The sequence below is a fragment of the Spermophilus citellus genome (genome assembly GCF_964194105.1).
Source record: "Spermophilus citellus genome assembly, chromosome: 6".
In the NCBI taxonomy this organism is placed as follows: Eukaryota; Metazoa; Chordata; class Mammalia; order Rodentia; family Sciuridae; genus Spermophilus; species Spermophilus citellus.
Window position 1 is genome coordinate 99,961,208 of NC_138187.1, and position 236,469 is coordinate 100,197,676.

The window sequence follows — 236,469 nt, forward strand, 5'->3', positions numbered from 1 at the left end:
CTGGGCACGCTGGGCCGCTGACCGTGGTGCTGAAGGTCAGACAGTTGGAGAAAATCATGCAGAGACCATAGCAGCAGGTCAGAGCCCAGGTGATTTCTGCAGATCACTCCCCGCCCAGTGCCTCCTTTGGTTGATGAGGAAGCAGAAGGTCAGAGAAGGAAAGGGATTCACTGGAGACCACACAGCAAACTTCAGAATGGGCCTGGGAGCAGCCTCCAGCTGCTTGCACAGATACAGCTCATTTCCTGGAAACTCCCTGAGAGACATCTGCTGCCCAGAGTCACCACTGGTTCTGGGACTCCAGACAGGCATTTCCAGGGGCTGTGGGAACCCACACAGCTCCAGGATGGCCCCCTAGGCTGAATGGGCGGCCCTTTTCTCTCTCTGCCTCCAGCCCCAGCGGCCTTCCTACCTACTGCCTGCCCCCTCACTGCCTTTCCAACCCCTGCAGACAGAGGCGCCCCCTCCAGCCTCTGGGCCAGGTGGGCCTTCTGATGGCATTTTCAGGCCTCCCAGCTGTTTCCATGTTGAAAATAGTCAAAATCAGTGAGGGTCCTACTTCCACTCACAAAGCACCTCTGGAGCAGTGAGACCTAGTCATTAAGGCCTGGCCAATGCTGGCTTTGCATGACAATGACAGAGTGGTGACAAAGGACCTGTGGCCCTCAGGGCTGGAGCATTTACTATCTGGCCCTTGACAGCCTCTTTTCAGGGACCCCATGGTGACTCTAGCACCAGCAGCCTTGTAGTGGCTGTCCTCTGAATGGGACACTCATCCTCTGATGGCCATAGGAACTGTCCCTTACTTCCATGTGTCATCTCCTCACTGGACCTGTCTCTGTCCTGCTCCCTGCACCTGCATGGATGCTCTCAGATCCCTCTACCCTGCCTACCGAATTTGTGTGACTCACCCATCTGCCTTCGTCTTCCCTAGAGTCTCGCTGCCTTAGCGGCAGGAGCATGGTCATTCCTGATGGCCCTGATCCAGCAACTAGCGAGGGCCTGGCACACAGCAGGTGCTTGGTGAACACTTGTTGACTGAACAACTGTTTGCCGCATCACACAAGGAGCGGGCGGAAGCCAGGAGCAAACCCCCAATCCAGCCTTCATATAGGAAGTCCTGCGATATTTTTGGTAATAAATGGGTGTGGGGGGAAGAAGTGCTGCAGTGAATTCCTCCGTGAACAGAAGACAATGGGGTGTGGGAGGATGGAGTGTATGGGCACATCGGGAGGAGCTGTTTAGGATAAATGAGGCGACAGCAAGAAATCCCTGGAGATGGCTGACCAAAGATGGGCACCCTGCCCAGGGCAAGCCATTGCTGCTGTTACCCTCACTAACTTCGAGGTCAGGAGGCCCACGCTTCTGCTGAGAAGGGTCAGAGAGAATCTTCCAGGCTTTGAGGGACTCATAGTCTCTGTCCCCACCCCTGGACTCTGTTGTCCTAGGGTGAGAACAGCCAGGGAACACAGGTATGTGAGCTTATGGGACATGTTCCCAACAACCTGCACTTGGCCTTGGGGTGCCAAAGATCCAGCCTGTTTCAGAATATGCATAGGTGGGGTGGGGGATATCCTCAAGTCTGGAGGCAGGTGGTCTCCTGCTGAGCCAGGCACACATTCCACCCACGTGGGATGGAGCTGTTGCACCTACTACCCCAGAGAGCTTTGAAGCAAAATAAGAACCAGAAGCTGTCCCTTGCAGAAGGACCTAAGAGAGGGAATCCCCTAGTCGGGAAAGCTCAGTTGTGACTTTCTGGAGGTGGGAGGGTCTGCAGTTTCGGACAGCCAGGCCACCTGCCCACATACAAGACGGGTGGTGGGTGCTTGCTACAGTTTGGATCTCAACTACAGATCTGACATCTTAGACCCAGGTGCTAAAGGCTTCCTCAGCCTCCTCTTGGGAGGCAGAATATTTAGGAGACGGCACCTGGTGGAAGGAAGAGAGGTCGCTGGGGACATGACCCTGAATGGGCTATGAACCCTGGTCCCTTTCTGTCTCTCCCTTGGCTTCCCACCCACCATGAGGTGAGCAACTCACTCCAAAATGTGCTCCCGCCACAATAACTGTGCCACCGCAGGTCCAAAGCCATAGGCCAAGCCACCATGGACTGAAATCACTGAAGTCATGAGCCAAAATAAACCTGGACTCCTTAGAAAGTGGTGATCCAATGTAATCAGCACAGTGGTGCAAGGCTGAATGACCCAGGGCTCCAAGGGAGAGAAGGACCGTGCTAGTGGGAGGCCAAAAGATGTCCAGTTTCAACCCTTTAACCTTCCCTCCCCTCCAGGCCACGCTCAACAGAGTTCACCCTGCATGAGAGTCTGTCCATCCATAGATTCCATTGAGAGATTCATCATTCTGGACCAAGCTGGAAATCACAGGCCAGGGGTGCCGCTCATTAGATTTGCTGGCAGTGGGCCGGTGGAACCCCATCCCCAGCACTGAGGCTCTCAGACAGGAGGAGATGACAGGCCGGGGACCTGCAAGAACAAAAGCAAGTTCACAATGGGTCACGGGGAGGCCATGGATATTTTCCAATTTCTAACATCTATTGTAAATGACGCTCCAGAGAAATGGTACCATGTATACTGACCCAAGAGCCGTGTGCAAAGGTCCACACAAGCAAGGCCCAGGGGCCTCCACACCTGTGTTCATCCAAGGTAATGATCAGGGGGTGCATCCAGGGTTCAGTGGAACCACGTTGAAACCCAGGGAAAGAAGCCCCATGTCTGTTCCCCACTAGTGGTGACTCCAGGGACGCTGCATCGAATCTGGGCAGCAAACAATACCTCTTGCAGGGCTGGGGATATGGCTCAAGCAGTAGCGTGCTCGCCTGGCATGTGTGTGGCCTGGGTTCGGCCCTCAGCACCACATACAAACAAAGATGTTATGTCCGCCAAAAACTGAAAAATAAATATTAAAATTCTCTCTTCGTCTCTCTCTCTCTCTCTCTCTCTCTCCTCTCTCTTAAAAAAAAATACCTCTTGCAAATCCACTCGGTAAGCATTCAGATCACGTGTGAATGTCCAGGGGGGTGTGGACTGGGCTGCTGTGGCCTTGTTAGGGTTTCCCAGCCCAGTCAGGCTCTGGACGGGGTCCATGCTGTGGCTGCAGATGCCCACATGCTGATGCTCAGGCTTCTGCTCCTTGGATCTGTCCTGCTGTCCTTCCCCTTACTGAGGGTGGGTGTCTAAATCTGAGCTGCTTACATGGGGTGACGGGTGTTCTGCTGTTTTCTGTGCATGTCTTTATACTTACTGCATCTTCTCAATAAACTGACCCTTTTGCCATTGGTCGATGCTCTTCTCTTTCTTTGTAGCTCTGTGTGTCTTGTCTGTATTATTCCGTCTGAGGAGACACGCCCATGTTGCCTATTGGCATATCTTTTCCCACCTGTTTGCATCTCACCTATTTGTTTTCTGGAGTTTAAGGTGAATATTCAAGATCCTGTTTTTCAATCTACTCTGAGGATCTCGACCTTTTGATTTCAGGGTTTAATCCATTTCTCTTTGGTGTGATCACTAATGGGGTGGATTCACACCTGCCATTTGGGCATTTCTTTGGATATAGCATATCCGGGTTGCTTCTCTCTTCTTCCACTTAAGGCTTCTTTATTGCTAAGTGGACAATCTCCAATGTGCCTATTTAATTCCCTTGTTTTATTTTAAAATTTAACTTCTTAGTAATTGTCCTAGGGATTATAAGCTTCTTAAAACAGTCTAATTCATATTAATGTAACAATTGTCCACTTTATGCTTTGAATTAGTCCTTGCTGCCCTGCTACTGTGACTGATTTTTAAAATGGACATGTTTTTTTTTCTCTTCCTCTCCCCCTGAAGCTCTCTAATCTCTTCCCTCCCTAATCCCAGGGGAAACAGGATGACCTTTCTTCCCCATTCTGTGCAGATTGATCTGTCCCTGAGTACACATAGGAATGAGGTAATCCAGACTCTGGGGATGGCACCAGAAGATCTCAGAAATGACTGTCTCCCAAATTAACAGGTGAATTACAGCTGCAACTGAGACCACCTGGAGTGTCACCTTTGAGCCACCTCTTTAACAGCCCCCTGTTCCTGCTGATGGGCAGAAGCACAGCCTCTGGGACAGGAGTCCCCTGTGCTTCTCTTCTGCTAACAAAGCAATAACCATTCTTTTTCCTTTTTCTCAAAACTGTGTCCTCATTACTGGATGGGCATCAGGGAAAAGAACCGAGCTTTTTGGCAACATCAATACTACTTTAGCTGCAGTATCATGCAACACTCGGTTCCAATGTAGTTCATCCTCTCCCAATTCCCTTGTGCCATTTTTTTTTTAAAGCAGATTTTATCTTTGTGCAGTGTAAGTCCTTCAACTGAGTTTGGTTGTTCTTGCTTTAATGTGATTGTCCTTTAAAGCAGACACAGGAAGGGAGGTGTGTGCGTCCTGTCACGTCCACCTGTAAACCAGGAGGTCAGGACAGTCTTTGGTCTGCTCGGTCTTACCTGTGTGGATTCCAGTTATCATCTAGGGTCTGGTAAATCTTTGGGATGGAGAAGGGGAAACAGCCCCTTGGAGATGTGACAGACACCACTGTCTCACCTAGATTCAACAGTTTCTCTTGTTTAAGCCCTGGTTCTGATTAATGTCAGAGTTCAGAAATGGCTGATTGTAGTCATGGTGCTTGTATTTCCATTGTTTCTGTGGGACAGTGAGTTCCTCAGGTCCTTACTCTCTGACTACAGTAGTCAGTTGCTCTGGGTGAATTTTAAGGTGAATTTTTTGTTCATTGTTGGTTTTTGTCATTTTGAATATGGAGGTATGATGTGCACTTTTACTATTTAGGTAAAGTTCTTTTTTATTTCTGCAAAAATTCTTTAACTGTAACTCAAAATAATCCTTATTTTCACTATTTCTATTGTGTTTTTCAGGGACATAAATTGTATCCAAGGTTAAGCAAAAGAAAAAAATTAAAAAGGAAATGATACTATCCCCTAGAAAAAACTCACAAAGAATACACAGCGACCTTTGCAAGAAGTGAACAAACTAATTGGGAGAAAAGTAGACTGTCCGCCCTCAGGGGCAGGTTTGCTGGATTCATCCTGTGGGAAGTCCTTGCTTTGGGAAGCCCGTCACCAGCTTTTATTATGCTCTAAGCATAGTGCTCTGGCGCCACCTAGTGCTGCAAACGAGTAAAGGCCGCTTCGCTTCGGCTTTGCCTGCCTCTTAACTGGCCCTGCCCCATCCTCCCCACACTCCTCCTTTTTCCTCCTCTAATAACCAAGTTTTCTGGTCAAACTTAGGTTTGGATCATAATATGTGATTAATAGAACCAAAATAGGTTATTTATATTCTATGTTTACTCTTAGGCAGAGCTCCGCAGGTTTGAGAAAGTGTCACATTGTCTTGCAGTAAAGCGTTAGGACTCTACAGATGGGACTCTCCAACACTGCCCTCCTCCCCTTGTTTCTGCACTGCTTCACCCCCATGGACTGAGGGGTAGCGCACCTGCCCCCTCCACGTCCCCTCCGATGTCCCAGGAGATGCCTATCGCGATGCACCACGCTTGCTTCACCTGCAGCTCCGGGGGCGGTGGGGAGGGGGGTGGTGCAGCGGGACCCTGCCCATTCCTGCTGTGGCCTCTTCACCGGCTCCTCCAGGTGTCCACATGCTCCTTGCTCCGCAGAAACACCTCCATTTCTGTTCCTGAACCTTTAACAAAGGTGCAGCTTTCCCAGGATACTGCCATTCCCATGCACAGCCCTGCCTGCTGCCTTCTCCAAGTCCAGGTCTCCATCTGATACCTCCCCAAAGCTCCAGAAAGAACTCCCCCCACTGTTCCTCAAGGCCCCTGGCAACTCAAATTCAGTGTAGCCATGTCCCCATAGCTTCAGCAACGTCACAGCAGTCACCTCAACCAGACCCTGAAAGCCCTGGATACCTGTCCCATTCCCACCGCAGGGAACTGGTCTCTAAGCCCTGGCTCCCTTCTGATCCTCAACCCCACTCCCTTCCTGCTAGCACAGGTGGCAGGGACCTGGCCCCATCCTGACTTGAAGCCCTCCGGTGCCCTTGGCTGGCCTAGGATAGGTGTGATGAACTTTGATGGCTCTGCTCAGTTTCCACAGGTTCCAGTGTGACCTTCTCTGGACATGTAGACTGTCCTGGCTGACATTTCCCCAGCTTGCCATCTTTCTCATGCAGATCTGCCTAGAGTGCCTTGTATGTTTATGTGCCTGGAGAGCTAATGCTCAGCCTTAAGGCCCTCTGAGCTTGTCGCACTCTCGTTGTGTCCATCTGCTCTTCAATGCCCCAGCATTCCTGTACACCTGGACACACTGCCCCTCCTGATACAGCGCACAGCACATTTGATTGCAAGTGTCTGTCGATTCCCTGGCTCCTCTTAGAGTTTGTGAACTCCTTCACAGTGGGGACTATATTTTATTTATCTTTGCTTTCCCAGTGCTCAGCAAAATGCCTGGCAGACAGAAAGTGCTCAATAAATACTTGATGAACCAGGACAGATGAACAAGAGCACGTCTTCAGGGTAGGAATGGGCCTGCTGCATGGACAATCCTCCTGTATCCAAGCACATGAAAGTGATTGTGCTGTGCGGGTCTCAGCTGGGGTGATGGACTGGTTCACTCATTAACATATGTAAGCGCCCAGGGCTTCCAAGCAATGAGGAGCTGGGCAAACACCCACGGTGTCTAATAAATGCAGACAAGGCTGGATAGTGTCTCAGGCTGAAGGCAGACACACTGTGAGGCTTTTACTGTGATCCAGTGCCCTTCATGGCTGGTGCCTCTCTGCACCCCACTCCATGTGGGAACACCGGGATTGCTCTTACTGGTCCTGAACACTCAGCTGGGAGCAATGCTGCTGCAGGCCACACCCAGCCAGGGAACATGAAGGCGCCCCTGTCAGAGAAGTGTGCCGCTTCTGGGACAGTGGGTAAGCATGAGGCAGGGTGAGCAGGTTTGAGACCACGGAGCCTCTCACCTTTGTTCTTCTGCAAGGCCCCAACCACAAGACTTGGTCCGCTTGTTCCTAAGAAGGACAAGTCCCTTTGATGTCTCTTTCCAAAACCTGCTCTCAGAAGAGATCTGAAGTACATCTACTGCAAAATTTAAACTAACAGCTTAGAGATTATTACTTCAAGGGTTCTGTCTACTAGGTTTTTCTAGTAGAGAAAGTTGGCTAATGGTTAATAAATAGCCAACTGCTGCCTGGGATTATGCATTAGGAAATATATAAAAAGACATAAAAAAGACAGGGAGCCTAAGGACCTTCCAATATTACTGCGGAATGATGGTTATCTTTTCTATGCACCAACTGGACAATGGGGGAGCAGAGAGAAGAGAGTTGGGACAAAGGTCCAGCCAAGGGCTCAGGTAGCACTTAGAAAGTCCGGGGTAGGCAGGCAGTCCCTCCTTTCGGGCAGTCTGTGCTCAGGAGAGATTACATTAACTGTTGTGTGGCCAGACTTTGAGGTTGGGTAAATCTTCTAGTGCAGCCAGCAAAGAAGGTCATGGCCAAGGCACAGAAAGTGTTCTGGTCTGTCGCGTGGCCTGAGGACACTCTTGATTTTGGGGCCTTGCTTAGGAGAGTCAGGAATAAGGGGAGGGGATTAGCAGAGGCTGAGAAGAGAGGCCACGGGCCAAGGGACTGCGCAGGGATGGGCGGCGGGGGAGGCGCCTCCAAGCATCCTCGGGCCGCTGCCGCGGAGCACCATGGGAGAATCTCTCCTCCCTCGGACATGGCGCCTCCCATTGCGCCGGCAGCGGCGGGTCCGGGCGCCGAGGTCCGCGGGTCCCGGCTGAGGATCTGCCCGGGCGGCGAGGCCGGGGAGGGCGGCGGCGGCGCGGCCCGGGCGCGCGCGCGGTAGACCAAGCGCCCAGACGGCCAGCGATCCCGGCGCCGCGGAGGGCCAGCGCCGGCGCAGGCATGGTGTCCCAGGCGCTGCAGCTGCTCCGGCAGGGCGTGTGGGCCGCGCTCACCGGGGGCTGGTACCACGACCCGGAGCAGAGCCGGTTCACCAACAGCTGCCACCTCTACCTGTGGCTGTTCCTGCTGCTGCTGCCCCTGGCCTTGCACCTGGTGAGTCCTGCACGCCCAGGACGGGCGCAGGGGAGGAAGGGGCCTGGATGGAAAGTGAGTGGGTTGCAGCGGCTCCCCAGGGGCTGGAGCGGCGGGTGTCTGGGGTCAGGGGCAGAGAGATGGGGCCCAGGGGTCACGGGAAGGGAAGGGCGGAAAGGACTTCGGGGGCTCCTGACTCATTAAGAATGGATGCCAGGTGCGGGATGAGTCAGACTCTGCCTGCCGCCAAGCGCTGAGCTGAGCCGGTGTGGTAGGTGCACAACACAGGGCTCAGCTGGTTAGCTTAGCACGGTGCTCCCTGTGGAGTACTGCCGAAGGTAATCAGAAGGCGAACTCAAACGCAAGCCTAGGTCCGTGGCGCCCCGCTTCGTATTTTGCTTTGAGAAGGTAGATTCAGTTACTCCCTTGCCGTGTCCACCCCACTGGGCAGGGCAGCCTGTGGAAAGGTGCCATGGCTTAGTCTATCTAACCTACTTGAAGTAAACAGGCATTGCGGCCCCTTGTTGGGGCTGGTGCCTTCTCAAGGTTGTGGTAGGCGAGTGCTTCTGAATAACTACACAGATGACCTTTTGAGGTGGATTAAATATGCCTAACCGAAACAATGGAGAACCTTAGGTGAAAAGCTGTGTGTCATTAAGCTCTGTGCCAAGAATAGTTCTGACTTCTGCTAAAAGATTTTAATTCTACAACATTATTTCCTCATCTTCTCCGTAGCAAAAATCTCCAGTGAGTTTGCGTGGCTGACAGATTCTGAGTCTGATGTTTGAGGTGGTCAGTGGCTCTCTGCCCTTTTCTTTGCTCTTTTCTTGCAGTTTGTGCAGAAGGGTCAGAACTCTGGCTCTGAAAGGAGTCTGATGGCTTAAATTTTGGGTCCACCTCTACGTCTTTGACCTTGGGGGAAGGTACTTAACCTTGTCTGGTTTCTCATTTCCCATCTGTAAAATAAGAAATACAGGGTTGGGGCGGGGGCTCAGTGGTACAGCACTTGCCTAGCATGTGTGGGGCACTGGGTTCCATCCTCAGCATCACATAAAAATAAATAAAATAAAGGTACTGTGTCCATCTACAACTAAAATTTTTTTTCAAAAATAAATAAGAAATACGACAGTACTGGGTCTAAGGGGTTGTTGGGGGGATTCAACGAGATACCACAGGTAAAGCCCTATGTTGGCTTGACCTGGGACTGGACTCAGTCCTGGGCTTACAGTTCTGTTCTGCCTCTTTGGGGAAGTTTAGCCTGGTGCTGGACCTCTCGGAACCTGAATTTCCTCATTGTTAAAATGGACATGATATGATCACTTCACAGGATAATTAAATAAAATATATATAAAAGAACTTACTACAGAATCTTCGTGGAGACCCTGCAGTAAATGCAGGTGTCCTTCCATGATTGGTACATCACTTTCCCTTAGCCTGTGGCCTGGTGTTTGCTCTTTGCCTAGAAGAGGAACTTGGCTGAGTCATAGGGACCCAGGGCTGCATTCAAATCCTGCTGCTGTGGCCTATTAACTGTTTGCAGGAGCAGTATCCCCCTCACCAGCTTCCCGTTGGCATAGCAGGGGTGGGAGCCTACCCCTCCCCGGTTGCATGTGAGGACTGAGTCCATGAGTGGGAGAAACGCCTTCTCTGTGCTTGGCAGAGTGTGTGCTCACCATAAGAGGGTCTTTGTTTTCCTTCCTCACTTCTCAACTCTTTGTCCTTCAAAGCTCAGTGGAGTGGCCACGAGCTTCTGCCTTGGCTTGCCTGTTCCATGGGGCTGGACTCGGCTTCTCTTCTCATTCTGTTAGAGCACCGCGCTTCCCATGGTAGGAGGTGCTGTCTGGATTCTGCTGTGTGCCATTTCATTGGAACATGTGTGTTACCTCCACTCAGGTCATGAGCTTTCTGGGGACATGGGTATGGATCCTGGTTATTCATTTTGGTCTTCCAGGTGCCTCCCAGAGGGCTTTGTTTGATTAATGCAGATGTGTAATGAACTGGCCCATCTCTTTCTAGTCTCTCTCTTCCCCCAGAAGAAACAGAGACTTTGCTGATAGGGAAAGCTAGGTATCTTCCCTGCAGTTCCCTCCTCAGCAGCAGCCACATTAACATAGAAGGTATGCACCTAGGCATGTTCTGCTGCGTGCACGAGCTCCTTCCTGCAAACCTTCACTGAACATTTGGTGTGTGTGTATGAGTGGAATCCTTAATTTCTAATTGTGCTTTATTTAGTACCTTGATTTGTATCCTATTTTTTTATTTTTTTTATTGGTTGTTCACAACATTACAAAGCTCTTGATATATCATATTTCATACATTAGATTGAAGTGGGTTATGAACCCCCAATTTTACCCCAAATGCAGATTGCAGAATCACGTCGGTTACACATCCACAATTTTACATAATGCCCTATTAGTAATTGTTGTATTCTGCTACCTTTCCTATCTGTATCCTATTTTTGTAAATAGGAAATTCTTTTTAGGTAAGTTCCTCTTTAGTGATATTTTAAAATAATTTTTGGAAAAAAATCTGAGGATTTTATAAAGTAAAAAAAAAACTGATGCTTTAAATGATTTTATTCTTATGTTGGATCATTTTGATCAAAACAGTGATACCAAAAATTTTATATCTTTATATCAGTGTGTCTTTATCTATTGTAGAAGAATTGTGTGGGGGAGCATTTGTTGCTGTGCTTCTTTTTAATCCATGGCCTGTCTTATTCCAATAGTGACTGGCTGTCCATTTCTTACTCTGGCCTTCAGGTCTCGGAAAGTGCCCTTAGGAAAGAAAGGCCACTGCACACACCACAGGTTCTGTTCTCTGGTCTTGAGGCTTAAACATGTTCCTCTGCACTTCTTGTAAGTGTTCCACTTACAAGACTTTGGTCCAGTATGATACCTGATTGCTCACCCAATAGGGACTTATTCATGTTATTTAATGTGTCTTGAACCTTTCTGCTGTTTGCACAATTTTGGTTTAAATATTTTTTTTAAACTTTATTTTATTTATTTGTTTGGATACCAGGAATTGAACTCAGAGGCATTGAATTGACTACTAAGCCACATCCCCAGCCCTATTTTGTATTTTATTTAGAGACAGAATCTCACTGAATTGCTTAGCACCGTGCCATTACTGAGGCTGGCTTTGAACTCACAATCCTCTACCTCAGCCTCCCAAGCTGCTGGGATTATAGGTGTGTGCCACCATGCCTGACTATTTTTATGTGTGTTAAGGATCAAACTCAGTGCCTCATGTGTGCTAGGCAAGTGCTCTACCACTGAGATACAACCCTGCCTTTTAATTATCTTACTGGTTTAATTATCTTACTCTAGACAGTTCCACTGTTGGAAAAATCCACCTTTTAGTTAAATAGAGACTTTGAATATTTAAATAAACATTTTGTTAATTACTAATTATTGAGACAAACACTTCTAAACTATAGAATTTCCTTAGATTTGTTTGGTAACATGGAAAGTAGTTATTTATTAGCATTTATAAATATTTACTAGAAATGCTTAAAAATGCACAAATAAAAACATTAGGCCAATTTGGGTAATTTGCAAAGAGTTTTAATTTGATTTATTATCAAGCTAATTTTGTTTTGGACAAACTGAAAAATCACCTGTGTCCAAAGATATTTAGACTTTGGTTTTTGCACATATTTGGTCTATTCTCCGGCATTGACACTGACAGAGATTCTGGTAGAGTTTGCCCAGGTCAGCCGTGAGCCTGGTGCTGACCTCATGTGAGCTCTAAGGGGCTCCTTTTGTGTCCAAGGACATGTTCCCAGTCTTCCAGTTGTGTGGTCTGTGCCCGTTACCCCACTCCTCCAGGCCTTGTCCTCCCATCTGTGAAGCAGGGATAGTAGGCTGTATCTGGTGGATCTAGCATCTGAGGTCCAGAGAGAGCAGGCTATCCCCCCACAGTCCTCCAGAGAAGAAGTGGTAGGACGTGGGACGATAGCTGAGGTACTGTTGTGGCCAGGGCTTGACTTTCCACGACACCACACTGCCTGACATGGTTCACACTAGAGCGTGTTGAGTTCTGGGAAACAGCAGAACCCCTCGGAGTGGGGTTGTGAGGATCGCAGGGCCTTGTGTTCAGGGCTTGCTGAGTAGTGATAGAGGGGCCTGCGCAGCCTTCACCACCCCACAAGGCCCTAGTGCACATGATGCCTGGCCTGGCGCCTGTTGGGAGGAGGGCGGCCCTTCTCCTTGCAAATGGGCAGCCTGCTCTCCTCATGCTGGGGCCTTTCATTCAGCCAGATGGGATCTTTTCCCAGTTCTGCTTTTTAAATTTTGCCTTACAAAGTTTCTTTGGTAAGAACCCCTTCATTTCTAATTGCTGTGATTCTTGCTAAGTGGGATTTTCTGTAATGTCCCAGCACAGCCCTGGCCGTAGAGCAAGCCCTGGGCTCAGACTGGAGGTTATTTCCACATCTCACGAGTGCCTTTCCCACGATGGTCTGCAGCCACACCCCTGTGGGAGCTCATGCTCTCTCCTTAGGTCCTGCGTTTCCTTGGCCAGGTTTCCTTCCATCGGAGCGCCCTCCCTGACAGGGACAATTTCCTCTCTGTTCTAGCTGTGCAAATACATGACTAGTTTTCTAGTGTCTGGATCTGCGCCTGTAGCCTGCCTCCCCTCCTGGGGCCTCCTGAGATCCTCCTCAGCCACCGGTCCTGGTTGGGTGGTGCCTTCCTCAGATAAACTGTGTTTCCAAGTGCAGCGTCCAGTGCTCCCGCACACTGTTGTCTGTGTCACCTGGAGACACGGCGCACTCATGTTCCTCTTTTGCATGAGAGCAGGATCTTGCGGGTGACTGTCATTTTCTGACCTTATCTTGCAAAGATTAGCTACAAACATCAGCCAACCTCAGTCTTGCTTTATCTGCTCTAGATCCCTTCCTGCTTCCTGGGGAAGAAAACCACAGGGTGGCTCTTCATGCTGCTCAGATTTTTCTTTCTTTATTTTTGGCTAGATCTTCCCCTTAGTACTGCAGTGGTGTTCTGTCACTCTCATGCTGGGACAGGTGATGCTAACGTGCCACTTAAAGTCATGCAGGTGCTCTTGTAAGAGCTTTGTATGAACTAAGTTGTCGTATCCTCACTGCACCCTGGGGAGGCCCTGTCCCTGTGCCATTTTGCAGCTGATAAAACTGGCACAGAAAGGTACTTAATGTGTTGATGGATGCACAGCCGGCCACACCCTTACCAAGCAGCTGCAATTCTTACTGGCTGGCCTGTCCTACCTCTCACAGGCCACTTCACAGCTCGGGCCTGTATTGCTGTGCATGGACCTGATGTGCACAAGACACAGAACACTGACAGTGTGCACAAAAGCAGCTGACAGTGTGCACAAAAGCAGGTGCACAAAGGCAGGAGGTGAGTGTCCCTGATGCGCTTGTCCCCCTACCAGCCTTACGAGGTCACCTCTGCACACGGCCTCTTGAGTGTTTTTCCAATGATGTTGTGTGTGCAGGTGGGTGGACGTTTGCAGGTGGGGGCTTCAAGTTCAACCATGAGCACCTTTGTCCCCACTGTCCCTTTCCGTGTGCTCTGTGGAGTCTTCTCTACCCAAGTGCAAGCATGGACAAGCACTGTGGCTTTGGGTGCCACACCTCATTCCTGCTGTCAATGACATGCAGACTGGACTTGATCTCAGTGTCTGGCTCCACAAACCACCAAAGCTCCAGATGCTCTGGATTCACCAGGCAGGAAGGGCAGAGGGGTGGCCCGTCCTCTTCCCAGCCTTCCCTGTCCCTCGCACGGGGGCTGATGCTTCTCATGTCCTTGCCTTGGGGAGCAGCACTGATAAGCTGTTCTGGGGCTCTTAGGACATGTTCCCAGCTGACTGGCCAGGTGCTTTCCCACGTCCTTGGGGACCTCAATCCCTTTCACAGATCCTTGGGAACCTCACTTCTCTTCCCAGGTCCTCAGGGACCCTGCTCTCTTTCCAGGTCATTGGGACTCTGCTCTCTTCCCAGGCCCCGGGGGAACCCCACCCCCTTTCCCAGGTCCTCACAGATGTCACTCCCCATCCCAGATCCTCACCGACCTCACTCTTCTTCCCAGGTCCTCGGGGGCCCTGCTCCCTTCCCAGGTCCTTGGGGACCTTGCTCTTTGCCCACGCTCCTCTACCCACCATTCCCTGCAGAGGGCCGCTGTCTCCTCCCCGGGGTCGTGCACTCCTTGCCACTCCCAGGCTCCTTCAGGGCAGTGCCCTCTGGTCCAGTGCCCTCTAGGACAGTATCTACAACCAACCTAAGCCAACTCTGGCACACACCAGCCTATGGATGCTCCTGTTCTTTCCCGCCACAGTTCAAAGGGCAGGTACAGCTCAACACAGTGCCCATCAGGTCAGGGCAGCTAGCCAGCCAGCGTCCCACCTGCCACCTCTTCTGTGAAGGAATCAGACCACAGTCTACCGCCACCACTGGGGTGGGGACTCTGGCCCACGGAGCCCTCCTGTCCTGACTGTGGCCAGAGGACACGGGACTGGCTTCACACCAGGACTTTGTCCTGTCCCCAAACCTTCCAAACCTTCTTAACTCCAGCTCTGTCACCTCCTTTTCTGACTGAGGGGTTTAGGGTCATGCAACTCCTATCTGCTTGGAAATTTTTGCCTGTGGTCTGTCCCAGAAATGGCCTTGGGACCTGAGACCTGGGGGCTATGACCCGTCAGCTCTTCTGTTGCAGTTTTTGTTGGGGGCATGTGGCTGTCCCTGGCCTGCAGTCCTGGCAAAGTCCTGCTGTGGACAGCCCCTCACGTCCACCTGAGCCACTGTGCACACAAAGCTTCCTCTGACCGCTGAAGGCTGCTTCGGATTTCAGATGACTTTGACCTACTGCTAACGTTTGGTACTTGAATTTGAATTCAGATTTGAACCCATGCATTAGTTGAGATGAGGTGGTGTGTGCTGACAGAACAACCCAGCTCACAATCGCCTGGACTTTGTCAGACTTCTATTCACACTTCATGCCCAGTGTGCTCAGTGAGTGGACCTGGCTAGCAGGGGCTTCCACTCATCGTGGGCCTTCAGGGACGTGGACTGATTGAAGCTGCACTTTGGCGTGGCTGTCCATCATCATGCTCACCCCTGACCCTGGCAGGTTGTTGCCAGACACTGTGGTGGAGGCAGAGAGAGTGGCCTCCTGTACCAACTCTTGAGGCTCCACCTGGAAGAGCCAGATGCGCTTTGCCCTGAGACTTTGAAATCAGGGCAAGTCACAGGGCACACTTCAATTCACCTTAAGAGAGAAGGGCAAGGCCCACCTGTGCCTTGGGAAGTGCTGGACCATCTGGTGGATGGCACTGTGTCCATGGCAACAGCTAGCCATGTTTGGGCCTTCTGCTTGTCGTTGGGAACAGCAGGAGAGCAGAGTGGCTGCTCTCTCCCTCACAAGGTGGGCAGACATGAGTGGCACATGACAGGTGCTACCTGGAGGGAGTTCAGGTGCTCGATGGTGAAGTTAGGGACCCAATCATGGCCGTGGCACTTGGGGAAGGGTTCCCAGGAGTCCTAGCTGCTCATCTGACTATGTGAGGCACCAGCCCGGCCAGGCTGGCCGAGGAGCAGCGTCTCGAGCAGGGAGAAGGCTTGAGCTGGGATGGGAGAGTGTCCGGCTGCTTTCCTTGAGGTGGACCCAGCAGAGGTGGCAAGGCTGCGGAGGAGAAGGTGACCAGGACTGCGGCCATGGGGGCCTGGGGGTGCTGAGCATGGCAGGACACGGGCCAGCTTATGCTCTGGAAGATATCTGGCTACAGTTTGGAGACTCAGTCAGACAAGCAGGGCGAGGAAGATGGCGTTGGCCTCTCTTCCAGACTCACCCTGCATTAAAAATTTATTTCCAGTACTTTAGAAGATTTTTAAAATGGCTGTGATGTCGCAGGGTGGCCTTAGTTTAACGTTCCCTTGGCTTGTGACTTCTGGCACCTCGCACTAGAAGCTCAGTCCCCTGGTCCCTGCCGACCACCTTCACAGGTCACTCTTGGCCCTAGTGAGGCCGCTATGTAAGATGTCATTGAGTGCCAGACACCCCTTGGCTTTCTCCTGTGAAGTTGGAACTGGAGCTGCTCTTTCTGATGTCCTTTTTCACTGGGGTGTGGCATGTCACTTCTACCCCCATGAAAGAGGCTGGGTCCTTCTGTGACTTAAGATCGGATGACCCTTTCCTTTCTTTCATTCACCCTGTTTGTTCCTAGCGGTCCCAATGACAGGTCAGCTCCGGCTGGGGGAGGAGACCTCAGGAGGAAGGCGGGAGTGGCTTGATGCTGTGACGAGTGCTCCGGTGGGAGCCAGGGAGGGCCCCCTTAGGGAGGTCAGGGAGGGCTCACCTGGGCAGGTGACCCCCAGCTGAAGCCTCGAAGGTGAGGAAGGGTGAGCTCGGGGAAGTGCTCAGAGGTGGCAGGCGACAGTGAGGCCCTGGGACACAATTGGAGAGGTTGGTGGGGCTGGGACTCACAGGCCTGGTCTGACATGAGAGTTCAGGTTTAATTTTCAGCACAGTGAAATACATTTAAAAAAAAAAATCAGGTCTGAGGTATGATGGGAGTTACTTTTTTATCCCAGTGTTTATTTCAAAAGTTTCCTAACCTGCAGGAGAGCCACAAGATTAGCACCAGTGTCCTGCAGTGTGGCTTAGACTCATCAGTGGTTACACCCACCTTGTCTGCCTAATCTCCCTATGTACAATTTTAATTTTGCTGCATCATTTTAGAATAAGCATAGACTCCAGGTCACTCTGGGCATAGAGCAAGCCCTGCTAAGAACTCTGGCAGTACTTAGGGAAAGGCGCCCCCACATGAGCATCACACTCAGAAGAAGTGACGCACAGCTGTTGTCCAGCCTGAGCCCCTGCAGTCCTGGCTGGCGATGCCTCTGTAGCTGGGAGTTCTGTCTTGTTCTTTTGGATCTGGAATTCAGTCAAGGGTCACGCGTGGTTTCTGGCTGCTTGAATGGCCCTTGTTCTCCAAGGCTTTCTCTCTGTGTGGTATTGAAAGTTGTTTTGCACAAAGGTTGACGTGGACTTTTCTGATTGTTCCCCTGAGATTGGAGGCTGATGGTCCATTTTTTAAAAACTATTTCTTTAGTTGTAGGTGGACACATACCTTTGGTTTATTTATTTGTATGTGGTGCTGAGGATGGAACCCGGTGCCTCACATGTGCTAGACGAGTACTCTACTGCTGAGCCCCAGCCCAGCCCCTGATGGTGCATTTTTTGGTGTGGTTATGCTATGGAAGTGCCGTGTCCTCATATCCCACCTCCGAGGGACATGATGTTAGTCCCCCATCCCCCTGACCTTGTGCCTGGTCCTGTTGAATGTGGCCCCTGGGGAGGGTGGTGTCAGCCAGTCCATGGCAAGGCTGCTGGCCTGCACTCTATGTGTGGTGGGCGATCTGTGTAGAGGAGCCTGGACCTCTCCCTCGGTAGCTGCCCCAGAAGCCAGCAGTGCTCACCTAAGGCAGCCCTACGTTGGTGGTGAGAATGGGGGCCCGCGTCCAGTTTTCTTCCTCCCTTTGCCAGCTGTACCGTTCTCTACAGGGCTATCCCTTCCCGTCTCTTGGCTTGGTTCAGTTGGTTACAAGTGGCCTCAAAGAATGACTTTCTATCCCGTGGGTATCTCTCATTCCTCTCATCTCTCCTGATGTTCAAATTATCCAGAATTTGGCGAGTGGGACCGTGGTCATTGAACGTGCCCTGGTCTTTCTGTCCCTGCAGGATGCCCTAGGCTGTCCCAGCCCCAGCTCTGGAATAATAATCGTTTCTCCAGGGAGCCTGATCATGGGTGGTCCATGGCCCTTGGAAACCACATTAGGGCAGCAATAGTTGTGGTCATAGCTTCCTGGCTGACTTTGCCTCTAGGTCCTTTCTGTGGCCAGAGCCAGGATCCTGATTGGTCACTGGTTGGATGATTGATCAATAGTTGAGAGCTTGTGCTGGCATCCGGAGCTTGGTAGAGTCAGTTGACCCTCATGGCACCATGATATGAAACCTGGCCCCTCCAAGGTCCTTTCAGTGGGTCTGTCTTCACTGTGCCAGGCTGCAGATGGGACCAGGGCCAGCAGGCCCATCCTTCACCCAGGGTGGGACCAGGGCCTCTTATTACTTGGCTGCACACTAGACCCAGCGCTGAGTTAGCGGACTCCACCTCCTGGTTCTCCTGCTGGTTCACGTTTCCCGGCTGCTCTAGGCCACACTTAGCACAGTGACCCAGAGCTACGCCTCTCCCCACTAGGCAGGCCAGCCCACCCGAAGGCCAGTCCTTCTGTCCCCCTGCTTCCCTGGCCTTCCTTCCCCTTCACTGGGAAATGCAGCCCACAGTAATGAGGCTAGCTGCAGCTCCATGGGCTCAGAGGCTCAAGGCATTCTCCTTGTGGGTCCATCCTGGGTGTGGTCCTTGCTCCACTGGGTGCTCATGCCCAGGCCAAAGAAAACCTCTGGAGGACGGGGCTCTGAGCTCACCTGGTGGAGGAGAGGAGGGGTGGAGGCCGCAGACCACAGTCCATGGCCAGAAGCCAGTGCAGGAGGTAGGAGAGGCTGAGCAGAGGGCAGAGGACTCCTCAGCCAGCGCCCTGTCTGCTGCCCTTGCTGCGGGACAGGCTGTGTGGTCACTGGGGCACAGCTGGATGAGGACGGTATGTGAAGGAGCTCTACCTTGTTGTCACGGGCAGCTGCAGGCTCCCTCTTCACCAGTCCCTCTAACTAGCTCTCCAGCCTAGGTCTGTGAAACACCTCCCTTACGAGGAGGTGCTGGGCTGCTAGCGCCCCCATGCCTCTGCTCTGCTGGATATCTTAGTCTCCACAGGTTGCTGTGTGAGCCTGGAGCCTGGCAGCCTCTAGGCGGCATGTGGCTTGGCCTGTCACCTGCCTGTCAGTCTCATGCTATGTGATCATCCCTCACTTGCTCACTGATTGACACGTGTCTCTGGACTTCTCCTGTGAAGCAGATGCGACTATGGCGTAGGAGACCCTCACCTCCCGCATGAGCCCGTTTGGCTATTTCTTGGCCACATTGTGCTGTTGGTTTTTCTGTTTCAGGGATGGTCTTTCCTAGATGAGGGACTCCCAGATGGCACGTGCACCAGGTGCACAGGGACCTGGGAGCCCTGTGGGCTGGCTGTGCTGTCTATAGGAGCAGTGTGCTCCAGACAGCAGCTCTCAGGGCTGGCCTCTGGATTCTAGAGACCCCTGGGGAGGGTGAGAGGGTCCCACTGCTCATCCAGACTGCCCGTGGTGTCTTCTTAGAGTGCCCTGTCCCCTGTTCATCAAGGCTGCCCATAGTGTCCTCTCAGGGTGTCCTCTCCCTGTCCATCCAGGCTGCCTGTGGTGTCCCTTGGGCTCTTGCTCCTGTTCACAGTGGAAGTGTCCCTGTTGCTCCCGGCTGCAGTAACTTCCTGTGGCTCCTGTGTGCATCCCAACCCTGCAGACGTCCTTTGCTTGCTGAGGTCAACTGGGTGAGAGGTCAGGGAGGGCAGGGGCCTGGCCCTGCTCCCTGCCCTCTCCTGTTCTGCATAAGGCCTTGCGTCTTGTGAGGCAGTGTTATCTTTCTGGGGTCTTTAGATGCCCAGGGGACAGCTCAGACCATGGAAGGACTGATAGAAGGCGGGTAATGGCTTCTAGACTGCACTGGGTCCCCTGAGCTCCCACCTGCCCATCCTGTCCTGCTCACTAGCCCTGCTGCTGCAGAAGCCGAGAAACGGGGAGACAAGTAAATGGACAGCTGCTGTTTCCGCGGTGTTTTAAGCAGGAGGAGTTACAAAGCTATTAAAATGTGAAAGCTTGTGACTTGTGCTTGATAACCAGCCCCAAAAGGCTTCCAAAGGAGCCTCTGAGGTTCTCCTGCTTTCTCCATCAGGCTTGTCCTCCAAACACGGTCACCGCGGTCCTCTACTGCAGCTCCGTGGCCGTGGTCTTCACCACCATCAAGCTGGTCAGCTACCGCCTGCACCTCATGTTCGACAAGGGAGAAGTGGTCCGGCTGCGACCAGTCCAGCAGAGAGAGGAGCCAGCCAGAGACCGAGAGGCCTGCGGCCAGCGCACCGCCACTCCCAAGGACCCACGGTAACTTCTCGCGAGCAGAGCGCGACAGCGGGCCCTGGAAGGTTGCCACTATAGGAAGAGGGTTCTCACCCACTGTCGTGCACAGAGTCCAGCACAGCAGCGGGACGCGGTGTGCACTGTGCATATCAACAGTGCCCCCAAGCATGGCAGGACCTCCCGTAGGGGGCGTGGCTGCCCTAGTGCCTGGCCCTGCAGCATCCACTGGGGTCACTGCTGCAGGGGTCTCTTGCTCCAGGGCGCCGTCCTGCGGCACAGACGCTCGCGCATGACTGTGTTTTAAGGAGCAGCGTTGGTGTGCTGCCAGAGTGCCCAGGTGACCGTGCCTAGGATGGAGGTACCTAGGGCCCCCAGCACTCATCGCCGTCACCGTTCTGGTGTCAAACACTGTCCCAAAGCGTGTCTTATCACTTTAAAGCCATGTGCACAACCCTCCCTTAAACAGTACACTGTGTACCAGGAAATCGAGGAAAGGGCCCCGGGAAGAGGCAGCTTGAGCAGTCCTGATAGGGCCGCCGACCTGCGTGGTCACCTGGCTGCTCTTGTGCTTTTCTCCTTCGGTCAGCAGAGACCAGCAGACAGGCAGCGGCAGCAGCAAAAAGGAAGGGGTCCTGGGAAGCCTGGCCACGCCCCCACTGCGCTGCAGCTCCCGAGGGCAGAGCCTGCACTCACGTCACTCCTCGGGGCAGTCCGCCAGTGTCTCCTCGCATCACTCCGGGCAGTCGGTTAGTGTCCCCTCGGTTTCTGTCTCTTCCCGTAGTTCCGAGTGGAACCCCTAGAATGTGAGTGTGCGGAATGGTAGTGTCACCCTGAGTATTGCTGGCCCTCTGCCTGCACTTCTGGCTGCGGAAGTGGCCTGACTGTGCCATGGTCTGTCAAACTCCCAGCCCTCGGTTCAAAGCCCACAACCGTCCTCCTCCACTGTCTGGCCCTTGCAGGGCACCCTCCAGAGTAGGCCTTTGTTTTCTGCTCCCTTCTCCAGTTAGGTCGTTTTTTGTGATGCCTTCACTTGGAATGAACTGCACCTACTATTACTTTCCACTGTCACACTAGTATCTTGGAAAGTAAATAAGTCACGTTTTTTAGAGTAACTTCATTGGGATCTGGAACTAAGTATGAGGTGTGCTATACTTAATAATGAATTAGTATTCATTAGTATTAAGTAGGAATTAGTATATAATGAGTAATGAATTCCTTAAGAAGGAACAATAATATTATTCCTTCTCCTGTTACTTTTTAATTAGCAGACCCCCTTTGTTACTGTACAGTTGTCTTGGTAGGATGCCAGCCCTTAGGGACACTGTGTATCCACCTATCCTCCCTGTTTTATGGAAGCTTAAGGAGCGTGGACACTGAGGTGTCTCTTCCCTCTGAGCTGTTCAGAAACACAGTGGCTGCTGACACGGCCACTGTCTGCCTGGAAATGTACGAGGAGCTGAGTTGCATATTGATTTTTGTTTTCCATTTGCTTAGGAGTTGCCAGCGCAGGAAACCATGGATGGCCTCCAAGGTAGAGTACTGTCACCCTCAGCAGCTCATCTCGGCACTGTCATCCGCACAGTGAAAAAAACCACATGAAACAGAAGCCAGTGTGCTCCCTGGCAGGGAGGCTCACCAGAGTGGCGCGGTGCTTTCGACTGCAGTCTGAACTTCCGTGATTTCCCATCAGAACTTAGATTCATGTCTATGCTCAATTGCGACATTTGATTGACGCTTTTCACTGTTGTTCCTGCCTGCTGGGCCTTGTTTTCGTGTGGCTGTAGCAGTGGAGATGTCGTGGAAGACATCCTTGGCTTCAGGGTTCTCAGTGTGGCACTCACACTAGAAGTGGTGGGAGAGACTCAGTAGCCTGATGCCTGGCTGCGTTTCTTTGAAGCTGCACATTTTGTTTTGGAGAACTTAATTTTAACCTAGAGATTTGTTTTACTTTTTTACTAGAATTTAAAATGACATTTCTTTTCCATCCTTCATCTCCACTCCTTCATAGAGAAGGGAGACTTTGGTCTGCATGGCTGCTGCTGAGATGCATGTGCTGTGGTCGGGTTTGCACCAACTCAGAGGCACATGGTTCGTAACAGGGTCCCTTCACGTCCACTTTCACACACCCCTCTGTTCATGTCAGGCCACATAGTCTTCGGGTCGGGGTGCTGTGGCTGTTGCCTTGTCCCCTTGCCCTCCTGAATGACGGCTCCGGCCGCGTGCCCCCACTTTTTCCATGGAGACCCTCCCTCTCCGCCCACACTGGGAATTACAGAGAGGTTTCCATGTCATTCCACCCTGAGGCCAGCACGGGAAGTATAGCAGTGGCTTCTGACCCACTTGGGAGCACCAGGTCAGGGTTTTCCCAGAAGCCCTGCACTAAAGCACTGTGTTGAGTCTCCCTTGATGTGGTCTTGTCAGACACCATGCTAGTACACAGCTCTGGTTGTTGGTAAAAGGCTCAGTGGCTTTCTGTCTTAGAATCTTATTGTGGTATAACTCATACACCACAAAGTTTACCATTTAATGTGTGCAGTTCAGTGGCTTTTAGTGCATCCAGAGTTGCCTGTTCACTGCCACAATAAATCTTAGAATAGCTTCATTACCTTAGAAGGAAACCCCAACCACTGAGCCATCACCACTAGCCCCCTCTCCTCTAGTCAAAGCAGCCATCAGCCTGTTGTCCATCTTGGTAGAGTTGTCTGTTTTGGACAGGTCAAGAAACAGAATCACAGAGCATGTGGTCGTTTGTGACTGGCTTCTTTCAACTGGCCTAATATTCTCATGGGTCATCCATGCTGTGGCATGTATCCATTCCTTTTTACTGTGGAATAATATTCCTTGAAGTGGATTTGCAAAGTTTTATGTATCTGTTTTATCAGTTGATCAACATTTGGGTCACTCCCACTCTTTGGCTATTTGAATAATGCTGCCATGAACATTCATGGACAGCATTTGTGTGGACATCTGTCTTCATTTCTCTTGGTTGTCTACCTGGGTCTTTTGTAACTCTGTCTAGCCATGAGGGGAGCTGCCAGACTGGTAGAAAACAGGCATACCCTTTCCATCTCCGTGCTCGGTGTCTGAGGCGATGGTGTATGCTTGTCCTTGACGACACTTGTAATTATTTCTTTTTAGCCATCTCAGTGGCTGTGGAGTGGTGTCTCATTATGACTTTTATTGGCATTTGTCCACCAACTAATGATAATATTCTCATCATCATAATGATCTCTAGAGAAATATACATTCAAGTCCTCTGCCCACTTTTTAATTGGCTTATCTCAGCTGCTGAGCTGTGAGAGTCCTCTATGTGTTTGGGGTACCAGTCCCTTTTCAGACATGATGTATGGTCTGCAAATATTTTCTCCCATTCTTGGAGTTGTCTTGTCCCTTTCTTAGTGGATCCTTTGAAGCCCAGATCTTTATTTTTCATTAAGTCCAGATTATTTCTTGCTTCTTCCATTGCTGGTGGGTGCTGTGTCTTGGTCACTATGACTGATTCTGAGGCCATAAAGACGTGTTCCTGGGTTTCCTTCTGAGGACCTGGTAGCTTAGGCTTCTGCATTAGTTCTGTGGTCCTTCTGAGTTCTTTCTATGAGGGAGGGAGGGGCTGGCTCCATTCTTTGGTACACATCGTCCCAATACTATTGACAATGCTCTTTCCTCACTGACACGCCAGGTCATCCCGCGGATGCCTCAGGACTTCATGTGTTGAGGGTGCAGGTAAGGGTTAATGCTCCATCTATGTCTCTGTCCTTAGGCCAGCGCCACAGTATTTGGATTACTTTAGCTGTGTAATGGGCTATGAAATTGAGAAATGGAGGCTTCTCTTTTTTTTTTCCAGACCATTTTAGCTTTTCTGGATTCCTCACATTTCCATGTGATTTGTTAATTTCTGCATAACGACAGACTGGGATTTTTTAAAGGACTGTGTTGAATCTGTAGGCGAAGAAATGCAGGGCGTATTCCCACCCTAGCATGTTCCTTCCCTTCTGCAATCACACAGTCTCTCTCATGTATTTGGATCTTTCTTTTAATGATGCTCTATAGTCTTTAGTGCATGATCCTTGCACTTCTTCTGTCTGATCTATTCCCAAGCACTTTTTATTCTAGATGCTATGACTGGAATTGTGTTCTTAGTTTCATTTCAGATTGTTCATTTCTAGTGTGGAAATATAATTGATTTTTTTACATAGATTTTTTTTTTTTTGGCACAAAGGGATGGAACCCAGGTCCTCACACATGCTAGGTAAATGCTCAACCACTGAGCTACATCCCCAGTCCTTTTTATATTTTATCTTAATGCATGGTTCTACTAAGTTGCTGAGGCTGGCCTTGAACTTGGGGTCACTGTGGTCTTCCTGTCTCAGCCTCCTAAGTTGCTGGGATTACAGTTGTTCACCCCCATGCCCAGCCCTATACATTGATTTTTATATACTCACACTTCCTGAATTTCTTTATTAGTTCTAATAGTTTTTTGGTGGATTTCGTAGGACTTCTGTCTATAAGATGATGGTATCTGTGGAGACACTTTTCCTCTTCCCTTTCTGGTCTGGCTCTGGCTAGAGTTCCTAGGAACGTGTTGATTAGAAGTGGCGAGCATGACCTCATGGTCTTGTTCCTACTTCATGGGTGGACAGCGGAGCCCTGAGGAAGCTGCCGTACCTGTCCCTGTCCCAGTACGACTTTCTAGAAACATCTCTCCTTTCAGTGTGATGTTGGCTTTGAGTGTTTTCTAAAGGCCGTTATCAGGCCTAGGATGTTCCCTGAGGATCCCAGGTTGTGCTGTTATTGTGAAAGGTGTTGGATTTGGTCAAGTGCTTGTTCTGCATCTGTTGAAAGGAACGTGTAGCTTCTGTCAACGTCCTCCTGAGGCCTCTGTCTCAGTGACGTGGGCGTTTATGTCTACAGACCAGGAGGTCTAGGCAGTGGTTCTAACGGGAGGTTTTGCTTCCCAGGGACATGTGATGATGTCATGGTCATCGCTGGCCCACCTGGGGTAGAGTGCCACTGAGAGCAAGTGGGTGGAGGCCAGGGAGGTTGCACAGGACGGGTTCCTGCAGCACAGGGTCATCTAGTCTGAGATGTGGGCAGTGCGGGAATTCCTCATGTCTTAAGTGGACTAAACAACTCACTCAAGGTGCCCAGCCAGATATGTTGGGTGAGTTGCATGGCTCTGCCCACCAGGGCCCAGCCCAGCAGAGGCAGAGGTCTGAGCACCACGACAGACATTTCAGGAGTGGTTACTTTTTGGAAGTGACGTTGCTAGAAATAAGCCCCTGTCACATCATTGCTGTGCTGTCCTTGGTCTTGTCCTGTCCCTGGGTGCTCTCACCCTGGGATGTCACCCACTCCCATACCCTGTGTTGTTTGTTCCAGGTGTCCTCTTCTCAGAAGCCCAGCCCAGGGCACCAGCATCGTGCCCTGCACCAGGCGTCAAGATGGACGGCTCCCCTGTTTCTGAAGGGCACCTGCCCGAGCCCACCCCCGGGTCAGCACCGCCAATGAAGCCAGTCACTGCAGAAGCCCTCCTCCCCGGTCGAGGCCAGGCGGGAGGAGGCCAGGCGCAGCGCCCAGCCCGCCACAGATCCGAGGGTGGCCTGGTGGACAGCGGAGCCCTGAGGAAGCTGCCGCACCTGTCCCTATCCCAGTATGACCTTCTAGAAACAGATGTCTCCTTCCAGCCCTGGGGCAGTGAGAACTCAGTCCTGATTCCAGAACCCGCGCATCGTCCACCGGGCTGCACAAGGGAGCCCCTGCAGAGCACGTCCCCCCAGGGCAGCCTGAGCAGCAGCTGTCCTCAGTGCCACACGGTCACAGCCAAGCCTGCAGAGGAGCCAGGGGACACTTCCTGTCAGGTGGACCTGCCCCGCTCTGACAGTGAGGTCGCTGTCACGCTCATCGACACTTCCCAGCCTGGGGACCCCCTGAGTCTGCACGAACCCATTAGAATCGTTATCACGATGAGCAGCACTCCGAACTCCATGACGGACTTGGATAGCTCCCTGCACCTGCAGCCAACGGGCACCCACAGGACCCGTCTCAGGTCTGACACAGAGCCAGCTGCCCCAGGAGCGGACAGCCCGCTGAGCACCGAGCAGGTCAGAGTTCCCACCATTACCCTGGAGCTCTCTGAGGACTGGGAAGGAGGCATCCTAGGTCCTCAGGGCCACAGGACTGAAGGGAGCCCCGAGGGATGGCAGATGGAGTCGTCTTCACATCAGTGTTCTGACTATGGATCCGGGGAGGGGGCCAGTGCCACCAGGGACTGCAGTCCTGCCCAGAGGCCCACCTGGGAAACGGCCCCCACACTCTTGCCTGATGCAGCCTCCCCTTTGGAGGGGGGCGGCGAAGGCCAGGCCAGGCTGGACCCGTCCTCTTGTAAGAGACATGCCCGTGTGTTCAGTGTGGACAGTGGGACGGACGTCTTCCTGAGCAGACACTCCGCAGACGTGGCTGGTGACAAGGAGAAAACCATGCCGACCTCCAAATCTGACCTGGAGGCCAAGGAAGGGCAGATGCCCAATGAGTCCAGCTTCCTGGAGTTCGTCTCCCTCATAGAGTCCATCAGTACTGCCAAGGTGGCCACCCCCGGCCAGCGGAAGGGCCCGGCAGAGCAGAGTGGAGATGGCCGGCTTCCTGCAGGTGCGGCCCGCCCTGCCCTCTCCCAGTAGCGGCACGGGAGGCAATGCCCCACCGTGCCCTCCACCCTGTGACCTGACCTGGCATGTAGTGGGACAGTCATGGGGCAGCCGTAGGGCAGCTGTGGGTCCTTGGCTTTTCCATCAGTAGTGGTCGTGTGGGCCAACCCCGCACGTTCCCGGGCGCGGGCTGGAAGTGCCTGGTTGGCAGTTTGGGATTTTTTCAGATTTTGGAATATTTACTCATATACGTGAGATGTCTCGGGGCAAAGACCCGAGACTAAACATGACATTGTGTTTCTGTTGAGACATGGTGCAGGTCCACATAGGCCTCAGGTCCAGAGTCTGACGGCCATTGGTTGTGACCTGTCACAGGAGGCCAGGTATAGATTTTTCCTCCTGTGCTATTAGGTAGCTCAAGAAATTTTGGATCTTGGAACATTTTGGATTTGGGGTTTTCAGGTTAGGGACGCTCCACCTGCCGGTGTTACTTGACCAGGAGACATAAGCCATTATGGTGAATTTGGGGCTTTCCTAGAAGGCAAGAATATTTATTTCCAGGGGAATAAGCAGTGATGTTTTACTGTGGTGACAAGAAGTAGAATAGGTGTCCTTCCCATCATGGAAGAGATCACGGGAAAGTGGGCCTTGAGGCCAGCTTCCCTTACTCAAGTCCATGTTTCTTGCTGGATTCCACCTCCAAGTGCAGAGTCCCTGGTGACGGCAACCTGCCATCCTGGTGTCACCAGAGCTCCTGCAGCTCTTCCCTGGTTCCCTGCAGGCTGCGTGTGTGCCCAGAGTCACTACCTCAGGGCAGGCCTGGGAGGAAAGGAAGGACCTTACTGGGTGGTGTCATTGTGATTGTCAGTGGGACTGACTTCCTCTTCAGTGTCGCAGCGTCCCAGTGTGAAGATGAGCTAGGAGATGGTATTCCCTGCGGAGCCCTGTGTGGGGTCCGTCCTGTCTGTGGTCATTGGCTGTCCTCATCTGCTGGTGTGGCTCCGGCTTCCACCCACTGTCCCAAGTCACTCTGGTCCATCTAGGGAGAGCGGGATCCTGGCAGGGTCCCAGGCAGCCTCCCTGCTCAGAAAGAGCCTCAGTTTCCCTATCAATAACATAATGTGCTCAAATTTTATGGAGCCTTTTAGCGTTAAGCCTCCTCTGTTCTGTGTGCTTGGAGCATGTCGTCCTGCAGACCCCGCGTCTGGCTGGTGCCTGCGTGGCAGGCTGCTGTCTACGAGCTGTGCTTACCCAGGTGACTCGTTTCCTTTGCTGTGGCTGCAGCACTTTTTCTTTGCCTCCGGCCTTTTGTGTCCTCGGGCCTCTGCCCACTACCTACTGGCAGCTCTGAGCAACTTCCTCCCATTCAGCCAAATATTTCCTGAACGAGCATAGTCAGTGCGTAAAAGCAGGGGTGACCCTTTGTGAGATGAGGTCGGGGGTGTTTACCTCTGTTCTGTATAAAGAGCCAGTCCCTCTAGATCAGTGCTGTCCAGTGGGCTTTCTGCAGTGACGGGCAGATCCCACATCTACAGCCTATGAAGCAGCCCTCTGCCACGCATGGCTAAGGGACATGTGGATTGGGGACTGCACAGACGAGGAACCATGTTGAAATAGCTGCATGTGACTACCGGTCACCATGCTGGACTGTAGCCATCATGGGACTTGTGGTGTCCCAGGAGAGGGACCTAGGGAGCCCAGGGTCAATGTTTGGTCCTGCAGTAGCAGATGGGTAAGCTCCAACGACTTGCCAATCTGCCTGAGTCGAGTCCCCTCAGCAAAGCAGGGTGCTTCTGAGTGGGGTTCACTGAGCATCCAAGTCCTTGCTCCTCCACCATGTCAGTCTCTTGTTCTTCTTGTCCCTCAGGCTGGGCCAGTGAAGGTTGGTTTCGGGTTTGCTTGGGTTCTGCTCTTCTTAGGTCTTCCGGGAAGTCATGTTCAATCAGAACAGTTCCCGACTGGAAGCCTAGGTGGTGTGCAAGGGGGGTGGGTTCTGGGAGGGGTGGGGGAGAGTGGGAGGGGCCATGGGGAGAAGGGGCTGGGGGTGCTGCTTGCCTCCCTCAGGAAGGGATCGGCTTTGGTTGAAGGAAGATAACCTGTCGTTCCTGGAGGCCATCAGTGCCAAAGGTGGAGACCCAGGCTGCTTCCTCTGTACCTGAGCTGTCTGACATCAGGACTGACTTCTCAGGTCTTCTGTCCCCAAAGCAGTAAGGAACCTGACCGTGTTTGATGACCCCAGCAGTCTAGATGTTGGCTAGAGTTGTCCTGTTGGTGGAAGGACAGGCTAGACCTTGAATGGTTGGATAAAGGTTCATGGCTGCCCAACTCTCTGCAGTGCTCTCCTTCCAGCCTGTCTCCCCCTTGAAGTGCTCTGGGATCGTCCTCAGGCATCAGGAATGCCCTTAAATCCAAGGCTAAGGAAAACCACCCTCCACCAAAGCCTTTGAAACCACATCCATTCATTTATTTATTGTCTGATTTCCTTTATTGCACATCAGGGGCAAGCACAGGCCGTGTGCAGAGCTGCTATGGCAGGGAGCCAGACGCCACCTTTCGGTGTCGGTAGAAACGTGCCCCCAGGCAGAGCGGATCCTCTTGGAGTGGGAAAGGGAGGCTTCCTACAGGCCTGATGGGGACCCTTGATCCCAAGAATCTGGAGGCAGATGAGCAGAGGTGGCACGGCCTCTGTGGCTGGTTGGGACCCTGTGTTCCACGCTCTCTGGTTGCTCTTAGGTTGCAAAGGGGGACCTTAGGGACATTGCAGTTGTTGATCAGGTCCAAGCTACCTGCAGCTGACCACCACCACATGCTGGGCTTCCAGGATACTCTGCGAGCAGTGGTGTCTGCCTTCCCACAAGCCTGACCTCTGGGTGTCCTGATGGCTTCCTGGGCTGGTGCCTAGAGAGAGCCTGCTCAATTCCTGGGCTGGGGGCCACAGATGGTGGGTCAGAGCCCTGTGTCTGTGTATATTGTCTGGTCATTGTCCCTTTGTAAATTCAGTCTCTTTACTTCTAGAAATTTCTAAGAAAATAATCATCAAGGTATGTAAAGATGTTAATGGAAGAATTGTCTCTAATTTAGAAAATCAAAACAACCCTGATTTGCCATAATGATCTGGTTAAATACATCACACTGTATCCATGTAATATTACGTAACTACTGTTTTTGGATGATGTAGAAGAATATCTAGAGATATTAAATATTGTAATGCATTAAGGTAATTACAATAGGTATAAGAGCATCTTTATTACTACTTCATTTTAGTAGAACACATGTGTATGTCTAGGAGAAAAAGACAGTGGGGGATTGGTGAAATAGACCCTGGTGTAATTACTAGGATGGCAAGATCAGGAGTGATTTAAATTTTTCCTTTTCTCTGGTTTTTATACAAAGTGAATGTGTAGCATGTTTACAAACAGAAATATTCCTATAAATATTTTTAAGGGTAAAGGAAAAAAGTCCATATGTTGATCTCACAAGGACCTATGGGAGACCCAGGTAGGACAGAGGTGGACGGAGGGGCCCTCCAGCAGGTGGAGGGAGCGCCGTCTCCACAGGGCCTCTGGGGCTTCTCTGCGGCCCATCACTGGCCACCACTGTTGCTGTGCTGGCCCTTCCTCTCGCAGGCCCTGCCTGGTGGTCAGGAGCCTCCGTCCTGACAGGAGCCGTGTCACACAGGTGCTGGGAGGCTGTCTTCTCAGAGCCTGCAGCTTCCTCGAGGTGCTGGACGGCTGAGGGTGGGGGACTTGGTCACGTGCGTGGCAGCATTTTTATGCCCACAGACGGGTCTCTGCACAAGCTCTGTGGGGTGAGGACAGTGCACCTTGATGGGTGGGGACTTCACATGCCTTGATCCTGATCTCTCAGGCCCAGGTCTAGGGGCTTCAGAGCCCACAGCTGGTATCTTTGGTCATAGAAAGACATTGGTCTTTTTTGACCTTGAAAGTGACCATTAGGTGTGTTCACATAGGGCAAGGGCTGGCCCTGTGGGGCATTTTGCATAACAGCACGAGCTAAGGCCCTTGTTTTGATCCATTGCTTAAAGAGGATTTATAAAGCGCAGAGCCCAACCTGTGCCTGTCAACTTCAGAGATCTCACTCACCTTCACACGGCCTGGGGCCAGGAGCCGGAATGGGGTCTCACTGTGCCCAGTGCTGAGCGCAGGACACAAAGTCAGCTGTACCCACTGAATCAGGGGCCATCTCAGCTTCAGCTTGAGCCCTTTGATCTGGAGACTGGACAATGGTGAGAGGGACTTGCTGCAGAAGGGCAGGTGTGTTTAGGGACCGCGTTCACCTGGCCATGCCGCCAGAGTTCTCAGGCCATGATGTGAATGAGGGTCTCCACATGGACAGGCATGCTGCCAAGTTAGCCAAGGGCATCCCGAATCCTGGTGTGAATGAGAGACGGTGTTTGTGGTGTCTTGGAGGTATACACACTTCTGTTTTCATGTGTATTCAGGAGCTTTCTTACTGAGCAGAATAGAAATTTATTTAAAGCATCTGGAATTCAGAGGAGCTGCTTAGATTTCTTTCTACTCCAGTTCCTGTTTTCTCAGCCTATTCCCAGGGGACACCCCCTTAATGTCCTATTTCACAGGATAATGACACCCAGCAGTGTTTTCCAGATCATAGCGCCCAGGGGAGGAAGGAGGAAGACCTGGAGAGGGAGAAGCCCTGTGGACAGGATTCCAAACCAGGACAGCCAGACTCTCAACAACAGGACCATGCCAGTGCCAGCCCCGTGCCCGCTCAGCCTGCCAGGACAGCGGCCCTGTAAGTGCTTCCCTGGCGCATGGTGCAGGGCAGGAGGGCCCATCTCCTGGCTGCTTCTGTTAGTGCTTCCCTGAGGATGAGGAGGGATTCCTCATGGTTTTGACTTTTCTGCCTGTTAAGTTTACAGGGCAATAGGCATAGGCAGATAATCTACAGGGTGACTTCCCAACAAGACAGTTCTGTCCTGCAAGTCATCAGTGGGCCTGAAACATCTGTGCAAGAGGAGATGTCTGTGGACGCCATGCATGTCTTCATTGATGGACTTGGTGAGTCTCAGGGGGAGCAGGAAGGGTGGGGGCGGCAGCTTTCTCAGGGATCTGCATGAATGGTGGGACAGGTGGACCTACCTGTGATTTACCAAATAATGTTCTTGGGAACCATGTGTTCTTCATCCCTCAGGGCCTTTGCACTGCTTGCAATTTGTCTTTATCTGTCACATTTTAGTTTTAAGGTAAGCATCGAGAAAATCTTTCCTGAACTTCCCAGCCTTAACCAGGAGCAGCTGTTTCTGGCTCCCCCAATATCTTATTATTTGCCTTATTTGCCAATTTCATAGCCTGTAACTATTTATATACTTGTACTCATTTGATGAATGACGTGTTTGGTTGTAAACTCCTCAGGGTCTTGCCCAGGACCACATATGTATTTATTGTATATATGTTGAGAATCTGCCCTTGGTATATTTTTTTCAGAACCTTCTTATAAAAAGGACTTAGTGGTATATGTAGAGAAACATAAGTGGCAAGTTCAAGGTTCCAAAGATAAGACACGAGTGCTGGCTTTCCTGGGACACACGTTGGCCAAGGTCCTCATGGACGAGCGAGGCTTGTTGTTTTGCTCTCAGAAAGGCCCTAGCTTGGAGGATGAGTTGAATGGCTGCCTTACGTAGTGCCGTAGCTTATCACTCACGGCGCTTCTAAAGTTGCAGAGATAAAAGACTCGTGTTGTGGAGAACAGCAGCAGCACCTGTCAGACCCTCCAAGGGCCAGGCTGACTGACTTCTGCACCGTGGAGGCAGGGGTCACGTACCAGGTGCTCACAGCACATGAGCTAGTTGTGCCTCCTGGGCCTCCGAGGAGGAGGACTAGGACGGTGCTCCAGGGAGAGGATTTGCATCAGGGCCGATTTTCACACCTCGGTACCCTGAGCCCTCTGGAAGAGCTAATTTAACTCTGCAGATGAATCCCGTCCTTTGCTTTCCTCATTAACAGGCTGACACACAGGCAGCTGCTGAGGCACTTTCTCATCTGCATATTCAGAGGAAGGGCTGGTCTCATGTGGTCTGCCAATCAAAACTGCATGCTTAATAAGCCTGTTTTTGCGCACAGTACCGTGTGTGTGTGTGTGTGTGTGTGTGTGTGTGTGTGTGTGTCTGAGAGAGAGAGAAAGAGAAAGAGAGAAAACAGCCATTATAGCCTGGGCAAGATCAGGCTGGCACATGAAGGGAATACATAAACAGTGAGTTAAGAGATGATTTGAATAAATTGATTAAAACAGTAAATTGCTAAGTAGTGAAGTGTACTACTGAGGAGGTCTGGCAAAGAACGTTTTCTTAGCAAAGTTTCTTTTGGACGTCGTGTGCCTCCTCATGATGCACGCTCTGTGGCCCTGCAGTGCACAGTGGTCCCCAGTAAGTTGCATGCAAACCCTCCTGTGACACACCTGGCTGACATTTCCCGACTTTGCAGGGGAGGTCAGATCCTGTTACTTGAAGTCAGGGAATCAGAAGGAAGGCTCCCTGCAGCACCCGCCATCAGACTCTGCCTGCGTCTCCCAAGCCCGGTGAGTGGGCCCTTGTTGGCAGGTCTGGGCTGTGGCACCGCAGGGGAGTGTGGAGCAGGGTAGAGGGAGGCGTGGATGTTGGGGACATCGAGGCGTAGCTCTCATGCCAGAGAGGAACTGACCTCGCAGAATAACGAGTGCAGAACAGAACCATTTTCATTACACCAAAAACTGAACGTAATGTGGAGGTTTAAATAGGGAGGAACCCCGTGGCAACAGAAGGGCTCACTCAGGAAGTTGGTGGCCCTGTCGGGGACAGTGCTGTGGAAGGGTAGGTGGCTCTTGATCCTGAGGAAGCGCTGCTTGGTGGCTGGCTTTCCTGCCGCACCCTGCAGTGTGTGAACAGCTTTCCTAGTTACATAGGGCTGCACTGAGTTCACTGGCACGTCCAGGTCATGTGCGCATCCATGTGTGCTGGGCTGCTGTCAAGCTGGTCAGCAGGACTGGACATGGGGTGCGCCCAGGCTCCACGATTCCCTGAGAACAATCCAGGTGGACAGGCCTCAGTCACTGGCCCTGGGCACGCAGGTGAACCATGCACACATCTTTACAACTGTGTGTGCATTTCAGGATCTAAGGGACCCCTGGTGACTTCAGTGTCTCAGGCGTCACACCTGGAGAGGAGGAGAGAGCGTCACTGACTTCACTTCCAGCTCCTGGGGCCCCACACTCTTCCCAGGCGTGTGTGGGGATTCCTGGAGAGCCAGTGGGAGCCTGGCACAGCGACTGCCCTGTCCCCGCAGTGTGCCAGCCTGCAGGGTGCTCTCCGACTCAGGAGCTCGTCCCCACCCCAGCCCCCGCACTCTGCTCCAAGCCACCCAAGCCCCAGAGTCGCCCCTGGAAAGAGCACTGTCCCCACTCCCACTGGCCTTCTACTCCTTCCTCCTCTTCTCCGGAAAGCATGCTAAGTCTCCTCGTAAATGGGACCCCAGAGAAGAGGAAGGGTCGCTGTCCACCCCTCAGCTCCGGCCCCCAGCACCTCCTGTCGGGATGCTCTACCATGGCCGCTTGCTCAGACCCAAAAGTCAGGGCATAGAATACAGCTGTGGAGCTGGCCTGCTGTCCTCCCCTTACCCCAAAGGTCTGCATGTCCCTCAGCCACACTAGGGCACACGGAAGCCTACCATTCCACCCCAAAGTGAGGTGTGAAGACCTGCCAGCCCCACCCCAGAAAAACGACCTTCCACTTGATCCTGTGTGAAGACTTCAGCTGAAGTCAGCCAGCAATATAGGTTAGAGGACAGCCACACACCTAGAGCCTTGACATACGGACATGTGCAGACGGGATTAGAGGTGGGGCTGTGGGTCTTCAGCATCCTCATCCCTTGGACATGTGGCACAGAGAGCCTCCCACTAATTGCTCCACCATCCTCCCTCACAAAGTCCTCCAGTGCCTCCCTGTCTCCTTTCCAGAGGGGAGATCTCAGCTTAGCCTGTCCCCTTCCCAGCGCTACCTGAACCTAGCTTTGCCCTGAGGCTCAGTCTTAGTGCAGGGCTTTGGGCAAGGTCAGGCTGCACGGCGCGGGACTGGATGGGCAGTGGTGGGCTAGGGGAATGGCGTTCACTGCCCAGCTCTGTCCAGATGCATGGGACAGCTGGGCCCTGCTCTGTACCACACAGGAAGGGCCCACCACCCCACTCCCTTCCCTCCACTCAAGAAAGGCTCTGGGGATGCTGGACCTGACACTTCTGGAATGTGGACACTGCCATGGAGGAGGTCTTGCTCACCGGCCCCACGGGCCACCTGCTCTTCCTGCAGTGTTGAGGGTCTGGTCTTCAGGGTTCTGAGGAGCCGCCCGGTGCTGACAGACATGAGGCCTAGAGACACACGGAGCCACTTCTGTGCTGAGCGGTCTTCAGGAATGCCCACCTCCACACAGTCTGGCCTCTGAAGGAGTCAGTGCCGAGGCCAGGCAGCGGGACCATGAGGGTGCGGTGGCCCTGCAGTGCTCACCTGGCATGGCAGAGGCAGCTGCTTCCTGCCTGACACAAGAGCACGAGCTCCAGCCCTTCACCTGGCAGCTACGGGGCTATGCCCAGTGGTTCTGGAAGGGCGGTCACGAGCTGCCCTCTGTTCAGGTTGTGCCCAGGAGCAGCCCCTTGGTCCTGCGTGGAGTGGGCGGCTGCTGTCGACGTGCTTGCCGTGGACATACCCTGGGCTCGGACGCCTCCCTAGGTCTGAGGCCTGGGAAGCTATGCCAGGCAGCGGCTGATTTCTGTGGGTCAGAAATCCTCAGGGCTTTGTGGTGTGGTGAATGTGACCTGGGTGTCTTTGAATGACTTCATGAAAGAAAAAGTGCTAGAAAAACAGGAGAAAAATGAACGAGCTGGTTCAGTTTAATGTCTTCAATTCCTGCTTGTCCCCAAGGGTGAGGGCTACCTCCTGGTCACTGTCTCCAACACTGGAGTGAAGAGTGACCCCGCAGGGCCAGGCTAGTGGCTCAGGACCTGGGTACGTGGAGGGATGGAGTGCCTGGGTTTTCCAGGATTGTCCACAGGAGCTGGAAACCCTCCTTTGCTGTGAGCGTCTACGCAGGTATTTTGAAATCTCTCAGACACATGTCACTTGTGTGTGCCTGCCCCACACCCCTGCCCGACAGCTTGCTCTCGGCCCTTCTTGCCAGCCTGTGCCCATGTCTAGATCCACGTCAAGGCACCCAGTGCTCCCACTGCAGGGTCCTCCAGGCCCCCTTTGAAGTCCCCCTTGTCACTCGCCCTCTGGCCTTCTCAGCCTTTAGACTCCAGTCACAGTTCTCCTCTTAGGCTTCCCTTGCTGATTGTTCCTGGGAAAACAAATCCGTCTCTTAAGTTGCTCCTGGGAGTTTTACCCTTCTCCCCGGTAGGTTCCCACTGTTCCTCCTCGAGGTCCTGCTGGGCTGCTGTGTCCCTGTAGCCTGTGCTTGGCCCTCCAGGCAAGTATTCAGCAGATGCTGCCCTGAGGCTCACTGCATGATGGACAGACATGGCCCAGTGGGGCTCTAGCTGGTGCTGAGGGGCCGTGGGGAGAGGCTGAACGGGAGTGAAGTGCCCGGGCTGAGGATCCCACTCTTGTCCTTGATGCAGCAGAAGCGGCTTCTTTGCAGAAAGAAACTACCTGTTCAAGTGGGAGCCTCAGCTTCCAGCTCCTCACCTGGAGTGATGGGAGGCACAGTGTGGGCGGTGGCCTGGTCGGTACATTGGAATGTGGAACGTGGTCCTCTCCTCTGTGAGTGGGAAACCAGAGAACGAGTCACCTTGAGCCTTTCTGCATAGAACTCAGGCGTCCCAGGCCGTGTCCTGTCGAGCAAGCTGGCAGCGAGGGAAACCCGGCCCCAAGACTCGACGTGCTTGACAGCAGAGGCCCGGCGTTTCAGCGCCTCTTGCCTTAGCCTGAGTTGGAGTGAGCTGCAGCACTGCTGTTTATTTTTTATTTGACATGGTACAGTTGCTTAGCCATTTAAGCATCTGTTTTCTATCCTGTAAATAGAGGGAAAACCTCCACAATTAATTCACTGGGGTGCTTTTAAGTCTGGGAGAGGATATGCGGTGCTCAAGACAGTCCCACCATGAAGGGTACTTGGTCAGTTCCAGCGGTTGCTGCCATCTCTGGCTGGAAGTGGCCAGATGGTGGCTGAAGGTTGCTGGGACGTCACCCAGCAAGAGGCCCTGGCTTTTGGCCAGGAGGAAATCTTTCTCCTGGTGCTCTCCTGGTCACCTGGTGTGGGCTGTCAGGTAGCCCTCCCTGCTGGCCTGCTGAGGTCCAGCATCCTGGTGTTGGGGGCATTTTGCAGCAGACATTTTGGTGTTGTGTCCCCAGTTCCTATGTCACTTAGTTTTGAGACCTCCTGCCACAGTAACATAAACCCTGATCTCAAACTTGGAATGATGCCTGGTTGGGACTGTCTCTAAGCCATTTGGCCATGGAAGGTACTAGAAAAGAAGTCTTTTCCCTGTAATGTGACCCTAATGGCTGGGATGGCCTCCAACTAGGCGATTAAGCCCTGACCCAGTGTTGGCAAGAAACCCACTGTTCTTCGCTGTCACTAAGCCTGTTGCCATGAGAGCCTTAAGTCCCGACTCCCAAGTATGAATAGGGAATTGTTAGCAGTGTAGCTCTGAGCCTCCTGGGGACGTCTGGAGGAAGCCGGGAGAGGAAGCTCACTTCCCTGCCTGGCCCACTGTCCCCATGGGAAGCAGTGCTTTCCGGCTGTGCAGTAGCTGCCAGAGCGCAGGTGCCCTGAGCAGTGCTGCTTCCTCAGGAGCAAGGACAGGGACCCTCGACTGGAACCCCAGCATTTAGAACTGCTGCTTGGAAAAGCTGCTGGCAGCTGACCCAGCCCAGCGTCCCGTGTCCTTGCCGAGTGGCTCCTCCGAGTGGGCGCCCTGTGTTCTGGGCTGGAAGGGTTCACTGCGGAGTGGACTTTTGCAGTTAGTGTCCAACAGCGTCTGTTCTTTGTTCAGCCAAGAGTTGGACTTGTTGTGCCTAGAAGTTCTTCAGTGTGACAGAGCAGAGCTTTCTTCTCTGAGAGATCTCTATCTCAGCATGAGTCCAGTTCTCCCAGTGTGGTCAGCAGGCGAATGCAGACTGCTCCGAAGCTGATACAGAGACATGGGACTCACTGTCATTTTGAGGACACGCAGCTCCTACAATGGGCACAGCAGTCTACGGGATGGGAGAGTCCTCTGGAACAGATCAGTTTACAGCATTGCTATTGGGGAGTTTTGTACCAAAGATGGCACCTCCACAGAATAGTTCACAATGTCATTATCTAAATTAATTTATTCCTGGATTTTACAGTTTCTGAATCCATCTAGCACACATCAAAGCCGGTGTTATTCAGCTTATAAGTCAGGTTTGATTTCACGGCTGCCCTCAGTCTCTAGGCCCCCTGTACCTTCTGCTGAGTGTGGGTTGAGTCCTGGTTCTTAGCCTTCGTGCTTCTCTGGTTGTCATGCTTTTGTTGACAACACTCATCCTCCCTGACCCTTACCTCAACAAAACCACCCTTACTTGCTGGGACAAACCCCAGAGTTGTCCCTGCAGTCAGGAGGGTTATGCAGTCGGCTCCTGAAGACGGGAAGCCACATTTCCCCGGAACTGATTCAGAAGAGATGGTGGCTGGGTTTAAACAGCCGTGAGGAGGTGGGGGCCCTGCAGGGAGTAAGGTGTTCAAAACAGAGAGGAGGTGGTGTTTGGGGTGCAGTGCAGGTCCACGCAGGTGCGGGTGGAAGCGCTGACCTCTGGTCATAGCATCCAGACCGTGGGTGTGGCTGGTGTGGCTGTGTGGCTGACAGCCTGTGTGCCGCTTCACACTGAAGGACACCTGGGGTTCTAGGTGCCCTGGTTCTCAGAACCGAAGGCCCACCAGGAGCAGGCAGCTTCCGTCCTCCTACATCCCGCTCCCTCATTTCTGAGCCTTCACTGTTGATCCTTCCCCTGCCTTTATTCTGGTTTCTTAGCCACACTGGGAAGAGGTCACACTTTCCGCCAGGGCCCCAAGGCTGGAAGGTTCCCAGGTCCTGCCAGGGAGGAGGGCCTGCTGCAGTGCGCCTGGTGGCCACATGGGGGCAGTGGGACCCCGTGCTGCAGAGCTGCCTGCCCTGCCCGCGGCCTGCCGGCCTGCCGCTGTCTGGAGACTCACGCAGGCCCCTCTGTCCTCACCAGGAGAGCTGCTGCCCGCTGGACAGGCGTCCCTGTGAGCATTCGCAGGCCTGGGCTGCAGATTGAGACAGAGCTGCTGGACTCTGACCTCCTCCGCAAGGGGTGGTGAGCGGGTTGCGCTGACTCACCTCTACACCATCTCTCTGGGCGCCCTGTCCTCATGAGTTATGGAAAACAAGGAGGGACAGGAACAAGAGGGGCCTCGGGGCTAGGAGACTGTCATTTAAAATCTGAAGACTGAGCATTTCAGATTTTCCCTATCCATGGGAAAGCGGAGACACGGCCCGTGAGAACGAGAAGCCTCTGTCCACATGTGCTGTTGGCCCGTGTGCTTTGTTGCTTGTGTGCTGGCCACGGCTCAGATGGGTAAACACAGGCGTCTACGTGGTACAGTATCCACGGTTAAATCCAGCCAACTTTGTCCACATGAGAACGCTCCGTACTGGCCCAGCCTCGATGGACTCCAGCCTGCAATCTCTGCTCCTCCTGCAGGCTCTCCACACACCCCTATTTCTGCTGCTGCGTGAGCTCACGCTGGTCTCCAGAAGCTTATCTCTGCCACCACCCCGCAGAGAACTAGTTTGCCAGAGACTAAGCAGAGAGCGGGATGGTTGGGACCAGGTGCACCGAGTGTCCCATATTGTACTTCAGAAACCTCCCCTGCAGGCGAGGGTACTTCCCTTCTCTCTGCAGGGTTGAGGGGGGACGCCGTCCTTGGCGCGGTGCCCTGCACATTACGCCATGAGTGTGGGAGGAAGCATCGGCTCTAGCTGGTATCCACCGCCCTTGGCTGAGAGAGGGTCTGAGAGGGGTAAAGGACATTGACCTGGGAGCAATTCAGGGGACTCCTGCCACCTGTCTGTGGTGACTCTGATGACATCATAGCCTGCTGGGAGCTGGCATGAGCTGGCTGGTGCCCATTGGTCAGTGGGTTTTAAGCACATGAGCAGGACCCTGGAGAAGTGCACTCAACTGAGGCCAGGGATCTTCTCCGCTTGAGCCTGCCCTCCTGGCCCCACGGGAAGCCTTGTGATGAAGACTGTGGCCCAAAGTACTCAGAGGACAGCACTTCACCTGGGCTTCTCTGGAATGCTCAACTTCTGTAGAGGTGGTTCCTTCAGAGGCGACCTAACCTGATATTTGAAGTCTGTATGATAAAGAATTAGATGCTCATCAAGGGTAAGCCATTCTTCCTCATTCTTGGCAACAGAGATGCCTGCAGTGCACATGTCATGTGCAAAGGTCCAGAGGTCATGCTGTTCTCCAAGATGAGAACGAGAAGCCTTTGTTCACATGTGCTGTTGACATCTCTCACAGCCGTGTCACTGAGGAGCTGGCTGCTGCCAGAGAGCGACACATATCCAATCACAGCAAGCAGCAGAACAATCGTTGATCCCCAGCTCCTGTCAATTCTAGAGTTCACCCACAGGACTTTGTGGAGGAAACCAAACCGTGGATCCTTAAATTGCACATTTACGTGGTTTCACAAGAAACCCACATATTATTATTATTTTTATTGTTGTTGTGCAATTGGAGGTGACCTAGTGACGTGGAAGGGTGCAGTTGATGGGCACCTGCTCTTATCCTGGCTCCTGGCAGGGCGCTCTGCAGGCCTGGCTCCAGCCAGTGCTCTCTCAGGCCCTCACCCTGAGGGGGCCCATCAGCACAGCCTGGCATCCGGCTCTGGGCCCAGAGCAGGCGAGTGCTCCCGCTCCTGCTGGCCTGCCCGGCCCAGGGCAGCCAGGTTGGTCTCTGGTTTCCACAAGGCTCTGGCTTGGTGAGGGCGGCCCCTCTGACCCTGCTGAGGAGAGGCACCAGCTCTGTGTGTCTCCCTGTGTGACGTGGCGGCCCTGGGGGGTTTCTGTGCAGAGCAGCCAGCTCAGTGAGTATGGCTCTCATCCCCTCTGGTCCCCTGCGCGGCAGATGCGGCCCTCCTGGGGACGTGGAGAGGCTGCAGAAGGAGCCGTGGTGTAGCTGTCGAGCATGGGGCGGGTGCAGGAGCCTGTGGGCCCTCGGCCCTTCTCACTTCCCTGTGAGGAAGGCTCCACCAAATGTGTCATTAGCCCTGAGTCATGTCCATGGTGCAGAGAAGCCCCTGCGTCTGTGAGCACGGCCTTGTCTGTCAGGAGCAGCACCTGTGGGTCTTGATCACATAGCATGTGCTTGGGAGTCACAGGTGCTTTGTCTCTGTGGCCTCTGGCTCCCCAGGGGTCTGCATAGTGCCTTTGGACTGCAGGTAGCACAAGACTTGATCCAAAATGGGTTCAGCAGTGAGGAGCCACGATCAATCAGAAAGCCAGACACCAAAGGTGTGGTCAGGCCAAGGCTGTTGACTCAGAGGCTCCTCATTGTCATCAGGAAGCCAGTTTGTCTCTGTCTGCAGTCTTGGGCTAGTGCCTCATGGTGGCAATGTGACTGCTGTAGCTCCAGGTGTTTCTTACTCACATAGCCTCTAAAAGCCAGGAGAAAAGCAGTTCCTAACTTTTGTGACATTTTAAGAACTATAAAAATTTACCCATGAATTTCCCCATCCCTAGGCGACTCCTTTTTGCTCCATGATGACTTTTTAGGATTTTATTATATTCCCAACCCAAAGCCAGGCACTGGCCAGATGAGTGACTGAGGTGTCCATGATTGACCCCTAGGTCCAGGGAAGGACCTAGTCTTGGATGGTTGAATAGAAGGGGGTTATGTTGAAGGTTAGAAATGACCAATGGACAGGCTGCCAGTATCGACTCCTAAGAGTCACGGGCATCCAGCTGGAGATCAGATGGGGGTCTTGGTTTTGCTTTCTGAGTGGAAGGGGAAATGCCACGATCAAGACTGCTCAAAGAGCCCATTAACCCTGCCCATCCACCTGTTAGACACAGTACAGCTATTCAGACATGGGTCATAACTCACTTCGTAATGCCCCCTTTTCAATGGCCAGTGACATTTCTTGCATATAATTTGCACTTTTCTTGCAATGGCATGTTGGGGTGATGCAGAAGAGTGTGGGGTACAGAGAAGCTGCAGAGATGCCCATTGCTGCTTCTTGCTCTTTGGGGTCTGGGGACTCACCAGCCCACCGTTCATTGTTTTCACGGTAGATGAGCCTAGAACCCATAGCAATCCATACGTAGAAATCTGAGCTTGTTGCCTCCAGAACACCCGTGCCCATCCCTACCGCACGCTGCCCCTCTGAGCAGCCTGGATGATCTCTGCATGTGCGGGGCTGGCCTTGTGCCCCCAGGGAGCACGCGTATGTAACTGGGGACGCTCAGCTGCTCACACTGGCTGTCGGGGCCCCTGTGCTCCTGTCGTGGGCATCCCTAGTGTCCACAGGTCTGTGTGTAATGAACAGATGCCTCTGGCTCCCGCGGGTAACCACAGATGCTGTTCTTTCCATCCTCAGGGAGATTCAGACCACTCAAACCAGCTCCTCCAGCACCACTACTTCTGAGAGCCCAGACCCGTCCTCTGGGGACCCTGCCGTCAGCGCCCTGCAACAGCAGCTGCTCCTCATGGTGGCCCGCAGAACCCAGTCAGAGACGCCCCGGGTACGCACGGTGCAGGGTTGCTGTTTCTGAGTGCTCTAGAAGCTCTGAGCCCTGGCTCCAGGGCATCAGTCAGTTCCCACTGATTCCAGTGTCCCTGGTGAATTGCAGATGCATCTCTGATGCTTGGCAGTACAGAGAATGGATGGGACAGCAGGTGACCTTCCATCGACACTAAGAGGATTGCCACCATCTCACTGGCTTTTCCAAATGCATTAGAAATTCATTCGCATTGATCTTGGTTGCTAGGATGCACAGGTCCCACAAGAACTCGTGGGCTAGTTCGCCTTTCTCCCCATGGTTTTTAAAACATCTGTGTTTTTAAAAAATTATGATAACCTTGTATTATACTAAATATTCAAAAATCCCTAGGTATTTGACTTGAAGAGAGATGTTATTCTTGGAGCAGGTGATGTCAGAGGTCTAGCACCTGAAGCCTTCCCTTATTTTCCCAAGAGAAACCTCGTTGACATCCGACCTTCCTGCAGCCAAGCTCTGGTGGGATCTGGGAGGCAGCTAGGCCTGTGACAGTGGCATTGCTACTATTTTACCCAGATATTGTGAAAGCCAAGCAGCTCCTTACTCCTAAACTGATCAACTGTAAGAGCTGTCACGATAGGTGTGGCTCAGGGCCACTGTTGTGGGTCAGTGCCAGGTTGGCACTCCTGTAACCCTTCACAGCTTTCTTCTTTATGAGAATGTATAAGAACGGTGGCATCAACCGGTGGCACAGTCACCAGGCGAGAGGGGCACAGGGTTTGTAATACCTGAACGTATTCACCTTCCCTTGTGACTCCTCTACTCCCTGATGAGGATTTCGAGGGGTTAGCCAGCCTCTGCGCCTCACTACCCAGAGCACCTGTGCCCTTTGGGCTCCAGCTGTGTGTTCCAGCCCTGTGGCGCCAGCCTCGTCTGGTTGGTGTGCCTGGTCCCTTGGCCTCCTTCACCTGCTCTGCGCCCCTTCCCCATCTGCTTGGCAGGCCTGTGCAGATGCTGTGCCAGGTCCCCTCCTGTCTGGTGTCACCTGGTCTCCCTGGGAACCCCTGGAACACCTGGGGCACGGGGTCCTGTACTGGGGCATTGGCGGACTCTTCCCGTGCCCCTTGTGCCTCTGTCAGAGCTGGGCTCCAGTCCTTGTCTCACCCTCTGCCCTGAGCTCTCCCAGCCCACTCCGGCTCCAGGGTCCCCACAAGCCCCCTTCTCAGCAGGGCTGTGTCTGCTGGGAGCTGCTTCTATGTCCAGCGGCCCTCCCTCTCTTCTCCCCTGGCTTCTCCTTCCACCCTCAGGCGACACCTACTGAGGACCTGGGGAACATCCCCAAGTCCCGCAAAGGAGGACTGCAGTTGAAGCTCATCCGCGCCTCCTCTGACCCTGGGGGAGGGTCCGCGGAGGCAGCCTCGCTTCCACACAGTGGGCCTCTGCGTGTTGGCTTTACTGCGCATGGTCTGTCCCCGCAGCCGCAAGCCTGACTGTAGATCTGTAACACAAGGCTGTGACCCAGGGTCCCCATGGGCGCGTCTGCCTTAATGCTGGACTGCAGGTGGCGTTGCTGTTGCTGTCTGTCCTCTGGTCTCTTCAAATGCGCGCCTTCCACCTGGCTTCACCACGGACCCCACGCGCTGCCTCTCGAGCTCTGTCTTGCTGGAAGAGGTTTCACGTGGCCGACGAGATGGCTGCTGCGGCCGTGGGTTCGCTGGGTCACTGGAGGAGCCGTGCTGTGGCTTCGGGCCTAGTGGGGCCTCCACAGTTAAGTGGAGGTGGTAACGCGGCCTGGGAAGAGTGGTGTGGGCTGTGACAGGGACTTAAGTCGTTGGTAGCGATACCGGCAGGATCAGAATCCTTCCTTCTTCTCTTGAACTCGCTCAGGCGGGAATTGTTCTAGGTGGCAGGGGGCCGTCTTTTATGTCCCCAGGTCTTTCACTTGCACGACATGTCCCGATGTGCGCGTGTCTGCAGCGCTGTGTGGACAGGTTGCTCTTCTCTCCCCAGAAACTTCCAGCCCTAAGGAGGCACTCTCTTGTGATCCTCTCGATTTCTACAATCTGCACAGTAAACATCTACCAACTGAGCGAACCAATGATATTAAGATGATGAGAAAATTTGGATTCGAATTTGAATTTTGAACCAGAAAGTAGGCGAAGAATAATTTTTATGATTCACCAAATCATAAAGCTCTTGACTTCCTTGGTATCTAAAGCAAAACAACTGAAATTCTGGGAATATTATTTTTCCATAAAAGAAATCACATTTTTCTTCTTTCCTTTAAATTCGAGATGTTTTAAAACAAGAATGTTCATTAAGGCGGCGATAAACTGTTCAGCCAATCAGAATGCTCATTAAGGCTCAGCCAATCAGAATGCTCATAAGGCAGCAGTAAACAGCTCAGCCAATCAGGGCCATCATGTTGTACATGCGGACGTCGTCCTCAGGTGACTCTTTCAGGTCCTGCCTTGTGCCCCACTTGTGGGTCCCCGTCCCCCTCTTACCCTCAGGAAGAGCACCGTGGCCTTGCGCTTGTCACCCTGACCCTCTGCAGGAGGCACTGGTCCCTCTTCTCAGGGACGCGCACCAGGCCCCTGCGCCCTGGGGTCTCTCCCGCGCGGGGCTCCAGGAGCGGTGCGGGGGAGGTGTGCTGGCGTGCCCTGAGCTCCTGGTGGGAAGTCACAGCCGGTCCTGTACTGGGGTCCTCCTGCCATGGAAGGCGGCCGGATCAGCGTGTAGCCCTCCTGTGTGTGGGCTTCCCTCCTCGGCCTCCCGGTTTTACACCGGAATCAGCCCAGTCAGGAGGTGGCGGTGGGGACAGGAGAGGTTCCAAAACCTGCTTCCTGGTGGAGTTCTGCAGGTCCTCAGAGGAAGTGGCTGTGTCACCCTGAGGTCTACGCCACAGCTGGCCCCTACTCCCTCCTCCCCTTTGCCCCTCTGTTAAGTCCTTGTGCCTTCTGCTGTGAGCCTACCAGGAAGGAGAGCAGGCCTCAAATCTAGTCTGAAAACACACAGAGAGCAACAAATACAATCATGGCTTGGGGGGACCCAGTGGGTGCTTTCTCAAGGATTGAGAGCCCCACCTGGAAAAGGTGCCTGCACACCACTGCTGTGGCAGCACTGTTCACCATAGCCGAAAGGTGCAGCGGGTGTAACTGAGACATGGTGTATGTGCAAATGGAGTATTATTCAGCCCTGAAGAGGAAGAACTCCCAGGTCTGCTATGACATGATGAACCTCAAGGGTGCTGAGTGAAATTGGCCACAGAAGTATTGATACTGCTGGGCCCACTCACCCAGGGTCCCAGAGCAGTCCATCCACAGTACGCCAGAGGTAGCTGGAGCTGCAGGAGAGGAGGCTGGCGAGTTGTTTGGTGAATACAGAGTTTCAGTTTTGCAGGAAGTAAAGGTTCTGGAACTCTCCTGCACCATGTGAGCAGGCAGTAGACGCACTTAAAAATGGTCACAGTGATTGATTTAATCATACATATATATATTTACCACAATTTAACATTCATACAGAAATAGAAGACATCCAGGGGCTGGGGCACCCACAGAAGGCTCCCACGGAAGACACCCATGGAAGACACCCACCAAAGGCTCCCACGGAAGGCTCAGGGGTGCAGTGAGTGTGACAAGTAGTGACCTCATTGCACGGGTGACGAAGCTGGTGTCCTCTGCCAGGCTCCACACCCAGGAGGAGGAGGCAGAGCGTGTGGTGGGGTCCAGCAGCAGCCTCCTGTCACTTGGGCTGCCGAGCACCCTGCAGTCACTGTGCCACAGAGGCACTTGGTGAAAACTCCTTCTTGGTCTCCAGGTGGGCAGAGGGTGGACAGCTGTTCCCCGACTCCATGAGCACACTGTACCTGCAGGCAGTTTTGCAGCTTCGTCCACACATGAGGACGGTCGAGAGTTCGGATTGTTGAAGGATTCATTCTGAAGGGTGCTGCACCTTGTGCTTCCTGGTGCCTGGTGGGGGTGATGTCCTGGGAAGCTACAAGAAAGTTGGAATCAGAGCGGCAAGGCCAGCAGAGGGGCAGGAGCAACCCTCCCCCCCAAACCTGAAACCAGGAAGCTAGGCAGGTGGAACAAAGCCGAGGCGGGAGCGAACACATAACTGAGGAGCAGGTCTGCAGAAGCTGCAGATGCAGAAATGAAAACGGAAGGAAATAAATGCACAGGACTTAACAGGAAGTCAGACCCAGGAGCAGGGCCTGGAGACTGGAGGTTAGACCTGAAGAAGGTGCTGCAAGGTGGCGGAGGGAAGGAGGATCGGAGCGTGTAAGGAAGAGAAGGTGGAAGTCGCCCAGGACGGCGCAGCTCCCACTGCCCTTGTCAGAGACAGAGGAGGGGAGAGGAAGTAAGAGGAGGGCAGTACCTTGGACGAGGAGGACCCTTCCCCTGTGGGGAATACGAGGGACCCCAATCTTACGGCGTGGTCAGACAAATTCCTGGTGGACCAGTGACTTTGACGTGAAAGGCAAAACCGTAGGAGTTTAATAAAGATGATGCAATCAAGGGCACCTCCACCCTCGGGGTGCAGGGGTCCGAGTCTAGCCCCACGGTGCAGACCCTCTGCACAGCCCAGGAACAGCGGGTGGATCATGTTATTTCTGCTTGTCCAGAATATCATCAAGGAGTGACAATACGTCAGTCTGGGAACGTGTTTGTGGGACATAATAAACTAAGGTCTTGACCACGCACAGATCACGTGCACACACACATGCACACATACCAGAGGCCAGCAGGTCACCCCACAGAGAAACGGGCCAACAATTTTATGAAGAGAAAAAGTGACCACAGATGTTCAGCTTTATTGGTAAAGAGGGAAATGCAAGTTAGGATTAAAATCAAATGCTATGTTCCACTTACCTGGTCGGCAGAAATGAGAAGATCGCCTAGCACTGTTAAATGTCTGTGAGGACGTGGGCCACGCACCCCTGCAGATGGCTTGTGGGGACGTAGGATCCCTCAGAAAGCACGTGGGGCATCTTTGTGAACAGCATCCCATCCTGGCAGATGTGTGCACTTCCTGGAAAGCCACTGTATTCCTAGTAAAGCTGGACATCTATGTTCCTGCAATTTCATGCATATTTTTAAGAAATTATTACACTTTTGTACTAAGAGACATATCCGAGGACATTCATAGCAGCCAAAAAGAAAATTAAAAGAAAAGAAATTTAAAACCCTACGTGTTCCCAAGGAAAATGCAGAAGCAAACCATCTATACAGTAGAATATTACACAACAGTAAAAATGAACATTGAAGCTACCAAGCCCAGTTGGATCAACCTGGTATTGAGTGGAAAGAGAAGCAGGAAGCAAGTCGAGACTTTACATCTGTGAAGTTCAGTACATGAACTGAGAAGGGTACAAGTTCTGGAAGTAGGCCTGCTAAAAGAAGAGAAGGATGAGGTGATAACTCAGGACAGCTGCTCTTTGTGGTGGGGAAGAAGCTAGTGGGATTGGAGAGTGGACCCCAGGGGGCCTCAGTGCTATCCGGGATGTTTCTCTCCTATACTGGGCAATAGATGGTCAACAAATGCCTTTAACATATGTGTTTGCTTTTATTTAATATTTATTTAGCATACTTTTAAAAGCACGGTCACTATGATTATTTAGTGTAGAGAAAACGGCCTCCACAGGGCAGAGTCCTGCTGATGAGCAGCACAGCATGAGAGACACACGTGGCCTGGGACACGAGGAGGCGTCCAGGTGGCCCGTCCCAGAGTGGATCCAGCAGCAGAGGAGGTGAACTGACCTGGTTTTGGAGCACGCGGTGGCAGAGGCCAGGGTTAATACCAGATCACTCTCTAAAATGGCAGCCATTGGCTTTCTGGGTGATTGGGCTGGTGGAGCCTTCCTCTCTCCACGGGTGATGAACAGTTCCGTGGCTGCTCCGTCCGACACACTTACTTGCAAGTGCACGCTCTGGGCATGCCGGGCATCAGGCCCTCTGGCCACCCGCTCTAAATGCTGGGCCAGGTGCCGGCGGAGGGCAGGCCTGGCATTTCCCTGCAGCGTCCTCCTCCTGCCTTCTGTTTTCTCCCTGCCCACTCCATCCAGGTCCCTGTGCTCCCCACCACAGAGATCTGCTCTCCCTGACAGGGTGCGGTCCCTGGAGCTGATTTGCATCTGTCCTTAGCCTGCCATGTTCTCAGAGTCCTCCTCCCAGCCCGACCAGGCTCCGTGGAGTCCCTCATTAAGGACTGGATAGACAAATCAAAGATGACCTCCCCTTTTTAAAAATTGAATTATTTCCTACAGGATTCGAGTGAATCAGGGCTGAAGCCTCCACAGTCTGGCTCTCAGTCCTGCCGTGGTCCAGACTTTCTGGTTTAGATTTGTTTCAGCAACTGTTTCAGGTTTTGCCATAGCAAGTTTCAGTGACCTTGACGGCATCCGGTGGTACTTCTGTACTTGTAGTAAGAGGTGGATATTTATTTCAACGCTGCATTGGTAACATGCTTTTAGAAGTTGAGTCGTTTGGGATCTTCACCTTCAGCGGGAATCATTTCAGGGAGTTTCTTGGCCTCAGCGAGCGGTGACGTTCTGATGGATGGGCAGCAGTTTGGGGGACATGGTGGGGTGGAGCTGGGGTGTGTCACTCTATGCATTTTGCCCACTGCTGTTCTCTCAGAGTGTCCATTTCAGACTTTGGGCACCTGTTCTTCAGCGGTGGTGTCTGTGACAATGGCTCATCCCGTGAAACCCTCTCTCTCTGGTTTCTTTTGGTATCTAAAGCACGTGAGTCCAGATCTGGAAAACTCGTCATGTTCTTCAGCACAAGGAAAATTTAACCGAGAGCAGTTTTACAAGTTTATCATTTTCCCTGGCAAGTGGATCAAAGTCTGGTACGACCGACTCACCTTGCTGGCGTTGCTTGATCGGTAAGCCCCCGGCATGGTGGGTCAGACCCCAGCATGGTGGGTAACCCCCCTGGCATGGTGGGTCAGCCCCCTGGCATGGTGGGTCATCCCCTGGCATGATGGGTAAGCCCCTGGCATGTGCGTGCAGCCAGAAGCCTCAGCGGGGCAGTAGCGTGCACTTGCATGGTTTTAGAAGCTGCTGTTTGCCAAGGCTCCCCGGAATGTTGCCACGCTGCGTCCCCTTAGCTGGGAACCCCGGGCCGAGGCCATGAGACCCAACAACTGAAAACATCGACTATAGCCATCACAGTGGAAAGAGTGAGGACTGGGGGCATTGTTTGGGTTTCAGGCTAGCTTGGGGACAGATCGTGCTTTGGTCTGCTTGTGTCATGGTCATCCCTCCTGGGACAGTTTTAGCGTCACCTGCAGCACAGGGCCTGGCCTGGCTGTGTGGCCCTGGGGAAAGGAGGAGGGTGGTGCCTCCTGCTGCCTTGTGATGTGCACTAACCCCAGCACTGGCTGCTCCATACCCTGCTCCCCCTCCTCCTGTCACCCCTCCCTCGGGATCAGATACTGAGTGGCTGGGGATGAGCCGGAGGGCAGGTCGGGGTTGGTCAGGGCTTGATGGGGAGGGCTGGGAAGGGGCTTGTGCTCTGCGCCCCTGCTTCAGGATGCACAGAGGGCCCTCCTGTGGTCCCCAGGGCTGTTGGCTGTGCCGGAGGTTGGTCCAAGAACTGACAACTCTTTTACTCACGCCATCGTGGCAAATGCTGTTCCGCGGCTCAGTGCCATCCTGTGGGTGACGGCCAGGCTGCCTTGCAGCTGCTGGACCCCCGGGGACAACTTGTTATGGGAATGTTACAGCAATGTCCTAAACTGTGTGATTGCGTTGGAAAAAAAACGAGTCTTGCAAAATTACAACAGTAAATTTCCAGACCCACCAGTCAGGGAATGGAGTTCTAATGGCTTTGCCAGCAACGCTATGTCACTCAAGGGGCACATGGAAGGGGGACTGGAATGCTTAAGTAATAATCTGAGAGCATGCATTCTGTTAGATGAGGCATTCTTTTAAATATTAATTTTTTTTTTTGTTAAAAAAGAATCACTGGGAGTTGGAGTAGCTTGTGTTAACCCTTCATATTAAAAACAAATCCAAGTTGGGTGCAGTGACCCGTGCCTGTAATCCCAGTGACTCAGGCGGCTGAGGCAGGAGGATGGCAAGTTCAACCAGCCTCAGAAACTTAAAGAGGGCTGGGGATGTAGTTCAGGAGTAAACCACCCTTGGGTTAGGTCCCAGTCCAAAAATCCTGAATCTACATGGTGACAAAACAGCCAGCTGAAGGACGTTCTGGGAAAGGCCAGACTCTGGAGAAGACAAGCTGTGGCCATCGCAGGGGTGAGGCATGAGGGAGGACAGCTGGAGCACCCAGGTCCAGGGCTCACAGCACCACAGGGTACATCTGGTCATCATTGACCTGTGGAGACCTGCAGAACGCACAGCACCAAGAGTGAACCCTGGTGGGAACTGACTTGGGGCTAGTGTGCATTGTAGGCTCATCAGTCCAGGCATGCGTACCACTCAGGAGGGGGTGTGGATAGGCAGTGGCATGGGCCTGAAGAGGGGGGGCAACGCTGTCCTCTCCCCTCAATTGTGCAGTGAAGTTAAACTGTCTCTAAAAACAAAGCCTATTCATTTAAAAATGCCCTCGACTGTCCACACCTGAGCACAAAGCAGACACTGTCCCTGCCTGAAGAGATCAGTTCAGTGCAGAACCTGCATGTGTGTGACCAACCTGCTGGTAACATGCACACACTGCATCCTGTGACCAGCCCTCTGGACCCCAGCTCCTCTCCCCAGACCTCCTGGTGGCCTCCAGTCTCTACTTCAGCCACCACGTCCTCCCGTTGAGGTCGGCCTCCTCTGAGGCCACGACCCTGGCTCTGTTCACCTTTGCCCCCGCTCTTTCCCCAGCCGTCATCTCCCACCATCTCATGCCCTGGGACCCATGGGCTTCCTTCTGTGCTGCAACTCCCCTGTCCTCTGCCCTCCCCAGTCACCCAGTTCCATGAGCCAGCGCTGCTGCCCTGTGTACCAAGGTCTCAATCTCTCTTCCCCGTCCCTTTGTGGCACCCCAGTCTGGATGAGCCCCTCTCCACCCTCCCCTTCATGTGGGATGTCCCACTGAGGAAAGTCCTGGTAGACAGCAAGGCCACTGCTGGCCCCCTGCACTGCGAGAGGCCCTGAGTCCCCTCAGCTCTCTGGCCAGAGCTCTTCTGGCTCCTGAAATGGGGCATCAAACTCTGGCTGCAGAGACGGTGTCCAAGAACGAGTTCCCATGCCACCCAGGGGTCAGTGGCCCCCCTCTTACTCCAGGGCGGGGCTGGGGGTGAAGCTCTGGCTTTCCATGGCTGGTCATAACCTCTGACTACCCCACCTCAGACAGCCCAGCACTGAGGCCACGGAGACCTCATGGGATTGTATTTCATTTATTCTAACAACAGATCCCTGGGGCCAAAAATAAGGATTTTATTTAAATAGTACAGGAATAAATAGAGAAGAAAGAGGTCTTCAAATCTCAGCCGAACCAGAGGTTGGCTTAAGCTGGCTGCCCCTGCTGCCACCATGGGCCTCTGCTCCTGGTGCAGCCCAGCTCCCCTCCCCTGCCGCTGTAGGCCTCTGAGGCGCATCCGGGAACCTGCTCGTGGGTGCAGCCCAGCTCCCCTTCCTGTGTGTTGTGTGTTTTCATAGCACTGAAGACGTCAAGGAGAACCTGCTGTCCATCCTGCTCAGCACCCTGGTGTCCCTCCTGGGATTCCTGACGCTGAACCGCGGCTTCTGCAGAGACCTGTGGGTGCTTCTCTTCTGCCTGGTCATGGCCAGCTGCCAGTACTCCCTGCTCAAGGCAAGGCCCGTCCTTCTTGCTGGTGAGTGTGCTCTCCCTGGTGTGACCCGGGAACGCCAAGGTGAGGTGACGCTGGCATTTGATCTGTGTTTCAGAGCGTGCAGCCTGACCCTGCCTCACCAATCCACGTAAGTTTCCAAATGCAGGCAAGTAACTTGTCTTGTCTGCTTGCGTTAAAGACAGACAAGTCTCCTGAGTCTATAAAAAGGCAAAATCCACAACTATGCTGCATCTCGAATGCTTAAGTAGAAATAATAGACAGAGACACGAAAGCATGCTGGCCGAACTCCGGCCTGCTCTGAGCGCATGGTGTGCTGGCCGAGGGGACATCTGGGCACAGGGCAGAGCCTTGCAGAGACTCCTTTCTAATCCCCAGGGCCCTTGTCAGCCTGGGGAGAGGTCACAGAGTACTGTCACCATGCCTGCCCTCACTGCCCATCTGCTACTTGGTGCTGAGCAAGGTGCTGAGCAAGGTGCTGGTCAGTACCACGCCTCAGTTTCCCGTGTGTTGTGTCGAGGAGGCTCATTAAAATGCCTCTGGGCAGCACATCCTGCATGCCGTGTGCTTAGCACAGTGGGGTGTACTCACAGATGCCAGTGTTTACTGTTAGCAATGGGGTGTACTCACAGATGCCAGTGTTTACTGTTAGCAATGCCAGCTCGTGGGCACGGATCATCGTTATTATTTCTTAAAAGGTGTTGTAGAGGTTTGTGGTCATCATGATGACCTGTCTACCTTGTGGAATGAGTCAATCGAACTGGTCACCATGACGACCTGGAATGTGTACCTGTGGAATGAGTCAATCGAGCTACTTTTGTTTCTTAGTGAGAACTTTGGAATCTCTCTTGGCCACTGTCACATGTACAGCACATTATTATTAACAATAGTCACCGTGCTGTTCAGAGATCTCCAAACCCCAGTCCTCTGGCTGGTGTGACTCTGTGTCCCCTTTCATTGCCATCTCCCCACACCCATACCCGTAACCTTGGTTCTGTACTCTGCTTCTGAGTTGGCCTCCAGGGGCTGGCTGGCTTCTCTCGAGGCAGCGCTTGCAGGGTCACCCCTGCTGCTGCACCTGCCAGCACCTTCCTCCTAAGGCTGAGTGATGTTGCACGTTACTGGTTCTCCATCAGGCTCCTAGACTGCCTCCATGGCTTGGCTTTGGTGGGTGAGGCCAGGGTGAGCGGGAGTGCAGGTGTCTCCTCCATGTGCTGTTTTCATCGCCACTGGCTGATAACGGGAGTGCCATTGCTGGGTCACGTGGTGGCTCCATCTGCAGTATTTTGAGAATCTGTGGGGTTTCCCTGCTGGCTGCACCACCAGCGGCACACGGGCAGCCCCCCTCCACATCCTCACCAAATGCACCTTTGTCTTTGTGTTAAATGCCGCTCTCACAGGTGTGAGCTGATATTTGATTGAGGTCAAATTTCACATGTCCCTGAATTGATGTTCTTTCTGCTTGAAGTTGATCTTTGTTTTTTGGTGCTGGGGATTGAACCCAGGGGTGTGATACCACTGAGCCACATCCCAGCCCTCTCTATATTTTATTTTGAGGCAGGGTCTTGCTAAGTTGCTTAGGGCCTTTCTGAGTTACTGAGGCTGGCTTTGACCTCATCCCTGAGCCACTAGGATTGCCTGTGCTCTCCACCATGCCTGGCTGGAGCTGATCTTCTTATTCTCTAGCTTGGGTTTGTTACCTTTCATCCCCAGCACTCTGGCCTGCCTGCACTGACCTATCGATGTCTTGATATTCTTGAATGAGCTCTGAAGCACGAGCACCTTCTTCTGACTCCCCACCACCTATCCCAGCCCATGCCTTTGTAGGAAGTCCTTGCCCTTGTTATGGCAAGTCCCTGTGGACCCTGAGACCCTTTTCAGTGAAAGAAAGCCCTGTCTTCCCTCTGTTGTGTTTCAAGAAAGTTCACACCCAGATTTAGGACTGATGTGAAGTGTACAGTAGCTCCTGTTTGGCTCATGGTAATTAAGCAGAGCTTATAATTGGATGATCACATGGCATGCAAGCCTGTCTTATTAAACCTCTGTTCTCCATAATTGGTTTACATATAATACATCTTCTCTTGTCCTAGAGTCTGAATGTCAAGATAAGTAGAGCAGCATAATTAGGGTATTAAGATGTATTGTTGTGATTATCGTCAGAAGCCCTGGTAGGTGGTGTGAGGGAGATGTACAGCTGGGAAGGTTCTCACTGAGGCCCACCCCAGGTGGCACATCACTGTCTCGCCCTGTCCCTCTTCTTGTGCCTGCACCTCATGGCTGCTGGTTTTCTGGGTGACTTGGAGAGCATGCTGTTAAACACGCCTTCCAAGGTGAACTCTCAAGTGAGGCAGATCACCCTAGGACAGGGATGGCCAGTGCACCCACCCCCCCTGCTCCTGTGGCTTCTCAGTGCGGTTCCTGAGACCCTGTGTTGCTGTGCTGAGTTGGATTCAACTTGCCTAGTTCCTGGAGGAACAGACTGAGCTGCCGATCCATGGTCAGAGCAAGTTTGTCACAGCAGGATGGGATGATATGGCTGTTCTTGCTCCTAGTAAGACATGATTAGTCATCTAACCATGTCTATTGCAGTAATGAATTCACTTAAGTTTTCCATGTAGATTAGTCCCTGGTTTGAGTTGGCATTTCTCTAGCAGTTGTAACAAGGACAGGAAATAGGGAGCTATAAACTATTTCATCCTGCAATCTGCTGGCCTTGCAGGTATTTAGAAAGCAGACTTATCATCTGCAATTTATAGATGAGAAACCTGGAGAAAGGAGACAGTCAAGACAGAACCCACTGCCGGCTCCAGCAGATTGGCTAATTCCATTCCCAAGTGGCTCTAAAAGGACCCAGACTGCTTTTCAAACTGCTGGGTTGAGTACATTTGCAGGAGTCGTCTATTAATAAATTCAGCCAATGCTTGATGTTAAAGTGATTGACATGTCTTCATCTGGGAGCACAGGTAGCAGGTTTTGAGCACGTTGTTAAAGCAGAAGATGGCTGCACCCTTGCCTCAGTTTACCTTGTCAGAAGGGGAGTGATAGTGTGCGCACCTTGGTGGCCTGAGGACTGGTCATGTGGATACATTAGAAGCAGGTTCAGCAGTGAATGATTGGGTCATGGGAAAGAGAAGCAGGTCCCTGTGGCTGCCCAGGTGTTCACAGCAAGCCCTGTGACTACGACTGAGCTGGAAACGTGCTGGGCGCAGTGGCCGGAAGCAGCTCCTTGCTGTCAGGGGGTGAAGCCTGGTGGAGCTGGGTGCCCCCTGACAGCAGGGATCCTTCAGTCATCTTTCTTCCTCATGATAAACTCTTGTTTCTTCCAACACTGGAGGCTTCTGACCTCCCCAGCTCCTCGAGAGGACCCTCATACTTGTTTGTCCTTGGCATGCAAGTGGGTGGGCTACCAAGGTGGGTTCTTGTGCAGCTCTCTCCCTCACATGCTGCCCTGCCATGGCGTGGCGTCAGGCTATAGGCTCTGGACAGTAGCCCTGCAAGGCACTCCCAGGGGTGTTTTAAGGTTAAAAACAGATGTGGAATGACGGAGTCCAGTGAACTTTAACAGACTGTGGTCAGGCTTCACTTGGTAGAATGGATGGAATTTTCTTTTTGAAAAAACTTTTTAAACATCGACCCTGAGGGTCTGATGATGGATGCATATGTGAACCTGGGCACTGGGCAGGGCTTCTCATTAGGGAGTGTTCTGGGGTCAGTCGCAGAAGGTGGTTGTGCTGCTGCTTATCCATGTGCCCAGAATGGCCTTGACCCAGACCTTAGGCTGGGACAAGTGCCTTGTGAACAGGGGAGGGCAACTTGGGGAGGGCACCCGTGTGTCCTCAATAACTAGTGCCCAGGCTCTGTCCCCATGGCTGATGAAGGTACTTGGAAGGTACAAAATGACATCACAAATTGTTTAGAGCCCAAGACTCTCAGTGTCTACTTTTGAACAGAAGGAAGATTCAGTGCAAGTGGAAGGCAGTCATTTGGCTGCGTCCTGAACCCCGACAGTTAGCAGAATCGTGTTTGTACATAGTGTAGCTGTTTTTTCCAGCTAATTCACTCAGCAATGCATTGTGCGAGGTGCATTTAGACTTGGCTGAGGCTTTGGTTTTCTTTTTTTCCTGCAAAGAAAGTATCTCCATGTCATTAATCTGTGGCCTAGTTGGACTCAAAAGAAAATTCCCTTTTAAAAGTGCAAGTACTTTTCCAAGACTGAGCCAGTCGCAGGACCAAAGATAGCTAGCCTCTGGGGAAATCCCGCATCTTCCTAAGTAAGATGGCTTGGAACAGGACCATTTCTATCCTGGGACAGTGGAAAGTTAAATTGCACCCCTGAATACAGGGTTTTCAAGGCAGTGACTGCAAACTCGTGCCTAACCCCTTCACTTCAGCCCCACCTTTGCACCCTCAGGGCAGTTCGTAAATTCCAAGGGACACTCTTCCCCTAACTCATTTCTGTTGGCTTTTTGACTTTCATGAACTGTGCATTGATTCGTGAGGTGTAAATTATTTGCTGGCTCTTGTCACGGAAAGTTGCCATTATATCTCTCCCTTACTTTCTCTAGCAATTTGAGGAGAAGAACAAAGGATGTTTCTATTTCTCTTCACAATTACATTTTGGGACTAAGACAAGGTCTGTTAAGTGGTTCCCCTCAGAGGAAAGTGTTGTATAAATTATGTCATCAAAATAGCAAATTTCCTTTAAAACTCAGAAATATTCTGCTGCACGTCACCAGGACGCACAGGACAACCTTTGCAGGGCTGCATTTGCACCTGAACTATCTTGCTTTCCAAGACACTAGGGGACTGAAGCCTACAACTTAGAATCCCGCTCCTCATTCGTAGAGGAATTCCAGTTAGACCATGTGGAGCAAGGACAGGTTTAAGTTAGCTTTGCACTTGAAATGAACAAAATGAATGGAACCTCTCTGTTGGAGAAAGCCCTTGAAGCCAATCTAGTTTTTCTCCAGGGCTGGTAATTAAGTTTTTAGATAAATCTCTTTGGAATCAAGAGGCATAGGTTCTTTTTGACAATCTTATTCTGATTTGGAAGAGGAAGCACCAGGCTTTGCCTTTTCTTTTCCTGGTGTTCTGTGTGCATGGATTATGGGAGGATGGAGGAGGGTGTCATATGCACTGTTATGTGGTATCAAGTGTTGACTGAGATTCTTGTCATTTAATCAAAATAAAAGGCACAACTCAGAAATTGTATTTGTTTTCTAGGGACACAACCAAATCATAACCTATAGCAGACCAATCTATTTTTGTATGCTGTGTGGCCTTATTTTGCTTCTCGATGCAGGGGCCAAAGCCAGGCGCCCTCCCAGTTATGTTGTGTATGGCCTGCAGCTCTTCTCTGCAGAGTTCCTGCAGTCCGCCAGGGACCACTTAATAGGTGAGTGGACGTGGGTCTTGGGGAGGGCAGCTTGGTCTCACCTTTACCTCCAGATCCCTTCCTGGAGAAGCCTCCTTACTATTATTCATGAAGCTGTGTACATTTCCCTGTTGGCTTGCACATGTCTGCAGGGGACTGTGGGGAGGTGGGGCCCCCGTGCATCCACCATGGAGCTTTCTGGAAAAATTTTGATATCCGTGGCCAAGAGGTCGCAGCCCCATGATACCTGAGCCTGGATGCTCTGCTCAGCCGGCCTCCCCTGTGCTCCTTGCCTGCCTTCCAGTCTAGGCAGTCTCTGCTATGGAATGCTGCCCTGCGCATGCCACCTGCTTCCTGTGCCGCCCAGCTCTGGAGTCACTGCTGTCCTAGATGAGTGACCTGGAGCAGCAGTCCACTGCTGCTTTTTGCAAGGACAGAAAGTCTTACCCACCTCTCAGTCCCTGTGGTTTTAAGTGAGTGAACATTCCTGCACGCATGGGGTAACGCTTGGCACTGAGATCAGCTGTCAGTGTCATTCTGTGGCCAAGAGCCTGTGTGGGGCTGGCCCCTGGTTCTGAAGCCTCCACTGCCCCTGTTACCTTGTGACTGGCTATGAGTTTGCTGGCCAGCTGAAGTGGATGAAGGGCAGCTCCAAGGACACTAGCCTGGGCTCCACTCACAGCTGGAAATTGCTCCATAGGGGGCTTTCAGAGCCTTGGGTCAGTGTCACATTTCCCAGACACTGGAACTGCACAGGGGTCCCAGATGGGGAGTGAGTGCTGTGGTGGGTACAACAGCCTCGGACCCTCCCCAGCTGCTGCCCCCCTTCCTCCCTGCTGTATTGGGAGCGACTCCTTGGTCTTCAGCCCTGTGCACCTCTCCCTGCCCCATGGACGGAGGAGCCTTATAATGTCAGAGGGTCAGGGAATGTGCTTCAGGGAACTTCTGTGCGCACGTAGGAAGCAAAACATGGGGAAATAGGCGCCAGTCCTCCTTAGACTCCCGGGCTGCCGCCTGCGAGAGCATTTGCTTCTAGCCTCAGATTTTGCCTTTCTTTTTATGTTATTTAAAGTGTTTCCCCTTCCTCCCTCGCTCCCTCTCTCCCTTCTTCTCTCTCCCTCTTTCTCTCTTTCTCCCTCTCTCCGCCTCCCTCCCTCCCCCCCCCCCAACACACACATACACCCCAAAGGCCCCTGGTCATCCTTGCCTTCTCAGCTGGCTGGCCTCTTCCTCCGAGCCTGGCTGTGAGTGGAGGTGACGGGTCAGGTATGCACAGAGCAAGGCCCAGTGGTGACCGCACACCCTCTGGAGCATCGTCCTTCTTGCCGTTATTTTTGTTTGTGTGCTTTTTGTCATTTGCACACAGCAGCACTGGAGTCTAGCTCAAGGACACTCAAGGACTGGAGGATTGGAGGGAGGAAGGGTGTGTGGAGGATTTGGAAGATGTCTGTACCCCTGCTGCACCCGTATCCCTCAGGAGCCTCAGAGCCACACATGTCTCCCCGACCCTGAGCATGGCCAATGCAGATGGAGCTCCAGTGGCCAGGATCTGTGACCCCCACCCCCCCCAATCCCAAGTGCTCTGCTATCTGCAGGGCCTTAGCCATTCGGGGGAGGGTGCTGTCCCTCAGTCTGGTTCCATTTTCATTGTCCTGTGACCCACACCTGTCAGTGCTCACCCATTTGTGGTCATCTGCTTGCACTGGTCACATGTGATTCCATCTGTCCCCCACCAGCCTGTCTGCTTAGCACAGGTAAGGCCGAGGCCCTGCCAGCCTTCTCACCTTGAATGTTCATCACTCGGCACGGTGTCCTATTCAGGGTACCTGGTGAACACTCTGGGTGGGGAGCTGGTCACCACTGCGTACCTGCCAGACGGAAGGAATCATGTTGGCACGTCCCACCCACATGTGGTGGAAGCACACCACCTGGCCCCACGGTTGGCTGCGGAGGTTCTGGGGAGAGAACAAGGGAGAGAAAGCCCACATGTCTCCAGCAAGGAGTCGCCCTTGGCACCTGGGCCTCTCCCTCGTTCCTTGTGCCGTTGGAGCAGTGCGGTGGTGCTGGCAGGGCAGGCGTTCAGTGGCCTTGGAACATGAGAAGCTGTCAAGGCTTTAACAGGAGATGTACACGCTGGGCATAGCCCCGAGTTCCTTTGTGGCAGTGACCCAGGCTCTGGAACCAGCTAGTGGCTGTGCACAGTCTTGTTTTATTTCTGGGGATCAATTCCCCTAGGAAGGAGGGGGGCAGGGAATGTGGCATTCTCGGTTTTTTCAGTGGAATCCCCTTTCTCTCATATTTTTTGTCTGCTCGTCAACAGTGACAAGTGAATGTGACGATAGGTAATCCAGCAAGATGCTCAAGCAAGTGGTAGAGATAAACAGAGGAATAGAGCCCGCCAGTCCCCGGGGGGTGAACGTGTTGCTTGTGCTCCTCTGCTGAACAGAGGGGACGGTGAGCCTGAGGATGACAAGAGGGCAGGAGGGAAAGGCTGGTTTGCCTCTCTGACTCTTGGGGGACAAGGGCAATTCAAGGTTATTTCCGCTTATGGAATCTGCGCCCTCTGCTCCCAGCTGTCGGGGGATTTAAATAGCACATAGTTGCTGTCATTATGACTGCAGGGTCCAGCAGGGGAGAGGGAAAGGATCAGGAAAAACCAAACCTTAGTGGAAGGGGAGGCTTCCCAAGGCTGCTGTAAGGAGGCACCACAGCCTCTGTTCAGAGCAGTTCTGGAACCAGGAAGTCCAAGGCCAAGGGGCCGCAGGGGTGGTCTCCTGAGGCCCCGCTCTTCGGCTTCCAGATGGCATGTTCTTCCTGTGGCCTCACATCTCCCCCCTGTGTCTGTCCAGCTGAGCCCAAGTCCACCCTCTTTATAAAGAGCCCAGTCTGCTGGACGAGATCCAGGTGGGCTTAATCGATCATCCTCACGGGAGCATCTGCAAAATCTCTGTTTCCACTTGTGACCACAGTCACAGGACCTGGGGTTGGACTGGGCACAATTCAAAGCATGACAAGGAGCCCCAAAGACAAAGGTCAGGGGAGAAGCCAGAACCCCATACTGGTGACCCACCCCCGAAGGTGCCCCGTGCTGCTCATACCACCTCAGCTGCAGCGGGTCATCCTCAGGGCAGGGCGGGGCTGGTGATGTGAAGGTTCCCTAGGCTGGCCTTACTGGTGACAGTTCTGGCACCCTCTGCTCTTCTGGGTCTGGTTAGCACCTCCAGCCTCAAAGCTCTCTGTGCTGCCTCTCCATATAGAAGGGGTTGTCTGCTGGCCAGTGGCAGGGACAAGGCCAGCAGGAAAGGTGACCATGCTTTTTGTCACAAGGGAGGAGGACCTTAGAGGCAGGGAGAGAATGTGGGAGGGTGCAGGAGGGCAGCAAGGGTGAGCAACGCGCTGCAGATAAGGTTCCTACGTGCTGTCCTCCTCAGTTTAGAATACGGCCTGCATCTTCCTTTGTTACAAGAGGATGCTCTACTCTCATTGCCAGGAACAGGGCAGAAGGCCTTCTCAGCACTGTTTCCTTCACTCAGTTGGAGACTGGGGACCTGGGGCTGCCGTTTTTATTACTTTCCATCTGGGCAACTGCAGCTGCAGCCTGTGAGCAAGACTAGCTTTGCAGTCATCCCACGGCAGAGGAAGCCCAGGCTTCAAAAGGAGCAGCTGGGAGCAGGGCCAGGCCCCGGGGAAGCGCCCTTCACCTTCAGCTGTGGAAGGGCAGCAGGTGGGAAGGGAAGGGCCTGTGTTCTCTGTTGCAGCTGTGATAACCGATCTTGGCAGATGGCAGGTGGACTACAGCTCATGTGGGGCAGACCTTTAGGATGGCCGGGGACTGAGCTGCCCTTCAGTAGGTCGGGTGGCCTAGGGAAGCAAGAGTGCCTGACACGGGTGCTCAGGTGAGAGGAGGCCTTCCCTGGTAGTCAGGGCCACACATAGGGTGATTCTTCTCAGATGCAAGAGTTTTCTGTCGCTTTTGGCTCCTTGGCACAATGAGCCCCACCTACCACAATGCAGCCTCTACACAGCTCTGCAGGGAAGCGCTGCTTTTGCCCTTTGCTTTCTTGAGCACTGAGCCTTGCTTTTCTGTGCTGTGGGAAGGCTCAGGACTGTCTTTCCCACAGAGGCCCATGGAGGCCCTGTGCGGCTGATTCTGTCTACTCCACAGGGATTCCCACTGTTCATGTTTACCAGAAGCCATGCGCTTGAGCTACGGTGTTTTTGTTTATGAATTTTGCTTGGAAAGAAATGGAACTGATCTGGAAGTCCCTGCATTTATGGTGATTATTAGACAAAATAAGAAGCAAAGAAGTGAGAGGAAATCACGGACCTGTTCAGGGACATGCGAACAGAAAACCTTTGCAGGAAAGTTAGAAACAACCACAGACTTTTATTTTTTTTTTGCTTTTGGAAGAAAGGACAAAACAATTTTAGCAGTTCCTAACGCGGTTTCCCCAAGGCCACTGTGTGGGCCACCCTGGCAGCAGACACACAGACTCCTCCCCTGGAACGTTCTGGAGGGTATCTTGTGCTGGGGCCTCCCTGTCTTCTGCTATCCTCCTGGTGTCACCTCATGATCCCCAGGGCTGCACCTGCACCACACCTTCAGCAATGGCTTCTCTCACCTCTGCCCTGCTTTCCCAGGGCCGTCCTGGGTTGTGTTCCGAAGGCCCTCTCTCCTGGCTAGTGTTCGTCTCATGGGCAGTACCTCCTGCCCAGGCCCAGCCGAGTAACTGTCAGTGTTTGGCTGGTTTCACTCCCACCTCCGCCCCCAGACGTCGCCAGGGTCCCCCACATGGCACATGGAAGGCAAGCTGGAGCTCTGCTGGAAGTGGAGGGTGTGGCCCAGCACTGGGTCCTTGTTGGATGTGAAGGGAAGGGGTGCTCAGGTGGCCGCGGTTGTGTGGATGAAGACTTGGACGCTTGTGGCTATGTGTTCTGCATCCAAGCATCAGCTTCTCTCCGGGACTGTCCTCTTCCTGTCTCTGAATTCCATCTGCAGAGACTGAGAGGATGCTGTGCCTCACACAGCCATGTCTGGCAGACAGTGGGCTTCCTGTGCTTCACTGGGGCACGGGCTGCTGGCGTGGGCACTGCAGCAAGTGCCCAAAGAGCGGCTCAGCAAGGGCACACCTGTGCTATGGTCACAGAGGGAATTTTCCTCCATGACTGGTCGGCCTCACTGCTTGGGTACCAGAGCAGAACTGCCCACCTCATTGCTAGGACCTGAAAAGAAAGAGGAAGAGACCACTGTTCCCTCAGGGTCACCTGCAATGACCTAGAGCCTGCCACTGGGCCACCTCCTGAGGTTCACACATACCTCCCAGCAGCCCACACTGGGCACTGGGCCTCTGTCCGGCACCTGGCCTCCAGGGGTGCTCTAGATGCCAATGTGGGAGGCGTGCTCAGTTTTACTCCCTAGTTACAGGCTGCCACAAAGCCATTATTACAAGATCACCAGAACCTAGAGGTGGCCCCTGTGTAAGCAGAGGCCTGTTGTCATAGCCGCACATGTTACCCCAGATCCCACAGCCCACAGCCCTGGGTGCCTGTGGGACAGTCCGGCCCACACTGAGCCGAGATTCTTGATTAGGAAGACGGACACACAGACCCTCAACTCCACTGTGACCCCACGGGACCCTGCGCTTCCTGTTTTTTAGAATGGCTGAAATCCTGCCTCACTTGCCACTGTGGCCCCCTGTGGTTTCTGTAGTTTTAACACAAGTTCAATGTCTAGGCAGTGGGTTTCTAGAGAAGTCTCCTTAGTTCTGCTAAGGCTCTCCAGTGTCAGATATCTCTGCCCTCACCAGTGGCCTCCATCAGGGAGGGCAGGTCCACTGAGCCCCACTTTGGGTTCCTGGCAGAAGGAAGCCAGCAAGTGGCACCAAGTGGCGGCAGAAGGCAGCTGTGGCACAGCCTTTCCCCTGCAAATTCAGCTCCTCTCTGGGACGCTGGACCCCCCTCCCCCCCCCACCAGTGTCTTAGCCCATCACAGTCTCGCCCTGAGATGGGGCTGGGATGGTGAGAGTTGGCACAGTCTTCCTCCCTAGCTGCCGGTGGATCTGCCTGCCTAGAACCTGTGCCCGCTCTCACAGCAGCATCTGGGAGTGTGCCAGGGTAGCCAACCTCAGCCCCGGGTGCTGAACTCAGCCAGGCACCTGCTCCACACTGGGACCCAGGCTCCATGCAGGAGCCATCCCTGTGGCCATCACCTCTTGTTTCTGCAGGTCCCTGTGGTTTTCCAGACTGTGTCCCCGCTCCCCACCTCCCCCATGTTGAGGCCTGCTCTCTGCCTTCCCGTCCGGGGCCTGGCGGTCCCAAGCCTGTGTGCTTGCCTTTCCTGGGGGCCACCTGGTCACTCTCAGGGCACTGTCCATCTCAGCCACTGGAGGCTGGATAAGAGTCCAGAATCACTGCCACATTGCCAGGCAGAGGGTCCTGGCCGGGGAGAGCTGCCTGGTGACCGTCACTGTGCTTGGCTTATCGCCGACTCCTTGGTTCATTTCAGTGTTTGTATATTGCTTCCCTGTGATTTCCCTCCTTGGGCTCTTCCCGCAAATCAACACCTTCTGCACTTTTCTCCTGGAACAAATTGACATGCTGTTCTTCGGGGGTTCTGGTAAGTCCCTTGCTGCTTTCCCAGGAGGGGTCTGCTGTTCAGCACAGATAGATAGTGTGTGTGGGGGAAGGAGCCAGGCTGGGGGGGGGGTGCTTTGTCCCAAGCTCTCCAGCTGCTCAGTTTGGGTCCCCTGTCAGGACCCCTCAGACTTGGAAGTGGCCACCCAGCTTCGATGAGGAAGGACAAGCAGAGGAACAGGGCAGCCAGGAGAGCCTGCTGTCTGTGGCGGGCTTGGGGTCTCGAGTCCTCCTCAGAGGAGACCATGTGTCTGTGAATGTGAGCATGAGCCTGTGTGGGTCTGAGTATGAGTGAGCCCGTGAGTGGGATGTCACGCATGTGCCATGTGCCCTTGAGACAGCGAACCCTGTCCCTCACCTCTGCAGTGCTGTAGTTTTGCATCAGGGGGCGAACCCCAATGTTCTCCCTGTGAGCTCCTGAGCCTCCACCTGGCCAAGAGGGCAGCATAGGCTGACCACAGGCCGCTGACAGGACGGGTGGATCCACTGACGGCAGTGTGACACTCTCATGCTCCAGAGCTTGCTTGTCTGTCCCACCCTGTGCCCTGCTTTCTTCTGCAGGAATCGCCTTCATGGTCCTGCCTGGCCATCAGCTGGCCACTGGAGGCCCACACTGGCCCTTCAGGGCCCAGGAGCAGTGGCTGGGCTCCCTAATTCTCCCCTTTGGGGAGCTCAGTGCAGTGACGAGGCCACTCATGCTGGTGGCTGCCTGGTGCTCTCTGAGAGACCTGGCTGACAGCCTGTCCCGAGGGCTGCACCCTGTTTCCTGTGCCCTCTGGCAGCCTCCAGCTGGGCAATCGGGACAGGAGCTGTTGGTGTCTGTGTTCCAGCCGTTTCTGGGATCCTGTCGGCCGTGTACAGTGTGGGCCGGAGCGCGTCTGCGGCTGCCCTGCTGCACCTCTTCTGCTTCAACGCTGTGAAGGTAGGTGTGTCCCGGGACCGGGTCTTGTCCTTCTCATGCCCACTCCATCAGTGTATTTAAAGGAACAGCCTTTTCTCCAATTGCAAAAGAAATGGGGTCTGATACCAGAGGGATGGCAGGCCCGGCTGAGATAGGTGGTGACCCTGTCCAGCCTGGCCATTCCCTGCAGATGTCTCTCTGCCAGTCAGTGACACAGAGGGCTCTGTGTGACACGTGGTCAACACCATCCATGGGCTGATCTACACTTCCTTCTGAAATGCCACTCACAGGAGGGAAGGACAGCTGTGTGAAACTAGGTGGACACCAGAGCAGGCCAGTCTAAGCTGGCAGCCAAGCAAGCCCTAGATGATGGAAAACAAGATAAACACTGACCAGAAGAACCAGAAGTTGTGTCAGTGCTGGAATGTAGCTGTTGTCCACGTGTGGCCGGCTATGAATTGCGTCCATGTGCACGCATGACCGGGCCGAGGATTGTGTTCATGTATACCCGTAGCCCAGCTGAGGATTGTGTCCTTGTACAGCCATGGCCTGGCTATGGATTGTGTCCATGTATACATGTGGCCCAGCTGTGGATAGTGTCCAAGTACACGTGTGGCCCAGCTGTGGATAGTGTCCATGTGCACTTGTGGCCTGGCTGTGGATAGTGTCCATGTACATGTGTGGCCCAGCTATGGATAGTGTCGATGTGCACGTGTGGCCTGGCTGTGGATAGTGTCCATGTGCACATGTGGCCCAGCTGTGGATAGTGTCCAGGAACACGTGTGGCCCAGCTGTGGATAGTGTCCATGTGCACTTGTGGCCCAGCTATGGATAGTGTCGATGTGCACGTGTGGCCTGGCTGTGGATAGTGTCCATGTGCACATGTGGCCCAGCTGTGGATAGTGTCCAGGAACACGTGTGGCCCAGCTGTGGATAGTGTCCATGTGCACGTGTGGCCCAGCTGTAGATGGTGTCTAGGTACATGTGTGGCCCAGCTGTGGATCGTGTCCAGGTACACATGTGGCCCAGCTATGGATAGTGTCCATGTGCACTTGTGGCCCAGCTGTGGATAGTGTCCAGGTACATGTGTGGCCCAGCTGTGGATAGTGTCCAAGTGCACGTGTGGCCCGGCTGTTGATGGTGTCCAGGTACACGTGTGACCCGGTTGTGGATAGTGTCCAGGTACATGTGTGGCCCAGCTATGGATTGTGCCTAGGTGTATGTGTGACCCAGTGTGAGTTGTGCCTGTGCATCTGTGGGGACCACATTTTCTTTATCCATTCACCTGTTGGAGGACACCTAGGCTGGTTCCATAGTTAGCTACTGTGAACTGAGCAGCTATAAATGTTGACATGGCTGCGTCACTGTAGTATGATGATTGTAAGTCCTTTGGTTATAAACCAAGGAGTGGGACAGCTGGGTCAAATGGTGGTGCATTCCAGGTTTTCTGAGGAGTCTCCACACTGCTTAGCTGAAACTCTTTTGATACGAAAACAACTCACCATCATGGTGATGAGCAAATTTATGGAACACAGAGAATCTGTCAGTCCCAAGGTCGCTGTCTCTGCAGGAGCCATTTCTGAGACTTCTGGAGAAGGGGTGTGCTCTCAGACACCTGTTCTACTCAAAAGGTTCTGGCATTCACCACTGCTAGCTCTAATGCCACCCACAGGAAAGCTTGTTCGTGGGTTACCACATGGTCCTTTATGCAAATTCTTAGAGGATGTAGACACTATTGAAGAATCTGGTACTGAAACAGGTTTTTACCTAGTTAAGCACAGGGACGTTCGTTCCTCTTTCCTGCCCAGTCTGACTCCATTCCCCTGAGATGTTGCCGGCTGATCATGGCCTTTTCCTTACCATAGTGCAGACAGCACTGTGGGCAGCCAGTGCCTGCTGCCCAGAGCTGGCCCTGGACAAACACCCTTTACTATTGTGGGCTGGGTCTTTTGTTTGTTTCTGTTTCCATTCTGTGCACGTCATGTCAGAGGTTGGATCAGAGTTGAACAGACTCCATTCTGAGTGCACGGCCATCTCTGAGATGGGAAAGGACGCGCCAGGCCTGGGGTCAGCCCAGCTGTTGGAGCAGCCTTTAGACCAGGTGGAGTGCAGGCCCTCGGGGGAGGTTTATTTCACCTCAGCGAGGTTTCGGCTTCCCTTGCTCCCTATAGAACAAGCATCACTTGTGATAATGTAGTGTGTTGTAACAAAATCTTAATGTTCTAGCTGTATTTTGAAGTGCCTTTGGTAAATATATATATATAAACAATTTGCATCCCTTATCTGTAGTCTTGAATGCTCTAATGGTCCCAGATGTCCTCTTGATGCTGAAATACAGCACCTATTAAATGCCATGAGTTGAGTGGATGTGGTTAGCAGATCGCAGGGGGCCTTAGGAAGAAAGCAAGCCCGTGTCCTTAGCCCAACTCCCAGGCCCAGATCTGTGATTCTGCCTCTTGTGTAACAATGCTGTTTTTGGACCATCCTGCTTTTTCTGCTTCATGGGAATCGATTCTCCCTTTCCTCTCTGCTGCCCATGATGGATGGCAGCTGTGAACTATTTCAGCCTGTGCATCTGGCCAGAGCTGTGTCTTTCTGGGTCTTGGAGGGCGTGTGTTTCTGGTTTTACTATTGCCACTTGGTTGAAGTTGGTGGAGAGCCTCTGAGTTGATTTTATCCTCTGGAATATTAATTCAGGAAGGAACATTTTGTTCCTCTTTAATTTCTTATTCCCTTTGACTTTTCCAAGACGGGGCAAGGAGCATACCAGGGCTCCTCGCTGACTTCAGTGTTTGACAGCTACACAGAGACAACCAGAGCTTTTGCTCCCTTGAGAGGCACTTAATTAGCTGGGCTTTCTCTCTGTCTGGGTGAGCCACGGTTTCTGTTCTGTGTTGTCCTCACAAAGGGACCTTGTTTTATTGAAGGCAGGGGATGTCTAGGATGCAATGCTTCCTTATAATTTGGTGCTTTACAAGCATCATTAGCTAGCTCATGGCAGGGTCCCCCTCGTGATACCTTCAGGTACCAAGGATGGCATTTAAGGTCTAATTGCAGGTGGGAAGCAAACTCAACTCATCGTTGTGGGCTATCTTCAGTGCTGCTGCAGAACCTGGACGTCCCTGGCCCAGCTTTTCCCTTGTATTATTCCAGATGGGGAGATTGGTGTGGGGCCGGCAGGGTGCTCTGTGTCCCAGCCAGAGCTCCGTCTCACGGTCCTGCCTCTCTGGCACCACCTCCCTCCATGTCTCAGGATGAATTCTCTGACCAGAGGACAGTCAGTTCACCACTGGTAGATGCCTTTCCTAATGCCTTGGTTCATGAGACAGTTTCCCAAGTGCTTTCTTGTCTGCCCTTTGTTACATCCCAGGTGAGGGACAAAGAGAGCATTAGCATTTCTATGCTCCATGAAGAACCCAGGCAGAGCTTTGGCTGCGTAGGAGCATATGCCCAACTTGCACTGGCTTTTTCCTAGTGTAAAGTGGATTAGCTGTGGGGTGAAATGGAATGGAATGGAGGCTGTGTGTGAAGTCCCTCTCTGAAGGGGTCTTGATATGCAGCCTGGGAGGCAAAGATCTAGGGCTGCCAGGATTCTCCACCCCTGGTGTGCGGGCAGGGCCTGGGGGATGAAGGGTCATGGCAAGGCCTGTGGGCAGGCCTGGGGGAGGAAGGGAGGTGGCTCCTGGTTAGGTTACATCATCTGGCAAAAGTGAGGAGCTGCAGACACAGTGAGGGTCTCCAACCAGAGAACTTGGTTTTAAATCAGAATCTAATTTAAAAGGGAGATAGATTATCCTGGGTAGATCTGAGCTAATCACAGGAGCTCTTTAAACGAGGGTCTGAAGGTCTAAGGGGCCAGGGGGAGCTGCTGAGGCCCTCAAGGAGGGGCATGGCCACGTGTGCATGGCTGTCAGAGAGGCTGTGTGGCTGAGACCCATCAGCAGTCACTAGAGCTGGGCCCAGTAGTCCATCAGCCAGAGAGCAGGCACTACAGCCCTGCAGGCACTGAATGCTGCTGACCAAGGGTCCTGCTGACTGGGGACCTTGGAAGAGGACCCTCATCTCATATGGACCCCAAGGTCCAGCCAGCTCCGTGGTTTAAGCCTGGCGGGACCCTGAGCAAAGAACCCGCCATGCTGGGCCCAGACTCCTGACCCACCGAGACTATGCGATTCCTGCGTTGTTCTAAGCCACAGAGGGTGGGGTTTTGTTACCTAGCAGTACAAAAGCAGCACAAAGGATAGCTCATTAACATCAGCACTTGATGCTTGTCACAATGACACATGTGATGGCAATGATATGAATGGTGGTGGGCCAGGCATGCCTGTGATCCCAGTGGCTCGGGAGGCCGAGGCAGGATGGTGAGTTCAAAGCCAGCCTCAGCAACAGGGAGGCCCTAAGCAACTCAGTGAGACCCTGTCTCTAAATAAAATACAAAATAGGGCTGGGGATGGGGCTTAGTGGTCAGGTGCCCCTGGGTTCAATCCCCAGTACCAAAAAAAAAAAAAAAAAATGTAGTGGATTTGAAAATGAAACCTGAGTTCTAGCTCATTTTTACTTATATTACAGATTGTACTTTATGGCTACAGTTGTGTCTCTTCATAGTCACAGAAGACAAGATTCCTGTCAAAATAGATGCCCCCACATGCACACTTGCCCAGAGTGACTCCCCAGTGCACACGGATCCTCGGGGAATGTGCCTGTGAGGCAGCTTTTCTTGTACCTCATAAAAACATTTCCAAACCTGATGGAGCTTTGTGAAACCCGCACTCGTCAATCCGTATCGTTCCCAATTTAGGGGCTCTTGAGACACATCTCAAAGCAATTAGGGATGTTGAGGTTGAAGCAAACTGTCCCGTGGTGTGTGCTTTATTATCCATGAGTGACAGATCGTTTAAAATCTGGTCTCCCTCGAAATGGTCATGCTTTTGTGGGTCTGTGTGTGAGTGTCATAAATACTTGTGGGTGGAAAATGATTCAACACTAGACACACACATCTGGAAGGAAAGAGCTCATGTTTTAAACCTAGAAATGCCGGTTGGTGCTTCTCCTCTGCCCTCGCTCCCACTGAGAGGTGGGCAGCACAAGCTCTGAGCCTCTCCAGCTGCACACCCCGCTTGGCTGTTCTGCTCCAAAACCCTCCTCAGGCCACTTGGTCGTGCAAACTGACCTTCTTATTTGAATGCCAATATCTCCTTCTCTGACTTCAAATAAAACTGAAAATAAAAATCCTCAAATGCGTTTCCTCCCCGGGCATTCCTGAAACACCCACTGGCCCTCAGTTGCCAGGCTTGGGGACCCTGCAACTTAGTGCCCTAAGCCACCCTCAGGAGGGCGCACCTGCCCGAGGCGCCAGGGTAGGGAGGGAACGACCTGAGGGTGGCAGACAGGAACAGAGATGGTTGTCCACCCCAACCCAACTCTGTGGAAGCCCCAGGTGGTTCCCTTACACTTAGCTTGTTGGCCTGATATGTGTGTGTGTGTGTATGTGTGTGTGTGTGGTGTGTGTGTGTGTGTGTGTGTGTGTGTGTGTCTGTGGATGGATCCCAGGAAGCTTGGCCTGTGTGTGTGTGTGCGTGTGTATGTCTGTGGATGGACCCCGGGAAGTTGGCCTGTGTATGTGTGTGTGTGTGTGTGTGTGTGTGTTTGTGTTTGTGTGTGTGTGTGTGTGTGTGTGTGTCTGTGGATGTACCCTGGGAAGTTGGCCTGTGTGTGTGTGTGTGTGTGTGTGTGTGTTTGTGTGTGTGTGTGTATGTCTGTGGATGGACCCCGGGAAGTTGGCCTGTGTATGTGTGTGTGTGTGTGTTTGTGTGTGTGTGTGTCTGTCTGTGGATGGACCCTGGGAAGTTGGCCTGTGTGTGTGTGTTGAATAATGCAGAACCTGGAGCTCAGGGGTGTTTCCAGGGGAGCTCCGGGAGCTCTGGGCATCTGCCCTTGCTGCCCATCTCAGAGCCCAGGGAAGGAGTGATGGGGCCGAGGTAGGCCTGGAGTCCGTGCCTCGCCCGTCCCTGGCTCCGCCCTTTCCTAGGAAGCAGCCCGCCTCCTGCGTCACCTGGCCTTCAGGCTGTTGAAGGAGCTTCCATCTGCCTGTGGCCCTGCTGTGGCTTACTGCCTCTAGCCCCACGCCTGCCTGCCGTACACTTGGGAAAGCGGGGGAACCAGTGATGATGCTGGCAGAACCCTTCCCAGTGCAGGACGCGCCTCAGGAAGGTGGCAGCCTGGTAGTCAGTGAGAAGCACTGGTCGGGGCAGTTCACGGGGTGGTTCACCAAGCAGCCTGCGACAACAGAAGTCCCACTTGGGGGGGTCAGAGTCCTGTGTGGTAGAAGAGCTCCTGTCCCCACCTGGCTGTGGAGTGACGTGGGTGCCCACCTGGACAGCGCCTGTCTAGAAGCCCAGGAAACACAGGGTGATGAGCTGCTGCCCAGGACATACAGCACACAGTTCTATTGTGAATTTTTAGAAAATATGTGGACAGAATACATTCCCTCTGTCCCTCCACCCCCACCAGGACCTTTGGTCAGTGGACAGCACATACCACAGTGTCCCATGAGATTGCAGTGAGTTGGAAAATCCCCGTTGCCTAGTGACATCATCATTGCTCATAGAGCGCGTCCATGCAATGCTGTCACAAGCAGACCCATCGCACACGGGTCCCATGGTGCACATGTACCACTCATGCCATGCGTGTCTGGTGCCGGGAGCCCACTGTGGCGGTGCCGCAGGAGCCTGAAGGCCACACCTGCGTCTCCCTGTGTGTGGAGGCAGGAGCAGCAGGTGCATGTGGCACTGGACTGGGGTCCCAGCCTCTGCGCTGCTCAGCCACCTGCTGTCTTTCCCCAGGAGCCGTGGAGCACGCAGCACATCCCCGCGCTCTTCTCCGCCTTCTGCGGTCTCCTGGTCGCATTGTCTTACCATCTGAGCCGGCAGAGCAGTGACCCTACGGTGCTCCTGTGAGTAACTTGCAGTGCTCCCCATTCCCCATTTTGGCGCTGAGGTGGGAGGTGCCCTTAGCCGTCAACACCACTGGATGCTTGCTGTCAAGGGAGCCGGACGAGGGGGCAGCGGTGCAGTGCTGACCGGAAGCTGAAGGGTGGGCATCCTGCCACCACTTTGCCACCTGCTTGGAGGTGGCCCCATGTGGGGGCCACTGAGACCCCCCTGGGTGAGTCTCGGAGAAGCCCCCAGAGAACCCCCCGGAGGCACCGTGCATGGAGCCTGGGCAGCACTTGGAAGGAGGCTGCCTTGGTCCCCACCTCCAGTGCCAGAGAAACTCTGCTTGGGGGCTAGAGTGACATAATCTGAGGTTGTTGGGTGTATGAGAAGTGGGCGCGAGAGGGAACCGTGGTCTGTATGGTGTCTGGTGTCAGAGGTCCCCCTGGAGCATGGCCTTGCTGGGGTGTTCTGGGAGGAACCTGGAGGATGGCAGAAGCAGCACTCACTGCTGCTTGTCAGCGCCAGTGCCCAGCGAGGAGGGGACTCAACTGCGTTTATCGGGGAAGTTTAAAGATCAGGACGCTGCTTTCAGGAGGCACCTCCTTCATTTTAATTTCCTCACAAGGGCACTTGTCTGCCATCTGTGGGTGTGAGGTCAGGGGCACTGTCCCAGATGCATCTTAAAACTAAAACTGTGTGTTTTCCACTCTTAGGTCTTTTATTCAATGCAGATTGTTCCCTAAATTTTTACATCAAAATCTGGAAGAGTCGGCCTCAGACCCTCTCCCACAGAAGATGAAGGACTCGGTGGTGAGACCTTTGCGTTGTGTGTTGGGGGTGGGCCTCCTAGTCAGCAGGGTTGGGCTGTGGTCATGGCCACGGGAGGGAATGGGGCAGGCAGAGGCGCCAGTCTCAAGCCAGGCCTGGCGCTTGCCCATTGCACTGGCTGCCAGGTGGGAGCCATGGAGCACCCGAGGGGGGTGCCATCTCCTCGGGCCCCAGGTGCCCTGTGGTCTTCGGTGGCAGCAGCTGGCCCGGATGTTGTCGTGAATCCGTTCAGTTGCTTCTGCCCTTTACTGGCTCCAAACAGCAGGTCCCTAGACTGAATGCGAGCCACCTGCAGTCCTGGTACCCCCACCTGCTGCTCCTGCTGCCTTGCTACCACCCGGTGCTCAGCCCAGAACACTCTTCCAGGTCTTCTGGCTCTGAACTGGCATCTGCACCACCCCCAAGGGGCCCCCGGCTTCAGGCTCACAGCTGTGGTGCAGTTTGAGGGGAATCACTATCCTGGTTGGAAACGGAAGGAGGAGAGAGGGAGGAAGAGGAGAGTCCTGGGGCAGTAAAATAATGACACTATTTCTTGTGCACCAGGAAGATGACTCTGGGCAGTGTCAGCTGCCCCAGAATCAGCTTCCATCAGTTCTCAGGAAGTGACGCGCGTTGACTGTGCAAGTCCCCTCACGTTTGAGTGCGGAGCCTGGTCCCCAGTTCCTGCTCTCCTGTGTTTTAGGACTGACAAAGGGAAAAGCAGTCAGTGATCAGACGCAGCCAGGAACTGCATCTCATGTGTCTCAGTGTCCACTGTGCCTGATACACAATAGGTGCTCGGGACATTCTGCTGGATTCACACGAGTTAACTGCAGTCTGCTGTTTCAGGACACAGGACTCAAGGCCAACAGGACCACGTTTTAACAAGTGCACACTCAGCCCTGGCCTTAGAGTGGCCACAGTTCAAGCTAGAGCATTCAGTATTCTGTGTCACCTCCAGAGACTCAAAGGACGCACCACTGAGTGGGAGGAGGGGTGTGGTTGGTGAGTTTTAAGAGCAGAGGTACATTCAGAGGAGGGCAGGAGGCAAAGCTGGAGGGCTGATGTGGTGGCAGCCAGACGGGAGAGGTGCTGACATGGGAGCAGCACCGCAGCTGATAGAGTGACAGGGGACCCGGTGGCTGAGCCAATGTCCCAGAGGTTGCTGTAAAGCCCGAGTCTCCCTGTGCCCCCCAAGTCTCCTCATCTCACACCTAATGAGGATGCCTCTCCATTTTCTGATTTATTGCAGTAAAAGTAAGGAAAGAATTACAAAGAAATATTATGGGAAACTTGCCTGGCGCTGCTGATAGCAGTTCATTAGTGTAATTAGATGTGAAGGCCAGCGGTGCCTTACTGGTTCTCGTGCCCTTTGACGTCTCTGCAGAGGCAGCACACAGCTGGCGAGGTGACTTCATGTGACGTTTGTGTTCACTTCTCTGAACAGCCTCTGATCTTATCTAACATCTTAACGGGAACATCAGAGTTGGCTTCTCTGAGCTGATGCCTACTACCTGGGCCACGGTGAGATTCCGAGGTTCCCTCCTGGTTGTCTCTGGTGGCGCTCCAGTCTTCTCTCTGCCCTTCATTTTCCATCCGTGTGTCTCTTTTCCTGAACCTTGGTTGCACGAGAAACCCCAGGGAGGCTCTTAGACTGCAGCTTCTGGCCTTTCCTCCCCTTCTGATTTCTTTGTCAGCGGTGGCCTGGGGACCTGCATACTGATCAGCATGTCCACCAGGATTCTGACCTGCAGATTTATAGACAGCGCCCGAGGAGCCGCTGCTCCAGAAAGACAGCTCTGCCGGTGGCTGGGGGTGCCCGGAGCAAGACGAGTCCCACACACAGGCTCGTCTCCAGAGTGCCACCGTCAGGACAGGTGGGAACCCCCACCGCAGTTTCCGTCTCCCGTGGGCCGCTGGCCTATAGCCTTCGGGCCTCACTTACAGCCCTGTCCTCTTCCGATGTGCTGCTTTTGTTATGTCCATTTTCCTTCTTTCCTAGGGTCCAAAATTTTTTTGAAACACCTCCCAACTTTCACGTGTGGAACTCGGGCCTTTAGAGGCCCCTCCTAAGCACCCCCTGAGCCTCTGGCTGCAGCTGCTGCTTCCCTGGGCCCCACGCTGCGCAAACCTGCTGGGCATGGAGACCAGACAGCGCTGCTTCATCTCTCAGGGAGCATGAAGTACCACGAAGACTGCCTCAGGGAATAAGCATGTGAGAGAGCAGGTGACCCCCTTAGTTCAGCATCGTGCCCGCAACATGAGAATGGAGGGAAGTGCTGACATCACTGAGTGTTGCCTTAGGAGTCCTGGCCAGCATGAGGCCTGACGGGAGAGCTGTGAGATGACCCAGTGACATGTAGAGGGGACACACAGAAAGGCCCATTGGAATCAACCATCAGAGTAAGAGGGTTCGTAAATACCGCCTAAGAAGAAAACTTGGATAAGCAAGACACCCTAACAGGGCAGCAATACTCCTGGAAAATACGATGAAAACATAACCCAACTCAGGAGAACCACAAATACATGGCTTGACCAGAGGGTCTTAACCAGCACTGTTATGAACTCAGCAGCAGAGTTCCCTTACGAGGCAAATGAAGTTGTGGACAAGCGCAGTGGAGGACACGCGTAGCCCGATCTTAAACAGGAAAGCTGAGATTTATACACTGCCAGTTCTTTGAAAGTAAATTTATAGGTTTAATATTGTTCAAAATGGTTCCGATGGAGTTATATTCACAGCATTGGGAAATGATTCTAAGGTTTATGTAGAAGACTAGCAGTTAATGGTTCAATAAAACTTGAAAGAGAATAAGAAAAAGAACTAGCACTTTTGAGATTTAAGAGTATGTTATTAAAACTGAATAATCAGAACAAAATATGAGACCTATTCAAGTTTAGAGAATGGGATTAGTGGATCAGAAAAACACAGAAAGGAGACAAATTACTTATAAGAACGTGTTATATGGAAAATAATGTCACAGTCAAGAATTGATTATTCAGTGTATGGCATTTAGCAGTTGGAGAGAAAAAAGAATTTTATGAACTAATCCCTCATCAGACACCAATGAAAGTCAGAGGGGGATTAATGAGTCAGGAAGAGGGAGAGAGAGGAGGAGAAAACAGGGGGCCTTTCCGTTTCTGTGTTAGGGCAGATAAATCAAAACCAAACTCTGCTGACCAAAAGCAAATTCTAAATAAAACATTAGAAAATTCTTCTTAATGTAATGAATAACTGACAAAATAATAAGGAACTGCTAGGTAAAAATCTGAACCAGGTACCTGCAGGAGGTGGGGCAGGGAGCTTGCTTTTCCTGGGGCCCAGGCCTGCTGCAGTGGAGTGTCCAATTCAGACTGCCATCGCCAGCCCTGGACCCACAGAGCCTCAGTCTCAGGTGGGGCTGAGAGGAAGGAAGGCCGCTCCCCCATCCCCAGTGCCAGGGCACAGAGGGAGACTGGCCTCCATGCCAAGCAAGCCGTGTGTCCTTGGAAAGCTGTATCTTTTCAGGGATTTGTAGCACACTTTCAAAACCCCTTGATTTATGTATTCAGTTTAATACGGTTCCCAGCCAGAAATACCTTATGGAGGGAAGATGTAAGTCCTCAATAGAATATTCTCTCCGACTGCAAGTGTTTCCAAAGCTGATTTTCTAAGGAAAACGAATAGTTCACAGTACAAATTTGAAAGTATACAGGGAACCAAGGAACCAGCAAAATGAGATCTACAAATACTGCGGATGTTGGAAGTATCAGACATGGATTTTTAAAATAACTATACCTACTGTATTTAAAGAAGTACGGGCAAGCTTAAAACTTTATTGACAATAGGATGTATTTAAGGTGATCTAGCACGCTTGAAAAAGTCAAATTGAGCTTCCTACATGAATAAGCAAATAAATAAAGCAAATAGAGTAAAAAATAAAACCAACTCTCTCCTCCACCCCAAGTGATTAGACACCTCTGAAGAGACAACTAGTGAACTGAAGGATAAACAGAAGGAAATTTCCAGAATACAACTCTGATAGGCAAAAATTGGTAAATATTAAAGAGGAATGAGGAGAGTTCAAGGGCAGAGTAAGAAGTCCTACCATATCTGATCAGAATCCCTGGGAAAACAGAGACTGGAGTCTAATCAATGTACGATGAGATAATGTCAGAGAACTTGTGAGAATTGGTGGAAGGCACAGATGTAGGATGTAGATACTGGGGATCCAATGAGTATCAAGCAGGTAAATTAAAGAAGAAAGAATCCACACAGTCCAACCTCAGTGGAACTGTAGCACCAGGGATGCAGACCATCCGCACACAGGTAAATACAGCAGACAGACTGAACTCAAATGAGCTCCCTTAAAGAGCACCATGGAGCCCGAAGACAGGCTTTATGTATTTAATGTGTTGTGAATAAAGTAACTGCCATGTTAAAATTTTATACCCAGCAAAAATAACTTTCAAGGATGAAGACAAAATAAAAATATTTTAGACAAACAAAGCATTTAACCACTGAGCCACATCCCCAGCCCTTTGTTTCTATTTTTTATTTTGAGACAGGGCCTTGCCAAATTACTGAGGTTGGCTTTAAACTTGCCGTCCTTCTGCCTCAGCCTCCTGAGTTGCTGGAATGACAAGCAGGTGCCACTAAGGCCAGCTAAAAGTAGGGATACAGTCTGAAAGATATTTTTCAGCAGAAAGGGATCTCAGATATAAGGTCTAATATGCAAGAATGAATAAAGAGGAAAGCAAGAAGAAGGTACATTGGCAAATCTAAACAAATATTACCCTTCCCCCCCCCACCCCACCAAATCATAAGACTATACAATTGGCTTAAAACCAAAAACAAATAAATGTCTACTCAGGTGAATAGATAAACACACCAGTATTTCCATACAGAGGAATACTACTTAGCAATGAAAAGGAATGAACTATTAGTATAGATGAATCTCAGAATAATTATTCTCAATGAAAGAAGCCAGACCAAAAAGGGGCACATATACTATAATTCAATTTTTATAACATTGTTGAAAATGAGAAGAAAAAAATATTTAGTGATAGAGCAGACCAGTGGCCCCAGAGGACAGAGTGATTGAATGGAGGGAAAACTGGGAGCAGGATAGATATGCTAATGACTTAATTCTGGTGATGATTGTGAGGTGACCATATATCAGAACTCATCAAGTTGCACACAGTAAAGCGGGGAGGGGGGCGGGGTTCATAGGCCTAGTGAAGCTGCTCACAGACCCTAGTATGGAAGGGAGATGGGTGGAAAGAGCACTTCAGTGAGTAGAGAAAGACCCAGGGTGGTTGATAGTTATTTATGAGGAATCCTCAGGACCCTGACAGGGGTCACCCTTGCTTCCAGTTGTCACCCAGCTTCGAGGGAGACCAGTGGTCATGCCAACTCCCTTCTGTCCTACTCTGAGCAGCTCAGGGGCCCCCATCCAGCAGTTACCCTGGGCTGCTGCTGTCCCTTAAACAAGCGTGAATGTGACTAAAGTTGACACAATTTTAAGTGAAATATCTGGAAAAATTTTAAACTTCCCTTGGGAGAAACGTTCAGTGCCTCTTAAACAATATAAAACCATGTCATTGAAACACTGGGGAATTGGCATATCTACACAGCGGGAAGACACAGAACCCCAGAACACCCTCTGGGTGTGGGGCTGGCCTGCAAGGGGGGATGTGGATCTTGGCTATTTCGGAGAGTGAAATTTTGGTGAAAACCTCTGATCACAAATGTTTCATGGATTTAGAATTAAAAGCCAGTGAGTTTCCATGCTCCACAGTCAGATTGCTCTTACAAAGAATAAATCTGAAATAAAATCTAAACTGCGGCTCCTCCCTTTCCACACTTTCATGTGAATTGTAAACATGCAAGGGCAGATTCAAGACCACCTCAGCAGGTAATGGGCAAACCCACGTGGAGGACGTGTCTCTTCCTTGACAGCTGGTTAGGCTAGCCAGGACCGTGGCTGCAATGGTCAGCCACAGACGGCCAGGGTCCTTTTTGCCCCCTTTGCCCTTGTCTGGGTCCTTCCTGGCTCTGGGGGTCAACACAGGCAGCCAGTAGCATGGTAGGAAGCTCCACATTTTAGTTAAAAATCCGAAAAGATGAGGTAGAGATTGTCTTTTGGGTCATTTCCTGGCAGATAACATTCCAAACAGTAATTTCAAAAGCATAATTCCTTTTTAATCAAGGACAGGGAGGTATAAAAGTATTGGTGACTTCAGAATTTTCAGAGAACTGTAGATATCTTAAAGTTATCCGTAATTGTGCATCATAACTAACTGAAGTGAATTGATAGTGCCTTATATCCTGTTAACCTGCCAGTCAGCAACATCATGCCCTGTGAGGGTCCCTGGCCCTTCTCCCATCCCTGCATCAGTGTTCTCAGGTCTGACATCCCTGCATCGGTGTTCTCAGGCCTGACATTGCTTTCCCCTGCTCCTGCTCAGGCCACAGTGGGTGTGCTGGAGAGGCATGTCCAAGTCTCTGAGCACTCCATTGCCTGCATAGGGCCTGTGGGGCACGCTGCACATGTGTTTCAACCATTGGAAGTAGCCTTTTCTCCATGGGACTGAAATTGAAATGTGAACTCTGATCTGGTTTAAATGGTGAGAAAGGTGCAGGAGGCTTCTGCTTGGCATGCCCAGGCTGTGGGCATGAGGAAACCCAGGCTGCCCCAAGACCCAGTAGTGCCTGGTGGCACCTGGGTCTCCTTAGGTCTTGTTAATCTCTGGGGTGCTCTGGACACGAGGTCTCCCATGTGTGTTTGGAAGCAGCCCTGTGCCTCCTGGGGCTCACACACCTGTTTGCTTTGCCTGGTTAGCAGGTGGGCTTACCTCCCAGGTCTACCCCCCAACCCCCGGCCTTGGTGCCCTGAAATTCCCCCAGCAGGAGACCGTGAATGTGCTGGTGATGGGCCTGGCCAGGGCATGCCACTGGGGATATGCTAGCAGGTGTCGGGCAGGAAGAGTCATATCAGGCCAGCACCCACCGTCCGACTCACCTGGTTACCCAGAGCTGCCGAGAGAAACTGGACGCATAAACCTGACAGCTGGTCTTCTCTTTCAGAGGGATGTCCTGAGGTCGGACCTCATTGTCTGCTCTGTGGTGGCCATCCTCTCCTTTGCAGTCAGCGCCAGCACCGTGTTCCTGTCCTTGAGAGTAGGTGTCCCCTGGGCTCTGGGTGCTTCCTGGCTGCCCCTTCTCCTTGCTGCCTGGGCGGCCACAGAGTAGAGGGCACGGGGCAGGCAGATGAGCTGGGGAAACGAAGTGCCTGTCGAGAGGATGGCATCCTGACCTGGTGCCCACCATGACCTCCCTCCCGACTGGGGAGGGGTTCTGTCTGTAGGGGCCATGGTGAGCCTCCTGGAGGCCAGCGTGTGCCAGTCAGTGGTGGGACGGCAGCTAGGGGCACACCCATGCCATACTGAGGTGGGGACAGAACCTGAAGGACTGCCGGGTGGGATCTGCAGTGAGCAAAGGCAGAAGCCCGGGTAGACTTCCTGCCCAGTCTCTCGGTCACTGTCTGTGTAGCACTTGACTTCGGGGGACCTCCCTTCAATGAGGGATTCTGCTGGCTGGGCTTGTCATTGTTCACCTGTCCTTATAATCGAACCAAAAATGCACTTGAGGGCTCTGCTCCCTGGCCTGGCCACTCTGCAGGCTGTTGCTGAACCCGGTGGCCCCCAGCGCAGGAATCTGTTCCGTGGGGGTGTGGAAGGAGCTCTAGAGGCTCAAAGCAAGCTGGGAATTTGCTGTGACTCTAGAGGGAGCAGGAAGGACGTGGCCGTGGCTGGTGACCGGCCTGCCCTTCCTTCGCAGCCCTTCCTCAGCCTCGTCCTGTTCGCGCTGGCGGGCACCGTGGGGCTCGTCACCCACCACTTGCTCCCTCAGCTCCGCAAGCACCACCCCTGGATGTGGATCTCTCACCCCGTGCTCAAAAGCAAGGAGTACCAGCAGCGAGAATTGAGAGGTCAGTGTGCCTCCCTCCTAGTGGGAGGGATGGGGGACACTGACCTGTGAGCCTGCACTTGGCACCTCAGGTCTGCACTTGGCACCACGGGTCTACACGTGGCAATGTGGCTGGTGGTGCACAGGGCGTGTTTCCCTGCAACCAAGACATGAATGGGGAGCGTGGGCCTTATAGTGCAGGTAGTCCCCTTGTCCTGGCCACCAGATGGAGACAGTTGAGGCAGGGTGAACTGGAAGTGGCTTTGTTGGAAGGCTCATTGGTCAGTGGTCTTGGGGAGAATTGAGCTGTCCTTCAGACTGGAGAGTGTGCTTCCAGTACACCCTGGACAATGGCTAGACGGGCCACAGCACAGACCAGCCACTGGCCATCAGGCCCTGGACCTGGAGTTTCTGGTCACATGCCTGGTCCCCTTGACTGTGTCTACAGCTGATTGACTTAGCAATTCCCGTGGGGGCACCAGCCTTGTAACCACACCGCCAGACCCACCGTCTGACTCATCAGAGCTGAGGTGAGGAGCACTTCCTGTAGGAAGTCTCTCAGAGGTGTCCCCACAAGGTGTCCTGCTCTGTGCTTGAATAGACGCAGAAAGACTGATGCATTCCTTCCCATCTTCTGATGCATCAAAGCCACAGACCACAGATCATTCTACTCTGTCCAGCGCTGCCCAGACTGCACAGAACCTTTAGCACCAGCAGCTTCCTGGTTGTGATGGGAATTATCCACTGGTCCCTACTCCCAGGCGCAGGTATGTGAGGCTGGCCAGGTCACTGATTCACAGGAAAGTGCCAGGCAGGAGTAGCATCAGCAGCCTCAGGGAACTAGGGACACAGAAGGGAAGCAGGGGAGATAATAAAAAACAATGATGAGGCAGAAGTGAAGTGATATGGCCTCATGGGCCAGCACGGGGGGCTGCAGGACCAGGGCTCGAATTGCTGTTCCCTCAGAGACAAGATGGAGGCTCAGCTGTGAAACATACTGTTCTGTGTTCTGTGCAAGTTCAAGCACTACTGGAAATGGCTTCCAGAGTGGCCCCCTCTGCCTCTGCCTGTCCCTTTACCTACTCCTGGGCCCCTTCGGTGGCCTAACTCTTGTCCACACCTTCACCTGCACCTGCTCCCGTGTGTATACCTTGTCCCTGACTCAGGGCCGGCCTATACTTTCACCTCTGTCTTATTGACTCTGCATATTTAAAGGCCTTTGCAGGAAGAAGGAGAGCCTGTCTGACTGAAGGAGGAAAACCAGGCAGGTTTGTCTTGGGCTTCCTTTCTTGTGGCAGCTCAGAGTGTGGAATTTGACATGGAAATAGGAGGGGGCTGTTAACCACTCAGGGACTCTCTTTCTTTCTCTCTCTCCCTGCCCCGTCCCTCCCTTTCTTTTCTTTATTTCCTGTTTTTTCTTCCCTAAATATTAAAAAGCTCAAAGTATTTATTCATTCATGTATGTACGGACTGAAGACTGAACCCAGGGCACTTTTCCACTGAGCCACATCCCAACCCTGTTTATTTTTTATTTTGAGACAAGGTCTCAATAAGTTGTTTAGGGCCTCACTAAGTTGCTGAGGCTGGCTTTGAATTGTGATCCTCCTGCCTCAGTCTCCCAGGCAGCTGGATCACAGGTGTGTACCATTGGGCCTGCAAGAGCTCAGTTTAAATTGGACTCCTTTACCTATTTTAAGCCTGTTGGACTTTTTAGTGCAAGATTCAAGAACAAGTGGAGTGAGTGTGTTTCTGGGTCTGACTGCCACTTTCCAAGGGCAGGTGGGTGTGTGGGTGGCCCTGGGCCTCCATGGGCCCCATGGAGGCAGGTGGGAAATGGAGGTGCTTGCTTACATGGCTCAAATAGAGGCTGTGGGACCTGTCTTCCTGTCTGTTAGACATTTACAGGCTGCCTCGAGTCTTGCCAAGGGTCCCAGGCTTGACAAATGAGGCACGTAATGAAAAGCAGTTTCGACTTCAAAAGTGTGTGTGTTGGAAGGAAAATCCAAATGCACAAGTCATGAGCTATGGCTGTGTTAGGAGCTGTAGGCTGCTACCACCTGCCACTCTCCTTGTCCTGAGCCTCCGGCCCTCTTCCTCGCTTCTCTTCCTTTCTCCCACTGGCCACAGGAGTGTCCAGAAAACTCAGGCTGGTCATGTGACTTTTCCTGTGAAAGCTGTGCCCAGAACCTCTTTTTTCATAGGAGCACAGAATACTGTCACTGGGAAAGAGGAAAGAGCAGGGCAGGGCTGGTGAGCATGTGGTCTGTCTCTGGGCACCAGGACTGGCAGGCGCCACTGCCTGAGAGCAGCACCCTGGAATTGGGCCAGCAGCAGATATTGCTAGTCGATTGCCATTGGCACGTAAGGCAGGGGCATGTGCTGCCCACTGTTTTCAATAAGCAGAATGGAAGCCCAGGGAAGTCCAGGGATAGAGCTTGGATCCTGCCAGTTTTGTGGCCAGTGAGTGACTAGCACGCAGGGTGTTGTCGTCTGGTGCTCCTTCTGCTCTTTGTAATGGGCACACCCCGAATGTGACTCCCAGGCTGTAATGCCACTGTGGTGGCCCAGGAGAGTCATGCGACTCTGCCATAGCAGGTCCTGTGAAGCCTGACAGGGCGTACTGACCCTCCAGGTGCCCTCTCTGGGTGAAGCCGGCTCCCTTCTGCGTGGCGTTTCCCAGACACACAGCACTCTCCTTCTCCCTCTCCCTCTCCTCGATGCTCCTGGAGTGGGATGCTGGCCTCCTGCTGCCAACACTAAAGCCAGGCTGCTGGTCCTGTGGGTCTCTGCCCAAAGCCAGTCCCTGCAGAAGAGCTTCCCTAGTACTCACCCCTGTCCAGCTTCCCACCGCTCCTAGAGCCTTCCTCTGTCCAGTCCAGCACCTGCAGCTGCCGTGTCTAAGGGCCTGGTGAGCTCCAGGGCTGCTGTGTGCCCGGGCCAGCCCTCCAGAGCCCCTCCATCCCTGTGCAGGCAAGGCCTGTGGTCTTCCTGCCAAACCGCATTTAATCCAAACACATCACTCCACATTCACTGGGACAAGTCTACGCCTGGTGCCTGTCCCCTTTCAGTTCATGTCCCCCTCTGCATGCCCCAGGTATGTCTTCTCCTTGGTGGAATGTGGAGATGTCAGATCGACTTTATGAAACTGAGCTGAGTGTATCAGCCGGAGCTGATGGCTGTAATCAGGACATGGTTTCATCTGCTCAGCCCTTGACCTGTGAGGCCTCTCCCCATCCTGATCCCGACTCGTTCTCCACCTCTGTCTGGCCAGGAGCGGAACCCGTCATGTGTGGTACAGGTCGGCAGCAGGAGGAGCTGCGGGCAAGAGCAGTGATGAGCCTGTGTGGTCACCCCCACAGAGCCAAAGCTGCTGTGTTTCCACCATCCCCAGGGGACCGGCTAGATGGCGGCTGGAGCCCAACGTGGGATTTGAGAGGCCAAGGGCTAGAGGAGCACTCTGTTTAAAAAATAAAGTAAATTGATTTTCACGAACTTGGAGGAGGATTCAGGCCATGACATCGTGGACTGAGCCTTCTCTAAGATTCTGCCTGTGAGAACCTTCGTTCTACCCCAGAACTTTCCAGAGGAAGTGCATTCCTTCAAGAAAGGAGCAATGGCGTTAGGCACATGTTCATGTGTCCTCCACAAAGCCTCTGTTAGTGTTGTGATAATCGGCTTCTAAGGCTTCAAGGAAAAGTGAAGTGATCTGAGCTGATGGTCATGCTCCTGCCAGATGCCTGGGTTCTGGTGGAGCCGAGAGAGCCCAGGAAGATTGTGTTATTGTAGGGCCCGTGCCAGCCGGAAATGCCCATGACCGCACTGTCTGTTCATTCAGGAAATAGTCATCAGGTCCCCACCTGATGCTACGCCCTGGGAACAGTGACACAGCATGACCACCTCTATCTCTGATGCCCAGGAGCTTACTATACAGTGAACGCCCAGGAGCCTGCACTGTGGGGGGCTAGGCTTCTAGGCTCGGGGACGTACAGAGTGAGGTAGAGTCACAGGAGCCTCAGGGTTGGGGAGGTGCTGGTGGCTGGGGCAGCCTCTTCAGTCCGGTGGAAACGCAAACTGGAAGTCTGTGGAATTGTGTAGCTGAACGTTGGGTTAGTGCCTGGCACCAAGTAGGTATTCAGCAGACGTTGGTGGAGTGAACAGATGAGTGACATTGACTTTATAAGTTCTCTGAGGTAGGTCCAAGGACTCAGGTGCACCTGTCTGTGACTTGTACCCAAGAGCTCACTAGTTGCTGAAGTTTGTTACAATTTGGGGATACATTAGAATACATGAATAAAGGATTGAATAGATTATAAAACACTAAATTAAAATTTTTATTTAAATTATAAATTTAAAAAATCCACTAATACACTAATGAGTCCCAAATTTGTTATTTGGGGTGGGGGTGGGGGTACCAGGGATTGAACTCAGGGGGCACTTGACCACTGAGCCACATCCTCAGCCCTATTTTGTATTTTATTTAGAGACTGGGTCTCACCCAGTTCTTAGCACCTCACTGTTGCTGAGACTGGCTTTGAACTCCAGATCCTCCTGCCCCAGTTTCTGAAGCCGTGGGGATTACAGATGGGGGCCACCATGCCTGGCACAGATTTGTAATTCACCAGTAAATTTATTTACAGTTTAGCAAGTCTTGTCAATCAATTTGCAGAGAGACTGGTTTCTACATGTGATAAACATGGTTCTAAAAATGCTTTCTCTAATTTTCTTTTAAAATTTTCATTTAAAAAATACCTTAGCTATTTCATCAAAGTGATATATAGCATTAGAAATCAACTGGAAAGGGCCAGCCTGTGGCCCACACCTGTAATCACAGCAGCTCCGGAGGCTGAGGCAGGCTGAAGCAAGTTAAAGACCAACCTCCTCAATTTAGTGAGGCCTTAAGAACTTAGAGTGACCCTGATTCTAAATTTAAAAAAAAATTAAAAACAAGAAAAGAAGGAAAATGGAACAAGTTATAATAAAAAGCAGCAGATCCCTGTCACCGACTCCTCCATCTGTGCTTCTTCGTCTTCAGCAAGAATCGCTCCCTGTCCTCCAGGTGTCCCTCCTGGCATCCCCCATGCTTCTTCCCAATAGTGGCCCTGAGCTGCTCTGCTCCTTCTGGTCTGGACTCACTGGTCTCCAGGCTTCCCCTTGGGATAGACAGCACAGCCCTCGCCCTCCTTCCACGGTGCATTCCCATCCTCCTCCAGTACAGCCTTCACTTGCTTGTGGAACACATGCTTCAAGGTCTAAGTGCTGTCTGCTCAAGTCCAGAGCACACTGCGGACCCCTGGCCTTCTTGCGAGTCCGGGATGCACTATGGCTCCACGCCTTCTCTCCCCGTCCTGTGTTTGTGTGTGTCAGCTTCTCCAGCAGCTTGGTGGCCTGGCTCCAGTCTTCACCCGTCCACCTTGCAGACTCCCTCTGAGTCATCGCTTCTTTGCTCACCCGCTTTGGAGGCAAAGCTCCCCCCAGTCACTCCAGAGAAGGGCCCAGGAGCAGGAAACCCGGTGGGGTCTCATCTGCTCTGCACTTGAGGGCCGGTCTGCAGCGAGCCCGGCCAGGCTCTGGACTGGGATTCTGAGGCGTCTGCTGCCGTTGGGACGTCTGATGTTCTCTGACCCCTGGCCCTTTAGGCGTGACCAGGTTTTTCCTGAAGGATGTTTTTGGGGAATGTAGCGTCCAGACCCAGAGAGCAGTCTCTGGGACAGGGCAGTGGACACAAATCCTGGCCGTGTCCTGGGCTGACTGTGCTTAACCATTGTGGCTCACCCCCGCCGTCTACAACTGGAGTCCCAGATGTGAGAACCGTGGGTTGGGGTAATACACACGAGACGTGAGCAGCTTTTGGCATAGTCCTAGACAGCAGAGAGCCCCATGAGTGTGCCCCCTCGTCCCCAATGAAAGGGGACATCCTTTGCCACTTGCCTTGCTATGCATTTCACATTTCACCATGGGGCTGGGCACTTGGTCACCCTTTATCATCTGGATGTTCGTGTCCTGTGGTTTTGAGAATTCTGTCAACAGGGGTGGTCCTTTCTGGATGACCTGCATTACAGACCTTCCTTGGTGACTGAAACTGATGTAGGTGTGAGATCTGTGGAACATGGGTAGCAATGACTGAAGGAGCAGGAGAGGGGGGGCAGTGAGTTCAGGACTCCGTGCTGTGCTGGATCTCGGGGCTCATCTTGTCTGTGCGATGGGGGTGCTGTGGGGAGCAGTGGAAGGACTATTCCTTGCCCCTTTCCTCCAGAGAGGAAGGCTGCTGGCCTCAGCAGATAGGACCTGGGCGGCTGTCCTTAGCCTCTTTAACTCAGAATGGCTGGAGTAGCTTGATGCCCAGGTTGAACTAGCACAGCAAGGCACACACAGTCTTCATGCGCTGAGTTGCTACCTGGAAAGTGTGTCTGAACGCCAGCACGGGGACTCAGGGCTGATCAGAAGCCTGCTGGTTAGTTACTCTCTGTCCTGTGATTTTTCTGGACCTTCTCGGGCGCTGGCTGGCCTCCCTAGCCTGCTGGGAAATCTGGCTTCTGTGTCAGGCTCTACGGGCTGGGATGGCCGCTGGGGATTGGCAGTGGAGCAGATTCACACCACAGTAGGAAACAGGAGAAGAGGAGCCCAGTCGCCTCCGCTCACAGGGGCGAGGCCAAGGGAGGCCTGAAGAAGCAGCAAGGACATGGCCTGGGAACCCAGTGCCAGGTGCCTCAGCTGCCACCATAGTATCGCAAACCTGAGCCCAAAGTCTTCAACAAGAAGAGGCTCATTTCAGCCCCCAGTTCTGGAGGTCCCAGCCCATGTGGAGTGGACACTTCAGACACGAGGACAACCACTGATGGCCAGGTTGATTCTATGGATCTGGCTGGAGAGGCAGGTATCCCTCCCCCTCGCTGCTCCCTGGGCGTCCCTCTCCAAGCTGAGCAGTCAAGAACAGCCTTCCTGGATCTAGGATGAAGCCCTAGGGTCGCAGGTACAACCTCCAAATGGGCTCTGGAGAAACGAGGACTTTTATGTTCTGATTCCCTCATGTCACTCTTTACTGCTCTGTTTGTTCTAGAAGTTTTCCATGGTGTTGAACTGGTCTTATTTATTAATTCACTTAGAAATGTTCATGGAATGCCCATCGAATGCCAGGGACTATGTAGTTCTGGGGGGCGGGCAGTGTGGTCACTGCAGGAGTGAGGTGCTCTGGCCAGGAGGCCATTGATCCCGAGCCAGACTCACTGCCAGAAGCACCTGCTCCTCCCTGGACTGTTCCACAAGGTCTCCCCAGTTACGTCCTTGACCCATCCTCCACCCAGCGAGCGGCCGTAGACAGGAAACATGATGGAGCTAGAGTCCCAGCGCTGGCTGTCATCACACAGATGGCTGCACATGTGCCGTGTCTCAGGCACAGAGAAGGAAGGCGCAGGGACAGGGAGGGAGGACCAGGAAGCCCCTATTTAGATTTGAGAGGAAGGGAAGGAGCCTTCAAAAAATGACATTTAAATTGATGCCTCAAGGAAAAGTGTGGTGAAGACCAGCCCTCAGAAAGGAAGAAGGGGGCTCCAGGCGCGGGGGGATGGGGGCTCCAGGCGTGGGGACGAAGGGGGCTCTAGGTGTGGGAAGAAGGGGGCTCCAGGTGTGGGAGGAAGAGGACTCCAGGTGTGGGGAGAAGCCACAGGTCTTCTGGATTCGGCCTGTCTGGGAAAAGAAAGGCCAAGGTCATGGCCCTCAGGTCTGCTAAGCAGAGTTCGAGGGCTCCGAGCAGTAGGGTGGCGCAATGTCCTTTGCAGCTGTCAGTGATCATCCTCGATTCACGCTACTGCGTCTGCAAGTGAAGCCTATTTCTAGAGAAGAAGCCACGAGGCACATGCCCAGGGTACTCGGGACTTCCCAGGCTGAGCCGCGGCCCAGCAGGAGAGGCAGGAGGGAGGACTGCTCACGGACAAGGCAACGTCCATTCCCTGCCACGGTGCCCAGCTACCCCGGGCTGTGGTCTGCCCCCCCCCCGTTCCCAGTAAAACAGGGGACCCAGAGTCCTTGCAGTTCAAGTCCCAACTCAGGAATTGAACTAGAGAAGGTCGTCTTTGTAAAGCTAAACCATCCTGAGGATCTGGATTGTTTTTAATTATTGAGGAGGACCTATTTTAGTAGCAAGAGCATCTAAAAACACAACCTGAAACCCTTTAAGAAAGCATAAAGCTTTCAACTGTAACGAGTCATATATAAGCATGTAAATGGCATAATTAGTTAGCATTCTTTTCCTCGGGGGCCTCATCTTCCAGGGAAGAGAGAAATAATAATGCCAAATAATGTCTTTTTATGGTCTCTTTGCATATTCAGGATATTAATGGAAAGGCAGTTATAAAATACCGCTGCAGATTTGCTTTCTGACTTATGCCTAGGGAGACCCTGTGGGGACTTGCAAACATGCACCGTGTGCTGTGCTTGCGAGCTTTCCCGTGTGCTGGCTTTCCGTGGGCACCCCACAGGCAAGAACGCGTTCCCCCTGGCACTGGGCATTCTGCACATGCACATTGGCCCAGTGTTGTGTCCACCCCACCCCGTCACCCACCCTGTCCCACTGCCTCCAGCTGGACACCTTGTAGCGAGTTCCACTTGTGTGATCAACGCTATCTCCATCTAGAGACTGAAGCATTTCATTAGGACACTCCAGTGGTGTCGGTGGATGGATTCTGGGATAGGAAGGACAGAGAGTCCAGGAGTGCAGGTGCAAAGTGTCCCTGCCACACTTCTCTGCCCTGCTCTGGCTAGGTGCTGGGACCTGCCTCTTGTGGCCTGCTCCCCTCACGCCTGGCGTGCACACCTGTGCTGGGTGCCCTGTGAGTGTCTGCTGCCCTCCCTGGGCTCCTGGCCAGCTTGACTTCCCCACGGGGGTATGGTGGCTTGTGCTCCAGGTGCAGGGGTCCGTGGTAGTCATGCTCTGTTCCCTTAGGTGCTCCAGTGGTGGCTGTGCTGGGTCAGGCAGCGTGGCCGCTTCGTCCCCAGTCTGCATGCATCAGAGACTCTAAGGCCCTGGGAACTAGTGAAGGTTTTGTGACTCACGGGTCAATGATCTGGGGGTTCTGGTTCCATGACTCCTCCTCAGAAGCCTCCTGCAGAGCTGTGTCTTGCTCTGCTTTCAGTTGGAGGCTTGGTTGCCTTCTAACGACCGGCCTCCGTAGTCCTGCCGCCTGTCTGCTGGTGCGCGTCTGGCCGTGGTGGATGCCCCGGGACCCGACCTGCAGTGCTGGGTCTCCCTGCAGCCTGCAGGCCTCACTCTCACACCACAAGGTAGGGCCGAGGGGCCCTCCCCTTCCTCGCATGCCCAGGTAGCTCAGGCCAAGGGCTCGCTGAGTAGGAACCTCAGTCTCAGACACCCCGCCAGGCCTGGGTGCTGAATCCCGAGCTTCCACTTGATCAGACTCCATTGCTGTCTCTGGGATGGGTGGATTCTTATGAAAACCTGATTTTGTTGCCATGCTCTGCAGTAAGTCCTCATAGGCTGCATGGGACCATCCCCACCCACTGGAAAATGTCATTTTCTGAAAGTAAACGTGAAAAGTTCTGGAAGAGCTCAGACACCCCTAGACAGACAGCCCCATTGCTCTTCAGCAATAAGCCTCTTAAACGTTGTCTTTAACACAGACGTTTTCCTAATAGCACTGTGGATAAGGGTCAGTTATATTTATCTTCTTTACTTTTTTTACTTTTTTTTTTGCAGGAATCTCACCCAGGTTGTCTGAATTGGTGGCATAAGCTTATGGGCTTCTGTAAATGGATTTTACAAGCAGACTGGATTGGCTCTGAGGGGCTGGCCTCAGTCTGACACTGTCCATCTGTTACAGATTGGAAATCAGAAAAAAAAAGCAATTTTGTATAGAAAGAAACCTAGCTGTAGTTGAGGGAACCTTTAGAAAGGTTAAAATAGGAAATGCTTGATATGATGTAGTTAGAGAACTGCTTGTCTGTAATCCAAAAGCAATTCCAAGGACTGCTTTCTGTCTCTTGGTTTTCTTTTTCTTTTTTTTTTTTTGTCCATCTTTAAGTATCCATATTTAAGTAAATCTGTTAAGTATCCAGAGTTTCCCCCAAACATTAAGACAACAGGTAACATTCAGTGAACCCCAGCCCAGCGCAGGTACCTACTAGGTACTGAGGTACCAGGCCACGTAAGGCACAGTCTGCTGGGGATGAGTGTTCTCACTGCTGTGAACTGTGGACCTTGCCGTCACAGTGACGGCACAGGGAGCTGCAAGCTTCCCCTGGTGCTAGGAGCACTGTACACAGAAGCGCCAGGTGTCTGCAGGTGCCTGGTGGGGCTGGGTCCACAGCAGTGTGGCAGAGTACCTCAGGTGAGGAAGTGGCGGGGTCCACCTGGGAGCAGGCAGATGGAGGGTGCATTGATTACAAAGGATTTAAACACAGTCGTTAAAATAGCTGGTTGAAAGTTTCCCCTCTCACTATCCCAGTGACTGACAGTTCTAATAGGTCAGCACTGAGTCCTGCTCCCTCTGGAGGAGACGGTCTGGATGCCCTGGCCTGCACCCCTGGAGATGCCATCCTGGGATGAAGGGCCAGTCCTAAGATCTTCAGACAGCACAGTCTAGGAGCTTCTCTAGCAGGAGAGTCTGAGGGGCCTTCTGGAGCACCTGGCCACATGGAGGCATTGAGGCATCATACTCGGGCTGTGCCTGTGGAAGTGAGTGGCAACCGCCCACAGGACTGTCACAGGAAGAACAGATCTTGGCACTCATTTCACACTACATGGGAGTCGGTTCTAGGGAGTCCACAGATCTAAACCTGGAAGGTAGACCAAAAGCCTTAGAGGACAGCAAGGAGCAGGTCATGAGTTTTCCTACAAACGATAGCAGGCTATGGGAGAGAGAAGAGAGGGTGGATGTGTTTGTGTCATGGGCTCCTTTCTACGAGGGGCTGTTATCGTGAAACAGGTCATGAATGGGTGCTCCCTGTGTGCGCTGACCAAGGACCTGTACACAGATGTACACAGATGTGTCAAGTCCTAAGACTCAGGAAGAGGCTCGTCAGCTGTTGGGAGAAAGAGCCAGCCAGCCAGCCATGGAGAACTAGCACTCAGATGTGTGTGTCACAGTGGTCAAGAGCTCACTGAAGACCTGAAGTTCCCCACCCAGTGGTTGGGGACATGTGAAGTGAGACTACATCACATTCACAAGCAGCACCACAGAGTGTTTGGCAGGGACGTGGGACAAGCCAAATGACTGCCTGTGGGAGTGCAGACTGGCACTATGACCCTGGGACATTGGCATTAGCTATGGACGCCTGCACCCAGTGACCTCGTAGTTCCCCACCCAAGGTGTGCTGCGCAGAAGTTAGCAGGCAGGTTCACCATGACACAGGAGGATGCTCCCAGCCACGCTCCTCATAGTGGACGATAGATCCTAACCAAGTGCCTGTCGGCAGAAGCTAGAAAAGCCAACCTGCAAATTCACCTCCATGGATTCCTACACCTGGAGAAAGAATGAATTACAACTCCGAGGACGGATGTCAGGGGCACACGGTGAAGCAAAGGACCCCGCAGGACAGTGAGCACAGCTAACCATGGCACAGAGCTGAGCCAAGGTTATGGAGAAGCCGTGGCTCAGGGAAGGAGGTGCTTTGGGGTGTCTCCTGGCCTAGAGCCAGGGATGGAGCCCCTCCCTCATGGAGCTGAGACTTCAGTGGAGGGCAAGCAAACTCCATCAGTCAACAAGTGTCAGGCAGGGATATGGCGTATGAAGCAAAGTAAGTCAGAGTGAAGAAATGGTGACGAGAGGAGGCGGTTTCATAGGGTGGTCAGAATACCACCGAGAACGTGCCCTCGAGCAGGGACCTGCACAGAGGGAGAGCCCTGGAAACATGTGAGAGGGTGTTCCCGACAGAGCTCTGTGGAGGAGCAGGCTGCCCGTATGCTTCTCAAGGAGCTGCTACGGCCAGCAGCTGGCCACGCGTGAACAGTAGAGGAGTGCTTGGAAATGACTGGAGAGATGGGCATGGCCTCATGGTAGGCGGCCAGGCAGGCGTCTGGTGGCCAGTGTCCAGGGTGGCCAGGAGGCCTGGGCACCTTGGCATGTGCGGTTCTGAGCAGGTGTGGCTGCAAAGGTACAGGGCAGAAGTTTCTGTAGGAAGCAGGAGATGTGGGCATGGGAGGGTCAGATAGTGATGAGCTTTTCAGGGAGCTTGCCTATACAGAGAGGGAAGTGAGCTCTTAGAGGATGTGTAGAGTGCTTCCCGTGGGGAGCACTGGAGGGGCCACTGGGGCATGGGACTGACTGTCCAGCACACACCAGGAGCTTGGGATCCAGCACGGCACTGAGGCTCAGCCTTGGGAGGAGCAGGTGGGTGTGTCTGCAGGTGCATTTGCTCCAGGGGTGGTGGGGAGGCCAGTCCGCAGCTCATAGAGGCCATTTTCTCTAGGAAGAAGGGGTCACAGTTGTGTGCTGGGGTAAAGGGGGAAAGGTCTTAAATGTTTGCTTTTCTTACTTTCCATATACTTTCACAAAAGACTAAAAGACTTTAATCCGTATGTAAAATGTGTGACCTTAACTTCATCATCTATCAAAATTCATTCATTGTGAAATAATGCATCTCCAAATCTGCCCCCAGGAAATATCATCCATTAAGAAAGCCCAGAGCTGAATTCTGACCCAGCATCCTTACCCCGAGCTTAACTCTCCTCCCCCTGCGCCCTCTTCATGGGTCACCGGGCTTTCTCCTCTCTGCCACCCCTCAGGTGTTGCCGCTCCTTCTCTGCCTGGGCATTGGTGTTTGTTCTCTTCCTCTACTTCCCATGCCGCCCTCTCTGCCCTGTCTCCCCGTTCCTGTCCTGTCCCAGCCAGTTCTGTCAAGTGGGATTTCTGAAACCAAATTTCTCTTCATATTTTTATCCACGAAGATCGTTTTTGAGTTAAAGACAACACCTTCTTATGTAGAAAACAAGCCTCGGCAAGGAGAGTGGACACCCTGTCTGCTGCTTCCTGAGGTTCTTTACATGCAGCCCTGGTGTTGTTGCCTGGAACTAGGTGACTTGTCCTCTGATCTGGGTGAGGACCCCAGAGGACAGCTGCTCTGGGAGAGTGCATTTCTCCTTCATAAGTCGTTCTCGTGCAACCCCACAGGGTGCAAACTGCGTGCCTTCTCCCCACCGCCAAGGACCTCTCCCTACTGTGCTTTACCTGGGTACAGTGTTCACCTTAGCCACTGAGAACGTGACTCCAGGGCTGTGATGGAGTCGCCGTCCCCTTGGCCGATTCAGACTCTGAGCTGCTGAGGAAAAGGTGGAGCCTCCAGAAGGCTCCTGTGCTCTGTGCTGGTGGGTGGGGACAGGGGCAGCCTCCTGGTTTCTAGCAGATGAGGAGTGTGTGACAGGGAGGGACAGCCACCATGGGCCCCTGGGTACAGTGGAAGCAGCCCTGGCCCTGGCCCTGGCCCTCGAGGCTGGGAGGAAGTGTCCCTCACGCCTGATAATGTGACCCTAGAAGTCTGCTCTGACCAGTGGGACCAGTGCTGCTCCTCCCCAGAGAGAGCAGCAAGTGAGGACTGCAAGAGGTGCTGCTCGTGTGGATCCCACCCCGGCACCCACCAGGGAACAGGGAGCCGGACTCCTTCCCCAGCAGCCCTCTAAATGTACCCATGGGACACAGAAAGCTGAGGCTCGGGAACACAAAGGAACAGTCTGAGGTCACATGCTAGGGGTTGGTGGAGATGGTGGGTGGGCCTGCTGGTCCTGGTGACCTGGGTGAGCCTGACTTAAAGCCCCAGCTCTTAGGAAGGAAGTCAGGAAGCCTTGGGGAAATACAGCAGGTCCCAGTACCGGGGACTTGGGGGACTAGCTTTCTCTTATTTGTGTACATTGCCCAAGGATTTGATCATGGATTTAAGGACTAATGAGAGAGAGAGAGAGAGAAAAAAAAAATCCCAGAATCTGCCCAGCCCCAGAAGTCACCCCAGGCATGAAAGGAGCCAGGGGAAGCTTTTGAGCTGTGCAGGCTGTGCCCCCAGCCTTGCTCAGCCGTGGACTTGATGCCTAGCAGGTCTCTCTGTTGGTTCTTGCCTTGCAGACTGGGGGCCAACCTGTGCCTTGTCACCCAGGAGCTTCACGGAAGCAAAGCTGAGAGTTGCTGCCTGGAGGGGAGGTGGACATGCCCTCATCAGTCAGCAGCCTGAGCGGAAGGGGTGTCTCTTGTCGCTATCTGTATTTATGCGAAAGCACTTTGATCAGAAACTGTTCTAAGTGGTTTTTGTATTTCTTTCAGATGTCGCCCATTTAATGTGGTTTGAAAGACTCTATGTTTGGCTTCAGTGTTTTGAAAAATATATCTTGTACCCAGCAATAATTCTGAATGCCCTCACTATCGATGCATTTTCAATAAGCAATTACCGGAGACTTGGTACCCAGTAAGTGGAAAATGGTTTATTCTCATACCGATTTGTGTCACATGTTTTCAGAACCTAGTGAGTTTTCCCTCAGCAGGCTGCAGAAGAAACCAACTTGTACATACCCGTGACTTTATGCATTAAAAAGCCCTGGTGGTCTTTTACTTAAACCCACAGTGTAGACCGTCACTGTGGAGTGCCTGGGGTGCAAATGAAGTTAGATCTGCTTGCAGTGATGTTTTGAGCAAGTGTCAGTGGATTTGAAACCATCCTGCAAAGCTTAGCCAGTGAGGCTAATAAGAGAGGAAGCCAGTGGGAGTCCGGGATTCCTGGAGGTTCTAGCACCCTGCCTGGAGCTCCCTGACTGCTTCCTGTCACTCCACTTAGCAGATATTCTTTCATGTGGTGCTGGGGGAGGGAAATTAATCACTGTCACTGCTCTCTGCATTTATCAAGAGAAGGATCACAATTTAAAATTGCGGAGCAGGAGACTTCACACTGTCACGATGCCTGTGTTTCTGCAAATCATTAACAGTGTAGAGTGGAGTCTTTGGTTTCACCTATTAAAATTAATTCTGAATTTACAAATGGAAATCTACTAGATAATTTGCAGATTTGTCATTCTGACAAAGTGAGAGTTGCTGGTCAAATACATTATCAGAGTAGAAGGGTGAGAGTGGTCCTTCCCCAGGTCCCCTCAGTCACACTGCTCCAATGTATGTGTCAAGGTCAACGCTGACGCATAGTCCCAGGCACACTGATCCAGACCTGTTCTCCATCTCGTGTGTGACAGGAGCATGTTCATTAATATCTGCCAAACACGAGCTGGCTGAAAGACATACTGAGACCCTCTGGACTTGGAGTGGCCTCAGGGTCTCACAAAGCAGACACTAACTGGTTGATCCTCCGGCCTTTCTGTTTTCATTGGACTCTGTCTTCCTTCCATTCCAGACCTGTTTTTATTAGACCAGGGCAAGAATTCTGTGCCCCTTGGTACTTAAAATCCTCAAGAGCAGATCCCAGGATGAAACTTACACTGGCTAAGACAGCAGACAATAGACCCCAGACCTGTGACCCAGTTGAGTCAGGGTTCCATGCAGGAAGCAGCTCCCTTTTGGAGCACCACGTGCATCTGCTAGTGGCAAGGACTCCCAGTGGGCACAGTCCAGGATGACCCCGTGACCACTTCCCAGAACAAGGCAGATCTTGGGCACAGTCAAAACCAGGCTAGCCAAGCAGGGACTGTGCTGCACTGGGCCGTGCTGTCAAGGATGGAGGCTTTTCCCGTTCCACTTCAGGACAGGGACCTTGTGCAGGCCAAGCAATAGAGAAGGCAGGTGCAAGGGTTGGGACTTCACGGGTCACATAAACAGCTGAGGGTACAGCCTATGGTCAGGCTGCTCTCTGTGCCAGGTCAGACTTTGCCAGACACTGAAATCAGAAGAAGGTCCCTTACCAGTATTCCTCTGAATAGTCTCAGGTCCCAGAGGGTGCCATCTGGACCTGAAGCTGACGATTTTCTTCTGTTCCTGATACATCCAGAATGAAAGAAAGAAGATTTCAGTCTTCCTGTCAGACCAGCCACTCCCAGGACAGTGTGAGGCCTCTTTCAAAGTCTTTAGGTCCTGCCTCCCCTGCCTATTTGAGAACCACTGCCCTAGTCAGTAGTGACTCCTTCAACAGCAGTGCCAATCCCCAGGGCACATTAGAGGGGAAGATGGATGGACCATGGGAGGATGAGTGAACCATGAGATTTCACCAGACATTTCCCTTCCCAGCCTGGTCTCTGGTGCTCCACACCTGGGCCAGCCAGTGTTCCCTGATGCTGACTGTAAAACCTCACCTAAGCATGCAATGACCTCGGTGCCAGTAATGGTGCCATTGCTATCAACACTGTGAAAGCCCCAAACCTTAGTCCTGAATCTCCCAGAATTATAACCAGTCATCACTAGTAAATGTGAAATGAATTCTCCACCAAATTATGGTCACAGAAAACAGAGTGTTAGATTTGTCCCTCATTTATATTTTGCCTGAATAACCCAGAAAATCACTGATATCCCTTGAAACCCAAAATGCCCATAGTCCTGAGGTACCTCAGCCCTGGGCCCTCGGAGGGCTCCTCTGTCCCACAGTATTTCTGTGCTGGGTGCTGCTGTCAGGGCGACAGGAGCCATGCCAGGTTTTCCATGCTGTCACCGTGGCATCAGGGGTCCTCTGGGAGAGGAGGGCAGGTGGTAGGGCACCCCTTCTGCAGGACGTGAGGACACAGAAAACCTTGCCACTCTCCACAAACCCACTTGGAACCAGGGCTAGTTTTTCTCACAAACCTAAACTAAGTCTGTCACTCAGGGCCAAGGGCACATCTAACCTCGAGCACCCCATGGTACAGCAGAAGCAGCCTCAGTCACGGCCTGAGTTCTGAAAGTGGACAAAGGATTAGATTGAGACATACGGAATTGCCAACATCAGGTCTTTTTGATGATAAAAAAGAAACTTTTCATAAGCCACCTTATATAATTTTTAGTTAACACATAGTAATTGTATTTATTTATGGGGTACAATGTGATATTCCAACACACATCATATATAATGATCAGATCAGGGTAACTGAAACATCTATCACCTCTGACATTTATCCTTTTTTTTTTTTTTTTTTTTTTTTTTGCACTGGGAACATTCAAATTCCCCTCTACTAGCTAATTTGAAGTATTCAATTAATTGATGTCAATCTTGCTTACCACTGGGAAGCATTTCCCGAATGACCTCCTCTGGCGAAGATGCTCATGTCTGCTAAGGTCCAGGGTCCCAGACTCAGCTGGGCTTAGGGGATGAAGCCTGGCCCCTGTGCCTTGTACTTAGCCAGAGTGGGAACCTTCTCTCTCAGGTGTAACCATTCTCTGCCACTATCCCACTCTGTCCTCAAGCTCCCATGGGGCGTGTTACTATTGGTAGGAAGCTGGCCAAGAGGCCCAGCCTGCCTTGAGGAGGCTGTATGTTCCCATCCCCCCATCCAGTTTCCAGCTAGTTCTTTGTTTTTGCTCTACCCTCTGGGGGTTGGGGGAGGGTCACGCACACTGCACACACAGCCCAACTCCACTAATAAATCTGGTTCACCTGGCCAGAGGGTGTCCAAGAATTGAGTCCTCAAAACCAAGACTTGGAAGGGAAGTTCTCCACCTGCCTCTGCTTTGCTGAGCCCCTTGGATGATCAGCCCTGCTCCTGGGAGAAGTGGTAGGAATGTGATTTTAAGAAAAAAAGGTGGGAGTGTGAGGAGAGCAGAAAGCTTACGTTCTCCAGAATGGCAAATAGACCAGACGACTCTAGAGCTGCCTGTAGGTGTGGAGTGGCCTTCCCACGACACTGGGTTCTTCTCCACCCAGAGCCTCACGCTGCCCATGCTGGGCCATGGTTTCAGTCATTTCCTCTGATTGTGAGATGCAGCTGAGAGGTGCTAGTCCAGGCTGACTTCTCCCTGGGCACCAGCTGTGCCTGGGACCCCCCTCTGCCCTGCAGTCGCTCCTTCAGAGAAGCCCCAGAGGAGCTCTGCGTCCTTGCAGAAGAACGCAAGGACTTAGGAGACGGCCTTGGATGGGCAGGGGAGGCCACAGTGGCCGAGACAATGTGCAAGGGGTCACTCAGGGTGGCTTCCACCCTGGCTCAACCCCGTGAGTCCTTGGCCAGGTGCTCATGCCCAGGGAGTCCTTCCATCCCTGGTGGGAGGCGCAGCCCTGGGGAGGCACCTGGCATCCTGGGCTGTGGCTGACCCTGAGTCCCTCTCCTTTCCTACAGCTGGGACATTTTCCTGATGATCGTCGCGGGCATGAAGCTTCTGCGCACATCCTTCTGCAACCCGGTTCACCAGTTCCTGCACCTGAGCTTTACCGTCATCTTTTTCCACTTCGACTACAAAGATATTTCGGAGAGCTTCCTGCTGGACTTCTTCATGGTGTCCATTGTGTTCAGCAAGGCAAGTGAATGGAGGGTGGTGTTCTTGACCTTGGGAAAGGCATTTCCCACCAAACAGCCAACAGCTGAAAGCATTTTCTTTGTAGACAGTTTATAGAGGGAAATGGAATTGAGTTACGTGTTATGTTACACTCTGCTGCCATGTGGGGGAAATTCTCATGGAGTGTCAGTGTGCTAGGTGGCTTGCTGAGTGTCACTGGTTGAAATGAATCAGTGTGGTGTGGACTTTCATGGCCGTCGTGTCCATTAGCAATCTCATGGCAGAGAGTCCCTGGATCTCAAATGCTCTGAATTAAATTAAATATGATTCTTTAACTTTGCCCCTTGAGGTCCAGCTGGTGACCTGGTGTCCCACAATGGGTCCCTTGGGATGTTTTGGCCACCTGTTTGCTTCTGGTCAAGGGTTCACCTCCTGTGAATTCCCAGGTGCAGGGAACAATGCTCCTGGGACACCAGGCAAAGCCGTGAGCTGGTGCCAGTGTCTCCACGGGAAGGCAGAGGCCCCTGGTTTGTGGGGGCTCCTCCAAGCCCAAGTATAGTCTGACCACTGTGACAAGCCCCTCCCTGAAGAGCAGGGCAGGCGTGGGAACAGCTCCTGGGAGATGGACCCTGTCAGCACTTCTGTCATGTGTGTGCTCTGTGTAACGTGACAGCCACAGGCTTCCGCCAGAGACTGACATCGGTGCCTCATCCTGTTGGTTGACTGTTTCAGATCCCAGGAGTCTTTCCCCGGTGCCTTTGTGAATCAACTCTGTTCATCCTTGTTTTCTCTTCATTCCACCTCTCCTCTTTGAACACTGCTGTGATATGAGAGCAGCCCCCAGGTGGCCATCCTCAGAGCTCCTCAGTGGCTGCGAAGGTTCTCTGGTGGCACTGGCTGAGTGCTGTTTTCAGATTCCCGTGTCCTTGCTTGTGACCTCTCCCGTGGGCCCCAGTTTCCACACTTCCTTCCAGACCGGGGCCTTGGCCTGCCGGGGCCACAGGCATTGCTTCCTGTTTGTATGAACTCTCTTGGTTCTGGTCAGTTTGTGTCCCTGTTGTGACTGTTCAGACCCAGGCTTCTATGTTCTCCTATTCATCATTAGTACAAAGTTCCCTATCTCACACAGGAGGTGGACCTCATTCCCTGGGATCTCTTACACCCTTGAGAGGTTACTATACGTGATTTTACTGCTTGTGGTGCCAAGAGCACAGCATCAGATATGAAGGGTGCTGGAAGCAGTTCAGGGCCGACTCCAGCGACTGACATTTCATCAGGGTGAGATGTGCCCTTCTGAACTTTGGTTTGCTGTCAATGGAGCTAATGACACAGACTCACTGGTGTCGGGAGGGTCCATTCCTGTAGCTAAGAGAGAGGTTTTAAAGCGGAGAACAATGCAGGGCAGGATGTCAAAGTCATTGTAAGTAGGCTAGGACAGGTACTGATGGTGTGGGTGTGCAGCCAGGGGCCTGTGCAGCCTGGGGCCTGTCCATCCCTACCACACTGTGCAGGAGGTGGCTCCGGGTGGCTCCCCGGCTGAGGCAGGGGAGCTGCCTGCTGATCAGCCAAGGGCCAGCAAGTCACTGCTGGAAAAGGCTTGTGAAGGTGCAGAAAGGTGTGTGCCTAGTTCATCCTTAGCATCCATGAGGACTCTTAGCCCTGTCCTGTGCAGGATGAGGAGATAGGCCTGAAAGAGTGTGGCCCAAATGAAAGCCACAAAGTCCTAGTTGTTCTGGGCGTTGACTTTGACTTTGCCAGAATCTTTTTGAAGCACCAATTAAAATACTAATGTTCTCTTAGACTGAACCCCAGTAGTGGCTCTCTTATTTCCTCTGACTGGCGTAGCATTAGCATGTCATTTAAATAATCTGCTTTTAGGCTGGGGTAATGGCTGTGTCTAAAAGGGAAAGGGAAAGGAACAGAGAGACAAGCCCGGAGACAGGCTCTCGGTACAGCCAGTGGGTCCTGCACCCGGCTGTGCCCACCTCGCCCAGAAACCCGCTCCTGCTCATCTCCAGAGAGTGGTGACAGCAAGCCAGCATGAAGACAGTTAGGGAAACAGACAGCATTTGTGAGCTGATGGAGATGGCAGAGTGTGAGGAGCCAGGAAGTGCCCCCTGTGAGGAGGGCACAGTGATCCCCCTCAGTTCACCGTGCCTGTTGAGAAGCCCCCTTCAGTGAGTCCCAGGGGTGGTCTGGAAGCCTCCAGGGCGAGTTCAGAGGCCACCCTGCTCTCGGGGTTTCTCTCTGCAAGATATGAGGCTTTACTGGTCCAGACCACTCACCAGAACCCTGTGTGACTGTCCTCTCCCCTGACCATCACAGCTGTCCCTCCACCTTCAAGCCCTGCCCCCCCACAACAAAGCTGATGTTAGCTGGAGCCTCCTCCCCCACAAAGGGCTAGGAGATCAGGAAGACACGTCGGGGTGGCCTCCAGTGCACTCTGAGGAAAGCAGCTGCCCAGGCACAGGCTCATTACTACAATCAGCTGCCGTGAATCTGTCAGGCTTCACAGGATGACAGGGGAGAGAAGTGACCCCAGGGCTGATCTTCAGGGTGAGCTCAAAGCAGCAGCCAGGGAAGGGCACAAGTGGGTCCAGAGGACCAGGTCTCCCTGCATCCCTGACCCTCTGAGGTCTGGAAGATGAAGCTTGCCCTCTTTCCTGAGTGGGCTGGAGCTGGGAAAACATGGGAAATGGTGAGTTCTGGAACCACAGGCCATGGGGACAGAATAGTGTGCGGCCCAGGCGTTCACACAGTGGGGTGGGGGGAGTGACAGACAGAAGATCATCACAGTGAAGTGTGGTGGGTGAGATGGGGCTGAGGACCATCCAGGGAGGACTTGGAAGTGGAACTGGTCCAACCAGGGAGAACTGGGAGCCAGGCTGTCACCTGGGGTCTTGAAGGCCGGAAGAGAGAGTTCCCCGGAGGAAGTAGCCTGTGGAAGGCATGGAGTTTGGTGTGTTCGGGGAGCTGTGAGACTTTGGGTCAGCATGAAAACCTGGGGCAGGGTGGGGAGAGGGTGCAGGTGGAATGATGAGCCTTGCAGTACCGGAACAGGGGCAGCAGGACCAGCCACATTTAGAAATGTCTCTTTGTGGAGGTGAGGGAAAGGTCGAGGCCAGGACTGGTAGGAAGTGTTGCCAAGTCCAAGCACCTCCTGACAGGACTTGAACTGAGGTGGCAGAGAGGCAGGAGGAGAAGGGGACAGAGTCATATGGGGCTCAAGAGGCAGAGTGGGTACCACTGTGACCACGCCGATCTGGGCCAGTAGCAGGCAGAGGAGGAAGCCCCAGCCAGGAGGCACTCAGCGGTTACAGAGCCAGGTGAGAGGTAGCCTCAGCCAAACTAGGAGACAAATAAGAGAGCAGGGTGTGGATTCTAGGTGGTGGGAATGAGAAGTGATGAGGACCAAATTCAAAGCCAGGAGAGCAGGATCTTCCCCATGTCACTCTTTAGATTTACACAAGCAGTACCTAAACGTCTGCTCATTTAGTAAAATTAGAAAAACCAAGGGAAATGCAGAGGAAGTGTTGGACACATGTCCCTGCTCCCCAGCCTTCCTCTTCCTTCTGATAACCCTCGAGAGCTCTTGGCATGAATCCCTAAGTCCTCCGTGTTCTCCTGCAAGTGGTGCACACAGGGATCTAGAGTACCAATAGGTACACTCTTTACACATCTTTTACATCCACTTATTGGCACTCAGTTACACGCTGGAGACTTGTCTATGGTGGTACAGTGACCTGCCTCTCCTGGTGACCCAGGCAGTAAGGGCTGCACTGTATCTTGACTAGTCATCACCTATTAATGGGCATTTAATTTGTTTTTGAGCTTCTCTGTGGTAGTTAGGATCTTTGTGGTCACAAGCCACAGAAACCCAAATGAAACTGAATGAAAATGGGGAACTTGCCAGCTCACGTCGTGACAGTGATCCAGAAGCTTACGTGACAGCATGGAATTCTTCTTGCACTTCTCCTCTCCCATCTACTGATGTCATCCTTAGATAGCTCTTTGCAGGGTGGCAGCCATGGCCACCAGCAGTTCTAGCTGCACTCCTGCAGCTGAAGATCCTGGAAAAGAGAGCACCTGTCCTGTAGTTCCAGCCAGAATCCTGGGCATGTTCTACCAACTCCTTCCGTATTCCCTCATGAGTCAGTTCGGAGGCCAGAGACCTTGGATCCCCCAGCCCAGCTGGGACCTAGCCAGACAGGGCCTGGCAAGCACAGTGGGTGATGGGAGCGGCACGTGGGCGCTGCTCTGGACTCCCCAGAAGGCCACAGACAGCATGCTGGCATGTGTGGTTCAGAAGCACAGATTGTCTCTTCTGACCAACTTTGGTTTTTGGTTTGAAGTCTACTTTATCTGAGGTGAGAATGGAAACCTCTGCTTGTTTACGCAATCCATATGAGTGATAAGTGTTTTCCCATCCTTTCACCTTCAGCCTGTGGATGTCTTTGCCCACAAGGTGAGTCTCTTGAAGACAGCATATTGTTGGATCTTGCTTTTTAATCCACTCTGTGTCTTTTGATTGATGAGTTTAGGCCATTAACATTCAAGGTTATAATTGAGATATGATTTGTATTTTTATTTATTTCTGGGTTTTGATTTGTCTTAGTTTCCCATTTGGTTGAATGTCCTCTTAGTGTAGATCCTCTCTTTGCTGGTTTTCACTCTTTTTTTAAATGTTTATTTTTTAGTTTTAGGTGTACACAATATCTTTATTTTATTTTTATGTGGTGCTGAGGATCAAACCCAGTGCCTCATGCATGCCAGGCCAGCACACTACCACTTGAGCCACATCCTGAGCCCTATGGTTTTCACTTTTTGATATCACTTCATCCTTATGGAATATTTTTGGAGAATGCTCTGTAGTGTAGGCTTTCTAGTTGTGAATTCTTTTAATCTTTGTTTATCATGGAACGTTTTAGTTTCATTTTCAAATCTGAAACAATTTTGCTGAATATAAAATTCTTGGTTGGCATCCATTTTCTTTCAGAATTTGAAATATAATATTCCAGGACCTCGTAGCTTTGAGGGTCTGGGCTGAGAAATCAGTTGAGATCCAAATTGTTTTCCCTCTATACGTAATTTTATTTTTTTTTCTCTCATGGCCTTTAAGATTTAATCTTTATTCTGTGTGTTAGTCATTCTCATTATAATGTGTCTTGGTGTGGGGTCTGCTGTACTTTTTGTACTTTTGGGGTCCTATAAGCCTCTTGTATTTGATTTTCCATTCCATTCTTTAGGTTTGGGAAATTTTCTGCTATTGAGTCATGAAAAGATTGTGTATCACTTTGGTTTATATCTCTGCTTCTTCATCTATTCCAATAACTCTTAAATTTGGTCTCTGCATGTTATCCCATAATTCTTGGATGTTCTGTTCATGGTTTCTTACCATCTTCTCTGCATGTTCAATTCTACTTTCAAGGTTATATATTCTGTCTTCATTTTCTGAAGTTCTGTCTTCCAAGTGGTCTAATCTGTTGGTGATGCTTTCTACTGAATTTATAATTTTGTTTACTGATTCCTTCATTTCGAGGATTTCTGCTTGTTTTTTTTCCATGATCTCTCTTTATTGAAGTGCTCTTTCACTTTCTGTATTTTTTCTTTATTTCACTCTTTATACCATCCTTTACTTCACATATAAGTTTAACTATATACAATCTAAACTCCTTCTTGGACATTTCTTCTACTGTGTTATTGGTGCCTTCTCTTGTTGAAGCATCTTGGTTTGTTTGAGCTGCTTTATTCCCTTATTTTTTCAGGTTGTTAGTGTGTTTTCCCATCTAAAAGTATGGATCTAAGGCAGGATAAATTCTACCCTGTAGAACTATAGGGTCCCTAAAGGTTTCTAACACTTCACCTTTACTGGTAAGACCAATATCAACAGCACCCAGTGTACATAATATATAGCCTTAAACCTAATAGCTCCCACTAAGGCATCTAGGGCTTTCTCGCATTGAATCAGAATGATGAATTCAATAACTATCTATAGTATAAACAGAATTTTGTTAAAACGATTTACAATTTCAAATGGTGAATGAGAGAACAGAGGTAGTGTAGTACAAGGGAGGAAGAAAGAAGCTAGAAGTAAAAATTCACAGGAAGAGTGGAAGAGGAGCCGACAGAGATTGGCTATTGTTTGGAGAAAAGTTGGAAAGAAAATAGTCAAGAGAGGAAGAATACAAACAAAGAGAAAAAAATAAAAAGATAAGAACACAACAAAAATGCAAAACACCAATCATACATCATTGTCCTCCACACACTGATGCATAAAAAAACATCCTGTTCCAAATGTGGTAGAGAGATTAGTGAATCAAAAAATAAAATAAGTCTTGCTAGAAAGTCGAACTGTCTCCATCAGTGTTCAACAGATTCTCAGTCCTGTCTCTGACATCTCTTGAGATCACCAAACCCAGATCAGCCCTCAAAAACCCAGTCTCTATCCCACAGATCTGGGCTTCAGATACCTCAGGCTCAGCCACGCTGCAGTCCCGAGGTCTCAATGCTGTTCCCAGTTGCAGAGATACCACCAGGGATGCACTCATGCCAAAGAGCAACCCGAGATGCAGCAGCAAGACAGGGGCCACCAGCACTCCCTGCAGAAGACCCCAGGCTCCTCTGAACCCACAGGCACCCCCACACTGGACCTGCAGGTCCCAGCTGGAGTCCCCAGACAGAGGCTCTTGTGATGGCAAACCTGCTGGCATCCAGGCCCCCGGCCCTAGCTGGTGTCCCAAAATGGGTGCAGCCTTGTGCAACCAAACCTGGAGTCTCCCCACAGCAGTCCTATAGGCCGTGGTGGCAGTGGTGGTTGGCAGCAGGCAGCAGGCCAACTGTAGGGGTGGCTGCAAGGGCAGCAGCAACTGCAGCTGTGGGGACAGCGTCACCAGGCAATCTCAGAGGTCAGCAGCAGTATGGGCTTCAGTTGCATTTGGGGCAGCAGTTTCTACTGTGGCAACAACAGCACCCAGAAAGCAGACCTCCTGGCGACCTCAGCTGGAAGCAGCAGAATCAGCGGCAGCAATGGCGGCAGCGGTGCAGGTGGCCCCTCTAATACTTTCCTAGGTTTCCCTTTCTGTGTCCATTACCCAACTGTCCACAGATGCTATCCACCTGTCCCACGGGCTCTTGAGCATATTAACCGTGGTGATTTTAAGTCCTCTGTGAGGTGACTCACGTCTGTGTTATGCGTAGTCTGCGTCTGTCGCCTGCTTTGCCTCTTGAGACTGCTCTTCTTGGCTTTTCTATGCCCTTCTTTCTGTTGAAAGCAGAACCTGTTGTATCAGGTTGGAGGACACGAGGGTAGCAGGCATTTGGTGTGAGGACTGCCACTGAGCTGACTGGGAGCTGGACTGGGTTTAACTGACTTCCCTTTAGCTTCAGGTCTTTCCAGAGCTCCTGGTTTTGTCTCCTCTTAACTCCTGGCTCCTAATAGCCCTCCTCAGAGGGCCCTGTCTTGTAATGCCACCCCCTCCATGTCGCTGTGTTGGTCCCTCTTGCTGTGCATGGTGTGGGGACTGAGCATTCTGTTCTGGGTAAGTGTTTTTACCAAGCCTGTGTCTGGGGCTGTGACCTATGGGAGGGTTTCCAGGGCCCTGTGGCTTTATTCCCTGAGCCCTCTATGTCCTTCCCTAACTGGTTCCCTGGAGCACCCACCCCTGGTGACCCTGTTCCTTCCTCCCTGTGGGAGACACCTGGAGTGGACTGGGAGGCTGCGTCCTTCCCACTTGGACGCAGCTCCTGTGGAGCCCTCCACTCTGAGGACGAGGCCTGCGGCTTCCCCTGACTCTGCTGGAGCCTGGGGAGGGGTGGTTCTCAGACCTGCACCATGAGAACCTCGTGGGGTTTCTGGAGGTAAAACCCATGGGTTCAGGGTCCTCTCTGAGGCTCTGGTCCCCCCAGTGCCTTGGCCACATGCTGGTTCACCCTCGGCCTCCAGGAGTCACCACACCTCACTTACAGGTCCTGCCAGCTAAGGCTCCAGCTGCTTCTCTCCCAGGCAAGCAGGGCTCAGTGGGGGCTCTCGGGATGCGCCTGCCTCTCCACATTCTCAAGTGGCCTCAACCGCAGGACAGCAGTGGTCCGTGGGTCTAAGGTGCCACTGGTTGTCAGTTTGTCTGGCTTTTTCTTGTAAGCACAGGAGTTACAACTTCCAAGCTCGTCACACATCAGCGCAGGAACCAAGAGGCCCTCAAGTCCCTCTTTAAAACCACACACCAGGTGTCGTCCCCTCCCTGCCCCCAACCCTGCATCAGTTCCCGCTTCCCACCAAGTAGGAACCAAATGCACCACGGTGGCCCACAGGCCAGCACGCCTGCTTCCTCTGACACACTAGCCTCCTCTCCCGTTTTCCCCTTGCTGGACCCAGGTGTTCCTGCAAGCCCTCTGCTCTGCTGCGCCTGTGTCACATGGTCCCCTTGCTCTCTAGAAATGCTCCTCCCAGGTGTCCTCATGTAAGTTCCATCAGGGCAGAAATTCTGGCCTTCATTTACTGACACAGGGCAAAGGTTCTGTCTCCTTCATTTACTGACACTCCCCAACTCTGAGCAGTGTCCAGTGCGAGTGGGCAAGGGGAGGTCTCTGGGGAGGACACTGCTATGTCACCCCGCGGGTCTCACTTACAGACCCAAACTCCACTGGTCCTGTTCCCAGTCCGCATGGCACAGTGGGCAGAAGGTTCCTGTAGCCACCTTATGACTATAGCACCAGGCTCTCTGCGTTCACACTCAGGTGCCGTGGGATGGTTTTGTCCAGAAACAGAGTGCAGGCCACAACATCCCTGTTCCCAGTAAGACTAGAAGTGCCTCCAGTGCGAGGCCACTGTGTATCATTGTCTCCCGCCTCCTGCAGTGCCCATGGGTGCAGACCATGAGGACAACTCAGTGTGCATGACTGAATCCAGAGGAGTCAGAGACGGGAAACTGGTGTTTGAGGAATGGAGTCTGATGTGGATGCGGAGGTTGGGCGTTGTTTTATCGCTCACTTCTCAGGGGATGGGGTGTGTGGGAAGAGGGAAGGTGGCCCAGAGTTCCTCTGCTGGCTTTGCATGGGGTGTCTCAGTTTTCCTGGCTTCTCAGGAGTGTCCTTGGCTGCGCCTGCTGTCTGCTTACACTGTGGGCTCGCTCAGAGCTCGGGGTCCTCCAGTCCTTCTTGCACAACTGAGGGTAGACTACAGCCTACTTATCTGCAGATCTTTTTCATGGGACAAGCTGATGTCACCCTGCTGGCCCACTCACTACACGCTGTGATGCTGTAGCTTCATGCTTAGCAGTGCCGTGGAATTGCCAGGAAGGGCCTGCTTGGCCCCGACACGTCCTATACTCAAGACTTCCTTCCAGCTGCATGGCCAATGCTGAAATCCACTCCGGCCCCCTTCCTCCCCAGCCCCTCCTCAACCCCTCCCCAACACCCATAACCTGTGCCCCCTCTGCCTCCACAAGAGAAATGCCCACCCACAGGCCCAGGGTCTCACTTTGTTCCTGAATCGGTGGGCGGAGATGAGACCTCTTGGTAGGTGGCACAGGGGGAAGGGCAGTGCCATCGGCATTTGTGGGTGCTCTCGTGAGTGGTTATGGCATAGGAGGGTAGCCCAGGTTCCGGGCTGCTGTGTTCTCTGCAGGCCCGAGGTGTCTAGCTGGAGGAGGCCGTCCATTAGAGGCCTGCTGCGATTTTCTCTGCCCCTCAGCCCACTCCTCTGCCTTCTCCCTACCGCTCTCGGTTCCCAGACTGCTCTTCACCAGGACAACACCGTCGTCACCCGCTTCCTTTCTCTCTCCTTGGGTCTTTGTCTCCCTTCTTCGTCCTTCTTTCTTTCCTACCATAGGTCAATCCTGTTCATCTTTCTGGGGACCTCTTGCTGAACACTTCTGGTATTCTACTAGTAAATGTGGCACTTGCTACATGGTGACATGGGTGCCTGTGTCAGGCTAAGAAGAATTCTTTTGCTGCTGATTTTCCAGGGATTTTTATGTGTGGGTGTTGACTTTATTTAACTTCCTTCCTGCACCAACTGAGCACCATATGGTTTTTCTTTTATGCCTTTTCAGTTTTGTAAATTACATTCACTTAAAAAAAAAATCTAAGCCATTATGAGATGAACCAGATTGGATCATGATGTGTTTTTATACATTTACAGGTTCGTTTTGTAAATATTTTATTGAGGATTTTTGGACTTAAGGATGGCAACAACTATATTTTCAGCTTTCATAATATTATTCTCTGATTTCAGCTTTAAAACTAGCTCCCAATATAAACTATGGAGGTTTTCTACAATGTACATTGTAAAGCTCTATCATTTCCTCTCCACGGCTTTAGCTGACTTCTGATTGGTACTGGGGCTTTTCGTTGTCATTTATTTTTAAATATTTTCTAATTTTTACTATCATTTGTTCTTAACTAATTCATTGTTATTTTGTTGTTGTTATTACATCCAAATGCAAAGGTTTGGGGTTGTATTTTGCTATTGTATTAGCAACTTTTTGTTATTAACTTTTCATTGCAAAGCCGTGGGCATAATAGTAATGTTCAGCATTGGTGAAGAATTCCTTGATGGTTTGATAAGTCATCAATTCTTGTAAATGTACATTTGCTTGACAATTATATTCTTTTTTAGTTGGTTGTAAAGTTGAAATATACATCCCTTTTAGATGAAGCTTGTTGATTCTGTTTGTCAAGGTATTTTATGTACTTATTTGCTGGCTGTCTGGGTGAGTGACAGGCGTGGTGGATTTGTTCATTGTTGAAGATGTGTGGATCTCTGCAGCTGCTTTGAGACTGCACATGAAGTACATACAGATCAACTATCTTCTTAGTGAGTCCCCTCTTTTGTCATTATGTCCTGTTGTTTATCTATTTTTGAGTAAAAGTTTGTTTTGTCTGATATTAATACAGGTAAGCCAGCTTTCCTATGGCTAGAATTTACCTGATACCGTTTGTTTAGGCCAGCTCTTTTGCCATGGTGACAAAAAAATACTTGGCAAGAACAATTGGAGGAGGAAAAGTTTATTTAGGGCTCATGGTGTCAGAGGTCTCAGTCTGTAGACAGCAGGCTACATTCCTCAGGGCCCACAGTGAAACAGGACATCATGGCAGAAGAATGCGATGGAGGAAGGCAGTTCAGGAAATGGCCATCAGAAAGCAGAGAGAGTTCTTAACAAGGTCAAAATGTATACCAAAGGCACTTGGATTGCCCGACTTCTCCAGCTACAGTTACTACCCAGTTGACCCATTCAAGTGGATTAATGCACATGTGTGCTTTCATGGGATGCCTCATATCTTTTTTATTTTTTATTCTTTTACCTAAAACTTTCTAGGTCATTTTGATATTTCTTATAAAAAGATCGACAAGACTTTTCTTTCTTTCTTTCTTTCTTTCTTTCTTTCTTTCTTTCTTTCTTTCTTTGGTACCAGGGATTGAACTCAGGGACACTCCTCCACTGAGCCACTTCCCCAGCCCTATTTTGTATTTTATTTAGAGACAGGGTTTCACTGAGTTGCTTAGTACTTTGACATTGTTGAGGCTGGCTTTGAATTTGCAATCTTCCTGCCTTAGCCTCTTGAGCCGCTGGGATTACAGGCGTGGGCCACCACACTCAGCTAAGATTTTTCTTTTTAATGCACACTGAGGCTCTGTGTTTTGGTTGGCAAATTTTATCCATTTACATTTTCTATGATTACCAATATGTTTGAACTGTTTTCTAACCTGGTATTTGAATTTTATTTATAATGTTTTCCCCTCATCCTTTCCTTTCTTCCTTCTGATGAATGAAATAAACTTTCTTTGAATTATTTTTCCCTCCAGGTAAATTATTTTTCCCTTTGGAGATAGAATATTGTATGTCCTTTAGTGCATGATTGGCCATGTGTGATGCCCAGATCAGCAGCATCGGCAGCACCTAGAAGTTATAAGAAATGCACGCTTTTGGGCTCTATCCCAGACCTGCTGAGCCAGAACTTGTGCAGGTGGGAGGCAGTGTCTCCGTGGTGCAGGTTCTCCGGTTTGAAATAAAAGTTTGAAATCTTCAGTTTGTTAGTGGTTACTCTTATATTATTATAAATATACTCAACTAGCATACAAAATTAAACCTTCTCCCCTTCAGACAATATGAGAACTGTAGACTTTAACTTTCTCACTTCCCACCTTAAATATTTATGATATTTCATTTCACGCTCACATGGATCATTCCTCGAATAGCTCTTCTGACATGGTGATAGTGTCCTTTCTCTGGTGTACTCTTTCACTGTTCTTTCTGAAAAGTTCTGTGGGAGTTTTGTTTTGTTTTGTCTAAAAGGTCTATGGTCTATGTTTCCACCTCTTACTTGAGCAACACTGTACTTATGTACAGAATACTAATTTGATATTTTTTTCTTAACACTTTGAAAACATTATGACATTGTCTTCCAGCATATTCTTGCCATTTGGAAGTCAGCTGTCCATCTACAACTCTTTTGTAGGTTACCTGTTAAGAAAGATGATTTTTCTCTTTGACTTTGATCTTATATGGTCTCGTTATCATATGAGTGAGGTAAATTTTCATGTGTGTGGTATAGGACTTGATGTGGTTCTTCAGTGTGGTGACCCTACATCCTGAATTCTGGGTATTTCTGGATCATCACTCAACAAGGATATCTCCTGCTTCTCTCTATACTTTCCTCTGGGGACTCTAATTGCATGTATAGAGTCCTCTTCTGTCACAGGGGCCCCTTGGCCTCTCTGTTTTGTGTCCTAGGTGGTTTATTGACCATCGAGTGGGAGCTGCGTGATGGGTGCTGAGCACACAGTGTTTGCCAAGGTGGACTCCTCCTGACATGAAATTCACCCTGGTCACCAGTTACAATCACCACCTGGATGATTCATTAGGGTTATGTAATAAAATTCTATGTCACATTTTCAGCCAGAATAGTCTGACTTAAATCTAATGTCCCAATGTGTGATCATCGTATTTTCTGTTATGGATTTGTTATTCTATCAAAGTGACACTCCCTCCCCACCAAAAGTGGGGCCCCAGGTCTGAGATGACACTGGATTCCCCTTTCCACCCTCTTGAGCCTTTTCCCACTTTCCATGTGGCTCCCCGTGCCCCATGTCTGACGGTCCCCCCAGTTCCTCTGTTTGCGGCCTTCAGGCCCTCAGCTGGCCCCCTGATCATTCACTACTTGTCCCCTGGACCACCTCAGGTCTTCCTCCACTGCAGGCCCTCCAGGGATCCAGCATCCTCTCTGTTCTTTACTTCTTGACTCGACGTCCCATTGGCTCCGTCTATTTCTGTTAGTCCTTTCAGCCTCGTGTGTACCTTCAAGTTCAGGTGTTGGCAACCAGATTAGTGTGACGGTCACTGAAGTGCAATCTTCCCGAAGGGGAGAGCTGCTGGTCTGACAGCCAAGTACAGGGGCCCTGGAGTCATAGGACCAGCCCGCGGGGCATAGCCTGCATGGAGTCGGGCTTCAGGGAGCAGGATAGAAGGTCACGCTTGGGGTTGACAGAGATCGCTGCTCTTCCACCAAATGGGGCTGTGCACGAACAGATTCCGAGACAGTGCCCGAGCATGGGCACGGCCAGTACCTGGCCCACTCTGTCCCTGGGATGGGGCAGTCCCCAGAGAAAGACGGCCTGTACCTTACTGTAGAATGTACCAGCAAGGAAGGGTTTGGGGGTCACCTTTACTTGGTGACACTTCTTTAGGATGTTTTGTGGATGTACACACTTGGCTTTACTATTTACAGCAGATGTACAACAGCATGTCTATGCTCAACTGAAAAGATAGTGCCAAAACAGGTCATTTGAAATGACAGTATTTATGGTGGCTTTCTTTCTTTGGGAAATAGCCAAATTATTCTGTTGTGACTTTCTTTCCTCTTTCCTAGTGTTTTCAGTGGAAAGAAGACAAAAAATTTGGTCTTCTCTTCTAGGCTTGTGAGGTTTGTCAAGCAGTGCAATCAAGCTGAGTTAGGATTGTGGAGATAGGAGACAGGAGTGAGGTAAGCATCACAGAAACAGAGGCCCCAAAGCCTCCTCAAAGTGTGCCATGCAGGGCTGTGACCAGGAGACGGACTGGGGATTCTCCAGGAGGAAGAAGATGGGAGACGCAGTTAGGATAGTACACATACTTTTTAGAGATGGCCTCAGCCTCCAGCTTCAGTGTCAGCCTCCAGCCAGTTGTATTTTAGTCCTCATTTGGCCCCATTTTGTCACCATTTGCCCATTTTTACACCGAGTCTTTTCCATAGGCCATTTTTGTACATAGGCCACACAAAGAAGGCGCACAGCCAACAGGCTATATAGGGGCATGTGCTCACTGCAAGTTGACATCTATGACCTTGGCGCTACACACTGAATCCTAGTGCTTCTGGCCTCGACTAACCATAGCATGGCTAGTTCTGGCCCTGGCTACGCTCTAAACACATAACATAACCTGCAGACATTTGGGGGCTGCCCTACAGGGTGCAGATTTATGGCTGACCCACCTGGGATTTCTGCGTCAAGGTCTGCAGTGCAGTGTTAGGACTAGCATGTGGCCATGTCACGGGGAAGGTGTTGGTGAGGCCACTTGTACCACCCGACCTTAAGCATCGCATGGTTCCCTACACTGTGGACTAGCGTGGAATGCAGAGCCACTGCACATGCTTTGCTCATGGTGATCGGGGCTTAGGCTCCACTGCACACACTGTGCTTATGGTGATCAGGGCTTAGGATCCTCTTGTGTGCAGTCGGCTCTGTTTTGGCTCCTATGGGTGCTTCATTCTCATACCCATTTTCCCCCTGGAAGAGGATAGAGTGTAAAGAGAAGACGTGGAGTTGAGTCTTTTTAAGCTGGATCCTACCTTGACACACTTTAAGAATAAAGGTGTGAGCCATCTTCCTGGGAGCCATGAGCTCAGCAAGCACAGGTGGCCCCACAGGCTGCCCTTCCCTCCACATGCAGGTCACCAGACTTGTTAGTGACTTTGTGCCTTGTTGATGGCATTTATCCTGAAAGGCTCTTCCGGGCTAGGCCGGGCTCCTCACCACTGTGGCTAGGAAGAACAGGTCCCTGGTGATGGCTGTGACCGTGGTCTGTCGTGCCTTTGCCTGTGGCCCTGCTCTGTGCTGAGTCATGGTTAGGGAGACCTTTCCCCGGTGCTGTGTGACAGCAGTACTTCCTGTTGCTATGGTTCATAGAACTGCACTTCAAGGAGGGATATGTGGTGATGGATTTTGGTTTAAGGTAGGCCAGTAACTTCCTGTGTGATCTGTACAATCCACTAAACCTCTCTGAGCATGGCTTCCTTCCCTAAAAGTTGAGAGGGTCTGGGCTTGGCGTGGGAGGAGGGGCCTTCATCCCCATTTCAAAGTGGACATGCAGGAGCAGAGCTGAAGCTGGGTGGGATGTGCTCCAGCCGCGCTCCTGGCACTGGGAGATGAGCTCCCCACCCCCAGCACTGGTGCTTCCTCCTGTGGGCATCGCAGAGGGGCCACTAAATACAATGTGGTCAGGAACCAGAGACCTAAAGAACTGACGCTCAGGAGATGGGCGTCTTCCGTGGTTGAGAAGAGAAGAGTCTACGTTTTCAGCCCAAATAGAAGATCTTAGGAAGCCTGTGTTTCATTCTTCAGTTTCCTTGAGAAATATGAGGCACAGAGAAGGGGAAGAAGGGAGACTCCTGGGGCCCTGCTGCAATCAGAGCAGGGGCACTGGTGCTCGGAGCCCTCCGACGTCTGACTGCTGGTTTTGCTTGTACATAAATACAAGTTGCTGGGCTAAGCAAAAAATAATTGTAATAGATTCACTTAATCATAATGCAGCGGAGTCGGACCCGCGAGAGTGTTAAACTTGCAGATGAGGCTCCCCAGGGCAGCCTGGCTGATTGCAGAGCTTCGCCTGACCTACTTACAGCTTTTCCAGAGGCAGCTGCGAGTCCCAGGACACACCAGTGTGCAGGGAGCCCAGTGGAGCTTCTTTCCGTGCCCTGTTCATTCAGGGCATTGGGGACCATGCCTCCCTGGAGGGCCCTTGCTCATGCTTCAGTTTTCACCTCGTGAGCCACAAGATTGGCACTTAATAACCACACCAGGAATTCTCGGCAGCAGGGTGGTGGGCAAGAGGGGTTCTGATCCGAAGACGTGTGACTGGTGGAGGCAGCTGGGCCCAAATGAGCAAGGGGGTGTGACAACTTCTCGGGACCCAGAAGTGATGTGTGTGAGTGTCTCCCACAGGGGACTTTCGTGTTCCTTGTCTAGTCGGGTTGATGGTGGGGAGGAAAGGCAGTGACACCAGCTTTGAAAGGGAACCCTCTTTTCCCAGAATGAGCCGGGCCTGAGTCTGGCTTAGAACTCTGGGTCTCTCCATTCATGCCATCACCTGATGGCTGGCATGGTGAGATGGGGAGACCATTTCACGTGGACCTAAGAGGTGGGACCTCAAGCTGGTAGGTGGAGTAGGGTGCTGCTTCTTTAGCTATCAGACTCCAATGGCAGAGGGCTGTGGAGCCCTGTCCACCTGGGTCCAGGAGGCCTTGGCCAGCCCTGGACTGATGTGGAGATGACCTCCCTGAGCAAACCCCAATGCTGTGGTAATCAGCCCTCTGCTGTGAAGCAAGCAGTCAAGGTAGAGGCAGTAAGTGGTCATCGGCAAGAGCCAGATGTCCAGCTCCCTTTCTGAGTCCATCCACCATGCGTCCCCAAGCTCATCTGCGCGGCTCTTCCTCCCCACGCCTCTCCCATCTTCTCGTGTTCCCATCCCTTCCCTCTGCCTCTCTCTTCTCTCCACCTGCAGTTCTGTGGTTATCACTCAAGCTCATTGCTAGCTCATGCCCGGTGTCCCTGGTAGGCACATAGAAGCCCAGGGCTCTCTACAAGCCAGATCTCTGTTGCCCAGGGTTGTGCGTGTGTGGGTCTCTGGGAGACCTCTCATCCTGGTTCGTCACCAGTGGCCTAGCCAAGGTGTTTATTTCTACCTTGGTGTTTATCCAGAACTAGGTTTACCCAGAACCCTGTTTATCCAGGGTACATGTGGGAGCCACAGACGCAAGATGAGACAAGCGAGGCAGGATCTGGAGAGGACTCTGCTTACCCACTTCTGCTCCCTTTGCATCTTCATACAACAAGCCCGAGTCCCCTCACCTGTGTGCTAGAACCACAGAGCTGGCTCTTGGCTGAGGTCTGAGTCCTCTTGACTCTTCGAACCGCTCCTTAACAGCTCTGTCCTCAGCCCAAGTCCAGTTTCACTCTGGCTTCCTGATATGCTGTATAATGCTTCTTGAGTCAAATTTAATTTTTTTCTTCTCTTCACTCGACGGCCTTGGTGGAGAATGTTTCTCATTGTCTTTTGAAAGCCAGCCAGTCTGGGGACAAGCCCTCTGTCGTCCTAGGTTGCCCTGTGGTGCTGCTTGTCTGGGTACTTCTGCAGCAGCCTGCAGCACACAGTTCCTCGGTCCCCTGACACAAAGCCCAAGTTGGCAGCCAGGTGGTTGGCTGACCCCTGCACCCGTCCTCCCACGGACAGGCACAGTCTCGTCTCCAGCCAACTCTATGGAACATGTTCCCCCTTCCGTCTTCTTCCTCAGCCCACAGGTCCCCTGGCCTCCCTCTGCCCTCCTGGAGCTCATTCTTCCTTTTTGCTTCTTGCCTGCCAATGAGCAGCTTCTGCACCCAGCCTTGGCTTTTCTTAGTGTTTTGTAACTTTCACTTCAATGACATGGAGGTATTTTATTCAGCAAGAGCAGCTGAGCAGATGAAATGAAATTGATATTTTAAAAAACCTCAACAATGTCGGGGATGCTAGGTTTTGCACGAATCTCCCTGTAAAAGATCCCATATGAAAGGAGCAGCCAAGCTGTGACAGGCAGAAACACACACTGTAGCCATAGCTTTAAGGAACAAGTCTGTTGAGATGAATAGGCAGGCTTCCTTCCGGTCCTCCTATTGCTTCTTTCAAATATCCTTAAATAGCTGTGTTGCTTACAGAACGAAGGAAAGTAAGACCAATAACAGTTTCATTGCCCCTTCCTGTGATGCATGTCCTCTAAATGACCTTGATGCGGATACCAGGGGCCTCTCTGATGAATGTCTCCTCTGCTTTCAGCTCGGGGACCTGCTGCACAAGATCCGGTTCGTGCTGACCTACGTGGCGCCCTGGCAGATGGCGTGGGGCTCCTCCTTCCACGTGTTCGCGCAGCTCTTTGCCATCCCTCGTATCCTTTCTGCTTCGGTCCTGGCCCCAAGCTGAGGTGCACATTTTACAGGGCAAGCTTTTCACTGAACCTGGCAAGAAGCAGACTTTCAAGTCTCTACAGTTACGTCTTAATGCGACATGAGGAGGCACTTTGAATCCCCTTCAGGCCACTTAGCTTTCAAAGATGTTTTGCGATTCTGAACTCTCACTGCTTCTCTGTGCATATTCAGAAGTTGCTTTTATTTTTTCTGATCCTCCCATTTCCCATGCCCAGCTCTGCATTTAGAGATCCTTCCTGTCTTTTAAATGGAAATTAACTGCTTAAATTATTGGTTTGACTTGTGGAGATTAGTGCAAACAGACCCACAGTCATTAGACACTGAGGACATGGCTGGTGTGTTCATCATGCTATCATGTATCATGTCTATTATGTTTTGATATAATACTGGTATTTTATATATACTTCATCAATATTCAACAATCTTGAATTAGATGCACACAGAATTAACCAAATATTTTTGAATACTGAAAAAGTATCTTGAGCACTGAGAAATTACCGTTTTGTTGGTAGTGCTCTTAGCCAAGAAGGCTTGGTGTCTTTGTATATTTACATGTTTCCATAATGATAATTTGTTCCTATCCACTTGACAAACTTGAGATGCCCCTTCTAAAGATCGCTTCCACACAGCTGAATTTCATGCTCATGTGTATGCTTGTATGGAGAAAGAAATTGATAAAAAGTACTCTTGAAGGCAGAGATTAATTGAAAAATTCTTGACTCAGGCCTGAAATTTTCCCTGAGAGATCTCAGCCCACTGATTCATACTCGGCAAACCTGTGTTTCCAAGACGTGGGCTGGACCCATGTCAGAATCAGGATCCTGGAGGAGCACACTAAATCACACTGTTTATAAACGGGGTGCGGTCTTTCACACCCCCACCTCCTGGGCCGTTCTTACCCGCAGCTGTGGTGAGAGAGAGCCTTGGTTCTCACTCTGCCGCCCTCCCTGGGTACTGTTAGCGGGTTGTAGTGCCTGCCTGCAGCTCCTTCCTCCTGAAATCTGCAGAAGCCTCATTAAGACAACTCATGAGGAATCTCTAGGATGGAACAGGGTATTCAGGACTAGAAACACGCCTGGCATCATCATTCCGCAGTAACAGCCTGGGTCTTATAAATGCTCTCCTCCGAGGTTATTTGTTTAAAAAAGAAATTAAGCAGATGAGAGCTGGGCCCATAATGCCCACTGTTCTGCATTTCTATTCTTAGACCTCGTTACTGTTGCTATTTCTGAAGTGTTTCAAGGTTGTCTGGCAGGAGACCCGCCCTGCTGCCCCTTGGATGCAGGCATTCTCTACAATGGCAGGCGCTTGAGTCTCCTCAACAGAACCCTTCAAAAGAAGATGGGGCAGATTTTATGTATCTCTGCTATGTCTGAGGTCTCTTATCCAGGATTTCAAGCAGGACTAGCTAGTGGAAATCATGGCTACTGTGAAGCTCTGCAGGGGGAGTGGCAGTAGGATTTCAGAGCCTGGTCCTGACCAGTGTGCGCAGGGCTGCTCGTGCCACCTAGCTGGTGATGCCTCGTTAGGTGGGTGTGGTGGTCCCAGAGCTGAGTGGGGGCTACTGGAGCACGTGGCTTTCCGTCGCTACCCTGGACACATGCAGCGTCCAAGGCACAAGCCCGTGTGCTGGGCACATGAGGGCACCTGAAGCAGCGTTAGCCTGGATCTCAGCTTACACACAGCATGCTCAGGCTGGGGGCTTCACTGGTGTGTTGGTGATTCTCCTAAGAAACCGAGTCACTGGAGACAGAGGCTGTGTTGGGCATCTTCCTTTCAGCCTTAGAACGTCCTGTCCAGCCCCATGCCTCCTTCCTGGCCTGGCCTTGGGAGTGGTGCCTGCTCCCTCCCTTTGGCTAAGGCAGGAGCCTCCATAGGAGCCACTGCCCTGATGTAGTGGCATCCAGAGATGCTCCCTGCCCTGTACACACACACCTCCCCACCTCTGCTCAGTCACAAAGTAGATATCTGCCACCTGGAGTCCAACAGCATCTGCTCAGGATGTACGGGGTAAACAGCTGAGAATCAGGTGTGTTCGCCACAGACAAAGCCGCCAGGCTCCTAGATGACAGCCCTGAATCCTAACTAATTTTGAAATGTTAATTATTTTATCACTCTATTAAGAAACTGTGGTCTCCATCCTGGCATTAAGAATGGAATAATTCTCTTTGTTTTGGAATTGAATTAGCTCTCGGGCCAGCGGGGCACGGTGGGGAGATTGCTTTTCCAGTACCAGCATGCCTTCTCTTCTGTTGGTGTCTGAGCTCAAACCTCCAGGGAAAGACAAGATTGCTCACCCTTCAACACCCATAGGCTGCCCAAGGCCGTTGTCTTCTGGCGACTAGACTCCCCACATTACCCCTCGTTGCCCCTCCACATGCAGTGCTGGAAGGAAGGCTGCCTTCGGTGGCTTTTTCTTTTATCTTTTAATTATCGGTGTTGACGTTTTCACTTTAAATGTGCTTTTAAAGAAGTCCTGCCTATGCTAGAGGGTAAGCACTTGGCCCTCTCTGCTGGAAGGAACTGAAAAGTGTTCAGGTGGCCCTGCTCCTGGGGGTCCCTCTCAGCATTCCTGGGCCGGGCATAGTCTTTCCTGTTTGCTCCGAGAAAGCTGTATATTCCCAAGGTCCTCCATCTAGGAAGCATCCCTGGAGGCCATGTGGTCACTCTTGCCCTACGTCCTCTCATGTCCTCCCCACATACTTGGCTCTCTGTTGGCTACTAGTAGTTCCTCACTTAACTTCTGGGCAACTGTGGAGAAATTTTAGAATCAAAGAGAAGAGCAGTGCCTGCCCATTCAGCACTTGGCTTTGACTGGTCCCTGTGAGCCCTGGGCACACTGGGTCCTGTGGTGACTTCCCTCCCTTCCCGTCTCAGCTCTCCAGAGTCACCACCACCCACGTGGCTCTGATGTTCCTTCAGCACCTAGACTCCAGTGTCTCCATCCCTCTTGAATGTCTCAGAGTCTGCCATTCCCCTTTCCTTGGTGACAAGGGACATCAAGTGGGGTACCTCTGTCACCCATCACTTTCTTCTTTGGCTGAAGACTGAAAATGCTTCCACCCCAAGACACAGGCATTTTTGGCCTTTGGTAGCCTGTTGCTCAGTAGTTCTCCATTTGAACCCAGCTCAGCATAAATGGCTTAGCATAGCAGGGTGGTGGAGGCTCCTGTCACCCTCACAGCTCAGCCCGGAGCAGAGACCTGGGTGCGAATGCAGGGAATGCTTCAAGAGAGAATAGAGAGGGTTAAAAGGAGGAGGAAAGAAAGTCACTCTTGGAGCCAAGCCTACTGAGACTGGTGGTGACCCCCTCAGGCCGCAGTGACAGCATGGGGCATCGTTTTTGCTGCTGTTTGCTTTGGGTGCTGCCAAAAATCTGACCTTAATCTATAAGGATGTCTGGGAAGGGTCTGTGGTGAGCGGCAGGCCCGCTACCACTCCAGGTGTTGAGGAGCTCCCGCCCCCAAATCATATAGCCTGGGCCAGGCCAGCGACGACCTTGGCAATGAGCATCCTCCTGTCTGTGCTGGGCATTCCCTGTCACTCCCTCCTGGAACTTTCTGAAACTGAATAAAGAAATGTGGTGCCCATGTGTGCAGCTGCAAAAGAGAATATGCAGCGTCTGCCTTCCAGGAGGGCAGTATCTGCCTTCCAGGAGGGAGGGTGGCCTTGCAGCAGGTCAGTGCAGGTCTGTAGTGGGCAGCAGGCCCCTTGCTGCAGGTCAGGGAGCGACATGCATCATCGTGAGAGCCAGACAGTCTGTCCCATTGTCCTCGGCACCCAGACCCTTGCTCTTACAGCCCAGGCTCCTGGGGCCCCACTTCCAGAGACCCACAGAGCTCAGGCCAAAGGCTCAGTACACCATGTTCAACACTGAGCAGCCTCAGTGTTCTGACCACCCTCAGGGTGCAAATCAGCACTTGCCAGTAAGTGAGCAGCCCGTGGGAGAGGCTGAGGAGGCAGGTGGCCCTGGAGGCTAGGACTCCACGTACTCCTGTGTTTACTTGTGAACCAGACCTGCATGAGCCATCTGCGTTCAGCGTATGCAACACTTGTGTGTGTGTGTGTGTGTGTGAGTGTGTGTTTGTTTTCCTAATAGTGGTAAAAGACTGAGGAACAGGCGTGGCCTTCCCAAACAATGCCACCTGCTTATTTTCTAAAGTGTCACTCAATCCTACTCATTTACAAAGCCACATAGTTAGTGCTCTGGTGAATGTGCACAGTGGCTTTTGTCTAGTTCATGGCCTCTTAGTTAACACAGCCGGCTCTTCTCAGTCCTTAGACGTTGTCCATTGTACACGTCGCCTGAGAAGCATTCCGTGTGCATGGGGGTGAAGTGAGGCCACCAGGATTTGTTGGAAGCCTTGTATTTGTAATCTGTGCCTGGAGAGGTTAAGAGCCCATCCTCTATCTTCAGTGAGAAATGGCATCGTGAACCCAGTCAGAATCGGATAGGACCTCTCTGCCTTAACTCCAGACCCCAGACTCTGCTGTGCTGCTCTTCCAGGCAGCCGCCACCTCCATCTTCTCTGCCCCACTGAGTCCGTTCCTGGGGAGCGTCATCTTCATCACATCCTATGTCAGGCCGGTGAAGTTCTGGGAGAAAAACTACAAGTAAGAGCCTAAAATTTACTCTGACCCCTGTGCCCCAGGGCACCTGGAGTCCCCTGTCCCTTCCCCATGGCAGCTCCGGCCTCTGGCTCTGTCCTCTGTGGGTGGGCAGAGCTGGGCCTGGATCCCTGGTGACTCCCTGTTCATTGGCTGGGCTCTGGGGCCCTGGCAGGAGCACGGCTAATTGGGAATTAGTGATTAAGGTCCTTCCAGGTTTCTGCAGCTGTGAAGAAAGGGGGAGCAGCCGCTGCCGGGTCTCAGCAGGTGACCAAGGAAGGGCTGGACAGGTCTCCTCTTTCCATGTGCCGAGGTCGGCCTGAGGGTGCAGTGCTTCCCTCCTGTGGTGGCCCTTCAATGAGCACCTGGCACAGGTCGGGACAACCGTGTGTCACCCCGGCTCTGTGAGATGCGGCTTCTCCTTTTCTACTGGGACTGGTGGCAACCCTCTCAGGCCGCAGTGACAGCATGGAGCATCGTTTTTGCTGATGTTTGCTTTGGGTGCTGCTGCCTTGAGGAAGGTGTTCTGCCACTGAGCCTCACCCCAGCCTGGGCGTTATTTTCAGGGAATGGCTGAGTGACCCTAAGGCTCTCGTGGCTGTGCCCAGGGGACTTGGGGTCAGTGGAGGGGAGAGCTGTTAACTAGGCAGTCTCCAGCAGGTGGCACAGGACTCTGTCTTGGTGTCTCACCTGTGCTGCTGTGCCTGAGCCCAGCCCCGAGCTGTGCTCACACCTCTGGCTCTTGATCGCGTGTCTCAGGAGCCACTGAAGAGTCAGGAGACCATGGCTCCCGTGGGTAGTAAGAGACAATTTACACGAATGTAAATCAGGCACCCTCCTCTCCATCTCTTACCACTGAGACCTCGGGCTTCTCTTCCCTCATCCCTAAAGCAGGACAGAATAATAGGATCCCCTTATAAGGAGAAAATGCACCAGCATACCTAAGACCTAGGACAAGCCTGCACTCAGTAGTGTGACACTCTGCAGAGGGACTCCATCCCCAGGTGAGCTGCTGGAACAGGTGTTTCCCATGATCACAGGAGAGCTTTCTGTTTGGGAGGTGGGAGGGTGGTCTAAGGATCCTTGCATACTTCTGCTTGGTTATTTCACCTCCTCGCTTCCACAATTCAGCCCTCTCCAGGGCGATGGGCTTGGAGCTGAGGGCTGGTTTACATGTGGTTCAGTGAGCAGACCCTCTGTGCAGGATTCGTGCTCCCCCCCATTACCTGGGGAGTGTTGGCCTCGGGTGGGAGGGCCTGCAGGCCTGTGGGGTCTGATGGGAATGCCTCTTCCTCACTAGGGCTCTCAGGCCGGGGCAGCGGGGAGGGGTGACGGGGAGCAGAACACTCAGTCTGAGAGGGACCAGTGTGCCGCCTCCTGCAGCCCAACTGCCTGAACGCTTGGCAGATGGAATTCAGGACAGCACAGCAATGGGTACCAGGACAGGACGTGGAGGGAAATCTCATCTGGATCCTGGCAGGCGCCTGGAAAACATAAATGTCTTTATGTTCTAATTGTCTCTTACTGAATAACAAATAACCACTAACTTCAGTGTCCAAAACGACGAACAGACAACTTATTACCTCTCCTGACTTCTGTGGGTCAGGAATTTGGGAAGGGCTCAGCTGCATGGTGGTGACATGAGGTTGCAGTCACCAGGCGAGGAGGTAGGTGGGACTAGAAGAGCAGAGGCCCATCTCTCCAGGTGACTTCCAGGTGTGGTGACAGTCTGGGCTCCAGCATGTGGCCTCGGGGCCCAGCACAGGTGTCCTCTGGAGTAAGGTGGAAGGCACATGCTTTTCTGACTGTCCTTATCCTGTTGTTTACAAGCACGTCACACATTCACCAGGTTCCAAGGGTCAGAACTCTACCAGCTGTTGATGGACAAGTGGTCAGGTCCAAGAAGGATTTGTGGGATGAGGACATCTTTGGAAAGTAAATTTGTATCATGGTCTTCGGTAAATTCTATCCAGAATTGATGTGGACTATGTGTACCTTCAGTTCTGGGCTGGTTCATTTTTTTATCTGTGTCTCTGGGAGGCCCTGCACACATTTGGTGTTCTGTAAAGACTTCTTAAATGAATTAAATCCAAAAATATTATGTCAGAGGGGAAGAAAATCTCAGTCTGGGTTTGCATTGCCAGAGCTAGGAAGTTCATTGCTAAACCAGCCTGCTCCTGATTGCTGTGGTCTGTACGTCTGTACGGGTGAGCTCTGCCTGGCACTCCCACTCAAATCCCAGGCACCCCCACTTAAATCCCAGGCAGAATAGCAAATGCCCCATAATGGTGGAGGGCTATGTTTTTACATCCCCTGTCAGGATCTGAGAAAGCTGCAGAAACACATTCTGATGTTGTGACTTATCACCCTTCTCTTCGTATATGAACACTGACTAAATAACCAAAGTGTCATTAACATGAGACAAATGTTTAGGCCATGAAGTATGACCGTGTGCCCAGTTATTTCAGCAACTCCTTTGTCCTGGAGGGGGACTGTGCTCAGACCTCTCAAAGAATGGAGATGCCCTCCAACAGTGGCTTTGCTCCTCTATGTCAGAAATCTTCCATAAAAAGTGAAATGCACGCAGACATACAGCAGCTAGCTCAGAGGGAACCACGGCTGGGGGACAGTGGGCCCTGGGACTGACAGGGACAGACTGGGTGGGAGGAAGCACCAAGTCTTGAACTTTGCAAAAGAAGCAGAATTGAGCAATGAGGAGAAACTGGCAGGAGAGAGTATGAGGAATGAGAAGTGAAGTAGAGGTGTCTGAAGGGTGAGGGCTGGGGGTGAGGTCAGTCTCCGCAGCTGGGTAGGGGCACTGGGGACAGATCTGCACTCCGCCGTGCAGAGCCTGCCTGCAGAGCCTAACCTGCAGTCTATGTCACCGTCGCCTTCAGGCCACAGTAAGCACGAAACAGGCAAGACTGTAGCCCTGGCCAAAGTGACAGGCAGGAAAGCATGGAGCTTGGTGTCCCAGAGAGCCATCACTCCTGCCCAGCCAGAGTCTCAGAGCCTGGGGCATGGGTGGCCTGGCCCCTCTGTCCAGTGGGCAGGCAGTGTGGGACATGAGCCTGATGTTGGTGGCAGCTCTGTTACCAGGAGGCAAGAACTGATGTGCAGACCCAGCATCTGACGCGGGGCCCAGGGGCAGCTCGGGGCTGAGCCTCCCCAGATACATCTGTCACTGACCCCCCTGTGACCTAGGCCAGCCCTGCCTCCTCCGTTCTCTGCCCCGACCCCCAAGCGGAATACAGGTCTGGGTTTGAAAGCTGCTAGCTTGCTGAGGGATGAAAAAGCCCTCACATGTGTCCCCAGGATGGGTTCTAACACTTGAAGCATGGTGCTGAGCTATTGTGCAGGTACATTGCAGGAGGGAGACACTTTGAGGAACTCCAGTGTGTTGAACTTCTCAGATTGCGCTGGTTTGAGCTTATTACTCATTACTTGTGTGCCTTTACTTGGGATCCTGCTCCATATTGCTGAGCAGTGGAAGTATTTGGAAAGTGCAGAGTGGAGAAGCAGACCACGGGCTGAAGCAGACCACGGCTGCAGGGTGGCGCCCGACCTCCCACCTGCTTCCCAGCTGCCTGCACCTGCTGACTCTTCAAGGTCACCAGGAGCCACGCCTTGCAACTGACCCAGTTGATGGATGGCTGCAGGCTGTGCCAGGCAGGGACAGCAGGGGGAACTCAGCCTCTCCAGCTTTGGGGAACGTGTTGAGACGGGCCTGATTTATTCTGAACAAAGGAAGGCAAGAAATGCGCCACAGCTCTTAAACCCACACTGTCCTAAACGCTTTCATTATGGGACTCAAATATATGTGATGCGAGAGATTTATGGGCAGGTTCAAGGCCCCTGGATGGTAGGACTCACTCCCTGGTGCTAAAAGGGCTTCCCCAAAACAGCCAATACTCAGGTGACATTCCCAGCCACTGGAGGCAGTCTCCTTCTTCCCCAGTAAGAGCAGGCGTGGGAAGACCACCCTGTGGCTCTTTGTCATTAAAACACATTCTGTGACTGTCACTTAGGGCTGCTGACCTTATGGCCCTGAGTGTGTTTCCCAGACTGCTCCTGCTGAATGAGGGAGTGACGTCCCTGCCCAGGCTTTGCAGCAGCCCTGCTCCCAGGGCTCCCGCCTGTGCACAGGCGGCCACTCACTCTGTGAGCCCAGCCAAGCTACAGGTGCTCCCTAGTAGTGTGACAATAACCCATACGTGAGACTCTAGGACAGACCACCAGATAACCTGGTCCTCTGGATGCTCAATGCTTTGGCTCCCTTTGCCCCCGTGCTGTCCCTGAGGGTGGCTCTGAGATCACTGTTGTTTGTTCAGGCTTTGCAGAGCTGGAGCCCATCTCACTGCAGCCGGGAAGACTCTGGGGATGCCTTAAGGCTTCCTGAGAAGGAAGGAAAGTTCTTAGTGGATCTTAAAATCATCAGGGTTGAAAATGAAGATCTTTAAAAGTCTCATTTGAAGAGAAGTCGAGACTGATAGACGGCTGGCGTTCGAGTTGTAGTTTTTCTGGATAAATGAGAACCACTGGGGACACCTGAGTATTTTTCCCCTCCCCATTGTTAAAGAACCCCTTTTGGAGGACAAGCTGGAGGGTAAAGAATGACGCTGGGGAGACACACAGTGCTCTCTTGATGCTTGTCCTGTGCTCCTGCAGCCAGGACTCCACATGCCCTGTCTCAGTATTTGAAAAAAATCAAATTTGAAAACAAATGTAAGGTTAATCCTTTCCACCAAAAACAAAACAATCGAAAAAAAAAAAAACAGATATGCTGGTGCAATGACATCAAGATGCTATCACTCATGTTCATGTGGGTAACTAGAGGGAATGCGTCACTTACCTGGGCCAGGCAATCAGGCAGGACAGAAAGGCACCCATGGGGGAAAGGAAACAAAACCATTTCTACTCACCAGATGACGCTGTGTCATGATAAGAAGCAGGCAACGACGAGAGGGGACCATAGAATTCAGGACTTTGCTAGAAAAAAGATGAACACACACAAATCAGTTGTATTTCTATATTCCTGCAAAGAGCAATCTGAAAATCAAACAAAGAAAACAATTCGGTTTACAACAGCATCCACAGAACAAAGTGGGTGAAGTAGAAACCATCCTCCAAAGACTGGAAATCACTGAAAATACCAAAGACACAATGACTAGGAAGACACCCCTGTTCATGAATTGAAACACTTAAAACTGTGAAGAAAGCTGTACACCCCAAACTGATCTACAGTTAATTACTATCCAAGTTACAACTGACCTCTCTGCATACGTAGCCAAGCTCATCCTAAAATTCATATGGAATTTCTTATTTTTCCTTATAATTTTTTTTCTTTTTTTTCCTTTAATTTTTATTGTTGGTTGTTCAAAACATTACATAGTTCTTGACATATCATATTTCACACTTTGATTCAAGTGGGTTATGAACTCCCATTTTTACCCCGTATACAGATTGCAGCATCACATCAGTTACACATCCACTGTTTTGCATATTGCTATACTAGTGTCTGTTGTATTCTGCTGCCTTTCCTATCCTCTACTATCCCCCATCCCCTCCCCTCCCCTCCCCTCTTCTCTCTCTACCCCATCTACTGTAATTCATTTCTCCCCCTTGTTTTTTTCCCCCTTTCCCCTCACTTCCTCTTGTATGTAATTTTGTATAACCATGAGGGTCTCCTTCCATTTCCATGCAATTTCCCTTCTCTTTCTTTTTCCCTCCCACCTCTCACCCCTGTTTAATGTTAATCTTCTTCTCATGCTCTTCCTCCCAACTCTGTTCTTAGTTACTCTCCTTATATCAAAGAAAACATTTAGCATTTGTTTTTTAGGGATTGGCTAGCTTCACTTAGCATAATCTGTTCTAATGCCATCCATTTCCCTGCAAATTCTATGATTTTGTCATTTTTTAATGCATAGTAGTACTCCATTGTGTATAAATGCCACATTTTTTTAATCCATTCGTCTATTGAAGGGCATCTAGGTTGGAATTTCAATAGACCTCAAATAACCAGCCAACCTAAAACAGCGGGAAAGTTGGAGGACTCAGACTTCCGGGCTTCGAAACTGACTACAAAGTTACAGTGTTACTACAAACAGTGCAGTGTAGACACGAGGACAGACCTACAGATCAACAGAATGGAATTCCGGGTCCAGGGAAGAACCTGTATATGTGTGGTGAACTGACTTTTCACAGGGTGCCAAGATCATTCAGTAGAGGGTAGGATACCCTTTTAAACATCGTGATCCTGATGCAGAAGAATACAGTTGTGTCCTTACTTCACACCATACACAAAAATTAACTCAGAATTGATCAAATACCTTAATGTAAGAACTAAAACTATAGAACCCTTAGAAGAAAGTATAAGTCTTCACAATTTTCAATGTATCCTTTGATAAGACACAAGCAATAGAGAAAAGTCAAATAAATTGGACCTCATCCAAGTTAAAAACTTCTGTGATCAAAGACATTTTCAAGAAAGTGAGAAGATAAGAAAATCAAAAACAGGCATCCAAACAAAAACCGGCGCATGAATGCTCATAGTAGCAGTATCACAGCTGACGAAAAGTAAAAGCAATTCAGGGTAGTCAGCTGGCGAATGGGTGCACAAAGTGTCATAATCCTTACAATAGAAAATCATCCTGCTACAGAGGGGACTGAAGTAATGACACATGCTAACACGCGTGGACCTTGAAAACAGCACTATATGCCAAAGACGCTGGAACCAAAGTCCCACTATGTTGTGATGCCATCAATGTGGAATTTCCACAATAGACCGATGAGGCCAGACAGGCACTGGAGCAGGGGTGACGGGAAGTTACTATTAACTGGTACAAACTTTCTTTGGGGGGCAATGAAACTGATCCAGAACAAACGGTGGTAATGGCTGCATAATATTATGAATGTTCCAGAAACCTCAGTCACACCCCAAAATGGACACGATGGTGAACTCCAGCCAGTCGGCCCTGCCGAGATGGCCCCTTCATTATGAGGTCCTGCTTGCTGAGCCCTGAGGGCACACTTGGTGGGACCTTCTCCCCTCTGCTCCTCGGTCTGCGTGTCCTTCCTCAGTCTTCCTCTCTGTGGCCCCTGGGGTCCTAGATTGGGTACATTCCCACTTTGCTCCTTTGAAACTTTACCTAACGTGGGATGTTTGCCTGTCATATAATTTAGATTAACTTGGATCTAGAAATGTGACCCTTTTGCACACACAGTCATCCAGAGGGCTGGCCCGCAGTTTTCTGTCTCTACCCTTTTTCTTTTCCTTTTGTACTATGTCTGGTTTTGGAATCAGTTGCACCGTCTTCATAAAATGAACTCGGCCATGTCCCCCACCTTCTTTCTGCAGAGTACATAACTGATATCCTTCCTTAAATAGCTAAAAAATATCTTGTAGGAATTTTGATAGAAATCGTGGAAACTTTTACCTCAGTTTGGAGAGAGTCAATATGTTTACTGTCTTGAATCTTCTAATCTGTGAATATGACATTTCTCTCCTCTTACTTGTCTTCTTTAAGTCCATCACATTTCTGTGTTCTTGAGCATAAAAAACATCTATATGTTTGTACTAATTCACATCTAATTCCTTTTAAAGTTTTAATAACTGTAAATATATTATGTTTTTAATTTGGGTATCCATGTGTTCATTATTAATGACTAGAAATACATTTCTTTTTTGCATGTTTATCTTGTACCCTGAAATCTAACCGAACCCTAGGAGGTTTTGATTGGTTTTGCTTGTTTGTAGATTTCTTGGGATTTTCTATGCAGACAATCATGGCTTCTACAAACACATACCATTCTGTTTCTTCTTTCCGAATGCTGGGTTTTGATTTACTTTTCTTGCCTTGTTTTACTCCAGAACTTCCAGCACTTTGTGAATAACAGCAATTAAAGAGGACAGCCTTGCAATTTTCCCTGCTTTACAGAGAAAACATTTAATCTTTCACAATTAAATACAGTGTCAGTTCTAGGGTCTTAGTAGGTGGCTTTTTTCAAGTAAGGAAATTCTTCTCTGCTCCTATTTTTCAGAAAGGATTTTTAGAAATGAATCATTATAGATTTTATCAACTTCCTTTTTGTATCAGTTGACATAATAATTCGATTTTTTTTTCTTTGGCCTGAAAGTATGGTGACTAATTTCTGTACATTGAACCAGTCTTGGGACTCTAGAATAAACTTCACATGGTCATGGTATAGACATTTAGGAATCTATTGCTGAATTTCATTTGCTAATACATTTTAAGGACTTTTGTATCTATATTCATGCAGGATATTTATTTTTTTCATACTACTTTTATCAGATTTGGGTATCAGGGCAGTCCCAGCTTCATCGGATGAGCTGCAAAGCGGCTCTTGCTCTTGTAATTTATGTGAGACACTATATGTAATTGGTGCTCTTTTTTTTTAATGTAATAAAATTTTCCAGTGAGGCTGTCAAGACTTGGAGATTCGTTTTGGGGTTTTTTTTAAAAATTTTTATTGTTGGTTGTTCAAAACATTACATAGTTCTTGATATATCATATTTCACACTTTGATTCAAGTGGGTTATGAACGCCCATTTTTACCCCGTATACAGATTGCAGAATCACATCAGTTACACTTCCATTGATTTGAATAATGCACTTCTTGAGAGCGATCTTCGACTTGTCCCTGAGCCCTTTGTCTAGTTTGCAGGACATGTCTTCATTTCACTGAAAAGTCTGTCTGGGAGGCCAAAATTTCCATGGCAGAGAAAACAAATTTTGCATATTTAGTTTTTCAATGTAGAATCATAGCTAAGTTCATCATCTCTTATCAGTGGACATATACTTAGGTCATTTCCTATGTTGCTGTGGCAGAAGCTTGCACTACAGAGCCACCGGGAGGCTGGGCACTCTAGGGCACCATAAAGGTTCCTTAGGGAGGGAGCAGATGCTCCTGACACTCAGACATCCCCTTCACTGGCTGTAGTTGAGGCCAGAGCAGAGGGAAAGAAGCTGGATACAGACAGAACGGTTGGGGAGGGGACAGTAATGGCTGCTCACAGGGATCCCCACACCCACATGCCACTCCTGGCTGTAGCTCCGCAGAACAATGATATTGCTCTTCTCCATGCAGGACCCAGTTCCCAGGCGGCAGCAGCCCAGGTCCGTTTTGGGGTAGTTTTTAATGATCACTTAAATGATCTTAAAGCTACAGGGCTGTTTGAGTGATGCACTTCATACTGGGTTGATTGTGGTAATAGTGGTTTTGTTGTTGTTTTTTTTTCTTTGAAGAATTGGTCCATTTTATTAAAGTGCCAAAATTTACGCATATGAACTATTTGTACTCTTCCCTGCTGTCTTTCGATATCTGCAGGGTCTGCAACAATGCATTACTGATGTTGATCATTTCTGTTTCTTCTCTTGTTCTTTGTCAGTTTTACTACAGATTGGTCAATTTTATTAATATCTTCAGAACACTCTCCTTGTTCTTTGATTCTTCACTGTTCCCAACTTGTCTGCCATTTTCGTCTTTGTTTCCTTCCTTATCCCACCTTTGGGTTTATTTTGCTGTCTTTTTTGATAGGTTGTTGAGGTGGAAGGACAGACTAGGGGTCTGAGGCATCCCCTCCCTCCCTGGTGGCATGAGTTCTCCTCTCGGCCGTGTGGGCTCTGTGTTCAAGTGGGGACAGCTGCCTCACAGTGAGCCTGCTTATGTGGATACTTTCTTTTTCTTTTCTTTCAGTCCAGCACATTTTCTTTCCTATTGAACCTTTACCTTTGACCCATGGATTATTCAGAATTGTGTTTTCCATAGTGTTACCTTATGACTTATGACCCCATGGCTTTGTCTTTATTATTTTTTAATCAGACCATAGAGTCATGTGTTTGAAAATAAAAAAAATTAACTAGAAAGCAAAATAAACCATGAAGACAGTGTGACACCAAATGAAAAGACCTTAATGTGGTACCTTGAGAAGCGGAAAGTAAGAGAATGAGAGAAAGCAGTGGGCAAATGCATAGAGATCAAAGCCCTGGCTGTGGTTCTGGTTAAACACAGATGAACTTGAGCAGCTCCATTAGGATCCAGGACACTCTGCAATGCTGAAGACCAGAACTCACAAAGAAGAAAACAACTGTGACTATAAATGCATTAAATTAAATAGCAAAATTCATGGAAAAAAAAAGAAATTTGACAAAACATAGAAACAGGACCGAGGTAGAGAGAAGTTCATGTTTCTCAGCCCGGGACCATCACGTGCCCAGAAGTAGGTAGGGACATGAAGGCCGAGAGACGTGACTCCAGCACGCACACACCGTGGGACACGCCTCCTCAGGACATTGGGACCTCCTTGTGAGGTCTCCAAGGCGCACAGTGGTTCCACTCTAGGGACGACCAGCCTCCCTGGCTCTGCAAGAACTGACGTGGCTGCTGGTGGCAGTGGCATGAAGGTGGACAGCAAGCCTGGAGGGCCGGGTGCACTGTCCAGCTTGGAGGAGTTGGGCCCTCCACTGGCATGCTGGCCACCTTCCTATTGTTGGGAGTCCCCTAAGGTGGTCCTGCCCATCAGTAGGTCCACCATCTGTCCTTAACCCCAGGTTGGCCTGCTGTATGGGAAACCTAGCAAACCCCTCACTCCAGCAGCCATGGTTTCCAGTCAACACCCGGGAATGCTTCTGCCACACGAGGTGCATGTGTGTGGACAGCAGGGAGTTCAGAGTCGTATCACTGAAGAAAATTACTGTTGAACCATTCAAGTCGCCTTCATGAATCCGTTTGAGAGAGCAGTTTGGCCCGGGGGCCGACCAGGGTGGGAAGGCCAATTTGTAGGCAGGAAAGCCCACTCTGCTATCAGCGTTCGTGGTGGGGTTGGGGAGGAACCTCGCTGCCTTCTTCTCTGGAGAGACCTGTCGGGAGATGGGCCCGCAGCCCTGGGGACAGCCTTGCCCAGCAATGCGCGATGACTTTGTTAGGCAGGAGCTGAGAAGATGGCACATGCAGGCATGCCTGATGCCCTGTGCACCCCCTGAGATCAGGGGTGAGGTCCAAGCCCCCGTTTCCTCCCTGAGCAACAGATCTGATGTTATGCGACAGGACAGTTAAGGCAGAAATCCAATTACTGAGCTAATTAGCACCTTTGAGTGGTAAGCACCAGATTTACAGGAGGAAGGCTCTGGAGTAAAGCTCAAATTACTCAGGACGGCCAGCAACTCACCTTCTGAGAGGGGCCGTGAGAGCCAGAGGCCCCGCGGCACAGCCAATCTGTGGGTCTTCAGAATTTAGCACAGTGCATTCCAGAAAGGCCAGAGCCCTCTGAAAGATAGCTTTCCAGTGGACATGGTTTTAGAAGGTGTTTTCATTCCCTAAGGAGTTTGGCAAATGACTTTCTTTTGGCTCAGTCCCACTTCAAAAATTGTTTATTCTGCTGTTGAAAATTCCATTTGTCCTAGGTCTTAAGGTGAAATTAAAATTCCATTTAGGGACTAACCATGCAGGCATGGGATTTCAGCCTTCATTAGACAGAATTTTGTTGTTTGCTTTATTTCCTGACACCCTGGGCTCTCTTATTTTCAAAGCTGCTGTGAGGTAGCTGGAAGGAGCCAGGAGCCCTGCAGAGCAGCATGCTGAGGTCTCAGCTGTGGTGTGCCACGTGGCAGAATTGCCCTCTCTGCCCACTGTGGAGTCTTGCCTACACCCAGACAGGATGTTCTCCAATGTCTGGGGAAGACAAGGAAGGAAAAGGATTCTTTTTTTTGTTTTCTGATGACAAGCCTTTTCATTTATTCAAATTATAATTCCTTCCAAATATTTGTTATTCTGTTCCGATTTCCAAGAAACGAGTTCACAAAAGACCTTGTTCTGAGGTTTCTTCTTGTGCCCTCTCTTGATAAATGCTAGTCACCCATTAAGTCATGTGCAGCTTGCCAACCAATGTATTTTAACACAAGGCCAAGTGTGCAGCACCGGCGGCTGCTGGCCTGCTCTTCCCAGCAGGTACTGTGGGGTAGGAAGCTTCAGAAGAAGCTTTATCTGTTGTTGAGTGACCTCAGTTGGGAGCTGAGCTCTCACCCTCCTGGTGTTTGGGGTCTCCCACGAGCGGCGTACAGACAACCGCGCAGAAACGCAGGGTGTGGCGTGGGTCTGGGCTCCTAGGCTCTGGGTCCAAATCCTAGTTCGACTGGCCGGCAGATCTGTGACCTGGGCACTTTAACTCCTGGCCTCAACTTCTGGGAGACTGGGTGTTTGATGCCTGGAGCACACAGATCAGACCTGAGATGCACCAAAGGGCTGCGTGATTGTGAGCTGCCTGTTGTTGACATTAGCCATGACGGGGCACTGGGGCGGGGGGGGGGGGGGGGGAGGAGCGATAGAGCCCAGGGCAAGCAAGTCACACCCAGCGCAGAGGTCAGGCATCGTCCTGAGGAAGTGCTCTTACACTGAGACTGGGGGGACACGGAGTCCAGCAGGATCATGAGTGGAAAGAGAAATGAGGGCTGCACATGCAGGATCCATGGTCCTGGTGATGGGGAGGTTGGGGCGTGTGGAGGATATGCACTGGAGGCCCAGGACTGGAGCCCAGAAAGCATGGCAGGGCGCTGGCAAGGGGGGGGGGGCAGGAGATTGAGCCCAGGCCCTCGTGTATCGGGGGCCCTAGAGTCCTCGTCCAAGTGAGCCCCTGTGGTCGGTGCTGCTGTGTCTTGGGGAACATCTCTCCTGCTGGTCTGACCATGTGAAGTTGCCACTGTCACTCCAGTGGAGTATCCTGAGCCTCACAGACTTGACAGCGCTTCCATGTTCTACCCTTGACAGGACGGGACCACCCTTCTCCTCAGCTAGAGAGGGTGCTCAGCAGTTTCTCCAAGCAGAGCAGGCTGTGGCATCTATAAGGGGCTTGGAGGTGTTTGGTAGCTGGGACAGGTGACAGTCTGGGATAGAGTTGGCTGGCTGCCTCCATACAAGAGGATATCTGGAGAGACGTGACCAGCTGTTTCTCAGAGGCCTGAAGTGAGTCTGCTCCTCTCAGGAGCAAAGGTGGCCACGGCCAGAGTGTCTTCAAGAAGCTGTGACCCAGGGCCACTGTCAGGCTTGAATAGGAGTCAGTGTGTGTCCTGCTGGCCACTTGTCACAACGGCTGCAGACACTGTCTTCTTGTTTACAAGAGCTGATTCTTTCTTATCGTTCACCCTCAGGAAGGTCTTGGAGACTGTGCCCAACTCACGGAGGCAGGTGCACAGTGTCACCTGCTCAGCACCACTGTCTAGACCCCACCTGGACAAAGCCCTGTGGGGACGCTGCCTCTGGTTCCCACAGCAGCAGCTTCCCCTTGCTTTCACTCTGTGGGTCTGTGCTCAAGAGGCAACAAGACACAGCCGTCCCCAGAATCAGGGTTCCCCTCCTCTCCCCTCCACCTGCCCCAGAGAGGTCAGTCTCATCCCCAGCTCCCCTCCTCCCGCAGTGCAGTCCCAATAGAGCACACCCCCAGTCCGCGGGCACCATCTCCTCCGTGTGTCCCGCCCACTGTGGGGCTCTGTAGGGGGTATCTAGCATGGAGGGACCTAACATGGCCTTCTTCCCTCTTGTGGTCCTTCTAGTACGAGGCGAGTGGACAATTCCAACACAAGACTGGCCGTCCAAATCGAAAGGGACCCAGGTAAGATCTTTCCTGCCGTCTTTTCAGGGTGGCTGTGTGTTGTTACATAGACAGCTCCTGGAAGGGGCATTGAGCACACTCTTATTGACCATGGAAGGGATCATGCCCATGGGGAAACTCTGCCAGCTGCAGAAAAGACTAAGCAAGAAGACAGTCACGTCTTGACTGGGTGTGGAGGTGCGTTCCTCTGTCCCTCAGATCCATGGGTGCTTGGTCGGTGCTGACCAATGCTGCCGGACGTTCTGTTTTGTGTGTGGTCAGCATCACACACAGGCTCTAAACCTGATGTGAAGTGCAGACTATCTGACTGTCTTGCCACAGTCTATCTATCTTATTTTTAACTCTACTATCTCTTCTTTCCTCTTAGCAGAATGCTGATTTTAACTGAGGTGGAGATACACACACACACACACACACACACACACACACACACACACTGAAGATTGAACCCAGGGTCAATTTTCCCTGAGCTATGTCCTGAGCTATGTCCCGAGCCCTTTCCTTTTTTTCTTTTGAGACAGGGTCTCACTAAGTTGCTGAGGCTGACTTAAACTTACAATCCTTCTGCCTCAGCCTCCCCAGTCACTGGGACCTCAGATGTGTGCAGCTTCTGTGGATATTTTTATTGGTCTCACTCTCATGGGGTGACTAGGACGTGTGGCTGGCTGTCACTGCTCAGCATCGTGATAGTATTGGGCTGCATATTGCTCACCTGGAAAAAGATCAAAATTTAGAAAACAGTGAGCTACTATAGTTTCACATCATTGGAAAATTAAAAGTCATCTGGTCAAACCATCCCAAGTCAGGACCCTCTGTGTTTGAGCTGCATGTAGATGATCAGTGTAACATTGGATCTGAAAGTACCTGGAGAGATAGGCTTATTTTTTGTACAACTTTAAGTAAGAAGAAGCAGGGAGGAGGGGCAGAGACCCAGCTCTGGGGTGCAGCTGTGGGACTCCAACATCCCAGAGTGTCCACAGCAGGCACAGGGGCAACTGCACAAGCACATCATGCTTTCAGTTAGTTTTAATTGTCGTTTCATCTGCTAACTATGTAGATGTGCGGTCAGTGTGTTCTAAGACAGTGCCCTGAGTCGAATATTTACTTTTAGTGGTTTTAATTATTTTATTTAGATGTCCGAACAGTTTGATACTTAAAGGCTCATTTTTCTCCTTCAGGTCTTTCCTTTAAAAGTGCTAGAAACTGAAAGTGATCTTTAATTAGTGTCTGAGGATGCCTGCTGATTTATCAGGGAAAGTGGGGCCAGCAGAGGGACAAGCTGGCTTCTGTGTTCCCATGTGCAGAGTGGCAGGGAAGCTCCAGCCAGCTCAGACCGCAGCCCTGTTCCCCCATCAGCCACCGTCACCTTATAAATGCATCACTTTCAGTTCAGCCTTTAACTGTCTTAAATGCCCAGCAAGGACATTCACTACCCAGCAGCATCCCCACATAGACTTCCTAGAGACAGGGGTGCTCTTCCTTAGGTGGGTGCACTGGGCATCTCACTGCCCAACCCGCCGTCCTGCTCGTGTCCACGCACAGAGCAGGGCACTCGGCTGACTGCAGTATTTACTCAACCTCCAAGAACCTGTCTCCACTCCAGGACACAACCAGAGTAAGCCTGACTCTTATTTCAGGTGTCTCCTCTTTGGGGCAACTCTCTGCCTCTCTGGCTTTCTGGAATTTCTTCCCCAGAGAAAAGCCACTCCAAAAACAGAAGCTCTTACTTTTCTCCCAGACTTCCAGCTGCTTCTCGTACCCACAAGACGAGGAAGATGGCTCAGTTTATCCAGTCTTCTCCTAAAAAAACTTCTAGCCTCCTCTTGACAGATTCTAGAGGGGAGGGAAGGAGTTGGAGCCCAGCAGGGAGGATATGGGAAACGCACCGCGCTCACCCCCAAGCCTCAGCCTTCAGCCCTGGCCTGGCAGGGTGTTCCATCACCCGCCTCCCTCCGGTGTCACCATCTGCCAAGTTACAACACCTAGTAGCACTGACAGCACCGACCCGGGTGGGTGCAGAGCTAGAACACTCAGCCACGGTGGGGCGGGGCAGGTGGGGCATGCAGAAGTGGCTGGGCCAGTATGGAGGACAGCACCCTACCCAGGTCTCACCTTCACACAGCCCCTGCTTGCAAGCATTCCCACTGGCTTTACCCGTAGTCGCCCCCAGGACACAGCCCTTCAGCTGACAAGTGGCTAAGTGAGCCACTGTGTGCCCAGCAGTATACCCAGCTGTGAAGCAGAGCAGACCTCCAAGGTACACAGCACAGGAGGTTCACAGCATGGGGCAAAGCACTCGGTGCTTGAGCTGTGGTCATGCAGAATGTTAGTGAGAGCCACCAGGAAGAAGGGATAACTGAATGCCAGTCCCACTGAAGGAGAGTTGGGGACCTGGTGACCACTACCTTGCATGGGAGTGTTCTGTGCAGGTTAGCCCGGGAGTCAGGGAACCACGTGGTGCTCACATGGTTCATGCTTTCCTCGGACTCGTGGAGATACCGGAAAGGAGGGATTTGCCCTCTATAAAGTGTTCCTAATTAAAATGTATATGCATACTTAAAACAAATTTAATATAATATAGTATAATATAATACAATACAATATATTAATATAATATAATATAATAATGTATCATATAAAGCATAGAATTATATGTAAACATAGCTTGCATATAATGCTAGTGATAATTGTATTCATGTATGATAGCATATATATAAAAATGGGTGCTGTGTAGTGTCTGTAAATTGCACCTCAGTGACGTTGATGGAACCAGTGTCCTGGAGGTGCCTGATGGGCATTTCCTTGAAACATTTCTCTAGGAGACCCTAGAGAATGCTCTGTGGCGTCACCTGTTGTTCAACAGGTATTTGGTTAGGTCCTATCATGAGTTGCAAATTCTTCCAGGACTGGGATATGAAAACAAGCAAATTCATATCTAGACTTCTCCTCACTGAAATTGTGGTGCAGACAAGAAATTAGACACTAATTGAGTAACTGAAAACCATGTACACACAAAGCAAAAGCACAGGCATGTCAGAGCAGCAGGCCACAGTGCGAGAGGATTGTCCTGAAGTGATTGGGCTGAGGTCTGAGGAGAGAGCCACAGCTGATAAGCCAGAGTGGGTGCCAGGGCAGTCCAGGCAGGGCTATGTCCCCCCAGGTCCAGGTGGGAGGGGAGAGTCCCCCAGCTGGAAGTTTCATGTTGCTGGGTGCAAGGGCGAGGACAGAGACAAAGACCAGACCACAGTGACTTGTGTGGCCCTGGGAGTGAGCCTTCTCAGGACAGTCCTAGCTCTTTCCTGTGAATGATGAAGTTCGCAGGCCAGGCTGAGAAGTCCTATCCATCTTAAGAGCATTGAGAAGGCACAGGAATGGGCTGAAGGGGTCCTGGGAATCATGCTCTGCTCTTCAATTGGAAAAGCTAGTTCTGCTGCAGGATTGGGATGGGATGGAAGGTCCCTCGAATAAACAGAGGCTGCCTACAGCAGAAATATTGGTAGTTTGACTGAGCTAGGGGTATCAGAGATGGAGAAGCATACAAAGATTTAAATAGTATTTAAAGAGGATGAAACAGAGGAGTGAAAAGAAGTGTGGTCATGGCTAACTGGGTGGTGGTGCCAGCCACTCAGATGGGAACGTGGACAAGGGGTGCCCATGTGTACACGTGGAAGCTGAGCAGCACTGGAGACACACAGAAAAAGTGTTGAGTACAACGGGGTGCACAGCCTGGAACTCAGAGACCTCAGCGGAGATAGGAATCTGTAGGGCACTTGCATCTAGATGGCAGTTCCATCCTTGGTGTGGAACCGACTGCCTCAGAGAAGCTAGAGGAGTAATAATATCCCTTACATCCACTGAGGGGGTGAAGAGCAGGTCTTCGGAGTGTACAGGGAGTCCGACTTGGCCTTATTCCAGGGACAGGCCCTTTTCCCAGGTCTAAACGCTCCATGAGCACTCACCTGCTGTGTTCCTGTCTGCCTGTAGGGGGCGATGACAACAACCTCAATTCCATCTTCTATGAGCACTTGACAAGGACCCTGCAGGAGTCCCTCTGTGGAGACCTCCTTCTCGGTCGTTGGGGCAACTACAGCTCCGGAGATTGCTTCATTTTGGCTTCAGATGACCTCAATGCTTTTGTGCACCTGATTGAAATTGGAAATGGGCTTGTCACCTTTCAACTTCGAGGACTGGAATTCCGAGGTATGACTCCTTCACTGTGGGTGGTGTTGGCACTTGGTGCTTGAGCTGTGGTCATGCAGAGTGTTAGTGAGAGGCCACCAAGAAGAAGGGATAACTGAATGCCAGTCCCACTGAAGGAGAGTTGGGGACCTGGTGACCACTACCTTGCATGGGAGTGTTCTGTGCAGGTTAGCCCGGGAGTCAGGGGACAATGAACTGAAACTTAACCATGCCTACACCTGGGGATGAGCAAAGTGGAGCCCTGGGTCTGTCCTGGGGAGAACCCAGAAGCACCAGGTGGAGGTGGGCACCCCTGGCTGCAGGTCATCAGCTGGACCTGTGGTAGAACCTGATGCTACCAGTCGCAGGGGCCGGGGCTGTCTTGCATCAGCCAACTCATTGGAGCAGGGCTGTCACAGGGCTGTCTTCTGCAGAGGGAGAGTGACGGTAAGAACAGCTGCCACAGAGTGAGGTGTGATTCTGAGGATTTCATGTCAGTGAGGGCAGCACATGCATGGTCATTGCTTTGTGGTTACCATGTCTCCCTGGGAGCTGGAGCAGGTGGTGGAGCAGGAGGGGTAGCAGCCGACACACTTACCGCAGCAAGTGCTAGGAAGGAAGGAAGTTGAGGTGGGATGGAAGGCTGCTGCAGAGGGTGAGGGTGAGGAGGCCCACACTGCAGGGAACGCTCTGGAGGAGACCAGGGAAGCATGCCCAAGGTAGGGACTAACACGTATTGAACGTGTGCATTGGGCAGCACCAGGAGAACAAGGGCCTGGAGCTGACCAGCAGAGGGGCCGCAGGGACACCAGGGGCCGCTGGAGGCAGGCAATGGGCAGCCAGGGCCTGGGAACCATGAGGGATGCTGCAGGGGGAGAGGCTGGACTCCTTTACGCTCTGGAAATGCTTGCTGGCTGCCTGCAGGATGTCCAGGGAAGCCAAAGAGAGAGCAGGACATGGGAGGCTGCTCAGGACTGCACCACTGTCCCCCAAGCCTGAGAGGAGGGCAGGGAGAGCTGAGACACCGGGAGGTGGACACAGCAGAACTGAACGCTGGGGTGCAGAAGAGGGGGCAGTGCACCCCCAATTTCTAGATGGAGTGTCTCCATGGCAGAGGGGTAGTGTTTTTGCTGCTGTGACTAAAAGACCTCATTAGAGGAGGAAATGTCTATTTGGGGGATCATGGTTTCAGAGGTCTCAGTCCATAGACAGCCAGCTCCATTCTTGATGCTTGAGGTGAGGCAGGACATCATGGTGGAAGAGTGTGGCAGAGGGAAGTGGCCCATATGATGTTCAGGAGGCAGAGACTAAGGTCAGCTCTCGAAATACATACCCCGAAGCCACGCCCCCATGCCCACCTCCTCCAGCCACAGCCCACCCATCTTCAGTCACTACTCAGTGACTCCCATCAGGGGATTCATGCACTGATTGGGTTGAGGCTTTCACAACCCAATCATTTCTCCTCTGAACCTTCTTGCACTGTCTCACACTGGAGCTTTGGGGACACCTCACATCCAAATCATAACAATCCCTAAATAAATTTGTATGAAAGACAATTTTTGTTCCAAAATTGGTCTGTTTCAGGTGTGCATTCTGTGCATCTGTGACCCTCAGGCATCGGAGGAGGGGGCTGGGTTGAGGGCTATCAGGCCAGGGGCAGTGGTCAAACTCAAGGTGCGGCAGAATCCCAGAAGCTGGGATGCCCCCAAGTCTGGGCAGGTGCCAGGGAGTGGAAGAAGCAAAATGTCTCCCATGCGTATGCCACAGATTTCCCTCTAAGTTGGATTCCTGGAATCCAAGGGAAGAACTTTGAAAGCCGACCTCACTGAATATGAGTTGTAATTTCTATCACAAATCCTTGCCTTTTTCAGCCTCATTAGCCCACTTGACAAGTCTCCAAGTTTAAAGGGTCCAAAGCTAATTAGATGCCAAAGTTCACAGAACCTCTCTGTCTTCCAGCCCCTGTCCCACTCAGTCCCTCTTGACCTGTCACAGTAAACGCCTGGTCTGCCTCCGGCAGTTTCCTCTGGCAGCTCAGCCTCTGCAGGACTGGGCCTCAGAGCCACGGCAGCCTGCTCCCCACCATCGTGAGGTTTGGCCTCTCCCTTGTGGTCACAAATTGGCTGCATTCAGCCTGCAGATGAGCCAGCTGGAGGGCCCAAGGTGCCATATTTGGGGCTGACTGCCACCCTGGGACCTTGGGTCTCCTCCACAAGGTACTGGCCTGGGTGTCTGGGAATTCCAGGAGGGAACAGGGGACACTGCAGGGCCTCCTGAGGCCCAACCTCTGGAACAGGTGCACCTTTGTGCCACATTCCAGTGGTCAGTCATTCCCAGAGACAATTTAGGTCCAGGAGGGGAACGTCCCTGTCTCATTGCCCTGTGGTGTGTGGCAGGAGGCGTGTTCCCATGGGCCATGGCAGCAGCACACCACACTCCCTGGGCTCCCTCAGATAGGATGGGAGGAGGCAGTGGTCGTGTTGGGTGAGACTGCCGGTCTCTGCCATGGCTGGTTGATCTGTCTTCTTCCACCCAACCACTGAAGGACTGTCCCCTGGCTACAGGGCCACTTTGGCACAGTAATGATGTTTTAAGGTAAAGAGCCAGAGAAACTACCCCAATCCCACTCGCTCTCATGCAGGATGTTTTCTTTGATCTAGTTCTAGACTCGTGGTGGAACGTGGGGACTTTAAAAAGCACGTAGTGGGCTGTGGCTGTGGCTCAGTGGTAGGGCGCTCATCTCGCATGCCTGAGGCACTGGGTTTGATCCTCAGCACCACATTAAAAAAAATAGATAAAGATATTGTATCCATCTACAAATTAAAAAAAAAAAAAGCCTGTGGCTTGACAAGATCTAAAGCATGCCTTGGTTGCAGGAGAGTCCAGTTGACCCGGAATGACTGCTCTGCTTTGTCTGCAGTATGGACTCCAGCATTCCCACGGGGCTCTGTTGACTTGGCCTCCTTGGACATTGTTCCAAGTTTCCTTTTCCACATTTTGCTTTTCTTTTGAATTCCCTATGTCCCCAAATAGCAGGCTTTATTTTGGTAGAATTTAATCTATTTCAGCACAGCCCGAGGCAGTCGGAGTATAGAAGGGAAGCCTGCTTAGAGGAGCCAGCAGGAACGAGCCTCCCTGGCTCTCTCTCTCTGCTTCTCCTGTTTTCCTTTTGTGGTGCTGGAGATGGAGCCAGGACCTCGTACACACCAGGCAAGCGCTCTGCCATTGACCTGTGTTCCAGGCCCTGACTGTGTCTCAAGAAGTAAAAAATACGCCCTAGAGAAAGGCCCATTCCTGAGGCAGTGGGCCAAGAAAGTCCCCTTGTCTTCCTCCCCTTGGTGACGCACACTGTCAGTAGGAGTGGTTAGCCACAGCTAAGGAAATCAGCTCTCACTGACTTTAGCAGAAGGGTTTGCCGGGTGTTATGTCAAAGGACTCGGACTTGGGAGCAGGTTGGCAAAGCCGGCTGGGCAGCCACTGGGCAAATGCCATGTCTAGAACCACACCGCCGCTGGGAAGGGTCACATCTGCACCAGTGGAACCAGGCCCTACCCTCACATCATCAGCACTATGAGCCCGGGACACCGGATACTGCTGTTCCCAGAATGTGGATGGAAGAACCGTCCCTGCCGCCACCTCCTTCCAGAATGTGATTCTGGTGACCTGGCCTCTCTGGGTTGTGAGCTCATGAGGCACAGTCTGGAGTGAGTGTGTCAGACTGACAAAGCCAAGGTCACACATATGCCTTGTGGGTACACAGGAGACTTTCGGTTCTCGCCATAGCAGATGGCCATCCCCTCTCACCAAGACGTACCCACGAGTCCATGGACTGAACATGCTGGCTGCTGTCACGGTAGTGTCTGAATCCAAAGACAGGTAGATTTTTGCTTTGCATTTTGCATGGAGTCCAGTCAGAGAGTGACCGTGGTCAGGAAGGGCATGGTCCATTCCACCCCAGCAGAGATCCTGGCCAATGGAGGCTCCGCCTGTTTCTTAGTGCTGTGCTTCCAAGGCTGTCTCACATGTTAGTGCTGAGCTCACAGAAACCAGAGGACTGAATGGAAGACATATAGGCCAGGCTTAAACCACGGATATCACATTTCCATCTACGTTCTGTTGTCCTCAGGGAATTGATGGGCTGGGGAACGCTTTTCAACTGAGCACCCAGGAGAAATAGCAAAAGGCTTTGGGGAACTGCTGCGGCACTGTGCACGGTTTCCCAAACATGGACTGGAAGCTTAGATCCTGGGCAGCCCAAAGGAAAAACCTGGTCCACGGCATATCCTGCTTGGATTCGCTAATGCTGTAGTGAGTAATTAACATGGACTCAACATCAAGAACAACATCTTTTTAGTCCACGTATTTCAGAATAGAGATAAAGTCTTTTCTTGTTAGCCTAAGAAATCAGGAGTGTAGTCCTGCTGCCCTTGGGTTCTCCCGTGTTACCTGCTTCCAACTGGCTGTGGAACCACTAGGGGGAATGTCATGGTTAATCATCAGCTTTGACTCTAAGCCCAGGTGACAAGCCACATGAGAAGGCCAACAGGCTGAGGGCACCAAGTTCAAAGTTTTTCAAAAGGAATGGAGTCCATTGGATGATAACCCCAGTTGACCATCTCGAGTGGGTGGACACAGCAAGGTGGAGGAGACAATCTCTTCATTGTGTTTCTGTCCTTTAGCCAGTCAGGCCCCTGTGTGTAGGGAGAACCCCTCTCTAAGCAGAGGGTGAGAATGAATGGGCCCTCACAGCTGCCACAACAGGCCAAGTGACTGAAGATGCTGGGTGAAGAGCTGAGGACCAAGGACAGGAGCAAAGAGCCAGAGGCATAGGAGGGCCTCTTACCAGATGCCTGTGCACTCTGGCCCAGGAGAGCACAGGTCTGAAGGTGACAGCACAGTCCTCTGCTCACCTGGCCCCTGGGAAGGCAACCCAGGAGACCAGGAATCTGCTGCCAGTCAGCAGTGGAGCCCCCAAGCCCCAGGCCTCTGTTTCTTGACCAGAGCCTCTCCCCCTGGCCACTTGTCTCCTTTCATTATTTTTTTTGAGTATTGACTTGAAATTTGTACCATAGTATTTATTTGGTTCACAAAACACTGCGTACCCACAGTACAATCCTGTCAGAGAATCCCAGGTGTCATGGCCTCACAGAGCCTGGATTTCTGCCTCCCAGCCTTGGTGGGATCCCTGATTCCTCTCCAGCTCTGTAGCCTGTCAGTCCCAGAGTCAGAAAAGTTGCCCCTGCTTGATGTCCCTGGGGCAGCTGGAGTCTCCCCCTGCCTCAGTTGGAGTATAACCCCTCCCAGGGGAGCAGGTGCTGTTGGGAGACCACCCAGGGCTTGAGCCACGCCTGGTGTCAAAGAGGAGTGAAGCAGGCCCTGATGGGGTCCTTGCTGACAGTGCAGGCAGGTGGGTGAGGGGACCACACAGGAGGGGAGGGCAGGGAACCTGGAAGTGGAGTGTGTTGCTGGGCGGCACGGGGAGCTCACCAGTGAGTGGTCACAGTTCACAGAGACTGCTGAGATCTGTGTGGTCTTCTGGCCACACTTGTCTTCATGGGTGCAGCCCTGGGAGGACAAGGCTGGTCACCCAGTGTGGGGGTCAAGCCAAGTGGCATTGTGAACTGAGAGACAGACAGGGGCTAGGGATGTGTGCCGGGGTGTGATCACGGCCGCAGCACTTGGCCACAGAGCACCAGCTGAGACCACCCCGAGCACAGAGGGGTGGGAAGAGACCCAGTGGCAGGTCCCAGGAACTGTGGGCCAGGAAGAGGACAGAAACCACTGAAGTCAGGATGCCATAGGAAAAGAGCTGGAAACGTGGAGGGGTTCTGAGGCTAACGTTAGAGAGGGGGAGCCATGGTTGGTGTCCAAGTCCAGGGTCCTCTGGGGAGGCAGGATGGAGTGGAGAGGGAGGGAGAAGGGGAGGGAAAGGACTAGCTAAATAGCAAAAGAATAGGGAATAAGAAGTCCACCATGTTTCAGAAAATCCATTGGGTTGTTGAAATTTTTAAAAAGTTGGTTTTACCAGAATGTGGTCCTAAAGGTTAGAGCGGTCCCCTCGGTGGAACACTTCCAGCCGCTCGGCCCCAGCAGCCAGGGAACCTGTGCAGCTCCTGCAGGAGGGACATTGAGAGCAGAGTCTCATCTCTCAGGATGCACAGCACCCCTCAGCCTGGAAAGCTCCGACCCCGGATCTGCCCTCGTCTGTGTGAGGTGATGTCAGCCGTCTCTGTAGGCTAACACCCCAGAATCACAGGCCTGGGGTTCGAAATTCCATGTAACCTCATCTTACCTACATCTGATGCAACCTGACCAGGGCTCTCCTGCTCATCTTGGAACTATCTAGAATCCTCTCTTCTCTGTGGCAACTTTCAGATCATCATGGAGTCCCTGGTTCTTACGTCCACATAGCACGAGGAATCTGTTCAGTCCCTGGCTCCAAAGCTTACTGTCAAATACGCTCTCCATTCCAAACTCCTAAGCGCGCTTCTCTTCATTTCAAATTACGGGACCTGTTGGCAGGTGAGACGAGGCCAGACTGTCTGGATAGCAAGTCTGGGAAGAAGGTGGACTTCCCGTGGGATGTGAAGCAGTCTGCACTGGAAGGTTCTTGGAGAAGGGAGCCGGGAGGGACCCCACAGGGAGAAGAGTGGAGAGTGCTGGTTTGTGTCACCTACCCATGGGTCAAGAGTAGGCAGTCACACTGGTCCCAGACAGGGTGACAGTGCAGTGCATACCAACATGCTGTGCTGTGCTTCTAAGCTGCCCAGTGAGGACCAATGACTTGGTTGATTTCATTTTTTTCTATGAACTGGTAAAAAAAAAGTAGGAAGATTTTACTTGTGATTCATCAAGTCTCATTAGACAGCGTGTAATAAAAGGAAAGTACTCATCTGAAATTCTAAGAATTTGAATTCTGTCCACAAGAAAGTCTCCTTTGAGAGCCCGTGTTCTCATTCATAGAAGGGGAAATTGCATCTGCATAGCCAGGTTTCCCTGTGCATTAAATGAGGTGCCAAGACATCACTGTTTATTTGACAAGTTGACAAATGTCATGTAAATAGATGCTGTTATGAAATAAAAATTCTTGGAGAAAAACAGTGCTGTGTGATTTAAATGTATTACAGCAGGTTTAAAATCTAGTTTGTGGAATGGATCATAGGGAAAATTTTATTCCTATGGGCAGATCTTAAAGCAAAATGAGGATCCATGGGGTATGAAATCATAATAAAAAAAATCTCTGCTCTGCTCACCGGAGCAAACAAGTTATGAATTATTCTAACAGCCTTCGTCTTGCTCCTATACTGCACTCCAGACCACACACTTCCCCTGGGTTCTCAAGGTCACATTTAAGACTCCACTGTTGCAGAAGGACAGGAACTGGATCTCGGCAAGACACCGCTCACAGAAGCAATGCAGGACAAGCCTGTCCTGACCTTGTTCCACGACCTTGACCATGGCACTGCACTGACAGTGCCAATTTCCCCATCATTAAGGCTGGATTAATTTCAAGAACACAATTATCGAGTAGGTGCTGAACAATTAGGAACAGGAGCACCGGGTAGCTGTGAGCTGGCCATGATGATGGCAACGGTGTGGCCAGCAGTGGAGAGATGGCCATCCCAGGTAGGCCCCGCAGGGAGGAGCTCAGCTTCCTGTTCCCTGCCCTGGTGGCTTCGGGAAGCTGCAGGCTCTGGAAAGTTAGCCTGCTTGTGCAGGGGAAGCTCAGCTTTTGAGCATCACGATGGAATGTTGGTGAGGTCACAGGAGGATCACGGCTTGGCAGACTTCAGTGAGTAAATGAAACCATGTCTGCTTGCCCTGGAGCCTCACTGACAGGAATTCCAATTCTTAAAAAAAATGGAGTAAAAAGTTTTAAGTACATCATTTTATAATAAAATAGGTAGAAAAAAAAATCCTGTAAGACATTGAGATCTCTACTGAATTTTATTCCTACTGAAAAATCTTAAGGTACAGAGTCTTTGAAATATAAAATTCTTTTTAATGTTTTTTTTCTATTTTTATTAACATGCATTCATTGTATGTGGTCACGGGGTCTGGCATGGTATTTCCACACATGCGCATAGCCGGCATGGATCAGTCCAGTCTCCCCTCCCTCCCATCCTCTGGAAATCACTGTCCTACATCAGGTCAGCGACTTCCAGCTCCCACGTATGAGGAGAGCATCTCTTTGTGTCTGGCTTCTTTCACTTGGCACGATATCCTCCCACCCATTTGTTTTGTTGCACGTGGCAGAATTTCATTTTTATAGCTGAATAGTATTCCACTGGACATATACACCCCATTTTCTTTGCCTGTTCATCTGTTGATGGGCACCAAGACTGAGTCCATAGCTTGACTACTGCGGGTAGTGCTGTGGTAACCGTGGCATGCAAGAGTTCCTCTGTGAGCTGACTTTTTTTTCCTTTGGATACATGCCCAGGAGTGGGATAGCCGGATCACAGGGTAATTCTATTTTTAGTTTTTGAGGAGCCTCCATAGTGACCTTGCTAATTTACATTGCTCCTAGCAGAGCCTAAGGTGCTATTTCTCTGCATCTTTATCAGCATGTTTTTTTTTTTTTTTTACAATAGCTGTTATAATGAGTGCGATAGCGTCTCATTGCAGTTTTGATTTGCATTTTTGTGGTGGCTAATGACACTGGCACTTTTTCATGTATTTGTGGCTATTTGCATTTCTTCTTTTGAGAAATGCCTGTTCTGATCTTTTGCCTCTTCTTTAATTGGCTGCTTGCTGTTGTTGATGGTGCTACTGTTAAGGCCTTCGAGTTCCTTACGTATTCTAGCCATCGATCCTTGTTCAGATGAATAGTTGACGGATATTTCCTCCTGCTCTGTAGGTTTCCTCCCCACTCTGTTGGTTGTTTCTTTTACTGTGCAGAAGCTTTTTAGTTCACTGTGATCACATTGGTCTCCTTTTGCATTTGTTTCCTGTACCATTAGGTCTCTCCAGAAAATCATTGCCTGCACCAGTGTCTCCTGTGTTTTTCCTAGTGGTTGTGTAGTTTCAGGTCTTGCAGCTGGGTCTTTGCTCCATCTTGAGTTGGTTTTGTGTATGTAGGAGCGAGCTGCCAGGTTTTGATCTTCTGCATAGAGATCAGTTTCCTCAGCAGCAGTCATCAGTAAGGCTGTCCTTATCTAGGGTGTGTTTTGGAGCTTTTGTTGGAATGTGTGGGTTCATTTTTGGAATCTCTGTTCTGTTGCATTGGTCTGTCTGTCTATTTCTGTGTCAATAACATGCTGCTTGGTTTTATAGTCTCTGGTATCTTGAAATCAGCTATCATGTCACCTCCAGCTCGGCTCTTTTTATTTAAGAGTGCTTTGACTATTTAGAATCTGTTGTGCTTCTATCTGAAGTTTAGGATTGTTCTATTTCAGTGAAGGATGCCGTTGGTATTTTGGTGGGGGTTACACTGAATTGGTAAACCACTTCAGATAGTATGGATATTCCAACAATGCTAATTTTTTCAATCCATGAAAATGGAATTTTCCTTTTTTTTTTTGTCTTTCTCAATTTTTTCATTAGTGTTTTGTGATTTTCAATATAGAGGTCTTCCATTTCCTTGGTTAAATTTTTTTCCTAGGTATTTTTGTTATTATTATTTTTGTAGTTATTGTGAATGAGGTTGCTTTCATGGTTTCATTCTCAACAAGTTTGTTATTGGTGCATAAAAATTACATTGATTTTTGTATGTTGATTTTGTATCCTGCAACCTTCCTGAATTTACCCATCTTGGTGAAATCTTCAGTTTTTCTGTATAGAGAATTGCATCTTCTACAGATTGGGATGTGGTGACTTCCTTCCTCTCTGCATGCTGTTTCTTTCTCTCTCTCTTACCTAAATGCTGCAGCTAAAAACTTCCAATCCTATATTGAATAAGAGTGGTGAGAGAGGAGACCTTGGTCTTCTTCCAGACCTTGGAGGAAACACTTTCAGCTTTTCCCCATTCAGTACGAAGTTGGCTATGGGTCTGTCACATAAGATGTAAAATCCTTGCTGCAATGATTTTTTCCAAGGAATGAAATCTGAGCAATCTAACACAGGCAGGGAGCTCCCCCGACCCAGGGAGCTGAGGATAGAGGACCTGAGCACTCTTTAGATTCAAGGATTCTGTCCCGGGGCAGGAAAGTCTCCCTATGACGTGGAAGATGCAGAAGTCTCACTGTGACCTTGAAAGTGACAACCATTTAAAACTTTTAAAGTCTTTCATGATATCATTTCATTTGTTTCCAAACAGCGCTTGATGTCTCTGATGCCAAGAGGCACAGAGGCTTAGGGCTCTCTATCTTAGGGGTGTGATGCCCCCCCCCCCCCGTCTCCCCGTGAGCCTTCTGCATAGTGCTGGGATGCAGCTGACCATGGGCCACCAGAAGGCCGGGCCTGGGCCCCGCCTCACACATCTGCACTTCCAGCATGAAGCGTGAGCTCCTGGCTTTGAGGGTGAGCTGCTTGGAGCTCAGCATGACCCTGCGGTAGCCCTGGGCAATTCATGATCTCAGAAGGAAACACATTTATGCAATAATCTATCTGACACACCCCAAGGTATGTGCCTGTGAATCCCGCCTGCGTTTTCAGAAGTGCTGGCTACACCATAGCTGTGGCTGTGTCCACCCTGCAGTCAGGGCCTGCTTGTGCCTGGTGGGCTACTCACCCTTCCTCTGTCCTGTGATTCCCCTTCTGCCTGGTATATGTAAGACACGGGCCCAGTATCTGCTGCTGGGCCGAGGAAGGCAGCGACCACTTTAAAACTCAGTTCAAATGAACGAACGTCTTTGCAAGACGTTTTGGAACAGCAATGGACAGCACTAAATGTCACCATGTGGTTGGAGTTTGGGGTTCTCTGTGGATTTCAGTTAGATCCTTTGGGACAACTGAGGTTATTTGGAGCGCCCATATCAGAGAGGGAGGAAGCTCAGGGGGCCAAGAGTCTCCCTCGTCAAAGTGTGCTGTGCATCTGGCTTAAGACAAGGTTCTAGCTGCAGATGGCAGATCCCTGTAGACTCTCAGTGGCCTTTCTGTTGCAGGGCACCAAGGTCAAGGTGCCCTTTGAAGTCCCCAGCACTCCATCATCTCCCTTCACCTCCTCTTGGTAAAGTATGCCCCTAAATTCCAGTCCCCTCCCTTTCACCTGAAGTAGGACAATGGGCGACTGATTCCCCCATCACCGCTGTGTTCCTGAGTCCCCCTTGACCTTGGAGGCTGCAGTGGAGCCTTTCTTGAGTACCTTTTTCTCTACGTTTCCTTAGTACATGAACATCCCACCGCCTGCCTGTCACCTACAGACATTAGGCTCAGATGTCTCCTGCGCTCTCTGCCTTGACACCCCACACCTCCTTCAGGGATCTGTCTTCTGGCTGAGGCTTCTGAGCCAGGCGACACCTGCCACAGGGTGGTCTGGGATGGAAGGCAGCACTGGTGGCAGAAGCAAGCTCTCTGGTGCTTCTTCCTACAGGGTACTACTCCCACCATGAGGGCTCCACCTTAATGATCCAGTCACTTCCAGGGTCTGGCCCCAGAGCCATCACCCCTCCATACTCATCAGCACATGAAGCTGGAGGGGGATTTACACTCCTCAAAGCTCTCCCAGCCTTCTGGTTTCCAGAAGCTTCTCTGGAGAAGCACACAGCCAAGACTGGCCCAACTTGGCCACCCCCAGGGGAGCTTTGGCTTTTGCTTTGACGGGTTCCATTGCCCCACACTGAAATGCTAAAACAGCTTGTGCAGTGTTATTGAGGACTTGTCACCATATTGCATGTACTCTCTTTATGAGGATCCTGGGGACAGCCTCTCTCTGGTGTCTTTGCCAGAAATAGCTACGATCTTCCAAGCAGTTGGTTGTTTTGTCCTAAGGACATAAGGAGCCATTTGGTCTGCTCTCTGCGCTGGCTCTGGGAAGCCTGCAGTGAACCCCCACTGCCACCAGTAGCTGGCAGGGTGTGGAGAAGGTGACAGGACCCTGGTGCTGCTTCTGTCTCTCCTCACGTCTTTCTTGTCCCTATTTTTATGTAAATTATCACTTGCTTTCACATGTGGATGCTGTGGTAGATGGACTTTGTTCCTTTTTGGAATCAGATGGGTATAAATAATGTCCGCCCAGCCTGACACTGGCAGGTGTGACCCAGCAGCCTGGAGACAGGAATGGAGCAGGAAGAGGCCAGGAGCATCCGTCACAGAGGGGCAGCTGCCCACACCGGCTGCTCAGCAAGCCGCAGGTCTCCTGTGTGGCCAGGCATCTGGGGCCTGCTGGGCACATCCGCTCACACTCTGAGTTCCAGGCTTTAATTAGGCATTCTCGTCAGAGCTAAAGGACTTGAGAGTCTCCCAAAACTAATCAAAAAAATCATGACTACATGGCTTCTCTGCCACACTGACTTAGACCACGAGAACACGGCCACATTCGAGGTGCAGAGGGAAACACGGGAGGCAGCCCCGCCAGCTCAGTGTCACCCCCAGTGCTGTTGAAGGTCCTCACAGTGCAGGAGTGGCTTGACCTTCAGCCTTCCTTCCAAGGAAGGCATTTCTCTGAGCCTCGTGAGCCTTGCTGAGAATGTGAGCCTTGCTTTGCATCTCAACCACAAAACCAGAGTTCCAGCTTACTCCTTCCCAGCGTGATCTTGTACAACCCTTTGCTCCTCAGAGCAGGTCACAGAGACCACCCTGAACTGTGTGTCCCCTGTTGGCAGCTATGACTTCTCTGTCATGCCTGCATGGTCCTTCATGGCAGACTGCCCTTCCACTGCCCAGCAGGCCGCTGTGGTGACTCGTGTCACAGGGGTTGGACGTCCACCAGTTCCGGCTTTTCTTGCACACGCAGGACCATGCACACACGTGCTTGGCTGCATACCTGCATTCATCCACACACCTCCAGCCCTCCTGGTCTGCTAAGGTGGCTTGTCCCTGGCTTCCAGCCCAACATGGTCAGTAACAGAGTGGGCTGGAAGAGTGCAGAGCCAGAGAACTGACAAGAACTCACATGTCCTGAGCTCTGGAGCTCAGCCAGGCTAGCCGATCCCTTCAAGTGCAAATATCCCGTAGGCCTCTTCCTTGTGTCTCCTGTTTCTGAAAACAGCCTTGCTTCCTCCTTGGAAGAAGACTTTCTTCCTAAATTACATTATCAACTTGTGCAAGCCAGCATCACCTATGTGCCACTGTGAGATGGCCCCCACAAGGGACCCTGGCAGGTCAGCGGGAAGACTCCTGGAGCTTGCAGTATGAATGGCTCCCTGCTCACAGTCCAGCTGTGTGTTGTACACACATGTGCAGGGGGAAGACAAATCATATATGGCAGATGAACTAGGAGACCTGTGAAATGTTTTGGAAAGAATGCTTTCAGCTAAGACCCAAATCACTGACATCTTGGGGAGAGAAGTGCTGTCCTCAGACCCGAATGAAACCATCACTATCTCATTCTAGGATACAGCCTGCTTGCTTTCCCCCTTCCAAACATAAACTACCTCACAGACTGTGTCCAACAGCCCAGAAGGTGCTTTATTATTTGAAGGTTGTAGGTGTCCATCTCTAACGTACTGTTGTAACTGAGGGAAAACCTAATAAACTCTCTGTCTTCACTGGCTTTTAGTTAAATGTAAAAGTCACTAATTTGGATGTCCACACAGCTGGGTGATCCATTATTATTCTCCCACTAGCTGTGCTGTAGACACAGCTTCTAGGTGGGGGGGTTTGGTGATAACAGCTTCCTGGGTTATTTCAGGGACTGGAAGGTGGATTTTGCTAAAAACGCTGACTCTTCCCGTGGGTCTGCAGATGTCTGATGGGTGCCTGGATCAGGATGACATGTCTTGGCATCTTCATCAGATTTTGTCTGTCTTCTTTGCTGCCTCAACCTTTGGGTCAGATTTCTGTTCAGCTCTGCGTGTAAATGTGTTGATCTTTTGAGAAACGTTTTGTCCAGAGCTACACAGTAGGCTTGACTCGACGAGACTTGCCTGGTCTCTCCCCTCCCCTTCAAGGCCAAAGACACCAAAATTAGAGCAAGTGAGACAAATTTCTGCTGAAGGCCACTGGAACAGCACCTAGAAATCTCCTGTCATCAATCCTTCCCCCTTTGCTTCCTTACAAGGCCCCCCACACATACCTGCATCCCACAGGAATCTTCTATCTTCTTGGTTTTCTGGCTTTCCAAATAATTCTTTTCCCTTGCCCCCAACAACTTGTTCTCAAGTCATTGGCCTTTTTGATCAATGAGGAAAGTAATTTGGTTCAGTACCTTTATGATCATCTCACTAGTCTGACGTAGCCTTTCTTTATCTGTCTTCATATGCAATGTAATACAGTATGTCGCATGCCATGGATTTTCTCAATAGGGTATACGCTGCCTGTGCATACAGTAAGTTAAAGCAGAATTCTTCCATTGGTCCAATCCACTTTCCATTCCACCAGCCATTCCACCAACCATTCTACCATCCATTCCACCATCCATTCTACCATCCATTCCACCAGCCATTCCACCAACTATTCCCCCTACATTCCATTCCATTTCATCATCCATTCCACCATCCATTCTATTATCCATTCCACCATCCATTTCACCATCCATTCCAACATCCATTCCATCATCCATTCCACCAGCCATTCCCACCAGCCATTCCACCAGCCATTCCCCCATACATTCCATTATCTATTCCTTCATCTATTCCACCAACCATTCTATTATTCATTCCATCATATTAGGATGTCCTAAGTACCTGACAATGTGACATGGAATTACAGAGAAAGAGATGGTAGGAGTGGCTGTAGTAAAAGTTTTTGTGCTTCAATCAAGTGTGAGTGCTGGGTTGGTGTTGGAGTTCACGAATTAGTGAAAATTACAGTACTAACTACCACTTTTGGGGGTTACTCATCACTTTGAATGTGCTGTTGGATTTCAGCCTCACAATAGCTCATTTTATTCATGAGGAAACTAGCTGGTACCAGGCGCACACCTTGAGCAACGTCCAGTTGTAGTGACTAAAGTTTAGTAGTGACTAAATAAGCCCTATTTAGTCACTACTGCTTCCCATAAAATAATGTTCTTCTGGGTTGGCATTCAAATGGTATCTCCAGAGAAAATCTTAGATGAGTTAAACATCTTTAACTAGTGGCTCACAACAGGTAATTCCTTGACGCAGGCCTGCAGTGAAGCAGGCCTCTCTCAAAATGAAATTGCCCAGAGACTCTCACATCCACGTTCTTTACTGCTACTCCCTCTACCTCCTGTATTTTCTCTCCTTGTTAACTACACTTTGAATGACTATTTTATTCAGGTATTTTCATTTCTGCAGCTGCCTTTTCTCCTTCCTAAGCTACCTGGAGTAGCAATCCTTTGGAATTTCAATTTCACCCATGTCTTTAATTTCTCCTTTCATTCTTCCCCCTTGCCTGGGACTTCACTGTCTTGAAGAGCATGTACAGCCCACCAACAGTGAAGGCTTGCCTCTCAGCCTCTCCTGTTCCTCTTCTCCATGACTACAGTTGGCTTGGTTGGTACCTCTTCCTGGTCTTGCCAGCTCTTTCTGTCTTCTCATCCCTACAAGGCATTTTCCTGATTGACCTCCCAGTTGCTAATGTTCTCTCTTAGGGTAAACTCTGTGTCTTAAGACTTCAAACTATGAGTCATGTGATACCCTCTGGAACCTTGGATCACATCTGCACACAATTTCATGGGAAGTTCTGCAGATCATCCTGGAACCAATCATTATTAGACCAAGAGTCTTCTCTGCAAGCAAAAAGTTCCTGGGTCTTCTGGGTCATTATTCAGAAATACAACCTTCACTCTTCCAAAACATGTTGGCTGTCTCAATGTGAAATTAATTTAGTTCAGATAAGCACTAATCTACTTTTTAATGGAGAAAAGATTTAAAAAGTGCAAGTCAGATCAGCTGGCTGTATTTCATTTTGTCAGCAACCCTCGTGTGTAGAGTTTGAGGGAAGGATGCCAGGTGTCTTCTGGCCGGAGCTGCTGTCCAGATTCCACGTAATTCTTCAACATCTAACTTTAGGTCCCCACAGTCTGTGAAATTATCCAAGTTTTTGCTAAATGTGGAACTACATTTTCATAAACTGTGTGGCTGGGCTGCTCCTTTTATTCCTGTAGACCTTGGGTGCATTGGGTCTGTCTGCCGCCCGGCCACTGAGATCAGTCTAGATCCCCATTCTGCATTCAAGGCTGTGCAGCATCCCCAGGGGTTCGGCTTGCTCTGTCTGCCTCCTCTCAGGCCTGATGACAATGTTGAAGGGGAGGGAGCATGTGGTTTCCAAGGCTGCTCACAACTGCCACTTCATCCCGTGCCTGGAAGGGGGTCCTCTGGAAGGTACCTCTGGAAGGCACCCCGTCCTCCCCATCCTGGTCTGCAGCATGAGTAGACGGTCCACCTCAGGGCTTGGCAGCAGCTCCCTTCTGGGGCCTCCTTCCTGGTGACACTGGAGCACACTTCTGGCTCCAGACTCCTCCACCTGCCACCTTCCTAGCTTCCTGTCTGCTCAGGGACGGCCTACAGGTCAAGGCAGTCACTGTCCTTCATTCAGCCTTGGTGTCCATGAGAGCACGACTCCCCCTGTACAAAAAGACAGGGAGTAGGTGGGAATCAGAGTGGCTGTGGAGGACATGAGGGTCAATGGCGCTGAAAATTGTGCCCGCTGGGCTGTGCTTTGAACTAAACGTGAGCGTCTTGGTTCTACGGCCCCCCTTGGCATCCTCCCCACGTGAAGGCCAGAGGAGGTCCATGCTGCAGGAAGGTCCCCGTGTGACTTCTCCTCTGACTTCTCACTGCTTGTGCTTGGCAGGAACCTACTGCCAGCAGCGGGAGGTGGAAGCCATCATGGAGGGTGACGAGGACGACAGGGGCTGCTGCTGCTGCAAGCCTGGCCACTTGCCCCACCTGCTCTCCTGCAACGCAGCCTTCCACCTCCGCTGGCTGGCCTGGGAGGTGACGCGGACGCAGTATATCCTGGAGGGCTACAGCATCATCGATAACAACGCAGCCACCATGCTGCAGGTGTTCGACCTCCGCAGGATCCTCATCCGGTACTACATCAAGGTACCGCTCCGCTTCCCCACACTTGTGCCCAGCGGGTACTGGGCGGGGTACCCGGTGATGGTGGTGGTGGTGGGTGTGAGCAGCTCCCGAGAGCTCTTGGGAGAACTCAGTGGTGCAGTTTGTCCCCTGCTCCATATCCGAGGTCAGGCTGGCTTTGGGCAGGAGGGTTCTCGATGCTTCTCGTGAGGGATCCTGCAGGGGCTGGTGAGCCTGTGGCCGCAGCCTGCCTCAGCCTGGGGCGTGGCACTCAAAGGCGCCTGCTTTCTCACCAAGCTGCAAGGTGCGCACATGGTGGTGATTATCAATCTAATTGAGTCACAGTGTCATGTGTGACATTCTGCAGACTGTCCACTGTAGAACTAGAAATTGTTTTTAAGCTCCTGATTAAAATTCCTCCTCACTCCTGTGGAGAACAATAACATCTTTTTTCAGTTGCTTAGAAAACGTACAGTTTGGGCTGAGTCTCCTGGAGGAGAGTCCTGGGACGAGTGAGGAGGCAGTCTAGCTGGGCTGAGACGTTTTCTGAAGGCACAGGGATAAGCCAGAGCAGCGTGGCGGAGAAGTCTTGGTGCTGGTCCCCTTTCAGGGGTGGGGACTGCAGGGACATGCATGGGGGGAGCCCTGCACAGGCCACAGAGGGCACCACAAGTCAATCCAAGGAAGCAGCAGAATCACTACAGACAAAACTCCCCCTACCCTACCCACAGAGGCTGGGCCAGGTGAGATGAGGGGATACAGACCAAAGAGATACCGGGAGCCCTGCAGTCTCAACCACTGCAGAGGGCCATGTTCAGAAGTTTGGAACAGCTGCTCTGAGGGGTCCCAGTGTCCGCTGCGGAGGCTGCAGTGTACTGGGGACAGAGGTGGCCTTTGGTGTGGGGAGGGCCGGCTGCTCCTCCTTCCCACACGGCCTGTCTGCAGCACCTGCTCCGTGGTAGGGTGTGAGCAGCAACCCTGCTCCAACTCCTGGAGTGCATGCAACAGAGTGCAGGACTTCAGATCCAAACTTCCTACAGTACTAAGTGCTGAGTCTGACCTTGGGTCATCCAGGAAGGTCAGGGAGGCGGCTCAGGCAGTTCTGGCCTGGAACTCTGCCATTGTGTGGTCAGCTTCCCCCAGGTCCCCCTTAAGAAGGATGCTGCCAGGAGCTTTCCTTGCAGCCAGTCCAGCAGACTTGGGGTGCCAGGTGTTGGACTTGGCGGTGGCACATACACGTGGGAAGCCTCCCTCTCATACACAGACGGAGCTGAGCCGGCAGCTCTACCCCAGGGGTCCTTAGCCACCAGGGTCCCCCTGGCTCCCACCCCCACCTTTTAAGTATGTACATGTTCCAAGGTACCAGTGCAGGGCCTAAAGGGGCCAGGTGCCCCTAGACAGGCTCCCAGAAGTTGCCACAGCTGCCCTGCTGTGCCCCTTGCCAGACTGTTGACACAGAAAGGTCTGGAAAGTGTGCTGTGGGCATCCTTGAGCCCGAGCGAACCTGTGCGTTTATGGAAGAGGATAAGTGGCAACCAGCCACCTCTGTCGTCTCTCTCCAGGAGAGAGTCCCCTATGCCCCTCTGTTGTCTCCCTCCAGGAGAGTGTCCCCTGCACCCTCCTTTAGTTCTTAGGAGGCAGCAGGATGGGCAGGAAGGGCTCCCAAGGGAAGCACATTCCAGGGTGCCCAAACCCTGTTTCTACCCTGTGGTGCCTGCAGATGACCTTCCCATGGGCCAGACGTGTGGACTGGCAAACTCCACACCACGGGACCTGCAAGTTGCCACACATGGGAGACCAGGCCTCCCAGCTGCCCCTGAGGATTTGGGCTACATGTCTAGTCCTGCTAACGGAGGCTTCCTCCCTCCTTGTATGAACTTGGCATTCACTAACCTCCTCTCCTGACCCTGGGCAGGTGCCCCACCCCTGTGCTTCTTCAGATGACCATCACCATCTGACAGACAAATCCAGGTATGGTGCAAACAGAGGGAGCTGAGGAAGCCCCAGACCCTGCCAGGAAATCAGTGGCTTGTGGGGAAACAAGACCCTTGGCTCTCTTATCTAAGAAAAGAGAGTGAAGACCTCCTCTCTCTGGGTGGGAGAGGCACACTGTTCTCACAAGGCACTTCTCAGGAGCCAGGATGGACCCCAGCATCGGGCTCCCCCTGTGGACTCTCAAGTTCATCTGGAAGTTCTGACGCTGTGGGCCTGGGGTGGACCTGGGCCTTGGTTTTATTGTTTGTCTGTTTGTTTCCTCAGTGGTTTGAACACCTCTAGGCTCAGGAATGAGTGCAGACATATCTGTGCTCAGGTTACACCATCAGCACTCAGCAGGGTGGGGAGGGGTGGACAGACGTCCTGGCCTCACGGCTTCCTGCTCATTCGTGTGGACACTGCATGGCCCGTGCCTGGAGGCCACTGCTGGACACAGCTCTGGGGGCCTTGCTGCCCTTCCAGGGTGGCAGCTCACAATGGTACTGGTTGCCAGGCATGGATGGAGGAGGGCTGCAGAGGTGGGGCACACTGAGCGGCGGCAGCAGCTCTTGGGGAAGGCAGAGCCCAGTTGCGTGGCCAGCAGAGCGCTGTCTCCATAGCTCTGAACTGTTCCAAGGTTTGAGAGCTTGGCCTTGTCCTTTTTATTATCTTCTTGCTGGACAGGCAAATTGAAAAAGGAGAAGACTTTGAAGTAATTCCTTCACACAAAAGGATTGTTTTATCTTCCCATAACCTGGGTCCTTTCTCCCACCCTCCATGAGTGTATTTGAAGTTACCTCCTCCCTGACAACAGGAGGTTTTCCCTGGTGTCCCCTCCGTCCTTCTTGATCTGTGAGTGCTTGAAACCCTCCTGGTGTCATGAACCAGCCTCCTGCAAGGGCCCCGCCTGCCCGCTGCCTTGTTTCTGGGCAGCTTCTCACTTGCTGTGCACACTGAGGCATGAGGCCCAGTGCCCTGGAGGAAATGCTAAAAAAAGCAGCTGGGTGGACTGTGCCCATCTGTGATGACGAACCCGGAGCAGCCCTGGTGTGGCAGGCACAGTGGGCGGGTCCCGCAGGCCCCTGTGCAGCTCAGATGAGGGCTCCTTCACTGCCACCACGGAGGGCCTCCACAGAACTTCCCACGACAGGCTTCCTGCTGGGATGAGGGGGACATGGGCCCCAGGTGCTGTGCTCGGGAGCCGCAGGGAGCCGGGTGGGCTCCACATCAGCTCTGAAGGGTGGCCAGGCCTGGGGCAGGCTCTGACCTCTGCAGTCCAGGGTCCTCAGGAACCACTCTGACCTCATCCTTGTGGGCTCTCTTAATTCCTCCCTAAAAACGGGTGAAAGGCAAACCAGGCAGGGCCTTCCGTCTGCGCCTACCTAGGGCATGGCTGGGCAGGTGGGGACTAGACCAGATGGTCGCAGGGCCATGTGTTCACAGGGGCCAATCTCTATTCTTCCTTTGTAATTAATATTCATGTAGAAGCTGAGCCTGGGGCCTGGGCGCAGGCCTGGGCATTGCTGTTGTCACAGAAGATTGCTCTGAACCCCAGGAGACGCCTGAAACCACAGATAGCACCAGCCCTGGGGGGGGGGGGGGGGCTCAATCCCGGGCACAAAAAAGAAATAAAGGAAATTCTGTGCATGTTGGATGTGGCTCTTCAGCACGCCCAGGTCTGCTGCCCCGTAGGGCCCAGGTTCTGTCACAGGGTTATTTCCTCAGGCCAAGGACTGGCCTTTTTGAAGAGTGAGTTCCAGAAACCACAAGACAGCTTTTCATAAAACTGTGACTCAAAATAATAAGCCTAAGGGCAGCTCTGTCCCCACTGGGACTCACAAGCACAGTGTCCATCCTGGGGACAAGGGCTGCTCGTGACATCACAGATGTCCACTCCTGGGTGTCAGGGTTAAGGTACATATGTGTTACAAGCTCCATCCTCTCAACCAGTCATAAGAACTGTGTGGTTTCAGTTCCTGGAGGAAGGGTGGCCTGGCCTGGTGTCCTCGCAGCCAGCAGGAGCCCAGGCAAAGGACGCCTTCCTTGCTGCACTCAGAGAAGCAGGGCCGGCTGTCTCTAATCACAGAAACCCCGCTGTGGTCTTCTGTTAGCATTAAGTTCTCACCTTCCCTTTCCTGAGATGTCTGGGAAGAGAACATTCTAGAATGTCTCAGGCGGTTGGCTCTGTGCATTAAACCCAGCAGACACATCAATGATGCCATGTGTGGGGATTTCATGGCTTGTACTTACCCGAGTCGACTTACTTTCTGAGATCTAAGGAAGTCTGAGAACATCCTCCTGGCATTAGAATGTCTTGAGAGCCGGGCCCTGTGGGGAACACCTGTGACTCAGGAGGCTGAGGCAAAAGAGGTTCACAATTCAAAGCCAGCCTCAGCAACTTAAGGAGGCCCTGTCTCAAAAAATAGAAAGGGGGTCTGGGGATGTGGCTCAGTGGTAAAGCACCCTGGGTTCAATTCCCAGTACAAAAAAAAAAAAAAGAAGAAACAAAAAACAAAGACTAGCTTGAGCGCTGGGAACCCCTCTCTCTGCAGAGCATCATATACTACATGGCCGCCTCGCCCAAGCTGCCCTCCTGGGTGGAGAACGAGTCCCTGCTCAAGTCCCTGCATCCCTTCTCACAGTGGCACCACATCGAGCGGGACCTGGCGATGCTCAATGTGAATGTGGACGACGACTATGTGCCGTGTCTGCAGGGCATCACCAGGGCCAGCTACTGCAACGTGTACCTGGAGTGGATTCAGTACTGCGCCGGAAAGAGAGAGCAGGTAGCGGGGCTGATGCTGGACCCGGCACATGGCAGGGACCAGGCCGTCACGGTGCCCCTTCTCACACCCCAGAGTAGAATAGAGGAGAGGGAAAAACATACTTTGTCAATGTTAATGGAACAGTGAAGCCACACTAACTGGGAAATGAATGTATCTTGCCTCTGGTGAAAGGTCTGGAAGGTATGTTGTCCCTTTGCGCTATGTTCAAGGCCGGTGCAGCGGTCAGCCTCTGTGATAGTGACAGGATGTTGGAGGGTCGAGGAGCCATACCCCTGGCCCAGGCCCTAGATTTTGAATGAGTGGTGGCAGAGAAGGCAAGAGGCAGACCGTGCTTTCTCCAAGTGAGACGAATGTGGCGATTCTCAAGCCAGGCTTGGCCTCTGCTGGCCAGGCTGTCACGATGCTGTGGCTTCTCTGCTCCTCAGTTGTTTGTCTCAGCTTCCTCATCAAGGTGGCTTGGCTTCAGTGTCCTCGGTGCCCCTATTAAAACTGATTTAGACCACTCTTGAAACTCAGCTGTGGATGGTGGATTCCTGCCATTCCCAGGGCCCTCCCCGAGAGACAGGAGAAGGCCCTCTGTGTGGGGTTTGTGGAGAGCTCAGGGGTGTCCCCTGTAAGCACTGCCATCTCCTTGACCTGAAGTGCTGCATTGGAAACCTCAGAGCGTTCGATCAAAAGCCCACAACTGAAAAGGTTTCTCTCTGAAAGGAACTTCCCCATTCTTATTTTTTTCCTTGTCTGACCACAAGTGAAACTTGTCCAGGAAGCCAAGCTCCTGGGCAGGGTCATGTTGGAGGGGCCTGGGTGACCACGTGGCCACCTAAGGTCCCCTCTGGCTCCACACCTGGGGGACTGCTGCTGCCTCTGGAGCCTGTGTGGAAGCTGAGTTCATACCTTGCTCTTTTTCAGCCTTCAAAGGCCCTAGACAGTGACGAGGATTCTCCTCTGGTGACCCTGTCCTTCGCCCTGTGCATCCTGGGGAGGAGAGCTCTAGGAACCGCAGCGCACAACATGGCCATCAGGTACCTGGGGACACCGGGCCTTTCTGGACTGGTGCATACATCCCTAGCTCACGTTTGGGCTGATTCTGTCAGTCATTTTCTCCAAACTGAACCTCTTGTTTCTTTCAGCTACTTCTTTCCACAGTAAGTCAAGTTGGGCCTGCCAGTAGACATTTTTGGTCACTGTGATCTTTGGGGGCACTGGATTTGGGGACATCATTAATACAGTCAGTTGAGACCCAGGAATCCTGAGTTATAAGTGCCCCAGTGCTGAGAGGGTTCCATGAGATGGTGCGTGTGACATACTTAGCCTGGCAGAGGTGATGCTCAGGAGATCTGGTTCCTTTCCTGCGATTCCTCCCCTCCTCCCCTGGTCTAGACCCCCATCCCCTTGTCCCTGCAGGGCTTTGGGAGGTTAGTACCCTCTCCTGTTTTTGATGCTCTCTTTCCACTGGATCTCCCCCCACCTCCAGGGGTAGAAATAACCCAAGAATCTTTGGTTCAAGAATGAAGACACATAAAGCTCCCTCCTGGCCCCTTCCATCCTGTCACTCAGGCAGCACCCTTCACAACACAGCGGTGACCACGCCCACCATCTCCATCTCTGTCCTGTTCCTACTGCACCAGTCAAAGGACTGGCCCATTCCATCTGTCACCTACACATCGCCCAGATCAGGGACGTGGCCCTGGCTCCTTCATTGGTATTCAGCTTGTGGCCCTCAGTCTGAGCCCCACCCTGTTGGAATTGCCTTCATTGGTGGCTCTCAACCCTAGACGCACACAGAAGTTTCCCAGGGGGTCTTGTGTATTCCGGTGCCCAGGCCCTGCCTTAGACTGGTTGACTCTGGCAGAAGCTCTGGCTGGAGCCACACATCATTGTTTTCAAGCCCCCTGTGATTTCAAAATGCAGCCAAGGTTAAGGACCACACAGTGCTGGGGCAGTTAGAAAAGAAAGGGGTCCTCCTTTTGCCCTCCTGCCCTGGTCCCCCTCCCAACTTGGTATTTTTGTATTACACTATGAAATGGTGCTCTGCAAAAGGGCTGTTTTGACATTTGAATGAGTGATTGTTATTAGGTTGATGATAAGCTTGTAAAGGCAGAACCCACTTGTCCATCCTTCTGACAGCCTCAGCCCTGGGTGTCAGGTGGCCGGCTGCAGGAGGCTGGCTGTGCTTCCAGGCCTTTCCTGAAGGGGGCGCTAGGATCCATTACTGAAGGCAAGGTGTTCAAGGTGTGTCCACTGAGTGGAGCACAGGTACCAGGTGAAGAGCTGTGGGCCTCTCCCCACCTCTCTCTGGAGTCAGTGGCCTGGGGTCACCAGCAGGAAGAGAAGGACCCCAGTAGTTAGGTTTGTGACATCAACAGTGCTTTTTCTCACAGCTGAGAGCTGCCAACTGCCTGTCCCTACTACTTGTAGATAAGTGCTCTGCAGAGGGTCCTCTCACCTGGCTCAGCCTCACCCTGCAGCCAGCCATGTGCCCTCTGTGGCCAGCAGGGACTGCCTGATTGCTGGAAGTCTAGCAGGAGCTGGACAGTAGGGGTGGCCTGGGGCCAGCTCCTTTTCACACCCTAAGTTAAGGACAGCATTGGCAAAGGATCAGGCACCTAAGTTTCAGAGTGAGCCTCAGATTTCCAAGCCCTTGGGCAGATGGTCACATGAGGTTACCTGAGGTTACTTTACACTTTTTGTTGGATTAATGCAAAGTGCTTTATGCATTTCAGGTTTTCCTCCTAAGTGGCAAATCAATGCTGCAAATACTGCCCAAGCCATATCGAACACAGTGTCAGGCTGATTCCATGTGGTTCTCTGTATCCCTGGCCACATGCTCCTGCTTGTCTGGCCTTCTTTCTTCCCCCTGATTAAAAGCCATGCTTACTGGGCTTTTGTGACTCTGTTCTTGTGGGATTTTCTTTGTTTACAATAGCTTCTCACACTCTGCTTATTGCAGACACAGTGAGAGGTAAATCCAGGCAGGCTCTCCATGTCCTCGGGAAGGCCTTACTATCTCCGATTGGCTCCTTTATTGAAAGGTCCTGGGACCCAGGAGCATCTTTTTGGATTTGCAGTTATCACCTTGTCCACACCCTGGGCCTGGGGTTCTGTCCACAGACCCTAAAGAGATGCTTTGGCTGGATGTTGGGGAGCTGTTGGGATGCCCTGGAGGGGAACTGTGGCCTGCAGCACTCACCTGTCTTCTGCCCAATGCTGTGCTTCATGTTTCACATGCGAGTGTTCCCTAGGTTGTCTTGCTTAAAAAAAGCAGAATTGAAAGATTTTAAACTTAAATTTCATAGATGTCTTTAGAGCATTAAAAATGAGGTTTGTATTTCACCTCTCCCTCTTCCTGGTCCCTTTCCTCTACTCTACTGGGGAATGATATGACCAGTCATATCATTCCCCATTGTCCCAATATTGTCCAGTATTTTTTTTTCTGTATTGGGGACAATATTGTCATATTGTGGCATGTGTGAATATGTAATGACACTTCCCACTGTTGTGTACAACTGTATGCACCAATAAAAATATGGAAGAAGAAAGAAAGATAAATAGGATTTGAACTCAATTTGGTGTCAGAATTCAGACTCTAAGCCCAATTTTCTTCCTTTATTTTTTATTTTAATTAAATCCTTATGGCCAAGAGCTATCTTTCATTCGCCTTTTCTTTCCCCATCCCCAAGTACTTTGTCAGTACCTGGAACATGATAGATATGCCACTAACATTTTGTCAAATGGTTGAGTGAATATTGGCCCTATGATCTCAAAAGGATAGTTTCTGTGATTAGGCTAGGTAGCAAGGGTGGAGAGATTTTGTAGATGAATTAGGGTCTTTAATCATTCCACTGAGTTAATCAAAAAAGAGATCATCTTGTGTGGGCCGACCTCATCAGACTGCTTGCTTGGACTATTGGCCTCAAAGGAGCAAAGAGCCATACTGTGTGGAGTGGCGTGGTGGGAAAGAGCAGTGCCTCTGGGGCCTAGCTTCAGTCCTATGCCACAGGAACCCATCTCTGCCACAGTCAGAGAGAGAAAGGAAGGAAGCCCTTAACTTCAGACAAGATCATAGCTGTGACTGACACCTTGACTTTAGCCTAATAAGACCACAAACAGATCGTCCAGCTGAACCCATGGACAGACTCCTCACCTGTGAAAACTGGGAGCAGTCGATGTATGTTGCTTTAAGCTCCTAAATTTGTCATAATTTATTAGAAACAGTAGAAAATGAGTTCAAGTATAGTGTAGTTCAATATGAGATTTGGGGGTTTTGTTGAATTCTTAGATCTGCACGTTACAGTGATTAGAAGCATGAACAGGCTTCGGAAGACAGAAGGCAAAGGGCTAAGGGGAACTGTGTGTAGAAACCTGCTCATTTCCCCTTGCCCCTAAGTCCTCCTCTGGACCTCGCCTGTTAGGAATTGAGACCCTCTGTTCCACCATATACGGCATCCATGAAAACAAGTCTGCCCCAGGTCCAATTATGTTTCATATTTTCTGTTTTCTTCCAGATCCCTGCTGCTATTCTACTGCCCACCATTGATGTGTTCTTTAATATTTTGATACGTTTTTGTCTATATAATGATCCCCATAAAATGCAGTGTTACTGAGCTAGTGTGTGTGTATGTGTGTGTGTGTGCCCTTAATTTACATAAGTGCTAGGTGCGATACTTTTCATTCTAACTTATTCTCAAACTTATGATTTCAAGATGTCGTCACAGAGGTACAGTTAGTTTGTGGTGGTTTATTGCCACTATTGCCGAGAGCACATCTGTTTCCCTAGTGTTTGGACATCAGGTGGCTTCCAACTCTTCAAACACATCTGCAGGTGCTAGGGGACATGCTCGGGCATGGTATGATGGGCCATGGGATGATGGCTTGCCTGGGTTGATAAGTACTATTGGGTGGCTCTCTGGGATGGTGTCTGCACTCCTGTCAACAGTATATCGGAGTTCTGGCTCCCCATAATCTTACTAGAATTTAGTATCACATGATTTCTAGTTCATTCAATTTGATGAATGCTCAAGTCTTACCTCATTACTCATTCAGGGCTCCCTTCCTGTGACTTGCCACCTTCCTTTGCCGGCCCTTCCTTCCTCCCTCCCTCCCTCCCTCCCTTCCTTCCTTCCTTCCTTCCTTCCTTCCTTCCTTCCTTCCTTCCTTCCTTCTTTCCTTCCCTCCTCCCTTCCATACTTCTTTTCTTCTTTCCCTCCTCTTTATTTCAGATTTATAAAGGTTTCTTATATATCCTGACTCTTTCTTCTAGGCATTGCAACTATTTTCACCCATGTAATTAATTCTTCATGTTTTTTTTTAGGGAAGAATTGGTATTTGTTTTTTATACAATACTTTTGTTTATTTATTTATTGTTTTATGTGGTGCTGAGGATTGAAACTAGGGCCTTGAACGTGCTAGGTGAATGCTCTACTGCTGAGCCCTTAATTCTTCATTTTGATGGACCAATTTGCCTTGTGATTTGAGACTTTAGGATCTTTTTTGCAAAGTCTTCTACAGCCCCTTATCACAATTTTTTTCCTTTCACATTTAGTGTTTTATTTAATCTGTAATTCATTTTATGTACGAGAGCATCAGTTTTATCTTTCATTCTATATCAGATCAGTTTCCCTCAGCACATTCAGGAAGCGGTCTGCTCATCCCCACTGAACCTTGATCTGCTCATCCCCACTGAACCTGGTCCTGCTGTGCCCTATCAGGTGTGGTCAAGCAGGGGTGCCCAGCCGTTTCTGCTGCATTCATCTATTGGCTTCTGTACTAGTGCTGTGCCGATCTTTAAAGAAATCGGTAACTATGTCCTGTGTGTTAGATTCAGATCCAACAAGAAGCAGAAACCCAGACGGAGGTAGGGCAGGAAGTCAGTGATTAAGAAATGCTTGTGTTCTATAGTGCTGGGGAGCACCCAGACAGACCACAGTGCCACCTTGGCCTCAAGTACAGGAGACACCAAGGACAGGCTGGGCTGGCCAAGGCTATAAGGCGAGTGCAGCAAGGTGCCCGGAGGATGCCAAGGCCAAAGTGACTTTAGACTTATGCTGTGTCCCCAGAGACAAGCTCACCCTATGAGCCCTGCTGTGCGAACCTCTGGCTGGGAACGAGCACACCCTTGGGCATGACACAAAGGTGGCAGCTGATTTCAGGGTGCAGCTGGGGAGGGTGGGTCCCTCACGCCACGTCAGAGGGCTGGGAGGCCTCCCGCTGCTCCCCACCAGGTGGTCTGCTTGTGGATTCAAGTGTGGATGCTTCAAGACCGACAAAGTGATTCCTGGATCTTAAAATAAATTTTAGAATAAGCTTGTCAAGTTCTTAAAAATATCCTGATGCACTTTATGTTGGAATTGTATAGACTGAGAACTAATTTGGCAAGAATTTGTGTCTTTAAAATGTTAAACTTTGCCATTCAGAAACATCATGTTTTTTATTCAGATATATATTGTATAGTTTTTGTGGTTTCAAAAATTCTTCATGAAGCCTTGTGCATTCAGTGAGGTTAAACTTGAGGTGATTTGGAAGATGAATGGCTACTGAAAAGACTCGTCATCGTTTATCTGGTGTATTGTCCCTCAACACAACACTGCTGTGCTCTCTTTATATTTGATGTGCAGGAAAACATCCAATGACTTATTTTCTATTCACACTCTGTCCTCCATCATTTAAGTGGATGAGCTTCCTCTCTTTAAAGGGGCATTATTAACATAATACCTTCTCTATCCAGAGCGCTTAAGAGGGCTAGCAAATGAACCAAAGTACTTCAAGTGCTTCGTAAATGGAAAAAGGCTGTAGAGACTGGAGTTTTCACAGGGCTAGCGCAAAGTTAGTGGTTGAGACATGCTGTGAACCTTGGGTGGGGGAAAAGTGAGGTTTGGCTTGGGCTTGAGACCATCTGTTTGTGAGTCGCAGAGCTTCCTTCTCTTCCCAGCTGGCTACTGCTTTCATCAGGACAGGAGGCTGGTATTTTTAGAATTTGGGGAGTGCTCGCAGATGGTGGTCTTTGCCTTCAATCATTGACAGGATTGTACTGTACCATAGTAGATCTCACGGGGAAGCACCCTTGCTTCCTGAGTCAGGCTCTGTCATGACATCATGTTCTTTTACACAATGGTGAGTTCAATTTACTCATACTTTTTTTTTAGATGGATACAATCTTTTTATTTTATTTGTCTATATTTCTCTTTTTTTATTGTGGTGCTGAGGATTGAATCCAGTGCCTCACATGTGCTAGGCAAGTGCTCTAAGCCACAACTCCAGTCCCAATTTGCTCACATTTTATTAATTTTAATTCCTGTTCGTAGCAGAGAGACTCGTCATCTGGCGCCTGTGTGTGTGTATGGACCTGTCCTGGTACAGTTTTTAAACCAGGAGTGTGCCCAGGTGGACTTTGAGACCCAAAGCATCCTCCTCACACATTCCATATCAAAGAGTCCTGATGGCTTTTGAATATAGTCCCCTGGTAAGTCTCAGGCACCACCTGGCTTAAGCTTTAGCCTCTGCTTCACTTGACTGATGGGTTAAGGAAATGTTTTGACTTGACAAAAGCTTTGATGGACAGTTCTCAAGAAAGAAAATAGGGAGGATGAGAAAACAGTCATCTTAGCTGATGTGCTGAGCAAAGTGGACACAGCAGGGAGACACAACACTGGGCTAGGTAAAGCCCAGTATTGGCCTGGAGGAGGACGGGCCAGGGCAGGTGTGCAAGCCACAATGAGCATTTCTTCAACTTGAAGTTGGGTACATCTTCCTTGAGCTGCCCCTGCTGAAGAGGGCCATGGGCATGCTGGGAGCCCTCAGCAGAAAGCCAGGTCCACTGGCCCTGAAGGCCACTGAGTCGTCATTCCCACCTATCAGGCCCAGTTCTCAACTCCCCGCACCAGAAGCAGGGAGGTAGGTCCCAGCCGATGCACCACTGACCAAGAAAAAGGTCAGGAGAAGACCCCACGTTTTACAGCCCAGCTGGTCTGTTTGCAGAAAGAAATTTGCTGACTCTTGGAGCAGATGAGGCTTCCAACAGGACAAGACGTCACTGTGAACTTGATCTTGAGAAGTGATAGCAAATGATGTCAGGCCAAACTGCACCCTGCCAAGCCCCGACATGCTTCCCAGAGACAGGAGGTCGTCACGTCACCACGAAGCCTTCCTCACACCCAGTAGACTGCGGAAAGGAGTGCTCTCCAGAAACCCAGCTGCCATCCCTGCTCTTCCTCCTGACCTTCGGTGGGAGACGAGACCTCACACTGGGGCCAGCTGTCCTATTGGATCATCTTGCAAAAGAGATAAAGATCTCTTGCCAGAGTAGTGTTGGAAATTCAGATGCCAGAGTCTAGAGGAGAAAGAGAGGTAGTGAGAGGATGCAAGAGCCTGCCTCAGGAGGTGCAGTCGGGTCATCAGGACACACCTGGAACCTGGGAGCTGGGGAGGTATCTGGTTAAAGGAGAGCGAAAGCTACGTGCTGGGTGTGGCTCTGTGAGGAGGTGCTGCCCAGCATGTGCAGGGCCTGGGTTCCAGCCCGAGCTCCGCAGGCTGTGAGCAGAGTGTGCACACTGGCTTAAATGTGATGAAATGGCTGGGGCTGACCTGGAGGTGAGGCACATGATGCCCGCTCTGAGCTGGCCTTTAAGAAGATGTCTCCAGCTGCACATCCTAAAAGCAGCTGTGTTTCCTGGAGAGGTTGGTAGCCTGGGGCTTGCTTCTAAGCTGCTTCAGTGTGGCATGAAATCCTGAGTGATCATTCTCACTATCAAGTCCAGTTTGTCAAATTCTTCCAGTTTGCTCTTCTTAAACAGAGGGGTGATAATAATGTGTCCTGTGCAAGATGATATGAGCCTGTGGGATGGGAAGCACTTGCGAATCCACAGAATCCACAGGTCAGCAGGAAAACGTAGGCTGTCGTTCCTCCTCCGGCCTTGCTTTGCTGGTCATCTGGACCATGCTGTTTGTTTGAGGAACCATAACAGCCATGGAAGTGGCTGTGAATCCTGTGCTCAGTTGCTGGATTCTGTGGAGGGTACGGGAACTTGCCGCAATCCTGGGCAGGGACATGGGCTATGATGCAGGTGGACGGGCATAGGCACTGAGTGTCCCCACAAACAGCAAGCTCAGGAGAACCAGCCTCTGACACACATAACTGCACACGTTCTGCAAGTGCTGCACCTGGGGCCATGAGCTGCCCATCAGGAGAGGCGTGGTAGCATTCATGCACACGTGGGCTAAAGTAAGCAAGTTGTCCTTGTGCTGAGGATGCCCTGTGATTCCTGCAGAAACTGTGCCCATGTCACATGTGTTTTCCCCAAAGCCTAAAATGTGTTAGGGCCTGACCCCAAACAAAGATGCAGACAGCAACCCTTCTCCAGCCCCGGGCCATCTTCCTCCAGGCTGCTCTTCTTCCCAGAAGGAGCCGGGCTCCTCAGCAGTAGCGCTGCAGTGTTTGGGGCTGGAGGGTCCCCACAGTGCCATCCTACACATTGTAGAGGCACCCTGACCTCCACTCAGGGGATGCCAGGAGCATCACTCACAGCAGCTGTGACATCAGAGATGTCCCCAGATGTCACCAACAGCCCCCTGGGGCCAAAGTTGCCAATGCTTGAGAGGGTGCAGGATAGATAGGTCAGCTGAGCTGGTTAGTGACCTTGAGCAAAACTGAGGCTCAGAGGACCCAGCGTCCTCTCTCTGGAGCAGAGCTATGAGGACCCCAAGAGCAGCAGAAGTTGGGATCCTGTCTGGCTGGCCGTCTCCTGATCGTCTTCACCATGAAGGAGTGGGCACTGGCCAGCTGAGCTGGGCATGTACCAGCCTGGGTGGACTTGGAGCTACAGTCCAGGCAGAACGGGCTCTGCAGGCAGCCTCCAGCCAGAGGACTGAAGCACCATGCTTCCTCTCTGCAGCCACCCCAGCTGGTGGCATCCAGGACGGCAATGGTGACAGGTCTGCCAGGCCACTCAGTACCGGCATACAGTAGCCTGCTCAGCCGCTTGTGCCCGCTGTTCCAGCTCAGAGGACTGATCTCAGCATCTGCCGCTCACAGTCAGCTTCAGGCCTGGTGTGCTTCTGGAGCCATTTTGATTTTGTTATAATACTGAGCACATCCCTGTTCAGGGGGCATCTCTGGCCACAGTCCTTGATCCTCCACATGTGCACATGCTCTCTAACGTGACTATGCGTGCGGGGGTTTCTTTTGGTCCACCTCCCACTCTGCCCTGGAGTAATCCCAGCATCAGAGCTAGGGTGTCCTCTCTGCTGACTGCCTGCTGCGGGGCTCCTCCCTCCTCGGGTGGGCCGAGTGGGGCTGCCCTGTTTCCCAGCCCTGACCGACCCTCGCACCCCTCTCTCCCGGCAAGGACAGAGCCCATTCCAGCTAGGCTGGGGCAGGAGCCGTCATTCCTCAGCGATTTCCTGTGAGCGCCATACCCAGTAGTGCTGCAGGTGTCCCAGAGCCCTGCTTCCCGCCACCCACCCTGTCCCACCCGCCTCTTCATTCTCTCAAGAGAAAAAGGCAGGTAATGAAACAACTTCCTATAGGACATCTCCATCTGTGAGGCCCCAGGCTGGGGATGCTGAAGGTCATTCCAATAGCACAGCATTGAGCTCTACGCTGTGTCGTGTCCTTTCCTGGGAGGACAGAAAGGGCGACTGACATGTGCACTCAGGCCTCAGGTGGGGGCTTGAGCATCTGAGCAAGGCTCCGTGGAAACCTGGTTTTCCCAGGAGGAGTAAGCAGGGGCGAGCCACCCTGCAGACCGGGCCACTCTGCCTGCGCCTTGCTGTGCCTGTGGGTGCTGCGAGTGTGTGGCAGGCCTCTGTGCACTGTACCCCTCCCACATCTGGAGGGCTGCTGCTCTGGGCCTGTATGAGGCTGGGTATCCCTGACACTTGCCCGAGCAGTTCCCCACTTCAGTGCCCAGCGCCCACCCCAGACAGCAACATCTCCAGATGTCTTGGTGAGAGCGAAGCAGGCCTGAGTCATGACTGACGGCCTCCACTCCTGGCAGTAGCCCTCCTGCTAGGCTGCCAGTCTCACCTGTCCCATGACTGCCTCTCAGTGCCTCCCAGGTGACTGCCTCTCAGTGCCTGCTCACAGCCCCAGGAAGCATTTGCTCTGCAAGGCAGGATCCTCTAAGCAAGGCAGCTTCCAGCATCTCCTTCTGGAAGGTTCTGGGCTCTTCAGGCCACAACACCCTGAGCCCTACCTGACCAGCCCAGCTGCTCCTACTTCCCAATCTGCTCTGGTTCAAAGCCTCAGCATCTTCTCAAGGGAGTTCCAGGAGGAAATGAATGACGATGGTATCTCTCAGGGTGAGAAGCTAAGCCAGCAGTCACTGGGACTGTTCCCTGATGTGAGGTCTAATGTGCTGCGTTGGTCAGACTTCGGCTCCATGAGCCGGCTCATTAAGTCCTTAGGAGCAGAGGTCCCTGGAGATTCTCGTCCACCCCTGACGTGGGGATTCTCTTGTCCAGTCCAGCACCATCCAGGATGCTGTTTCCTGTACTTGCCTCACAACTACCCCTCAGGGTGTTGGTAGTGACTATGTAGAGTGTGGTAATAGAAGTAAGGGGCAAAGAGGGACTGTCCTCGGGTGCAGAAGTGGCTTTTCCAAGCCCACTCCCATGTCAACCAAAACAAAGGCCCGGTCCTCGAGCAAGTTCCCCAGGGTGGCAGCCCTGTCCCCACCCAGGTACCGCTTGGTGACCTACGGGCAAGGTGGCAAGCACAGCAGTGGGAGCAGCTGGAAATGGGAAACTAGGCCCTACCCCAGGCACTGGACAGGGCACGCTGGGGATGAACGTGCTCCCAGAACCCACTTCAGTCTTCCTCTCTGAGTCTGGTTGTGGGATCCAGTTTCTGTTGTGAGTGGCGCAGTCCACAGATAACACCCAGGGACACAGGTGCAGCTTGGCCAGCATGGTCCCCTCCTGAGAGAGAGGGCAGAGGCCTGGGGTGCTGTCCTGAGTGCACAGGTGGGAGATGAGGGAGGTGGCCCCACACTGGGCACCGACAAGGACATGAACCCGGCTCCAGGACGTTCGTACTCTGAGGCGAGTCCAGAGTTGGCTCCGTTCCCTGCCGGATTGGCCTACATTATTAAGATAGTTCTTCAGTGGGAGACTCAGGCCTGGTCTTAATGCAGGATCTGGGCAGGCCTGATGGCAGTCAGCAGTGACCACTTTGTCTTGCAGCCTGGACGCCTTCCTGCATGGCCTCCACGCCCTCTTCAAGGGTGACTTCAGGGTGACGGCACGGGATGAATGGGTGTTTGCTGACATGGACCTTCTGCACAAAGTTGTCGCTCCTGCCATCCGAATGTCCCTGAAGCTGCACCAGGTAAAGAGTGCAAGCCAGAAGCTGCAGAGGGAAAATGGCCTTGGACCCTGCAGGCCCCTCTTTCTGCAGGGCACTGGGGACACTTCCTTGCTTGTGACTCACAGGGAGGCCACCAGAGAGTCTTGGCATTGGCCAAAGATGATTTGCCCTGAGGAGCTGCTAGGAGGAGGGAGTTGTCCCTAAAAGAAGAGAGGTCCTGGCCAGGATCAGAGACACTAGAGTGCCCAGCCCATATCTGATAGGCCCAGGGGTCTGTGTCCTGAAGCTCCTCCCTAGGACATTCCCTTGGTCATGGCCATGAGATGAGGGGAGGCAGACGGGTGGAGGCAGAACATAGCTTTGGAGGCTATCTGCACTGACCCTGACCAGCAGGGCTGCTGACGGGCCCTGGGCTCCCCACACCAGGACCAATTCACCTGCCCAGATGAGTATGAAGACCCTGCGGTGCTCTACGAGGCCATCCAGTCCTTTGAGAAGAAGGTAGTGATCTGCCACGAGGGAGACCCTGCCTGGAGGGGCGCCGTGCTCTCTAACAGGGAGGAGCTGCTAACTCTGCGACATGTGGTGGACGAGGGTGCCGATGAGTACAAGGTGGTCATGCTGCACAGAGGCTTCCTGAGCTTCAAGGTGATCAAGGTAGGCGCACCTCCCCCACAGCGTGCCCCACCCCCTCAGCGTGTCCCCAGGAGCTGCCGGGAGCAGCAGCAGCCACGCAAGGGCCCTGGTGCAGAGGAGTGGCCCAGATCAGTGCTGGGCAGCAAGCAAGGCTGGGCCAGACACTGGGAGCCACAGGGCCAGTGCCCCATGGTAAAGCCAGTGTGGTGACCACTTGGGCCAGGAGTCCTGGCTACAATGCTTTAGACGGGGGTCAGGATCTGGCTCTGCTGGACTTCCTAAGCCTCTGGCATTCTCCAATGGCTTGTTCCTGAAGCGAGAGAACCAGCCAGACCTCTCCTTTGATACAGGTTCGAACCACCTCCTAAAACAGAGCCTTATTTCCTTTCCTTGCCCCTCAGTTTCCTCCATGAAAATGGCATCCTCTCTGTGTCGTGGGACTGACTGTGATGAAGCCTTAGGCCTCAGTGTCACAGTCACAGATACCCAGCCCAGAGCCCCGACTGCTGGCTGTGGGATAGACCACAACGGGAAGTGGGCTGCCCGCTTCCCGCTTCTCTCGTTGTCGCCCACCTGCAGGTGAACAAGGAGTGCGTGCGCGGGCTCTGGGCCGGGCAACAGCAGGAGCTCATCTTCCTCCGCAACCGCAACCCAGAACGCGGCAGCATCCAGAACAACAAGCAGGTCCTGCGGAACCTCGTCAACTCCTCCTGCGACCAGCCCCTGGGCTACCCTATGTATGTCTCCCCGCTGACCACGTCCTACCTGGGGACGCACAGGCAGATGAAGCACGTGTGGGGCGGACCTGTCACCTTGGACAGACTGAGGGGATGGTTCCGGGCCAGGTGGCTCAGGTAGGATTGGGCCTCTCTGGGGTACTGGAGGGCGGGGTGACCATCACAGAGTTACAGGAACGAAGTGCTTAGACAAACCAAGGCTGAGACCTCACTGGGTGGCAGGGATCGAGGGGGCCCAGTGGGGCGCAGCAGAGCAGGGGCTGAGCGTCTCTCCCTGCAGCATGCGCAAGGACTGCAGCGTGGGACAGCACAGCAGGGGCAACATCGAGGACATGGACGGAGGTGGAGCCCCTGCAGGGGGCAGCTGCGCACCAAGTGGAGACAGCAGGGAGAGCAGCACGGAGCATGCCCGGAAAGGTGGCCCCCAGCACTGGACCTCATCCCGCGAAGGGGCCCAGAGGACAGGTGGGTGCAGCAGGGCCTGCCCTCGGTGCCACAAACTCCCCTCTAAATTAAAAACAAGCGCTAGCCACAGCAGCTCAGAATCCACACTCCTACAGAGATCTGCTCAGAGCAAACCTCTGCGTCATTTAGGTCCAGCTTTGGTCACCTTGCTCAGTAGTCACTGCCTTCCCTTCCAGCCCTCTCGAATGTCCTTCTTGGGTCTGGCTGTGTTGTGGCTGCGTCCTCTCTTTCTATGCAGAGAGGCCTCTGCCCTCCTTCCAGAGGACAGCAACAGAGAGGGAGGTACCAGCAGATGGGAGCATGGGGGTGGCCAGAGCTGAGTCTAAACTTTAAAGCCTGTTGAACTGATGCCCACACAGGCTCGGCCAGATGGCGGAAGCTCTGAAACTCACTGGTGGTGCTGTTCTGGGAGGAGGATGGTTGGGCTGGAAAGGAGAGCCGAGGGTTTGCAGAGGACGAGTCCTGAGGACACGGGGCAGGCAGGCGCTCTGTCCTGGTCCTGCTGGGCCTTGCCTTGGCCCTCCACGACCTGTGAGTGGCTTCATCTCTGGCCTCGGTTCTTCCTTCCTCCACTTCCAGCAGCATTTACGAAGCACCTCCGCGCATGCTGCCCCTGCCAGTTCTGCCCCACCAGCTCTGCCCCACCAGCCCTGTCCCTGCCAGCTCTGCCCCACCAGCCCTGTCCCTGCCAGCTCTGCCCCACCAGCTCTGCCCCTGACCAACTGGAAGGACAGGCCTGCCTGGAAGAGCCCAGAGCAAGGCAGAACAGGAAGGGAGGCGATGAGAGTATTGAACATGGACAAGACAGATGGACGGATGGACAAGAGATTGAGATGGATGGTGGGCAGGAGATAGATGATGGACACAGAGATGGATGAGAGAGAGAGAGTCAGACAGGTGAGAAATAGGGAGAGGTGGGCAGCAGATGGTATATAACAGGTGGGTGATGGATAATGGAGAGGTGGATGACAGGTGGGAGTAGACAAAAAATTGACAGAGGATGGACAGGTAGGCAGGTGGGTAGGTAGATAGGGGCATGGCCGAAGAGCTCCCTCCCCAGCTGCCTTCCCTCCACCAAGGACAGCATCCCCAGGCCTCTGGACTGCCCATAGATAGCATCTTGCATATATTTGAGTCTGTCCTCGAGTGCTGCTGCGTGGGGACATGCTGAGGGCTGCGGGGCACAGGCTAACTGACCTCTCCAGGACACTAATGTCTAGGTGCATTCGCTGTGCCCACCTTCAGATGAGAACACAGGCACAGAGGGGCAACTCCCTACCCTAAGGCACCCAGCTAGTAAGTGGCAAGCCTGGACATGCAGCAGGATGTCCAGAATCTGCAGTCCTAACCCTGTGGCTGTCCCGTGGTCCTGGCCTGGGATGCTTCCTCTGCTGAACTGCCTCCCCAGCCTACAGAGAACCCTGATGCCTGGAACATGCTCGCCTCTGGTGCTGCCTCTGATGTTCCCTCTGCCTCTGGGAGAGTCCCCGCACCATGACTCTGTCATGTCCCCTGGCTGGCAAGGGCCCCAGGGACCTTCCTTCTGGCCCCACAGGCAGGCAAAGCAGTCACCTGGTTCTTCCTGAGGCAGACAGCCAAGTTCTGTGCTATGGCAGGGGAGGGGACAGAAGTGGGGCAGGGGCAGTCAAGTTCCTCCCTCGTTCTGCAAGCTTCCTTACCAGAGGGAAAGTGGCCTGATGATGTCCTGAGCTAGTGCCCAGCAGAGGAGCGAGAGCTGGAGGGGGGAGGGAGGGGAGGCTCCCGGCCTCTCTGGCCTTCCTGCAGCTGGAGGACGCACGTGTCCCTGGCACCCTCTCCAGGGCAGCTTTCTTCCTGCTCAGGTTGGTTCTTCTCCCTCGGCCCAGAGTGTACCTGGCAGGTCTGCGGGGCCACCACATCCAGGCCAGAGCCCAGTGGCTCAAGCAGCAGGGACTTCTTGTCCCACAGACTGAAGGCTGGATGTCCCAGGTCAAGGGGTCACAGGGCCATGAGAGAGAAGCCATTCCAAGTCCCTCCCCTGGCTTCCAGTGGTTGCCAGCCATCTGTGGTGCTCCGTGGCTCTCTGTCTCTGTCCCCATGTAGTGTCTGTGTCCAAACATCCCCTTTCTAAGGATACTGTGGACTGGAGGCCCACCCTGCCTGGTGTGGCCTCCTCTTAATCCACCTGATGACCCATTTCCATGTAAGGTTGCCAGGAGAGGAGCGGGGTTCGGGTTTCTTCATGTGGATGTGGAGGGACCTGCACACCCGTCACAGAGCCTGAGCCTTCCCCTGTCCTCTGGCCTCTCCCTGAGCACTCTTGACCTCTCACAGCTGAGCTGGGCCTTTCCTACTGGCCTCCTCTGCCATACAGATTCCTCCCGTCCCCCTCAGGGCCCTGTCCCCTTGGATGTGCCTCTCCCACCTCACACATCTCCTCTGATCACCAGCAGCACCTCAAATGCTACCTCACCCCCGAGGCCCCTGCCCCTGCCTAGCCTCACCCTCCTGCCTCCCCTCTGCCGAACCACATCTGTTTTCCATGGTCAGAGCTATCCCATGATGGGGCCGAGCTGCTACCCTGCACTCAGGGTGCTGGCCACACAGTGGGGCCTGCCTGACCTGTAGAGCCTGAGGTAGGCACCTGCAGAGCACGCCACTCTTCCAGTGCCCCATACCCTACCCAGGGAAGGATGCACACCCTGCAGGAGGGCCTGCACCCACCCCAGGAAGCAGGCCTGGGGAAAGGCTTGTGCACGCCCCTGTCCCCACAGCTGGGGGCTGAGTGGGCCCCTAAGTGCCAGGTAGGGGCTGCACAGGGGCTGGTCCTGTGTTCAGCTGATACTAGCAGTGGCCCCTGAAGCTGACCCAATGGCATGAAGCTTCCCCAGAGGGCCAAGGCTGAGCTCTTAGGCTCAGGATCTCCAGGTCCACCGGCTGTTAGGGTTGTCATCAGAACCAGATGAAGTGGGGCCGTAAGCACTGACCCTGTTGGCTCTCCAGAGTGCATCATGCCAACCTGCAGGACTCTGCACCCAGAAGGCTCTCAGGAGACCAAGCAGGGTGCTTTCCTTGGGATGCTTGGTGACAGGGGCCTGGCTATGCTGAGCTGGAAGGGCCTGGGCAGAGGGGCCAAAGGCAGCTGACCTGTGTCCTCCTTGAGAGGAAGACCATGCCTGGGTCCCCTGTAGACCCTTAGCACAGCCAGACCGTCCCCAAAGGTCTGCTGAAGGCACACGCCATGGGACAGCCCCTCCAGAACACTGTAAATCCCCAAGGGGCCAGTGAACTAAGGAGAGGTAGTAGGCAGACATCCCAGGGCAGCTGGCAGGGGATACCCCACTTGCCCTCCCATATTGCTGAGCTGAGCACATGCAGACTTCCCAGGCTTTGCCACCCCCAAGTGTGACCCTGTGTGACCCTCTTGTCTGAAGCCCACGTGGGGTCCTCCTGCAAGGGCACAAACAACACTTCCTGGGTGGGGGTGGGGGCAGCCGGGTGGGGCTGCGTCCAAGCCACTGTCCCAAGAATGGCTCGTGTGCTAGGGGATTCTGCACACACCCTGAGCAGAGCAGTGCCTGAGGGGACAGAGACCAGAGAGGGTGAGTGCCCTTTGTCCCCACTCTGGCTAAGCTGGGAAGGGGAGTTTGCTGGCTCCCATGGTGGTTCAGTCAGTGCTAACCCCCCCACCCTGGCTGTGTGCCCTACGTCCACGGCCCTCACAGTTAGATGACCCTCCTACACACTGTGAGTACCATGTTGGAGCTGGGCCTCAGAGACCATGTGCCTCCTCAGGGTCCCACGCTGCGGACCCTCAGACCCAGTGAATGGCAGTGCTGGGCGCTGAGGTGACAGAAACAGCACAGGAGTCCTTTGCTTCCGGAAGCTGGGCAAAGGGCAGGCAGGACCTCACACAAAGCACATGGTGTCCAAGTGCCAGGTGAGAGCTGGGCAAGGGAGGCCCTCAGAGTGGGGACCTGCCCCTAGGAGGGGCAGGACAGGCTCAGTAGGTATCGGTGAAGGAGCAGTTCTGAAGGACGGAGGGCAGTTCCTTCCTAGTGACCAAGGCAGGGGCCCCGTGTCCATCCCTTCCCTGCTCAGTTCCTACCACATACCCCAATTCCAAGCTCTTGCCAGATGCCCATCCGGATGCCTCCCCAGGCCCTGGGCCATGCGTCTGTGATCGGGTGCCCCACACTCCGCACCGCTGCCCAGCCTTGATGTTCCAACCCCAACTAGGAGCTGATGGCCAGCTACCTTGCTGGGGTGAAGTGTGTGTCACGGCTGGAGGACAGGAGGCTGGGACCTCTCCCGGCACAGCTAGAAACCCATCCCTACCTGGTCCCAAGGTAGAGAGGGAAGCTCCTGCTCCCAGGGCTGAGGCTTTCAGATGTCTACCAGAGACCAGGGACAAGAAACACAGAGCGTGACTTATGTCACACTTCCATTCATGTTCAAGGCTCCCTGGGAGCCCTCATGTGACAACACAGTGGCTGGCAATCAGTGAGACCACAGAACTAGGGTCCTGGAAGCAGAGATGGACACAGCGTGGTCTGCCTGCTTCTTGAAAAATTAAAATAAAAAAAATAGCAACAAAAAATACATCTGAAGCAAAGACATGCAGGAGGGTCCTTGCCCTGCAGACACACAGCAGGGTGCTTGTCCCTTTGTCCCTGGCATTAGCAGGAAAGCCCCTGCCAAGTGCAGGTGGTCTGTGGGGCATCGAAGGCACCGGTGGTTGGACAATGTGGAGGATTTGGGGAGGGGCTCAGCCTCTCACAGACAGAGGCCTGGGCATGATGGGCTCCAAGGAACCAGCACGTCATCGTCCTGCTCTCGATTCTGACTCATCCTTTTTTCCCCTCTTTTTATTCCTTCTGGAAGTTCAACACATGCCATCACTCAGCAGGCTCCTCTAGGCCGTGGATTGCTGCTCTGTGGCACAGGTGGTGGGCACCAGGCCAGGGCAAGCTCACCCCCAAGGGGCCAGGGCCAGTCCTGGGGACTGCATGCAGTCCCACAAGCTGGGCCCCCACTTTCTCAGCCTGCAGGTGGGACAGAGTGAGGTGGGGTACCCATGCCTTCTGGAAGCAGAGACACCCACCATTGAAGCATCCAAATTGGCATGCAGTCAACGAGAGGTAGCTGGCCCTTCAGTGAGAAAGCCCGGGGGAGAAGAAGCAGGTGGACAGCTCCTGGGCGCTCCATGGGACCTTTATTCCCTGACGGGCTCTATCTCAAAGGCTGTCCCTGCTCAGGTTCTCATGTAGACATATAAAAACATTTCTAATCTCTGGGTACCCAGCTAATAACCTGGTACTTAAACTCTCTGTGCTAGTCAGCAGGTGGGAGCAGCTTCAGAAGACGAGCTGTGAGGTCATGGTGCTGTCGTAAGGTCATGACAGCACCGTGAGGTCACCAGCTGCCCATCAAGAATAAACTTTTTTTGTTGTTGTAAGTTATAACATGGACACAATGCCTTTATTTTGTTTGTTTATTTTTTTGTGATGCTGAGGATTGAACCCAATGCCTCACATGTTCGAGGCAAGGGCTCCACCACTGAGCCACACCCCAGCCCAAGATGACCTTTTAAAACAGCGCCTGGGGACTGGACATGCTTGTCATGGAGCCCAGCATTGCCACGAAAACCCGACGTGCTCCCAGATGCTGGGCGTATGCACGACGCCAGGGCACAGGAAGACCCACTAAAATGCCCCTCCTCAGAGGCACAGGGCTGAGTCTTTGCAGCAGTCCAATCCTTCCCTCAAGAATGGTCTTGCTTAGACAAGTCTCAGCAAGAGCCAGGGAGGGAGGAGGGATGGCTGGCAAAGGGCATCCGGCCACAGCAGGCAAAATGGCCACCAGAACCGAGGCCTGGGCCTGGCAGATATGTGGGTGTCAGGCACCTGAAAGACCCCGACCTCAACAGGAATGTCTAGAGAACAAAGTGCCCAGTACGTGGGTCCAAGCTGCCTCCCCGTTTCAAGGCAACTGAAAATGACCAAACTCTGCCTGTTTTCCTGTATTACCAAGATGACCAGATCAGCACAGGAACCTAGGTCCTGGGTCAGAAACAAGCTCAGATCTGCTCTCTGCAGCCAAGGTCCCTGTCTGGGTTTGCCTGGACTGAGGAGGTGCAGGACCTTCAGTGGCAATATCAGGAAAGTGCCGGGCAAACCCAGCAGGTGGGTCACCCTGGCCACAGTTCCCCTCCCACCCCACCCTTGGCTGTCAGCACCCTTAGCGAGTCTTGCAGTCCTCAGGGCCTCGACTGGGGGAAGGACCAGGCCGGTGGACAGTGAGCTCCCAGGCCTTGTCCTGGCCCTGTAGGGTGACTTCCTGGGCTCCCTGGCCTACAGCACCACATAGATACTGACTTCCCTGGCCACCCATTAAAATGATGAAGTTTTTAATTTTATTCTTAATCTCACATATTTATACATACTTATGGGGGTATGGTCTACACTTCAATACGCGTCCATGATGTGTGATCATCAAACCAGGGTAACTCTCATTTCATCTCCTCTAACATCTGTCGTTTCTGTGTTGTGGACCCTAAAGTTCTTCTACCCAGTTGTTTTGAAATGCATCACAACCACTGCTGACGGTTGTCTTCTCCTGTGCCTTCCCTCATCTGCCTGATTGGTACCATCCCTAACCCCAGTGGAGAACATGCAGACCCCATCTCCTCACGTGCCTCCCACCCAGGCCTCGCATGGACCAACAGTGCCCTCCTCTCCACACAGGCAGGAGGAAGGGCCGGAGCCAGTCCGTCCAGGCACACCCGGCCCTGAGCCAGAGGCCACCCGCCCTGAGCTCCTCAGGGCCCATCCTGGAGAGCCGCCAGGCCTTCCTGCAGACCTCCACATCAGTCCACGAGCTGGCCCAGCGGCCCTCAGGCAGCCGGCTCTCCTTGCACACCTCTGACGCCTCCCTGCACTCTCAGCCACCACCTGTTACCACCACAGGCCACCTGAGTGTCCGTGAGCGGGCGGAAGCACTCATCCGATCCAGCCTGGGATCCTCCACCAGCTCCACCCTCAGCTTCCTCTTCGGCAAGAGGAGCTTCTCTAGCGCGCTGGTCATTTCTGGGCTCTCTGCCGCAGAGGGGGGGAACACCAGCGACACCCAGTCCTCCAGCAGCGTCAACATCGTGATGGGCCCCTCGGCCAGGGCCGCCGGCCAGGCCACACGGGTAAGACCGGTGATCTCTTGCCTGTGCTGCAGTGCCATGGCCTCTGGGCCCCACCTCCTGCTGCAGGACCCCAGCTCCTCTGCAGGGCTCCCAGGGCAGCAAGTGGCTAGACACAAAGCTGCTCGGTGCTAAGCCATAGTAAACAGCAAGCCCCTACAGAGGCTAGCAGAAGGGCATCCTGGACCCTCAGCCCAAGGGTGGGGAGCAGGCACCCCCACCCTAGCAGAAGCAGGCTAGCTCCTGCCTCAGCTGTCCAGCCTGAGGGAGAGGACAGGATAGCAGCACCAGGGTTTAGCTATTGTAGTCCCCAGCCCTTCAGTCTACCTTTAAAGCTGTGGGCGGGCAGCCACTGTCAGATATCTCAATACTAGAAAGTGAACTCTAAGGACCCTGAGCAGATACACTGTCAGTGTCCAGAGTCCAGGCTGGGTGACTTGCCTGCCTGACGAGTCAGGGCAAGGGGCCTCAAAGTGGGAGGCCCCACGGGCTCCTGCCTGGAGGTCATCAGGGACCCCCTTCCAGGTGCAGTCATTTGGAGATGGGGGTCACCCCTGAGCACCCTCAGAGGTGCCCTGCTGCCCCTCCACGATCTCCTCCAGGGGTACCAAGGCTAGGCCAAGTGACCCAGGAAGAACCTGGGGCCCAACAAAGGCATGTCCCCCGTGGAGGCCACTCAGGCCTCCTGGAGCCCCAGGCCTTGCGGACCCAGAGGAGAGGCAGGTGGTCCAGGAGACTTCCCAAGCTGGGTGTCCAGATGAATGCTTGTTCCCCATCCCCAGCAGGAAGGCCACATCTGAGGGTGGTTCTGGGAATCTGGCATACTCCCTTCCCTGTCTCCAACAAGCCTCCAGAACCCAAGGCCTCCATGTCCCTGGGCCAGCCTGCAGTGCTGTTGTCGCCCCGGAGCTGGGGCCGAGCATGAGGCGGAGCTGCCTGGGACCCAGGAGAGGACCACACGGCGACCTCCTAGGCCACCTCCTTCTAAGAAAGGACTGGCCTTCGGAGTCCCCATGAGACATGCAGCTTCCATGGCACTTCCTACCCTCAGTCGTGGCTTGTCCCCCCTTCAGGGCCTGCTTTCAGGGACTCCACAACCCCAGCCCCCGTTCCCCTGCTGGGGCAGGATGCGGGTGGGGGACAGGAGCCTGGGTGCGAGCCTGTGCTGAATGTCCCTGCTTCTCTCCTCTCTGGAAGCACTTCTCAGAGCCCTGCGAACCCCCAGATGCAGCCGAGCAGGGGCAGCTGCATGACGGACGGCTGGCGGAGGCTATGGCAGAGAACCGGGGGCTGATCTGCAGGAGAGCAAGCCAGGAGGACATGGGCCTGGACGACACGGCTTCACAGCAAAGCGCCTCAGATGAGCAATAGCCAGCACATCTGGCCGGAGAGTTCGTCCTCCGCAGCCCTCCTCTGTCCTCCCCTTACCCCAAATCGAAGAGCCCAGCTGCGATCCCTGGGGTCTCCTCCCAGGAAAAGCAAGAGCTGCTCAGAAAACACTGACTTTATCTCAGGTTCTTGAAAAACGACCCACGTGACGGTGGCGGGCTAGGGGAGGGAGAGGCCCCCTCCCCTAGCACTGCACAAGAGCCCACGCGTCAGACAAAAGCCATCTCATACCTTAGACCAACTAGACCAAGTAGAGCCCGTGATTAACTCCCTTCTGCCCTAATGGAAGTAAGGCCACTGCATGCTGAATCACTGGCATCTCCCACTCGTCAATGCCCTCACTGCTCTGTCACCACGAGGAAGAGGTGGACCACAGGGCGGGAGGCCACCAGCTGTCCAGGTGCACTGCGGCTGATTCATAGAGAAGACCTCCTCTCTCCCCAGGCCCATGCAGCAGGCAGTGCAGACAGCACAGTTCCCACAGCCCATGACAGTGCATGCGGTCACAGCTCCAGCGCCCTGTGCGCAGCCAGGCAGGGCCAGGATGCCAGGGTGGAGGCGGGGCACGGTGAGCCATGGGGGAGCCTCATGGTGCTCCTCCACCCAGGCCCAGGATTGGCCTGGCCGTGCTCCCCATGCGCCCCAGGCCCATGTACTGTCTTCCACACTGAGCAACCCCCCCACCCCCCAGCACAAGCACACTGGCACAGCCTTCGTCCTAAGAATTAAAATGTTTACAGCTACAGCCGCATCTGTCTGGTGCTTGAGTTCTGCTGAGATGTCTGCCATTTCGAAAAATCTGTCCCACGTGGTGAGAGTGAATTTGGGGCAAAAGCTGACATTTGGGACTTTTTTTCCCTCAAGACCCCCTGGGTAAGGCAGAGACCTGTGTTCCTGCTGGCATGTAGGAGGGTCAGGGGTCCAGAAATAGTACATGGGAACATGATGCTGTCCTGCTGGGCCACCCTGTGGGGACGGCAGGAGTTAGAAAGGAATATAGTCCCGAAGAGTCACAAAATGTCCTCGAGGCATTTTGGCCCTGGAGACTGGGGCAGAGGACAACAGTCTCCCTATCCCTCGGCCCAGGCACTAATGCCTCCTTCTCTGTTTTCGAAAGCTGAGGACCAGTGATTACTGGCAGTAGGTAGGCTCCACAATGAGAGGCGAGTCATGGCTCCACAGGCCCCAGAGACCCAGGCTCGAGTTCTGTTTATACATCACAGCGGTTTGACCAATGGGACGCTGATGTCACCTGCAGCAGTTCTCTAAGTGGCTAACCAAACTTGGCTGGGAGCCCCCCAAACACTGTTGGGCCCTCGGGACTAAGCATGGCCTGAGATGTGAGTGAAGCCCTGCCCTGGGTTCTTTGAGTTCAGTGAGAAGAGACCGCAGTCAGTCTGGGGCATAGTCAGCCACTCCTGGGGACCCAGAGCAGAGCAGATGGGGACTCCTGAGGAGGGGGTAGGACCCACCTGCAGAGAAGTGTGCATGGGAGGTGAGGCCTGGTGCACCCTCTCACCCCCATGGGCTGCTCCTCACCGTGCTGCCTGCTGTGCAGGAAGGAGCTTGGGCATCCTGAGCATGCATGCTGAGGTGGGGGTGCCCACGGGCATCACCAAGAGGGGCATGGCACTGGAGTCACTGTGGCTGTGCAAGCTGCACTGACTGTCAGCTGCAGCTTTGTGTTCAATCCTGGCACAGGACAGACGTTCACACCCACAGCTCAGGAGCTTGTGCCCTGGGCCTTCAGGCACTCGCTTGGCCGCAGCAGAGTGCTTCCCACCAAGGTTGGGTTGGCACTTACTGCCAGGGCACTCACAAGTTCTCCCAACACACAGCTGTTTTCTGTATTTGAACCCTGGATGAAAAGTTCCCTCCTCAAAGTGACGTAACACTATGCATGTTGTGTTGTGTGGAAGTCAGGAGGCCAAGTTCTGCACCATGTTGCGCACCTGCCTGACAAATGCCTCTCAGACGCCCAACACCCAACATCTTGCTGCCTCTGAGATCTGCAAGCGCCTTGACCCCTGTACCCTCCCTGTCCACCCAGGTCCAGGTGCTATACACCTGCCCTTGGCACCCAGGTGCCATTCTCCTGGACAAGGCATCCTGCCACACCAGACAGAAGGGAGGGAGGGAGGGGCAAGGCATCCCACCAACACCAGCGCCCTGGGATTTGGGGTGGTTGGGACAAGCAACTGCACTGGGAGCCTCTCCCTGTCGGCCAATTTAAGAGGCTTGTTCCTCCCTCCACGAGTCACCCCATTCAGAGCTGAGAGGAGTCCATCTGTAAAACCTTGCATGTGGTGTGGCTGGTAGCAGAACTGCTGAGGACAGGAGGGATCGTGGGCAGCAAGCCAGTCCCCAACTGGTTCTGCATCACACAGCCTCTTGTTCCCGCCAAAATTCTGCACACGAGCGGCACCACGTCAGCCCCTTATGTCGGGATCCAGGCCAGCTGCAGACCCATGGTGCCCTCCTCGAGCCCCTGGTGCATCCTGAGACAGGGATTACATCTGGCACCTTCACACATGCCCTGAGCATTCTCTTTGACATAGTAATACAATCATGACAGGACTTGCCACAGTGTCACAGCTAAACGTCACCTGCAAGGCTTCGGGCACGTGGCACACTAAGACGCAAAAAGCCTGAAGGACCCACAGGGAGTGCTGGCAAGAGCGCCTGCTCTGGAGCCCCTCAGACAGTTCAACTGCCCCTCTACGCTGGTCAGTGCCCCAGCCAGGGGCCACAGAGTTGGTGCCAACCCTCAAGCAGAGTGCCACACCCTGCCTGAGCACAAAGCCCCAAGCCAGCCATTCTGTCTTCTTTGAAATAAGTTTCACTGGTTTCCTGACTTGAGACAAAGCCAGGGTTCAGCCAATATCACCCTGAAGCACAGGGACAGTGCAGGGGGACACATCCCTACTTGGGAGCCCAGGAACCCTGGACACACACAACCACTGCTCTAGGCCCAGGAAAGGCACCCATGTGAGTCCCGCTTCTGCTGGGCGGTGGCACTGGGGCTTCCAGGATGCAGGTGAGGGACATCTCCCCAGCCCTTCCTTGTCCCCTCCCTCCACCCTCTTCTCCTCAGGTTGGCAGGGGCCCCCCTCAAGGCTGTGCTGCTCTCAGAGTTTGGCTGGGTCAGGTTGCCAGGTGTGGTGGCGGCCATCCTGGCCCACTGAGCCCCACAGCCCACCCTGACGCAGCACCTGGCCACCAGGACAGGGACAGTGGAAGGAGGCAGCCCCTCCTGCTCCTGGGCAGGAGGCCCTGGTTGAAGGATTAGCTCCCAGTCTGGAGGCCACCTGCTGTGGTCCCTCCAGGAGACACGTCCAGGGCTCTGCCTGGCTGCAGGCCCTGGTCTTGCTCAGAGGCTGTGCCTGGGCCCTGCCCGTGTGCCACACAGGTGCCGCCACCTGCAGGTGCCCAGCCCTGTCGGTTACAGAGCAGGGGTGCCATAGCTGGTTGCTAAAAAATCCTGGAAAATCACAGTTCTTCACCCAAAGTGACCTGAAAACACGGAGCTGTCACTCGAGGATCACCGTGGGGGGCAGTCTTATAATCCTACAGTGCCTAGGCTTTTCTACCTCCCTCTTCTATAGAGCCTCTGCTGTGGGCTGACCTTCCTCTTGACTGGCCAGCCCAGTGCTGAGAATAGTTCGCTCTGCATTCTTACCACCTGCTTTGAGGACAGCCATTGGCCCTTTTCCTGGAAGGGAAACAAGGCTCAAAAGTTAAAATAATGCACCTAAGCCAAAGACCCAGGTAGGGCTCTGAAGGAACCTGGCCAAGCTCTTGCTGCCCTTCAGCCTGAGTGTCAGGTGGCAAGGGCCGCTCCAAGGCCAGATGGCCCACCCACAGAAAGACCCGTGCATTTGAAACACCAGGTTTGCTTTAATTTTATTTAGCAATTAATGAAGAAATACACAAGAAATGGAGGAGAACCCCAAATGTCTTTCCTAGGAAACAAGACTTCGTGCTGCAGGAGACAGAACCCTGGACAGGTCTTTCACTTTCAGGACCTGCGGTGAACAGGCAGTGAGCTTGCTGTCCACATGGTGACACAAGGACAAACTTCAGTGGAGCAAATTCCAGTGACTACTAGCACCTTTGCTCGGTTCCTGCTTTACCAGACCATGCACGGCTGAGGAGGAATGAACAGAAAGCCCTGAGCGTGAGCAGGCTGTGAGGGGCTGTGGTCAGCACACGGCCACCCTGACCTGCTGAACCTTGTGAGAAGCAGCTGTCAGCCTTCCTGGCCGCAAGGTCCAGAAGCCTTGAGGCATGGCCGTTCGCAGCAGGCCACTGGGAGCCTCCTGAGGGCAGCAGTGCAGGAAGCAGCCCCACCTCACTTCTCGCTGCTCTGCACCCACGTCACGATATCCGGTAGAAGGAGGTTTCTGTTTTCCTTGGTGACCTGTGGGACAGGCAAAGAGCAGGCTTCAGAGCTCCCTCCTTCCCTCTGCCCTGAGAGGAAACACGGACAAGGAGAGCCAGGAAGTCTGGGAGGGAGCCGAAGCCAGCTCGCCAGGGACGCTCTGGGATGGGACAGGTGTCTCAGTCCCACCATCAGCTCTGCAGAGACAGCTCAAGAAGTGCCAGGAGCCAGGCACAGTGGTGCACATCTGTGACCCCGAGCGACTCAGAAGGCTGAGGCGGGAGGATTCAAATTCAAGGCCAGACTCAGCAACTTAGTGAGACCCTGTCCCAAAAGAAAAATTAAAAAGGGGCAGGGCTGTGGCCCAGTGGTTAAGCATCCTGGGTTCAATCCCTGGGAGGGCAGGCGGGACCGTCACACTGCCACAGAAGGAGCCACCAGATACCCAGGGGCACCCAGAACCCTGAATATGCTCCCAAGTCAGAACTACCTGGCCCCCCAGGGACTTGGCGGACCTGAGTGTTGCAAGAGGAGGGGCTGAGCCAGAGAAGTGACAGGAAAAGGCATGAGTCTTCCATCAAACACAAACAGGTCAATCAAGACAGCCAGAGCCTGTTCCAGCCCCACCTGCCCTGCTGCTGCATGTCTCCCTCACGGCCAGACTCGGCCCTCACCGCCTTCACCACCAGACTCCGGCCCTCACTGCCAGACTCAAGCAGAACTAGAGAACGCAGAGGGCTCAGGAGGGCAAGGCTGACTCCTCCAGTCACTGTGCCCCCCCAGGCCCACATGGACACCCACTCCACACACAAAGGCAAGAACATCTCAGAAAGGACCCTAACATCGTGGAATTCACAGACCAGGAGACGGGTAATGTGAATGGGGGCAGGGGTGACCAAGAAGGAGCCAGGGAGGCACAGGACTTGGAGGGGTAGCCCAGGGCTTCCACAGCTGGGTGCACCTGGGCATGGAGGGACCTGAGCAGACACACACCTGGTATGAGAAAGGGGTACACTGGAGGCCTGCAGAGGCCAGTGTGGGCAGGCCTGAGAGGAGCAGCGGGCCCCAGCAGGCCAGCTCTGGTTTGACTGTCCACCAAGGTCAATGTCTGGGAAACTAATCCCTCTGCACAATGACATTTGGGGCTGGGGTCTTTGGGAGATGATTCGGATTGGATGAGGGCACCAGGTGGGGTCCCAGGACCTCATCAGCGGCTCTGTGAAAGCCCCAGATGGCATTACGCTTCTCTCCACATGCAGAAGAGAGGTGGTCACTAAGTGTTGACCTGTGTCTCCCAGAGAAGGCAATGGTGCCTGGGTTTTCCAGGTGGACCTCCTACCTGATTTCTCTGTGCGGTGGTGGTGGGGTTTCAGAGACATAATTCATACATCATAAAACTCACCTCCAGAGTAGAATTCAGTGTTTAGCACATTCAGAGTCCACAATCCTCATGCTATCTAAGATTAGAACATGTCATCACCCCACACAGAAACCCCATCCTGTTACCCCCGCACACCCTCCCTGGCCACTTCTACCCACTTCTGCCTTTGCTGGACACTATGTGAGCAGGACCACAGGTGTGGGACTCTGGCCACGGCCCATCTGGTACATTATTTGCCAGCCTCTTCTCCCCTCTGTGCTTGTCTTCCATTCTGGCTGGAGGCTCTGAAGCAAAAAGCTGACCCTCTGGGTGTAGTCCAACTTACCTATTTTTCCTTTGTCATTTAAGTTTTCAGTGTTCTTTCAAACAAGGCTTTGCCTAGCTGCTGTTCACAAAGACTGAGTCCTATATTTTCTCCCAAGAGTTCTATAGATTCACCTCTTATATTTAAATCTATGACCTATTTTGAGTTCATTTTGTGCTCAGTGTGAAGTAAGGGCCCAACTCCATTCTTTTGCATGTGGTTATCCAGTTTTCCGGCTCCGTTTGTGGAAAACACTGCTCTTTCCCCATTGCACTACCCAAGCTCCCTCACAGAAATCAACTGATCACAGACTAAGAGTCTGTTTTTGAACTTTCCACTCTCTTCCGAAGGTTTCCATGTCTACCCTGCACTAGTGCCATAGTTTCAACTACTCTGAGTGAAACTTAAAATCAGCAAGTGTGAGTCCTCCAACATTGTTCTTTTTGCAGATTAATCAGCTGGGCCCCTTGTATTTTCATGTGCATTTCAGGATCGGCCTCTCAATTTCTGTACAAAGACCTGACCACCACTGACTTCTGATCTCACTGTATCCAGCATCTGGTGAATGAGCTCCAGCCCTGGCTCTGCATCCAGAGAGCAGGTGTGTGGTACAGAATTCCCAGTAAAAAGAAAACAATTTATGTCCTATTTGTTTAACATACACACAGGAAGAAGAGCATGAGGTCAAAAAACTTCCATATTAGAAGTTGGGACCTAACATCTAGTACGCTTGTGATCCTGCAACCCCAAAGTGACAACTGAAAGAATAAAAATGGCTTTGTGAAAGAAGCAAGTTTAAAGGGCTCTGGATTCTGACCATGAAAGTAGATTTGGGTTAAATTAACACTTTTATAAAGCAGAAAAATCAAATAACTTCTAAGCATCTGAGCTTGTGTGGCCCAACCACGTGCCTTATCTCCAGGAACGGAGGCAGCAGAATCGCGGGATCATGCCAGTGCTCAGACTCTGGAGTCACCGAGGACAGTGGGCACGGTTGCTGCTGCAGGCTCTGGTGGATGCTGCCTCCCGCCTTGCATGCTGCTGGTGGGGCGAGTCTGCAGGCTGAGCCTCCACACACGCTCCCAGCCTGCGGGTCTGCTCTGCCCTGTTCATCAGGAAACTACAGAAAGTACACATCACCCTTTCCAGTCCCCTTGATCCAAAAGGCTTTCACCTTCTGCCTCTCCGGCATCAACACAGCCATTACCTGTTGTTTTCATAATTAGCCTCCATTAGCCAAATACTAAGTTTTAAAAATTTTTAAAAAGTTTTTAGTGGTTATATTTAGAGAGCAATAGGCTTTAGAAGCCATGAAAAAATTTGGCCAAAGCCCTGAAAGACCAGCATAACTTCAAGAAGGCCATGGTCAGTGCCCAAGCCTCGGCAGAGTTCCTACACCTCCAAGACCTTCCTGTGGCTGGAAGGTCTCCAGGCAGAACAAGCAGGAAGCAGGACCAGGAGCCCAGCGGCACACAGCAGGTCAGGGAAGCACCTGGGCTGACCGATATGGTACTGCCAATATCAGCAGCTCAGCTTCTGTTGGAACAGGGGAGGACAGCATCCGGCAAGGCAGGAGCATGTCCAGGGCAGCAGGCAGCACACACAGCCTAGAGGCCAGACAGCACCCCGGTTGCAGCCAGGGACTCGAGCCAGGCGAGGCGCCAGGCTCATGGCACCCGAGGTGCCCACTGCAGAGGATCTGAACCTTGCCAATGCTGTGATGCAGGCTGGAAGGCAGAACAAGTCGGTGACTTCTCTCACAGAGACCAATGGCAGCAATGCCAAAGTCCACTCCGAGCTTAAAAGTTACTCACTGGAGACAAACTCTTGTCCCAGGTAACCACTAGCCTGATCCTCCCCCTGCCTAAGGCTGGTGCTCAAGCAGCACTTGGAGAGGCCTTCTGGTCCCTCCAGAGACCTGTCCACCCTGCCTGGCCTTCCCTTCTGCCCAGCTATGGCTGGACACATCCCATAGCTGGATGTATCCCATGCACGCTTGCTTGGCAGGTCCCCTCCATGCAGCAGGGCTGCTGTCCTCGCTGGGGAGCCTGCAGGGGAGAGAGCAGCACCCACAAGCTCCCGAGGGCAGGTGGCAGGTCCACCACAGCTCTCCCGCCACACCTGCGGGGCAGTGGAGGCGACTGGAGCAGGGCTCTGCTTCCCTTCTGGAGACTGAATTTCTTCATCTACTTACACACTAGAGAATGTCCTCACTTCTGTCTCACCTGCCCCATGTGATCTGGAGAGCCTGGGACACGCAGCCATGGTGTGCAGTTCTGCCTCTGCGCAGAGTGTCCTCCCCAGGTTCCTGAGGGACCTTCACCTGGGCAGAGTCCTCTGGGTGCCCAGGTGCTGCTCCTAGCCTGGAGCAGAGCTGCACCTCCGGCCCCTGGTCTGACAGGGTTCTCTGCAGTTGCTGCTTCTGCCTGAGCCAGGGGCCGCTTTTCTCTCACTGCCCTCAGGACTCGTCTCAATGTCCAAGGCTTGGTGCTGAGGCTCTTGGCATGGACACTTGGTCTATCCTGCTGAGGGTCACCAGGCTTTCTGAATCTGTAGGTTTGTGTCCTTTAACAAACATGGGAGATCTGGGCAACTGCACCTTACTGTCCCCCGCTCTGTGGGTAAACTGTTGCTTTGTCTTCAAATCCACTGGTTCTTTCTTCTGTCAACCCCAGAAGGGTGGGCCTGTGGATTAACTTCTTAATTTGGTTACTGTGTTTCATGGTTCTATAATATTCCTGGGATTCTCCTATCTTCTATATTTTTGCTAAGACTTTCATTCTTTCTGAGACTTTCTATTCTTCATTTGCTTCAAGGGCCTGTGATGGTCACTGAGATGGTGGCCAGACGCTAGGCTCAATCCTGCCCCGTGACCCCAACACAGTGGCTGGAAGCCGGTATCTGCTGGCCGCCTCTTCTCCCCCAAGGCAAAGCACTCCCAGCAGCCATGTCTATCATGCCACAGTTTGGGTCCAGAGGTCCCCAGCCCATCTGCCTCCTCCCCATCTCTCAGGCTTTCTGCTTGTCCTACAGATGTCATTGAGGCTCTAGGGCGGTGAGGAGAACAAAACATGATTTCCCCCACCCTGCCCCAAGTTCTTCTGAAGAGTAAAGTTGTTTGCCTGGCACTGATTCTGGGGGCATCTCCCTGCCACGCCATGCGCTCCAGCCCCTCCCACCTGTGTGTTCACCGAGTGGGGGTGGGGGGTGGGGGGCCTTCTCCCTTCTCTTCCCCACCCCTCCCCTCTGCTCAGACTCCTCCCTTGCATGCCTCTCCTGCCTCATGGTCCTTGTTCCTCACAGGTACCTGCTCCAGGAACGCTGCAGGCAGAGGACATTCTCAGACACATTTTTAAACATCCACTGTGTCTTAGGATCAGAAAGGACCCAAGACCACATGTAAGCCAGCTGCTAAGGTCTGCTGACAAGGAACAAGGTTCTGGTTTATAAGCCAGGACCAGAAAGGGCCCCCCTGCGCTCTCGGAGCTGATGCTTCATGTACCCTCATTAGGAGCAGTGATGGCCCTGCCTGAGGACGACCTCCTCCCTAGAGCAGGGGACGCAGCCTCATCTCAAGACACAGCACTCACTCTGCACATGGCCCTCAGCTCCCTCGACCCTCCTCAGGAATTTCAGGTCCCTGGTGCTAAGACTACCAGCCTTCCAGCATGAACGTGCCATCTTGTGACCTTTTGGCACTCATTGCCTCTACCCCACAGACACTGTCATCACAAACCTCTACCACAGAGGCAGTGCGCAGAGGGGCAGGAGGGCAGCACTTGGCTCAGAAGCCACTGTCACGAGGACTCCAGCCTCCACTGAGACGTCACCTCCTGGGACAGACCTCCACTGAGTGCTGCCCACCACCAGGCCACCTGGCCATGCTGCCGGGCCTCCCTTCCCCACACAGGGCATCCGGCTCGTGTACTCGGCCACCTGCACTTGGCCACAAGCTCCCTAAGAACAGACCCACCAAGACGTGGAACAATGCATGACCACGGTAGGTGCTCAGTCAGCAGCTGCCAAGGGAGTGCACACGTGAGAGGTGCGCATGCCTCACTGGTTGGCTGTTGAAGGCTAATGGCTGTTTACCAGCCACAGGATGCTCGGTGGCAACATCACACCAGGGCCCACAGGCCAGGTGGTCTTGCCAATGTGAAGCGGGTGCTCACTCTGCTGCAGCCCCACTGAGAAGCCGGCACCTTTCACTCACCACCTGCACTTGGGAGGCTTTTATCCTGGGGTGGGAACAGCAAGCAGAGCTCGCCAAGGGCACTCGCAGGCACAGAGGAGGGCAGAAGGGGGGCAGCAGGGCAGACGCAGGGGCAAGGGAGGATGGGAGGGGGCGGTGGGGCAGACGCAGGGGCAAGGGAGGGCGGGAGGGGGCCATGGGGACAGGACACTCCGTGACCCCCATGGTCTGTCAGCATGTAGAGGATGGTTTCATGACATTACAGTAGGGGGGGAGCGGCGTGTCAAGGCCCAGGAGCAGGCGAGGGTGCTGCCTCTGCTGACGGGTACTCACACTGAACACCTTCACGTCAGGCCTGCTCCGGATCTCCTCCACCAGAGCCAGTGGCTTTCCCTTGGGGATGGGGATGGTGCCCAGGACGATGGTCCCTGGCGAGGACAGTGTCTGGCGCACAGCCTGGATGAAAGGCTGGCTGAAGAGCTCCATCTTCCCGATCTCGTCAATGATACACACTCTGCGCCCAGGGCCACTGGAACCCACCTGGGGATGGAGAATCACACTGGACACCAGGCCACACCACTTGCAGGGCCCAAGGGCCACAGACTGTCCTTGCATGCAGACCTAGGACAAGGGCTCCCAGGAACTTTCAGCATGGAGCACTTGGTTCCCCAAGCCCTGGCTTCCTGCAATATTTCTATTCCTCTCCGATGGTCCCAGGAGTGACCACACTTCATATTTATATGTACCCAGAAAACAGATGGCACCTAAATACCTCAGGTTTAAAAGAAACAAGACAGCAATGATTCTGGCCTCCTGACCTCGATTCTGAGTCTTCTCTGAGACATCTGGACAACCACTAGGCCCTTCCCCACTTGGGCCCAGCTGCAGCAGAAGCTGATCCACAATGTACCAGTGTCCTTCTCAGGGCTGAGGTGGCTCAGGTGGAGGCCCCTCCTACATGTCCTAACCATACACACACAGTCACCTAAGCCAACACACAGGTCCTCGAGACTGGGAGAGCTGTCCTGGGGCCAAGAAGGTCCTGCCAGCTGATAGGCGGCATGTAGTGTAAAGAGCCCCTCCTCGTGACAAGGGCCCTGAGTACCATTCTGGAGGCTTAGGCCTGTGAGGCCCGGGACAGATTAACAGGTCTGCTCTGGCCCTAGTTCCCTGGCAAATACAGACCCAACCGTGACGGGAGGCCTCCCAGGTATTGTTGCCCGTTGCCCCAATTGTTCCAGGATGACCAGAACCTCCTCTCCATGGACACCCTCAGCGTGGGCACCAGGCATCCCTGAGCAGAGCCATCAGGCCTCTGGCCACTGTGAGGCAGGTGTCCGCACTTCCTATAGGGGTACCCCACGGAGAGCACACTGAGGGGTCTGGAGTCCAACACAAGATGTCCCACTCCAAGGCTCCACCCACGCCTGTGCGTCACACCCTGCATACACCTTCCTCCAGGAACAAGGAACTGTGTCCAAGAAATCCCTCTCACCGTGAAGAAGCCGCTCTCCAAGGCAGGCAGCACTCATGTGCCCAGGTGGACAGAGGCACAGGCACGAACCCCACATGTATGGGTGGCGAGCAGCATGTGCATGGAGCTGCTCAGCCAGCGGCCTGCTGGGCTTCGGACCCGACAGCAGGTGTAGGGACTGCTGTCCTCACACCTGCAGCATTCACCACAACCGTTTTCAAAAAAATTCACACACTAGTAAAAATGTTCATCGCTATTAGAACTTTGAAGAAGAACTTTGATCTCTGCTGCCTGCTGACCTTCTCCTTATTGGAAGCTGCCTGTGGGGGAGTGAACAGACTCCCTGACGACCTGTGTCTAACTGGCAAGTGGCTGGGGGCAGTCCTGGCTGGGGGTTCAGCGCCCCAAGGCGCCATGCCTTGGTGGGACAGGCACTCCAAGGACAGCAATTCAACCTGCTTGCCACTAGGGCTTGCAGAGGAGACCACTCTCATCAGAGCCCTGTGAACAGGGCACTGGAAGATGCTACGAGGGGAGAGAGAGGAACCGCACTGTGGCCACGGGAAGGAGGCTGTCTGGAAAACGACCATGTCCTCTCCATCAGCACAGCCTTAGCTACGCATAGTTCCTGTCACCCCAATGGCTCCAGCGCATTCTCAATTCCACAGTTCAGGACAGCTCTAACTCACAGAAGCTGTGCCACCCAGCAAGGCTTTGGGCACCCCCTCTGCAAAACAGGAACATCATGGCAGCATTCTGAGGATTGAGCCTCCAGCCTGACGGAGTCTGCACTCAGTGACAGTCAACACCAGCGTGCTGCCATCAGCACCCGGCAACACAGAAGGACCAACACATGAGAACGCACAGGCAATTTTTCAAAGAACAAAATTACAATTATGATTGTAATTAAAGTAGTATGGTATTGATACAAAAATGAAAGGATCAACACAAGGTAACAGCTGACCCTGAAACATCACACACACTTGGGTTTTAAAATATGATTTATGAAGCATAATACACTAATTGGAAGTGAGTTGTTTAATAAATGGTTTTAGCAAGCAAGCTAAGAATCTGGAAGGAACCCAACTGTCTCCTTGTGTTACATTCAAAATAAATCCAGACGGACTGACTGAAAGCAAAAGCACAGAAAAGAAGAAAAGTAAAGTTAAAATTTTATGTTAATTTTGAATAGGGCCAAGCTTTCCTTATGTTTAAAAAAAAATCCCCAAAGTAAATTGACAAACAGAAAAATAGAATCAATAAATATAAAAAGGTTATCTGCCTTACAAAAGGTTTCCTAAGCCAAAGAGGAAAAAAATGGGAAGATAATGAAATAACAATTTAGACTAAAAAAAAACCCAAACTAACTGAAAACCATTTAACCTCATCAGTACCTTAAAAATGGAAATCAAAACTAAGAAGTGTTTTCCAAGTGTAAATCAGTGTGCCCACAAAGTGCCTGAAACAAGCCTGTGCTCACACTGGCAGGGAGAGTGGCCCTGGGAGCGCAGGCTCCTCCCACCCACACTGCCCGTCAGGCTCCACAGAGGACAGCACAACTGGGTACAGAGCTCCTGCGGGGGGCTTGGTGGCAAGGCCACTTCCCCACAGGAACGAGGTGTCCATACAGAGGGGCCACAGCTACATGGAAGATGAAATCCTCACTCTGAGATAGCAGATCACCAAACTTCAGTTTTGAAGATTATTAAGTTATGAGATGTCTTCCAGGCCCCTCAGACCATAGGAAAATCAAACTATGCCCATAAAATGACAGAGGCTACTCCCCAGTTCTGATCAACTGAACAGACACACCGGGCAGAGCGGGGCAGAAGCACAGCAGGCCCACAGCGGCTGTGCCAGTGACAAGGCCTGAGCTACTCATATTTTCTTTCTTCTTTTTAAATATTTTACAACATTTCTTTTACTATATGCAGAGAAAATTTCAATATTTAGGAAAATAATAAGTGACAGCTCTCAGTCAAGGAGAGGTGTCAGCCCTGGGGTGAGCCACCAACACAGTCGGGCCTGAGGGGCTTCCTAGAGGTCTAGATCCTTTCCCACAGGCACCTGCCCTCCTCCTTTCCCCACCTGCGCCCCTGCTCTGCTCCATCTCCGCTCTGTCTGCAGAGACTGGCAGACACCCACGCTAAGGCAGCAACCTGAGCCTCCTGGCCTCCCATGCCCCAAGCTGCTGCCAGCTCCCGGCCCATCCTGCTTCCCTGGGGACGAATGGGCAAGCCACGCTGGTCCAAACCGAGAATTATTTTTCTTACATTTTTCAGAGTATTTTTAAAAGGACTCAACCAGCCTTTCACCCCTAGTGAAGCTCTTACACATAAGAGACAGTTCTTCACTTTGTCAGAGCCTTTCCTAGGTCCTGGTGCCCCAAGCTCGACACTGCAGCCCTGGTTGGAGGGCCTCACCTGCACCACTGGGGTTTCCAAAGCTTCCGGCCCACCTGGTCACCACCTGCCAACAACAAAACCCATCTGCCCCTATTTTTGTGGCCTAATCTTTTTGTTTTTATAAAAACTAAACACTGGTTCCTTCTCCTTTCTTCATCACAATAATGTGGGGGGCGGAGGGGAGAAATATTTTAGCTCTGGAAAATAAATCCAGGCCCTAACTGGGCAGGGACGCCCAGTGGAGGGCTGCTCCCACCTGGCACCTGAAGGTCTGGGCTGCTGGTCAGCACAGAACTTGTCTTTGTTTCCTAATTAAGAAGACAGATGCAGGCTCTTGATGTGGTCAGTACGGGGACGCTTATGTAACCCTGCAGCCAGACATGAGGCACGCGCCCTCTCTCCCAGAACTCTGCCTGCCGACAGGAAGTAAAAATCAATTCAGCGTATTGATTTGATGCTCAGAGCCAGGCTCTTCACTGGGAATTTCATTAGACGCATTTCACTTGCTGTTTGGACACTTAGATAGAGGTATTTTAAGGAAAAATACCACATTCTCTGACTGTTCCCAGGGATCAGAACAGGGAAGGTTTCCAGAGGAGAGAACAAGGAGGGGGAGGTGAGCACAGCCGAGGAGGCCAAGGAGACTGAACCCCTTTGCTGTGGCCCCCCAACCAGGGCACAAGACCCCGCCCACTTGAGGCACCCTGGGCAGGCTAGATATCAACTCCAGCAGTCTTGGCAACCACCAAAGTCTCCCCTGCACTGCTCAACTGCACTCTGGGGATGAGGGGCAGAAGGGCCCAAGCTAGGAGGAGGGAGTGCCAGCTATAAAGATGGTGAGTGCTGGGAGCCTAAGACGGGCACGGCCCTGACATCTGTGGGCAACAAGGAAGTCGGATTCCAGTCCTGGTGCAGTAGAAAGCCCTGGAAGGTTTATAACAGGTTCTTGAGACAAGTTCATACCACTCCATTTCACAAAAGTAAGTCTAAGATCCGCAGCAAGGTCCCCAGCCTGTACCTCAGCCCCACCCTCACCAATCCTACTTCCTCCTCCTCCTCCTGCCACCTAGAAGATTCTCCCTGGACCACCCCTCCCCAGTCATCCCAACAGTCTCTCCTCTTGGCTTCCTCTTGGTGGATATCAGCTCCTAGGGACCCCTTCCTGGCCTCCAGGCCCCGCCCACCCTTTGCTGCTCTCACAGCTATACAGCAGGGGTCCCAGCCTCACTCACATCCACGGCCTGCTAGGCTGTCTCCAGAGGTGAGCTTATGAATGTTTTGTTCATGACCCTGAACTTGATCCAGGACTTGATAATATGTAACAAATAAATGCAAAAACAGATAATAGTCAACAAAACCAAAAGCTGGTTCTTTGAAAAGATCATCTAAGTTGAAAAACTTTTAACTAGACTAATTAGGGAAAAAACAGGAGAAGAGCTATAAATAAAGAAGGAATGAAAGAAATTTCAGCCAACACAACTAAGTTTATAAAATAAAATAAAACTGTAACTTAGATGAAATGAACAAATTATCAAAAGGCACAAATTACCACAATGAACCCAGTAAGAAATCAAAAACCAGCAAATGTATAACAAATAGAGATTAAACTCATAATTAAAAAGCTTCTCATGAAAAGCTTTTTAGGCCTGTGTGGATTCCATGCATTCAAAGAAAAATGAATACAAACCATTCACAAAGTCTTCCAAATATCAGAGGAGGGAGACCAGTATTGTCCTAAGATCAAAGCCAAAGATGCCAAGAAAATAAAGTGAGAACACAGGCCTCTGAACACAGATGCAGACCCCTCAGTCCCAGCAATGAACAGTAACAGAGAAAGGGCTCCATACTCAGGGAAGCAGGGCAGTCCAGTCTTCATGGTGTGGGTAGCTGAACTTGAGAGCCCTCCTGGTCACCCTAGTGGAGTACCTGTATGTGCCAATCAAGAGGCAAGGCCTTCATGTGCATCCCAGGGTATCTCACGCTGCATTTCCTTAGCTCAACTGTTTAGAGAGTTTAAATCATAAACTGCACAACTGTCCTCCCTGAAGGAGCAAATGTCATTCTGCTCCCCTGGAGCCTCCATGACGCAGAGCACAGGCAGGCTCAGGAGGCAGAAACACATACTCACGGTCTTCAAGACAGGAAGTGCCAACTGCTCAAAAGAAGTCACGTCCACCACGTACTGCCCAACCCGGCACTCACGCTTTCCAGGCACAGGGTCTGGACTGAAAGAAAAGACACTGCTTTGAGGAGGGGTCTGGTGTGGATTCTGGTGCTTGGCAGCCCACTGCAGCACTGGCCTTCTGCACATCCACCCCGACCTCAGCAACCACCTAGTGAAGAGGCCGCTCTGAGCACTGGTCCCGCTGACTCCTCTCCTGAGAACTGCATCACACTGCCTGTCTGCATCCCACCAGGGCCTTGCAGCGTGACCACAACCCTGCAGCCCCAGTGCCCAAGCTGTCTGGCCAGACACAGGGCCATGAGTTACCACGGGAGAAAAGCACAGGACTCTGGCCCACATTCCAAATGAAACGTGGTGCCTTCTGTGCTTATTGTTCCCACAGTGGTCTCCATTTCCTTTTTCTGGCACATCTCTCGAGCCCTAGATACTTCAAGATATAGGAGATCATCGGGCTCAGCCCCAAGCTCAGGGAGACACGGACTCTGAACCCTTGGGCAAGGGAGGCAGAGTGGCATCCAAGAACCCCACAGGGCACTTTTGGAGAATTTAGCTCTGGTGGAGTCAGAATATAAAAGCTCTGAACTTGGATAGAAGGGCAGCTTAAGGATAAAACCCACAGAAATGAAGCATCAGTACCCAACTCTGGACAGAGGCCCCCGCATGCCAGACAAAGTGACAACGTCAAATCCTGTCCTTCTCCCTCCCTGCCTGACTTCTTCTGTATAAAATCCATCCACAGGCACCCCAGAGGACTTCAAAACCTCACTGGCTTTCTGGATCAAGGTTGTTTTTCCAACCCCTGAAAAACACAAAGAAGAGGTCCATCAGGAGGTGCTCCCAGTAGCACACACAACACGTGCCACTCCAGGAGGGCAACAAAGGGAGGCAGAGAAGCAGGCTGCACTCAGATTTATGAATATGAATCTCACTCTGATCTTGATTGCTCCAGGTGTTACAAACGTTTCAATGCTAGCAGAAACAAACACAGTGAAAACATGAATGGCATCCTGAAGTTTAGTCAGGTTCTGAAACATCCTCAGCTTTGTCTCATATGCAACCCCAGCATGTGCAGACTGCTTCCAAGATGCTACCAAGATGAGTCTGCATCCAGAATTAAGCTTTGTTTCCTCCCAGGTACACCCTCCTCACTTTTCCACCAGGGAAACAACAGGGGCCATGCTTAGGTCAGAGGCTGGGTTCTGGACACCAGGCCAATGCTTACTGGTGGGAAAATCCCTTTATTCCACAGTCTCCTAAAATGCATCTCTTAAATCCCAGATCTCCTAAATCCCCCCTCACACACCGCCTAGTAAAGTAAAGCTCCAGAGTCTGCACCATGCAATGAAAAGCTCTAAAGCTCTGAAGCTCTGAAGAGGCCGTATCCATATTAAAGGCCCTGCAGAGTCCTGGGCCTGGCCAACAGGAACATCCTGATGGGGGAGATGAAATGTTGCAGGTAAGATCCAGGCTTATCTGCAGTACCTCAGTCCCTAGCCATTTACTACCAGCCTCTGCGCCTGACCCACCATAACCTCCTGTGTCTTTACTCTGAGCTGACCTCGGCTTCCACCCACGCTGCAGCTAAGAAGGCCACTTCTGAGGCCTATGGAAGCCCCGCCTACTGCAGCAGACTTGGAGCGTGCACTGACTCTTGAGATTCTTTCGTCCTGTAACCTGGGTCACTCATTGGCTCAGAAGGGCCATCTTTTCATTTCCCTTGGGGCAAGAGCGGTTTTTTGCGTGGACGTGACCTTTGCTACTTGGGGCTAAATGAATGACACCGGGTGACGACCTCCGCCCCAGGACCGCACTGATTCGCGGCCACCGGTCTCGCGCTGGCGCCCCGCCACCTCCGGGCCTCGGCCGCGTCCACCTACGCCGGGGCCCGGCCTCCTCCCCCGGCGCGGAGGTCCTGCGGGGCCGGGGCCGCTGCAGCGCGAGCTCAGAACTCTGGGGGCCCCGGCCCGCTGCCCAGCGCTCACCTGGCGGCCCGGTGAGAAACACGTGACGCGCCATGCTGGCTGGCCCAGCTAGCCGCCGCCGCCGCGTCCGGGTCGGGTCAGCCCCGCCCCGCGCCTCCGCCCGCGCATGCTCCGACCAGGCCTGGGCGGGCTGCCGGAGCTGAGCACCACTGAGCCGCCAGGGCCGGGTTGGAGCTCGCGCGTGGCCCTCGGTTCGGGGCTTGCGGGCGGTGTCAGCTACTGAGCCTTTGCTGCGCCGAGCATCCCGAGTTCTGCCCTGGGGCCGCCCCTCTGCTGCAGGCCCCCCAGGCTGCGGCTTGCCCCTCTGCTTCTGGGCAGGCTTCGGAAAGGAGCAGGCCTGGCTACATGCAGCCATGAGCGCAGTGTTCGTGACCACGCGGAGTCCCAGAGCCGCCCGGGCAGCTGTGAGCTTACCCTGAGGCCTGACCGCCACCTTCAAGATGAGGAGTGTCAAGACAAGGTTACACAGACCTAAAGAGCTACTTGGCTTTTATTGGAGTCTGAAAATAGAATGTGCATTGGCGATGAGCAGAGGAGGTTGGCAGTTACATGCAGAAAGGAGCTTAACAAACGGCTACTCTCTTTATGTGGTTAAAACAGAAGAAGCTTCCTTACTGTGCTGGCTCAGGTGGGCTGGAATTTTCTGTTGCTTTAGGAAAACTAGCCTCCTTGGAAGTTCAGTTTGATAACCAGGTACTTGCACAAGTGACTCCATTCCGGCTTGGTCTGGTCTGCAGGGGCCCAGTGCAGGAGCTCAGTAAACATATCTAACAGGGGTCACTGGGCTTAGGTGAGTCCTCAGCACACTTGCCCTTTTTCAGGAAGTTCCTAAAGTTCACTGGGTGTGAGCCACTGGTTCAGGTGAATATCCCATCTGCAGCCACACATGGAAGCCAGTCTCCCCTGTATACCCCTGCCCCCCAATCTGAAGGATCTTAGGCAGAGAATTAAGTAGCTCCCTGCCTCACTTAACCACTTCAAATTTCCACCCATCAAAATGAAATGGCAATGGCCTTGGGCCAGATTTACCTGTAAACTCCTTCAGTCTAATGTGTGGTTTGACTTGTGATCAATCATTTTCCATCCTGGCTGAGAAAGCAATTTCAGTGAGTGCTCAGCTTAATTGGGTTGCACCCACACAACAGACCTCCTGGATTCCAGTTAGCCTATAATATGTGGCAGTCATGTGGCCTCAGTTTCTTGCTTAAAAAGAAACAAAACAAAATTTAAAAATGAGTCAGATTTATAAGATGTAAATATCTGCAACATGTATAACAGTATATTATTATAACAGTATATCACTTATCCCCACGGGTAATGTAATGTAGGGCCTTTCACATCTTGTACCTGCATGAAAATTTGAGTCAATGAACAGGATATAGGAAAATAAACCCATAAAATGATCTTCCAAAAGGAAGAAAAAAAGGGAAAGGAAACATATATGCAGACAAATGTATCTCTTGTTTTAAAACACTAATTCTAAATGTTGGTAAGGTAACATTTTTCATTGCTGAGAGGCAATCTGGAAGAGGCTCGCCAGAAGCATCTTGTGATGCTCTGTATGGGATTCTGGCACGAATGTAGGTAGCTCAAGGATATATAGAATCAAGATCTAGAGATTCAGTGTGTCAGGAAAGAGAAAGAAAACTCTTCCTTAAACAGATGTTCTTTATCCATTAAAAACTACTTCTTTTGGGGGGATTTCAGAAATGTTTTAACTCCATGATAATTGATTGAACACTGATTTGTACAGTTTTCTTCTATGTGTTGTGTTTTACAACGGTAGCACAGGTTAATTAACCATGTCTTCTAGAGATTAACAAGAGGGGACAAAGTGATTAGCAACAAAATACCATCCTGAATGAATGGCATTTTCCTTTGTCATCTAATCAAGATGCTGTGGACTGACTCTTTCCCCCAAATGCATGCTGAAATCCTACCCAGTATGAAGAATCATGAGATAGGTAGGTCACAGGGTGGAGCCGTCATGAATGGGATCTGTGCTCTTGCAAACAGGTGGAAGAGAGCTCTGCTTACTGTGCTCCCTGCCAGATAAGCACACAAGATGATCAACACTGGCAAACCAAGAGAAACCTTCACCAAAAACCTGAGGATGTCTGCACCTTGCTCTTGGGGTTCCTGCCTTCAGAATTGTGAGAAATATATGTTTTCTATTTAAGCCACCGAGTCTCTGGTATTATGTTACAGTAAACTGAGCTAGTGATACTGGTCCTTTAGAGATCAGGAATAGGTCCTTATTCCCCAGAAGTTTAAATACCCAAGAAATGGTGAGTCTATCATAGAAAGCAAGTTTTATTTAAGAAAGAGACAGAGACAGACTTCTCTGAAGAGAAGGGGCCCCAGAGCTGGTATCCATAGGAAGGGGTGCATCTTGCTCTTTTATAGACCTCAGAACCCCTCTTTTTGATTATTGTCTTCTCTTTCTTCCTGAGAGCAGGGACATGGAGGTTAATTGTTAGCAACCTAGAGTGCCCAGAAACATGATGGCAGAGGTTAACAACTCATTTTTCTCTGTTTGATAGCCAGTCCTCATCCTCTCTCCACCCCTTTCATTCCTTACCTACACTGACTGCCTGACCTTCAACCCTGCCCCTGTTTGTTGAGGAATGTGACATTTCCTGTCCACTCAGGCCAGGCAGGGCTACAGGCAAATTGCTTTGGGGTAAAGGAAGCTTATGGGGGTCAGCACAGTGAGCCCATTTTATACTCATGTTCCCAACATTCTCATCAATCTGTCTCCTTACACCAGGACACAAGGTGGACATTCCCAAGGAACATGTGACTGCAGCTCTTCTTCCTGCAGACCTTGTGCAGCCTCCCTTTGGCTAGAAGGAGCACTGTTCTTTAGGGAAGCAGTTTGTGAATACCTCTTAAAGTTAGAGAAGCTGAGAAAGTCTGAAAAAAAAGGTTCTGTGGGGGTTTTCCATATTTCCCTTAGCCCAGGACTGTCCTAGTTTTAAAACTAAGTCCCCTGTCTTAGGAAACCCCTCAGTCCCTAGCCAACCAGTGGAAATGACCAGAATTCTTCTAGCCTCATGAAATAATGGGAATAAACAAGATTTTCATAATGAACTCCAAGGGCCAGACAGGTGCAGGGCAGAGGAGACTGGGAGCAGAGCTGCTTGGCCCTGCCGTCATCTCAGGAGGATGGCACATTCTGCAACTATGTTTTCCTCAGGTTCAAGGTCGTTCCTCCCACCTGATCCCATCAGTTGAGGATCTGTTGTGTGTAAAATAGCATGGCACTTATTCTGGTTTGAATCTGTCTCTAATGAGTAGGAACCCCAAATCCCTGCATGTAATGAGCATTTAGTGGCCGATCTGAAGGGAGCTGTCTGTTGAACACACCTCCCTCCTTCCTTCCCCCCCTTCCTTCCTTTGCCCTCTTTTCCTTCCTTTCTCCCTTCCTCCCACTATCTGTTCCAGATACTGTGGTAAATGATAGGGATTAAACTGAAATTACTTCTCTCTTGAGAAGATTAAGTTAAAAACACTGCCTTTTGTACCTGAGGTCCAAATTTTGAAGGAAAAAAAATGCCCATGAGTTGCAGCGTTTTTTCTTTCAAAATGAAAATGTCTTTATTCAAACTCTCTGGGAAGAGTTCCTCTCCCACCCTTGTTGAATAAAGGTTGCCACTGAGCAAGCCCTTTAGCCACCAGCCTCTCAACAGTCCACACGTCTAACATGGGAAGAGCTAACATTCACATAGTGCTTCCTGTGTGCCAGGCTCGGTTCTAAGAACGTTAGAGATTATATTGTTGTTGTTGTTTTTTTTAATCAGAAAGTTTGCTATGTATGGAGAAACCAAGGCATAGAGAGGTTAATGTCCAAGGCTGCCATTATCCATCCATCCAGGTATGTACCCATCACCACATTCATACATCTAATCATCCATCCATCCATCAACACATCCATCCATCCATCAACACATCCATCCATCCATCTATTCACATATCCTTCCATTCACCTATTCATCCATCCATCCATTCACCCATTCATCCATCCATCCACCTACCCATCTATCCATTCACACATCCATCCATCCACCCACCCATCCATCCATTCATACATCCATCCACCCACCCATCCATCCATTCACCCATTCATGCATCCATGTAGAAGCATATACATACACAGATGTTTCTCATGCATATGTGTCCCAATACACCCTTAGGACAAGTATAAAATATCTTAAATCAAAAATGCACTTACTACATAACCTACAGAACACCCCAGCTGAGCAGCACAGTGCACTGTGGGGTGTCATTTGTTGGCCCCTCATGATGGCAGGGCTGACTGGGAGCTGCTGCTCACGGTTGCTGCCCGGCATCCAGAGTATTGGAATGTATATTGCTATTCTGGGAAAAGATCCAAATTCAAAATTTGGAAGAATGTTTTCTGCTGAGTGTGTATCATGTTCACACTATTGTAAGTGGAAATGCTGTGAATTGAAGCCCCTGAAGTCCAGGACCACCCGTGTGCGTATGTGTGCAGTTCAGACTCGGGCTTGGGCCGCAGCCTGTCTCCTCCAGCCTCTGCAGTGTGCTTCTGTTTATTGATGTACATTTTACTCTTGTCCTGAAAGTAGATCAGGGGCAATATCATGAGGCAGGAGGGGTTGTTGGGGACTGCAGACACGGTCCGCTGGGCAATTTTCCCTCTTCCAGGAAAACCAGAATCATATTACACAGGGATAAGAGGGTGAAAGCAGCTCTTTTAATAGCTGTGAGAGCAGACATCACACAGGGCCTCTCTTGGCCTGATTGTAATCGAGCTTTCCTCCCCAGGGCTTTCCAGAATCATAATTACTATCACATAGGGCCTTTTGTCAGCTTTTCATCACTGTGACCACAGTACCTGGATATAGCAACTTGAAGCAGGAGAGTTATTTTGGCTCGTGGTTTCAGTCTATGGTCCACCAACTCCATTGCTCTGGGCCTAAGGTGAGCAGAGCTTCATGGGTGTGGAGGAAGCTGCTCAACTCATGGCAGCGGGGATTGGCTCGGGGAGGAGGGAAAGCGTAGGAGAAGGGGCTAGAGAAGGGGAGCCTTCTGGGGCGCTCCCCATGGCTGTCTTCCTGTAGAGAGGCCCCCTCCCATCCCAGACAGGCACTGCACTTTGATCCTGTCCTGGGCCAAACCTTGTTGTCCCTCCTAACACCATGTGTGGTCTGAAACCCGGTTGGGTGGATATGTGTTGTCAACTGTGGCACACTAACAAATTATCTGGGGCATTTTAGGGCAAGGTTGCTCATCTTCCACGTGGAGAAGCCCCCATGGGCTAGTGAAACTGGATTTCTATCACCCCAGGGTGAGAGAGGGCTAGTTTGCCTAGAGATGTGGACAGACAGAAACTCTTTTTACCTAAGGTCCCTACCTCCAGCCCCTCACCTGTTTTCATAAGGAGGCTCCAAGCTGAGGCAAGAGCAGCACAGAGCTGCAGAAGAGCCTGGGCACACCATCCTGCCTGCAGCCTGGGCACCCCACCTGTGGTTGCCTGGCCAGTCCTTCCATTTGAAGATCTCAGGTCGCTGGAGCTGCCCTGCTCGAGGCAGCCCTGAAAGATGCTGAGTGCCACCCGCCCTGGTACAAGCCGCAGGAAGGTGCTGGCCAGGGGCACAGCCAGCCTTGGCTGCCTGGAGCTGCGGCTTGGAACGGGACAGACAGAATGCCCCACGCCACTTCCTGGGCCTATGCACATTTTTTCTGCTCCAAAGGCTTACTCCCACGCCATCTTCCCTCCCTGCCGCGATCTCCTTGCTCCTAACCCAGAACAGGCCGAGTATCCCTGATGGGTGACCTTAGTTTCCTGGGTGCTCTTAGTTTCCTGAACTTCTCGTTTTTTTCTCTCATCAAGGTAGTAATTGAATGATGACGACTGAGTTTGTTTTGTGACTTTGTCCTCTGGAATGAAGACTCTATGGAGGAACTAGCTCAGGGTTATTCACCAACGAGTCCCTAGCCTACAGACATTTGGTTTGCTAAGTAAATAAATTTCTGAACTCAGTACTTCATTTCTCAGCGAGACTCTTTATAAATCTGGGAGAAGTGCAAGTGATGAGGGCAGCACTGGGAACCCTGTTGCTGTGACACCCCACACAGCTACCTCTTCCACCCTCAGAGTGAGGAGCAGCCCTTGGGTAAGAAAGGGACACTGACTGAATCAATTGGGTCACTCCACGGGAGTTTGGGCTGACTAAATAGACACAGACACAGAAAGTACCTTTATCTTTGGGTTCAGTGACCATTCCTCAGCCACAGCTCCCACAAGGGGGGCAAGGCAGGCAAGAAAGAGGGAGCACGCCTCGAACCCAGGTTTTACTAATGTGGGAAGCTAATCTATGGAACATTCCATCCAAAAAAGGGCACAGGGGTAGGATTACAACAGAGGGGAGGGTGTCACTCAACCCAATTGGGTGATGCCCACTCCCTGAGCTGCATCTTCTTATCCAAGCAGAGGTAAAGTCCACCTGTAGTGCAATGGGTGAGATACGAGTCCAGTATCTCTTCACTCAGGACTTAACGGTGTGTCCACAGCTCCTGTCCAGAGCGGCTCCCAACAAGGTATGGCTGGTTCTTACCTGCCCATGCTTCTCCCCTGCAGAATACATACTCAATGCATGTAACAGTTATTTAATGATATAATAAAATCTGCCCAGAATCAATACAGTGGCCACCTCACATCCATCAGATGGCTACTGTCAAGACTAACAACAGAAACAGAAAATAAGTGCTAATGAGGATGTGGAGAAGTCAGGACCCTGCGCTCTCATAGGATCCTTGTGAGCTCTATATGCGGGCGGTGAGCTGGCGCGGCTTATATCTTATAGTATGCAAGATCTCCTTCCTCTCCAGGTCTGCTCTTACAAATTGTTAAAAAGATAAAAAATAAAAACAGTTGTTTTTCCCTGCGTGGTTGTCCACAGTCTGGGATTTGGTGACCCACACACCAAGGCTGTAAGGGAATCAACACATTATAAAATCATATTCTAATCCTAGTGGGAATTTCAGGAAGGAGACTGAGAGTGGGGGAAGGAACCAAGAGAAGATGGCCCAAGAACCCCGGTTGCAGATATGGCAACAGAGTGGCAGGGGGCCTGGGTTCACAGGGTGCCTACGGTTGCTAGAAAAACACAGGTGAGCCACAGAGAACATTTTTAGCATGAGTATGTCCCATTCAATATTTGGGATGTACTTATGCTAAATAATTATTCATGGTTAGTCTAAATTTCAAATTAACTAAGGGTGTTTTGTTGGCTAAAGGCAGCAGTCCTAAGGGTGCTCGTCACCTCTCCTGTCCAACTTCCCAGCTGGTGTCATGAGGAAATTGAGCCATAGAGCACCCAAGGTCTCCTTGAGTCTCAGATTCTGTGTTTGAGATGCAGTTTGGAGAAGGGAAAGCAATACCTAAGAACATCAGAAAGAAAAAGAGGGAAAGAATGGTCATAGATAATGGGAAACTTGGCTATCATCTTCACGGTTGGAACTGACCAGGAGGTTGGCTGAATTCTTCTCTTTCCAGGTAGCAATTCGAGTATGTGCAGAGCTAGCTTCAAGTTGAAAGGCAAGGTCAGCATGGAATTCTGAAGGGGCTTCTGGGGCTTCCTGTCTTGCCATAGCAATGCAGCTGCATTTGGAATGGCAGCTGCGATGGGTGGGTGTGAGGTGGTGCATCAGATCCAAGGGTGGGTCTGAAGCCCCTGGGTCCAGAAGGTCTGGGCTGTTCCCGTGTCCTCTGGATTGCACGTCAGAGCATCTGCAGACTGCACAGGGATAAAAATGACGTCAACAATGCTCATGACCTTGAAGCCTGGAGTCCCTTTTAGAAGACTGAAAACTAATCTACCTCGTGACCACCTACTGTAATTAAAAAACAACTTATAATTAATGGTTTCTTGCTTTACTTAAAACATGTTTTGTCATGTTGTGAACTTGGTGCACATTTTACCTGCCTACCAGGTCTTGCGAGTAAGTTTCATTGTACAAACAAAGACTATTTTAAGTTAAAAAAAAAAAAAAGATTAATTTTCCCTTCTTCTTATCTCATTACCAGAGGCTATTTTCTTCTTCTTCCCCTAAATTCATTTCCTCTGAAACCACCTGAGTTGCTTTCACAGCTTGGGACTTGGGAAAGTTTTAAGCTGATAGGGACTTTGACAAAGCAAGTCACTTCTCTAGCTATTTGGTTTCCATTTTGGAACCAGGTGCTTCTCACCTACCTGGGACAGGAATCTGTTATATGGGGCCTTGCGCCTAGTGCCTTGCAGGCCTTTGTCCCGCACAGCAACGCCCAACTCCTGTCAAAGCTGGCTGGTGTGGCTAAAGGCAGAAGGCTGGAAGGCCTTGAGATGCACCCTGGGGTCCGCTGGCTTCACTCACAATGGTGTTGTTTAATTCATCCCTGGGGTTGTTTATACCTGAGCTGCACCATGAGGATTCATCTATTCTCTCCCTTGTTTTTTTTTTTTTTCCCCTTTCCCCTCACCATCTCTTACATGTAATTCTGTGTAACAATGAGGGTCTCCTTCCATTTCCATACAGTTTCCCTTCTCTCTCCCTTTCCCTCCCACCACTCGTCTCTGTTTAATGTTAGTCTTTTCCTCATGCTCTTCCTCCCTGCTCTGTTCTTAGTTGCTCTTCTTATATCAAAGAAGACATTTGGCATTTGCTTTTTAAGGATTGGCTAGCTTCACTTAGCGTAAAAATGGGAGTTCATAACCCACTTGAATCAAATGTATGAAAGATGATATGTCACGTGTTATGTAATGTTTTGAACAACCAATAAAAATATTCTCACATTAAAAAAAAAAAAGGATCCATCTAAGCAAACCCAGCTACAAACCAGGAGCAAGCCTGGCCCTGCTCGAGCTTCAGAAATAAATAGCTCTGTGAATTCCCTTCCAGGGGCTTTTCGTTCCTCTTTGCTGTGGAGTTTTCTCTGTTCTCTGTGTCTAACACACCAGAGTTTTCCATCTGTTGCTGAACGCTTGGTTGTTTCCAGTTTGGGGCTCTTACTTTAAAACAGACAACAAAAAACAGAAACAGAGGAGTCTCCCTGAGCATTCGCTGCCCCTGTTGAAGCCAGATTTAAAGTTAGGTAGTCAGTGTAGTTAGGTAAATCGGGTCTAATACCGAGTGAAATCTAAAATGGAGGCCATGCTGGGAATGACTCAGGGAAAACACAGGACAACTCATGGAATGTTAATGAAGTCCCATAAAGGCCCTAGGCCAAAGTCCACCTCAAAGAAGTGTTAATGAACAGCCCCCAGCAAACTTAAAGATAGCCCATCACAAAGAAGTGTCCCACCCCTCGGGCCTTTCAACCTACATTCCATCACCAAAACTATAAAAAGGGGAGACAACAGCCCTTCCTCGGATTCCACCTCTTGGGTCCCCTTCTTCCTCCGGGAGAAGTCTTTTCTGCTGTCCTTTAATAAACTTCTACTTTCTACTCTGACCTTGCCTCGGCGTGCTTCTTTGGTGTTATTCTTCAACATCGGGGAAGCAAGGACTCGTCACCGGTCAACAGCGGTATCATATTGGAGGTCCCACCGAGACTCTACACCGAGGTAAGTGCACGCACCCCATGTCTGTTTGAGGTGCATCTTTCTCTTTCTTTCTGGAGGATAAGGTGGGCACCCGACGGCTACTTAAACGCAATTAGTGCAGCCGCCACTCTACAAGACTCGGGTGAGAGGTTTCCCGGCCTAAGCAGCTCTCAATCACCTGTTCAATACAGAGCAGGCATATTGGGTTCTGCCAAAGCCGATTCCAACTTTTCTGTCTGGGCCCGGAGAGCAATTGGTGTGAGTACACAGTGTCCCTAATCCCGATCTGCCTCGGATGCGTGGAGGTGGAGGAAGGAGTTTGGAACAACTGCGGAATTCCGGTCTGGGCTACTCTCAGACGTTTCCAAAGGTTCCTTTCTCTTGAGCCCCCTTCCGACAGCCCTCAGGGGTATCTAGGGTGATCGGTAGATGAATGGCACTGAGGGAAAGCCCCAATCACATTTGCCTCCGTATGGGCTACGCGCAACACTCCCAACTCCGCATCCATTCCTCCTGGATGCTTCCCTTCCTTCGCAAGTCAGAAATGTTAGCAATTCAGGTTGCAGGACTGAGAAAGGCATGAGATAATTAGTAAAATCTGCCCAGGTTCCCTAAGATGCATAGGTAACTTTCAATAGTCTGTTTTACCGCCCCAATGTTTAAAATGTTCTGTGTTCCTTAAGCTACTAGAGAGGCATTTTTTGAATCAACTCCTTAATCTTATCAACTCTAAGGTAATCTGCTACCTTACAACCAGTAGATATCCCTTAACACTCAGGCGGCTCCTTTAGTCTACAGAGCAAAGACAACAAAAGAGCACAGGATTCTCTTTTGCAATGTGTTTTTAGTGGTCGGGAGGAAAGCAGTAAGGCCCTTAAGTCTGAATCCTCCCAGGGTCTCTGGCACAGGGCAAACTGAGACCCTAGCAATTTGCTAAAGGGGACCAGAAACCCCTTGGCAAAGCAAGGTGAGAGACGGGTTTTCTGGACCGTTTAGGAAGCTCAAACTTAGGGAGACGTCCCTAATGAGAACAGTTTTCTCCGGTGCAGCGTGGGCGCCTGAGTCCTGTTTTCTTCTCACTCAGAGGGGAGCTTCTCTCTCTCCAATACGCCAGGTGGACCACTAGCCTGCGTATTGAAAAATTGGGATAAATTTGAACCTCAGACACTCAAGAAAAGCGCCTCATTTTCTTGGCCTGGCCTCAAATACGAGAAACCTGGCCACCAGAGGGAAATATCAATTTTAATACAATTTTATAGTTTGATAAAATTTACAAAAAAAAGGAAATGGTGTGAGGTGCCGTATGTTCTTTGCTCTAACGGAAAATCCTAAATTATGTCAACAATGTGAAGTAGACTTAACTATGATATCTGCCATGTGAAGGAAAAAATCCTGGACTCACTGAGGAAAAAGAATCAAGAGAAAAATTTGGGCCGATCAAAGTACATACCCCCTTCCCCCTTCAAGACCTAAGGCAGATAAAAACTGACTCTCCTGGAAAGTTAGGAGATATGCCAGATTGCCTAGGATTGGATCTATCCAAAGGAGCTAATCTTGCAAGTGAAAGGGAAACTGAGGAATTCCCAGCAGCTGCCAGAGGCATTTTCGCTTTGGGGAAATTTCCTCATAATTTCCCTGCACTTAAGGATTACTCCACCTAAATGCAGTAAAGTCAGTCACACTGAGACCCTTGATTTTACACCTATAGTTGCCCTTATGTGAGAACATCTGGTCCACTCATGGGGAAATCTAAGGTGCCACTGATAGGAGTCATAATTAAATGGAAGTTCAAAACCTGGAGAGAGTTTTTCTTATCTGGTCTGTTTTAAAGGTTATTATAGATTGTTTCTTGGAGATAATCTAGGCTAAACGTGTGTCTAAAAGATGTTTCATTGTAACATCTGGTATCAAAATGTGTTTGAAACATTGCGTAATCTTGCAGTTAAAAGTTGGGGTTAGTTAATTGTTTAGTTTGTGATTTCAGATACTTCATGCCAGAGAACTTAAATACTTAGGATAGAAAATTAAAAGAACTCTACTTCCAAGTTGGCAAGTAACTCCCAATCATTCAGTTTTATTTTTTCATCAATTTTTGAACTGGGTAACCTAAGGAGATTTCACTAGGTATACAGTGCATTGATTTGGGCAAGGATAGTAAATTATGATTTGGTATCTGTTTCTCTCAGTGTGTAAGATTTAGGAAAAAGTGTTGAATTAAAACGTTGGTCTGGCTTATTGAAATGACATTAATTAGCAACAGTCTTGGGAATTTTCAAAGCTTAATTTTAGATACACATGGTAGTGTGTGGATTTTTTCCAGGTGATTTAATGTAACTTAATACTACTTTAGGAACTTCAGAACAAAGAAAGTAGCTTAATGATCCTGAAGGAATTTCTTCTGTGGTAGCTTTTATATTATTAAAATCCTATTTTCAGTTTTGTGTGAGCAAGTTTTTCTAGTGTAGGAAGATATAAAGATGAAATTTTGTAAATTGTACCATATTTTCAACTTCCAAACCTGAAAATTGTGACTTATGGTTAAAATGCCTTAGACGTGAAGTTTCTGCTCAAAATTCCAGTTTTCCCAGTTCCTTCCAGACCCCAGCCAGGACTTAAATTGATATGCAAATAGAAGAAGCCTGGAGCACTCAGTAGGAGACAGATCTGAGGCCCAAGGAAAAAAAAAAGTAAAGGTGTCTTTTACCTGAACTCAAACTAGATTAAACCAAAGAGTAAATTGTATGCCATTTACTAATTACTGGCCAGTCAATTTTTTCTAGGACTTTTGCCTTTTCTTAGATTCTATGTTTTTTTTGAGCTCATGATTTTTATCCTACAGACAAGCTAATGTTTTTCTGATAAGTTCTATTTTTGATCAACTGGAGTTTTTTTTTTAAACATTGCAATGAGATTTCACCTGAGAAAATTGCAAGGCCTTTTGTGTTATGTGTTACACTTGTGTTACGTGTTGTATGTTGGTATGTCTGTGTGTATGTCCATATATCATGCAGTGATATGACAATTGACAGATGAGGAGCGCTCATGAAAAATTAAAAATGGATCCAAATATCTTTGATTCACGTGATTCAAATGGCTCAATTTAAATTGGGTAAACAGATGAAAGTAAAGATGCCTTTAAAATTAAGCTTATAAGTTTTTCTAGGTGTTCAAAAAGGCCCTAATAAAATGTTGATGTCTATGAAATAATCTGCTTAAATTCAAAAATTTACAAGTATTGTTTCAAAATGTGAACAAAAAGAGGTTAACAGATAAAAAGAGAAACTAAAAGGTTCTAGATTTCTGGATAAGAGTCTATATGATTAAGTAATTAAGAGAGTTTAAGTAAATGATATAAAGAAGGTCTGTGTAAGTTTTTGAACAAGTAATCTTAAAGACATTAAACAGCTGGTTAAACAAGTGCTGTTGTTTTAGAGAATTGTGCTGTTATTTCTTTAAAAGCTAAACTTGGTTAATATAAAAACATCAATGTAATTGGTGCCATTAATGTGTTCATATCTTCCAGGTATACAAGTCTGTAAGGTAGAAGCTTTAGAAAGAGCATTATATCAAGCTGGTATTCTAAAAGTGTATGGTAATTTTAGGTTTAAAAGAAAAACATGTTGGAAATTTATTTATATCACTTGTGTTCTATAACTGTACTTATTATCAATAAGTTATGTAAAGTTCCTTGTTACTTTTTACACTGAGATACAATTTAAATGTATTTTTAAGTCAATGAGAGCCTAATCTGGGTGAAGGTTTTATTGTGAGACACAGAAATACTTTGCTAATTTCCAACAAGAGGTTAGAAGCTTCCAGCCTTCCTTTAATTCATGTTTTAGATGTGATATTATGTTGTGTTAGCTAATATTCATGTGAACTTAAGCAACAATTTATGTAGGCTTTGTAAAATGATGTTTAAAAAAAGCAAAGATCAGCTTCAGAACTATAGTATTTAAGATTTATGAAGAGCCCCACCTTACTTGAGATAAGGCTCTATGTCCCATCTCATGTGAAAGTGACTATGAAAGAAGTAGGCTAGATTTCAGTACACTTAAAGTTGTGTCCAAAAGTTGGTTTTTGTCAGGATTGCCAGGATCTCAAACAGGGGATATACTCCACCAAAATTCAAGGTAGCTATTATATGAACTAAATGTTTTTACTCTTGATAATTAAAATTATCTTGTAGTTTTCTTATGATTTAAGATTGCCTGTTAATGTTTTGCAGAGGTACTGATTTAAGAGCTCACTACCTGGGTTAATTTAAGACAAGAAGTTATCACCTACAGGATAGAGAGATAGACATTAAAGTCCAGTACTCTTAGTATAAGGCTGTTGAAACTTATTTGCTGGATGTTTAAGATTAAGTTTTAAAATTAAAGTTAAATTAAAAGGCCAAGAAAACCAATATTTGGCTCTTGCCCTCTGAGTCAGTCTGAATCAGGGAATAGGGGACTTCTCCAAAGGGCTCTGCAACTCTAGGCCACATAACCTCCTGATCAGGGAGATTAATGAGACCAGTGGAGGACAGGAAGCCAGTCAGTGCATTTGCTGTGAAGAGGAGGGTCATCAACAAGGGAGACATCCCTGATGCTTCCGAGGGAAGCCACATGGTCAAGCAAGGCCTGGACCCATCCTAGCGCAAATGGCACTAGCAGAACTGAGAAGCTGTTGTGAAGTTCCCGAGGACTCCCACCCAGAGTAACTCAGCTGACTGTTAACAATAGATTGAAACAAAAGTCAGTTTGACTTGCTTCATCTTAAACACTTAGCAAAGACAGTCAAAGCCAAACACAGCTATTCCTGGACATTTTAATAATAATGATAGTTAAATGTAACTTCCATAAATAAGTAAACTAGAGGCTACAAAGGAGATTCTCAGACAGGAATGCCTGATAACTATCAAAAGGAACTACCAGAGTAGTTTTTAGTTTAAGGCCCACAGATATTCCTAACCTACACAGGTAGGCTTGGTGTTTGCTAGTATGAGTATCCAGCCCTAGGTAACAGAATTAAAGATTTCTATTAGACACAGGTCATACTAGTAAAAGGATTTTGCAAGATCAGATGATATTAAATTATTAAACTATATCTTAAGGGAAGGACAACTGTAACCCTAAAAGTTAAATGTTGTGTTTACATCCCTGACATTTCTGGCAATGTGACAAATATCCTTAAAGATTTACATGCTCAGATAGAAGCCATGTCCTCAGCAACCTTGTCATGGAGACAATATCTTAGCTCCTGGTTCTTGGTACTTCCTGGTGGAAAACATTGTTAGTCTTTGTCTTTGCCATCATACTCGTTGGCATATTCCTGTGCTATGGGATTTATTGCTACATCAATATGGTTCCAGTACTAATGAATTCTTGTTTCTCTTATAGACCACCCATCACTCAGATGGCCTTCCAGTCTATTACTTCTCAATCGGACTTCTATCATGGACCACTCGATAGACCCGATTTTTAAAAGGGGACTCCAAAACTGCTTGCCCCAACATCGCCCCTTTTGTCAGCCTGAAGAAGCCAGAAAGATCTTCTTCGCCCCCTTTCCTTACAGCAGTAAGGAGTTCCCAAATTAGAGGGGGGAATGAAGCCAGATTTAAAGTTAGGTAGTCAGTGTAGTTAGGTAAATCGGGTCTAATACCGAGTGAAATCTAAAATGGAGGCCATGCTGGGAATGACTCAGGGAAAACACAGGACAACTCATGGAATGTTAATGAAGTCCCATAAAGGCCCTAGGCCAAAGTCCACCTCAAAGAAGTGTTAATGAACAGCCCCCAGCAAACTTAAAGATAGCCCATCACAAAGAAGTGTCCCACCCCTCGGGCCTTTCAACCTACATTCCATCACCAAAACTATAAAAAGGGGAGACAACAGCCCTTCCTCGGATTCCACCTCTTGGGTCCCCTTCTTCCTCCGGGAGAAGTCTTTTCTGCTGTCCTTTAATAAACTTCTACTTTCTACTCTGACCTTGCCTCGGCGTGCTTCTTTGGTGTTATTCTTCAACATCGGGGAAGCAAGGACTCGTCACCGGTCAACAGCGGTATCACTGTGACACAGAGGAGTCTTCCTGAGCGTTGGCTGCCCCTGTGACCCAGAGGATTCTCCCGGAGCACTCACTACTTCTGTGCAGGTGGGCATTTTCGTCCCTGTGGATCAACAACCAGGAGCACAGTCTCTGAGCCATAGGGTAGATACGTGCTAAGCAGCTAATGTGCTTTAGAATTTTATTCTTGTTAATACTGGGTGTTGTGAGGAGTGTTTTTTTTTTTTTTTTTAACATTGCCAAGGATTTAACCCAGGGGTACTTTACCATCAAGCCAAATCCCCAGCCCTGTTTATTTTTTATTTGGAGACAGAGTATCACTAAGTTGCTCAGGGCCTGGATAATTTGCATAGGCTAGCCTCAGACTTGTGATCCTCCTGCCTCAACCTCGGAGTCTCAGGGATTTCAGGTGTGGCCCAACGCCCTACTATTATGAGGTATTTTCATGCTATCCATTAGTGGACTATCTTCTTGTGTTTGTAATTTGTACTTCCTGGTAACTAACAGTGCTGAACATCTTTCATATGCTAACTGCCTTTTGGATACTTTCTGAGAAGTGCCTATTCAGTTTTCCCTCACGTTTTTGTGGATTGTTTGTTTTCTGGTTGCTGAGTTAGAATAGCTCAATACACACTCCACATACAAGTCCTTGGTCAGAGATGTAGCAAATGTTGGCTCTGGCACTTATTAGCTGTGATGGAATTTTTTTTTTTTTTAAGTTCTCGGCGGACACAACATCTTTGTTGGTATGTGGTGCTGAGGATCGAACCCGGGCCGCACGCATGCCAGGCGAGCGCGCTACCGCTTGAGCCACATCCCCAAATTTAAACAAAGCAGCGTAGACATCCCAGAAACTTGTTGAAGTCTTCATGAGTTAAACAGCACAGACTCTGGATTGCGTGCTGCAGAGGGTATGGAAGAGAGAGCCAGACAGGCCAGGTCACACTGCCCCCCTGCAGCTGGCTCTGACTCCGGCATTTCAGGCAGGGACATCATTCTGCAAATAAGTCTGGTTGAATATGGTGCAGGGAAAGCTGCCTCCAGAGTTTCAGACAGGCAGAGTGGGTGAAGGCAAAATGTTCAGAGGGTGGGCAGCCTGTCTACAGCCCACAGAGACGGAACAGAGAGACTGCCCAGGGCAGCAGAGGTGCCTGTGTGCGCAGCACTTGACCACAGGACACCCACCAGGGGTCAGTCGGCACATAATAATGCTAAGTCATAAATAGTCGTAAAGAACTGTGAAGTTAAAAGTGGTGGAATGCTGATTACACACTTGTAATCCCAGCTACGCGGGAGGCTGAGGCAGGAGGATGGCAAGTTCAAGGCCAACCTGGTCAACTCAGAGAGACCCTGTCTCAAAATAAAAACTATAAAAGGCTGGGGTGCAGCTCAGTGCTAGAGCACTTGCCCCGCATGCGGGAGGTACTGGGTTCCATCCTCAGAGTGGCAAAACAGGAAGGGAAAAGAAAAGTGGAGAAGCCATTGGAGACGTAGGCACCACCCATCCTTCTACTGACATACATTTATTTATTTATTGATTGATTGATTGCTATGAGGCTTGAACCCAAGGGCACTCAACCACTGAGCCCCACCATGGCCCCTTTTATTTTTTTATTTTAAGACAGGGTCTCACTGAGTTGCTTGAGGCCTCACTAAGTTGCCTCAAACTTGCAATCCTCCTGCCTCGGCCTCCTAAGCAGTTGGGATTACAGGCATGCACCACTGCACCCTGCTTGCAGTTGCCTTTTAAAGAAATGAACTCACTTTTGAGTGGCTTCTGGTCAGACCCTGGCCACCGCAGCCCTCTTGTTGCTTAGAAGACTGAAAAAGTTGTTAAGGATAACTTGGACATGCAGCTTTGTGTCCTCACAGGATGGCTTGCATGTCCAGCAAGCTGCCCCTGGCTTCCTTCTTCCCTCTAGGCTGGGGAGAGCTTGTCATAAAGGCTCAGGCAGACCCAGGAGGCACAAAGCCTGGCTCTGAGCGCCTGGTGTATGCTTCCTTCATCCTCGGGTGGCTCGGGTGTCTGGCTCCCTAGGGATTTTTACTGACTCTTCTCTGCTTAATTGAATTACACATAACGTGAAATTACAAGTGCGTGTAGATGTCAGAGCAGTGGCCAGACGCCACACCATCAGCCAGTCTTTTGAGGTGGCTGTCTTGATTGTCTCCGGTGGTCCACACCAAGCCTGCTGTCCCCCTTCTGCCTGTGATTGGCAGGATTGTGGGGTCTCTTGCACTGTGGGGCACTGTGGCGGGAGGAAGTGGGCACTTGCCTCTGCTGGACGTAGCAGGGAGGGGACAGGGTATGTCCAGCTCTGCTGCCCAACGGAAGAAGACTTTTCCTACACTGTGTTCCTCAGACACCTGGGACAGGATGGCTAACAAGCTGAGCACTACCCCCTCACTGTGCTCGGGCCACAGGCCTGGGAGGTGATATCATCCCCTGTCCTACAGCTGAGGACAAATCCTTGACCTTCAGCGTCCCCACTTGCTCAATAAAATTCCTGGCTGAGCCTCAGCAGGCAGTTTTTCTTAATCATCTGAGGCATTTGTGCTGTCCCCAGCTGGTTCCTCTGGAGGGTACCCGGCAGCATCCTCACCCTCCCCTGGTCACAGACTCCACTGGGCGCTCAGCTTCTCCTGTGGCTGACCTTGGTGAGCCCTGACACCCCGTGCATCTGCGCTTCCTCACCTGGAAGTGAGAAAGCCCTCTGTGGCTCTGGGTCCACCACGGCTCTGCAGGGAGGCAGCCATTTCTCTATCATGGTGGGAGCCAAAGTGCCCAGGGAGTATAGATGGCAAGTGGACTGGAGCTTAGAGCTCCTTAGCGCCACCCCTCCTGGGAGCCCAGGTGCACCTTCTCGCAGGGCCACAGCTGGTCCCAAGCAGCTCGCTGGCCTTGGCTTCCCCTCAGCCTCGAAAACACTGAGCCTCTACCACATGACAGCAGCTCACCCAGCCTCCAGGTACTCCCTGAGCAGGCCTGTCGGTCAAGGGCCCTCTGCCTTGTCCCCCCTGCTTGACTACCTCCTACTCCCTCAGGTGGAGCTTGGACATCATTCTCTGGGATCCCTCCATACACCAAGTCAGGGACAGGAGTCCCTCTGGGACTACCCGATCATTGAACACCGAAAGGGGTGTTGTTCGGCCTCCCTCCTCTGCACCCCGTCACTCAGCCCACACTGCAGTGCTTCTCATGGACAATGAACGCCTGTCACAGGGTTGGCGCTCAATAAAGATACACACACCTAAAGGAAGGTGGGCTTGGGAAGGTGTGGGTTATTGCCAGTTCTCTCAGGAAGGAAGCACGCAAGAGCACTGTAAGTGTCCATCTTGTGAGCCCAGAGGAGGGTAGATCTGGAGCCAGGAGAACCTGGATCATACCTTTCGGGGATTCAACCCAGGAACACATGGTCCTTCTTCTGAGCAAGAGCCTGCTATACAGTTGCAGCTGCAGGAGGGACAGCGAGCACGTGGTGACCGACATATGGCAGGCTGTGGGTACTCCGGGGCTTTCCTTCCTTTGCCCTTCCTTTGTCCATCTGAAGGAATTACTGCCCAGGAGAGTGGCTCTTAAACCTTTCACCAGACTAAGGTCTTACCTGTTCAAAAAAGAAGGTGCTACCAAAACAAACAGCGACCTTCCGGGTCCCACCCAATGACTCCCAGCAGGAGCCTCCCCAGGGAGACCGCACCTAGCAGGGCCCAGGCAATGGGGCTGTTCATTTAGCAAATTGCTAATCAACCATCTCTGTTCCCCCAGAATGATATCCCACTTGCACTGGAAGGGCACAGTGTGTGTGCTGCCAGGCAGATCCCCAAGCAGATCCCCAGGCAGATCCCCAGGGAGCGGCCGGCTGGGGCTGCTGCAGACCCAGCTCTGGAGAGCGCTCCCTGCAGACTCCTCTCCTGGGGGCCCAGCTAATCCTGTGACCTCTTGTCCCTCTGTCTCAGCACCCACGGTCACCGGTCACCATTGGGTGTCTTAGTGGCTCTTTCTTAAAATGAGCCCCCCACTGTGTGACCTGGGGAGTCCCCGGCAGGCGTGAAGAATTTGGCTCTTCCCGACATATTTCCAGGCTCTGATGTGGACCCTATCCAAGTGGTCCTCAGTCTGCTCACTTCAAAGCAAGGACTGGCCTTTTACAAAAGCCATCAAGCTTAACGACTGCCCCCGCAGCACAGCCAACGTGCACAGTGAGGAGTGTGTTTCCCTTGCCACAGCGCCCTGCTCCGGGCCTTCGGAGGGCTGGGGAAGCCCACGTCCCTTGATCTCTCGTGGCTCTGCAAGGAATGCATGGGGGCGCTGTGCCCTGTTGAGTCAGCCCTCCTGTTCCATTAGAACAGAACCCTCTTTGCGAGAGACTTGGCTGAGACCCACTCACAGGAACACCGTCCAGCGGCAGCAGACATCTGCTGCGAGCCCTGTGACAAGCACGTGGCCCTCGTGGCCCCAGTCCCACTGGAGAGGGCAGATGTCTATGAAGAGGGATTTTGTTTGTGAGATGCTTTGGGCCTAGACTTTTCCTTTGGCTGTTGTTAAATGGAGAATTTAGCAATCTATTGAGAAAAGGCATTTGTCCCCTTCTTACGGGGCCAAATTGTGTCCTGACTCCTTGTGGCTTCCCAACTGATGGAGCAGGTCTTTCTCTCCTTCAGTGAGCACAGCACCATCAGGGGCTGACAGTGCGCCTGGACCTACTGTCCCTGGAGGGCAGTGTGGTCTCATGGAGCACAGAGCTGGCTGTCCAGATGCCTGGGCTCTTCTTCTGCCAACCACGTCAGCCCCATGGCCCTGGGTGAGCCAGGACCCTGACTGCAGAGAGGTCTGCATCTGTAAAAGTCAACAGGGGTCCCTTCCAGCCCTGCAGCTGGAGTTTCTCTCCTATGCACAGCTGTAGGGTAAGGATTATTAGCAAAGCTCCCCACTCTCCAGCCACTCTGAGATGGCCTCTCTTCAGCAGGAAACAACCTGTTATCTACAGCAGGAATGCAGGCTCCAAATAGTTCTGATAAGAGGAAGCCTAGTTACCTGAAAGGCAGACTTCTGTGACACTTACACAGACCAGATCCTGAAACTCCGAGAGATAAGGATAATCCTTCCTAACCATAAAATCTGCTCAAATGTATGGTTAAAAATACAATTAGAACTGGTCAGTATGGGCCAAGGTGACCTAGAATTGCCATGGCAGTGGGGACTTGGAAAACTAATGTCATCCTGTTGTCAGTCAAATTCAAGAGGTGGACCTGGGCAAGACTCTCTGGAAACTACTCTGGGATCCCCAATAAAACTGAAGGGCAAGAGGGGCACACTGTCCCTCTCCTCTCTGAAAGACCCACTCTCTCCCTTGAGAGTGTCCCCTTTCCCTTCTCCTATCCCTTCAATAAACTCAGGCCTATGAATTTGAGTGGCATGTCTGAAATCTTTCTGACTTGATTGCAAGAATCAGGTTTGAAGACAGATCATCTGCTGCCTTGGGTTCCCAGAAGGACCCCGCTGTCATGAGCCATCCGTGGCTGTGTGTGGACTATGTTGCACATAGTAGCCTAATGAGGGGATAAGTCTGGCACTGGGAACCTCCTGTGGCACCCCACACAGCACCTGAGATGGGTGTGACCTGCCAAGATGTCAATCAACCTGCTGACTGCAAGACACCATGAAGCAAGGTTCTGCCCTTGAAATCTTATCCCTGCCTTTGATGTCCCCTGATGTAAATAAAGCCAGCAGGGCCCCATTTTGCCAGAGTGTAGAAGCTGGATCCCTGTGATTGGCTTGCCCGTCCTGCCCCTGCTTTTGAAAACATCTTCTGTCCTGTGATTCTTTCCGCGTTCTATTTTTCTTGGCTTTTATTTCACAGCCAGCCCATTTCACTGAGGGAACTCCATTTCCACCACCCGAGCCAGGACAGGCAAGACCCAGCCCTGTAACATTTAGACCCTCTGGCCACCAGAATCGTAAGTCAGATCTGCCACTTCATAGGGTGCCCAGGCTCAGGTCCTTGTCACAGCAGCACAGAGTGGGCTAAAACTGCCCCTTCTCTGGCACATACTCTGCAAACTACAAAGTCTGAGTTCACGAGGTTTTGGGATTGTATATGGTGGCAGATCTCTTCTCTTCTGGGCCGTTGTGCTGTGTCCTTAGAGGAAAGATGGATTCAACTCAATAACTGGGTTCAGCAAGTCTTAGTGAGGGCCTTGTGCCTATGCTTCCTGCCCAGGGTCCAGGCTGCAGGTGGGGCAGCACACAGAACCATCATTTGGTTTTTATGCAACTAGTTACCTGCCCCCAGGTAGTAGTAGACATGGCTGCTGCTCTCTACCCACTCTGCCTCTCACCAACAGATCACCCAGGAGGCAGAAGCAGCCACAGCAGCCCCCATCCTGCCTGGAGGGCCCTTTGCCCAGGAGGGAAAAGTGGAGAGAGAAAGTGAACTTGGGTGACAGGTAACTTGGAGGTAGGAGGCTTCTCTTTCTATTTTAAGGAGAAATGAAGCCTCAACTGCTTCTGTGTTCAGACCTCAAATTTAGTCAGAGAAGTAAAAGCACCACTAAAAATAATAAACTGTAGAGAAGTAACCCTGCCCCTTCGTATCCAGATACTGCTGCTGACTGCCATCCAAAGGGATAGAGTATCCCAAACTGCTGTTTGAAGAGGCTTTCCTGGTCACAGACCCCGTCATCCATCATGGAGACCACAGGTGTAATGGTTAATTGGAACTGTCAACTTGACTGGATTAAGAGATGCCAAGGTTTCAAAGGTTTATGGGTGTGACAGTGAGGGTGTGCCTAGAAATGATTGGCATGTGGGATAGCCAATTGAAATGGAGGCCCTCCCTAAGTGTCGGCAGCACCAATCAATAGGATGGTGGCTTGGATGGGATAAAAGTTGGAGGAACAAGGAAGCAGCAGCAGATGCAAGCTCGATTCTTCTTGAAGGGGTACTTGATTGCTATTGCAATCATCTGAGAATATCAGACTCTCACTTCTTCACTCTTCCAAGGCAGATTCTGCCAGAGATTCTCCAGAAGCCTTCAGTCTCAGACTAGGGTGGCACAATTGATCCCTCTTGTTCTGTGGCTTCAGCCTCTGGACTGCACAGCTACTGGTTCTCCCAACTCTCCAGCCTACAGACGGCCATTAGGGACCATCCAGCTTCTGGTTGTGTAAGCCAACCTAATAAGCCCCTTTTATAATCATACTTCCTGTGGATTCTGTTCCCCTAGAGGACCCTGACTACTATAACAGCTCAAGGCATCTGAGGAGCATTCTCTGGAGTAATAGAGAAAGAGGACCTGGGGAGAAAATCTCAATCTGATCCATCAGAGGCAAGAAACACTTAGAAGTCCTGCCAAAAATGAAAAAAGAGTGTGGAAAATAGCTGCTGGGAAGTGGGCTCGTCCTGACTGATGAGAAATCATCTAATCTGACAGTGAGATGGTGCCCTGTGCTGCCTTCAGGATTGAGGCCCTGGAGGGAGGACCGTTTCCCTGTGGGCACCATTGCACTTAATGTTACTTTTTGAAGTCAGATAACAAAAGCCTGGAAGGGGAACATTAAGACCAGAGAAGAATAAACTCAATTTGCGACTGCCTAGTCCACAGCGTGATTCTCCCTCCTCCACCTATTACAGGTGTGCTTCCTTCACCAGGTGTGTTCTAGGTTAAGCTGTGTTTTTTCTGCATTTAAATGCAGGCTCCTTGCTCCTGTAACAAAGGCTACCTGCTGCTCCTGACTCCTAGTCAGTTTGCCTTCACCCCGTGAGCAAGTGCAGGGCATCTGGGTACAGCACTTGGCACACTGCCTGGCTGTCCTGGAGAGAGTACTGGGTGCAAACCAGAGAATGTACCTGTGGAGGAAACCACACCAGCAGCGGCAGTGGGCAGTCCACTTGCTCCCCATGGCCCTGAGGTCTCAACGTGTTGCCAGCATCCCAGGCCAACCATAAGCCTTGGCCTGCAGCAGGTGCTGGGCAGACCTGGGGGTGCTGGCACGTCCTGTCTCCCAGAGGCTCGTGGTGTTCAGGAGATATGGATGGGGGTGTGAAAGGCCAAGGCAGGTGCTGGAAAGCAAAGAGCAGAGGGGAGAGCTTGTAATCCGATCAGGAGAGGCTGTGAGAGCACAGCCAGGAGTGGGGGCCTTGGACCAGCGCAGGCACCTAGGGGGACTGTTCCACCCCTCCAACTGACCACATTTTCCAGTCTGGAGATGTGTGTGTTGCAGGGAATGGATCTTACCTGCTGCCATCCCCAGTTCATGTACAACCAACTCCTGGAAACCTCTGTACTCAGAGCACAGTGACCTAGGAACACAGGAATAAAACGCATGCCGGGTACCATAATGTCAATGCTGGCAACACGTGCATGCTGGAGACTGTAGGGCGAGTTCAGTCATTTTGCTGTTTGTGGAGAAACTCCCAAGCTATCAGTTACGTGCCTCTCTGTCTAGATATGTCAAATATGTGTCTCTATAGATGTCTGGACATACACAACAAATAACACACGACGTCCATCAGATAGTGTGAAGCCCACTCCCCCCTGCACTCCTGCACTGGCTGGGAATAGATACAACTGTAAGCACAGCAAAACCCCAGATAGGAATAACTTAAAGAAGTCAGAGGGTGTTTTTGTTGTTGTTGTTGTTTGTTTGTTTTTGTTGTTGTTGTTTTTCCTCTTTCACATTAGATCTGGAAGTAGGCAGTCCAAATCTGGTATATTCCATCTACTTCCTAAAATCCTCAGGGACCCTGACTCCAATATTGCTACTTCATCAAGCGTGTGACGCTTAATCCCACAGATACTTTGTGGTCTAAAGGGACTGCTCCAGCTCCAGTCATCATATCATGAGTTCGTTCCAGGAAGCAGGGACAAGGGACAGAAGAAAAAGGGCATGCCTAGGCATTTTAAGGACCCTTTCTCGAAGTTGCATACCACTGGAATTCAATAACATAGCTCAGCCCAGAAACTCCTGAATATGACAATCCACAGATGCTCAGGTCAGTATGTGAGCAGTGTTCCTGTGTATCTTCCCACATGCTCCAAATCGCATCTAGGTCACTTATGATACCTGAGACAATGGTGATGCTATATTAATAGCTGTTACACTGTATCACTTGGGGAATAATGACAAAAACCCAGCAAGCATGTGTGCAGCAGATGCGATTCCCTGGAAGTTCCCCCGCCCCTGGCTGACTCTGCAGTCACAGGCCCTGAGGGTGTGCAGGCTGACTGCCAGGTTCCCTGCAGGGTCCTGTTTCCTGAGATGTTCACTGTGCAAAGAGGCAGCACCTCAGTTGTTCCTTGATGCCTGGGTCTCCCCCAGGTCTAAAGTTTCTGTTCAGAGCACAGCTGCTGTGGCCAGTGCCTGTGGAGAAGTACCTCACGGGCACTTTCTTCCATTCCTGGCCTTCTCTACAAGTCCCTGGAAGCCGTGTCAGTCAGCCTTCACTTCAACCCTGGCACAGAGACACTTCTTAGTGTGGCTCATATTTTCTGAACCCCAAATCGTGATTCATTACCAGTACATGTTGAGACAAAAGATAGTTTATATGGAGACTGGAAAATCTGGACATTTGTTGGACAAACCCCTTGGGTCCAGACAGCCAAGACCATGTCTTTTCAGAGCTGTGCCCTGTGACCTAATGGCAGCCTCCCTGTGCTTCCCGTGTCCCAGGTCCTTGCTCCTCTCCAAGGGGCTTTAGCAGAAATGCCGGTCCTAGCCTGGGAGAGGCCCTGTGAAATGACCGGCCTCTCGCCTTCCACCACCCAGCGGGGAACAGTAGTCCCAGCCCGCCTTCCAGCAGGGACAACCTTGTGGCAGAGTCTGACCTAGAGGACGTGAGCTGCATGCGCCCTCAGCAGAGAACAAGGAACCTCCCAGCAGAAGGCTCGTCTCTTGGCCTTCCTCCCACCTGCCATGCAGACACCGATCAGAGGCGCTACTCAAAGGCATCCTGGGAAGAGCCAGAGGCCTGGAGCCTCCTCCAGCCCTCCCACCAGCCAGGCTGCAGCCCTGGACTCCCGATAGGGTAGGAGCAAGGCCGCCTTCCACCCACCTGGTTTAACTGAATGCCCCACTAGGTGCAGCCAAACAGTAACCAAGGCCAGCCCTTGGTCACACCTAACCTAGTCCAGGATTAGAGTCCAGGTGACTTCATGCCACACAGCCCAGTGCATCCACTACCAGTGCCAGTGCGTGACCAGCATGCTGAGCTCCCTGGAGAATAGGGCCTCAGGAACTCTGGGGACCTCGTCAACTCCCTCCCTGCTCTCCAGTTGTCCTGTGTGCTCAGTTTCCCCTAAAGAAGTGAGGTCCAGAGCCATCTTGTGTCACGTCCCCACCACCCTGTGTGCTGGAGGAGGCGTGTGCCACAGGCCAGCTGGGCTCGGGCCGGCAGCTCCCTTGTCCCTCTCCCAGGGCTGCAGCATACATGTGTATGGTCCTCCAGTAAGTGCCTCCTTTCTAAAAGAGAGGAACTCAGTTTCTGGTTCCCTTGGAAGAACACTTGACACCTTCTAGAAACCCCACAGAGGTCCAGAGGCAAGAGATCCTCTTGCTGGTGGTCTCTCTGTGTCCTCCGAGGTCAGCCACCATTTACCCACCCTGGGCTGCATTAGGGAGCTGGGCTAAGGAGGCCCGACTCTTCCGCCTCTGAGGACATGGTTATCACTGTTGTCCTCAGAAGCCTGGTGAGGCACCCAGGTGTCACAGCCCAGGTGTCCTCCTAAGAAAAATGAGCTCCAAAGCTAATTATAGGAAGAAGTGCTTTTCTGAGGAATCAGCCAAACCCTACCTCTGAGCACCAGGACTCAGGATGCAAGCTGTCAGCCAGGGTCAGGGCACTGCCCCCAGACCTGGCCCTGGGTGTCTGGGAAGGCAGCAGGCCTCTCACCTTCCCTGGCCAGCCCTCCCCTGAAACAAGCTAAGACTCTGGAAGGCCATTCTCTGATTTCCCTCTGCTTCACCCTGGGGAGGATCACTGATGCACCATGAAGAGGAGGAATATCCTCCCAGAGAGATGCAGAGAAGACTGAGCAAACAGGCCCGGCCAAGCCCTTCCCTGCACCACCCAAGCTGCATCAGACCCAAGTGCAGGAAACACAGGAGTACCTGCGTCTTCGGCCCCCCATAAGTCATCCTAACAGCTTTTTGAAAATTGGATGGTTCTTGTTCCTTTTTCCCATGGTCTGATTTTGGAGCACACTTAGCAGAATGCGGCACCTGAAAGAAACGCGGAGCTTCACCCGCCTGCAGCTGCAGCAGTTCCCTGCTCCACATGGATGGCCACAGAGCATGGTCTCCACACAGCCTGGGACAAATGGCTGCACATCTTCCAGCCGAGAAGAAAGTCATGCTCAGAGTCCCCTGTTCTGTGGGGAAGGCTGGCCAAGAGTGTGAAGAATAATTAGGTTCCTCTCTGTGCCTTCTTGATGAGAAGGAATCACTAAGATATTTTATAGCTGTTTACCAACTTGTGTCTACATAACCTACACCCGAAAAATGACAAGCTCTTAAGAAGCCATTGAGTTGGTGGTACTTATGACAAAGAACCAGACACATTTCCACACGAAAATTTGAAAGACCTGCTTCTGTGATGGTTCTTCAGTAGACAAAGGCCTGCTAGGAACCTGAAGAAGCCACAGGTTCCCTGCTGTCAGCCAGCCTGCTGTTACTGTAACAAATGCCTGAGGTAATCCATGCCAACTTACAAGGAGAAAAGGTTTGTTTTGGAAGTTCCTATAGCCTGGGGCCTGGGAACTAAAGTCAGATCAAGGGAGACACAGAGCCCTGTGGTGATGGAAGTCCATCACCTGCCTAGGAGGCCTGGGAGCTCAGACCTCAGGTGGTAACTGGGGAAGTAGTGAAGGGCACTGGGGAGGAGTCCAGGTGTCTTCTTAGGAAGAAAACAGGAAGATTCTCTGGAATTTGCCATTTGCCAGCCCAAAGCAGCTAGCCAAGATGCCTTGAACACCTAGCTCAGCATCCTGGAGCTCAAGCAGGTTGGCATCGGTGCAAGTACGAGGCAGTATGGCTGGGGAGAATTCAGCAGTCTCAAAGACCATGGTGGGGGACGGGAGAGGGTGAAGTGGCACGTGGGGGTGGGGGAGCTGTGATGGTGTGGGTAGTGGTGTGACACTAGGTAGCTCATTCACCTTGGGCCATCAGACGATGGCATGAGTGTACCAGATGACTGCACTAAAGTCCAGGAGCTGGGAGAACCCCTTGATGAAAGGGTCTCCATCCTGACCGTCGCCGGGCCTCTCACATTCATCATATTCAATGAGCCACCTTAGTTAGAGTATTTTTTGGATTTCAGACTGCACAATGGTCTTGCAGTGAGCAGATATCTCGTGCAAGTTTCTAGCAACTACCTCCCATTTCCAGCAGGGGGTTATTTAGCATTAGGTTTCGTCAGACGTAGAGTATACATGAAAGTTACCAGCAGAACCTAGGTGTCAGGGCCAAATTCTTCATTCCCCCAGTGTTTCAGACCAGGCTTGACAATAGCCTTGAAAGGGGTAGCAGGCGTCCTGAGTCCACCACTGTGTCCTGTGTCCACGACTCTGCACAGATGGGCCAGCTGGCATAGCCATCTCAGGCTGTAGACTTTATGGAGAGTCACAGCCCCATTCCCACTTGGACACCCAAGATACCACATCCTCCCCTGGAGCCCTGGAGCTTGGAGAGGCAGCTTGGAGCTTCAAGCTGAGGGGAAGGGGGCTGTTTCCAGAAGCCCAACTCTGCTAGAAGGGGGCTGCTAATGGCCCAGAAGATTGGCTGTGGTGCTCGGGTCCTGGGTAGGGCTGAGCGTTAAGTGGCAGCACTCTGGAGGCCTTGCTTCTGGCTGTGGCCAGTGGGTCTGGAGACAGAGCCCTCCTGGATGGAGAAGGCATTTAGCAGGGGAGAACGTGGGAAAGCTCAGGGTGCGTGGGAAGGGCAGCCGGGATCGGGTTATGCAGCTCTCCAGGTCTGTGAAGGAAGATGCTTGGAACGTTGGGAGTGACAATTCTACAGACAACTGCTGCGAGCTATGGTTTCCATTTTGGCACGAGAGGAATGTGAGGAGGGTGGGGATACAATGCACTGCTATGTAGAAATACCAACCGAGGTTACAAGACCCTGCCGTCCACAATCCCCAGGCCTCATAGAAAAGGAAGGGAACGTGAGCCTCTCATTTGGGGAAATAGCAATCCTTTACATCAAGAAAGAAAGCATGGGCTGGGGATGTGGCTCAAGCGATAACGCGTTTGCCTGGTATGCACGGGGCACTGGGTTCGATCCTCAGCAACACATAAAAATAAAAAATAAAAGATGTTGTGTCCACTGAAAACTGAAAAATAAATATTAAAAAAAAGAAAGAAAGCAAAAGCGAAAGATGCTAAGTGCCACAGATAGAGGTGACATTAAGTGCCACAGATAGAGACCCGTTCTGCACGGTGTGCTGAGCGCCTCTCCTATGCTAGGCCTCCCCCCACATCATGGACGAATCTCAGCAGCTCGTCCTCTATATCCTGCGAGTTTGTTGCCAGTATTCATTTGTTTTGTGAAAAACTTTTCTTCATAAAATGTAAGCCACAAGAAAACTGAACTCAGCCCAGGTGGAGTCCCCAGGATCCTGCCTCAGTGAAGTCTGAATTACTTGTGCATAAAGTGTTCTATTATCAGGATGTGGGGACCCCAGGGACCAGAACGGAGCAAGCTGGGCTGGAAAGGGGTCAGAGGGAGGCGAATGCTGGGGAGAGGGAGGCCCAGGATTGGCAGGGGAGCTGGGACGTCTATTCTGCATGGAGAGAGTGACCCTGAGAACAAGCCGAGCTACTGATCGCCTCTGGCAAGAGTAACTGACCATCTCCTCTCGAGGATGACCTCAGGGAACATGAGACTGGTAGACTGGGACAGACGAACAGCGACATAAGGCCAGGCAGCTTTGCCTGGTGGCCTCCCTGTCCTCCCCAGAACCGCAGGCGCCTCTCCAGTGGCCCAGCCCCTTCCCCATCTCAGGGAGACCTGAGTGCAGTTACGAGCCAGGAGCAAACTCAATTGGCCAGCAGTTGGGGAGTTGCTCAGGGAAGCCCAAGGCCTAAACCTGGGGCCAGATCCTTTCTGTGGAGCATAAGGATGAAGCTGACTGTTTCATGTACGGCAGTCTTCCAAGCGAAGTGAGACCGAGGGTCCGGGAACCCAGCCCACCCAGGCTCAGGGAGTGGGGCAGCCCCAGAATTGTCTCTGGATAAAGGTGGAAGGGAGGCAGCTCCTTCTGGTGAACCCACCCCATCCATGCTGGGCCTCTTACCAGGGCCACCAGGCATCCCAGCATACCAGGGACCTCCAGGTCTTGACTTCCACCCTTAAAGGTCCCCTCAGATCCAGGAGAACCAGGAGAGCTGGCCACCTCCCCACTCCTCCAGCACCCCACCTTCTGTAGCCCAGAAGTCTGCCCAGGACAGCTTCCATTCTGGGCCCTTCCAGAGTCCCTACCACTGTCAAAACTTACTTGTTTCCTATGCCATTTTTTCAAAATGTCTCCAAAGCTACTTAAAAATATGGTTCACAAGCTCAAATGCCAACAAGGCAGGGAAGTCGTGTAAGTGGTAAAGTCACCAAGGCTACTTTGCAAAAGCTTTCCAAGCTGTGTCCCTTCAACATTCTCTGCTTGCATAGTGAACACACGCGATTACTCCTCCCGCCATGAGGTGACCTCGCCTTACCTTCAGTGTGACGAACCATGCACATGCAGCCACAGAGTTGGACACTGGGCTCAGCACTGGGAGATGACAGAGATCGGGGCTTCCCACCCCTGAAGGACACCGGTCCTGCTGGGCTGTGCACCTGGGGCACCATACCAGCCTCTGTTGCACATAGGAACATGGATCTGGGCAATCGGGTTTCCAGATTCTCTGAGATAAGCTGAAATTTGGAACTGTTACATGAAGTCTGCTTTGGAATGATAACCTGCAATTGAATATTTTTTTAAAACATCATGTGGCCCAACTTCATGGGGGGAAATCCAAAATACGTCCATAGATCATATTTAGCCCACAGGCTACCAGTTTGCACCCTGTGGATTGAATTCCATGGTAGCTGCAATTTTCTTCTCTCTCTAATCCCTAAATTGTGACATTGGCATCTTGACATTTTAAGTCCTCTGCAAACATTTTCTGGTTTTCAGAATGGGCCTCTGTCAGCCTTCAAGAGGCAAAGCTGCTGCCCTCAGCTACCTTGGGCTCTCCTGGCTGTACTCCTTCCCCAGGGCGACTGTGCACACCCACAGCCCTGAGCCCACCTGTGCCTCACCCTTCCTCCCTTCCAAAGCCACTGAAGGAAGAGCAGGATGAGCAAGGAGCCAAGCGTCTTCAGGCTGAGGATTCCCTCCCAGCCACATCCCCCACCCTGAGTACCCTCAGGAGCCCTGCCACAGCTGGGGGCCTCCTCCATGGGGGAGCAGCCCCTCCTCTGGGTGATGGACGGAAGGGGGTGTCTCAGCAAGCTGGAGCCAGGCTCTGCTGAGAAAGATCAAGGGTGCTGCTATCAATGTGGGGAGGAAGTCTTTCTTGTGAGGATGTTTAATAATGTTGGCTTAAGACAGAAGGGGAAGGGTACGTAGAAAAAAATCTCATATCTAAGCAGTCAACAGAAATTCTTGCTGAAATTCTGTGGCTGTGAAGGAGGCCCTGTCCTCTCTAGCCCAAGGCAGTAGCGTCAACAGTAATCTCAGATTTGCAATTGCTCTGTGATAGATTGGACACCTAAAGGTGTAAAAATAGTCATTGGAAGCTCATTTCACTAGTGGCATCATCTGGAAAGGATCGGCTCAGTATGCATGTTAACTGGGAGTGGTGGCCAGTGGCGGCATTGAGATAGCTGGTAAGTTAGCAACCTAGGATCCAGAAAGCAGGATCCCTCCTCTGAAGTCATTAACCTGTGCCTGTGTCTGCACGTCACCTTTGTTCCCAGGAGGCTCCCACCTTTAGCCAACTGTAGGTAGTTGATCTAGAAAAGATGGCCCTGTCTTGTGACCAGCGTGGTGAAGAAAGCCCTTCCTTCCTGGGAGGCTCCAGCCACGTGTGGCAGCCTGGGGTCCTCTGTGCCACACTGCCCTGCAGAAGCCCTTTGGGAGTGGTGCCACCCATTCCCAAGACTACTTAGATGGCTGCTGGTGGCTTCCTCAGGCTTCTCCTTCCATCTGGGGCTCCTTCTTCAATCCCTGTTGAACACATCAGCTTCTCTCTGTAGCAATTATTCTTTGAAATTCATTCCTGACAAGCTCCCTTCCTGTGCTTTTAACATGTGATATAATTTCCTCCCTGGGAACCGCCTCAGGCCTGCAGTACCTGCGGTGGGTGATACTCCAGGACCTACTGAGATCAGCGAATGTTTCCGCATGGAGAGGTTTGCATTTTATGCCACAATGGCTGGAAAATTGAGAGGCAGAAAAATTAAACATCAGATGAGCAGCAACATTCGGGTCAAGCGACCTCAATTCTGTTCTCTGTTGCCTGCGTAGCAACCCAGGTTTAGAGGAGCTAGGAAGGCCTGGGGGTCTGCTTTAGTCTGGAGTAGGTCCCCAAACTAGTCTTGCTGTGATTCTGATTTTATCTCTGGTCTAGCCACCGGCCCCTGTGCACACAGAACAGGGGCGAGCTGGCTGGAGCAGATGCACCCTTCAGCTGACTGATGGTGGGGTGGCTGTGAGTTGCACCCTTGGTTCTGCGTGGGCAGAGGACAGAGCCGTGGGCTGGGCTGCAGGCTTACCTCGGTGCAGGCTCTGGTGCACTTCCAGACGCCATGCTTAGGCCTGGGGGACCAGGAACGTGCATCTTACTAGTATTGTACCATGTGAGTCCACCAAAGGCAGCTTAAGAAACACTGAAGAATGGAGTTCCGAATGGGAGTCCTGAGTGGAATCTTGGAAAGCTGTTTTAATTTTAAATACGGTTTTTCTTTTTACATTTTTTTCTGGTTAGTCATACATGATCACAGAATGTGTTTTGTTTCATTGTACGCAAATGTTAAATATAGTTTTAAATCTTAGCAAGAAAGGGCAGAACTCATGGAAACAGCTCTACCATATTATTTATAGACAAAACAAGAGCCCCAGTGAGCTGGGAGGTGGCTGGTGAGAGAGCTCCGATCACAGGAAGGACTGGGTTGCGGGGAGCAGCCTGGCGGGGCCAGTGTGAGTGCGGCTCTGCGCAGGGGGCTGGGAGGCACCCGGAGCCTCCAGCCTCGGGTTCCTTATCTGTGCACAGGAATGAAGCTGGAGTGTGAAGGGGGAGACCCAGGCCCTCCCAGGCTTTCCAGAGGAGGTTCTCCTAGCACTTGGCCTTAAAGGCACATTCCTCGGGAAATCAAAGCAGAAGATAGCTCTGTGCACCCCAGGCTCTGCCTCCCTGGTGCCCGCTGCTGTCCTGGTGGGAGTGGCCCCGCGCCTTGGGCTGACCTCTGTGTGGGAGAGACAGGCCTTTCTTTGGAGCCAGAGGCCTTAAGGGCAGGGTTTTTTCACTTGTACCGACACCATTCGTATGTGTATAGACCTGTCTGTATCCAGTTCAGACAGGATCACTGCGTGTGTTTTTTATCATTACACAAGTACAGCCTGTGTTTGAAAGAAAATATTTACACTATAAAGCCCAACTAAGGTTAAGCACCTAGAGAGAACTACTGTGTGTGTGTGTGTGTGTGTGTGTGTGTGTGCGTGCGCACGCGCGCATATGTGTGTGTGTGTGGTGCTGGGCAAGTGCTCTACCACTGAGCTATGCCCCAGCCCCAGAGAAGCACTCTCAATGTTTAATACTTCTGAGCTGTATAGACATGGAGGTGTCTAGGTATATACTAGTATTTATTGCAGGTAAAAATAGATAAACTAGCACATAGTAAATAACTATATAATAATGTTTAATAGGTATGCAATAGGTAAATCCAAATAGGCATATACTAGAAATTACATTTTATTGAAATTATAAGTAAGTATCTAGCAGGTGTATAATGTCTGCAGTAGTAGGTATAAAGTGGTAATACTATGATATGCATGCTGATTTTAAAGTACTGCAAAGTGGCAGTGAAAAGTCTGCTTCTGGGGAAGCGCAGCCTTGGTGACCCATGCACATGCTTGCTGTCCTCCAGGGCCAGATCTAGGTGACAGCTTTCAACAGGGGAACACCTAGGGCAACTGCTGAGTGGACTTCATTCTCCAACCGCAGCGTGAAAGGCGCTTTCCGCTATGGCCAACCTGTGTGAGCCTAGAGCTGCTGACTTTGGGAGGACAGGGAGTAGGATTCCAGGGTGGGGGCC

General features: G+C 51.6%; 2 protein-coding genes and 1 long non-coding RNA gene across 6 annotated transcripts; 2 read left to right on the forward strand and 1 right to left on the reverse strand.

Moving 5' to 3' along the window:
- The first annotated feature begins 7,777 nt into the window (after positions 1 to 7,777).
- On the forward strand, positions 7,778 to 184,406 carry PCNX2 (pecanex 2). Its single transcript, XM_081296999.1, has 34 exons — positions 7,778 to 8,079; positions 19,915 to 20,120; positions 20,683 to 20,842; positions 21,591 to 21,627; positions 25,476 to 26,741; positions 31,366 to 31,513; positions 31,634 to 31,779; positions 33,202 to 33,295; positions 42,331 to 42,475; positions 49,197 to 49,342; positions 52,071 to 52,224; positions 52,320 to 52,352; positions 57,446 to 57,617; positions 64,102 to 64,212; positions 65,060 to 65,151; positions 71,973 to 72,082; positions 72,779 to 72,875; positions 79,939 to 80,031; positions 80,692 to 80,842; positions 95,076 to 95,217; positions 98,987 to 99,164; positions 117,206 to 117,314; positions 121,839 to 121,968; positions 135,528 to 135,586; positions 139,571 to 139,786; positions 156,569 to 156,822; positions 161,325 to 161,558; positions 162,468 to 162,580; positions 173,736 to 173,880; positions 174,286 to 174,516; positions 175,075 to 175,349; positions 175,513 to 175,697; positions 182,423 to 182,871; positions 184,066 to 184,406. Exons 1-34 carry the CDS (start codon positions 7,927 to 7,929, stop codon positions 184,237 to 184,239), a joined length of 6,408 nt encoding a protein of 2,135 aa, XP_081153125.1. The 5' UTR covers positions 7,778 to 7,926; the 3' UTR covers positions 184,240 to 184,406.
- Positions 184,407 to 188,467: 4,061 nt separating this feature from the next.
- NTPCR (nucleoside-triphosphatase, cancer-related) lies at positions 188,468 to 203,186 on the reverse strand. 4 transcript variants are annotated; one of them, XM_081297208.1, is made up of 5 exons: positions 202,709 to 203,178; positions 201,216 to 201,378; positions 200,523 to 200,619; positions 194,849 to 195,055; positions 188,468 to 188,677 (listed from the first exon to the last, which is right to left on the reverse strand). In XM_081297208.1, the coding sequence occupies exons 1-5, from the start codon at positions 202,914 to 202,916 to the stop codon at positions 188,609 to 188,611; spliced, it is 744 nt and encodes a 247-aa protein (XP_081153334.1). In that variant the 5' UTR covers positions 202,917 to 203,178; the 3' UTR covers positions 188,468 to 188,608. The 4 variants fall into 4 exon arrangements, with proteins under 4 accessions (XP_081153334.1, XP_081153335.1, XP_081153336.1 ...); XM_081297209.1 differs by lacking the exon at positions 202,709 to 203,178 and adding an exon at positions 202,562 to 202,656; XM_081297210.1 differs by lacking the exon at positions 194,849 to 195,055 and having other exon boundaries at positions 202,709 to 203,186.
- LOC308650835 lies at positions 202,887 to 206,423 on the forward strand. Its single transcript, XR_014022420.1, has 3 exons — positions 202,887 to 203,021; positions 204,578 to 204,714; positions 206,365 to 206,423. It is a non-coding gene; the product is annotated as an uncharacterized lncRNA (long non-coding RNA).
- The last annotated feature ends 30,046 nt before the right edge of the window (positions 206,424 to 236,469 follow it).

Coding starts and splice junctions, on each gene's coding strand:
- NTPCR (XM_081297208.1), bottom strand. CDS start 202,916: ATGGCTGCATGTAGCCAGGCCTGCTCCTTTCCGAAGCCTGCCCAGAAG. Junction 200,620..201,215: donor GGGCCTCTGTCCAGAGTTGG/GTACTGATGCTT, acceptor CTTTTCTTTCAG/TCCAGACCCTGTGCCTGGAA. Junction 195,056..200,522: donor CACTTCCTGTCTTGAAGACC/GTGAGTATGTGT, acceptor CTCCATCCCCAG/GTGGGTTCCAGTGGCCCTGG.
- PCNX2 (XM_081296999.1), top strand. CDS start 7,927: ATGGTGTCCCAGGCGCTGCAGCTGCTCCGGCAGGGCGTGTGGGCCGCG. Junction 162,581..173,735: donor GCGCACAACATGGCCATCAG/GTACCTGGGGAC, acceptor TTTGTCTTGCAG/CCTGGACGCCTTCCTGCATG. Junction 175,698..182,422: donor CGAAGGGGCCCAGAGGACAG/GTGGGTGCAGCA, acceptor CTCTCCACACAG/GCAGGAGGAAGGGCCGGAGC.